This window comes from Chamaea fasciata, unplaced genomic scaffold (assembly GCF_029207755.1).
Source record: "Chamaea fasciata isolate MVZ Bird 193981 ecotype frontalis unplaced genomic scaffold, bChaFas1.0.hap1 SCAF_2, whole genome shotgun sequence".
Classification (NCBI taxonomy): domain Eukaryota; kingdom Metazoa; phylum Chordata; class Aves; order Passeriformes; family Sylviidae; genus Chamaea; species Chamaea fasciata.
Window position 1 is genome coordinate 67,332,666 of NW_027094087.1, and position 288,358 is coordinate 67,621,023.

At 38.1% G+C, this 288,358-nt stretch overlaps 3 protein-coding genes and 1 long non-coding RNA gene across 7 annotated transcripts; 2 read left to right on the forward strand and 2 right to left on the reverse strand.

The window, feature by feature from the left end:
- The first annotated feature begins 8,833 nt into the window (after positions 1–8,833).
- On the forward strand, positions 8,834–78,255 carry SCEL (sciellin). The gene is made up of 19 exons (XM_066176332.1): positions 8,834–8,910; positions 31,603–31,907; positions 37,978–38,056; positions 41,179–41,296; positions 41,881–41,943; positions 42,263–42,334; positions 46,599–46,667; positions 48,470–48,535; positions 49,735–49,800; positions 51,846–51,878; positions 53,157–53,228; positions 64,584–64,643; positions 66,258–66,314; positions 67,304–67,363; positions 68,849–68,938; positions 72,328–72,402; positions 73,651–73,759; positions 75,444–75,546; positions 76,593–78,255. The coding sequence occupies exons 3-19, from the start codon at positions 38,014–38,016 to the stop codon at positions 76,607–76,609; spliced, it is 1,173 nt and encodes a 390-aa protein (XP_066032429.1). The 5' UTR covers positions 8,834–8,910; positions 31,603–31,907; positions 37,978–38,013; the 3' UTR covers positions 76,610–78,255.
- On the reverse strand, positions 10,064–88,412 carry LOC136285306 (uncharacterized). The gene is made up of 4 exons (XR_010719419.1): positions 88,227–88,412; positions 79,622–79,818; positions 32,449–32,522; positions 10,064–11,286 (listed from the first exon to the last, which is right to left on the reverse strand). It is a non-coding gene; the product is annotated as an uncharacterized lncRNA (long non-coding RNA).
- Positions 88,413–88,795: 383 nt separating this feature from the next.
- Positions 88,796–139,996, forward strand: SLAIN1 (SLAIN motif family member 1). Of its 3 annotated transcripts, XM_066176329.1 has the most exons (8): positions 88,796–89,335; positions 92,439–92,578; positions 118,372–118,521; positions 120,432–120,581; positions 122,622–122,960; positions 132,512–132,676; positions 134,639–134,930; positions 138,884–139,996. In XM_066176329.1, the coding sequence occupies exons 1-8, from the start codon at positions 88,890–88,892 to the stop codon at positions 138,957–138,959; spliced, it is 1,758 nt and encodes a 585-aa protein (XP_066032426.1). In that variant the 5' UTR covers positions 88,796–88,889; the 3' UTR covers positions 138,960–139,996. The 3 variants fall into 3 exon arrangements, with proteins under 3 accessions (XP_066032426.1, XP_066032427.1, XP_066032428.1); XM_066176330.1 differs by lacking the exon at positions 118,372–118,521; XM_066176331.1 differs by lacking the exons at positions 118,372–118,521; positions 120,432–120,581; positions 122,622–122,960.
- A 57,170-nt stretch (positions 139,997–197,166) lies between these two features.
- On the reverse strand, positions 197,167–215,413 carry EDNRB (endothelin receptor type B). 2 transcript variants are annotated; one of them, XM_066176334.1, is made up of 8 exons: positions 215,352–215,413; positions 214,215–214,694; positions 204,630–204,742; positions 204,261–204,465; positions 203,781–203,930; positions 202,708–202,841; positions 202,029–202,137; positions 197,167–200,534 (listed from the first exon to the last, which is right to left on the reverse strand). In XM_066176334.1, exons 2-8 carry the CDS (start codon positions 214,647–214,649, stop codon positions 200,403–200,405), a joined length of 1,278 nt encoding a protein of 425 aa, XP_066032431.1. In that variant the 5' UTR covers positions 214,650–214,694; positions 215,352–215,413; the 3' UTR covers positions 197,167–200,402. The 2 variants fall into 2 exon arrangements, with proteins under 2 accessions (XP_066032431.1, XP_066032430.1); XM_066176333.1 differs by lacking the exon at positions 215,352–215,413 and adding an exon at positions 214,922–215,177.
- Between the last annotated feature and the right edge of the window lie 72,945 nt (positions 215,414–288,358).

The window sequence follows — 288,358 nt, forward strand, 5'->3', positions numbered from 1 at the left end:
CTGGGAGGAGCCTATTTCCTCTCTCACCTCTGAACAGCACATCCATTCACTCCACCTACTTTCCTCCCTACTCAAATCAGCATTACTGCTCTACAGGATAGAAGCTGTTTTTCACCTCTCTAGGTCTCTTGGCTCTCCCACGAGGGTTATTAATGTTAGGAGTCATACTGATTTTATCCCATTCCTAGTAGTAAACACCACAGCTTTTGTCTCATCAACACAGGGCTATCCCTGTACTTGCAAATGCAGCAGAGCCAGGATCCATGCTTCAATCCTCTCTGGGCAGCTGGCATGGACTAGTCTTGTTCTTACAACTGAAGGCTCATAAACAAGCTTGCTAAATCCCAGCTATCTGTTGGGAAATAGTGCACAGCTTTTTCTAACTCTGGGCCTGTGCTGAGGATTTGTTTGGGAGCTGGTCAGGGCCTAAACCATACCAGGGACTGTTTTACTTTAACAATAAAGAAGGCAAAATTACAATGCCAGCGTCCGTCGGCTGGTATAGACAAAACCAGGTGGACTTCTTTTTATGATCTTCCTGGATCTCTTTCTGGATCCATAGTGCCCTCTGGAGCTGGTGGGGCACCTTCTTGTGGGGAACCTTCCTGTCTCTGCTCCCAGCCCAGGCAGTGGCAGCACAAGTGCAGAGGGGACCCCTCAAAAAATGTTTCTTCAGTATCCTTGTCCTGACCGTGAAAAAGGGAGAGAAGTCTGACTTTTGTTGTACAGAGACAATGTTGCTTCTTTTTTACAGACAGTGGCTTTATTGTCTATCCCTTTTGGGAAATCAAAAATTTCTTAGGGGTCAGAGTCTGAAAATTTTTCAGAAGGGAAAACAGCACAGCACACCAAAGAGGTTAATTTTTAGAAGATTCATTTTAACTAACACCTTTGACAATCTGGCAAAATCTTATGTGTTTTGTAGTAAAAGATACTATTTCCTTTATTTCAGAAAGAGCAGGTTAACAGCCTGATATTTCCAACCCAATGCAAAGAGAGCATTATGAGAGGTGAGGCAGCACTTAAGTCCCACGCAATGTCTGAGATTTGTTTCTGTAAACTGACAGCCTCAAATTCCAAATCATGAAATTGAAGTGTAAAATAAAAAAATTTCCTCTATTGCAGAATATCTTGTATAATATTAAGCTTTCAATATTTCTATTTCTAATTCTATCATAGCCTTTTTTTTTTTTTAAGTTTTTGTCGCACAGCAAGAAGGACAGGGTTGCCACATCCTTGCATCTTGTGATGAGGTATGTAAGTCAGCTGAGTCCTAGCGTGAAAAAGAAAACAAAGCGTTTCTAGTTTTCCCCAAACACTTCTTTTAATTGTAGTACATTTAATTCATCATGGGCCTGTCAGATTTGAGACAACAGAATAAACAGGCTTTCAGAGAGGCTGATGGCTCCAAGCGTGACTTTTTTTTATTGAAACAGTTTTTAGTTCTGTTTGTTTGCTACAGAATATTTTCCTCAATGTTGTTTTTATGCTGAACTGAGACTTGGCAATGCTTTCCATTGGAATGTAACACTGTCATGTAAGGTCAAAAGGGAAAATGCCAGTCGATGTTTCCCAGTGATTGTACACATGTAACGTGATGTCCTTTCATTGAACTCAGCTTTTATTTCTGAGAAATAACTGTTATTTTACTTGCACCAGTGCAGATATTATTAGTCATAAACATATGCAACTATTTATGTCTTATGTTCAATAGTCAAAGAATAATTCCTTCCTTCCTTCCTTCCTTCCTTCCTTCCTTCCTTCCTTCCTTCCTTCCTTCCTTCCTTCCTTCCTTCCTTCCTTCCTTCCTTCCTTCCTTCCTTCCTTCCTTCCTTCCTTCCTTCCTTCCTTCCTTCCTTCCTTCCTTCCTTCCTTCCTTCCTTCCTTCCTTCCTTCCTTCCTTCCTTCCTTCCTTCCTTCCTTCCTTCCTTCCTTCCTTCCTTCCCTCCCTCCCTCCCTCCCTCCCTCCCTCCCTCCCTCCCTCCCTCCCTCCCTCCCTCCCTCCCTCCCTCCCTCCCTCCCTTCTCTGATTTTGGATTTTTTCAGGGAGGAGTGTAATAGCAAGGCCTAGACCTCAGGCTAAATTTTGGCAGTGCCTGCCTCTATAACTGGTTTAAGTAAAGCTCCCTCATGCCTTTTGCTTCTAAAATAGAGATGGAAAATTCTTTCTTTCATCTCTAAACTCTTTAAGGAGTATCTGTATATAAATCTATCATAGCCTCTACTAGAATCCCTCCAAGTAGTGTTTAGAAGCTTTTAGAGAAGGAGAAGATTGGATTCATTCATTCTTTGATTTATTTTGAATTGCAGCCTTTTGAATGACAGAAACGCAATGCCCATTACCTTGGAGATGGACACATCTGCAAATCTATTAAATAACAGAGCATTGCTTGCACAAGCTGTAATTTAAAGGTTGAAAAACCTTGCATCATCCCTGAAATATAAAACCACAGATGCTCAGTTTCCCAACACTGCATTTTACAATGCTCTGAGCCAACTCCTTAAGTAAGCCCTTATGTAGTCCTGTTCAGTCCTTTTGAAGTGAAATTTGGTGTATCTTTTTTATTATTATTTCAGTATGAATTTGTCTGAATAGAGACAGATTAAGAATATATCTCTTTTGTTCTGTTTGACTACTGGAATGTCAGTGGGCAATGTATCATCTTCATTACAAAATAATTTCCCTTTCACACATGACCTTGTCTGAGTACATTTTTAAGCAACTTGCACTTACCTAGTGCTATTTTACCATGGGTCTCTAGCTGCAGTAGCCTGTGGGTTTAGATCAGAGGTGAGATGTCATAGGACTCTAACTCCCTATGATAATAGTGAGGTTTTAATTCTTTCTGAAATGTCCTTTAAATCCTCTTAGAGACAGAGGTCCAGCTACAAAATCAAGTCACACATCTCAATTCTTGATAAATGATCTTGATGTGATTACTCTTGGCATTCAAACTCTTGCAAGCGAAATAAATTTGCTGCAGGAATGTCATTAACCACAAATAAGGGAAGCTTGATTATTGTTTCTATTATGTTAAGGTACAATGTTTATACCAAGCACACTCACCAGTGAGTTTCAGTGAAGCACAGTGCACTCGAAATGGGGAGGTATGGCCCTGTAAACAGCCCTGTATACACATCAGCTCTGGTCCTACAAGCAATAGATGTGTGTCAGCATGGCAGTGGCTCAGGGTGAGTATTCCTACCTCTGAGGAAGGGCTAATTCCCATAAGTGTAGTGTTACATTGAAACTGCATTATACTGCAATTAGTCTAAAGCAAGCTGAAATGTCTTTACACAGCAATGCATTTCAGATATTTGCACAGCCAAATACATGCAGCAGATAGAAACTGCTTATGTCCAAAAGTGTATTTTAGCTACAACATTGGTGAACCGTGTGTTTATTCCAGGTTCCAACACCTCGTATTGCAGATGTGTTATTTTGGTCTGATGTGTAGCAGAGTGGTTCCTTCAGGGAGATTAGGGATACAACTGAGAACTGATTTGCACTGGAGGCCACATTATATAAAGTGGATATAGGCCTGTCTATACCCCACCCCTGCAATACAGGAGCCTTCATCTTTTGATTGGAGTAAGGAAGACAGATAAACCATGTCCACCCCGTGTTACAAAACAGCTGTCCTTTGTTCGAAAGATTCCTGGATCAAACACTGATTTCTGCATGATGTGGCCATTTTAGTTTTCCCTCCTCTGCCAAAAGTAATCAATTTTTTATTTAGGTAGCAGTGCTAGGTGGATGGTTAGAAATACCTTGACTATTGACAGCTTGCAAATGGAATACAAATAATGTTCATTGATTCAGATGGCAAAAGTCAGGCCTCTGACTTCTGAAATTTAGCTTAAAACTGGAAATCAGCTTCTCTGTTGCTACAGTTTTCAGTGAAGTCATAATTGTGTGTTTGACATTAGTCTGTTGCCATGGATAGTGGGAAACAGGGTAGGATGTGATGACATTAAAAGGTCACTTCAATCTCTAATACCTATGGTTCTGGAACTGACTAATGTCATTGTGCTGCAACAAATGTAGAGCTGGAGCGACAAGATGTACTGTAACTGACTCTTGTATAAGCAAAAATACCTCTGAGATTTAGAAGAAAGGATGACAGAGCCCTATTAAAAAGTGAATGGGTTTATTTTTCATCTTGTTCCTTTCTGAGAGAGATTGCATACCTGGTCATTGGAGAGGGTAATTTCTTTGGTACAAAAATGTAACAGCAAAATGGGTGTATCAATAAATGTTATTTCTGGTATAAATCTGTGATTGTATTTAAACAATTAACTCTAGATAGTTATTTACTGGGGATTTACTTGGACCAATAAACATCATTGTTTTGGTATGTTAGAAATTTCAAGACTTTTAAGATGTGGCTCTTCTCATCTGATCATAGGAAATAAGGGATAATGTTTATTTTCAGAAGGACATATTTGGAGTGTCTAACTGAAACCGTGGAGTTCCTGCTTGATTTGGAACAGTTGGGCTTGATCTGGCAGAAGAATATCACAGAGTCATTCTGAATTGTTAACACAGTCCTGGTTGGTTAAGTCAGAAAATCTTCAGGGGATGGGAAATAGATGGAGCACAGATTTCTACTACAGCAAAAACTGTATAAACAAAAAGAAACTCAGAATATGTCAATTGTGAAGGCTGTTTTGTAGAACATCTGTGATGCTCTAACAAAAACTTTTTATTTACTCATGCAGTTCATCAGGAAATTTTAAAAAAAAAGTATTTATATATAAAAAAACAAATACAAAGCATTTCAACAATCCCTCTCCCTTTTGTTTAATATTTTCTTCCACTTCCCTTCCCTTCTATTCCCTTTCTCCCTCATTTGCTTCCTCCCTTCTTTCCTTCCTCCCCTGAAATTTTAAAAGTGAAGGCATTCTATAATCTGTTCTTCTATTAAACTGGCTGTTTTAGCACTTAGTTGTGTAACCATTTTCTAGCTGTGATGTACTTATTAATCATCCAGTGTTGCCACATGTTTCATTGCACATTTTGCATTCCACAGAGCTGTTTGTAGATGGTTTCCTGTGTTTGCAAATCTGGGCAATCCAGCCCAAGCTGGCATTCACTGCTGCTGAGAAAAGGTGGAATCTCCCGGCCATTTGCAGAGGCAGTGGCACTTTTCCTGCAGCAGGAGAATAACCAAAGGAGGAGTAAATCCTTTCTTTAATCTCAAGTGCAGAGGTAATTTTTTTCCGCAATAAAAAGTTCCCTTCTGAGGGTGCTCAACTGCAACATTGGAGCATTTGTCTTATATCTTGGCACATGCTAGAGATGATCAAAGCAGCAGGTTTTGTTTAAAGAAATAGAAAAGCAGGGTTGCAAAACATCCAGGGATGGATATAACACCACAAAGCAAGGAAGAATCACAAGAGCCAAACTATATTAAATGAGGTTTTTTTCAGCAGTTTGACAGTGTGCAAAATGACAAGGTTGATCAGGTCACACAGTTCTGAAATAGTTTAGTCACTTGTATAGAATTTGGGCATGCAGGGTTTTTTTCCGTATCTATTTTTCAGGTCTGCAGACAATCAGTCCAGCCATTAAAATAATGTTGCTATTTTCCATGGCAGTGAGAGGCAGTATGTTTTTACCAATATTTTTTGTTACTTATGAGACAAATTTAAACTCTGCTATTAAATGACAATGAATAAACCTAGGCATCTGTTCATAAGAAAAAAGTTCTCAAAATGAAGCAGATTCCATTCATACTTGTTCTGCTTTTGTACAAACATAACACTGAATCAAGGAAATCATTTCCATAGTATTCTCTAAACCATGAATTAATTTCATGTCACCAGTATGGAGAAGGCAGACATGCTCAATACACAAATAATCATAGAAATACATATTTTAGGCACCTGGTTCTTTTCAGGAACTTGAGCTCTCAAGTATTGCTTGTGAGTAATTATCAGTAATCTCCACATGATTTATTAATGCCTTGCTAAAAAGCACTGATGTAACTGCTCAGCACTGTTTTCCTTTTCAAATAGGGAGAAGAAAATCCCAAGCTCTGTCATCATCAGCTGGCTTGTGTCCAATAATTCCAAATTAATTTATGTGATCAAGAACTGGGCGTTAACTTCTCTTAAATGTCAGGAGAGTATGTAAGAAAATAAAACCAATCAGTCAAAGTGGTGCAGCTCTATACCCTGTACTGGTGGGAGGAGTGGGTGAGATCACCGGTTCCGCAAAGCTGAAGTGACCAGCTGACTTCTTTGTCTGCTCGCCTGTGTGCTCTCCTCTGGCACAGCAAGAGACAGCCACTGTTCCCTGCTACTTTGTGAATAAGGGGCTTTCCCATGGAGCCCCTCTGCACATGAAGCTCAGAGACCTGGTGACAGTTTACGTCTCCCTAATTTTATTTTTTTCTTACACCTCACCTGTAGAAAAAATCTGGTTAATTAATGAGAAGAGTGATGCACAGCTTTAATTCTCATTGTTATGACTCTGAGCAAGGCCCCGTGAGAACACTGGAAGTAATTACGTTATATTTCCTTCTGGTTTAGCTACCAGGCCTGGATTTGTTCACAGCAGAATTTACAAGGATTTCTTACTGTCTTTAAGACTGGCATTCATCCTTTATGTCTTGGAATAATTTAGGATGTGTCATTTCAATTCTGAAGAACAGATTTGGACATTTATTGCTGAGCTACTTTCTATGAAAAAAGAATTACACCTCCTGGATGTTTTCAGTTTTTTCTCCTAAAGTTTCATGTGTCCATACTGCATTGTAATGAATGACTTGATTTTGCGATTTCTTTATTCAAGACCAAAAGCAGTTGATTTTAATTTATTTATAATATGCATTTTTATTATTTGTCTTCAGAGTGATAAAAGGCACAATACAGTAGGTTAACACAAAATGCTACAATCTTAATTCTTAAAATATGAGTCACACTTCTATATATTGTGTGTAGTAAAACAAGATTTCATTTTTCATGTGCCAAATAGACTTCTATTTAAAGCACAGCTATGAGAAGATATGCTATCATTCAAAATTCAGCTTAGTTTTGGATTGTTAATCTAAAAACCATCTAAATGAATTAATCTAAATAAAACAATGAAAGAGGAGTTGTGCCTACTTGTAACTGAAAGTCTGTTGTGATTTCCTCAGTACTTTGAGGAAACACCAGTCAATGAGAATTCCTCAATAGCTCCCTTCATTTCAGCTGGAAAAGAAAATATTTTTAAGCATCTTCAGTTAGAAACTGCAGAGAGGGGCTTAATACACTGTAGTTACTCTGAATTAAGATTAAAATGTTGTTTGATAGCCCCTGGCTTTTTTTAGTAGCAATTATTCTGAGTGCATGATAATACTTGTAAGTGACTGTGTGTGCTTTAAGCTCTCCACTCCTTGATATGCTCTTGAACTTGTGCCATTTTACAAGGGGCACCGAATCAAAGGTTTTGATGGGGTGACAGAGGACTGACATTATAAAATTAACGTGTCCTGAATTACTATCCAAGAATCACAGACAGTGTATATTTTTAGTTACACTCATTGTTAACTTACATTAAATACACTCTTGCCTTATTAAAATGCTGTTAGGGCTGCTACTTAATAATTCACTGTGATTTTATGATGGTGTATGCTAAATATTCTAAGACATTTTCAGTTATGAACTAGTTCAATAGGAAAGGATTGTATCAACCTAATGTATTACTATATAAGTGGTATTTGCAGTGTTGTTTACTGAGTATTGTCAGATACTGGTCTATTTGGTTGTATAATACCATTAAAGTTTATGATATCCAAGACTCCTAAGAGAAATTTGATTTTGAGACAATTAAACATGAATATGTTCATGCATGTGCACACCTGTGTATACAGAGCTCATAATGAATTGCTGTCAATACATTTTAGTTACCAAGAGAGAGACTGAGAGACCAGCATGCAGAAGCTAAGCAAGACACATAGATAAACAACTTTTTGCTTTAGATAAGTCTTCAAATTCTAAAAGTGTCCTACAAGCAGCTCTGCATCTAAGATGCTTACATTTTAATCAAGTGCTGTCAAATTTTTTGATGACTAAGGGAGAGATTACCCTATAGCTGTTTACTCAAGATCCAATGGCAAATAAATCTTACAGTGTTAAAGGATGATGGAAAATTATCTGAGAACCATTTGAGAATTCTTTCATGCTCTGCCAGTTTGATGGCCTAATTTGAGTAATGAGGAAATTTTTTATGCCCTGTATATATATTCTGCAAATACCTGGGTTGCAGATTTAGCACCACTGCAAGGATCGAGTTTTCTACTATCTGTGATAAATATATACTAGAGTATATGCCATTATTCTGTTGAGATCAATGGAATTTTTCTCTTGGCTTTACAGCAGCCAGGATCTCACTCTTGATGCTTATCACTCATGCTTGACCTTGCAGGCAAGGAAGTCATTGCAATTTAGAGTGCCTCAAAAAAGAACCTGTGCCACATGACTATTGGGCTGAGTATGAAGACAGTCTTTATGTGTCAGAAAGGCAAAGATATACTTAATGCATCTGAAAGGCTTTAAAGTCAGATTTCTGTATCAGATCACTGTGTTTACAGAGCAGGAGGAAAGCTGGGCATGTCTGGATTTATCCCACATGTTGACTCACAGCTATCCTTTTCAGAGCCAAAACCACTCCTAGTAACACTTCCAGTCACCAACAGCAACTGCCAGCCAGCCAGATAACAGCAGAGGTAAACTTCCAGTCTGCTTTAGCCTGAAACTTGAATCTTGGTGGAAAAGGGATTTTAGCTGTTGGAAGTAGTAACTGCAGGCATATCAGGCATCCTCTATTCCGTGGTCAAGTCTTCAAAGGCTTTGTGAGCAGTGGAAGTTTTTTGCATCTGGAAAGCTCTCCTGAGCTTACACTCTTCGCTGCCAAAATTGGTAAGTCCATGTTGTAGCAATAAGCTTGCCTGAGGAGCTTAAAATGGGAATTAATTTGAAATCAAAAAAGAGATCATCTGTGCTTGACTTGCAGTGTTTTCCATATAATCTCTGTTTAATTTACAGGTAGAATTTCCCCTGTACTCCTGTCTTGTTTAATGTGGGCTCTGACTGTCCTGAAAAGTCCTTTCTCCCTTCTTATTTCAGAACCAATATGTAAATTCTTTAAGTTGCCATCCTGAAACTGTTCAGTCATGTACCTAGACTACTAAAAAGTCCCATTGATACGAAATCCAGTCTCTAAATATCTAGCAGATTTGGAGTAATGGGATAAATTGAATGCATGCCAGTATCTTCTGACACTATTTCAAGCAGAGATGTTAGTGAATGTAGAGACAAGAACCTCTTAAAGATGTGTTTAACAATTCCTGTATTTTATTTAGGAATTCATCACCTTTCAGTTGTAAGTGAAGGATAAGTGACACTCTTTTATTATATTGCAAGGAGATTTTCATGCTATTTAACATGTGTCTTCCCTAAAAGATGACCATAATTAAAAAGATTGGGATGACCACCGTACGAGGGAAAAAGGACTAAGCTAGACATTATTTGTCCTATGGAAATTTTTTTTTTAAACTATTTTCAAAAATCTTTGAGGAAGTACACAGTATCCCACTGCAGGTTTAATTTAATGGCAACTGGCACTGAATTCCTCAAGACCTTTCCACAAACAAAGGTTTTACTTTATCCTTGCATTTATATCTTGACCTGTCTAACCTTCATTGTGCACGTCATGGACAAACTTCCTTCAGGCATATGGACAGTAGGTTTATCCACCTATCTGATACTAGCTCTTTGAGTATAGCCTAGCATTTGTTCCTACAGAATTTAGAAAATGTGTTTGAAATAATTTAATCTAACTCACTGAATATATTTACCCAGTAGAGAGAAGATTATATTATCTTGGAACTGGAACAATAGTCTTAGTTACCCCCAAGCTTCAACAGGTTTCAAGTTTGGTTCAGATTTTGACTTGCATTCCATCAGTGTGAATGCTTGCTCTGGCATCTGAGCCGATTGGCTGAGTCACCTCAGGCAGTTGAAATCTGCTTCAGTTCCTAAAATTGGCTTGAGATATGAGTTGTCTGGCCTCTTCTTTGGTAAAAGATGGGCATAGATACAGAACTTGGGCAAATATGCATAATGAAATCGAGCAACTTATTGGTAACCATCAATGTTCTAGTGAAAGAAAAAAAATAGAAGAATTTGGAAGAAGTGAAAATGAAACAGGTTAGCAGTCACAAATGAAATAGCGTGTCATGAACTCTAAATAAAACCAGAGACATCCCTTGCTACCGTACCAGTTTCTTAAGCCAGACTTTTCAAGCACTGCTGACAGTACTGAAAGGGTGAGGGATGACTAGGTCAGGCTCTTTTGAGGCTGCATAAATCATGACTATGTCCTTTGAAATGGGTGCTCTTACACCATTGATCTTGGAAGTGAGATGAGAAGGCCTGGATGTCCCATGTGACCATGAATGCTTGGACCATAACTGCTGTTGTGTGTCTCACTTCTGCTTTGTGGTTTCCAGTGTAATGCCACATCATTCCTCCTCATTTCTGTGGGCTTTCACTGCAGTTGCATATGGACTTTCCTGGAGCCAAATTTTCCACAAGCAACATAATATTTAAAATATGGCCACCATCCAAAGCTAAATATTGTTCCAGTTCTCTTTCCTGAGATGAAAAAAGAACCCAAAAAACATTATGATAAAGAGTCTCCTAGAACTGTCTGATAAAAGGACAAAAATTAGGGTAACTTTTCTAGCTCTGATTTTCTTGTTGCATAAGCAAGTGAAAGGAAAGCACTACATTTCTATTTTCACTATTTTATTTGCTTAGAACCTAGAACAAGGAAATGGCAGCAGACAAAATCAGCAGTATATGTTCAACATAAAATTTTGCAAAACTGCAATAGCAATAGATGAAAGATTGCTATGTGTGTAATTTCCATGGAAATATTTGAAGAATAGCCAACAGAAATGTATCTGAGCACTCTGAATAAAGGTATCCCAAAAGTTAAAGCAAGAAAATTAAAAATCAATTTTAAGAAGACTAAGGTTAATATTTTCTCTTATTCTTGCATGAAAGAAGAGAGTATGATAGAAACCTCCCAAAAAATGAGTGGATTTTAGCTGCCATTTCTCCCTTCTGGGATCTGTCACGTTTGTTGAGAAAAGCGCTTCCATTTGTTGTGCTGAAGGGTTGATAACGGGTATTATTTTCATTGCTCTGTTTCCACCTAGTGCTCAAAGTGCACATTGCACCAAGCTGCGCGTACGTTCTAGAATCCAGACCGGCAGATTTTCAGGGAATCTGCAATACGAAAAAGCAAATGTAAGATTAAATACCACTTTCATAAAAAGCACCAGTTCCCATAATAAAGTCTGTCAACTGTCTATATGGTCTTCGCTGCATGATCTGTGCAGAAACAGGAGTGTCTGTTATTTGGTTTAATTCTTAGAATCCTCCTCGTGGATGCATTTTTTTGTGGTAGGTTCTCTTGTTAACTGAAGATAAATGAATGCATGTGAATAAAAAGGACCACACCACAGTAATTGAGAGACATCCATTACTCTCACAGGTAACTGCTGTTGTGTGTCTCACTTCTGCTTTGTGGTTTCCAGTGTAATGCCACATCATTCCTCCTCATTTCTGTGGGCTTTCGCTGTGCTTTTCACGGGTGTGCTCAGAATGGAGTCTAGAAAGGGACAGCTGAGACACCTGGAAACTCTGAGCTGGACTCATCTGGATGGTCTTTCCCCATCTAGCTCAGCTTATAAAATACCTTTAACATTTTATGACAGTGTCCTGGTTTAAAAAGGCAGGTGTCTGCTAAGGAAGGCAGGAGCCGCCCTTGAAATGGAGAATGTAAACCCTCTCACCTCTGAATTATAATTTTGAAATTAAGGGGCTCTCAGACAAAGATATGGCAACAGGAATAATAGTTCTTTACTAGAAAAATTTTAAAAAACCGTAGCAGTACAAAAAAAGCAAGCAAGCACAAAAGAAAACACTGACAAAGAACTTTTTAGTAACACAACTGGAGGATTCAAAAACTTGCAGATGGTTGCAGGATGAAAAAAAGAAGAGATTTTGTGATGGACTATGAAATCTGTATTTTTTTCTAGAGGTTGAAAAGAGCTAAAGACACAATGTGTGGATTTACCTTGTCAAATGTAGCAGGAGGCTTATAGACAGATACAAGAATACACACACAGGACAAGCGATGTTTTAAATTGCTTTCAGGTTCTAAGACAAAATTTTTATGGTATATAGGCTTATAAAAAGCAAAAGAGCTAAATAACGCTTAGCTGTACCACAGGCACCATCTGAAACACACAGGATGGTTATTTCTCCTGGTGTCTGACGTGTGGGAAGATGGAACCTCCTGTTCCACAATTTGTAGTTTGAATATTTTCTTTAGTAAAATGGCTTGAGCTCCTGCTTTTCCCTTGTGCTTTCTCTTTGAGCGTGTGCAAAATATGAATGAGTTAATGCCCAGACTAAGAAACTGCGATGTCCTTGGTTTTGGAGAGTGCAGTTAACCTCTGATTTAGCAGGCAGGAGGCAGCACGGCCATGGTCACCTTTTCCTGGGTAAAAGCAGGGTACCAATCACAAATGAAACAACATGTCATAAACTCCAAATAAAACAAGAGAGGCCCCTTTGTACTACACCAGCTGTGGTAACATTTGTTTTATAATAAAGCTTCTGCATCTCCTCTGGTTTATTAAGTGCCCAGCACTGACTGCTGTGTTAGGCCACCCTGAAAACCTGTATTGCACTAAACTCCTTTTAGGTCTTCTGGATACTCCTCTCCCAGTTTAGATCTGAGGCAGGCACCAAGCTATTTGCTTCAAGCCATGCAGATACCTCTACAGAGGCAGATATGTATTTCAGTAGGGAACTCTGAATCAATGACCTGCTTGCAGTATTAACATTTTTCTGGGTAGAGTCAACAGGAGGGCTAAGAGTTTTTTATGGTTCCAGTTTTAGATTTAAATTTAATTTTACAGCTTGTTTAAGCTTTCAAAAGATTAAGTGCATAGGATTGTATAGGTCAGCATTTTTCTAGCAGAACCTCCTGGTTAAAATACTGTATCTTTTTTACCACTGTGATACATTGCTATTAACTCTGAGCTACAAAGTAGTTCAAGTTTACACCAGTTTCTGTTATGCAAACTTCTTGCTTGAATAGTAAAATCAAAATTTATTTACAGTTAAATTCTCCTTATTTGTGAAATAATATTAATTAAATAGTGCTTTTAATGGAGAATGCATGGGGGGGGGGGGGTGTGTCTAAGTGAACAGTACCATTGTATTATACTGTTGCTACCTGAACTCCCCACTCCTGAAAGAAAGTTTCCTGCATTGGAGCATAGATTTGCTTTGGTTTGAGTCCTTAAATGATCTGGCAGGAAATGCAAACTAGGGAAGGGATTGCTGTGGATGTAACTCTGCAGTACAGAAGGCAGCTCTTGAAGAGGGCAGGGTCTGTATGTGGGGTCTGCGAGAAAGTTGGAAGTTCCAAACCCCTTTGGAAGCAGCTGTTCTCATCTTGGATCATAGTAAGGTGAGGGGCTGTTTTGTTCTCTGCAGTTGCCCAGTCAGGGGAAGATCAGCTGAGTCTTTTTATTAATTTCAGACAGAGTGTGTCTTTCCAAGGGCATGGAACATACGAATTTGTTACAGGAGAAAAAAGTGCTCCCTGTGTCTGAAAGCAACTATAAACTGATGCAAGCAGAATAAATTAATTTTTGAAAGCATGGGAAGCCTCAGTATTATCCAATATAATTAAAATTAATACTTTTACTTCTAAAAATATTTTGTAATAATATGTTTAGTATTTCTTGCCCTATCATCCTTCAAGGAACTGCTCTTGGCAAAATAAAAGCTTATTTCCTTGGAGGACTGTGTTTATGTAAATGCTTAATGATTGTGATTAAATTAAATTAGCACTATGTCTCCTCTTCAGACTTGTCTATATAGTCCTGTCCTGTGATCTTTGCACTAATGAGTATTCGGATGAAAATATGGTTTGGGTTTTTTTGAGACAGAGTGCAGAAAATTAAATCAATTAAATCAATTAAATAAATTATCACACTTAAAAATGAGGGCTAAACCTGCTTCAGTATTTTTAACATTTCAATGGCAATATCATCGCTTAAGTCACTCTTTTCTATTGCAAAGACTGTTAGGAAGAAATGCAATGGGCACACTGGATTAGACCTACTCACCATCCAGGACAGTAATTTGTTTCTGATGGAGCCTGGAGGGAGATGCTTCAGAGGAAGGTGCAAGGACCTGCAGTCAGAAGTAAGGGCACTGCTCTTCCTCTAATATTAAAGTAATAAATCTGTCCATACAGCTTGAGCAGCCCCCTGAAAATTCATCCTGCGGTGCCAGAAATAATGAATAAACCCTTCACAGATTTTTCTGTCTATTGCACTGAGTGATTCTGAGACAGGGCAGAAGCTCTCAAGTCTGATCCTTGTTTGACGCTTCAGTGTAACAAAATGGAATGGCTGCTGTGACTTGAAGGCACTCCATGGGGCTGGGAGGCAGGGGCAACAATAGCCGCAGCAGATCCCAGTCCAAGACCTGTAACAATTCACACCTGGACATACCTAGGCATATTTACTGAATATCCTTATCTACCCAGAGAGGCGAGCAGACGTTTCCTTGTGTCTGTTACAAGGGAATCACCTAATCCCCTATATTTGGTGCTGCTTTGTGATGATCTCAGAACTCGCACTTTTCTTGGTCTTAATCTCAATTTTCTCCCTGAATTTATAGGTAGAATTTTCAAAGGTCTCAACAATAATATTAAAGAAGTTCAAGGGAGGTCAGACATAACCTGAGGATATGTGACCTCACCACACCAGTGATGTGTCTGCCACTTACATTCAAAGCTGAGTCAGGCCATTTCTGCCTTAAATAATGCACGGAGCCAGAGATCTCTGGTCATGGAGCCACCTGAAATTCCCTTTCCCTTTGTGCAGTCACCTAGGAGTGGTTAGTGCAGAATTACTGAGGGCAGAGTATGTCTTACATCTGGCTTGTAGGTGCCTGCAAGCATTCTGAACTCTACTCATCTGGAACCGGAGACAGGTGTGTGTCCACCACCATTTCCTCAAGGTACTGACTAAGGACCACTCGATTAACTAAAAATTGAGGAGTAAGTAGTACAAGGGACGTGTGGCCACCTCGGGATCAGATACTCTTCATGAACAGCCCAGGGGCCAGAACTGAGACTCCTCCCAAAAAGTTGGCACACTTTTCAGAACAACTATAGAGAAAGTTTGTCATGTGGAACTTTCATTTTGTACATGACCATATTTAAGCTCAGTAAACTACTATTTATATGACACGTACATAAAATATACTGTGGGATTAAAACACATAAAGTACTGCTTAAAGTTTCCCTCATCTGCATACTATCTATGAAGTCTGCTTCTACTGTGTGATCACATATTTACCTGAATGCATATTCTGTCCCTTGTTGATAATCAAAGCAGTTGAGTATTTTACCTTCCATAGTACTACTGCTAATGAGATACAGTATATCTGTACTCAGATTAGCTTGGATGTTCATCATGGAGCAGCTTCTCTAGTACCTGCGCAAAACTGCAAGTGATTAAATACCTTAGTGGAAATGCTGCAATAAAACATGCCTATTTATTATGTTAATCTCCTTTGCTTCTAATAAAAATTTATGCTCACATTTAAACATCTTCCTCTGTATGAATTTTGGATTTTGGGATTCTAATATTCTTTCCTTTTTACAAACTTTTTAATAGTAATTTCTATTCTGTCACAACAGAAGAATGAAAATAAATCAGTAAATTTTAGTAATTACAAGAAATTATTTAGAAGGCAGTAGTGAAAATGGTTTACATTTCATTGACTTTATAATTATAGAGTTGCTAATGTATGGGTGATTACCTCCTTCCTTCTTGTTTGTGATTAAATGAAGGGTTCAAGGAAGCCCTTAATTTTTTTCTACATGGTTGTCAGAGATGCGATGTGGCAAGAATGGGAGAAAATGAGGAAGGAAGCAGGTTAATGCTGTCACACGAAAAGAAGATGTATATAATTAAAGAGAGAAAGCACGGGCTTCTTTTCAAAGTTATTAATTCTGGCTTGGTCTTCCCTCTGGGGTAGTAGCAATTTACATGGTGTACATGCTGCTTAGGGAGAAGAGAAATTGTCTTTCATCACAAGAAGCAGGGCGGTCTGTGCTTTAGATGGTTGAATCTAATCCGGTAAAGCCACTAGTGCTGTGTGCCAGGGCTTAGTACTGATGGTGTTCTCCATGTTTCTGAGTGATCTGGATGAAGGAGCACCGTGCACCCTCAGCAGGTCCACAGATGATACAAACTGGGCAGACTGACTGCTGTGCCAGGGATTGTGCCACCATTCAGAGGAACTTTGACAAGCTGGAGAACAGGGCAGGGAGGAATCTCAGCTTCAGTAATGGTAAAGGCAAACCCTTATATCTGTGGAGGAATAACCCCAAACACCTGTACCTGTTGGGGACCCACTGGCTGGAAAGCTGCTTTTCTTAAAAGGTCCTTGGAGTGAAAGTTTTGAGGAAATGGAAAACCAGATGACCATGAGCTACCAGCACACCCTTCATGGCGAGAAAGGGCAGCAGCTTCCTGGGCTACATTAGTAAGAGAATTGCTAGCAGGGTGAGGAAAAGGATCCTTTTTCTCTTCAACATTCTTGAGGCCACATCTGGAGTACTGTGTCCAGTTCTGGATTACCCAGTACAAAAATGATATGGTTTACTGGAGTAGTCCACTGCAGTGATGATTAAAGTACTGGAAGCACATTTGACTACTTTGGAGGTCAGATGGCCTCTTTTGAACCTAAAGTTCCTGTCATTCAAATCCCATCCTCAAATTTTACTCTTCTCAGCAGTGCCTGAAAGATATCAAAGACCATTAATATGAAAAAAACCAGTTGGTATCAGATGAAGTTACTCCATATGGAAAAGGACATGAATTGGTAATAATTGGCAAATTACCCATATATATCAAATTATATTTTTACTAACCTTTCCCATATGTATGCACGTCAAGATCTGAACAAAGTGTGATTTGTAGATGGGAGAAAAGCTAATGCGGTATTTCAAGAAAATTTGGACATCCTCAAAAAGGCCACAGATTGTTCCTTCTAAGTGTTAGAAAGTCCTTTCAATTGTCCTTCTCCTGTGGGAGACCTCTTGTATTAAAAACACTGTGGCTGTTTGGCCAGGGAAATTACTTATATCAATCACTAATAACAAAATTACTGAATTTAGAGAGAGCTTAAAATATTGGTATTGAGGGTTTTTTTGTTCTAATAGTTACAAAATTAAGGTGCTAACTTGAAATAGCTGGTTTCCTGACTGATGTAAACCACCCAATCACACTCTGGCAATGGCATGGACTTGGCCTACCTGGGATATTTTTGTTTTCCACATGTTTTGCTTCTGTTCTTTTGATTATGAGACTTGAAATGAATGAAATCTTGATGTTTGGTGATCTGACCAAGGCAATCTAAGGGACTAATTGGAGAACACAGCCAAGAGCAGGACAGGCCAGGCACTATAAGAACATCTGTGGACGGCAGAGAGAAGGAATTCTGCTGACCTGAGATATTTTAGAATACGTTGTTTTATTGCATGGGTTGTGGGTAAAAAGGGCCTTGCCTTCAGCCACCAGCCTCGGCTGGAGGGAAGTCCCAGAGAGAGCGAGAGGAAGAGCAAGGGGGTACGAGTTAAGAGAGAAGGGAGCGAGGGAGCCAGGTGGCAGGGGTCAGAGAGCAGGGGGAAGAGGTGAGAGCAGGGGGAACAGGTAAGAGCAGAGCGAAGAGCAAGGAATTGAGAGGAGGAAGTAAGAGTGAAAGAAGTAAGAGAGCGAGGTCCTTGTTACAATGTATTATATCTCCTTTTGTGATGAATATTCTAATTTACAGTGACCAACCAATACAAGACACAAAATCCTATAGAATCTACATATAGCCTATAAGAACTACTACATTACCATACTGTGTTATATTTTAAACTCTAAAAACTACTCTTTAGACTTTTCTGTTTTGCTACATTGACCTTTGGATCCCTTAGCCAGCAGAAAGGTATTGTTCAATCAAAAGGGATTCTCCTTCAGCTGGCTAGGCTATTGTTTTCAGGTTATATAGTAACTAAGACTCGGTATCCTACAACTCAAAGTAAGCTTCTATTTCTATTTTGATTCTAGGTTTCATATTTTCAGAATCTTTTGCTACACAATCATATTTATAAGGTCTCCCTGATCCATCTTCCCCAACAAGGCACAACTGTTACTTTTGGTGGGAATGTGGTGCTAGATCAGTTTAAACTGATAAAGAAACCGCACCCTTGCTGTTCACTGCAAAACCTATTGTCAACACCCATTTAATGGATCAGTGCACTGTACAGTTAGATTAATGATAGAGATATGGATTCATCACAATCTCTGAGGTGTTTCCTGAACACGTAGTCCTGCAGTGCTAGCTTTGAGTATTTAGGAGGCTGGCCTTGCAAAACACTGAGAAAAAATTGTATTGAGAGGCTATAACTGCCCTTGCTCTCATGCCCGAACTTCTGAGTATTGCTTGTTTATGGCATTGTCTTCAAATCACTTGGTTCCACTTTTCTCATCCTCTGTGTTTGCCTTTATTTGCTCCTTCTTCAGCATCATTCAGATGTTAATCTATCCCAAAAACAAGCCATGTGGATGGAACAGCTGATATGCCATGCATTGTTCATGACATAGTTCTCATGCAACATCACTGCTCATCCTGTCTCTCTTCATTTGATTGCAGTTTTTCTAAAGTGTACAATTTTGGGGTGAAGAATTTTTTATTTTTTATGCAAACATGCCTGCCACTGCTTAAAACCAGGATACATTAATCTTCGTGTACAAGGATACTTGTAACCTTGTAACTTGTTCTTGAAATCCTCCATGAGCACTGCCATGGAGGATTTGCATTGTCAGTACATGAAATCGGACTGATCTTTGACCTTTGAGATCCTCTCTTCCTTACTTCCATTTTCTCTTTGACATATTTTCCCTTCATTTTTATTTCAAATCCTTTTCAGTCACTTTGATATTTGCTTCCAAATTTCAGTCTCCCTCTGCTCTGTGTCTTCCAAACAGTGGCACTTGCAAGTCACAACTCCACACTGCCGTTTTCGTCGACTAAGTGTTGTTCTGGCAAACAATGATTTGTGTGCATGCCATGGTGCTCCCTTATTACCTTTGGAAGGGGGAATTCAAAATATGTATTTACTCAAATAACTAAATACTGAACAGGCTTCCCGGGAAGAGGTCATGACACAAAGCCTGCCAGAGTTCAAGAAGTGTTTGGACAATGATGTCAGGCACAGGGTGTGGTTCTTGAGGATGTCCCATGCAGGGCCAGGAGTTGGACTCAATGATCCTGTGGGTCTCTTCCAGCTCAGGCCATTCTATGATTCCACAGGAACTTTTGGTGTTAACTGTTTTTATTTTATAGAATTTTGAATAGCAGTGTAAGTACTATAGCATACTGCCACAGGAGAGATAAGTAGAATTAACAGATTTAACAGCTTTGGTGAGAAAAAGTGATTTCAAAATGTTGCCTAGAAAATAACACTGAGTCCTTTTAAACAATGACTTCAGTGTTGTTTGCAATAATGGCAAATAATTGTTTGTATATACAGAATTTTGCATATACACTCTGCTCAGCCAATTCTATTCTCCTATATTAAACAGACTATCAAAATGGATATTTCAGACATCTCTTGTGAAAGCTGTTTAAGAAAGTTTACACTCATTTTCAGTTGGAATTATCCTTAGTTCTAGTAGGATATCCAGAAGAAGGAAATAGGTCTCCAAGGCTCAAAATCAGCGCTACTTGTATAAAAGATTTAAAATTATAGCCATTCTCCATGCAAAAGTTCTGAGAAACCAAAAAGATTTAGGTTCAAAATCAAGTGACTTTTTCAAGGTTCCTGGGAACTTGCAGCCCAGACTTTATACTGGGGAGTTCCAGACATAGAAGTGGTGGCCCCAGCAGCACTGTCAAATGACTATTGTACAACTCTGAGCAGAAAATTGTTTGATCTAGAAGCTGCTTGTCCTCGCCACAGCTATTTTTTACAGAAAACCACAAGATTTTACTGGCTGAATTCAATGGCATGTGTACTGAGCTCTCCAAGGAGTGCAAAGAACAGCAATTCTGGCAGTTTCATTTCCCCGCTGATGGCAAAAATAAAGAAAAAAAGTGGAGCAACAGTGTGACACATAACTGCTACGCTGGATTTTGTGGTATTGCTTGAACAGAGAGTCAGTGTGCAGCTCAGCTGTTTGTAACCCCAGAAAGAGAAAATGTTATTTGGAAGGAGGGAGGATATACACTAAATCTACTATGTCTCAAACCTGACAGTGTTTCTTTAAAAGGTTCTTAAACCTGTTTAACACACCCCTACTTTTCACCACTCCCTGGGAACATGCACCACTTATAGCAACTTGTAAATCAAGAAAAACCAAACCCCACAATTTATTCTCCAGTGCGCACTGGATATTTTCACACACCCAGCTTGGCCATATAATTAAGTTACAACAAAGCTCACTAGCTTGGAGCTTTTTGTTTCAACCTAACATGAGTTCAGCACTTTGAGTTTAGAAGTCTCAAATATTCTGGAGCAGAATTGCTTATTTCAAAATTATTAGAGAACTAAGAAAATATTTAGAATTCAAAGATTGTGATTATGTACAATGCTGTGAGATTCTATTCACAAAGTAATAGAAGATGCCAAAATTCATTTATACTGTTTTATGTGATCAGGGATCTGAACACAGAGAATATAGACACCTACAATTAAAATAAGTTAAACTCCAAATTTCAAGTCTTGCTGCTGTTATAGCTAGAGGAGTCAAATACAGAAAAATATGACCTATTCTTTCTAAGAATAAAAGTATTATTTACTTAGTACCCATGAGTGAAAGGGATGAAACTGTCAGGAAAGCGCAAGGGGTTTTTTTGGTTTTTTCTCTCTTCTCTCTTCTCTCATTTTACAATTTTTTTGTGTGTCAGACTCCTACACAGCCAGATTATAGATTTCTTGAGACAGCTTTTGTGTTACGGGCCACAGTGCAGTAGGAGAACACATTTTTATAGATGCAGTACTGTTGAGGCTGCAGAATAAGTTTTGCAGCCTGAATTTTGTCCAGACAGAAAAAAACACAAACCCCGCATCCTTGTTTCCTTTTCCTTTTAATTTGACAAGAAGCCATTGCTTTCTTCAAGGGAAAAAAAAAATAGTTTGAAATCCTGCCATTACATGGAATTCATCTGACATGCATAAGTATCTACAGTGTAGATGCCTAAATCTGACTTGTCATTTTTAGGCTTCCTTTCAAAACAATGGAGAGAAATAGTAACTTCCACAGCCCAATCCTCTGACCAACTTTAATCTGCATTTGTTTAAGATTACATTAGGGGTGTCTTGAGTGATAAATTTAGAGATAGGAGCCTGGCTTTTGATGTAGTCTAGCTTTTTTTTGCTAAATAGGGCCTGTGATGGAAAGTCTCGCTCTGCTCTGAGGAAAAAAGTGTTTGAAAATAGATGTCACTGGTCTGGCATCTCCTTCATTGAGGAGAACTCAAATAATTTGTTTACACATTAATTGGCATTTAGCTCTCTCAGGCTAATAGCCTGCATGGAGATCCAGAGAAGCCTATACCTGAAATTACTGGGTTCTTCACGTTATGCTCTTACTGCACCGTGGCAGGATCTGGAACCTGAGGCACTTATCTGGGCCTCTGTGATTACATCCAGATAATTATAATAATTCTGTTCTGATTCTTTCCCTTGTAATATCACCCAAATTATTTAAAAATCATCCCATTTCAAAGCCTAGCCTTGTTTTCATTTCATTTGACAACAGCAACAAAAAAAAAAAAGAAAAAACTTCAATTCTTCATGTACTGAACAGTAAAACCCATGTAAAAGTTTTTTTTCTGCCAATATTCTTTCCAAAGTACTCACAATTTGGAAAACAATTTTTAAAACTATATCATTTGCTCAAAATAAAAGGGAAGAAGAAGTTGATATTTAAAATGTACTGACTTGGACACTGGCCAGTTTATATCAAAGGACAAGTATTTTGAAAAGGAAAGAAGAAAGCTCAGTCATTTCTTCAGCTTCCCAGCTCATGAGGCCATATTTTCAGATATGTTAATTTAGGGAATGTATTCTCCTTTCCTTCACACAGCTGGTGATTGAAATCTGCCCCTGAAGTTTATTCCTTGGAAGATGCTTGTAAATGCTACTAAATCTTCTAATTCTGTGTGCAAGGGAGAACAACAAGATAGCTGAATTCTTTTCCAGGGAAGCTGGAAGGGGAATGTGGAGGGCTGATGCCATTTCTGTGATACCATTTTCAATTTTACTCTGGCAGATGAACTACATTTCAACACATATCATAAATCTGCTTTGCTGTTTTTTCTGTTATTTGAACAGGTGAAAATTTTTACTGGATTGCAAAGGTATTTATTAGTAAGGAAAGTGTCTTGAACATGCACTAACAAGGTAAAATTCTTGTCATGTTTATATATATGCATACTCTCCACATTTGTCATGTAAATAGAGGAGAAAGTGTGAAGAAAGTAAAGTGACAATGCTGTATGACTCTCAGCTGAGGGCTGAATGACAACCCCTTCACTAAGGCTTATTTTAATACCTGACGAATTAACATTCCACAGAAAAATAGTATCATTTTAATTGCATTGCTAATTGTTTGCAGTGTCATCAAATAATAATAAAGATTTTTTAATGCAATTTTAGTTATGTGCCTTATACAAATTTTGACCATAGGGGCATAACATGACTCCTTGGTTAGCCTACATTCTGTCTCCAACATCTGTCAAAAGCAAAATTCAGCCATTTAGGAAAGAGTTGAAGAACAAGGAGATCATTTAAGTTGCTTTCCATAAATGTCATTAGAGTCTCTATCAATTTGCTTGTCAGGCTTTTCTTTAGCCCCATGGAATTTCTGTTTATTTAGTAACCATCACTGTTTTTCTCTTCCACAAACTTGTGTCTGATTGAGCTATTTGATATATGGATACACACATACGCCTATATAAGTATATACATGCATACACACACACATACACGTGGACAAGTACAGGCAGACACGTATACAAATAAAGTTGCATTTCATAAACTATTTGAAACACATCTTCCTGCAGCAAGGACAGTTTACATTCTACATATAGAAAGAAGCACCTCTCCTTTTTTCTTTTTTTCTTTTTTTCCTTTTTCCTTTTCCTTTTTCCTCCTCTCCTCTCCTCTCCTCTCCTCTCCTCTCCTCTCCTCTCCTCTCCTCTCCTCTCCTCTCCTCTCCTCTCCTCTCCTCTCCTCTCCTCTCCTCTCCTCTCCTCTCCTCTCCTCTCCTCTCCTCTCCTCTCCTCTCCTCTCCTCTCCTCTCCTCTCCTCTCCTCTCCTCTCCTCTCCTCTCCTCTCCTCTCCTCTCCTCTCCTCTCCTCTCCTCTCCTCTCCTCTCCTCTCCTCTCCTCTCCTCTCCTCTCCTCTCCTCTCCTCTCCTCTCCTCTCCTCTCCTCTCCTCTCCTCTCCTCTCCTCTCCTCTCCTCTCCTCTCCTCTCCTCTCCTCTCCTCTCCTCTCCTCTCCTCTCCTCTCCTCTCCTCTCCTCTCCTCTCCTCTCCTCTCCTCTCCTCTCCCTTCAACTCCATCCTTTCTGATTCATATTTTCAGTCTGCTTCTTATTTTTGTAGTTAGTGATTTTAGAACACATTTTCTACCAACTCTTTTACAACAAGCTGTGCTGTGTTAAGTATACCACAGCCAGCATCTTCCAGGAACAGGGAAACCCCTTCCTTTCTTCCATGCCTGTATTCAGCTTTGATGTGGATAGAGAACAGGACCACAATCTGTAACATTTGGCTATCATGCACAGCAGTTAAGTGTGCTGATAACTGATAACACCAGTACGGAATGTATGACAATAGAAGATTTCATTAAATAGGTAAGATTTTGATTTATTGGGTTGTTTTGATTGGTATGAAATTTCCATGTAGGTTTTCAAATGACAAGCGAGTTCTCAGTCAACTAATTTGATCCAAATAATGAAAGAATTACAAGAGAAGGCTGCTCAGCCCCAGCAGAAAATCGAAACACAGTACCAGGGGAAGGAGAGGAGGAGCAGTCTATCAGATAAGTGTAATGTGAACTTCCTCACATGGATATCATTCTGTGGGGCAGATACCTCTCCTTATCTGCACCATAAAAAAAGAACAGCCTATGGGGGTTGTCTCCTATGTATTTACAGTGCCCATGACCAATTAAATGCTCTGAGAAAATTTCAGACAAGGACCAGGAAAAAAAACTTTCCTCTTTTTAATTTGGCCACTTCTAACATCTTTTAAAGAGATGGCTTTTCCTGAGATCAGCACTGTTTGTCCTTTCCCAGAGCTCTCTCAGTGGGGATTTGATAGAGATATTACAAAGTCACTCTTTAATGAAAAAAGCACATCTAATCATGATTCTCACACTCCCTCTACTACTATTGGTCACAATCTCATTCTCATTTCTTTAGCCACCTGTGTGAGTGTTCTTTGTTTATTCAGATACTGGTAACAAATTAACAAATAAGCTATTCATCAATAACATAAGCTACAAAACTGGTTACAGCCATTCAGCTGGTACCACGCAGATGTCATTTGACTTAGCCAGACTTCAACACAATTTTCCTCAAATAACTGATCTTATCAGCAACTGATAAAACCAGTAACTATATTCTTTATCTAAGGCAGTAATGGCAGTGGTGCAAGATCAAAATACTCAAGTTTAGCATGTTATGGACCATACTTTTGGAGATTTCTGAAATATATTTCACGTATTTGCAGGGTAAGGACCTTTTCAAATTGTGGGAAAATCAGGCCCAAAGACATTGAAGGCTATGTACCTCCATGAAATGTGTTGGCACCTGCTATGAACAGAACACACAGCTCAGACATTTTTTATGGCAACTAGAAGATGTGAAAAGTTTTAGGCGTTTTGCATACTATTTATGGTATTTTTTCTTCCTCCTTTAGTTTACGAACTTTGCCACACCCTTTGGGAGAACAATGGGCTGCAAGTACGTCTACATTGTGACTAAGGTTTTCTTAGCATTCAAAAAATGCATATGAAAAAGCTCTGACACTGTTCCTTCCTGTATTCAGAAAGGTGTGGTTAAAAAAAATTGCATGCCTTACTTTAACCAGTTGAAAGGTCTTCCCCAGGAACAGCAACCTACAATAACTAAAGGAAATGGCTTGGCTGGCAAAGGTTAATACATAAAACACAACATTATCTCTGGTACATTGCAGTATTTCATAGCAGACTTTGTGAAAGGCTGTCCTCACTTTGACAGTAACTACTTTGACAGCAGTGAAAATGTTTCTAAGTTCTTCTGCCTCTGCAAAACAGCTGTTGCTACATCTTATTAAAAAATAACTGTCTACCAATTTAAATCATTCAAGTGATAAAATGCTGAGCAATTACAACATAAAAAGGAAAAATGAGAATTCCATACATAATATCTAAATATTCATTTTGACAGTAGTGAGGCCAATATTTGTATACCATAGTAAAAGGGCTGTAGCATTATTCTTTCTCCAGTGAATATTTAAACTTTCAAGAGGCAGAAAACCCCAAGTAATTGTGTTCCCTCGCACAAAAAATTACAACTCAGTGGTTAAGGTAGTCTGCTGGTAAAAATAAGCTGTTATCAAAAGGAGGAATGATTTGAACTTGGGTTTAGTCATATGCTCAATGACTTTTCCTAATGGTAAGCTGTTGCTTTCTTGTCCTGTTCTTTGAGAGAGTTAAGTGTGTGTTAAAGAGTTGAAGCGCACTGTCTCAAACACTGTAAAGCCACAGAAGGAACTTGCCATAAGATAAGCTACCACAGTGGGCACAGAAAGGGGGAATTTGATACAGGAAGGTCCTAATTCCTGGCCTGGTAGAGGCAAGATCTGCTTAGCACATCCTGGTTAATAGATCTGGACAAAAATTTTCACCATGACAAACTGTGTGAAAAGAAGCAATGGCTCATGCACCTATCACCAGTCAAAGAAGGATCCCCCAATTATGGGACCGATGGCATCTGCGACCACCAAAGGCCACCAAGGCCCCCCCAGATATGTGTCTGTGGATATGTGGAACTCGGGCTTTATAAACATGGTACTGTTGTCTGTGTGTTGGAGGATAAATTACTCGTCTGTAGAACTTGCTAAAGTTTAGGGCTTGACACACTTCAGTGATCTCAGGCCTAGGGGGAGGTTAACAAAGCTTGGGAGGAAAAATGTATCACTGATAGTGGACACAAACAATGCAGGGTTTACAGGCTGCAAGGACATTTGGTAGAACTCCCAAGATAAGTATAAGCTAATAAACACAATTCACAGGGGGAGATCATGACCACTGACTCATGAACCACCGACCCAAGAAACCGACCAACTCAAAGAGAAAGACTGAGCATCCAGACTATCAGCTTTAGAGTCGAGGGAATCATTTAACCAATAGAAGATAGAATAATAATTAATAAGAGATGTATAAATAGTGAAAAGTTTTGAAAAAGCCTGGTACCCCCTTCTCTCTCTCTTTTTTCCCACCATTCCCCTTGTCCCTCTCACTTATTTTGTATTTTTTTTGATTTCTTTCTATGTCTCTACCTCGCATCCATTGTTCAAATAACTCTGTATTATTGACGTGGGCATATGGTCTCATCGGCACCTAAACTTGGGCAGAAGCATCTCTTAATCATTGGATTACAACAGCATGAACCTTGCTTGTAAATTAGGCAGAAGAATTCTAATTTTTGAGCATGAAGAAAAGAACAAAGTTTTTACATAGTACTGCAGGTACTTGGCACTGCCAGTAGTTGCCCTTTGCAAGGCAGTCCAGGACATGGCTTATCTATCTACCTTTAAAACCCATATCCTAGTAGGAGCAAGGAAGTCCATGAAAAAAGGGGCTTTCCATCTCACATTAGATCATTAGTATAGTTTATTTTAAGATGTCTATTTAGGAGCAGGAGGACCAGAATCTTCAGAGGGAATTTATAATGTTAGAATAACCTGCCCATGGAAAAAAGTCATACTCCTTATTTCTCCCTCTCCTCCGTGTTGCAGCCATGAATGCTGCTAGGATTCATAGAGACATTCATAATCTGGTTCTGACTAACACATAACACTTGGTTAGGGTGTACCCATAGGCAATATATTCCCTTGGTTAATTACTTTGACCAGAGTGAAAAGTAACTCTGTATAAAGTGGTAGCACAGGTCCCCACCATCAGCTTATTTTATGTAGGACTGGACTGGGAATTTAGGGAGGACCAGGCCTTGTGTTAGTCACCTTCAAGAGGAAAGTGTCACCCTGTGCATGTGCATCACTTCTATTTGCAGCACTGGGTTCTTTTTTGCATAAGTGACCCCTTCCTTTTTTGACTTAACCTGCTGGAACTGCTGTCTACATACATAGGGGAGCTTACATTAAGCTTAAGCAAGAAAAATGTGCAAGTGGCACAGATGTACAACCCACCTTCCCAGTAAAGATTACATTAACCAGCTGTGTCAGTCTGCTAAACACTGTCCTGCAGCAGGGCACTATCTACTGCCTACACCCATCTATACGTTTCAGTGTTTAGTTTTAGTCATCTTTTGACATGAACTGTATTGAACACAATCACATTTGGCGAAATCAGGCTCAATTAACAGGACCGTACCAGCTAACTTGGTAGGAGTAGAATCTGGACCTGAGCAATATCCTCTGTCCATATCATCATGCACACTCCTTGACACAATATTGTTCATGCCAATTATCTGTCTTTGATAAAAGACTTAGGCATGGACAGACCTCTCTGTTACAAGCTCTGGACTGCTTTCCGTAGGAGTGTGGATGAGGCCACACAGTTCTTTTTGAAAAGTAACTTTAGTGATACAGGTACAGAACATGCTGTGCTCCTTGTCCTCAGGCTAGATACTGGGCCTTGGTGTGTTTCATTTAATAGCATAAATATAGCTTTTTCATCCTATCTTGAAATTTAAAAAATTGAACATTATTCACTAGACTGTCTTCAAATCTTCTGGACACACCAGTTATAGAATCTTGTAACCCATAACACCACGGCTAACCAATCCTACTTGGAAAGTCTGAATTATTACAGGACTTCTCTTCTGGGGGACTGAAAGTACGAAAAAATGTATTCAGTTACGTATTCCTCCCTTTGTAGGAGGAGTCAGAGAACCATATTTGTCAAAAAAATTGTCTTCTGAGTCACTGCTCATTCCCAACTCTCTGTTGTGAATCTACATAAAAGCTCAATGGAACTAGGCTATGTTGTGCTATCTTCATGATGCCATTTCATAAACCTTAACAAAACCTTAAAAAAAATATGGAGATAGCACAATATTTTGTGGTATCTTTTGTACTGAAAAATGGAACACCAATGAAAAATGACAAGAAGTATATAAGCTGAAGCTAAGAGCACTGAACACAATCATCTTGTCCAGCAAACTGTGAGACTTGGGACGTATGGTAATGTATTGCCACTATAGGGTGCTAGAAGCATTTGACTTTAATAACATTGAATAAGCCATTCAAATCTAAATTACAGCACTTCTGAAATACTTATGTTTAGTTTTCTGCCAGTGCTAGTCTATTTTAAAAGTTAACATGCCCTACTGGCAGTTTTTTAGTAGGCATTGTGAGAATTCCTTGGATGGCAAATAAGCCTCCATTGTAGATAAGGTATTTAAAATGAGCCTGCTTTAAATGTCCTCCAAACTCTGTTAAAAATCTAAGCTGCAAAAGATAGTGGCCTCTGATTATTGGTCACTAATGTGTCCCTATTGCTGGTTAGTAGTAAAGGATAAAGAGGATTTATTATAGGGAGGAATTCTAAGATATTTCTTGTTTTCTATCGTAAATTATGACAGGCCACACGCCCTGCTAAATCAAGCTATCAGAATGATTTTGATGGGGTTATATCCAGTTAGATAAGCCTAGGATGTTGCCAGTTATGTTTGTATTTATTTTTCAGAGAACTTCCTCTTTTCTTCTTGAGAGAATGACAAGCAAAAGCAAGTATTTACTTAAGTCCCAGCAAGTAAGATTATTGATAGATAGAGATGAAACAAGTTACTATTTGCACCAAAGCACCTAACTGGTTGAACTAAAAAGAAAAATAAAAAAATCCTTGAAATGTTATAAACTAATAGTAGCACATGGCCCAGTGCAATGATTAGCTAAATTACATACTCAACTGATAGTCATCAATTGCCAAAACATCTAGTTTGTATTTTTTGCTTTCCTCATTTCTGCCACTATGGAAAAATCTGTGTCTAGAATACTGTCTGTCTGTGCTTCAGCTTGGATGTTTTCCTAGGAGTAAGAAAGGTAGTAAGGGAGATATATGCCAAATTCTGAAATAGTCTGAGAAATTACAATTTGCTGTATTTCACTTCTATCCTACCTTCAATTTACTACAGACCTTATACTAGAGAATTAAAAGAAAAATGAAACCTTAATGCAGAACAGCTCACACACGTTGGGCATGGCTGGATTTGTGTGTGTTACTTGTTACACTGAGATCCAGAGGCAAAGTTTGAGTTCCTATGAATTTTTGAAAGCTTGATTTACTCAGAGTATGAGAAGTTGTTTAATGAAAAATAGTTATGGGTCATTTTCACTGTTACGGTTATGCTGAAACTGTTCAACTCCTGATACACAGCACTGTATCATATGTTCTTTATGCACTAGGAACAAGGCTTGGATGTGCTTACAATACAGAAAATGAGACAGACTGTTTATCAGTAAGTTAGATTTGCTTTAGTCTTAAAAAAATTTAAATTGTTTTTTACAACTTTGAAATATTAAGCAATCAGCACAGCTAACACAAAAAATTCACCATCCAATGAATATGGAAATGACTGGTTGCCACAGACCAGTCAGTAAAACACAGCTGGCTTGCTTTATTCCTAGGCTGAGGTCAGTACCACTGTTGGAATTTCACATGTATGCATCTTCCTATGGACTGTGCATTCTGTCACACCAGACAACAAAGACTTAGTTAGGACTGCCTTAGAATAAGCCTTGGGCTTATTTTGGGTAGAAGGACTGGCCTGCTCTGCCCCATGGCTCCTTCTCTGTGTTCAAAGGCCATAAATACAGGAAAATATCAATTTAACTTCTCCAGACTGTATTGTTTGCATCTCTATTTGTGTTTCTCAAACACTTTGGCTAAGGAAGGCAGTGCTGTGAGACAGGTTAAGCGTATCTCTGATTTTCAAGTGGGGCTTTTCTGGTAGAATGGAAAATAATAACAAATTCATATCATGCAGCACCTGAATTTTGGAAGAAAAATGTTTCAAAAAAGAAGATATTTTTAGTCTCAGGTGCTATTATAAATAAAAGCTAGATGTCCATTTCAAATTAGAGTGTATGTAGACTTTTAAAGCTCATTCTCATTTAATGCAAATTCCTCATTTCTTATGAGGAAAGACATCTGTTTCATATGGGAGGCAACTAAATCCTCAATGTCTGTCAAAAAGTTTCTTTTGTATGTCTACAAAAGCTTCTTCATGACTGTAAAAAGATAAACGCATAGTACCTGAAAATTCCAGGATTGCTGTAAGTATTTTTGACTTAAAAAGACACAGAACTTGAGATGTACAGAATTTAGAAATGTATGCATGCTCGTATCATTTATTCTAAGATTTAAGGCAGTTAATAGCTTATATGTGTTATTTTCTTGTCTGCTGGTCTGCTTCATCAGCTGTATTTTATCAGACAGAACCAATGTTTGGGGAATAGCTTCATACTACAAAAGTACCAAGCCTATGAAAAGGTAACCATGAAGAAAAATACAGGCTTACTAAGTTAATTCATGTCAGTTTGCTTTTTTTGTGTTCAAAGAAATTCTTATTTTTCACGAAAGACAATAGGACTAAAGGTTGGCCAGCATCTCGCTAATAAACTTCTCACATATTTCATTAAAAAAAGTTCCCCAAATACAAAATAAGGTGGGCTTGTATAAGATACATGAAAACCAGCCTCCGTATCTTAAACAGAAGCATGGAGTTGTATACAGTATTCCTATAAGAAAGGTATTGACCTCATATAACTGTATTTACTAATAGGAAGGCACTTCTTAGCCTACAAACTTATTTGTAGCCATTTTAAAGAAAGAAAGAAAAAGTGAACACAAGTTCTTCCCTCCTTTGTTTATTGCTGGCAGTACTGAAGGAGAATGCAAATGTGCAGAGATAAGAGAGACTTGCCGCAAGATTTCATGTGGGAGGGATTTCCCCCCAGATCTTTTGCCTCTGCCCAAACCCAAACGGTGCAAATAGTTAATGCAGATCAGATCCCAGTGTGTGTTCCCCACGTAATACTTTTGCCAAACTTTGATGAAATATGGTGTTACTTCATGTTCACCGGTGTGAATACCTGCAACTCTGTAGCTGAGAGGCAGCCCTATGGCTTGCAACATGTACTTCTGTGGAAAATCCAAATGACTCTAATATATTTTTCCAAATCGTAATTGCTTGGTTTTCTGTTTCAAGGTCTGTGAAGGCAGTTCATTTTGTGAAACCCAACCCTACTGCAGTTGAAAAGAACAGCAAGCACAGAAGGATAACAACTCACCCGTACTCTTAATTGATCTGGTATTTCTACAAGGTGCCACCCTTTTCCACACCTCCTACCTCCTCCTTAAGTGACTCAGCCTCGGAAGGAGAAATCTCTTGAGTATTCAGACAGCTGGATGGGGAAGAACAGTTCAGCTCTCTGTCTGCTTTGACTGTGCCTCCCTTCCAGGTTGACTTACCACACTGAGCCTCGCTAGGACACTGCCTTCTACCATACCCAGGTAAGGATGTTTACTGTTCTGGTTTTATACTGTTCCCTACCATGTGTGGAGACTCCTACATTTTCAGATGTTCTGTGGTTTCTTAATGTCCAGTTTAGGATGCCATTTCAAAGGATCTGATTTTCAAGAACTATGGAGAACTTGACTATGAAAATGCAGCTCCAAAAGTTTTACAGTTTAGGTGTTCAGATTCCTGTGACCATTCTGATTTCTTCTGTCCATACCATCTTAATTATTTCATTATTTCTATTATATTGCTAATTGTATTTTATTCTAGTGATAATTCTCTGATGATAAATTCACTGTTCAGACCACTTTTCATGAATGGCTGTTTAAATGCCATTTTTTGCTCTTTGTTTCATTTTACTTTTTTTTTCTCTTTATCTGGAATTTTTTATCTGAAATTAATGTGTATTTACTGTTTTCTCATTTTCACAAATTATTGTTATTATTTTGGAAAAAAAAGAAAACCCAAATCAACAGTTTCCTTTTATTTTCATCTTTGCAAAGGTACCCATTCTACTTTAATACAAGGACTTACCTTTACAATGACTTGAACACATGTATAAACAGGAAGGATTCTTCATCAGAAATCTAATGAATTGAGTGACAGAGCTGAAAAAAGAAAATTAAAATTATTACCTCATTTTCTACACTCTATTAAAAAAAACCCCTACATTTAAAACTGAAAGCGTATTTCTAACTTGAAAATACATTAAAATTTGTATTGTGATTTAGCTGATTTTACATAAGTGACAATTCCAAAGCTTCTTTCAAAACAGAATCTCCTCCGCCCACATCTTGAAAAACCAGTTTTGAGAGCTCTTTCAGCTACAAATAGGTGAATGATTGCTGTCATACATTCGTATGTTCTCTAGTCTTACCTTGCCTGTTTTCTTACACAAATACAGATGTTATTTCTGTTTTCTGTGAGAACTCTTTCTGTGTTATTAGTTCTGTGGACAAAATGGTAGAGTAAAATATTCCTCTAAACACAATGTATTATTATAAGAAGTTCACAAATGTATTATATGGATATTGCTCTGCTCTGTTAGTCCTGAAAAAAAAATCTGTTTAGGAACATACTTTTGTAATTGTTTAATGTCCATTAAAAAATGTAGTAATTTTTAAATGTAGTTTTTAGCAAAAGGACAAAAATACTAACTAATTGCCAAACAAACAGAATCATGTTACTGGTGGCAATTGTGTAGTGAAGAAATTAGAGCATCAGTTATACACATAGATCTGCACCTGACAGTAAGGGCCTTTAAGGCTATTTGAAGAGATCACATTCTTGTCTGTAGTAAGTTTGGAAGTCTGAAGGATTGTACAGCCTTGAGTGGTTCTGCCTATAGTGGTGATTTGCAAAACAGCCTTTATCTGCAATCAGGAAATTCTTATTTGAGTGTAAGTATAGGTAGGCAGATCTGACAGCCCAGACATAGCACTTTTATCTGAGGGGAGAAAGGATGGATGTGGACAACAACAAAATTGGTATTGACTTCCAAACCAGAAAGATTTTACCTCACACACTTATGGGTGCCTGTCTAGAAGAGCAGCTGCAGTTCTGTGTGTCCCCAGTGTCTTAGTTATAGGGCTTGGAAACATTTATCCTGTATCAAGTCAGAATTACTTAATTCAGTTGCTTGTTCACACTACATTCAAGAGAAATTATGGAGGAAATAATGAAGTTTGCTGACTTGAAAGTTGTTAACTCAAAGCAAGGAAACACTGTTGTGTGTTTCATAACTGCGATTAAGACCAAACATGCTTTTCTTTAAATAGTCATATTCTCTACATTCAGCTCACATAAATGAAAGATAAGCCACACACTGTAGAATTAAGATTAGGAGTTACAAGGGAAAACAAAACAAAACAAAAAGTAGAGCTGAAGCAAGTGCTCAGTTCTAATGGAATGATTCTAAAATTTTGAGCTGTGGTTGCTCACAAGATACTGACTGTTCAGCTTACTTCAGAGACGACTCGTTCTTCAAGAAGGTGAAATTTTGGTGGCAAGCTTCATATTTGGGATAAAGAAAGAACCAAGTGTAGGCCTATTTTGTTTTTCACATGGCAAATATTAAATGCTTTCAAAAAGCTGGAACTTGAAGGTCATGTAGCAAACAGTAGCCAGCAAGCTGTGGCTGTGTAGAGCCATATATGAAACCTGTTTGTTCCAGCTGGTGTTTCATGTGGACATGCCGATCTAGCAACTTCTCTACAACTGAGGCTGGTTTAGCAATACAGCATGACAGGTTGGATGACAAGAAAATTCTGAAACATTCCTTTTTTTAAATGAGTTGTTCAGCTACCACTTTTTGTATACCCAGTCATTAATAATAGTGGGAAATTTGACATTTTAGGCATTTGCATTTGGCAATGCTTTATATGAAAAACCTCTGTATGAAAACAAATATTTTGACTTTAACGAGAAGAAGGTGCATTTCTCTTGACACTCCTTCAACATTTACTATGTTGAATTCCTTATTATACAGTGTAATGATAATGCAGAGGCCTCTTGCCTCTAAGCTGTGGAAATTAATATTGTTTTATTAGAAGCAAAATACTTATCAACTGACTGCTTATGAATAAGGTCTTAATCACTGTCATAGCTAAAAGCCAAAGAACAAAGACGTTTTTTGTTGGAACTAGTTCAGTCTGATGTGGAAAACATGAATCTTACAGGAAATGCTTCTATTATTATGTATTTTTTTAAATACAGCAATGCATATGTGTGAAGCCTAATCACATAGACAGCTACAGCCAAGAGCAGAAGGAAGGCAAAAGGACTCTGTGATGGAGGAATGGGTGTGTTCAGATGATCTGAAAACTAGAAGGTCTGGCTTTCAGAATTTAAGGCAGGCCTGAGGTATTCTGCTGATCAGTCACTGCAGGAGATGAAAAGGAGATGTAGAAGTGTAAATACAGGTATTTGTGATAAAAATAGTGTTGGAGGCTTGTGGTGCTTTTGTAATTTCTTGCCAGGTTAGATGGACTTTTGACTTTCCCTGAAGACATGTTGGAAGTTTTTTCTGAATTTCTTTGGGATTATGTTTGGATTTCCCACAAAACGTTTGAGGGTCTGAATCTAGGACCGGCATGTCTTAAAACCATTTGGGAACTGCTCACTGGACTGGCCAGGGCAGTTTTAATTTTCGTTTAGAGTTTCCTGACGCTGTTTTTAAATTCAAATTACGCTGGAGTTGCAGTTCTGTTTGTTTTTGTTTTGCATTCCAGCTTGTTGTTTTGCTTCAGTGGTTGAGATCTTATTAAGTATGTCTGAACGTAATTTACTATTACACTATAGTACAGAAAGCTGTAACTCTGCTTTCTCACAATCTGGTTTACAAAATTAAAAGCTTTTTTTTTTTTTATCTCCATATAGCCTGAATATGACCCGTTCACTGACCTGTGTGAATAATGTGACAGTTCCAGATCTTTATGAGCTGATACTTTTAAACTAATGTGATCCTCATAATCTCGTGTCCGTCCCCTTTTTCAAATACACAGATACAAACACACACTGAGTTCAAAATAATGAAGGCCAAGGAAAAATGCTTTGATGAGCTCTATTCTGCCTGTTTATGCAAGATTCTTTTATTTCTAAGTCCTAAAATTTAAATCCTACTCTGATGATTCTTGATTGTCTGTGTTACAGATTAAAGTAAGATTTTGTTTTTAAATTGCATTTTAAATTTTAAAGGATTAACCTTTGATATAAAACTTGAAAGCTCAGAGGTAAGAAGAAAGCCTTCAGGAAAAAATGGCAGTATTCTGTAGCACTAAAATGCCTGGGTTTAAAATTTCAGAATACCTGGCACATTTTCAGTGCTGACTGTAAAAGGGAGTGTACCTATTTCTTATATTAATTTATGCATACTGCTTTTGGGTTGGGAGACTGTGAAGCAGTTTATTCTGGATGCTGTACACATGTGTAACAGAAATATTGTTTTTCCTTAAAAACATTAAAAAATTAATATAGGATGAGAAAAACCACAGTTTTAATTAAATATTGGAGGATGAAAGAAACACACTGGACTCTAATGGATAAAAAGGCAGTTGTAAACCTCATTATAGTTGCTTTTCATTTGGTTTAATTTTCACAAAAGAAGTCTCCTTTTTCAAAGTTTTATGATTCATTTTCCCTATCAAATGCCTTTAAAAATACTTAATAGAAAATAAATCCAAAATCCTTCTATACACACTGCTACTTCTTGAGATTAAGAAGTGCCAGTTCTCATTGCTTGAAAATATTTTGAAATATCAAGCTTTCTATTATCCTGGGACTGACTACATCAGATGTCCAGCTGTATACAAGTTGAAAAAGTAAATCAAGACCTCTCTATCATCCTGGGACAGTTCAGGAAAATTTACAGTGAAATATAGAAAAAATTATATTAAAGAACTGATTGCTTGATAACCTACCTGAACAGTTTCTAGAAAACTCAGTTCACATATGCTTAAAACCTTATATAAATATTTTTAAAGGTATTTTATAACCTATTGCAAAATAAATAAGGCTCACCATAGCCTTGAGCATATTTTTATTGTGTGGGAACCAGATCCAGTAGTCACATGTTTTCTACACACACTGTGCCAATGCTTGCTTGATACCAACAACTAAGGTGAAAAAAAAAGAAATATGGGAAGGAGCCTTTCAAAACGCCAGAATTTTAAGCTCTAAAAATATTTGGGATTTCACAACTGGTTAAGATACACGCAGACTTTGGATTCCAGTATTAGTTTTGTGTTTATATCTTTACTTTCTAAAAAGATCTCTAGTTGTTTAATGCTTCTTTTTGTTTGTTTGCTTGTTTGTTTATGTTGAGATATTTTTTGGGAGGCTTTTTTTTTTCAGGGAGGCAGTTGGGATTGTTTTTGTGTTTGGTTTGGGTTTTTTTGGTGTGGTTTTTTTTTTTTTTTTAATCATAAGCTTTTTTTTAGTAATTGTTGGGCAGCAAAAGCATAGAAAAGAAATATCTCCTCTAAGTGAAATCCTTTGTGGCATCCACAATGTTTTATTGTCAGTGTAAGCATTACTCTTAAGCTTTTGCCAGAATCCAAAATCTTCACTTTCCATCAGTAAAGAAAGAGCCACAGGCCTTGGTGTCGCCACTCTATTTTAGGTGTGTGAACAATACATTTTACGTCTGCCAAAAGAATAAAAGGATAGCTCTGTCATCCAGAGAGCCAGGAATATTTGATTTTTAAGGACTGCTTCTGTCACAGAAACTGTTTTCTGTTGCTTCTGTAAATTTTAGCAGCCTGACAGTGGAGCTGGTTGTGAGCTTTCCAGAACAACATTGTTTTCTTGGAAAATGCTGCTTTACAAAAAGGAATCCATTTGCTAAAGAGGGTCAGTTTTGCCCAAACTCTTAAGTCAATGCATTAGCATTTCAGGCTTTTTTAACTTAAGGGAGAATTTTCTGTGATCAAAATGTCATTATGTTCTGCTTGATGTTTTTCCTCTAGGAAAGCTGGTATTCACAATCCAGTTTCAAAGCAAAACATGAAATCTTTTGAGTGGCTCAACTCCCAGATAATTTTATTTTTTTTTAAAAATCATCAGTCTTGGAGGCTTTTAACTTGATTTGAAGTAAGGGAAGCAGTCAGTGACCGGAAAACTGTTGCAGAGCAACAGAACTGCTTTCTGTCCTGGCCCTCTGCATTATCTGCTGGCCACTGAATCTGAGAGACCCCTCAGCAGGGCTGGATAAGCTCACCTGTGCTCCGGGTGCAGTGCCAGAGACTGATTCCACCTTCCCATTAAGCTTGTCACCTCAGCCCATTCTTCAGCACTCTATCTTGCCCCTCAGCACACCAAGTGTTCTCAGGGAAGGAGCTCCCAACAGGGAAGGGGCAGAGAGAGGCAGAGGGGCAACTGCACGTAGTTGTCACCAGGCAGGGAAAAGCCACCATATTCACTCTGAGGAGGGCTGTGGCCTGCCCTAAGACATTCCAGCCTGCCAGACTAAGCTTGTGCAAGGAGATGATCAAAGTGGACAACAAACTTGACCTGTCTTTGGGGCTAATCTTGCTCACTTCCTTTTATTGTCATGTTTCCTTTTAGATTCCTGCAGAAGGACGGAACAGTCCCACGGAATAAATGTCGGCTTTCAGCATACGAAAACAGCCTCCGAACCAAAGTGGTAATACTGAGTGTCCTCCATTTCCTGCTCCAGGGGCACTCGCAGGCTGAGGTGCAGCCTCCCTCCTGTCCAAGGCCTCTCCATGCCCTGGCACAGCTCCCTCATGGGGCAGTGGCAGGAGGGGGGATTAGGGCCACTGTGACCCGCTTCAGATGCCAAACTGTTGGTGTTGTGCACAAACTGTGGCTGGCAGGGATTCAGGCCGGAACATCCCACTGGCCCAGCGGAGTGTGGAGGAGCGGCGGAGCTGGGTGGTGAAGAGCAAGGTGGTGTGGGTGTCGTGGAAAACGCACAGGAGCAACGTGGCTGCAAGGGCAGTGGGAAGATCCACTGCTCTTAGCGCTGCTCCTTTGATTCGCACAGGGAAAATGAGGAGATATTGAGGAAAAGTGGAATGGGGGAAGCGGGGAGAAAAGCTGTTTAATCATTGTCTGATGGGACTGTTTACTCCTCAGGAGGAATAAACTCGAGGAGGGCCAGAATTTGCTTTCTATGCAGAGAAATAACCAGAGGCAAACTAGAAACATGATGAAATTTTCCATTTTCCTAAACCTCAAAAATATTTCCATAAACTGAAAAGTCTTGAGATGCATGAGGACCTGGTTCAGGTGGGATGTGCCAGGCTTAAGTGCCCCAAAATTCATGTAGCCACAGCAGGAAGCTGCTTGGCTCTACTATATTGAGGACATAAATTTTTATTGTCAAATAGAGACACGGATGAGCTGCATCTGCCTATGCTTGTGTGACCTAATCAGTTGTATCAGATCTGTGTTTAATTTTTTAACTGAAGCTTGGGAGAAAATTCGTTAAGCCAGAAATGAGTACTGTTCTAGCCTAGGGCCTCAGGCATTACCAGATTGCTTGCTAATCTGCTAAACACTTGTCAAGTGTTTCTTGACAAGAAAACATTATCTATTCCTTGTCTACTACCTTTATACAAGGTTTCACGACACATTCTTTGCACTTAGCAATTTAAAAAGCCATGATTTTTGAGAAATCCAAGTGATTTTTGACGACCCACTGGAGCTATTCAGGCAAGCCTGGGATGCCTTAATTTTTTTGAAGTCTTTAAAGTCAGATTTTAATAAATATTTTTAAGAGAAAAACTAGCTCAATAGGCACTGAACAGGCTGATGCAGAATTCATGCAATGAGGATAGATTAGTTTTTGTTAATCTACCATGATTGTCAGCTCATTCTTACACACAACATTTTTCCTGTCCCTGGTCGTTTGCCAAATGGCTGGATCTATGCTGCTTAAAAAGAAGAAAGCCAGACCTGGGTATCAAGGCCAAGAGGAAGAAGCACACATCTGCGCTATCACAGCCATGGCTTCTAAAACATCTACCACTTCTCTAGCACCTCAGTCTTGGAAAAAGCAAGTCCAACACAGAACCAGAGAACATTTGCAACTAGGCAGCATCTGAGATGAGTCCCAACCTTTCATTTCTTCTCTTCCATTTGGCAGTATGGACATATCTGTAGGGAATTGAAACAGGCACAGTTTGAATTACAGACATATGTACATTTTTAGACTGATTTTTTCTCTTTTTACAACACTCCTTTCATTCTTTTTACATAATATTATCTATATTTTATCTACTTTTACAAAAAAAAAGTATTTAAAAATTCACTCTTGGTCATTGTCACTTAAGATAAATGTTTTGGTGCTTTATTACAATTTGGTTTTCCACTCACTGTAGCTATCTCTCATTTTTTAATGTTATCACTATAGGTGAAGTTCTTGTATTAAATGCAAGGAGTACATTTTCTTATAAATCAGAGCAGAATGCCAAAACACAGCTCTGACAAATGGCATATTACTGACTGCGTGTGTTTTCTCTGGAGCGTGTTCTTTCTACACGCAATATTTACAGTCTAATTACTGAACACCAGATAGTGATGTCTCCTGAAATTTGAAAATCTTTTTGCGTGAATGCTCAGAGAGTGAGGAATTAATGGAAAAACCCATGAGGGACTTGAGAAGAAAACACAAGATCCCCTGTATTTTTCATCAATTTTTTTTTAATTAATTGGTTGTATTAACAAAGATTTTGTGTATTTTATATTTCACCCTCTTTTCTCTAAGAAATATTTGGGGAAATATTTGGGGCAAATGTAGCAATTAAAAATGGAATTTCTATTTGGTCTGAATGTCTATCTTTTCATTTTAATAGGCCATGTTAGAATATCACATCAATATTTCTTCTCACCTCAAACAGGCCGATGATATGAAACTTAGGTGGACTGAGAATATTGAACAATAGTTGTGGCATATTTTTGCTGGCAAAAAGGGCCAAAATCCTCATGAAAAAAAAAACAAAATAAACATCAGCTTTCTAATACAGGGAAAAATCCATATTCTCCCAAATCAAATTAATATCATACTGTTACTTTCCCAATGCACTAAATATCAGCCTTGTTGGACAAAGATGTTTTAAGTTGTTTTCAAAAATAAGTAAGGCTTCCATGATTTTCCAGCATGTCAGTCTGTCTCTGCCAATAACCTTTGAAACCATACACCAATTTTAGTCAAATTTGACGTAAAGGTATTGCTTTGATTGAAGTTCAGTAAAGCTAAGTAATTGACTAGAAAAGAAATTCTGTTCATTCAGCCTTTGAGGAAAAAGCTTCAGAGGGAATCTGACTCTTTGAGAAACATGAAAATCCACATATTTTGAGCTGGATGTAGTTGGAGGGCCACGTGGTCACCTCAAGATTAGCCTTCGTTCAAAATTTGTAACCTGTCAGACATCTTTAAATACAAAATCCACAGACAACACCCCAGGAAACAGGATTCATTAGTTTGACTTTCCTGGGATTACTGCAGTATGCAAATTTCATAATTCCTTTATCAGATCTATGAAATGTGTTTACATTAGAAACAGGTGAAGCAGTTTCATATTAAGGATGAAACTGAATTTAGCTTGCTAAGCTGGGCTTCTGCAGGCCCTCCAAGGGGAAGCTACAAACTTTTCAAGGAGCAATTTGGATTAAACAGGTGTGATAACTGAAAATTCAATCTGTATTGAACTTTTACCTATTTCAGCCTGTGTAATAGTACTTTAGGTTTCCAAAGTTTTTCTGCATTCACTTTCAAGACAGGTTTCTCTGCATTTGCAGATAAGAAGAGCCCCTCTGTTGCAATTAAAAGCAGACAACAGGCTACTCATGACATTAATAAACGACGGACCCTTTTGCAAGATAACAGCTGGATAAAGAAGAGACCTGAGGAGGAAAGGTAAGAAAAATATGAAATGCATTTCTTCCATATTTAGTTCAGTATGAATGTACCTTTGCATGGAGCATCTACTTTTACATGGATGGTATCAACCAGAATTAGGTGTATTGATTGCCTTTTGGAAGTATTAGTTTGCTCAATATTCACTGACTGTTTTTCACTGGGACTTCTGAGTGCTGAGTATTTAATGAAGTTCTGCCCTACAAGTAAAATCCCTCATTGCACATGTCTACGTTGCAAGACTATGATCTATTTCTTTTTATAAGCAAGAGGATTATATATCTTGGCAAGTTCTTTTAAGGAGCCTAACTCAGAATCAGTTTAAATTTACTCTAGTGTAAACTAGGACTTAAATTACAGCAGAAGCAATGCCTTGGGACCATGCTATCATTATCTGGTCCATGAACAGCTTGTAGGAAGAGATAATTCTTACTCCAAACGTCTTGAGTTTTCTACTGCAGAGTTCTGCAGCTGGTGCAATTAGAGTAGTAGTGGACAGTTGTGAAATCTGATTGAGGACAGAAATATTTTGCCAAGAAAAAGTTATCTATTTTTAATGCTCATTGTTCTTCTTTTGCTTGAAGTGCTGATGAAAACTATGGAAGGGCTGTGCTTAACCAGTACAAATCCCAAGATAGCCTACACAGGTATGGTAGAGTATCTGAACACCTTTCTAATTATATTACCAAAGAAAACTGCGTATCCTTTTACTACATCATATCATACAGTGAAAATATGTATAGACTAAAACTGTTTAGTTTTAGTCTATACATATTTTCACTCTAAATCTGACTCCAGTGTCAATAATTGATCACTAAAGTGGGACCAGGGTTACATCTGTTGACACCTGGATGGTCTAAAACCCTGTATGATACCTTAATGTGAGACATAGATACTTTTTTATCAATGATGAGTTGTTTAATAAAATCAGTGACCAAAGTGGCATTTCTGTATCTTTTATTACAGCAGCAGCACAAATGGAAAGGAAGATCAGAAAGCTGTACTTGGACGATACAGATCTGATACCACCTTGGACAGGTAGGGCTTTTGTTCTGGATGTATAGTATGTTGTGATTGTCACACCTGTGAGAGGTCTTAAAAATGAAAGCACGAATGAAATCAGTGCTTTTTAAAAGCTCTCTAATCTATTAAGCATCTCAGTAAAAGACTGAATGATTTTTGCATGAATTTTCAATGAGACAAATGATAATGTGATTTGAGAAAAGTTTCTTTTGATATCTTCTTTTTTTTTTTGTATCGGTTTCTGTGTATTCTTGTCCTCATAAATGTAAATATCTTTCCACAGCTGATAACCACTCCTCCCCATTTTCCTCCATTTCAAACTCTAAACCCAAGTCATGCCCATGCCTCCAACAGCTAAGCACAACATGGCTAAACCCATAGTTCTTTGCAGATGCTATGATCAGTACCAATATCATTCATGTTTGTCATACAGGTACTTAATTTGAATGTTCTGTTCAGTCTTGACCTCTGCTGGGTTAAGATATGACCATGCTTGTGTTTGCAGATTCTTTCTGTGTTGCATCTTCAAAATCCAGCCACCATTAACAACTGGTATCCAGAACATGCTGAGGCTATGAGAACCAGCACTTAAATGCATACTGTGGGAAAAGTGCACTTTATTTGGTTAGGTTTTAGCACTGTGTTATTTTATTTCATGACCCTTACTTCTCTTGTGAGGAACAATGCAAAATTGTTACATCAAATTCACCGTCTCCACAGGAGTTTGAAAAAGAATAGGCTAGAGACCTGTGCAGTATCAATCACCCTGCCTATTCTTCTACAGCCCAGTGAATCCTGCTGTATTGGTTCATTCATCATGAGGAAGCCATTCTATAACTTCAATTTACCTGTTGCTCTTCTTTTTATCTTTTCTATCTCCATATTAGGTTTTTTGATCTGGGAATCCAAATCTCCATGTAGGTATTTAAGATGGGTGCACACCTTGTATGTACACAGAGGAATAATAACAATGATCTCTATTTTGTTTGCAATTCCTCCCCTTGTACTTCATAACATTGAGTTTGCTCTTTGGAGTGCTGCTAAGAACTGAGTTTGAATTTTCACATTATCTATATAATTCCAAGATTTCTTTTCTGAGTGATAATTGCTGGTTCAGAGATCAATTGTTTCTCTTGGCAAGCATTACTTTGCATCCAAGAAAAGTGAATGTCATCTGCCATTTTAGAAATCTGACATGTTAGCAGATGACTTCTGAAAAGCTTTGCTGGTCGCCATTTGTTTTGACTACCATGAAGTTATGACATTGGCAAGCAACATCATCCCACTCTCATTTTTTCCAGACAATTCATGAATATATGGAAGAACACAGGTTTTCTACAAATCTCTTCTTCGACTCTGGAAACTTGCCATTTATTTTAAACCTTTGTTTCTTACATTTTAAGCAGTTTTTTTCTCTATTACACATGGGAGGTCAGTTTACTTAAGAACTCATAAAACAGACTTCTATGAAGATTTTTGGAAATTCAAGTAGCATATATCACCTATATCACACTTATTCAGATGGCCACTCACTTCAAAACAATTTTTAAAACTTGATTTTCATGCCTCAAATTAGGCCTGATTGCTAATTTAGAAGTCATAGGACAAATCCAGTTTCTACAGGGTGGCTGAGGAGCACTGTTCTTTTGTGCTCTAAATCTTTTTGGTTTATGCTGACATATTAAAGTATCTGAATTATTTCAGGTTGTAAGGTGATTATCTTTGCCTCTTCATACACACAAATATCTAACACAAAGGGTTCTTAATATGCAACTGATAACAAAGTATACCAAAGAAGGATTTTAGGTGTAAATAAGAATTGTACCAAGTGGAGAATATCCTTCCCAGAGGAAGCAGAAGTATTATTAGGAACTAACTAACCATTTGGCAAAAGATGGGAAAAACCTTAAAAGTCAGGTAGGGATGAAAATTACATTGCTATTTTTCCATGTACTAAGTGATCCTAAGTCTAGAATAACTTCCAGGAACACTAAATTCTAACTGCACCTATAGCAACTAGATGAGACAGAAGCAAATTACATACTTTCATTGTTTGTTTTATTAATAATCAAGTACTTTGGAATGATAGATACTACTAGGAAAGGATCGGAGAGCAAACCAGAAACCATTTCAGTGTGTGGTATGAACCTGCTTTCAACATCCTGTACACTGCAGGCATCATTTCACCGATGTGAAGAAACTATAATAGAACCAGAAAAAAAAAATTAAAGAGGAACGTGAGAAAAGATGGACAAAAAGTCCTCAGCTTGGAAAAGAATAATATAGGGAAACTGAGGAATATAAGAATATTTTCTGTTTGTTGCACTTTATGAATGAGGAGATACTGTATAATTGTTTGGGTAATGAAATAAGAAAAAAAAAACAAAGAGAGGGAGAGAAAGAAAAAACAAAGGAAGAGAAGAGAAGAGAAGAGAAGAGAAGAGAAGAGAAGAGAAGAGAAGAGAAGAGAAGAAGAGAAGGAAAGAGAAAGAAAGAGAGGAAGGAAGGAAGGAAGGAAGGAAGGAAGGAAGGAAGGAAGGAAGGAAGGAAGGAAGGAAGGAAGGAAGGAAGGAAGGAAGGAAGAAAGGAAGAAAGGAAGAAAGGAAGAAAGGAAGAAAGAAAGGAAGAAAGGAAGAAAGGAAGAAAGAAAAGGAAAAGAACATTTATTTTTCATTTAATGCATATCTAAATTGTAGGAGTCAGCACCACAGGAAGCCAGAAATTTAACTTGGTTCAGATAAACATTAAATGTGTAAATGTACCATTGATCGTGTGTGTGTGTGTGTGTCTGTTGGAGACAGCGTCGTGGGTGTGAACAGAGGATATTCTTTGATTCCTTATCAGAAGCTCAAAAGTTATACAAGAAGAAGTTAACATAATGTTTACCTTTCTTTCACTTTTTTTTTTTTTTTTCTTCAAAGCTTCTGCTACATTGGGGAGCAATGGAGTAGGATCCCAGATCGAACCTTTAAGGCTTTAAAATGAGAAAATACAAAACTATGTAAAGCATTGCGCTGGAATTTTTAAAATAGGCGATGAAATGTGAGAGAAGCGCTGGTTCGCTGGCGAGTGGGGAGTGAGAGGGAACGCTCGAGTTTGCATCCGCAGCAGTGCCAGCAGGGTTAGTGAGACCTCTAGTGACCTTCCCAGCAACTGTAGCTGCTGCCACAGACAAGCTGCCCTGACCAGGGGAGCGTTCTTTGCAAAACTGCATTTAAGATTTGCAAAAGACACAGAGCACCCGCTGGTGCATACTGTGTCCCAGAACTCCCTGGAAGGCTTTTCATTAAACACAACAGTGTCTGTATCATTCCGTGCTGCTTGAAGGCAGGATACAAAATATTTTATACGAAACATCAGATTATAGTTGTAAGATTCATTATTTTGCATCTATAGCTCCAGTTTATAGATGAGAATAAATAATTAAAATAAAAAATTATATCTAAGTTGGAGCTCAAGATGTGTTTCAGCTGATTTGATCAAATATTTAAGACAATCCTCTCAAATCAGTATTTGTCCTCTATTTCAATATACATCACTTTATATCTAAGCTTTTCAGAGTCCCCCAGTACTTACTAAAAAATATTCCATATATAGGAAGCAAGATGGAATAAAATAAGAACCTAATCTGCATCAGCTATGATAGCTGCATGGTTTTTTCTGTGAAAATTTTGAAGGGTTTTAGGCAACAACTGTAGAATCCATAAAGGGCTTGAAAAAATCATGTGATTGTTTCTTCCACGTGTTGTAAATTTCATGGCTTAATGAAATCAGTTCAAGCGTAAAGAATCCAACTTCTTTGATAGAAGTTACTCGTGTAGGTCAATAACATGGTTTGCCAGGCATTTTGTACTAGATTATTTTCACATCACGTTGATTTTTTAAATCTGTAAATAAAACAAGACTGTTGCATCTCTGTAGGAATGGTGAGGCAAAGAAAAGGGCAATAGTTCTCTGTGTTCCGCTTGACTGAACATTGCTTGCTTTCTGGTATTTTGACCAAATTCAAAGGAGTTATAAAAAATTGTTAGCGACAGTGAGGTTTAATACAGTGTTATTGTTTGAACATCATCTTGGAAAACTCTTTTTCAGTGAGCTACTTAGAGTCTTCAGATAATAATGCAAGGAATTTATACAATTTCAGCTTCTATTCTCTACCTTTTGTGATACTGAGATATCAGTACACAGGGCAAAATGATACTCCATCTTTTAATTTTATTGAAAATGGATTTTAAAAAAATAGAGTATGTATTATAAACAATTCCTGTGTTTCTGACAGAGTTCCAGCCGGAAGTGATACCGATAAAATGAATAAATCCCCAAATCTGAACCATAAGCAAAACAACAGGTATGAATTTCAGAAACATAATAATCTAAGTATTATGTGTTATAATTTATCACGTATCATTTATCACGCATTGTCATCTAAGAGTTATATATTCCCATAGCTTTAGAATTCATGTACATACCAAGATTATTCAGAGAAATTATATGTATATCTTATGGCCTAGTGTAGGCTTCATTTGACCACCCGACCTCTGGAATGTAGGCATCTATATCTAAATTATCATAGACTCTTTTTATAGTTGGTGAGGAGAAAAAAAAAAAAACAACAACAAAAAAACCCCCTCATTAAAATAAGAACAATTTTCCTTAAAGAAGCCTATTTCTCCACACAGTTTAAAAGGAAAGCCAGCTCAGATTACACATTTACTCAGCGTGATGATTATTTAATAATTACAGTATTTAAAATTTAAAAAAGAAAGAATAAGAGTATTTTGAAAAACACGGGTATGTTCTAGAGCTCTAGATTTCTCTGCATAAAATCTACCAAATGCAATACATAATTCTGAGGAAGGATAATGACAAAATTCCATTTAATGCTTTCAGTGGAAAATGCCATCGTACATTGCCAGTGGAAAATTTGCGTAACAAAATTTGAGTACCAACATAGCTTTTGATAAGCTAGCTCATTTTTCCAGTGGAAACTTTTCTTTTGTCAGAAGGCCAGTCTATTGATTAGAACAGTTTTAATTTAAAATAAGTTAGCACAACATTGTTGATACATTTTTTAAAAAGTTGTTATGATTCAGAGGTGGCCACTCTATATATCATATAATTCCACAACACTGAAGAATTATCTTCTAAAAAACTTACACCTATTACCTGATTGAAATTTTCATTTATGAAAGTCAGAAGAGCTCAAGCTCCATACTTGTAGATGCAAAGTGACAAATGCATCAGTTTGTGCCTTCATCAATGTCAGTAGAGTTGTGTCAGTAATAAATTACACAGAACATAGTTGCTGGAGAGCACAGCAATTACAAGTCATCTTGTGGAGAGTTGAGATATTACTTTGAAGAGCAAATCAGTATCTCTGGCATTTAAAGTTCAATTGAGGTCACATTTTCAAATTATAATTTTGCACCACTATATGGTAAATCATGGTGATGATGACAAATGAAGCATCATATAAATTGGATTTTATGGGGTTTTTTTTGAGAGGGTTTTTTAACAAACCAACAATTAATTCTGAATGGGACTTAAGAGAGACTTAAATTGTATACCTTATTTCCTGCCAGACAGCAAAATGATTTGTAAAGCATGATTCCTCAATTACTGTTATTATGAATTGCCAATTGCTATAATTAAGAATTGCAGAAGATAAGACAATAACTTTTTGATAAATTTCATGAGAAATCACTGGCTTGGATTTTCTATAGGTTAATTTTACAAACATATCCTAAACATAAAGCATTCTAATTGAACAAGAAACAAAATTTAAAGTAAGAAAATAAAAGATATTATTATTATTATTATTATTATTATTGTTATTGTTATTGTTATTGTTATTGTTATTAGTACAGTGTTTGGAGACTAAATTGTAGGTGCAGAAGTCAAGATTTTAAGAAGTCAGAAATTACTTTGGATATGTACTTTGGATATAAAAAAATGCAGCTCTCTAAACAACAGAACTCCTTAAGATCTCCCTCCCACATTTTGTGTCCTTTGAGGTTAAACATAGTTATTGCATTTACCATACACATTTGTATCATTCCAATAGCACAAATACGGTTTCTTATATTTTTATTATAATTTAAAATTATACCCTTTCTGAAGATTAACTCACTAAGTATATTTCCTTAACAGACAATCTTGGACTCCTAATGCAGCATCCACAAACACCGCAGTCACTTCTCCAATCAAGAAAAAGAGGTATTCATTACCAGCACTGCTTGGGTGCTGCAGGGTATATAGCACTGTGTTAAGCCTCTGTAACGAATCACAATTACATTAAAAAATTACCACCTTCCTCCTCTAGCATGCTCAAACTCCTCAGCAAGCTTCAAGAATTAAACTTTTACATCCTCTGTCTTTTTCCATGGGGTTTATTAGTACTGTCTATGTAGAGCCAGTTTGGTGAGCCTGGTGGACATGGCACAATGGGGGCTAACTCCTGGCTGCAGCCCCTAACTGAGCTGTCCAGTTTTAAAGTGCTGTAGCTCACTGTAATTGTGAAATCTCTGACGTCAAACTTGACCCTGTGCTGCTGCAGTGCATATGAATCACAGAGTTTCCTGAATGATACACAGCTGCCTTTAAAAATCTGGATTTCAGGTAGCATTATATAGGCAAAAAAAACACCAGAGTGTAGAACTAAATACATTTTTAATTTAAAATGTACTGTTGGTGATAGCCATAGTTTTTCTGCATCCTTCCCAGCTGCAAATGCTGTTCATTTGTAATTTTCTATTCCCTATTTAATGCATAAAAATGTGATAAGTAGAATAATTAATGTAGAAATGAAAAAATCATCATATTTATATTAACAGATCTGTTTGGTGGAACTTTATGGTGTTTTCAGTCCAGTAGCTCCCTTCAGGCGCTTGGAAGATATGGAAGGCCACCAGTGAATTGTACTGCTTCTGGTGTAATTGTTTTTACCTCACGAACAGTCGCTGGATTGATAGTTTTGAGGGTAAAAAAAAAAAAAAAAAAAAAAAAAAAAAAAAAAAAAAAAAGGCAAACACAAAGGAACTGAAAGTGCTTGTGCTCTTTATGTGACCTCTAATAGCCTGATTGTGTTTCTTGTGTTGATACTTGACATTCTTTGTGCATTTTATCTGGTTGTCCTTTCCATGAATGGTCCATCTATTTGTACCAATCAGATTGCAGAAAAGACCACCTAGTCACAGGATACATTTTTTCAATAAATAAAATTGCTCTATTATTTCCTATTCCTTTCAGTTTTCTGTAAATATGGTCTAAAAAGTATCAACATGCAGTCTTTGAAAATACTGATAATTTAAGAAAAGTTCCAGGTATTTTTACATCACTTCTATTCTAACATTCACAGCTGTTCAGGCCCAGAGTATTAAATGAATACTGAAAAAATTATTTATTAAAATTTACAGGCAATCTTGGATGCCTCCTCCAGTTTCGAGCAGTAAGACTCCAACAGAAACAGTGGAAAGCAAACAGTGCGTATCAGTGACCACTGGTTATTTCCTAACTCTTGGCTAGAGCTATGTTTGGGGGCAAGAAAGCAGGGCAGCTCTTTGATGGACTGAGTTTGATGCAGAAGATTCCATGCAAAGAGAAATCATCTAATGCACAAGTACTTGTTTGGGCTCTTGGTAGCCTGATGCCCAGCATTGATTGGGGCCTGAGTATATGGAGAGCCAGCAACTTGAGGTTATGTGAGCGCTCCCAAAACTTTTCTATCATTCTTCCAAGTCTTTCTTTACAGTTTCCCTCTGGACTATTCCAATTAATTCTCCTCAAGGCAAATGTGCTGTGGAGAGGTTGGCCATAATGGCAGGGATCTGCTGGTGCCATTTGGGTTCACAGTCAGGGGCTCACTCTCAGCCCTTTTGTGTATCAGTGTGAATAAAACCTCAAAATCCACTAAGTCTCCTGTCAGCAAAGTATCCAAGAACAAACAATCAGCATAAAGTTACTTGCAGATGAAGGTTTGATGTTTATTTCTGAAATTCTCGTTGTTTCCTGGCAGAATAGAAAGAGAACAGGGAATGTTTCTTGTGCACTTGCCTAAAAGGAGAACATGGATGGTTTAAAATATTAATAAATAAACCTTCATAATATTCTTTGCTTATGTCCACTATTTGCTGCAGCATGGCCTTCTGCTTCCCTAGTTTTAATGTGGGAAACTTCCAACCCGAGTTTCATGTGCAGCAATGATGAAAATTACATGAAACAGAATTAAGGAATACATTGTGATGTTAGATATAAGCCTTGGTAGACAATTGCCCAGGGATTTTATGGAATGTCTGGCACTGGAAGACTTAAAACCAAGTGTAGCAATTATTTTTAATCTTATTCTATGTTTACTACCCTCTATCTGTTTGGCCAAGATTCAAAGTCACTCTTAACCCAGCAGAAAGATGGCTCATAGATGTTAAAGTTTATTTTCTTTGAAGTTAGTCCTTAATAGATGTTCTCATTGTGCCAACTGAGAAGAAGTTGTCTGGCTTCATTTTAGCATCTTGCTAAGAGCATGGTAATGTTGAAAGCATAGGATAATGCTCTATATGGCATCCACCCAGCTTCCAATAGCAAGCTGGAGTTCCTGTATTCTTCTCAACACTAATTATCCAGTTACTCCTCCAGTCTTGCAGTTCAGAGAAGACTGAAAACAGGCAGTTTGTTTCTGAAGCTTTCATGACCCTTCCTGCATCCTTTAACAATGATGCCATCACACATAGCTGGTAAAAAAGTGATGGGCATCTAATGATTACTTGGCTTAGCTTTTAAAAGAGGTTCGAAGATGTGAAAGCTATTTCAAATTGTGAATATTACAATAACTAAAAATAGTTATCAAAGGAAAGCGTTTTACTTGCCTGTGAATTAGTTGCACAGGAAATAAAGTGCCATGCATGATGTGAATAAGCACAGTTTCTAAAGGTCACTATCAGTCTAAAAGACTGAGCAAAGAGCTGTTAGCTATGTCTTTTCTTCACATTTGAAAAAGGCTGACTGCTCTGCTATCCTCAGGAAGGGAGTCCAACAATCATGGGTATATGGGTTTTCTTGGTCAGGATTATTTATATACTTTTGTAATTCTGAGATGCAATTCTAGCCTTTTATAGTTAAACATGATACATAAACTTCCAGGGTTCTTTACCTCAGTTCCAGCTGATTGAACACACTTCACAAAACACTCAAAAGGAATTGCAGTTGGAGCTAAGACTACAAGGAGCTCACTGTATTTGAGTTTTATGGTTGTGGATTGTGTGCTGAAAACAAAACAGTACTAATCAAAGTGATTAACTGAAGTATGTTAATTGTAGAATGATTGTCTAAGTGACATAAAGAATATGGTTTGAATTTGTGCTACTTGAGTTAAACATGTATTCTACATTTAAAAAAAAAAGAAAAAAATATCATCTTGAAAGGAAGAGAAAGTAAAAGTAATTGCTGTGGATTGATCAAAATCTTGCAAAGTGCTTCAATACTAGCATTTTGCTACTTGGTTCCTGAAATGTTTACTCTTTTCTTTCTCTAGAACCACTTCAGAAAATTCAGAGGCTCCAACAAGGTATGTTTTACTTTGCTTCTTAGTAGATTTAGAAATGTAAAACCTTGCATAAACCTTGATTATTATTTTACATTTGTTTATAATACAAACACTGTATAATTTTCCTGGGAGGGTTCCTTTATAGTTGATGTTGCAGAAGTGCACGAAGAAGACTTCCTTCCCTGCAGAAATGCAATTATTTGCATATAGCTTAGAACATTTCACTGGATATTTACTCAAATTGAAAAAACATTAAACTGCAAAAAACATTAAAAACTGCTTTGCAGTTTTAGTTCCACAGTCACATATGTTGCTAATGCAAATACTCTTTTATATGAAACTGCAGCTCTAAACTCAGTGAAAGAGAGTGTGAGGTACACAAAGAAAAAGAAACTGTTAAAGAGCATATAAGCAACGTGAAGAAAAAGAAAGTCAAATCAAGAAGTTCTGCACATGCAAAGGCTTGTAATAGAAGGCATTAAGATGAATTGATGCAAAGTACTCTAAATTTGAGTGTCTGCATGGGTTGCTCTAATTTTATAAAAAGAATTTATTAAATTAATTCATTAATTAAATATCTATTTCACATGGTCCAAATTAAGAAAAGATTACTTAACCAGCCTGCAATCTCATGACTTATAATTAAGACAGCTATGCAACTTGTCATGGTTTAGTTGCCATACTAATTGAAAAATTCTCTAAAGAAGCAGGTAACCCTCATCAACTCTATCTGCCACCTTCTTCTTTTCTTATAATTACTCATAATTTCAGTATCCCTGTAGTGACTAATTTGACTGTTCCCATAGATAAAAATAGGAAAGTGTAAATGTTTATTTATTTAGCTTTTAAAAAATCAGTCCTTTGCTAGTTAAATAAAAGTTTTTTCTTTACTAAATAAGATATATTAGATAGGAGAAAGGTTTCTCAAGGTTTTTTTTTTACTACTATAATAATTTTTGAACAGTAAAGAAACTCCACTTAATTACTATACCCATACTAGCAAAATAGCTAGTCTAGGGATACTAGTTTGCCAAAATGCTCAGTGGATGTGGTAATCTAGTCAACTAAAGCATTACATTTCTTTTTTATATATGTATAATTCTTTATACAAATATATATAATATATATTTAAAGAAAAAAAAAAAAAACAAAAAAAAAATCTCAAAGCCATGACAAACTCATTGTAGTTACACCTGAAAGAAATACAGTATCACTTCAATGATAAACCATTGAAGTGATACAATATGTTTTCAACTGTCTTATTGCGCCTTAAGCATGTTTTCACCATTCCTGTTGCAGGGCTGCCCTTTCACCAGAACAGGCGACCCCGCAGAAATCAAAGACTGATGCGGACGATCAAGCTACAGCAAGGTAATATAAACAGTATAATCAGAACAGTGTTTTCATAAGCATCGATTATTGGAATATTAAGTACTCAATATGCTTTATTTCTATATTTGATAGCTCTTTTGGACATGGCATGTGATTAATGCAGCATTTATCCAGTCCTAACCATTGGCCTAGAAGTCCAAACTCTGAGTTCCCTCTCATTGACTTGCTAGGTTATGTCAGCTGTTTCATTTTTTAATCTTTCAGTCTGTCCAGCCTCCATCTTAAAAAGCAGCAAGTGTTTTTTAAGTTGCTACAAATGTTTGGAAACAGAAAAATCGGAATAGTATGGATTGTACAGTGTATTTTTTTTGCTCTTCAGACATTATGGGAGAGGTAGTAACTACACTTTACTATGAATATAAAAACACTCCAACTTGTGCACTGTGGTGTTAGCATTTTTAATAGTGAAAACCCAACATATACCCTTTTAGGATAACAAAATTAGCATGTTTCAACAGATGGACTTGTTTTTGAGGGATGAGTTAGATGGCATATCAACTAACCTTTGAAAGTCTGCAGAATACCATAAAAATAGTTGGTGGAAGAGACACACTTTTTTTTTTTTAACATTTTTAAACTAAAATTTCAGCAAATTGTAATGTTCTGTACTGATAGAGATGTTGTATTTTTCAAAGCAATTAGCAATATCTTCCCCATCCCTGGAAGTGTTACAGGCCAGGTTGGATGGGGCTCTAAGCAACTTGATCTACTGGAAGATGCTCCTGCCCAAGGGAAGGAGATTGGAACTGGATGATTTTTAAAGTCTCTTCCAACCCAAGGACATTCTATGATTCTATGATTCTATAAACATGCAAAAAATTTTACTCTGTGACCTTGAGCAGAGTAAAATGCCTGAATATGCAATTATAAAAGGAATTAAATTAGAAAGAGATTTCCATATACTATTACAATAGCTCATTTGCAGTTTTTATATAGAAATATTAAATGGTGCAGACAATAAAATTAATTTAAATTAGCTAATTTTATTTAATTTGTTTCATACAGTTCAGTTTTGTGAGATCTGAAGCTACAGACTATACTGTTTTTGAATCCTACTCCCCTCCCCCAAAGTCCTAAAAATGTAAAACCAGTACAGAATGACTAAGAAAGCATCCAAAAGATGTCTGACAGTGTAATCCCTAGGAAAAGGAAGGAAAAAAGCAATGTTTCAGGGAAACATTTTCCTGTCAACAAATGTGGGAGATCTTAGAGAATTAAATACGCCGAGTATTAACTGGGGAAGTCACAGCCATTCTTCACTGCTAAGGGCTTGTTAAGGTCTGACTTAATCCTCACCCTCAATCAGTTCACATTCATCATCCCCTGGTTGCTCTCATTACCATACTAAGCTCTGTATTCCTGTCCCTTCATTGGTGATGAGCTGGAGGAATATTTTATTGGTCTACAAGTTTCTATGGCAACACTGCACTGCTATTTGTGGCAGTATATAAACTGTAAGTAGTCTGTAATCTTAGTGGGGAAAATTCAGCCCTCTATACTGCTGCTATAATTCCTTTACATTTGGCTGGTGCTTCAGATGTCACCCATCCGCTGCTGCTAAGTTAGCTTCACAAAACTACAGATTTTTGTTATATTTTTTGCTAGCCAAAAAATGAATTAATCAGTTGCCAGCAAAAGTTCCCTTTTGCTATTAAAGATGTCACTTAAATACTATATTTTTGGTAAAAACGGTTGTGTCACACAGGGTAAGTAAACAGTTACACGAAGAGTATATATAGTAATGTCAATTTGTATTAGAATACTGTTTTAATTTACATCCTTTAGTAACCTATATTTTTTTACTTGGAATAGAAAGATTTTCAGCTCATGCTTTTAAAGTCAGATTTCACTGATTGTCTGCCATTCAGGATTCTGATAGGGATGTTAAAGGAATAAGGAATTAATTTCACTATAAAATAAGTGGAAAATGGCAATTTGCTTTCTAACAAACTGTTCAGTGATAAAAGGAAAATCTTTCAGAAGGGATTTACCTGAAAAGGATGTCAGATACTCTCTTCTGGCTAAAATTATAGGGGAAAAAAAGAGCAATTATTGCATTGTTTTTAAGGACAACAGTTAGACCTGGCATGCATCTTTAAATACAGTGTGAATGTATACATATATATAGATATAGATATAGATATAGATATATAAATATATATAAATAAAAGTAAATGAATAAATAAACAAAAAAAATCTATATATATACATACATATAGATATATATATATATATATATATACATCTCACACCTGAAAGCATGGATATATGGATCTTCACCTGTTGAATATAATTTAGAGAATGGAATAAGCATCTCATGATTGCCTAGGGCATCTATGGATACTCCAGGCAGCATAAGTAGGCTAGGACACAGAAGAAGTGAAGATTACTGCCTAAAAATTGTGCATCTTTCAGAGCGTAACAGGTCAAATCAGGTCTCCTGGTGTCTCACAAATGCAGCAGGAGATGATCATTATGCTGGACATGTACAGAGACATTTTTCTGATTTCCTTATTCATGGCTTATCAAGTCCTTTTTGTGCTTTCTTCCACATCAGTGAAGATGCAAGATTCTCACCCTGCCTTTTTCCTTTCCATAATTGTAGTAACTATTAAATGCAGGTGTTTAAAAACTGGCATTTTTTTAAAGAACAATGTTCTGTGGAAAATCATGTTAAACCACTTCAAACATTCTAAGGGTGTTTAACAGAGCTTTAGTCAGTCTTTCATTAATGATTACAGTTAGGATACAAAAAAATCTGTGTTTCTATAAAAAGGCTTTTATAATGGGGTTCACATGTATTAAACTGCACATCGTTACAGATAGTAATGGTATTTGGCACAGCTAGCCACATTTACCAGGGCATTTACAAAGTTATTATCACCAAAGAATGCAGAATAATCAAAAATCTGTATTTCCATAAGTTCCTAAACTGTAGATCTAATGAATTTATCTTTTATTTTTCATAGATATATGAGAATTAATTCATGTTGGACATACCCAAGGAAAAGCTTTGAGGTGATAGTAATAGGGGCTATACAGGAGATTTGAGAGAGATTTCACTCAGCTCTCATAGCATCTGTAGTGAGATTGTCTGCTACCTGGGAAAGACTATTAGTCTGTAGGGGAAAAGGGCATATTGCAGAAACCCTTACATAAAGACATCTTGTTGGTATGCCAGCTACAGAAGTTGTCTTGAAGAAAATATTTCAGCTGTATATTTGTAGTATGTGGGTGAGAGAGGCAATTTCTAGGGAACAGAAACAAGGGACTACAATAAATTTTTCTGGCATAATTAAGAGAATCCTATATTCCTGCTCCTGTACAAGTTTTTCCCCTAGTGTACAGGGTAAGTCACTATTATTACTCCTCTCAGGTAGTAGAAAATTCAGACAATGCTGTAAATCTGTGTGTACTATGCTGCTTTTTAATGATATTCCTATTTGACCCAAGATGTGTTCCCAGTCTCATTGCAAAAGACTGTTAAAGAACAACACATTAATTACCTAGGCTTAAACTAATTCTCGTAATAATGACTCACATTGCTGTGTCTATCAACAGCTGGGAACTTTTAAAAGTGGAAAAAAAAATATAGGGGTTCTATTAAAAAAAAATAGTGAATTGTTATTGACTTGGAATTTTACAAACCAATGGAATTAAAAGCATGCTGTCAGGTCTCCTAAACGAACACTTATTGACGAAACCTTTTTTTTTTTTTTTCCTAGAGCTGTGTAAAGTACAAAACTGAAAGAAATGTTAGGTGCATTTTGAGACACTGGCTAATTATGTGTTCTCATTAGATCGTCATCCCTGGAAGTATTCAAGGCCAGGTTGGATGGAGCTCTGAGCAACCTTGTCAAGTAAAAGGTGTCCCTGCCCATGGCATGGAGGTTGGCACTGGATGGTCTTTTAGCTCCAATCCAAACCATTCTATGAGTCTGCAAGATATGCAATTCCAAAGATCCACAGGAAATATTCAAAGGAATTACCTTAGGCTGGACTAAAGTTTAGCTGGCTAAAATTTAAAGGCATGGCTCCTACATGAGTAATTCCTGTATGACTTTTCCTTTGGGATGTCTTTTATTCGCTTTGACTTTCTAGCTAGACCATCTAGAGACCTCTAAAATGTCCTGAAGGACACCTGTGTCCCTCAAAAGTTGTTGGAAGCAAGAATACTGAAACACTGCTCACATAAGCACAACAATAATTCACTAGCTTGCTTTTGCTACAATGACAGTTTCTTTATGGTAAAGTGAAGTAGCTTTACACTTTCTAAATTGTTATTGATAGTACAAATTAATACAGTAATTTTTTTTTTTTTCATTTCAGAAGAAGGCGCTTCCAAGAGACAGGCTCCTTCTGTCTCTCAATTCTGACAGATTTGGCATTCACTGTAATGCTGGTTTGCAGCTTTTCTGCATGTTGATACAAATGATTCACTGTTGCACAGCTACTGTGAAGAGATCCAAGTCCCTTATTCCTAACTGAAATTTTAATGCAGTGTTCACAGGGTCATACATACCCTTCCAGAAAAATGGAATAAATTGTCTTTTCCCAGTGATCTTTCCCAGTTAATCTCCTATAAAACATTCTGATCAATGGCATCTTCCTCTGTATTTAACTCCAAAATCCTCTGGGTTAAGTGCTACACTTGTTTTGGCACATTATAAATGAGTTTTCACAGTTGACTGCAGTCCTCTTCTGTCCCCTAAGTCTCAATTGTTGTTGATGAAAGGTCTGAGCAAGGGCTCCTGGAACTGATTGGTGAGAATAGCAATGTGGAAGGAAATGCACCCTGCTCCAGGATAAATGCCAATATTCTCTCAAAAAGTTCCTTTATTCATCCTCAGTTATACTTGACAAAACCTGATACAGGGACAGTAAAGCAGCCATAACAGCAGATCAAAATCCAGCTGGGCCCATGATGTTAAACTTTACCCAGTAAGATGGCTGACTTGTTTAATATACTCTAGACCAACTCTATTATTCCAGAGTTGGAAGGCCCACTTGGCAATTGGTTGTTTCTGTCTTCTCCTGTGCTGACATGACTAATTCAAAAATGTCCTTATGGTTTTCGCCAGATTTTCTTAGTGCAGTCTTTTCATATTCCATCATGTCAGAAGAAGAAGCTGTTGATCAGAATGCTTTGTAGGTCAACAGGGAGAGATCACTAAAGAAGGGACATCAGATGCAACTTGTTTGGTATCACAGTTAAAAATATTATATATATCTTAATATATCTTATATTAGAAACAGAGAGTCATCTCAGTAGTTTTATAATTCTGCTCAGGGCTTTTAATCAGAAAACAGATGCTGATCTATTAAAAATACAGTGCATGATTCCTTTAATAGAGCTGCCTCTGGATTGCTCATGATTACGCTGATGATGACAGAATGACTAAATTCAAAACCTCACTGAGTATCCCTGGATTTGACATCAAGTGTCTCAGTCATTATGGGCATTCCAAGAAGTCTGAAATAAGCATGGTCCTTCAGTTTTCTAGCCCATGAAATAACACAGTATTGTTGCTTCGGTATAATGTCAACTGCTGGTCTATCAGCAAAGATGGATTATAAAATTTTAGGCAACAAGGCAAGAATGCCTTCAAGAATTAGGGAACACTTGGAACGAGATAGAGGCTCAGGACTTTTACAGGTTGTGTAAATATTTACTGAATGACAAGAGAGTTGTGGGCTCATACTCTGCTTCCTGATCCTTGAGGTTCAAGGGCTTACCTGGGGTATGTTTAAAATTTTATTTTTTCACTCCCACATGTCTAGGATCAACTTCAATTTCACCTTAGCATTAAGGACAGTCTATTTGCATTGATGCTTTCTTCATTGCCTTCAGAATTTTGCGAATACAAATATTAGAAAGATTTTCATTGCTTTCACTAAAGAATAACATCACTAAAGCTTTTTTTGTAGGTGTGATTCATGTTTCTTGCTTGAAACTTTATCTGCATGTTTTCAAGATTAAAAAAAAAACAAAACCAAGAAATCAGAAAGATCTATGGGATGGGCTTGAATGTGTGGATCTGATTAATTTGCGTTTTTCTTTTTGATGGTGATCTGACTTGTCAACAGTTACACCAGAATTTCAGAACTACTATCTGAAATATTTGAGATTCACAAGCATGGATCACAAAGCAGAATGTCTGAAAAGTATTAGATCTCTATCTCAAGAGAACTGAGTTAGAAATCAAATGCAGATTGAAAAGCAAAGCAAAATGTAGACAATTCAATTTCTCTAACTTTTTGATACAGAACATAAAAGGAAAAAAATTCACACTTTGTGATTACATATGACATTAATTTTTCTGTTTTTAAAGATTGCTTACTGAAAATGTCCATAGATCTTTTATACATTAAATCAAGGAAGGCATGAGATAGCAAATATTAATAGAATCAAGTAATGCAAACCACTCTTGTTCCATAAAGAAGGAACATTTGCTGATATTGATACAGAATCAGAGATATAAAGCATTTGAAATTTAGCTGATTTCTGTAGAGCTTGTCACACAAGCCTTATATAATTTCCCTTTCTGTTTGTGTCTGAGAGGCATAGGGTTCCAAGATATGGCAGGATAGGAGTCCCTGGTTAAACTGAGCCATGCATTTTGCATGCAGACTGCCTTGACAGCTTTTTTTTTAACCTACTTTGCTTATGTTCTTCACTAGTCTTTTATTCTGTTGGACTGTCTTCATTAGTTGTCAGATTTCTAATCCTGTTTTACACAAGCAGCTACAGGCAAAATAGCAGAGAGCAGCAGCAAATTTCATGGCTAACAGGTCTATAGCATGAGGCCCACAGTGGCTCAGCTGCATGACTTTTTCTACCCTTCAAGGCTGGGGCTTTCTTTGGATTCAGAGTGTTATTTTGTGAATTTTTCTGCAAAGATGTTTTTAAAGGCAGAATAGGCTCTTTTTTTTTTTTCTTTTATTTTTTTTAGGAGGTAGTCACTTTCAAAAGAAAAGTAAATTAATCAAGAGAATTGTCTTCCATACTTTAACAATAATGACAAGCATACCTTAATCTTGATCCAAATCTTACTGTTTCTATTTTATAAAAAAGTAATTTGTTCTCTTCAGTACTTGAGATCCTTTTATACAATATGCAATACAAAATCTTCTGTACTGCCATTCCAAATATTTTTATGTAGAATACAAAAATGCATACCAGTTATCCTGAGTTAGGTGTTCCTAAAAACTTCCAGCCATGTCCTGAATCTTTATTAAAATATTTCATCCTGTTGAATTTGTGAGCCAACTATATATTCTCCTCCTGGCAGGCTGTCTGACCTACCTCATTCTCACCCATTTCAAAAATATTCACCCTAGGCAGAATGTTCACAGGGCTATAATGGCTGTCTCAGAAAATACTGTACTTGAAGGTGGCATCCCTTGGAATGACCTGTGAAAAATGTCAACATCTATTACAGGCCACCTACTGTATCTGAAAGATATTTCCTCTAGTTTGTCTAAACTGCTTTGTATAGAAGTTTCATGCTGCTGTTTTCCATCATCATCTATGTTTTAAAAAAGTTGTTGACAAATGTAAGAAGTATGAATTCAATTCAATTAGCCTTGGACATCAAAATAGTTTATTTTTTCAAGTGAAAATTATACTTGCAACTGGAAATCCTTCTCCACAGGAGCTGTTCACTGCATCTGATACTCTGATATTCAATGAGCTTTTTTAATGTATGAGTAGAGGTTAGTCTTTTTCTAGTTTAATACTTGTCATCTCTTTTACAAGTATTAAAAAAAGATGTAAGTTATATTGCTGATTCTTAACACAGTAACAACTCTCAAATGAAACCTAACCTGAAATTCTGTTTAAGTTCTGTAATGCAGATCTACTCTAATTTTTAATGTGAGGCTGGATTATGCTCTAATATCAACACCGGTTGATACCGCTGTGTGCTAATGCTAAAGTAAATGTATCTTTGCTAACAAAGAGAGATTTAAAAAGTCAGCAAAAGTATGCCCTGAGCACAATCAGATAAATTCTGAGTTATGCCCCATGTCCTACAGCTTGTCCTACCTTACATTTTGTTCTTTTATAAATAACAGCTCTTTAACTTTAGTTGCTAATAACCTGAACTATGCCTGAACCAATAGCTTGTAGTCGTGTATCCCATGACCTCTGCTTTGCACTAAGCCAGCCACCTCAAGGCAAAGAACTTGCAGGATGTCAGTCCTGGTTACTTGCTGCAGTCATGTCAAGATGTTTCATGGGGCTGAAAGTTTGAGAACTGTACCATAAATTCATATATTCCAAGGTTCTGTTTTACAGAACTTCTCTTCCATAGGAACCATAATGTGTAGCTGAACAGGTGAGTCTGCCTGTATTTTTGTGCTGCAGTCTGTAGCAGAAACTGCTTCTGTTCACTTATTAGGACCCTTCAGGGTTGGTGTTCTATGAATCAAGCTATAGATGACAAGGAGTGCACATGTAGTCTTGCCTAGATAGCAAGTAAAATCTACCTTGCAAGCCAGTCAGTGCTCTGGGATACCCAAAGCACTGACAAGAACAAAATAATGTGAGAGGAAATAACAAAATACTGTCAACTGCAAAGTCATGATGATGTAAAGGTTACAGAAAGGAACTAACTCATATATCCTTTGAGTTGCACCAAAGATTAATGTCAGTACACGCATTTCTGAAGGAATAACTCTTAAATTATTTGAAATTTCTTTCCCCCATTATTTCCAAACAGGAAAGCAGGAGCAGGCCAAGTTCAAACTATTTTAGATAACTGTCATTCTTTTATTGAAAAATCTGTGCAAAGTGAACAGAGCAATTTAAGGTAAAGAAATCTGAAGTTATGTGGGAAGAGTGCTAAAATACATGTGAAAACTTAAAAAGAACATGTCTTAGAGCCAGAATCTTTCCTGCTCATCCCAAAGGAGTTTCTTCCTCCCATTTTGACAGAAAGCTACTATCTACAAGAACAAATATATAGGTGATACAACTTCTCGATGTTATAAATACATTTCTATACCATTATTCATTCAATTATGTAGTATTTGATATAATAATATCGAGCTATATTAACATTTTTTAGAAAGATTAATGCAGAAAGTTCAAGTATTTGGGCCTTGTTGTGGGAGCATATTTTATCTGCATTGTACTGGAATATTTTTATTGGAATATTTTTATAGGAAGGCTTCTTCAATTAGGCTATCTAATTCTGACAGAAGAACCCACAAGAATTATTAAAAGTATTAAATTGAAAATCATAAAAAAGTGAATAGAATATTTTACATCTACACCACGAGTAAAAATTTCAAACATATTTGCATTACTGAGCTAAATCTCATTGAGAAGCACATTGGGATTTGGTTCTGCAAATGTTTACATGCCTTTGACAGTCAGACACAGGAGGGTACAGACACAATGGCCTGCAGGGCATAGCTTTGCTACTGTCACAGCTTTTCCATTGCTCCACACTGGGAAAGGCATCAGAAGTCAGCAGAAAGGCTACTGATAACTGTGCTGAGTAGACTGCACAAAATCCTGTGACTGCAGGCTGCTTCCTAAGTTTTGGGTCAATATACAACACTGAGGCTGACATATATGTGCAGGTTGCACAGCACATAAAGATCATAATTGAGATTGCTGCAATTTCAAACCTTCAGTAGACTTCAGAGAAGACTTGAAATGAATATTTAAAATACCTTTAAGAACAGAAAAAAAAGGAGGATGCAAGACAAGAATAGTAATACATATTTTACTCAAGCCAGACATATGCACAGCTGGGTTTTGTTGGGTTTTTTTAAAATAAAAGTTGCAAAAATATAAGTAACTACCTGAGCTCTTATTTACACTTACTATAATTTTAGTGTTGCTACCTTCACATAGTGAGGAAGCAACTTGCCATCCAATTCACCAAGGAAAAGATATTTTTTGGATAATTGCAAGGCTTCAGTTTCTGAAGGAACACTCTGAAAAATGTTAAGTCTGTGATAATATAAAGAGAATTTACACAAGTGTATAATATTAATGACTGGTATGGAATTCTAACTAAATGGCAATCAACTCTCCTTGCACTGAATTGTTTAATTCCTAAACAAATTGAGATCTTGATAATCTTATCAAAGGGAGCCCCAAATCTAACAAATATGACCAAGAAGAAATCTGAAAAGTCTACCTTTATCTTCCATGGAGATGTTGTTTCATGACAGAACAGGTCAGAATGAAAATTCAGTAAAGAAACACACGGAACATTGTTAACTGCCAGGTTATATAACAGGTCCTATAGGAGGTCATATCATCAAAGGCATCATTCTTTCCCTATTGCTTTCTTTTGAGGAGTAAAATTGTAATTTTTTTTGTAGTGAGCTAATGTTACTAGATGGTAGCTTTTTAGGAAAAGCTGCTGGAAAATTTTCAAGTAGAGGAGTTTGCATTTTGAAAATGCATTTTCACAGAAACAAAGCATTTAATAGAAAATTAAATTAACCAGTGCAATACTTTGAAGGGAAATAAAGGTACTCAAAGCAATCATGGCAATCATGTTTTGCCATGATACTACTAAAATTTTCATTCAAAAAGCGTAAAATACATTAATTTACATTTCCCTTTTTAATAATTGCATTACATTAATATATGTTTATTAGTAGCATATTGAAAAAGGGAAATTAATTAACCAACAAGATGTAATTGAAAGAAGATTTTTTTCCTTATATCAGAGAGTAATGATAAATGATATTCTATTCCTGAGTGGAAGTGCAAGAATCAGTGGATGTAACCAGATCTCAGCACCCCTCAATTTAAATACGACATTTCTTGTGAAAAGTGAGAGTTTACTTGGGAAGGAGTATCTAGACCTGCTACACAGCCTACCAAATAGACAAAAGGACTTTTTTTTTTTTTTTTTTTAATTTAGACAGAAAGACTTAGTCCATGATCACTTTTTAGTTAAGATATGATTTACACACATATCAGTACCTGGTTGATTGTACTACTTGGTATTTTTTGTTGTATTGTAGTATGTTACAGGTCAGACACTCTTTGAAGTTGTGCACAATGCATGTTCAGCAGGAATTATCCTTTTTGACAAAAGTACTAGGTATAACTTTCTGTTTCTACAACATAATTTGGTCTTTTAATTCCAGGAAAAGTATGTGCTTAATGTGCAAATGGTGGGCATATTGCTGTATTTTCAAATACCTTTGAATTACTAAATTGATGGTCATCAGTTACATTTTTTCTTTCATAAAGCATGTGTCAATTATAACATTTTTTAAAATGAGTATTTAATTTGACTAATTGACAGCTGGCTATACTGACTGTGATTTGATCTGGGTTTTGTTCTGTTTCTAAAGGAACCAAGCCCTCGATAACCTCAGCGAAGCGAATCCAAGTTCTTTCACAAGTGACAAGGAGTAAGTGTTCAAAGTTCCTCAGGCCCTACTTTTCCAAGGCACTGAGTAGTCTGCAACTATGAGAATGTCAGGAAAGGTAGTGTTGCAGATCTGTAAAATGTTTACAGATTAATAAGTAGCACTCCTTGTACAGAAAGATTAATATAAAAATACAGATTAATTCAATAGCGTGTGCACTGTCAGCTGAAAAAGTACTATCTCTGGCAAGCTTTCATACATGCCTTATATTCTTCCACAATTAAACCATCACTGAAATATTTTGATATGGTTAGAGAAGGAGCAGTAAACAAAATATTGTAGAACTCATGGATGGTAAGTGTTGCCCAGCAAAGTGTAACAAAGCATTTCAATCAGCAAGGGAAGTGATCCATAGAGAACAGCTTGAACTTTCTTTTTGAACAGTGTGTCAGTTCAGTGAGTTTCAAGCCAATACTCTGAAGGTCTGCAAGCAGCCCTTCAGCACACAGAAAGGGAGGAACTGGTGGGGTACTGTGCTAGTGAGACCTGTGTAGTATTTGTCACACTGAGCACTGACACTCTACAGATAAATTTCAAGAACCATGCTCTAAACAGTAATGGCAGATAAATGTTTCCAACCTGTGATCATCTATTTCACAGTAGACAATCTTAAATATATGCACACATACATACAGATACACATTTAGCACTAAACTCTAAGCTGGGTATCTTCTTTTTTTTAAATGTAATTCACAGAGAATTTGTTAGGATAGTATCTAAGGCTTTGAAACTACTGAATTTTAGGAGTAGCCATAATTTTAAGGCTATCATGAACTGAAGAGACCAAATTAGGAGCTTCACAGAGCTAACGTGGCCTTTTGTTTTGCTCTCTACTTCTACGCAAAGAGAACCACGGGGCTTCTCTTACAGTATTTTCATAAGTCATCCCATTCTCTAATTCATTGAACCATTTTAAAATAGTAAAGAAAATAGAAGAAAATCTAGCCTCTAGTTTAATTGTATTTATGAAATCAAAGAAAATGTTTCCTTATGTGTAAAATACCTAAGTGTTCAGATACTAACATTTTCAATATAAATACAGACATGATCAGTGCTTTAACTGTTAACCATGATGACACACAGAGGTAACTTCTTGTCATTCCAGAAGCAAAATCTTGGACATTTGGCCATATATTTAGGTGTTATCTTCAGAAGTTGAAGTTTCTTAGTTTAAATAAAAATTCATTTTTGCAAATAAATGATGCTTAAGCTGGTGGAATACATGGCTTAAGCTGCTTGGAATCTGTAAATTAATTATAAATTCTTTGAAGGTTCATGCTTCTTCTTCACTTGCAAAGAACAACCTCAAACTATTAGAATGAATAGATTTTTAAAAAGCATTTTTATTTTCTTGGCTATACTAGATAATAATTTTCATAAATAAATAAATAGTACATAACCTTACCTTGCTAGGGGAAAATTACAAACATATTTTCTTCAAGAATGTTTTTGCACATTTTGAACATAAAGTTAACTAAAAATTTACTTTTTTTCTTTTAAATGTGTGCATAAATATATTTATTTCCTTTATGACACTTTATGACTCCTTCCTAGATAGGGAGAATACCTTAACAGTTCTATTTGATTTTTTTTCAGAGGAAAAGACCTTTCGGATTTGACTGAAAAAAATACTGCTGATCAGAAAAATAAGAGGCAAGTCTCTCATAATCTGCCCCTTATATACTTATAAAATATTTCTGGTTGATTGGATATTGGTATTAATAGGTTCTGTTCAGTAAAAATAATTAGACTTTTATTTGTTTTCACATGAGGACGACAGTGACCTGTTTTCAAATGTAAACAATTTGTTAATGGGTAATATTTTTTATTATAGAGCATTTAATATACAATAATAATGTAAATTTTATTTTATATACCTGACATATGTTAATACATGAAATTTATTATATTAAATCAGCTTTTTGACAGCCAATGATTGATGAGTTACTGGTAAAAATGTGACCACATAGACCTAGAGATTGTACACAACTCTAGATAACAGCAATTGGAGGAGAGATTTGGGCTGGATATGATAAGAAAGCAAGGGACACACCTTGGCAGCCATTTCCATAGCTCACAGTACTGATGCCTGAACCGAATGAAGGTCTGTTATCAAGTCAAAATGACAGGGCCACAGTCAGTTTGGAAGATGTAGGCAGGACCTTCACCTGTAGTGTGGCACCACGATGTGACTCAGCGGCCATAAGCTGAAACACGGGTCACTCTGACCAACTGTACGGATGGCTGTCCAGCAGTGGAGCAGCCTGCTTGGAGAGGTTGTGCTACCTCTCTCCTTGAAGATTTTCAAGACCCAACTAGCCAAATACTTGAGCAGCCTCAGTGTTGTCCCTGCTTTGAGCAGAAAGTTGTACCAAAGAGGTCCTGAATTCCAGCTTGAATTATCCTACAATACAATGCACTTGACGTTTTTGAATCATTTGAAATTCTTTTGCAGTGTCACATTGGAAAGAAACTGAAAAATATCAAAGCCTGAACAGATAACTTACTCGTTGTAGTCAGGAATATTACCTGGGAAATGCATACCGTTTTTTTTCTTCTTCAACATAAATAATTTAGTCCATTTAATATGTTCAGATTAAATAAAATACTTCTATTAATTCTGAGGTCTTTCTCACTTTCAGAGATGAGGACCTTGGGGATCACTCTGAAGTAAAGTCTGCTGATGACCAAAGTAAAAAGTGGTGAGAATCAATTCATAATTCTCTCTAAAGTTTAATGATCAAATGTCAAGTCTTGTAGCTGTTTAGTAGAACCAGAAAATACGAATTCCTAATACAAGCAAACAGAATTTGCCCAGTGTGAGTAAGACATCTATGTTATTTCTAAAATGTGTCTGGTTAACCAAATATAAAAATAAAGCTGCATGTATTTTGATAAGCAATGACTCAAACCTATAATCTCGGGTGGAGAATGAAAATTACTAGAGACAAGATCCTCCTAAGTATTTTTGTGCTTATCTAAGTGTTCTGTGAGTTCAGCTGCTCGCATCTCAAACAAATATAAGAAAATTCATTCCTAGTATAAAAGATTTACTGCTACTAGATTTCATTAGTTACAAAAGGTGGGATCCACTTTGGTCAATTAAAGTGAAGTTAGTAGTATGTTTTTAGGTACCATCCTGATGGTGTCTTTTTTGAGTCTTCCATTCAGTTGTATATCCATATCAAGAGGAAGAATGTAGTTATCTGTACATATGGGCAGTTTTGCTATTTTTTAATAGAAAATATCTTTTCCCAGCAGTTCCACTTGTCAGTCTGACCAGGAAAGCATACACTGAGCATCTCCAGTGAATGAGCCTCTCTTTCAGTTCTGACAGGGGCCTGCCCCATCAGGAGTTGGGCACAAAGGAGGAGCTGCTTCTTGCAGCACCACTCTGCATATAAAGCACAAGCACTGAGCGAGCAGAGCCTCAGTCCTTGGCAAGCTCACTGAAATTATCAAGCTGCAGCCCACACACCCAGAGTTAAGGCAGATAATGATCACGTTGTTCCAGAATATAACCTTTGGCAGAACTAAACAAGAGCAGCCTTTGTCTGAGCTGCTTTTTAAAATCATCAGAAACATTATTAGCACTTATTCCTGAAATCTCATAATTTATATGACATGATCTATTTTTATGTTTGTTTGCCTGTCACGTTTTGTGGCAAGGAAAACTGCAGAAGGAGGTTTCTCTTGCTTGAATCATAGTCCTGCTTTTTGAAGCGAGTCTACGTATCTGTTTAGTTGGTCATTTCTAATAAAAACATAACCGTAGTATATCCAAAAAAAGAAAATTTGGAACTATAATATAGTAAGCCTAAGAATACAACATTGTGGAATACTGACAAGAAAATGTGGAATGCTGTCAACAACTGAAACATTATTGCACAGCTGAAAACCCCAGCAGGCACTTTGAGGAAACTAGAGCTCAATTAAAGTTAGATGAAGTTCCCAATATGAATATATATGAATATATCAGCATAAACTGGAGGACCAAAAATTATAGGTCAGTGACTGCATTATTTTTCAACAGCAACAATTTAACCAAAATATGGTAAATTTCTTTTACCTGCTTTTTCTACTCCAACCTTCTGCATCCATGACTGTAAGTGTAAAATAAAACTGTGTAGCTGAAAAAGATTTCTAAAAAGTGTTTATTTTTTTGTGTGGTTTCTTTTGTATTATAGGATAATTGAGAAAGCATATGAAAATCCTCCAAGGGCTCCAAATAATCTCCCAGAAACAATCTACTCCAGTGACAGTGAAAGAAAGACCAGGTACTGTGGAAAATTAATTTGGTACTGTAGTGTCTAAAGTGCCATTTCTTGGAAAAAAAAATCATATAAAACTTTTTTATGCAAGAAATTTCAGGAATGCTTAGAAATCTCTCATTGGTCTCTGGAATCATGTCAGCCCCTTTCCAAATCTGCTTCCAGGATCCCAGGCACAGAAGGTCACATAACCTACTACAGTGCACAGAGTGAGGAGCACAAGACAGACCCTGTATAGCTCTAGAGACATAGCTGAAACATAAAATTTAGGAGGGCAGCTAAGCCAGAATTCTTAACTAATCGACAGAGGAAAGGCATTTCCTGAATGCTCTTACTTCTTATGAACTTGTTTCTTTCTGAGACTGTAAGGAAAACATTATACTCTTCACTTAAAAGTGCCTCTTTAGCTTTCTAAACCTATACGGGATGAATCTGAACCCATGTATCTTCAACCCAATCACTGACACTGTGGCATGGGATTCTGACTTTTTGACCAAGAACAAACTATTTTAAAAAACATTTCTCTTGCAATACTCATGCTCTAGTTGGATTCTGCCTCTACAAACCCACATATTGCAAATCTGAGTGAAAAATGTGATGCAGGGATATTTAACAGAACTAGCTATACACTAGGTCTATTAGTATCAGGAAATAATTAAAATAAAAGGAGATGCTATCTTGTTCTTCATGGTCAAAATTATTTTCACAAAATATGACAAGAGAAAGTATAATATATAGTTCTTGAATGAAAGACTTTTTTGGATTTAAAAAAATTCTCTTCACTATCAATCTACCCATCTATACATATTAATTATTTATGTTGGAAGGATTTAAGGGCATAACCTATATGTTGTATTGCTGTATAATGGTTGTGAGCTGCCTGAGTCAGGGCTGATGACTCAGCAGGGAGAGGAGAAATCTACTGAGCCTTGCTGACAGGGAAAGTAAAGGTCACAGTCTGCTACTTTATGGGAATTATGGTCAACCATATGCACACCCGATCCTTACTGTGGACGTGAATGGGCAAAGGATCTTTAATCCCTTGTACTCTTACATCTGCTGTTGAAGTACAGTTGAAATCCGTGTATTCTGAAAATTCTGCATGACCTTGAAGGACAAACCCATAAATTGGCTGAGAATAAAAGCAAAGCCAAGCAGCATAGAATTTAAGATTAATAATGAATATTCAACAGAAAAATTAATTTGCGTTTTTCAGAATTTTGTGCACATAGAGGCTCTGAGTTGCAATATTCTGATTATTTTTGAAGGTTAATATAGAGAACAGTAATGGAAGAACGACAGGGCAAAGAATGTGCTGCAATATGCAATGTTACCTTACACTTGATAGACTTTATACCCTCTACCTAAATCCCATTTTAATTCATGAAAACTTATTAAATGAATGGTCTTTGTAGGTTATTCCTTTTGGTTTTATGCAAGAGGTTCTACAGAGTATTTTTTGTTGAGTATTTTGCTGTATGAACAAGTCACACCATAGCAAGTAAAGGAGTGACTGATACAAACTGAAAGAAGGGACGTGACCAGGTGCACAGTTCTCAGGCTACACTGGAACTCAGTTTTCACTTGGTGTCTCATCAAGCTGTCAGACTGTGTATTTATTTAAATGTTCTGGGTTTCCTTACACTTTCAGTTGACAAGGTTGGAAACTGACGCTTTGGAAATATTTTTGCTGTAGCTTCTGCATTTTTTGTTTTATACACTCCAGTTGTGGTTTTCTACCTAAGCTGTGCTTATATATATATATATATTTGTATTTCAACCATAATACTCCAGTCAGTTTACAAAATCCAAGGGATGCTGTTGTCTACACTAGGACACTCGAGGAAAGTATTTTTCTCTTTACAAATTCCTGTAAGATAATGTTACTTTTAGGCATACAAGCATGTAAACATCCATATTAAGTTGAGTGTGCAATGCACAGTACTCACTTTGTCAGAGATCCTACAGTTAAATACAATGAGTTAAATGGAAGATTTGGGAAAAATAAGCTAAGCGACAAAAATAAGAAGCACAGGCTCATACTTTACAGGAACAGAGAAATGATTTTCCTTTGCCACTTTTCGCTGTAGCAAGAAACTTTAGGCAATTGCACTACCAATATACTCCATCCTGTAACATGTATTGTGCACATTCTTGGTCAAAAGAATTTCTCAGCCAGATAAACTAATTCAAAAGGTGATTACTTAGCTTTAGTTTGCATTCCTACTTAGCAGGCTTACTTTCATCTCACCTGAAATGTAAATGGAGCACTGGGTGTTCATTTGAGGAGATATTTCCTCTGTAGTGTGCAAACCCAGATTTGTTACATTCTGATTAAATAGCAACCCCATTGTTATGTTCTATGAAATATAAATAAAACATTTACCAGTTCAGCTTATCAGTAACTGTGAAATTTAAATACATTTCTGGTGTTGCACAAAAATCAAATAAGATGTATGTACTTTACAAAATACAAGTATGTGGAAAAGAGTATCTGAGCTTTATAACACCTTACACACATGTTATCAATCTGCTACATTTCCTGGAAAAAAAACAACATTTGGTAAATACACGTGATTATAAACAATTGCTCCTAACATTGCAGAACACTATTCAAGAGTGATATGAAACATGTAGTAATTACTATATGCCTTAAGAATTTTTGGAGAATACGATCAGTAAATCAATTCAGAAATCTTCAAAATGGGTATGGCAAGATTACTTCTTCAACTGCCACATGCATGTTCATCCCTTCCATGGAAACAAAACTGACATTTAAGTAACATGGACATGGGACTGTTAAAAATGGAAGATTTAACTTCCCTGATAATTAAATTCAGTATATTCCTTTCTATTCTGATATAAGGAACAATACAGTTACTGTAGTGAACACAAAGCAGACACTGAAAAGCCTGTATTATAAAGACCCTCACTCTAATTCTACGGACATGTTGTAATTTTGTTTGGCTGTTTGACAGCTTTTTAAGGACAAGTGAAAGAAGCAGAGGAAAATGAAAAAATGTAGTCCGTCACCATTTTCTGATATGTATCATTTAGGCTGTGATATCAGCATAGGAAGTCCAATACCGTTACGTAAATTTTGCTAAATGGGCTTGTGGATTTAATTTTGAAATGCTGAATAATCATTAAAAAATTGAACACATCCTATGGACACTATATTACAAATATTACTATATTACTACTTTACACTTTTTATCTGATATATTATTTTTGATGGTTTGGAAAAAAAAAACCAGAAAAAGAACTCATCACCAATAATGATTATTTTTACAAGCATGTTGTCTTAGTTTATTTTGCATATTATCATCCATGTAGTGAAACCTTTAAAAAATGTAGTATTGTTTAGTGATAGCTATGTACTCTCTGCTTCACAGCAAATCATCACTTGCTGCCTATGAAGAAAATATAACTGGAAATACTATCAAAACTGTTTATTCTACTTCTGATCGGTAAGTACACATTAGTAACATCGTAGAGTACCAAAGGACACACACATTTACATAAGCATTCAAGTCTTCAGACAAAAGAGAGCAGTGGAAGTCACCATCATGAGACAGCTTTTCATACAAAGCTCTCTTTCAGGGAGATCTTGCCATCAAATCATTACCACAGTTCAGCAGCCTAATATTACGTTAAGCTTGTCACAGCTGACATTTTAAAATATCTATGGAAACAAGAGCCAGTCCCTCAAATGATAGAGTTGGCTTTGTGGATCTGTAGGTTTCTATCTCAGGCAGCCACTTACTCTGCAAATTTCCTTCCTTTGTGAGAATGATAACGACCAAATTCATGTACAAGTGTGGAGGAATAGGCTCAAATGACAGTGCTGTTGAAGACTATCTTTTCACACCAGTAAGACATTCCCAAATATAAGCAGGATATTTGCTCAATCTGTAATAACTTACTTTACGGGGAAAAAGAAGCTAAATGTGGCCACTATTTTCAATTCAATTTGGACAGCCCTACTACCTGGAAATACCTAATCAGAAAAACATGTGTCCTTTCCAACATAAGGAACTCTAGGGATGATTAAATAATAGTAAAGCAGTTTGTCACTGACAGGAAAGGAGCAAGAGCCATTGATTTTGTAATGGTAAAACAATACCAACAGTAGTATCCAGACAAAGTACAGAGTGACGTCACACAGGAGTGCAACAAGAGCTAAGAACATTTTTTAAAATATTATTGTTACGAATACCTTGTAGGCTGTTCTATACATGTACTTGTTAAAATTGCTATGAAGGTATGAGTTCTGTCTGCAGTGCAGAAAGCCAAAAAAGTTTTCAGGCACTTTTGTATCACAGAGAATTCTGTGAACCAGACTGATCAAATTATGGCTGTGTGAATTCACTACCAGTTTACTTTTGTGATTAAAACATTAAAATTATTCCCCTCCACTTTATCCCTATTTAGTATATATGCTCCCAGACATTCAGCCACTTAATTCAGTTCACCAGAGAAGACCATTCTTTCTACCATGGTATTTTTGCTACTTGACAATTTGCCCATCACAGGAGCATGTGTATGACACCTGTCAACTGGAATGGAGAGAATACACAAATGACATTTTTCCATTAATGACCATTGTACAGTATACAAATGTCTTTCCCACGCAGTGTGCTAACCTTATCAATTTTCTGCTTGAGATTTCAATGGCAGCTCTTTTTCTGACAGCTGATGTTATATTATATACACAGGAGTATAATTGGAAAAGATATATGTACATACTGCAGGAAGCCCTTGGGCATAGATGCCAAAATGATCTTAGATGCCTTGCAAATTTACTGTCATTCGACTTGCTTCAAGGTAAGAAGATTTCACCTGCTATCAAGAAATATAATTTGATTGTAATACCTGCATTATAGTACACATACAATAAGAGATTATTTAGGCCTTAGGCCTTCTTCACCTGTGAGAATAAGAAGTCTTGAGACTGGAGGAAAAGATTAATGTAGGAAATACTAATCTCTCTGTTTCTCTCTCTTCCCTACACAATCCCTTCCTTCTTCTTTCGATCTCCCTCTCTCCTTCCCCCTCTACTCTCCTCCTTGCCTCTCCTCCCCTGCAACCAAAAGCAGGATAAAGGATGCAGCTAAACGTATTCTTAGAGTCCTACACATTTATAAGCCTTCACTTCAAGTCTGATACAGTGAATGATATCAATTTACACTTTTTTCATGTTGGAAAATTTTATTCAGATTTTTATGAAGTTTTTTAGATGTTCTTGATTGACATATAAAACAGCCTTAATTATTAAAAAGTATGTAATTTTTTGTTACCTACTATTATCTGAAGACCTGTCTGGCCAGGAATATTTAGCTTAATTTTTGTATAACTACAAACTTATGAAAGCATTGGCAAAAAAATTAAAACAATCTATGTAGGTCTGCGGTTCATGCTTGTAGTTATGTATTTAGCTAAGTAGTGCAATTTCTCATAATTAGTATTTATTTAGCTCCTTACAAATACCCTCTATCCATTAGAGATTTGCACACAGCTGACAGCAGTACACCATCTTCATTTCCTTGTAAAGGTAGATACCAAAAGTACAGTAATTAAATAACCCAAATTTTAGATTTTTTTTTCTCTGTGTAAAAATTCTAGCTAATATTGGTGATCCGAGCTTTGAAGACATGGCCACCCTTTTGCTGATTTAAAAAAGAAAAATAAAATCAGTGAAGACAGCAGATTGTTTTAACAGCACCTTAATACTAATGCTGATTTTCACTTAGTAGTGAATAAAATATCCAAATAAATCAGAATTTACTATTCTGTTATTAGATTTAAATAGATAAATAAAATTATCTGGGTATCAAGATCTTAGTTTTTGTATCAAATTACCATGCTCCTTGATCCACTTTAGGCTTTCTTTGTGATCTTGGTAAGTCAGCCACTCTGTGTACCTCTGCATTGTCATATGTGAAACATGGAAAATGCTCTCTATCTCAAAAAATAAGCTTTTTTGAGACATTTGTGAAAGCAGTGTCCAGACTCTGCAAGAATGGGAGACATAGTTTATTGTTAAAATTAAGTGCCATAATAAATTCTGAAATAGGCAGGTCTAGATTCTTTAGGATCTACTCTGAGTTGGATGATTATGTGTGATCATTCTTCCTTTATTCAGTGAAGAAAGAAAAGGATCTCAAAATGGTGATTCATCTTATTTTAGGAAGAACCCCTATGCTAAGACAGAGAAAGTAAAAGTACCCTTTGGAAATGTCTGGGGGAGGGCAGGGTTGTTGAGTATAATGAGCACCAATGCAATCAGCTGACACACTGGTATCTGATTTTTAGATGCCTACAAGTGACATAGTCAGATATCTAACTTTTGTTTAAAACTACTATTTCAGAGTTCATTCTTTATGTTGCAGTACTAATAACTTCTATTCTATTCTGGGGTTACTGGGGTTGTCCTAAAGGAATGCGTGCTGGCTAAGAGTATTAGAGAAATGTTTCATTTTAATTTTTCTTCATTCTTTGTGTGTTAAAGTGTGAAGTATGTAAGAGACCTCTGGAAGATCTAAAAGCAGGAGACAGCATTTGGATTTACAAACAAACTGTGCACTGTGAGCCTTGTTATTCCAAAGTTAAAGGTAAGGCACAAGATATATTATACTGATTGTGGGAAAAACCATTTCGTGAACTTCACTCAAAAGACTTCAATATATGACAACACAGCTGTTGCTTTTGCTCATTTGTGTGTACTTAAACCTTTTCAAAGCATCTACTTCAGTAAATCTGGATGCTTAGGATGGTATCCAACCCCAGATTCTAGACACAATTATTCTGTATCTGTGAGGGAGATCTTGGTAGCGCTGCAAGTTCATCTCTTCAGGTCTCTCTGTAGAGTTGTACCTGTGCAATCAATAGAGACACCTAGAGGGAGGCAATGGCACCTTGCCCTGCAAGTGAGAATAAATTGCAAGGCCACCAGGCCAATCAGATTGTTCAACTGAAACAAATAAGCCAGGGTGCAGAGGTATTTTTACATAGCAGAGTAATTGTGACCAGTAGAGAGAAAATACAAAGTCCATGAAAGCATAATGAAAATATTACACTGGGATTATGATTCTTACCTTTGTGACGAGCAAAGTAAGTAAAAAAAATGTGCAAGGCAGGGACAAATAAACATTTTGTTTTATTCATTTTTCTAAAAGTTGCTAGATTTTAAGTGTTCTCTCTTCATAGCAGTTTTTATTTCACAACACTATATATCAGTACCTCTGTACCAAATTAAAACAAACAGACGTGCAGATGAAATACTCTGATAAGCTGGTTTTCAGCGATGTAATTCTGAGATAAGATCATGTTAACTAAAATTATATTAAAAATTTGTTTTCTTAAAATACTTTTATTATTAACTCATTGCAAAATCTGATGGGAATGGGGAATTTTGCAAATAATCGTATTAGAAAATTAATAGAACATAGTAACAGTTATAAAACTGTAGAAACACATACCAAGAGTCTCTATATTAAGCACAATAAACTGGCATGTCCTATTTCATCAAGTTACAAGATAGACAGTTAGACTTAAGTAGACATTCTAAAAAAGAAACAAAAATCTGAAGTTTCCTTGTAGGACATTTAGAGCATACTGCTTTGCTTGGCATCTCTGACCAATCTTTTCTTTCTTGCAGAAAAATGGATCTACTAATTTTGACACACAGAATGTAAGATGAAGAAGTTACTATTAGTTAACTGTACTGGCCTGTTAATTCAAAACACTGGGGGAAATTATTCGTTTTTACTGCTGGGAATTCTCTGTATGAAGTCCTACTGCATGGTTATCAAAGGAATTAATTTAATGAGAATTTAGATGCATTTTCATACATACATTGCAGGAAGCAGAAGAAGATATTGGTCAGTATATTTATCAGATCTGTGAAACCACTAAATTGTACATAAAATCAATGATAATTTATTGAAATTTACTGAATGTCAGGACATTCCTACACATTTGTTTTGAAAGGGCTGTATTCTCTTTTCCTTCAATATAAAGATCTGTTTGCTTAATATAGCATGAATGGGATTCACCTCATCAAGATTAGCCTTTTAGAAGTCAGCTATTCAGTTTAAAATACTGTTTTCATGCAGAGAGAAGTGGGTTCATACTGCACCTTTAAGGGGAGACATCAACCTCCAGAGAAAGGTTCTTCCCAAGTAACTTAAATGATAAATTTGAGATGGAACAACTCTTCTTTGGAAAATGCATCTCTACAACTGCAGAAGGATTCTAGACAAAAAATTACTAAAGGATTTTAAGTAAAACTACCCCACTTCATGTCTGTAATTCTGGTAACTGTGTAATCACCATCTTTTAAAGAAGTGCACACTAAATAGTTGCTATGAAATAATGAAATACATACTTAGCATGACATTATGTTGTTGTATTTATATTTCCCACTTTATTAAATTGACTACCATAACACTTTGGATGCATCTTGCCTAAATTTATACATCTACAGTGTAGAGTTCTGTTTCCAAGTTACTTCATCTATTCTATCTTATATAGAAAAGCATACATTTTTAGGAAGCAATTCAATTGGTCAGATTGCAAACATCTATTTTACTATGACATTAACCAATATACACCTTATTTCCACGGTTTGCAAAGGAACCTGGAATGAACAGCTCAGATTTCTAGACATTGACACTAGGTCAGAGACACTCCTTCCTTTGAGACTACAGTGAAATCTTTTTTTTTTTTTTTTTTTTTTTTTTTTTTTTTTTTTTTTTTCTTTTTTCTTTTTTCTTTTTTTCCTTTTGGAGAGTGTATGTGTATACAAGTATAGAAACTGAAAGAAGAATTCATGCTATGTTATAATACGTTGTCTAAAATAATCAATAGTTCAGTAGCTTACTGGACAGACAAAGGTACTGACTACAAGTCGTCATGAGATGCTTTAGATTATGCTTATTCAGAACTGATTTTTCTGCCTTACATCTCAGTTTAAAAGGACTTCCTGGGTATGACCATGACAGAGTTAGTGTTTGGGGACAGCTGGACCTAGGAAAGAGGTTAAAATGCAAAATGCATGCAAAATGTTAAAGCCATAGGTTAATAACAGACTGATGAGTGGCTGTCCCAGTCAAACTCTCTCTCCTTGACTGCACATTTCAAAGGGGAGGCAGGATGTCAGCACAATTTAAACCACTGGGCCTGCAGCTGAGTAAGGATGGTGTCTGGCTTAAACGATGTTCAGACTGATTATGCAATGGAGATGAGACAGTAGATATTTTGTTTTGTTAATTTTATGAATTCCTATCAATTAATGTCAGTAACTCTAATAAATCTTTAATTATTGATATTTTTTCTGGTGTGTGTCTTTTGCTGATCACATATCCCAGTTAAACTGTAATTGTTAAAACTCTATGCTTTACCAGGAAACAATGATTTGCACAATGGGGTGAAAAAAGTAGTGGCAAAATTTTAATGTCACAAATTTGGTCCTGTTGAGAGACCAACACTTATTGCTGAAGCCCAGTTACAATCAAAGATGCTAGACATTCATTTGAGCCTGCACATTAGAATCTAGGACTTCCTAGTGTTTGAGGGGATGAGAGATTTTAGTTCACTCCCCTAGAGACCAGGAACTCTGGATGAAAATATCTCCTACTTAAATACTCACTGACAGAGAAGCAGCAATAAGAAACAATAAATAATAATTCTGTGCTCATTAAATCATCCTCACTGAACAGTCCTGGTAATTTTGCCTTGTGTTTTTTTGTTGTTTTTTTATTATATGTTGTAATTTGGCTAAGAAGAAACACCAGGTTTGTGATCTATCATATAAAATCTGGCAGAACAGTACTCATTAAGAAAAATCATATTAACATCTCAATACCAATGTATCAAAACTTAAATGTTTTTTGTCCTTTTTACATATCATTATCCTGTGGCGTTTCATTTCCCTTTGACTAGTCCTTCCAGGAAACAATCCAAATGAAGAGTCTGCTGGCAGCTGTTTTAATGAACATGTTATCTTCAATAATGCATTAAATTAAACTGAAAAGCTGTATTGAGAGATGATGTACTAAATTATGTGGGGGGTTGTGATTCATCAGGCCCATTTCTTCAGTGTGTAATGGATACTTTATTTTACAAAGCTGGGGCATTGCTCTATGGGGAGGGGAATCAAGTAATCAGAGGAAAGGAGTGAAATAATGCATATAATGCATATTGATGCATTTAAATATGTAGATTGCTTCAAAGCTACTGATATTTACAAGAACAAGGAAAGTCATAAGAATTTTTGCTGTGTTAATATATTCTGTTGCATCCTGCGTAGGTTCCCACAGAACACTTGGCCTGAGCACCCCTCCTTTTCAGTGCTTGACACAGAGTGACAAACATCTGTAACACTGTGCCCTCATCCCCTCCTCTTGAAATAAGGATCCATGTCAGTTTGACAGGACACACTCTCTGTTACTTCACAGAGTCGCCTCAGCTAGGCTTGTAAAGAACATCGAATGGATCTCGCATTTATTCCATAGGTCACCTCTACTCCTTGCTTCTTCCTATAGCGATGTGTGTAGTGTTGGGACAGCTTCAGGTGTTCAGTTTATTTACTCACAACAATAAGGTCAGAACTCTGCTACTCTGATTGCCTTCCTTGATACTTGATATTTTAACATAATCTCATTGCTTAGAATGAAAAGTACTCACTTTCTTGGCTGGTTTTGCTCTCTGATCATACTTGGACATTGCTCATTGTAGCCACTGTTACACCAGGAGGTGGTTTCAACTTTCAGACTAGTTGATGATGGACTGCATGGGAGAAATGCCTCCTTTTCTTCCTTCTGCTGCACTACAACACCTCATTTTTCTTCACAGCAGCAGAGACATCCATCATTCCAGAAAGACTAAGGATAAAGAGAATAAATACTACATAAGTAGGTTTGATGTGCCGAAGTCTGAAATAGTTGACCAAAATAGTTCTATTTAGCTGCTTAATTGATGCAGAGCAACTGAATTCTTAAACTGATAAGATCTTTCTTTGACTTCAAAAGGCTTTCTCTTCTGTTTTGTGCTTTGCCTGGTCTGAGCAACTCAACTCTAATATCCTGCATCAGTAAAACTAAGACTTATAAACATTCCTTGCATTTCAGAGAGAAGAATCTGCAGGTATTCTCAAATATGTTTGGCACAAACTGCTAAAACCAGACGTTCTCGAACATCTCAGTAACTACCACCTTTTAAAACCATGGAGATGGTTTTCTCTGAACAGATGAACTGGGCCCGGAAAATGGGAGTGCCAAGTTCAGTGTCTCCCCCAACAAAACTAAACAGGTTGTGTAACACAGTGGAACAGCTAGTTGTGTAGAATAAACAAGATGTTCCCTTTTTGCCACATTTCCTGCTGAGTGCAGACTGGATTCTTATGGCCTGTGTTCCACTGGATAGCCACACTGTTTGCGCATTCATTACATGCTTGTTGATAACTCAGGAATGACTCCTGAACAAAAAATACATTGTCTTGGGAGCAAAGATCAAAACCCGGAATTTCATCATCTCATCCAAGTGGTCTAAAATTAAGAATTAAAAGCAGTGTAAATGATTAGAGGGGTTGTCTACATTCAGATTTGCCTTGAGTAGGATAGTGAGAGAGTGAAATTTTGGCAGGTTTCATCTGAAGACTATTACAAATACACCTTCATATTATAATCTCTTCTAAGCCTTAGTATCTTCTTTGTCTTTCCAGCCACCGAGTCCTTTTGGACAGGCTCTCCAGTTTGTGAAATGTCCAGCACAGCAGTGGCCTCTGGGTGGTACTGCTGCACCTGTGTGAATGACTCAAGGAAAATTCAGAGTTTACCTCCCTTTCCAAGCAAGCTGCTTGGAAATGGAGTATTTTTTTGTGGGATTTTTATAACTGTGTCAGTTATAAATTGACAGCTACAGCTTCGTAGGCTGTGCCAGGACTTAAAAGTGACTGGTTTGCTCCTGTTGGAATCAATATCTGAATATAATCATGCCAAAAGCACTAGTCTGAGTCTTGGCATTGTTGTGCAGTCATCAGACATCTGTTTAGGGAGCTTAGACAGCTGTTGTGGTCAAAACAATTGGCAGCCAACATTTTAAAACTACCTACTCAGGAAAAAAAGAAGACACAATCAGTTCTGGAAAGAAAGGACAAGCTTCTTCTGGCATTCAAGCCATTTTTCCACATGTTTAAGTGCTAAAAGAAGCAGAAAAGGAAGAAAATATGAAAAAGATGAAAGCAATATGCAAATAAGTCAATTAAGGAATTTTAATAGTACTAGTGTTGCTGTAAATAATGGTGCCATTGAAATTAATAGTCAAACTCGACTGTAAGATGAAGATTCCAGAAAACATCGGTCTGTCTTCATATCTTCTGGTTTCTCCAGGGAGTTTCCACCCATGGAACTCTGAATTATATTATCCCTGTATGTAGTTCAAATCTTGGAATTAAGAATGAGAATCCAGCTAACCATATTTGTAGCACTGTAATTTCAAATAGCCAAAAAGTTAAACAGTATTTGGGAAATCTAAAGAAGTATGTGACTGATAATGCATTTGAACACTGCTTTTAGCTGTTTTTACAACTGATAATGCATTTGAGCATTGACTATCCATCTGCCCAAGTGACATTTGTGAAAGTAACAGTAAAGCCATTTGAGCAAAACACCAGTTTTCTCACAGCAAAATTCTGTTTGGGAGCAAGCATACCAGTTCTGACATGACTGACATCCGTAGAAAGCTGAAGGAGGAAATCTGGGAAGGAGCAATATTTTTTCTGCCGCTTCCACTCTAGTGAGAGACATCCCACATACCCAGTCAGAGGAGGCCACATGCTTTGAGGATTGTGGTTTCTGGGTTTTAATTTGGAGATTTCCAGTACAATTTAAAAACTCCCCTGCCTTCTAATTCAGAATCAGAATCTCCTCAGTAGGAACATAAATTAAACAGGGAGTGAAGATGGCAGTGACTTTGCTTCTCATAATGAAGAGAACAATTGGAAACAAAAGAGAACAAGAAGGGAACAAACATAAGGAAAATTTCTAGCTAAGAAGAATACACTTTTTTTGTAGTATCACAATTCATACACCCTTCATCAATCCAGTGAATGTACTCAAGAAATACCTTTGCTGTTCTGCATTTCTTCTATTTCCAGATTGTCCCAGAAAGGGACAAGATTTTAGACCAGCTCTTGCCCCGCCCTGGAGGTGTTTCCAGCACTGACTGCACATCAACAAGATGGACAAAAGGGACCCAGAAGGAGCAAGATGGATAGATCCATCACTACACAGACCCAGGAATTCTGGCATGGCGGAAGGAAGGGCAAGGGGTTTTATGCCAGTCTAGTGATGTTGCAGGAAAGATCTCAAGTACTCTGCAAGTTATACAGTTTACGGAAAAGTGGGTCCAGAAAAAAAAATTTGGACGTAGGTTTTCTAACTGTACCTAAATTACCCTCTAGGTATTTTGCCATTTTATCATTCTGTGATTCAGTGGGTTATAGATAGTGCAAGGACGAGTTTTTACATGCAAGATTTTTCACACTATTTTTACAGGCTTTTTTTTTTTTTTTCTATCCCATCTCACAGTAAAAAATAAACTATAAAAATAAATTACATGGGCTTTTCTGGATAGTCACCAAAGATTCTTGCTTGACCAAACTGAACCTGGATGACAGTTCAGGTACTTATTTTTTTAAACCATTCCCTATCTGAAAAGCCAACACACCCACTTTCACACAAGAAAAGCCTTCCAAGCAACTGCAAATTTTCCATGCTCTTTTGACATGGTACCACTCAGATGTGCCTTCTCAAACACACAATACTGCTGGACTGAGGGGTTTTAGTATTTTTTTTTTCCTACATACATCACATAGCCAATGCCCATCACGATTTATTTTCTTAAGATGATAACTTCTAAACCACTTTGCAGCATCATAAAGCCTTGGGTCTGTTGGTCTACACTTACTAACATTTTGCAAACTGTAAAAATCACTTATGTATCCACGGGATAGACTTGCTAACATGGACAGTAATTTTTTTTCCACTTTTTTGCAAAGTTGATGAATTTCTTGAATCTCTTTCCCCAACTATATGCAAACAGACAAAAGTAAATATGACAGAAAATGAGTAAAAGGACAAAAAAAAAAAAGGAAAAAAAATCATAACCAAGATTAGACGATTCGGTATCATCATGTTATCAGGAAATAAGGCATTTTTCCTGAATCAGCTGCCATGTTCCCTGAAGATAAGCTGAAATCTGGAGTCTTGGCAGAAGGTGTGTCATGGATTTTTAGCCTCCTGGAGAGAAGGTGTATTTCTGTCTTTGTGATCTTCAGCTCTTCACACTCAAACAGTGTTTCAAAAACTTTACTTTTACATTATCAGCTCATTTATTAGCAACCTTGAACACGACATCTCCTCAACCCTCCCTTTCTTATTCATCAGTGGTAAACCAAATTACACTCTCCAATATGCTTGTATACTGGAAACAATGTAAATATTCAAACTTCTTTGAAAGTCTAATTAGTCCTTTTTATCCATGAAGATCATTAGAAAGAAACCCATCCTGATTTGCAAGATTCAGGCTGATGCTTTCAGTATATAATAAACAGAAGGGATGGGAAGGGGGGTGAAGGAGGAGGGTCTAAAGCATTTGAAAGTCAGAGTGATTTGATAACAATCAAACAACCCCTTGAACAAGAGCTGTCATGGATAATTCTGTCTAGATGGATCTACAAACTAGCAGACCCTAAACTTAATTCACAGACAGTATCTTTGGATACCATAAGCACTGGAGCAATTTGAGCTCACTGAAATGATGCAATTTTGGATTTGTTCTTATAGTAAATCCATTCTAATGGTGATTACAATGTACTTCAATTTAATATAAATTAAATAAGGAAAAAGCCCAAAGGAACCATGATAGTTCAGGGAAGAACACAGTATAAAAAGGAGGAAGTCAATTGGCACGAAATTAACAACAGCTAGGAAGTCAAAATGTTTGCAAGAGACACTGAGGATGAAGAATCCATGCTGTAACTTCAGGGAAGTGTTTAATTGCACAAATAATGCAGAGTAAATGTATAAATTTAACAGTAACGAATTGTTAGGTCTAGGTAGGATCTATGCAAAACCTCTACAGCAGCTCAAGTGTTAGATTGTTGAAGTTCTCACAAAACATCTACCCTACCATTCAAAGCAGGCTTGGTGCCAAACAAATTAGATGCATCATCTGGGACATCAGCCTTGAAAAAACCATGAAAATTGCTCTGGGGAACTACATTTCATTTAGTCTTATTTTTTTATCAAGCCAATTTGTACAGATTGGAATAAATAACAGAATACAGAAGCATCTGGATATGTATGATATATTGGAGGAGAGTCTGCACGGATTTTTTTAACGGAGGGCATGCTCATGAATATATGAGTGTTTCTGAAGAAGCCAATAAGCTTTTGGTTAAGCTGATTTCTTTAACTGAGAACATTTGGCTTTGTAAGAAAACAAGGAGTGAGAATAGAATGAAAACAATGGGTTAGAAAATTCCTTTTTCGTTATGGAGTGAGACAGGGAACAATGGGAGGTTTGGCCCGACTTCTGTGGGGATAAGGCTATATAAATTAGGGCTTGTCAGCTGGGAAGAGAAGTATCTAAATTTTATATAGTCATGAATGACAAAGAGAAGCTGAATAGAGAATGATTAATCATTCTGTCTTTCTCAGAAAACCAGAACTAAGGGGCACCCAATCAAATTACTAAGCAGCAGATTTAAAGTAGATAATAAGAAGTAGTTTTTCTAACAATACATTATTAAATTGCAGCTCTAATTGCCACAGGGGATTGTAGAGCTCTAATGTTTAAATGGCTTAAAAATGGGTCTCAGCAAATGGAATATTATTACACATCAGTTGCTATCAAAATTAAATGATCCAGATGTCCTGATTCAATGACTTTTGAAAGAGGGGAAAATATCCCTCAATATTTTTCTTGTTTCTGAGATATTTTCCCTACAAAGCTACTATCAGCCCTTGTTAAAGGCAGAATACTGGATAGGATGCACTTCTGCTGGCATGATAGTGGCTCTGTTTTTATAAAACTACTTTCACAGTCATTTTTCAGACTGGAACTGCACTTAAAAATAATCTCACGAGACTTGGAGTTTACTGTCCATGCTCTGACCTTATTTTTACACGTCTTTTGTATAGCCCAGACTGGATTACAGCAATTAATTCTTTACTGGCTTGCCTGAAAGGCAGATCCAGCCTGCAGCTATTGCAGCATAAAGCAACAAGCTTATTACCAGGAAAGAGCAGATGGGATTTGCGGACTTCCAGCTTCTTTGTTCTCTGCATTGACAGCCTACTAGTAACTACACTGATTCAGAAATTCCTACTTATAGGATACTGCCTAAGTAGCACCCTATAGTAGAGTTCTACTGATTTAGGACATATAATTTCTCAAGTCCAGGAGTAATAGGTTTCATGGGCACATTAGGATGTTTGGGGTTGGTGTCAGACACATTTTACCAATACCTTAAAAAAAAAAAAAAGAACCATCAAGTCTTCAGTGTGGTTTGTAAAGTGCTGATGAAGTTCTGGGCTGATCAAACTCATCAGCTATTGCTGGGATACAGAATGGAACTTGTTAACAATTTATTTGTGATGTCAGTATTGGGAGGAAAGTAACTTATGTTTAAAAACCCAGACAATTAGGTTAATTATTTAAATGACTAAGATGCTCAAATCATCTTTGCCGTATTCAAACAAACCAACCTGAAAACCATGGGACAGTGTATTCATCAACACACATTTTACCTGCCAGCATCTATGTGTGAAACTATGTTATTAGTGGAATTATGTGTTAGTGAAATTACAACTACACTTAAAATACAGCAACAAATACAATACAGTGAAATGCATTTTTACCCTTTACTAAATCCACTTGTACAGGAAATGCCTGAAAAAGACAGTCTCTCACACTGACTGAGAGCATGGTAGCTGAAGTATGTACAACTTTAAGCTGTTTTCTACCCATACTACTGGGTATCTCACTTCAGAAGTCCCAGTCAAGGAAGAGCCAATCTCTGGACCATTTTCTTGGTGATACGATGTCTATGATCAATGCATCTGTCTGGAAAAGATGCATTTGTAGCCGTGCTAGGGCACAATGCCAAGTCCTAAGCTTTTTCTCTTTGGCAACTGAGTTGTGAAATGGATGCCTGCATGCAACATTTGTGTAGGTGGTGCAAACAGTTGAAGGCATTTGAAAATTTTCAACTACTTGTACTCAAAACTGAGGACAAGCATTCCCATGGTGATCAAGTTAAGATCTTGTGCTATGATGCTACATGCCCTACCATGTCTTCAAATGTGTCTCCTGATGTATCTCCAAACTGGTGTCTGCACCAAGATATTTTTAGTGATGTAATATCCAGACCACACTGTCATGTTCCTGTTCTGACAACTGAAAACTTCAGATACCTATTTACTGAGTTTTCTTGCTGGTCCACTAAAAGATTATGCATCATTGGTTCAAAAAAAAAAAAAATCCTCCATTTTGAATCTCTTTTGAGTATTTCACAGAATCATCAAGGTTGGAAGAGATCTTCAGGATCATCTAGTCCAAGCATCAACCTGGCACCACTATAATCACCTCTAAACCATATCCCCAACTGCCACATCCAGACATTTCCTGAATGCTTCCAGAGACAGTGGTTCCACCACCTACGTGGGCAACTTACTGCAATGCCTAACTACTCTTCCAGTGAAAAAAAATGTTATGATATATAACTGAACCTCTACTGCCTCATTGCATCCCCCAGTGCGGATATTGTAACAAACTTCTTCTTGGCTTTTTTTTTTTTATTGTACACTAGTGATGTATAATAAACTCAATATTACATAGGTTGGCTGCCAATTCATCTTTCTGTGTCATTTTGCAACCTCACTGGATTAACAATGCACTTCTAAGAACTAAGGTTAGTACCATTATTAGTCATAATAAGCTGAGAGGCACACATTTTGCCTGAGACTAAACATGTAGAAGCTCAATTCTCCTTTTACTTGTGGGAATAAAGATTAAAACTATCTGGAGTAGTGAAAACTGGATTCAGTTACTCATTCTAATAAAACATGGCAGAATTGGGGCCAGACGGTTTTAACACTCTCAACACTTCCCCCCTTCTTTCTTCCAAAGGGACAGAGAAGACACAACCAAAGTTTTGGATTAAGTGCTATCTGGTTGCAAAGTAGTACACTGGGGGCTGCATTTACTCACTTCACTGACAGAAATTATATCATCTGGAAGTCAATGCTTTGTGTTCCACTCTAGCTTCCTTTCTAGTCATTCTTACAGGACTGGTTGTTACTATCTATTCTGCAAGAGTGCTTGAAACACGGACAACAACAGTGCTGTTTTCTTGTGCACATGCAGAAGAAAATTTTCAGATCATAAACAAAAGAGACAAAATTGTGAGAGGCTGGATGATTTCAAAGTTGACTTCAGCCCTGAACAGAGAATCAGTGTCTGTTCCTCCTTACACCACGAGAAACCCGAGACAGCAACAAAGCAGGGTGAAGGCAGCAGTGGCTGATACTGCTACTGCTCTGCCTAAAGCTGATGTTCAAGAATTGGGTAGTGACTGACCAATAGCTATTTTTAGGGGCTAGCTGAGCAACTCCCAACCCTTAGACTCACAGAATCATTTGGGCCAGCAAAGACATCAAAGATCACTGAGTCTGTTAACCCAACATTGCCAGCTCCTCGCTAGATTATCCCCAAGTGCCAAATCTACACATCTTTTAAATACTTGCAGGATGATGATTCAACCACTTCCCTGGGCACTGTTCTAATGCTTAATGACATTTTGGTGAAGAAATATTTTGTAATATCTAATCTAAGCCTGCCCTGACTTCATGAGATTTGCTCCTGATTTTGTGTCAGAGCCGTAGGAGACTTAGGATTGTGACTTAGAAGGTTGTCCCCTAAAACTGTAGCCAGAGGAAATGAAGTGAACGAGGGTTGTGTGATGCCTGAGCTGTCCTGGGCTACACTGAATCTCTGCTCACCTCCTAGGTGACACAAAGGACACAAGCAATGGCTTCTTACAGTGCTGGGCAATGGAAGACAACGAGAAACCACTACCTTAAGTGAACAGTGCCCATCCCGCTCTTTCAAACATTTGCAATCTACAAGCCCATCTATGTATCTGGACTGCGATAAGAAAGACATTTCAATATGAGGGCATTTTTCACCTCAGGAGTTCTCCTATACATAACCGATACATAGTTACCTAGTTTTCAGCAATGCTCGGTTCAGTCTTTGCTTCATCACCAACGCAACTTCAAAAACGCGTCGCTTTCCTCGCCTTGCGCCAAAACTCCCAGAATCAGCATGTTTTAAACCTACAAACGGCGGCTTTTGGCTGAATCGGCTCCTTTCAAGCCCAACAAAGCCTCTATTTGTGATTCCCATTCCCCTCACACTCCCAATCTGCATAATTACAACCCTGACACCACCAGGCTCTAATTACACGGCCCACGAGAGGCGCGGCGCCCTGGGCCGGATCCCGCCCGCGGGCGGGGCGGGGCGAGACGCGGCGGGGTGCAGTGGGGGGAAGGCACTTTTCTTTAAACACCCGGGGCTCCGCTCGGAGGTGGCCCCCGTCGCCCTTGCCCGGGGCTGGATGGCGGGGGCGCCGGGCGGCTCTTTGTTCCTGCCCAGTGCGTGGGCGCGTCGCTCGGGCTGCCGGAGTGGGAGGGGATCCCGCCCTCGCCGCCGTTAACGGGAGGCGCAGGAGCGGCGCAGCGGGGCTGGGTGGGCTGCACAGCCGCCCAGGGCCGGACCCCGGCTCTGCCAGCGGCGCTCCCCGGCGCTCCCGCCTCCCCCGGTAGCCGGGCGCTGCCCTCCGGCGGCGCGGCGGAGCAGGTGCCGGCGGCGGCAGCGGGCCGGCAGGATGGAGGCTGCCTTGCTGAAGCCGGCGATGATGGCGGAGGTGAAGGGGAGCGGCGCCGGCTCTGCCGTCAGCGCCGAGCTGGAGGTGAAGAAGCTGCAGGAGCTGGTGCGGAAGCTGGAGAAGCAGAACGAGCAGCTCCGGAGCCGCGCCGCCGCCGCCGCGGTGGCCACCGGCCCGCCCAGCCCGCACCTGCTGCTGGCCCCGCCGCCGGCCCCGGGCGGGCTGCGCCCCGCCAGCCCCCCCGCCGCGGGCTCCCCGTGCCTGCCCAGCCCGGTGCCCACCCTGCTGTGCCCGCCGGAGCCTCTCGCCTACTTCAAGCCCTCGCCCGGGCCGCCGGCCGCTGGGAGCGGGCAGGAAGGCGACGGTCCGGGGGCGGCGGCCACGGTGCTGGACGAGGTGGCGGTGCTGGAGCTGGAGGACGGCTGCGGAGAGGACGAGGATACATGGTACATGCGGCTCGGCCCTGCCCTGCTCCCCGCCCCGGCCCGGTTGTGTCCCCCTGCCAGGCCTCCCGCAGCGGTCTCCCGCCTCTGATTAGCATTAGCCCCCAAATCCACTTGATCTCCATGCGTAGACTGAAATCTGCTTTTTCTCCTTTTTCTTTTTTTTTCCCCCCTCCATCCCCCCTCCAAACCGTGCCGAGGGAGGGCCCCGTGTACGGAGCTCGGGTCGGGGCTTCACCGCCCGGCTCGCCCGGGGCGTCGCGCCCTCCGTGGGGAGCAGGGCTCCTTTTCCACCCCGAGGAATAGCGTTCAGATCTCAGCCTAGTTTCAGCCTCGTGTTTACATAAGGAATTAAAAATAGCGGAATTTCGTTCCGGGAAAGCCTTGATCTGAGCAGCGCTGCCTCCTCATCCTAAAAGCTCTGCCGAATTGTCTACCATCTTCAGGGATTTGGGAGGGCTTTTGTCTTTCAGACGTTGATCTAAATTGTGTATCTTACGCGCCCACGGATCTGCAAAAGGCACGGCAGGGTGCCAGTAAAGGGAATAAATCCGAAATGAATAGCGAATGAATAAAGCAAAAAATAAAATCGACCTGGACGAATGGTTACACTCCCTTAAAAACAAACATAAGGGGAGATTGCAAGGTAGAGCTTCAAGTAGATCAGTAAAGCTAGTGCCTCCAAACCTGTTTCAGCAACGTGGGCGAGCGTCGTAGGGACAGTGCTGGAATACTACTTTGGCTGTGTAATCGTGTGGAATGTCATTGATCCTCAATTGTTTTGAAGTGTCAATAGCAATATATAGATTACTTTTATTTAAGTAACAGTTGGAGAGTATCTGTGTAAGCTTCTATATAGCTTTCTTTTTTATGTGGTTAGTTTTTGAATCAAGCTAAAGTTAATGCCAGGTAAGAATAAAACGCAGTATAAAGAAGCTGAGATGTGTTCAAACATTCTTAATTTTGGTAGAAGATAAAGTGTTCAAAAATTAAATGTCAGAAATGTTTGTGATTGTTGTATGTGCTTCGTGGCGCACAATAATGTGTTTCTGAAAATGGCTTTTGGAAATCATGTACAAATAGTGTGGAAATTTTTGCCAGCGTTGTTTCGTTGTGCGTGTGGTTGGTCTGTGGAGGGCTGGTTTGGGCTTGTCAGTCCAGACTTAAATCAAATTTTACGTTGGTTCTGACTTCTAGCTTTCCTAGCATTAAGGAATATCTAGTTTTTTTTGATAATGTCTTGTTAAACGTAATGCTTTCCTTGTTTACATTTTAGGGTGATAGTCCGGCATAGTTGCATTATGTGCCGTAGTGAAATTTCCAATTTGATTTCCTCCTTGAGAGCAATCCTAATTTTGGGCGCCAGAATTTACCTTTATGTCACACATGCATGTTTCCACAGGCAGAATTTCATGACAGGGATTTGTTGACAAATTCATTCCACTAAGAGTGAGTTGTTTTAGCTGTTGAACATTTTTAGTTCGAGGATAAATCTTCGTCATTGTCTATGAAAGGTCAGGCGTGTGGTGCCAGTTGCTTGGGGCTTTTTAGTAATCTCAGTCTTTAAAGCAAACCGGTATGTCGAAAGCCAAAGCCTTCAGTGCATATCCTAGTTCTTGATTAGTAATTTTATGCCTTAAATACTTCTGGGTTTTTGTGTTTTGATTGCCTTTTTTTGTTCGTTTGTTTTTGTTGTTGTTTTGGTTTTTTTAAAGTGCAGTTACAAGAAACCCCAAAACCAGCCAACCCTGTGGAACTGCAGACAAGTCACTACTTTGTAGTGTTCAGCTTTTTACAAGAAGGCCTGATCATCAGTCCAGATGTTTAGCTTTTGAAGCACTTCTGCAGGTTATCAGGAAACCTGAAACGTTTTCTTTCCTTTGCTTTTTGGTTTTCTCAGTATCATTTTTTAAATGTGTGGTCGGGCACTGCAGGAAGTCTGGGGAAATGAGTCCTCTTCCCAGAGCAGTTCAATAGTTCATCTCTGCTTCGATTGCCAAGAGAGAGAGATAGCAATCACAGTGAGGACATTTATTCCTTGTGAACTGGGTAGATAGTGCTGATTGACTTCAAAGGCAAGAAACGCCACGGAGCAGACTCTGGAGAAGGGGTGCTCTGGTGGTACTTGGGTAGCTCTTGAGCCAAAACTGTGAAAGTGAAATGCTGCCGCTACCTGTTAGCTACCCCCTGAGGAGCAAAATCCTGTTTAGTTTTTGCTCTTGCCTTTCCCTCCCCCTTTGTATAGGCCAGATCCCATTACAGTCTGTGGAGTGTTTTTCTGGTGCCTTAAGAATCTGCCTCTGGGTGTCCCTAGCCCCATGTCTCGGAGGTGGTCAGGCCAGGGAGCTGTGTCAGTCTTGGCAGCAGACAAGAATAGTTTGCTTCCTGGAAGATTTGCACTCTCCCAGGTGAATCGGCATCTGCTGTGCCTGCTAATCTGCCAGGGCAACAACAGCAACCCAGATCTCAGCCTCAAGAATTCTCCCATGAAATCATCTTAAAAACCTGGTTTCCTAAGGTGCCACTGATCAGTTGCCAGATCTTGTCTGAGAACGATGCACATACAGTCCTTTTTTTTGCATATGTGCTTTTTTTTTCTTTTCTGCTGATGTTGAAAATAGATTTTCAGTGTTTCTCATCAAATTTTTTTTAATCATTACAAATACGACTTGAACAACATCTGTTTCATCTGGGAGAAGATAAAATCAGGTGCTGAAATTATCTAAATCTCCAGTAAATATAAGTAATAGGAAAAGGAAGAGCACCTTTGGTGTGTTACAGCACTTAATATATTTGAACTTTGGACAGTGCTGAAATTGAGACAGTGGTAGTGATTAGATGGAAGATTTTAATGTGGAATCTACTTGAACTTTTTTTGGACATGCCAGACCTGTAGAGTTGATACTTTGCCACCTATTTCTTGGAGGAGGGAAGAAAGAAAACTAGTGTAAACTCCTCTGCTTTAGGATATATTTCTTTTTATCAGATATCCTCTTGCAGGGCTTTGGATACATAAATCATAAGTGATCTGATAGGAAAGTGAGCTACAAAAGCAAACTTTGCAGTATTGCGTATCTTGCTGATACTTCTGTGTCTTTTGGTTAAGGTTGTACGTCTTGCCTACCAAGACTCACACTCCTCGAGAGAAATCACTGAGTCCTCTGCAGTGGTGCAGGCGTGTTCTGGATCATCCCACTCCTGAAATAGAAGCTGCAAAACGTTCCCTATGCTTTAGATTGGAGCAAGGTAATCTTATTTTGTTTATTTTGTTATTAGGAGGTTGGCATTTTTGGTCTGGTGTTTCACTCCTCTTGGGAATTTTCCCAATTTAGCAGGCTTTCCACATGGCAGAAATGCAGTTTCTTCCTATGTATGCAAGTCTTTCTTCATTAAATGAATGCTAACAAATGTTTGAATGTTTTTGTTTCTGATCATGCAGTTTTTAAAGTATTTGCCTCCTTTGTTACCCATTTTTTCTCCTTCACAACTTCTTGTTCTAACTTGTCAGTTTTTATCCATGGCTTAAAATAGAGGACCTCCTGGCAAGGAAATATTGATGCTAGCTTTACTGTTGGCATATCTGTTGAGGTTTGAAAAAGGGTGCTTTTCATTTTCTGTATAGTCAAAATTATCATGAGGCTATAAATCATTAAAGGCGTATTTGTCAACATCTAATATAGTGTCAGAACTTTGCTAAGTATAGCACACACCAAGAAGAGCTGTAACTTGACTTTAGTGCTGTTTTGTTGACCTCTCGGTAATCTCAGCTGCTGAGATTGGTTGGTCTGTGCTGGTGAATTTATAGAGTTCTCTGTGTGCTCAAACTTTTGTTTTAAGTAAATACCAGACTTTTGTTATTTTCTTACTGTCTGGGGTCTCATTAAGATTGTATTAAGTGTTGTTGAAGAAAGTGATTAGGGGGGAATATTAAGGTTTATAACTCAGTAGGAAAGAAGAAGAAAATGAACAATACAGGAACATGACAGAAGAAGGAATAAAGCTAATGACAGTGTGAACATATGGCTGTATAAGTTAGCTACAGCCATCATTAAGAGAGATTGAGCATGTTCCTGTATGCTTTGGAGGATGTGGGTAGCTGTGGATGTCTTATCCAAAATCAGGCATTTAACTGAATCAGGCTCTGAAGGTATCAGCCTCTTTGCATTGACTATGAAAGATCCTGCAGTGATTATTGATCTAGAAGTATTTAGTTGAGCTTATTTGCCTCAAGTTACGTGGACAAGCTGTGGTTCCTATATTGGCAATCACCTCATCTAATTTTAGGGTGGACTTAGTTTATTTGGTGTCTGAGTTCAGGTGTCTGTAGGGTGAGCTGAGTTTCGTGTTTGCCTATCAATGGAAGTTTTGTGTGTAGAGTCAGAGGAATCAGGGGAGCTGCTCAGGTGACAAGGTTTAGGTTTTGACTGTAGAATAATTCTCTCGAGTCTCCTGACAGTAATTGGGTGCTTGGCACTCGACCCCATGTACTCGCCTGAAGGTACATCTCTGTGGAGTTGGGCATTCAACAATGGAGTGCAGTCTGGTGTAGAAGCTCTGTTTAGGTTGCCCCACATAGTAGGTAACTAGTGCCCTTTGAGATGGCCTATTACCCTGTTTTCTTCAGGAATCAGGATTCAGGACAGATGCAGACCTTCCAAAGGTCCTGTGCTTTTCCTGTTCTTTAATGATACCTTGGCCTCCCCAAGGGCCTCTCAAGTGGGCAGGCACATCCAAGTATGGACAATGGAGTCAAGCCTGTAATGTCAGTGTAGAAACAAGCAAGAGTAGTTAGTGCATGACCTATTTTTTGCCCTTAAAAGGATTTATTTAAATTGAATAGGCAATAAAGGTTTCAAATTAAAATCACTCTATAGTTCTCAGTTCAGTCTCTCTCTCTGCAGAAGTCACAGCACACGACATATGTCACTGAGTTATGTTGACAATGAGTTACTCTGATCCATATGTTCTGCTGATGGCGATTGGCTCATGAGTTTCCTCTGTAAGAGCTCTGTAAAAAGTTTCTGAGAAATTACATGCCATAAATAAAACCTATTATGGGAGCAGTATGTTCAGGGAGGAAATAGACTTGTGTTTATACTACGGCAATTCTTTGGTAAAATTGCTTTAATTAATAATTCAGTTAAAACTTGATTAACACTCGTATTTCTAAGTACTTTCTTTTAGCACTTGCACGGTTTAAGTAATACATAATAAGCAAATGTCATCTTCCTAGTCTGAGATTTTTAGAAGTTGGTTTCACCATATTTATTTATTCCTTAGTTTTTCAGTCAAATGTGAGACTTTTTAAAGAATATAATAATTTGGTTTTTGAAGTACAGCGAACTTCTGTAACCTGACTTTCCTGTGTTTTGTTTTGCAGTGCACTCAATCAGTGATGTACATGTATAATTATGTACACATAATCCATCCAGATTTTATAAGTGACTCGCTAAGTATGGCATTCTTCTTTTCTGGTACTTAAGTTTCAAACTTTGTACTTGTAAATTGAATGGTGTTTTCCCCTTTTAGCCATATGCCTTGCAAGGGCATTTTCAAGGTATTTTGAAATCTAGTTGTGTCTCTTCTGCTTGGCTCTGAATCAATGGTTAACACTAAATTACTTGAGAACTATTAAATGAGTAGTCAGAAAACATTTATAGTGTACCAGAGAGTGCTTTCTGAAATGGCTTATCGGTAGAATTTGCTTAGTGCATGGTGCATTAGCCAAAAATTAAACCAGTTTAGTTGTTACAGCTCTTTAGGCATCAGAGTGCACATGGAAATAAAAAGCAGTAAAAATTGATTTTTGACTGCAAAGCCAGCATATCTGAATAAGTTCATGCAGAGAGAAGAGCTGTGAGCCAAGAAAAAAAAAATTGCCAGTCTTATTTTTGAGTTGTAACAAATTCCTGTTCTCTTACTAAGATTTTTTCATCCTGCCTTCATTTATTTCTGCTCATGTGAATTTTTCTTACTACATTACATCCTCATTTTCATTAAAGTTTTCATTTGCTTTTTGAAATGTCCCAGCATTAGGATATCTCATAACAAGTCTGAAAGTCTTGTGAGAGACTTCTGCCAACACAGAAGGCAATGAAATAGTCCGACAGCTACTTGGTCTTTCAGGCCCGAAAATCACTTGAAGGGTGGTACTTTCTTTTCACTTAGCTGTGCTCACCAGCCTGTTTCTGATCTAGTGAAAATGATTGTTTTGAGTATTTCATGGTGGAAGTTAAGAATTCATCTTGGCATAAATCCTTAAGGTTTATTATAAGCACAGAAGTGGTCTCCAGCAAGTGGTTCTTCTGTGAACCACTTTGAGAATTTGGGCAAGCTGATCAACATTCCTCTGGTCTACCACTAAGTAGGTAAAGCTTTTATAATGTTTATAATGAACTAGGCTTATTACAAACTGTTTCTGTGGATTAAGCATGCTGGCTTTAAGAAGGATGAAAGTTAAATGTAACCTCCTGTGATGATCTTTGTTTGGAATCATTCCTGTTTTCCCTGAGCAATTACAGTGTTGAGGTAATGTTTGTTGTTTGTTTCAGTTGTTTTATCTGTGTGGGCTGGACTGGATCACATCTTTTTTCTTACTCTTTGTCAGTTATCTTCTGTTTGAAACCTTTCTGGTTTGTTACGCTTACAGCAGTTCTCTGGATATTGTAGCGTCAATTTTCTTGCTGTTTGGATTTTAATCTTGCTGTCTATTTTATTTTTTTAGGGTAATTGAACAGGGCCACCTAACAGTCTTAATGGTGTTGTGGAGCCTCTTCTGTGTTTTTTTGGCAGTAATTGAAGATGTTGGGACATGATTAAGTTCAGTGAGCAGAAAGATCAGCTAGTAAACTTCCTAGCTGATGCAGATGGCTGTAACCCCTCTGAAACTCATGAGATGGTGGTGGCTGACACCCTGGCTGAAGATGCCCTGCCTAACTCCACTTCTGCAAAAAGCTCTGAAGGAGGCGGGTGGATAAACTGAGGACTTAAGAGGCTTAGCAAGGAGTCAGTCTGTAGGAGCTCAGCTTTTATGCAGGGCTTCGAAGTGTAACTCATCCAATTCAGCCTTCCAGATAGGAAGCTTCCCTTTATTGGGGAATATGAAATATTGGCTAGATTCAGAATTTGGCTTGGATGAGTTCTTATTCAGAAATACCATTTCAGATGTTTAAGAACAGTAGGCAGCTGAAGTAGGTTTTGCAATTTGCTTTAGTAGTTTATAGTTTAAAAGAGGTAAACTCTGTTTTCTTTCCTAAATTATTATTGTGCTTCAGGGTGGATGCTGTTACGTCACCTGTGGATGGCAAGGTATGATGTGAAACAGACCCATTGCAGTTTCTTTCCATTGCTTATGATTCCACAAAACAAAAGAGTCTCATTAGAGGAGTTTTACTTGTTACTGTGCTGGATCCCAATGTTAAATATTAGTTAAGGTTGATGCCCAAATATACAACATACCGAGAAAAAAAACTGGGAGGAGACCAAACAAAATGATTTATTTTGATAATACTGTGTTGTTTTTTACCTGTTAAGAAAAAAAAAAATCTAGTAGGTTACAGCTGATAGGGCCCCAGGCAGAAGGTTTTAATTTGTGTAACTTTTGATTCATGCAGAAAGAGACAATGTTCTCTCCCCTTATCCTAGCTCTATTCCACTTTCCATGGGTTCATCGTGAAATAATTTGAGTCTTTAAGATACAGAATACACTTCAACTGTTAAAAACCACTGTCATAGGGAACTTTTGTGCTGTAGTCTGTTAATACCAGAAATAAAAATACTGTCAAGTGAACAAAGATTATCTTGTATGCTTGAGCTGGATCCAGTGCTGAAACAAGGGCAAGGTGGATTTTTGTTTGTTTTTTTCCCTAAAGTAGATTTTTTAGGTTAAATTTTATTTGCTGTCCATTGATGGATCAGATATGTCTGTTGTGATACTCAGAACTGGATTAATAAAATTTCATACAGCTTTCTTGCTCGTATATAATGCAGGTTAGTTCTATGTAAAATGCTTTTGAGGCAGGAAGTTATGTGCAGAGGCTTACAGATGATTGTAGTTTCCATTATAAATAAAATGTCTAAGGCTCTAGAAGGAATGGAAAAAGTGGCATGAGAGGTTTGCTTCCTTTTTGTGTATGCTTCTGATAATAAAAGATTATAAGCAACCATAGCTCTTATCCACATCTTAGCACCTTTTGAGGAATGTGACGTCGTGGAGGTCAGGCTGTTTAGGCATCTTCTGCTGCAGTACAAGCTTAGTGCTTGGAGTGCACCTCTACATGCACAGCAGTTGCTTCCTAATAGATTTCATTTATTTGAAGTAATTTGTTGTAACAGCTGCATAATTATAAGCACTTCTTAGAGGTTTTGCGATTGCTGGTATCTCTGGATTTTCTCGCACAGCTGCTGAGGATTTGTGTATTTCAATTTGGAGGAACTCAGGTTTGATACTCGACTTCCATTTCAAACAGAGTATTTCTCTCTATCACTGTAGCATTGCTACTCTGCAAGTGCACTTGAAGATAGAAGTGTTTGGTGTAAAGCCCTTATGGCAACAAATGCATAGAAGATCAGACACTTAACTTTTGATTAACTTCAGAGATCTCTTGTCTTTTAACTACAGCTCTTCAATGTGATTTCTACTTTTTATTAAATTACAATGTACACACTATTTAGGAATTTAATCATATTTAGGGATTGATTGTTGTGCAGCTCAATTATTTGCTTAGAACAGAGTTCTGGTTATCAATATACTTACAAGAGGAAGCTGAATTCTGAAGTGTATGCAGAGGTAGAGAGGTGGTGGTAGATCTTGACTCAGTTGAGAAGACACCCATCCCATTTTAGAGTGTGGTTTTTTTTAATCCATGCTGACTACTGAGCTGGGATTATCATCTCATCATGAGTGGTTAAACAGCTAGAAACACTGTTAAATTTCATGTCAGGATTTCAGTAGGTTTATTCTTATTTAAAATAACTTACACTCACAATGTAAATTCAAAGCCTGTAATGCACTGTGTGTTTAAAAGCAATAGAGGTAGCATCAGCACTGCTTTATGCTAAAAGTACAGGCACATTTAGTGTTACTTAGCAGAGTACTAACCTCTGGGTTGGCTTCTGAAGTGTGCAAGTACTTTCCTATATAGAAATTAAAAAGAAACCCAAGTTTTAATAATTGACTTGAGGACATTTGGAAGCTTATCCTCTGGAGATATTTTTTCTATTGAAATGAGAACCTTTTCAAAACTGGACTGTTCTTAATGCTGTCATTGCATTCTTGATTTTGATAATCTTATGTGTCTTGCCCACTGTTTATTAGTCCCCAAATTATTGTTCCAGCTTTTGGCTTTCATGTTATCCTTCACGGTCTGTTTTTGATGTCTGCAGAAGAGAGCTGGGAATAACGTTTCAGAATGCAGACAAGTGTGATGGAGGTAGCATTGCTTCTTTACTAAAAGGTTTATTTCTGAATTTTCACTTCCAGGGAGCACTTTGGTTCTAGTCTTCACAATATTGCATCTTTTGGGAAGCTTTTGTTCATACTGGGATGTGTGTGTTTTTATACCATGATCCTTAAGTGTCTTTTGATCGGTTCCTTCTGGGATATAGTCTACAGTCCTGTAAATAGGTCATGCAGTCTTCCTTCTTGGCAATGCCCTTGTGTTTTAATATATTAGAAAGAAGTTGATTATTTGCATTTTCTTTCCTAGGTGTTCCACATTCAGCATCTCTGTTCATGTTTCATGGAAATAAGAGATTTACATCAATCATTTGCTTTTACCTAAGGGTTTATGCAAGAGTTCTTGTAATAAAATAAAATCCTTTTTACTGTACCTGATAATGAAATATAGTCAGTAAGCTCTAATCTGAATACTTGTGGGGCAGAGGCATTCACAAATTTACTTGATCTTTTTTTTTATGTTGCAAGACAGAAGGTGAGTTAGTACAAATGTTAGAGACCCAGGAGTTTAAAAACAAAATTTGAGTGTTCTATTTTTTTTTTCCTTCATGAACTTTTTAAAAGATACTATTATCTTAATTTTACTTCTATTATAAAATTCGTAATTACAAAAAACATTTTCTTGGGGAATATTTGCCCTTAGTGAGGTTGCTGAGCTATTCTGAAAGTCTTTTGCATGTGGATTTATCACAGTAATGGAATGCTTCACTGAAAGCTTCATGCTTAAAAAGTGCAAGGGGAAAAAAAGTAGTGAAAATATATGCCTGTGGGACAAAAAAAAAATTTGTCAGCAAAAAATAGTTGCAACCTAGGTAGTTGCTATTTTGAAAAAAGTTTTGCAGCATTTAAAGATTACATTTTTGGTAATGCTAAAGGAATTAAGTCACAAAGTATACTGCAACAAGTGTTGCAGTATAAAACAATGTCTTATATAATGGGAGTGTTTGGCTATATGAGGTCATGGAAAGATAATATGGGGTAACAATTTTTAAAATAACATTGAGCATAGCATTTTTAAATCTATTTTATGTATTTTTAAATATTTTCTCTTGTGTTGCCAAGACTAAAGAGGTTTTGGATGATGTTCACTGGTGAATTTGGACCACCATTACCACTTCTACAATGTAAAGTACCTGTGTAACCAAGTCTGCACAGCTGGCTGAGCTCAGAACAGCCCCACTTCATAACACCAGAGAAATCTGTATGAAAACGAGATTTTGGGAGAGCTTTTTGCTTGAGAGTAGACAGCTGTTTGCTCAACTTAGCCAGCCCTGTGTGCCCCTCTAATGCAGAGGGGGCCATTGCACTTGCAGTCTGACTTGGAACAAACAAGTTCTCCTACTTCTGGAAAGAAAGGATTGCATTGTCTCTTCCCATTAGGTAGTACCAAGTACCACTGTTGATTTTGCTGCCTGCCCTGTATTAATTCAGGGTGAGGGGACTTGAAGTACACAATTCTAAAATGGTTACTCAGAGAGTTAGAGGTGGGTAACTTTGAAGGTACCCTCATGCAGTCAGATAAATTCCTCTATAAAGGTTGATGAGTTGTGTCCTCTGCTGCATAGGAGAGATCAGTTGCTTTTTCTTAGTTTTGTCTGTAGTTGATGGAGGACAGATTGTTTCTGAGTTAAGTGTGATAAGGATTTGTAACTAAATATTATGCATGATTTCATTGAACCTTAGTCATTTAAGCTAGATTGCCTGGGAGAAGCTGTCTGTGCACTGATTCTGAAGAAGCCGAAGGACAGTCCACCCAGCCATTCTTAAGCAGTTGTGTGAAATGAGTCTGGAGATAGTAATTTCTCTCCAGTAATTAGAGAAGAACCTTGTAGTACTTAACATCAGAAGGATTTGGATGCAAAATTACTTCATATTTTTAACAAGTTTTGAGTACCCTCTGTATTTTGCAAGAATAACCCTGATCCCTTTCATTCAGGGGTGTTTTATCATTGTCTCCTATTTCTTCAGTTGTGGCACTCTCGACCTGGTTTGTAATCATTTGTTTAGAAGCTAAGCTCATCCTCCAAAATGAGGACACAGGATGCTTGGGGATTTTTTTTTGTGTTTTCACATACCTAGTAGCTATCTGTATCTTTCCATGAAAGGCACAAAAGTTCTGTTCCACATTCCAATCACTGGTGAAATGGTGTAAATTCTATTGTTGTGTCTGCTAGTCTTAAATTAGATACATGGGATATTGCTTTGTGTTGTATCACAGAGGAACATCTGTGTGATTGAATCTTCCTTGGAAATATATTTTGTAGCTCAATTTCCAGCTCCAGACATGGGACTGTTCCTCTTGTGTCTGACTGTAAGGACTTCATTTTTGGGTCTCGATTATTTATGTGAATTCACAGAACATATAATGGTCCAGGTTTGTTCCACCCATTTTTAGGTTTGTGTAGTAAATACACAGTTTAAGGTTCAGCCACTTTGACTGTGATCCATTGATCTTAGTGAGCATGCCAAGCATTATCTGGCACTCTTTTCCATCCTTGAGGTATCTAGGTGGGCAGATGGGTATGATACAGGATCTGCACAACAGGCTCACTGAACTGGACCAGCTGGAGCGCCTAAAATGTCATTACATTCTGGTTTTAGATGACTGAAACATGTCCTTGCTGTTTTATGCTGAAGGATTGGTTCTGCTCCAGACTGTAGGTGTTAAAATGAGGCTGTCTACAGTAGGCCCTTCTGTGTGTAAGTATGCATTGTTGTGTCTTTTCTGTTTAGAATTGCTTTTTACATATAAGAAAATACAATATGCACTTTATATTGATGCTGTCATTTCACAGAAAAATTGTCAGTACACAAGAAAGTAAGTGCAAGATCACTTGTGGTAAAAAGTATTCCACTGCAAGTTAACTAAGCAGTATTAGCTGCTCACTACTTCATTTAAAATCACTTGAAAATTTTGTAAAGATTTGTGTCAGAAGTTAAAAGTATGCTCTTAGGGCTAGGGGCTCTAATTTGTTTTATGCTTTAGGGGTGGCTCATATAATGTAGCTCCAATTTCATTGGGCTCAAGGTCCTCCACCAGAGCAGACTTAATAAGAGAGTAGGATTTAGTAATATGTCTTTAGAATTTGCATCTGTATGAATGGTACCATATATTTTTTTAATTACTATTTTGTTTTATTCTAGAGTTAGTTGGCTCTTGATGTATTTGTGACTTTCATCTTTAGGGAATATTTTTCATCATAATATATTTGAAGTCCGTTGTGAGTGCTGGGCACGGTTTTGTGGCCTGCAGTTACATGGGTGATAGCAACTGAGTCATCTGGTGTGTTGTTGCCTCCAGGTACATAGGATTTGGCTCAGCATCCTAACATCCTAATGGCCTTTCCTCCTAAAAGTCTACCATGTCCTTCAAGCAGCTCTGTGAAATGCTAGCAAACCATCTCCAAGTTCTTTGTTTCTCCTTCCTAACCCATAGGAAAGGCAGACTATAGAGTGATTTGCAGACCAGAATGAACCAGGGCAGGGTGGAGTGGCAGAATCTTGGCTTCAGCCTGTTCCTCCATGATGTCATATATTGCAGTTGTTTAGCCAGTGTTCAGACTGCCTCATGGTTGTTTCTTAATGTCGTTTGAAACACTGGGTGTGGAATACTTCACTACACTCACAAATGGATCCTTATTTATAAATAGTAATAATAAAAAAATCACAGTTTGTAAGTAGGCACATATGTTCTTGTGTTGTTGGACATAGTCCAAAAAATACTTTACCTGTTCTTGGTTTATGTGGATGCTGATAAATCTACAGTAATTAATTGGAAGAAGTAAAATGTTTATAGAGAAGCTTGAAGAAACAACTCAAACCATCTTGTCCAAGCTCATTTCTGCTTATTGTGGACATGACAGGTTCTGGTGATGGAAGCACTTAAAAGATGCTACAGGGTACCTTTTATCCTGAACCGTAAGACAGGGCAGAAGGATGCTGCAGCAGTATAATGGTCATACTGATTGTGCTTCTGCAATTTGTGTGCTTTTGACTCCTCTGTGTGTGCCATTCTCATGCTTTCCCTGTAGCACCATGCTCTTGGGTGATATTATACTCCTCTCTCCTCCTCTGCCAGCTTATACCTGTGTCGCTTGTTAGTGAGGAGCAAAGAATGCCTATTTATTAAATGCCTGTACAGTTCTTGGTGCAGCGTACATCTGGAAGGTACTCGCAAGGCAAAGTTTACTTAAGGAGTCTCCCTTGAGATACCTGTAATCACCCCAGGGAAGCTTAAATGTAGGAATGTGCTCTGAGTTAGTGTCAGGAGACATTGGTCTTTCTCGAGGGAATCTGAAGAGGCTGGTCTATTTAGTTTAAAAATTGTTGCAGAAGCTCTAACCCCCATGACAGTAATGATAATGGTATCTATATCGAACATCTCTATGTCACTTTACCCACTTTCCTAGTAATAATTTTTTGGTTAGTGCTTCTTAATTTGACTGGAGGTTGGTGTTGAACCTTAATTCTGTGTGAGGGTACACATTCTGAATATGTTATTATATTTGGCAGTCAGTTAAACCTCTGTTAGAACTTATGTTAATCATAAACTCTCATGATTTTTTTCCTGTATGTTGTTTTAAAAGTATGAAAAATCTGTTACACAGGAACTTTTATTTTTCAAGTGTTTTGTATATTTTCTCTGCTTTTGGTAATAGTGTTAACAGTTTCTCGTGATGATCACATAACTGTGACACCTGCTATATATATCTAAAAGCCACAGGGTTCCTGGAGGGTAAGTGCTGCTTTTGACCTCGATTTGAGCCTAAGATTTAGCTTTTTCAGTCTGCCTCAATATAGGCAGCAGATGTATTTGAACAAAGAAGAGGGAGTGTGGCATCCTGGAACAGTATTGGAGTCAGAAACTGTAAATTGAGCTCTCTGGTAAAAATCCCCTGCTGGAAATTTAACCTGTTAACTACAGATGGCAAGTAGATAGGGTTTTAGGGGGAGCTATAGCGTTTGTATGGGTGTTGCTGGGATGCAGAGGAATTTCAGGACTAAACAGTAATGATAGGAAAAGTCCCAGTTAGGGTTGATCTTGGATTAATTGGACTAATTTTACCTTTTCTGTCTTTTCATCTATCATAAATGATCAAGAGAGTTATATCCCAATAGACATATTTAAATTCTACCTGGCATGTAATAAAGATCCTATACTGTTAGGAGAAGGATGGGAAATTGTCCTTCTGTGAGTCTTTTTTTAACAGAATGGATCCCTCACCCTTTATGCTTTTCTGTTTTGCTGATGGTAATGCAACAAAGAAAAATAGAATGATGATGGCTGCCAGAAAAATTAAATTTAGGAAATGTTATTACATATTTTTAACTGTATTTTTCCTTCAGCAACCTGTTCAGAGCAGTGATACACCTTTGATTCAAATTCTTGCTAACGTGTCTGGTTAGCAGTATAGCACATGTCCACCTAGGAGAAGTGTTGTACATCCTGTGTGACATGTGGAGATGAAGTTCTCTTTTATTAACTGGAGTTACCGTCCCTGAAGAGTCCACAAAGCAGTTCATAATAGCATTTTTTTTTTACTTGTGCAGTGTCTAGACTAAATGAATAGTACATTTTCAGCATGAGAGTACCTTGTGTAGTAGTTGAGCTCTGATCTGCAAGGGGAGTTAACTAATACCTGTTCTTTAAATCACACAGAGAAGCCTTGCTCCTCATCCCAGAGGAACCCCTAAGCATGCACTTACAGAGTGACAGGACAAAGGCACCCTTCATCTTTGTTCATTTTGTCAATAGCTGCTGAGCTCTTCTTGAAATATATTCAGTGTTTTTTTAAAAATAAAATTGTCTATACTGTGATTGAATGTTTGGCTTGATTGTTGCATAGTTGTGATTTGATCTTAATTTGTTTTTATGCAATGGTACTGTTACTACTGTCTACTATCACTTGTTCAAGTTCCAAAACCAAAGCTGCAGGAGGAGAGTCTGTCCAGTAGAGTTCTCTGGGATTGCTGTGATTGCAATTACTCAGCACCTACCAATACAAAGAATCGAAATTGCAAAGCAGCTGTTACTTTCTAAGGACTGAGAACATTTCTAAAAGAGTGGATTGTTGGGAAAGATGAAACAGGAAAAGCTTACAGATATGATTGCTTGGCAAGAGATTCTGAAATATAAAGTCTGTGAGTGAAACAGAAATGAAAGCAAGCTTTGAGATGTAAGCATGGCAGGCAGGAAGACCGTGATTAGCTGGAGATGGGTTGAGTAATAGCAAACGAAGGGACACCTAGGGGCCCAGGGGAGGAGCCCTGCCTAGGTATCAGAGAAAAGGTAGATAAGGAAGTAGCCTTAAGAGTTTAGAATACAGAGTGATACAGTAATATAGCAGTTCTCATAGGCTGTATGTAAATTCTGTAGGATTTGTATCTTGCGCTGGTTGGTTACTGTAAATTAGAATATTCTACACAAAAAGAGATGTAATGCATTGTAACAAGGACCTAGCTCTCTCTTTGGGGCACCCCTTCAGCTGAGGCTGGTGGCTGAAGGCAAGCCTCTTTCACCCATGACCCATGCAATAAACCATGTGCTCCAAGAGCCTCCCTGGTCTCCAGGGGTCCCTCTCACTGCTGTTGACAGATGCTCCTACAGTCAATGAATTGCTGTCAGTGGGGTTTTAAATCTGCTGTTGGCTGAAGTGGGGATGTCTAATATACAGTTTTAAGTGAGTGGGAGTTGTATTTTTGCACCAGGAAAAGCCTGATTAGGTTAACTGGTTTTCAAAACAGGCCTCCTCCGCAGGCTGAAGTTAAGAAAATACCCTAAGACTCACAATTTTTTTGCTATGTAGAAAGTTGCTTGCTGATGAGATAAAACCTTCTCATGTTCTTTGTAACCTTGAAGGGTACAGAGTATATCCAGGCACAGACCTCATACCTTCTTGTTGTGTTACTAAAACATAAGTACCTAACATAAGACCCCAAGAGTTGATCCTGTTAATGCACACAGCCTGTCTACACCCTGCAGAGCTCCAATATATCCACACAGTGCAGTGCTGCATGGATAATATATGTTGGTGTAGCTGTCGCTGGGATCCAATGTGAATGAATGTCATGATACTTCTTGTATTTCAGCTTTCAGGTTTCTAGTTACCATATCTGTGTCTCTGTGTGTTAAACACTGTTAAAGGTGCTATAAGTGCTTTCAAGATAAGGTTCACACTACTCTATTTAAGCCATCTTAAACTTCAGACTTGAAATCAGTGACTAGTTGAAAAGTAGCAACATCTTTGGAGCATGAGATCTGTCTTCCTCCAGTGACAGAGAGTAGCATGATTTTTCAGTAGGTCTGGAGGTCACATTTGAATATTGTACACTACTTGAGCTGATTACAGATCACAGTTGCGTAAAGATGGAGGATATGCTTTATTTTGCCAAATGGTCTACTTCTCTGTGACTGAAATTCTGGTTGGCTTCCATACTGTAACTCTCAGAAGAATTTTTAATCATCAAGCAAAATTAATTTTCAGCTTTTTCTTACCTGTGGTATACTGAAACTAAATCTGTTAAAAACAGGATTTCTACAACTTTAGGACTAACCTGAGACAAGAATGAAGTGTCTCCAGTTTCATGATACAAAGGAAGGTAACTAAATAAATACCATTTAAAAAATCTTTTGTAATTATGTCTAACATACACTAGATAGAAGTAGTAGAAATGTTGATCCAAAGTCTGCTGAAGACACTGGAAGTCTTTCGTTTTCCTGGGGTTTGTGCATTATCTTCATGTTCCTTCAGGTATTTTGCCTGTGAATTGTATGCTTTTGGGGCTGAGTGTCAAATTACTTTGAGAGGAGTCTTCTGCCTTATATTTGAGGTTAAAAATGTGATAAACTGAGATTCCATGTTTCCCACTTGTCTAAAAAAAAAAGTAAATTTATGCTCTAGATTTGGCTGGCAATGATCGTTACAAATTATTTCAAACTCTGGAGTTTGATACCCTATATTTAGAGATTTTGCTTCATGGGGACTTTGCAAAACTTGCCTAGACACCACGGGGTCCTACTGACTCATATAACAGAGCTATATGGGGTATTCTTGCCATTTGTACAAATGTTGGGAAGGTCAGGTCTGTGCTGAACATGAGAATGCAGCATAGTTTTGTTCATCAGGAATGTGAAAAGATGTAAATCCACTGCCTGCTTTGGCCAGATCCCTGGTATGTACATACTTTTGTTCTGGGAGGTTTTCCATGTATTAATACAGCCTGTCTAGATCACGGGAATGCTTGTAGAGTGTTTTATAAAGAGCAGCTTTGCTCAGTGGTGTAAAGAGTCATTTACAGATGTTATCCTACTGTATTGGCAAAATACTCCTTCACCGTCAGGCTTACTTGGTTTTCTTATTAAGGAATCCAAAGAAGTGAGTGGGTGTGTGTAGACTGGCTAGGGGAAGCAAGTATCTTTTAGCTGCAAGGCAGATGCCCAAGAAAAGCAGCATCATAAGTAGTAGTTCCATGAATAATTTGACAGAGAACTGTCAAAAAATGAATTTACCAGCTTTTACTTGAACTGAAAAAAATTGTTGCTACAGCCACCATGACGTATGCAAGGGTGTATGAAGCCCTCTGAAGAGGGGACATGAAACCGCTTCTCTTTCCTCTTGGATGGTGAGGCAAAATTCTCATGTCAGTATAACTTCAAGGGACAGAGCTATCTTCTGGCTGGGGTAGAGGAGTACCTCTAACAGTGAAGTTACCTCACTAATGTATGTACCAGATGGATTGGTGGCTTGAGAGCCTGCTTCTGAATAATACATGAACATATCCAAACAAACAGCAGGCCAGATTTCTCTCAATCAACTTCACCACTAGATAAGTTTTAGGATGATGAAGGGCTTATTTAAGTGCACGGATTTATGATCATGGGCCAGCATTAGAAGCAACTCCCACTCCAACATACATTATTAATTTTATATATGATACTAGGTTTCTCTCTTCATTGGTCCAGAATCTTGGCGATCGGGAGTTGTGAGTTAGAGGGTTCAGCCTGCCCCAGGGGACGTGCCCAGGGAGGGCTACAGCTCTCCTGTTCCCTTCTGTTAAGTGGTTTGCAGTCTTGCAAAATAACAGCTCTGGTAACGATTTTCCATCTCAAAGTGGAAGGAATTTCTGTGATGTAGTTAGTTTTCTTTTGTTGTTGTTTTTTTGTTTTTTGGGTTTTTTAATATCTTGATCAGGGCCTGGCTTTGTGCTTTAGACTTTCTTTGTTTCTTTACACCAGACCTGAAAATCAGTGACAAACCCTACAAACAACATGATTCAGAAATCATGTGAGGTTGCCAAAATTGTGCTTCTTTCCTCCTTCATGAGGATATATCATTGATTCGGTTACAGTTGAAGGGACCTCTCTGTGAGATTTTGGCAGTTTTTAGCCAGAGAAAACAGATCTACCTACATCCTCATAATTTTGGGTAATGGTCATGACCCACAGAACTGTGGTGGTGGTAAATCTGGCACAGTGGCTATCAAACTACTCATCACCAGTATTTTACTGTGTGAGCTGCATCCTGGGCAGGCATCTCTGCTGAAGATGCTGCAAGTTTTGAATTACAGTAGCTGTGGAGGTGATGCCCACAGCCATATAGTCCTTACTGCTGTATATCTACAGACATTCCTTTAACTGTTTCAGATGTAGAAAGTGTATATCCTACTGGTCTGCAAAACAAAATTCCACTGGAGTTAAAAGGTGTGAACTATATGGCAGACAAAGGTTACTAGTGCTCTGCAAACAAGTAGGCAGTGAAGAGGTGTCCTGAGGCCAAGACACACTGTCTCTCAGACCTGGGAGATGTTACAGATCTGGCCAACATTTAAAGAAAAAGACAAAAAGACCTTATTCTGTTCAAAACATGCCTGTTTTTGTTATTTGTGGAGTATTGTCACAAACAGAACACTTTGTTCTGAGTGATAGCAAAGTACTCCTCCCAGAGTACTCCAGTGGGATTTTTCTGTATCAACTGCCACTGAAATACAAACAAAACAAGTACCAAAAGTAACAAATTCAGGAGGGAAAACCAGGTTGGGATGAGTTTTTCGCAGTGTTTATGCTATGAGTATGAGAGCTTGGATTTTGCTTATGATGGTGTTATGGTTGTGTGTGTGTAATCAATGATAAACCTGTGGTTTTTTAAGGAAAATACAAACGGTTTCACAAATTGTACTAGCAAAAATGATTCCCCTTTGGATTAGCAGGCAGTGAGTAAAACGTGATTTACGATGATCACAGTGCTCCAACGGTATTGAAGTGATATGACTTCTGACACAGCTCTGCTGAAATCTTAGTGCCATAGGCTGCAATAGCAATGTCTTCATGAAAACACCCTTTCCATGTTAGAGGAGTAGGGCCACAACTCCTAAATTAGTGTGTGGTGTGGAGGTTTTGGCAAGGTTATTTGAGCAGGTAAGTTTTCCCCACCAGGCAGGGTGCAGCTGGCTGCTTGTGACGGTATGCTGATTGTGCAAGAGATGTAGTTTCTTGGCACAGTCCTGCCTTCCCCTGGGTGATGCACTAGCCTCCTCAGAGCTTCTTCAGAGCTCTTAATTTGTGCCTACAGGAATTGCTGCTCCTTCAGATTTACTAGCTGAGATTATTGGATGATAACTTTCCTGGTCATTTCAGTCAGTGCCTGCTGGCTGAACCTTACCAGAGACCTGGGAATTTATAGCTGGTACCAGTGGAGGCAGGAGGTCTATCCAGCTGGCCCAGCCAGAATTGGAGGAAGATGTTTCAGTGGCCTTAGGTACATTGTCTGCACATCACAGTGGTAGATCTTTACCCACTTGGTGAAAACATGAGGTGATTACCACTGTGTTCCTGTTGAAAATGCTGTTGCTTTACTCTGCACTGTGTGAGTGAGTAAACGACTGGTGTCAGACATGGAGTTCATCTCGCCTGCCCTTACACACATTCTGGAGGCTGTTCTCTGACGAGTGTTTCTTTTGGAGGCAGTGTTACTTCAGCAGTCTCACCTTCCTGCTGCTGTTCTCCACTTCTCCATCTCTCCCTGAAATGTGATGATACAAGTGAGCTTCATCTTCCTGGTAAAGGGCATTGAGAAATGCTTCCTTGTTTAAAAAAATTAACACAGAGGTCCCCTTCCAACTGGAACTGCTGCTGAGAAGGCCGTAAGGTGACTTCAGTTTAATACAAGCTGGTTTCAGTACAATGTATGCAAGCATTGCAGTGCTCTAGTGGTGCAAGAGTTGTCTTTTTCAGTTGCTTAGAAAAAGTGAAAACTGAATGCAGTGTTTGAACTCTGTTTTGAAGCTCTGTTTATTGTTCTCTGTGATGAATGCGGAGTGAGTTTTGTTTGAATGTGTGCAGAGATCTGTAGTGGAGCCAGTCACACTGGGTTGCCATTGTAGGCAGAGAAAAGGGGCACAGCTCATGTCCTTTGCAAGCAGAGGTGAATCATGCCCTGTCCTTCCTCTTAGAAATAGTGTCCTGAGGTGACTAGGTCAGCCATCAGTGATGTACCTAAGAGCATCTTCATTGTGTCTGGGACATAGAATAGCACCTATAAGAGTGCACCATAAATAGATATGGGAAGAGAGGGGTTATGGGGAAGCAGCGTATATGCCTGCCCTTACACCATCGCACTGTATAGCCACTTCAGTGACTGGCAGAACCAGATGAGAACTCTGAATTAGATGTGATTTTAACCTTTGGTGGATTTTTTTTTTTTTGTGAGTTTGCATAATCTTCCCATGTTCATTTTTGCATTCACAGTGCCCTTTGGTAAGAATCCTTACCAAAATCCTGTTTTTGAAGGCTCTTAATGCCTTATTTGAAGGCTTCTAAAATTAAGTGGGGTAAACACTCGTAATGAATGAGATACTAATAGTTTGGTAGAAGAATCTGGGGCTATATGTTTTGTTCCAGGTAACCATATGTAGTGGTACACGAGAATGAGTCTTCTGCTCAGAAAACTCTGTCTTGCTTCAAACTAGCTGAAATGTGAGCTGCTCATGTATGCTCATGGGTCTGGTCACTCCACCAAATAGAATGAAAATGCATCAGTGCATTTTTAATATAAAAACGGAGCTGAGGAGGGAACAGAGATTTGGGCCCTAGGTCATGCCTAAGGCTTAATATTTCACCATAGTATTTGGCTAAATTCTCAAAAGAGAGAAGCTGGAAAGCCAAGTTTGGCTGCTGTCTCTAATGAGAAAATTTGCTTTTGGGTGTGTGAATGCAGGTAGAGTTTGTGCACTCAGGAGGGTGTTGAGAAAAATGAATGCTGAGACACTTGCATCTTTCACAAAGCCCCTCTGCTAGTCTGTTTACGTAGCTGTACTGGAAAAGGTTCGCCTTAAAAAAACAGAGCCAAGCTAAAAAAACCCAACAAAACAAGAAAAAACCCACAACCCTACCCTCCAGTACATAGCTAAAATGCAGTATCCTTTTTGGGGGGTTGGGGGAAGTAGCTTATACCTTGCAGTTCCATTTCCTTTCTAGTCTTTTGAATTCTTTGATGTCATAAGATCATTTTTGTGACAAAATTGGGCCAGAGAATGGTGAGTTTCCATGCTCTTCAGTGTGCTGCAGCTGGACGGTGCTGTGGTTGTGTTTTCAGCATTCAATGTGTGCAAAAAATTTCAGGTCAGCCTTTCACTGGAATACAACGAACTAGAGTAGTTGTAAATTTACCTTTGAAACTTCCCTGCTCACACTGATAGGTCATCGCTGGCACAACTGGACTATGCCATGCAAAGTATTAGTCCTGAATCTTAGATTTGCAGTTTTATCACCAATAGGATGCCAGACACCACTGCTGATTGCATTACTTGCTGTGCTAGCTGGAAGTTAAAGGAATTGCTGCAATTTAGTCAGGCTTTCTGATTCCACCTTGAAAAGAGGTCTGTGCTATTTTTTCTGGGGCAGCTCTTGAGGTATATGCTGTAGCTCTATATATCAAGCAGTTTTATACCGATACATACCAACTGAACTGCTTTCTCATTCTATGCTAATACTAGATCTTTTTAATGCATTTGTTCAAAAAAGGTTGTGCTTCATGTGAATGAAGTGGGAAACAAACTTTTCAGGTACTCCCAGTTTTCTCATATTTTTAAAACAGAAGTTCTCACATACTCCTAAAGTTGCTTTTCAGTTTTCCCAGTCTTAGAGGCAAGTGGACACTCTTAATTTTCTCAGCTCCTCCTAATTTATTGCTGTTTCTTCATGTGGTGCATTGCCCCTGGCTAGACACCTGGTGCCCACCAAAACTATGTTATCATTTCCATCCTCAGCTGCACCGGGGAGAGAGAATTTCATGAAAGGATTGTGGGTCAAGATGAGGGCAGGGAGAGATTAGTCACCAGTTAGCCTCATGGGCAAACCAGACTCGACTTGGGGAAAAATTTACTACCAGTCAAATCAGAGTACAATAATGAGAAATAAAACCAAATCTTAAAACACCTTCCCCCCCACCCCTCAATTCTTCTGACTCTGGAAAGGAGTCCCTTTGTGCAGTCTGTACTTGGGAAGTTTCTGTTCTCCTTGCAGTTGGGGATGAGGGGGTGCTCTCCTTCTCGTGATGGAGAAATCAATGGACAGAAATAACAAACAAGCCTCAAGTATTTTGTGATCTCTGTGTGGTAGGGCAACGAAATAGTTTTGGGCAATGGCAGTTCCAGTGTGACTGCAAATGTGCATTAAACATATGAGGTGTGACTGTGCCTGATGGCAAACTTCTGCCACTAGTAGGGTGGTTGACTGAGCTACAGCTGTGGTTAGGAAATCAAACTGGAATAAGCTGATGGGATGACCAAAGCTGATGGCTGTGGGAGACTGGAACTAGGAGTGTGCTGCTTGAAAAGTCAAGAAGTTTGCTGTAAAATATCCAACAAGATGGGAAAATGGACATGCCACAAACTAACTTACGGATTTTACAGGTACAACTCAATTCTCTTTACTCACAGTTATTATAACTGAAATTATTGCTGTCTTAAGCCCAGATTTTGCAATCTTCTAAATGATAAACACATGATTTTTTCAAAGAAGTGAATTTTTAGGACTTAAAATTGCAAAGGAAAGCTTTGAAGCACTGTATTTTGATAAACGGTGAAAGGTCTTATACAGTTGTTAAACTGCGTTCTGTGCTCAGTCCTTCTGATGTTAATGCCTCACCCTGTGAAACAGACCAAAGGATTGATTGCACTTACTTCTAAGGTCTATGATTTCAGGAGCTACTGAAGTACTTGAAATACAGATTCTGCTTATTTGAAGGCTTGGCTCCCTGAAGTTCTCTTACTGGATAGGGGCACCAGTGCTGGTTCCTGGTAAGTATCTAGCACCTGTCTTCTACCTTGTATTGCTTCAAGTGCTTGCAGGAACTCTGGGTTTTTGAGTGGCTCCTGTAAGTCTCTACAGGCTGCTGAGTAGTGGGAGCCCTTGTTTCCTGCATCTTGTGCCAGTGTCCCAATAACAGCACTGATCAATGAGTAGTGGGGAATATCTTCATGTTTTCCTCTGTCAGTCTTTTCAGGCATGGTAGACACATAGCGATTCCCAGATTTATATCTGACTGCAAGAGTTGTTTTCAAATTCTGAATTGCTTTTTTTATAGGGAGCAAAAGTGAAGGTTTGCTGTCTTTGGGAGGGACATTAGTTGTACCTCACTGAGGTGATGCCTCTTAGCTGACATAGGCATTCTTACCTATGGTGAAGAGAGGGTTTTGAATTCCCTTCTTGTATTCCTGATTTTGTCCTGTGATCAACTGAATGCTTCTGTTTTCCATGTAGGTCTCTGTATTTTACTCCCGTAAGAGATACTGTTCTTTTAAGTGTGGATGCTGTGCAACCACACAAATGCAGAATACACCAGGGATGTACTTTGGGTTTTCTGCACTAAAGAAATAGTGTTGGCAGGAAATTATTTGTGGTACTGGGGATTGACAGTATTGTAAATGTTCCTCCAGTGCTGGCTCAAAAGAGGATTTTGTTCAGGCTGTGTGATTAGAACCCATTTCCAAATGTCTGCATGTGTGCAATAGAATTTGTTTTAAGCTTGGGCTTAAAAAGTATCTTTGCCTTTGCCTGGAGGCCTATACAAAAGTTAACCTAATTGAGTGGATAAATAAGCCAGATAATGTTTCAAATATTTTAGCATGTTTAATCTGTAGTGTAACTCTGGTATATATGATTTTATTGTTTTCTGTCTTTATAGCAAAAAAAAAAAAAAAATTTCTTTATTTGTGTTGCTTAGCGTGAAAGTAAGTTCTTGTTCTGGCAAACTGAGCTCACTGAGTTTCATAATGGAGTTATGAAAATGGGAAGATGTTTAAAATGTGCGAGTACTGGGTTTGGTTTCTTGGAAACCCTTATAGCCTTAGCTAATAAGACCACAGAATGGGTCAAGCTGTAAGAGACCACAGTGGCTCATCTGGTCCAGCCTTTGTTCTCAGGCAGGGTCGTCCCATGACACATTGCACAAGGTTGTCTCCATATGACTTTCAAGTATCTCCAGTGAGGGAGACTCTACAACCTCTCTGTTCCAGTGCTCGGTCACCCACATGTATATATATGTGGAAATATCACATATGATGATCTAGGTGTAGGTGTATCTGATTCCTCAAGTAGAGGACCTGTACTTGATCAGTCCCTGTTCACACCAACCCTCGTAACTAAAACAACATAATGAGGATCTCTACCTACTATTTTTACCTTGTGTTCCCGCTGATGAGTATTCCCATTAATTTAAATAGCAAATTTTATCTTCCCTTTCAAAAGCATTCTTCTGTATATGGTTAAATTATTTTTTTTAACCTTATGTTGCTTAAATGAGGAATTAGTTTTAGGAAGGGAATTGCTTTAAAGGTGGTACAGAATCCTGTGGTTTTGCAGGGTGTGAGGTTCCTTTTGAGCACTGCAATTCTGTGGATGTTTACTTGTTCAGGCTTTCATGTGAAATTTTGCAACAGTTCTTATTAAACACTGGTTATTCACAGGAGTCGGTATGGTGAATATTTTTATTTTTTAATTAGTTGCTCATATTTTCCTGTATGAGTTATTATTTTCATCTGTTTTAGCATTTTGATGTCTCCAGGGATGTTACAAAAATAAGGTTAATTAATTTTTAAGCCTTCAGTTCTGTTAGTGAGTATTTTAAAGGTATGAGTGCTTGTTGCTGATTTTATTTTTTATAGGAAAGGTTTTGATTGCGTATTTATGTGGTCAGCCTGAAAGTCTTTTTTCTAACATTAGAGTGGGTATTGGGTAACACAGTGCTTTGTCAGCAGTCTAGTTACTAAGAATTTATCAAAACCAAGGAAATCATACCCAAAAAGTTGGACACTTCTGATAGCTATAGAGTTGACTGGGACAGTTTATGCATATTACAGTACAATATTCGTTCCACCACTTTTATGCTTCAAGAAGTCAAATTGAAAGCGTTTACCTCTTTGATGTCAGTCAATGGAATGGATTTTTTGGCTTTTCTCTTGATTGTTTTTTTAGATGCCCCTGCTTTCCTTCTAGTGCCTGAATCTCTTCTTCCTTTCAGTGCGTCTTCAGTATAAGTTACTCAGAGCACGATTATCTATGTTTCTATTCAACTGCAAAGATTAGAAACCTTGTTTTTGAAGGGTACCTGATCATTTTCATCTTCAGGTAACTGGTATCGGGGCTTTAAGAAGCTACAAATAATGTAAAATTCACACCTGAACAGCTGGGATTTTAAACTTATAGGTCTTAACAACATTGTCTCATCCATGCATAGTAGAGTGGTGCTTATCTTGCTAACCAGGACAGTCTCACGTTCAATTTGGAGCAAAATAACTGTTCTAAAATGACTGTCCGTTGCACAGTTTTGGGATTTTACAAATTTTACATGAATTTGCATATTTCCCTTCATGTCTGTAGCACTCACTTCCTACATACCTTTTCATGGCTTTGGCATTAGCACAAGACTTCAGTAAGTCTAATTTTGCTGTCTTTGTTAGTATGGTAAAGTGCTCAATATGTGTGTTGATATTTCCTTTTGAAACCTTATGAAAGCTGTTTTCTATATTTGATGCTAAACAATGAATTTACTCATATGCCTAAAAAGTATCCATCATTTCCTAATGCTTAAACTAGAAAGTTTTATTTTAGGCACAGTGGCAGAAGTTTGTAGAATTGGGAATATTTTACATTGGTATCCTTAGAGGTTTAGTATATGTAGAAGTTAGTATAGATAGAGCTTCTTGGTCTCATCCATCCATCCATCTTTCCCTGAGAACACATGCTATTTGAAAGGAGTTTGAAATCTCCTGGTCATAAATACTAATTATATTCTTGGTGTGGATGCTCATTTTCAGAGTCGTGATAACTGTTGCCTTGTGCTCGGTGGGCCAGCTCACAGCGGTTATTGTCGAGGGTAATGAATGATGTTTATTTGTGCTGTGTGCCCCACCACATCTGGGGCTGAGAACATGCTGGCAGCTAATTGGCCTGGCAAATGGTCAGGCTGCTACAAAGCAGTAGCTTGTGCTAGGCAGGAAAATGAAATCTCAAGGAACTGTCATCCCTTTGTCTTATTGATGATTCCTGGTGGAAATGACGGACGTTAGCTGTGGAGAATGCCTCGGATCAGTTTACTGTTATTAACACCTTGTGACTTAACCTCATCCCCGGGGACTCATGTTAATTGCTAATTTGTAGACTTATGTTCATGTGTGTTGGCTCTCCTTTTTGTCCTGAGACACTTGAATGCTTCACTTTAGAACTGATCACGTTAGTGAATGTTGAGGACGAACAATCCAGCTGGGAAATCTGTGTTGCGTGGCTTGGCATTGAGCAATTTCCTGAAAGTGGTGCTGATGCTGCCTTTAAAAATCTCAGAACTCTGGGTTTCTTTGAGCTTCAAGGAACTAGAATCACCAAAAATGAGAGAATTGCAGTAATTGTTTGATGAGGGGACAGCAAAGAACACAGTTTGAATTTTTATATGTTACTAACGTGTATTTAGCTACCCTTCTCAGAGCCTGGGCCCTGCAGGTAATTCCTGTCCCCAGCAGAATGCTTTGTGCCTGTGCTGGAACCAGGCAGTTGTCTTCACTCCTAGCTTAGCAGCACTTGTGGGAAGAACTGAAAAGACTTATACTCCGTACAAACCCAGGATACATTTAAGTAGGTCAAAGCAAAAGCAATAGGAGGAGAAATGGTGCTGTTTGGATTGCTGTCAAACTGATATTGTAAAAGATTGTGAGGATGTGACTGACAGCCCACCAAGACATCCTTCCCATGGCTACTTGAAGTTGATGTTAGGAAGAAGGAGGAAGAGAGTTCATATGCTCTGCTAAATCATTTTGGTGGTAGGGAGGTTTGAAATCAGAAAACATGACTGTTATTTGAGTGGCTGTTAGTGTGTAAAATGACCAGATGAACAGGTCCAAATAACACAGCAGATTGTGGTATTAAGTAGCCATGTGATGGAGAATGGCTTTTGAAGGCTTTTGGGCCCTTCTGGTTTTGAAAACCAGTTTGTAGCATCTGACACTGCAAAGAGCACCTGCAAACATTGAGGTTATGCTGTTGTTTTCAAAGCCAGGTGTAAGTATGTTCCTGGCTCCCCCTCTTGTGTCACTGTTCATAACATCTACGAGTAGAAAATAGATTCTATTAAAAAAAAATTCCCATCATATGTTTTTCATCTTTCCTTGTATCTCTGAGTTGTCTGAAATTTATCTTTTAAAATTTTCCTTCTTCCTAAAACAATTTTATTACTAATATTTATTTTTGGAAGAGCTTGGGAATGTCGTTTATTTTGCTTTTTAAAGGTGTGTGAAAATAGGCAAAACAAAGTACGGGTGTATTAATGCTTTTAATACATGAGTAAGAAAATGTGAATTAGGTAAATGTAAATGTAAATGAAATAAGCCTTTAGCTTTTTTGCCTACTCTTGAGTGCTTTGTGATACTGCTTAGAAGACCAGATGCCTTGCAAGCTTTCTGTAAACAATGTGTAGAAAAAAGGATGCCTTGTTCTGTTATTCCAGAAACAGTGGGGAAAAAAAACAAAAAACAAATCATGCTTATGCAATCAGGAATTTGATGGTGTAAAAAAAGAAGGAAAAATATAGCTTAAAAGCTTGATATGGGATTACAGTTGTTTTTAGCACTTGATGGTTAAGTGTCGTTTACTGCTCTGTCTCTGAACTCCCATAACTGATAATTTAGCTGCTAATTCAATTGTGTGGTGATTAATTGCCATGAACAATTCCTTGAAGAGCACTATGAATTCCATTTTTGTTTCTCTGCTAACTGTAGCAATTTTCGCTTCCTCTGCTATTTGTGTGTTGGTCACCCAGTGATGTATGTGGTGAATATATATCAAAAAGGTGTATATGTAAAATACAGTCAACAGATATATTTGGTAGAAAACCTTTTAGAGCTCACTTTTACATGCAGAAGACTGTTCTGATTCTCTGATTTTCTGCTGAATTTTCACCGTTATTTTCCTCTTGTAATAAGTAAAAAATGTATGATGAACAGCTTAAGATGAGATGATTTTTCTCTCTGACAGTACTGTTCTATTAATAACTGTAAATCTTGTTTTTCCCCCCCTCCTCCCTCGCATCCCTAACAGCTAGCCGATGGCGGAACCTCTTCTCTACACCTGTCTCCTTGGCTTTTCCCTATAGTCCTGTTGCAAGACTCACCCCATATACCAATGGCTGTAATAGTCCCAGCTTCTCTAAAACTTCCAGTAAAGCAATACTAACACCTGAACGGACAGGTAATGCTAATCTTTTTATTGATCTACGGTGCTTACAAAAGTGCTTGATTGAATCTAATCCTGCTAGCATTTAACAGCAGCACTCTTTTTGGCTGATCGTGTATGAACTCACATCTCAGAGGGAAATTGTTGTTTTGTTCAGTTTTGTTTTTTTTTTTTAAATGGCCTAAAATTTGGCTGTTAACTGCAAGTGTTATGCAGCATGTTACAGGAAAGTAATGCTAATATTAGTGATATTCAATTAGTGATTGAATATCACTAATGATTTACCCAGCAGTACAGTTGTGACTGTACTAGCTTAAACAGTCCCCAGCTTTGTTGCCTGTTTCTGCCCCATAGTCCCCCTTCCTTGTGTCCACAGAAACACGTGTATTGTGTGAAATTATAAATTCTCACTGTAATGAAATTGCAGTGAGAATTTATAATAAGAAGAGCTGGCAGAATCATGCCTGTTTTCAAGGTGGTACTGTTGCTAATGTTCAGGATTTATTTTATGTTTTCCGCTGATTTTCAGGGAACACAGAAGTACTAAGAAAATTGAAAACTTTCTGTGGTCTGTAAATTGTAAGGATTTGCATTTTCCTTCTTCACTACAGATACCAAGAGTCAGACTGTATCTCTGACTTCTCTTAAACTTCAGTGGCAGTGGAGAAAATAATCTTCTGGAGGAGAGGCATTAACATTCTATTGCTGGCAGGAGCAGGCATGGGCTGAGGATGGGCTGATGATCAGTGTCACACCGATTTGTGTGCAGTGTTCCTTACAATGCAGGAAATCACTGCAGAAAGCCCTTTTTTAAGGGATATGGGCCCTGTGGGTGAGAAACAGCTCAAGGCAGAGCACCTGCTGTAGTTGTCTGCATGTGAGTGAAGTGTCTTTCCTATTCAGTGGGATGCAGCCTAGTTCCTAAATGAGCTCATGCTATTTGAGATACCCTCAAGTACCTTGTCTGGCTTTCCTCTGCTGCTCCAGAAGGGCACAGCTGTTGCTACCTCTGCTGAACCTCAGGGACTGCTGTGGCTTGCACATTTAAGAAAGCAAACACATTTACTCCATACAGTCCTTCCAAAGCAAAGTAATCCCCTGTCTGTCCTTTTCTTCTGGAGATATTATTGGAAAATAGCTGAATTTAGGATGAATTTTAGGTGGTTGCTTTCAGCAGTGCTAGAGGATCCAAGCACAGCTGGTGAGCTGTAGTCTCAGCAGTTCTTGCCCTACAGGCTATGGGTCTCTGGTAGTCCAGAGGATATTAGAAAATTGTTTACTATTTTAGTTGATGGGATTTTTCTTTAAAGTTGGACAACAACTAGCTCATGCAACTAATTGCAGATTAGTTTATATTTTAGTATCACACGCAGGGAAAAAAGTAGAATCCTTTTGAAAGGTAGCTCTGTGAAGGAAGCAATGCTTTCTCTGTTGCATAATGTTCAACCTTAATTGTCACTGTGATTGATTTATATGATAATCATAGATAGTTAAAAAAATAGTAAAATTTAGCTAAATGGCTCTGATGCAACATTTGAGTACTGAGCAGAAGTCAGTGGCACATATCCACTGGTTTTTCAAAACAGAGTAGGGAGAGCCACAGTCCCGTAAGAGAGATGCAGATGTTGGTTAGACTACCCTAATCCGAGCTTTATCAGAACAGTATTGGGTAAATTATTCATTGTCTGGGCTATGCAATGCTATTTTGGGAACAAGATGAGGAATTAATGATCCATTCCTACACTTACTACTTCTCATTAATATCAAAGCTCTTTGGTAATTGTTAGTGAATTGAATTACACTTCTGAAGGTTTTTATATGCTGTTCAGAAAATGTTTTAAGCTACTGTAATGTAAAGAGCAGATGATTTTGGATGAAGGTGGCCAGACATGTTTGTAGCCTAAAGTGAATGTTTTCTTACATAGGGTACATTTCTAGGAGTTCCCCTTTGAGTCCACAGTCATCAATAGACAGTGAACTGAGCACTTCAGAGCTTGAAGATGATTCCATCTCCATGGGATACAAGCTGCAGGACCTCACTGATGTTCAGATCATGGCTCGTCTACAGGAGGAGAGTAGGTGGCACTTTTTTGGTTTTCATAACCATTTGAGGAAGATTTCCCATAACAGTTGAAACTGCTCCAGGCTGGTCTCAGTCAAGTAATTATTTTTTAAACGGTGTTGCCTCTTGAGTGGCAGCTGGAAGTACTCTTCACCTGCATGGAGAAGGTGTGCACGTTGTTGGGTTCAGGTTAATCTGCACTGGTATTGGATCTTTCAAAATTTAATGTTTATATTTCTCTGAATAAGAATTGAAATAGTTTTATTTCTGGAGAGGGAAGATGCTAAAGCATTTTGCTCATGCATTCATTTCATGAGAAAGGTAAAAATGAGAAGCTCTCTTGGCTTTCTTTGGCTCCACTTCAGTTTTCTTAAATTTTTAGGTGAGTTTTGAAATGAAATCCCCCTTAAATGCTGAATTGTGGCCTTTAAATTTAGTATCTTGATTTGAAACTAGTAATTGCACAAATGCAGAAATCTGAGCCTAGAGTCTTCTTTGATACAGATTTTAGTTTTGCTTAATAGTAGTTTTTGTAAAATGTCTTTATTTATAAATTAAGGGCATTTGACTTACAGGTCACTGAGACAATAAGTGGAGTATTTATCCCGCACCCTGTTAGTGCCAAGTGAGATATCAAGGAGGAAGTGATGAGATTAAAATCAAGAGAAATTCACAGACAGGGCCTGAATGAAAGTACCAAGTAGTAAGTGATTATATAAAACAAAAATAATAAAATGGTAAGAAAAAATTAGAGTTGTGATCTGGGTGAAGCCACCAGACTGAGCAGGCAGAGTGATCACCTGTCAGCAGAACTTGCTGAGGTGGCACTCAGCATCATGTTCAGCAGAGAAATTTACAAGAGTTCTAATTTTAAAATGAAAAAAAGTTATGACTGTCAAAGATACAAAGGATTGCCTTACTTAAATGACAGCTGTGCTCCTCTCCTTCAGAGTGAGGTTTAGAGAATACTTCAGGTACTTGGTTCTTTAAGGGGTCAGGGCATTGGCAGACTGGAAAGAAAAATGCTGTTTTTTCTTCATATCTGTGTCAGGTGCAATTGATTGTCTCATCCTTGTAGCAGCAGCTGCTGGAGAATGTTTGAGCATGTGACAGTTGTTGACCACTTAATCCCGTGGAAAGTGGCAGTTCTGTATGTGCACGCAGGCACGCTCTCTTCACAGCCTCAAATAGAGACTCCCACTCGAGGAGGAGGAGAGGAAGCATATTAAGAAGCTTCCATTATGAAGCAAAGACATCTGTTAAAAATTAGGGCTTCTTGTAAGTCTAGGAAGGTTATCTGTAGCTACTGTCAGTGTTGGAATGTTTTTTTCCTTGGTTGCTGTGCATCTGGAGAAAGGAGGGATGGGCAAGGGATGTGAATGTTTCCCTCTCACTTAACCTGAAGCAAACAGGCTCTTACATGGTGGTGCTAAAGTGAGACAGTTTTCAAAACCTAGCATTTTGAGAAGAGGGTGGTAGGATTTTGTACCTGTATAAAATACAGCTGTGTTACCACGAAACCTTGTCCTTGAAACTGGATGCTTTCAGGAACCAATTCTTGTTCAGGGAGGTTGGAGAGCTGGAAGATTTAGATGGGTTGTAAGTTTAAGAAATGTCATTGCAGATATTTTTGTTGCGTGAATACAAAAGTTCAATAACAGTAGCTTGGAAAACTCATGTAAGTGTAATTCTTCTAATTAAGAGTATTGAGAAGTTAATAACTTAGTACTTGTGTAGTCTTTATTGGCAGAGAAACAGGTGCCTCCTGAGAGTGGTTCCTCTTAAGAAAGGCATCTAAGACATCTTTTGGAGACTCCTGTATTCTTTTTTTATTGTTTTATTTAAAAAGATTTTGAGAGAAAGAATTTAGGCTTAAATGCCTGAAAGGTAGATCAGATGAATCCTACATCAGATCTTCCACCTGATTACATTTTAAATTCAATTCTTTCTGTAAAGTTCTGTCTACATACCTGCGTAGTTTTCAAGATTGAAGTGCATATTAGGAGTTAATCACTTGGCAGAAGCTGAATCATCCTCCTCTTGAAATTTACAGGCCTTAGGCAAGATTATGCTTCAACTTCAGCATCTGTGTCAAGGCACACTTCCAGTGTTTCTCTGCACACGGGAAAAAAAGGGACATGCAGTGACCAGGAATATGATCGCTATAGTCTTGAGGATGAGGAAGAGTTTGACCACCTTCCACCTCCGCAGCCACGTCTGACTCGCTGCTCCCCTTTCCAAAGAGGGATTCCTCACTCACAGACTTTCTCCAGTATCCGGGACTGCAGGAGGAGCCCTACTTCCCCACAATTCCCTACAAACACTTATCAGCAGCCCTTCTACTCTCCTCAAGCCCAAACTCCAGAGCAGCAACCAAATAGGATTAATGGAGGTGGGTTGCATGCCTTTCTGAGAACTGGTCTTTTCTCTGCCAAGTGCCAGTGCCATTTTAAAGATGAATTGTACATAAATTGTGACAGATAATTTAAGCCTGCGTAAATGATTAAGGGATGTTATTGTTAAGCAGTTTTCTACAAAATGCAATCTGTGACCTGGTCATGAGAGTTGTTGCTTCACTCTGTTTTAAAATACTACAAAGATGATCACAAGTGAAGAAAGAAACAAAAAGTAAAGAAGAGCATGTTTTAACAGACTAATAATTGGTTAGAAGAACCTCTGGGGTTTTCAGGCTTGATGTACACATGTCCATTGTGGATGCAGTAAAATACAGATCCAGGTTTTGAAGTTTTAATTTTCTTTCTTATTCCTGAGTTTGCTGTTAATGCAGCTGTGCTGTGTTGTGTGCTTATGGCACCTTGCTTCTGTTCCAGATCTGATGGGGCTGATCGTTAAAGTAGTTTGAGATAATGTCCTTCCCAAACTATCCTGAGATATTGCTGCATTTTTGCACTGCATTTGAGGTGAATTCCAGAATCTGGAAGATTTGTCTCTCAGTGCTTACTCACCATTTAAGTTTCCCTCCGTTGTTGCTATTAACTTATTTTCTTTTGTTATTATAATCACGTTTTTCTTCTTTTAGCTGCATTTTACTTTCCTATACCTATTTCAATCTTTCCCCCAAGTTAATTCTGAACAGTCCATTTCCAGCCAGGGTCTTGTTTGTAATGTTACAGGTTACAGCTCACCCTTGGGCAAGAAAATAAATGTGTTGTTCAAAACAACATAAAGTTGCTATTTATGGTGCTAAAGATATGCATGTTGGCTTTTCTGCCAAACAAGACATGATAGGTGGGTGCCCAAACCACTTCTATTCAAAGTAAGCCATGGCATGGAAGTATAGTTGACAAGTGGCAGTACAGAAGGAGAGATGATGTTAACAGAGGGTAGAGCAGCGTGGGTGTCTGGTACAGTGTTTGTGCCATATTAATTTTAATGTTACTTCTCTTGTCGGTACAAGAGTGGGACAGCATTGCTGGGCTTGCAGAAATGTTGGGAGAGAGAAAGGAAGGCTTTGGGGCATTTTTGTTCAGGAATAAGAGGATGATGTGTTGCTGCCATGTTTTTATGTGGCTCCCAAATGGGTTTTGAATAATTTATTTCATTTTCCATGTCAGTGGAGCTTAAGCATTGGATTTCCTGCATGGGAAGGCATGGGAACCTTTAAGGCACTAAAAACATTACACTCCTAATTTATTAACTTCGAAGTGTATAAATGTAAAAGACCACCAGTTTTGTCACCTGATTGACTTTTTTCTCAAGAACTTTGTGGTGTTAGATAATGTATTTGGCATAACCCAGAGGTTGGATATGTGACTTGAGTTACCTTTGTGCAGGAATGACAAAAAGTGCTATAATAGTCAGTACCACTGTCTTTAGAAGGGAATTATCTCCTCAGTTTCTATCAGTACCACTGTCTTTAGAAGGGAATTATCTCCTCAGTTTCTACACCTTCGGCCTCTAACACATGCAACTCTGATCCACATAAGTGGCAAATACTGACGGTGAGAAACATTTTACTTTGACTGTGTTCTTCGGCAGACAAGGAGGTAAGGAGTCAAGTATTCACTGTACTGAGTATGTCTGCGTAGTAATTGCAACATCTTGTCATCAGCACTTACCATCCTGGCAACAATTTCATTGTCTCTCAAGAATTCCTACACATTGAAATGGAGGTGGACTGCAAAACAAGAATTTGTCTGAAGCTGTCTGTGATGGATGATGTGTTCCACACTGCTAGTTTACCAGGGCAGTTGAGAAGGAAGGGTATGGAAGATGGGAAAATGGAACCTTTACTTTCTGCCTTTAGTGTATGTGGAAAGCATGTTCCATAATTAATAATAAAGTCACACATACCACATGCTGTGCTGTTTTTGGCCATTCCAACAGTCTTCTGAAATCTTTATTCTTTTGTCTTCCCGCAGAGAGATCACTTACGTTCTTGTATGTACAGTCAGGGGCCTGGCCTCTTCTTTATCTGCATTCACAGAGCTTTTCATAAAAGAAGAATAAGCAACAAGTAACTTTTGAATTTTGACGCTCAGTCTGGGGTGAAAACCACAATATTTATCTTTGACACAATATTTCCACTGAACCTGTCAACACATTTAGCCTAATTACAAGTTTTTGCCTTAGGCAAGTAGTTTGAGGGATGCTGCCCTACTTGCTTTTGGTGATGTTTGTTTGACATGTTCTTCCAGCTGAGGTACTTAATTACCTGCATGTGAAAAATATGGTGAAGATGTGATAAACCTGGAAAACTTAAATAATTCTTTTAGGAGTATAATATTGGTTGCCTGATGAGAAACACCTACATTTAAACGCTGAGATCTGGGTGTCCACCTGTGTATGATGGGCCTAATTCAGCTGCCTGGATAGAGCTACATGAGGTACTTTGATGCACCCTGTCTTCACCATCACCCTGTGTCAATGCTGTTTAGATTCCAGAAACAACCCGGGGTCTGTGGGATGCCATGAGGTACCTTCACACAGGCACTGACTTGTGCACCAGGTGTCTGGTCTCTCACTAGAGCCAAAGGTTTGCTTGTTGTCCATCCACAGGGTTGCATTTTAGGTAGGAGATAAATGGTTTGCAGTTTCTGGTGATCTTCTGCCTTTTTTGGGTGTGAGAATAGTCTGTCAGATGTTTTCCAGCTGTGTTTGAAGCCATATTTTTTAGCTCATACGTTGTTCTTGCCAACGTATTGAAGCAAAGCGCTGCTCCTGCTGTAATACTGACACTCTGCCCTGTTTTAAATTGCTGTACCTCTATTTGAAGATAAAATTACATACTTCTGGACCACACCACACCATGTATCCCACACTCTCAGGTCCAAGTTCTTTATCTTACTTTATCCCACTCATATCTGAGTGAATGGCGTCAGTCACATTTACTGCCAGTCCCCAATATCTTGCTGTACTGGAAGGCTCCTGGTAAACGCTAGCATGAAGTGGCAGGTGTGTGCCAATCTTAGTATGTTTAGACGTGAAATATGTTGCAATGTGTTTAAGGTGTATTGGGGCCACTTGTAGCATGAGCTGTAGGTGTACTTGTTACCTTTTAAACAGCATTTTCACACTGTCTGTAGAGTGTGTATGTTGTCTTTGATTTCTAATAGGTTTTTTTGCCAGTTCGGGCAACAGTATAGTAATAGATAAGCTTTTTGTGAAATATGGTTTTGTTTTCCTTGTTTAATTACACCCTACTCCTAAATCAGCTGAATTTTCTGTAATGATGAGTTACATCAGAAAAATTCTACTTGTAAACTTTTAAGGTACTCTGATTTTCAGGGATTTTGCAGTTGGTTGGTGGGTCAGAAATAGATAATTTAAAGAAAATCTGGGAGAGACAGGATGTGAACATCTTTTAAGTATCTGTGGTAAGTAGCTGAAATGAGTTTGTCTGGTTAGTGCACGTTTTTTACTTTAATAAAGCTTTTAGTATGTTTGTAGTGAAAAGACTTATGTTTCTTTCCCCTTAGTCTAATTTTTAGAAGTTACTGGTTAGCAGCTTAAAAACCTGCTAACTATTAATACCAAGAATACTTTATATATCATCATTTTCATATAAGAAATACTATCAACCGTCATAAAACCAAGTTGGTTTCTGCTTTATGTTGTCCATAAATACACATTCATTTTGTTACTTTGATGTAAAAGTAACTGTTTTCACTTCGACTTTTTAAAATATATTTTATTTCTGCTTAGTAATTTTATTAATTTTTAATAGCTGTTAGTATTTTTGCCCTTTATACTTACAATTTTCTGAAACCAGGAAGTAATGGTTAATGATAGTGCTGTGAAATCATCCAGAGTAATTAAAATCCAGGATAGACAAGATACTGAAATGGGATTGAATTTCTCGTACTCAGGCCCACTTTCTATCTCTTGAGGTCAGCTTGCTCACAACCTTTCATCCTAGTACTACTTACTTTATGTGCATTTTAAAGTGTCCATTTTTATAGTACATGAAAATTGGAAACTTTGTGTTTTGGACAAATTATTTCAGGTAAGGAGTTTATTATTGTACAGTAGGAAGGGCTGGATGAAAAAGACGTGGTTCGTGGAGTAGGAATGCTTTCAATCTGGTTAATCTTAATGTATATTTTCTATTAACTTTTCATGTTGCTTTTAGCATATATGTTTGTAAACAAACCACAGATACCATTCACTTGAAAAACTTTGCTTTAATTTTCCAGAAATTATTAGTTATGAATACCTTTCTTGCTTACACTTCAAAAATTTTATGGACATCATTGGCAGTTGCCTCATTTTGAAAGCTACAGCTGTGATTTCTACTTGTTTGGGTTTTTTAAGCAAACTCCAGACACAGAAGAGCAGCAGTACATTGTGTTTTGATAAAGGTTCAGCATAGACTTACAAAGTGTTTTCTGCTCATAACCTCTCTTGCTCGGTAAGAAAGGAAGAATTTTCTCTAGGAAATGGTTGCAGACTTTATTACAGAAAAGGAGTAAAATAGTCTTACTTCGCTACCTTTGGATTATATTGAGGACAGTGATCACTGGGACAGCTCATGGAAGGCAATGGAAAAATCTTTAATTGGCTCTAACTATCTGTGGTGGGAGACATACGCATGTGAAGCCAGGATGAGGTGAAGTAATAATAATTCTGAATAAAATAGATGTTGACATTATTGAGAATGGCATCACTCACTTAACTGAAGGACTTGCTTTAAATCTGTATTTGTGTTTTTACACATTGATGTCTCTGTTGTATCAGCTTGTGATTCTTCAGACCATTAAAAAGACCCTGATGTATTTGGGATGTCACAAATATTATACCTGTGACATATATAATGCGGATACTCATCTCAGGTCTTCAGAGATGAGGAGGAGAAATTAATCCCATAAAGTGAAGTTGTAATAGAGTCTACGAGAAAAGCTGTAATAGAGTCTAGAAGTTTGTTACGGATTTCAGAACACACTCTGAATGTCTGCATAATATAGACCATAATATTTAAAATCGAGTAGCATGGGTGTTTTCCTTATGGTTTTACCCTGACCTGTTTGTGCATACAGTACAGATAAGGCCGAATTGAATTTGCAGGATTTGTGTGAAGGATTTAAATGTGTAAGGAACTGCTAACATAGCTCAAAGCGTGATACAGATTTCTCTGAGACAGTAATAATTCTGATTCATTGTATCACAGTTCTGTGCTTTGGTGAGGTTTGGGGGTTCTTTTGTTCAAATAAAACATGGACAACACTTGCAGAGAATAACTGTGAAGGAATAAACATATTTTAAGAGACTTCACTGTAGAGTCAACTTAAGCCCTCCTTGTAAGGAGAACCTCATTGGATGAGGCATTTTTGCAGATAGAAGATGATACTGACCAAGGATTGCTACAGAAGTCCCCATCTGGCAGCCCACCAAAAGTGTACCTCTTCTGAGGCAGCTTTGCTCCAAGGACAAGGTCTGTTTGCATGCAACATGGAATTAATCTTTGGCCAGTGATAGTATTAGGTCAGGGAAGGGAAAAAAAAAGAAGCAGTGGAACAGGGACGGCCACCAGTGGTCCAGGGATCAGAAGACAGAAGGCAGGTGCTGCCTGTTCTGGTGTCCTGCCAGAAAGAAGCTGAGCCACTGACCCCGAGCTGACTTCGGAGAAGAAATAGCATAAGGGGAAGAACTTCCTGGCAAACAATCAGACCTGAAGCAGCTGGGTGAGAGGTGAACTGTTGTCTTCACGGTAATTTTGTGGAATGTATGACAAAGAAGGGGCACTTTTTCCTGCATTTTGACCTGTTTCTAGCAGTAGTGAATATGATCTGTGCTGAGGGGTGGCCTTTTCATGTATATTTTCAGTTGAGGACATAGGATCCTGTATTTCACAATTCCCAGCCTTTCTTGTGCTGTAGAGGCGGCGGGCTAATTCAGCATGGATGCCACATATGAAGAAAAGTGTAAACATGCAGTAGGCAGTTCTGCTGCAAATCTGTGAAAGGGCAATGTGTCCTGCCTAAAGAAAGCTCATGAAATGACAAGCACGTGTGTATATGCATGAATTATTCTTAGAAGGTGGTAAGAACCAGGAACTGATTATTAACTCCCCGTGACCTATCCTTGAATTTTCTTCACACATAAAAATACCTCAACAATACAATGTCTGTAGGTCATTATATTTTATCTCAAAAAAGGCTGGGTAAGGCAAAGATACACCTGTGGTGCTTTATATGGCTGCATTCTACTTAAACACCATGATTTTTTTCAGCCTAAACTACAGCTGAGACTCAGTAGTGGGTCACAGTAATAACTATGGATGCTGTTGAAGATCATCAGCTCCAGTTGTTGACTGATGACCACCTTGCCAACTAGACCATAGCACCAAGTGCCACATCCAGTCATTTCTTGAACAGGTGTAGGTCCTTTGAAGTCCCTTACTGGTGTTAATATCCACATCTTTCTGAAAACACAAACTGCAAGCAACTGATGATTTTTTTAGATTTGCCACTGATCCAGATTAGTGCAGAAGAGGTAGCAGAAACTGTAGCAAATTCCAGCATTCATCACAAACTGGACTATTTGAGCAAATTAATTCTCATCTGAGAGTACATCTCTACTTCTTCTCTCTTAATTTTCTCATCAGTTTTAGGAGAGCAAAAAGGTCTGGAAAGGAACGCAGCTTGGAAAAATAGTTTTGTTTTCTTCTCATGTATTTCCAGCAAGTTCATATCTAGTCACATTTCAGTGGCCTGAAATAACATTAAAATCACAGGATTCCCACCTTCTGCTTCCATATGTTAAGCTCACAAGAGCCATCGTTTCGTAAAAACAAAATGTCTGTTTAGACTATTTCCGCTGTTCTTAGGAGGGAAGCACATGACAGAACAAACTTCAAGGAGATGGAGGATGCATCGTTCAAGGAGATGAAAGCTGCAAAATGCCATCAAGGCGAATATTTCTGGGTTTTCCCCAAACACAAAACTGACCCACTATTTTCATTGCTTTTCAGGGCCATTTATCTCAGCAGACACAAGGACCCATCAAAGAAGTAACGCAGCTGCTTGATGGATGAGAATTTGCAGGTGCAGCAGGAATCTGCTGCCTGAGGACTGAATGAATCAGCAGCAGAGCAAGCTGCTGGAACCAGAAGGGACTAATGAACAGCAGGCAAAAGACGTGGCCACCCAAGACATGGAGGAAATCCTAGCTACTTCCGTACCTGTTTTTCTGCTATTGTAGCTGCATCCACTGGACAGTTCGAGGCACAAATAATGCCTGGGATGGCTGATGCAGTCCCTGAGTGGAAAAGCATGTAGAGTCCAAAGAATTCTGTTATACAACATGATACTTAAACAGATACTTTATGCAGTGCTGTCTTCCCTACTGCCATCCTACTGCTCAAACCATTTTTTTACCAAGTTCTGTTAATGTTGAATTAGGATTTCAGGACATAGGACTTTGAAAGGCTAGGCTAGGACAACGGAATTAACTGTAGCTACAGCCATCCCATATTCATTATTTTTTTTCCACTCTTGCCCAGGGATTGCATCATAGGGTGACAGTTCCCTCTTCAGTTTGCAAAATTCTTGAATATTTTAGAAATAGATGCACACAGTAGCTGTATGGGTGGTATTGTTTGCATCCGTGGGACAGTTTTGGAAGCCTTCTGACTGTTTAATCATTATTACATCACTGATATTAATACTTACTACCTGGCTGTACCACAGTGGTAATTCCCTTGCTAATGTTCGTTGCTGTACCATTGACAGTTTCAGTTTGCCACTGTCAATAGTTAGTCACTGAAGAACAATTCTGACTCGTTTGGTGAAAGATTGTCCGTACAGTAGTTCTTTATTAGGATTTGACTGTACTCTATAGTTTCCAGATATTCAAACCTTACACTTCCTTTTCCTGCTGGACGCACAGCCTGTGACACAGGTTGCTGGCGTTACATAGGCATCACATATATTAAAGTTACTGTCAGTGGCTCCTAATAACTTGTATAGATAGAACTGTTCTGTCATGTCTTATTACTTTTCACTTGTTAGCAGCTTTAAGGATTAGAGGAGCTAATGATGGTGCTAAATAGGTTGTATATTTATGTGGATTGATCAACAGAGATTCCTAAATAAATCTGCTCTTTCTGTGAACTGAACTAGCCCTGTATGAGCCAGGAGGTTGACCCATGCCAGCAGTTGCAAGCAGTGAGCTGTGTTGTTCCTGTGCATAAAATCAAAACATCAATCTGGAAATGCTCTGTTCTCTGTGGAAGAGAGCAGTCGTAGCTGCTGCTGCAAGACAAGCGCACTCGTGCTTTCTATTGCAGTGTAAGAACCTGCCAGCCATTGGAACCTGTGTCAGGAGCAGGAGCTGGTGACCTCTGTGCTGGCCATGCTGTGAGGAGGGACATAGCCACCTCAGCAGGGCACAGCACTTGTGCTTCTGGACCTGGCCAAGAGGCAGACCTTGTTTGTGACAACCACTGATGTTGTCAATGACAATTAAAAAAATGCCCGTGATTTTCCCACAGCGGTGTTTTACTGAAGTCTGTCACGTCACAGGACCAGGTCCTGCAATCTGTGCCTTTTTCTCAGTCCCTTCTCATTGTAAAAAACTGAGTCTTCTCCTTTTGGCCTGACGGCAGAAGAAACCAGAAGAGTTTTCTCTTAGATTATCTCATGGTGGTGTGGTTGGGAAGCTGCCTTGAGACGTCAGGAAGGTTTCAGTTTCTCTCTTCAAATCAACTGGTGTGAGTGGGATTGCAGACTTCTGACCTCTTAGTCACTTTCCTTAGCTGTTATATCTGGCCTAAAAACGTTTGGGACATGTGCAGCTTTCTTTTTGTGAAAAGCCCTACAAGAAAACCTACTCTGAAAATGCCTACCAAATCAGGTACCACAAGTGAGGTAGGAGGGAGAGACACCAGATTTGAAAATTCTTATATCAACCCAGGGCTCCAAGCAGCTGAACAGCCTCAAGACTTTGCAGTTTTTGCATTTGGCTGCCTGTGGAAACTGAACATGCTAACAAGGTTAGATTCTGAATGGATTTATTTAGCATCTTACTGGCACCTGAAAGCAAGACTTCAGTCACTTAGGTTGGATTTCTCACCTGTCTTTAGACATCCACAGAGTAAATAGCTGTGTCAGACTGCCAGTGCAGACTTCCTTTTGTATTCACTGCAAAGAAACAGGCACATTTAGGGCATGGTTCACCTGACCTACTTTACACATCAGTGTGAAAGTCATCATTATTTATTGTTTAAATCCTTGCAGTTCCGCACGTGTACTGCCCCTTGGGGTCTTTAAAATCACTTGTGAATAATCATGCTGTTAGAATAGTCATAATGGTTCAATTTGAAGGCTGTCAAGAACATACTCATACTCTTCTGGTAGAGCAAAACCTCGCTTTCTGTTGAAATAGTTTCTTACATTTCTCATTTTCTACAGAAATGACGCTGAGGCTGCTAGTGTTTGTTGGAAATTCTGACCTGACCATGGATGTTGTTTTCTTTTGCTCCAGACAAACTCCGCAGAAGCATGCCTAATCTCGCTCGGATGCCAAGCACCCCCACCATTAGCAGTACTGCTGGCTTTGCTGGTTCTCCTGTCACTGTGAGGAATAGTCAGAGCTTTGACTCCAATTTACATGGAGCCAGTAATGGGGTTTCAAGGATGCAGTCATGTAGTAAGTACCTGTGTTCTTTGGCTGAGCGCAAGGGATTGATAAAGTGGTAGAATACACGTCCTGGTCACTGATCCTTTGTTCTATGAAAAATTAAAAGCAAACTGTTCTTTTGCACCAGATTTTAATATACCTCAGGATTTTCCAAGTTTCTGTTTTGGAAAGTAAATTCTGCCAGTCTTGTTGTTGAAAGTTGCTTCACTTTTTTCTTTGCCAATTTATCTTGTGCTAGCATTAAAACTGAAATAATAATAATAATAATAATGATAATAATAATAATAGCAATAATAAATAATAATATTATAGAAACACCAAAAATGCAGTTAATTCATGTACGCTCACATTTTTAGTTTTGATACTACAATTGGAAACTGCTTTTCTTGGTAATTTATACAATGCTGGTTGTACAGCATAAACACTATCTTAAAATATATGATGTCTCTTCTACTGAAGTTGAACCACTTCTGAAGGAAATGCAGTAAAAAGAGGGTTATATTCTCATGTATAATATACTTGTTGAGTTGGGGAATTAAAATTGCTCTGTAATTGGTATAATTTAGGTGACTTAATGATGAGGGAATGAAAGGAGCATTGATCTAGTGGAAGACTTACTAATGTAGAATGTGGGCAAGATAGATCAAGATCCAAACCCATCTTTTCTAGCACAGGGGTTGAGGTTCTGGAGTGTAAATGGGAAAAGTGATTTTCACTGGACATAGGCAGAAGCAAAGAGGAAAAAATAAGTAGTTTGGGAAGAAGGGATTTAACTTAGGCTCTCCGTTTCCTTTGAGATTTTGGAGGGAGAAGTTGGAAAAAACGTGGCCTGTGGATGTTTTCTTTCAAATTTCAGCAGAAGTTACAAATGTCTTCAAAATAATTAAATTGCTTCTTTTCTGGAAAATATTCTTGACTGATGGGTAATTTTGTTGTATTTTTTCCTGCTTGAATATGAGAGTGGAAGTAGTTCAGGTTCCCACAGATTTTCATGGTCGTGCATTGAAAGTTTAATTTTGTTCATTATTTTAGAAATAGATATTTCTTTGTGTGTTCATGCTCTTACATACGTATGTGTATAAAACTCCATTTTTCTGAAACACTTCTTAAACATTTATAGTAAGTGGCTGTGCTGCAGTATTTTAGGAGCTATGTTATAATAAGAGTTCCATGACAATATATTGGCAGTATAGTTTAATTTAATCACTCCCCTGCAATTTTTTTGTGTCATTAGGTAGTTTAAAGAAGTCTTTTTTTCAAAGAATTGAGAAAGGATTGCTCTAAATGTAGTGTCTTAATTTATATGTTTCAGGCTTTTGGCAGTTTGCTTTTGGTACGTGGCCTAGGAAAGTGATGCTTGCCAGATGTACACCAGAGGGCAGGATTGGGTAGTAAATCTAAATATAAAGCTTCTGGAGCTCATAGCATTGATTTAAAATGATAGTTTACATAACATCAGCTGTGGAATATGCTGTTAGATTCAAGACCTTTTATAGCCTTTTTATTGTTTTTATGCATAAAGCTTAAACTTCTTTGATGCTTCATAATGCTTTAATGGAATGATACTTGAACAAGATGTGGTTGTTGCAAGCCACCTCACAAAAATCAAAATTACCTAACAGTGGTAATTTATATGTTTAGCAGTTTCTCCTGTTTAAAGCTCTAAGTGTGTAGGTGGATTTCGTGGGCCTATGATGGCTAATTTAATCTCTTTGAGGAGAGAAAGAAGGATGAATATGGACTGGGATTTTTTTTCAGGATGGGGGTGGAACAGGATATTTTAGTTCAGTGCAGTGTTACTGGATATAGTATTGTGGATTCAAGAGGTTTTTCAGCAGTTTGTAATCAGCAAGTAAACTGTATAAATGTTGTGTTTATCCTTATTCAGATCTATCTAGAAATGAGCATTACTACCTGTTTGTATTTGTTGCATGCTGACCTTGTTGCTTCATTTTCTACTACTCCTCACAGTTCCATCACCAGGACAGCTTCAGCACCGAGTTCACAGTGTGGGACATTTTCCAGTGTCTGTCAGACAGCCTCTCAAAGCTACTGCCTACGTAAGCCCAACCGTACAAGGGAGTAGTAACAGTAGCAGTATTCCAGTGTCCAGCAGCTCGCAGCTGTATTCCAACACTGGGATCCCAATGCCGAACAAGACTGCTGGTCAAGGCGTTGTGGGGCGCAGCGCTCTTCCAAGACCATCACTGGCCGTCAATGGCAGTGGCATTCCCAGAAGTAAAATTGCACAGCCAGTTCGAAGGTGAGAGTTGAACAGGCCTCAGTCTCCGTGTGGATGGCTTAGGCTTAAATTGTGGATTTTTTTTACCTCCTGAATGTGGAACTGTAAAACATAAGTTTCTGTCTCCCAGTGCTGAGTCACTGAATGGGGGAAGATTGCTTGCCAGAAATAGTGATGGACAATGCATGCTGGTAGCCCCTAGTAAACTCTGATAATGGATAGTGTGTAGTCACATGTAAATAGGAATGGATTGCCACCTTGTCAGTAAGAAATCCAAACAAACGCAAACCTCATATCATTAACTGATATGGCTTACCTTCTCCCAGACTTGTGCCTGCTGCTATTTCAGTGTCACAGCATGAGCTAATTTTAGAGTGCTCACATAGAAAGAGCTGCATCCCTTTTGTTGTAAATGGCAGTAGTCTGTAAAATTGCAAGTTGTACCATTACAGTGTTGTGAAGAAGGAAATATCCTGGATAGTACAGGCTTGGGTTGAACCAGCATCTTTTCAATTGCAACTGGGAGAGAATAGGCACAGAGGGAATCCTGGAATATCACATAGTTATAATAAGCTGTACTGTTAAGCAAGTGCAAATTTTAGCATGCAGAACAAATGAGAAATAAATTCATCTTCAGATTTTTTTTTTAGGTCAAACAATAAAATAGGCTTGATGAAAGAGATTGTGTTTCAATCACCTTATCATAGCTGGGATTTAAACTCTTAACTGCATGTTCTGTAATTAATATGAATTAAGTCTTCTCAAGGAAGAACTTCTCTCAACTTGTGTTTACTCCTCCATCTATTTCTTCCATTGCACACATCCCTCCTCTTGTGAGGGCCTGCTGTGTGACCACCTCATTTTCTGTTGGATGAACTGTCACTCTTTAGCTCTCATCATTTTTGTGCTTTTCACTACCTACTGGCTGCATCCAGAATAAGTTCAATTGTTCACATTCTCTCTTTGGTTGAGTTACTTGGGGATTACACTGATGTGACTGACAACAGATTTTGACCAACTGCGGTGAAACTTTGATAAAGAGCCATCAGGTTCCTTCTTTGATGAAGACTGTACCATGAGATTTCTATTATAACCTTCTTTGCTCTCAGCTGGAAACTCTTTCAGTTAGACTTCTTTATATTTGAGGGTTTTCTTTCCTTTTTTCTTTTTCCTTTCCCTACTTCGTGTTCTTCTGCAGAGCTCTTAAATCTTTCATAGCAACATGTGAGGGAACCTTTCTGGGTCATGAAGACCAGTCCCTTGCTATTTTGTATCCCTTCTCATACAACAGACAATATTATAGAAAAATAGAATTAAGAGGTTTCAGTGGGAGAGTGAGACACTGTTCTCTCAACACTGTTTTTGTTAGAAGCTGATTCAAATCAGTAACCATGCTATTTATAATCCAGGAAGTCTGTGCTCCTGTCTCCTTTCCTTCAAATGTGCCTTAGCAGCATCCTGTGTTGCCATAGAGCCAAACCAGAGATCATTGAAGATGGATGGTCTTTGCACTGTGTGAACGCAGAGTTCATAAAACTCAAAAAGCACAGGTTCTTTAATGCCCTTGTTCAATTTTATTGATTCATTTGGAAAAATTCAAGTGGTTTCAGTTCATACAGACTTTTCTTGGAAGGAATTCAGTGTTCAGGGTTTTTTTCCAGTGGTATTTTCTAATGAATAGTATTTCTGATTATCGGTTTAAGAGTCTAGCTTCTTTCAAACTTGAATAGTGTTTGTAGTCATGACTTGATTAAAAATAGAACAGCTCTTTTGTTTTTTAAGTAAATCAGATGTTCAGGGAGAAATGCACACTCAGAGCGAATTTGTCTTCCTGCTTCTGCCAGACTGTTAAGTAGCCAAGTTACTGGTATTCTAGATACTTAAAATTGGTTCTTAGACACGTGATATTTGGGTTGCATTAGGGAACTAAAGTATTTAGTGCACAGAATAAAACGCTGGATAAGGCAGGGCTTTTAATAATTTGTAATATTATATTAGCTGAGATAAATAACTTGGCTAAGTATTAACTGGTTTTCTCCTTACCATCAGAGATTCAAGTGGTATAAAGAAATTCTGATGGTGTTATCCATCTCTTCTTACCCTTAGATGTCAGACAGCACCTTTTTTTTTTTCTTTTTTTTTTTTCTTCTCCTTTTGAGCAAAAAGGATCCACACAACCCTCAACCCTTTCTGGCTCTAATCTTGGGGCTCCTTGCAGACCCCACCCTCCAGTTCTCTGTGTCTTAACCTTATGCAGTGTGAAGGGCAGTGGGGGCAGGTGCCCTTAGGGCAGGGTGAGCAGGGACAGCTGGGCTGCCCTGCAGTGCCCAGCCTAGAGCAGTGTTGATGGTGATCAGGGTCAGCAGTTTCCAGACAGGGCCACAGTGATGAGACAGGTTCCAGCTAAAGCCAGAAAGTCAGTCAGCAGCTCAGGGTCTGGATCATGCCAGATACCAGGTACAAGTGTGGCAGGAATGTAGGCATACCCGTGGAGCAGGGCTTGCTTATTCCTGCTGCCTTGTCCTGGAGCCAGTCACTGCAGTCCATTGGTGATGGAAAAGTAGAAATGCACTACAGCCCCTCCAAAACTCTGTTATCTCAAACAATGTGATGTCATACAGACAGCTTGTGCTTGTCTGAAGTAGTTTTCATCACTGGCATGTTTTTCTGTCAGTTCCTTGTAGCAGAGATTCACCTCTGGATACATAGCAGTATTACAATTATTTTCAAGTTAGCTAATTTTTTTTTTTTCCTGTTAAGATTATTAAACATACTTTCTTCTTTTTTTCTGGAAACAAAAGCAGCAGCTGCAGAAAACAGCAGCGGGCAGAGGATGTTCTTAGTCTCAAGTAACTGGATTTATATCAAAGATAAACGATGCTGCACCAAAGTGGAGCTGCCCAAAAGCAGCTTGATTGAATCTAACTTTAACCAACTGTTTTTACTTAAGTGCAGTGTTTTTGCTACTAAAAAAGCAGTTGTAGCAGAGAGTTGATGCTGCTCTGATCACTGACTTTGCGACTACCTACTTTACAACATACCCCTCTGCCTTTTTACAGCAAAGTGCGTTTGGAAGGGAGAGGAGGCATCAGTAACTTGCAACAAAAGCAGAGTAGTGTGAAAACGAGCCTTGAGGTCTGCTTTTATATGAAATCATTTCACAAAATCGAAACACATTTTTTTCAGCAAATTGGGGTGTGACAAAATTATGGTTGTGGCAAATTAGATACAGAGCCTGCTATGTTACCAGTGACTTGGCAGTTAGATCAACTCAGATAGTTGTTTTTCCTTTTTAGTTTTGCTTGAAATAGTTGCCTCAATAGTACCTGGAGGGTTTAGAGGATGCTCAGGAATGTTTTAGAAATCCTCGTTGAGGAGTGAGAGATCAGCCCAGGTGTGAGGGTGGGGACCCTGGGGATGGTGAGTTCCTGTCAGGAGTTGCAGTGCTGGAACTGGTGGCTCTGGAAACACGTTGTCACATGTCTTGGAACAGATAAAAGAGGGTCTGGAGCAGAACTCAATGCTCTTCTTCAGCCGACAAAATTCTTTGCAGCTTGCACAGTATTTTTATAAACTGCTGGTTTTTCATGAGCATGCTAAGTGAAATAGCTTTTTGAAAAGTGTTTCCCATTAGATCTCTGGTTCCCATAGTGACAAAAATATGTTTTTACTGCCTTTAGACCTGAAAAACCAAATTTTGCCATTTAGAGGCATCTCATTCATGATTACAATTATTCACTCAAATCCTTTTTACAAATCTTTCGTTCTCTTCTCATTGGAAGCAGCCTTAATTTCACTATAGATCTTTATATGTACATCAATATGTAGCCAGAAATACACCAGAGGAATGTGTCGAAGCAAGCCCCAAAGTCATTGTCACTGCAGAAGTAAATGATGTCTTTTACCTTGATCTTTCACAGGAAATAACGACCTCATTTTCCATTTTTTTCCCCCCTGTCATTTGGTTAATACAGTTTTCTTCAGCCTCCAAAGCCACTGTCGTCACTGAGCACGATACGGGATGGGAACTGGAGAGACGGCTGCTATTGATGAAGGATACCCCTCAGCAGTGGAAGACACATAATGTGGATTTCATTACCCAGCTGGCTGGGTAACAATAATTTGGAAAAGGAGGGTCGTAGAGTATTATTTTCCCCAGGATCTTAATCTGTAACCATCTACAATGCCATGTCATTTTTTAAAAATGAACATCTTATCAAACACTAAATATTGCACTTAATTGGTTACCTGGAACAGCTGCATTGTTATCAGACTTAACAATGACAGTATTGGCATTTGGAACTGAAGAAAGTATTATATATGTGCAAAATACAAGAATATTTCCTTGGAAAGAACTAGGAGATTTTGGTTTTGGGCAGCTTTGCCGTACTGAAGTTCTGAGATAATTTATTCAGTGTAAAGACATCATGCATTTTATTTTGAATTTTGGGGTACATATGTATGTGCTTTAATTTTTTTCTAGTGTTTTCAGTACATTTTATTTTGTATACTTAAGTTCATTTAAACTTGCCTGAACCTTGAACTACAGAGAGATAATTTAACTTTTTCTGTGCCATAAATAATATTTTTGGGGTAATGTACTTTTTTAGCTCTAGGAACACATCTTACAAAATCTTACCACTGGCAATACAAAGCAGTATATTTATGTTGCAGAAGCACAAAAAAAAAAGGTAGCATTCACTGGAAATTACCATCCAGCTGGGTCAGCATGGTTTTGTTGGTCTATCACCATTTGTTGAATTGTTAATTTATTGTCATAGTGTTTTGTATTTAAAATGGCAGCATAAATCACATTGCACTTACAAAGGTACAGTGATCTCTAAAACTACCGTTGATTTTCAGTACTTTATTACAAAGAATAAAATTGTAATGTTTTATTAACAGTTGCTTATGGAAAATGAGTTTTAATGCAAATAAATCTTTTTGATAGATCTTTTACAAAATCCAGTTGCACTAATCAATGCTTTCTTATAATGGCATATGACTTAATATTTGATTACAACTGTGTATACTGCTGTTTTGGAATGTTTCAGGAAATAAAGAATCTATTTCAGCAATAATGCTCTTCCTCAGTGTGCAATGTAAACATTGTGAGAATTTTGCTACTCACATCTGCTTAGCTTCTGAAGTTTTTACTTAGCTTCTCTAAAGATTATGCTGGATTATTGCAAATAGTAACTGAGTTACCTGAAAAAATATTTTTTTAAATTGTGGTAGGAAGCCATGGTGTGCCTAGAAGACAAATATTTTTCAAATCAATCTTACTATGATCTTAAGAGACTTCTACAATTTAATGTTTAGAGCATGCAAGTGCAAATATGACTTGTAATGGGAAACATTGTGTACCTTTCACTGGGGCTGTAAATTTGCTCTCAGTTTTGCTCTGAAGTTGCCTGAGGACCTGCTTTTCTGAGAAGGGCAAGCTAAAATAAAAAGTAGAGGGGAAGTATTTAGTGGTGAGTAAAACTTCCATTGTGCTGAAGAGTGATGTACACTAGTGCAGTAGGATCTCTGCACAGCATAGCATTGTTTAGCAGAAATAAGCAGTTAATTTTTGACATTGAAGTTCTTTTAATGCAGTTAAAATCTTGTTTTTTTCTTTTCCAAAGAAACAGAATTGTTGAAGAAGGTATCAAGAATAATCAAACAAAGAAATTCTGTCTGCACAGGTAAGTATTTAAGCAGGAGTGTGCCAAACTCACATTGTTTGTTGGAAGCTTTAATTGGAAAAAATTACTTTTAGTTAAAACAGTCAGTCATTTGTGGACAATCTGTGGTTGTGGTGGGGTTCAGAGGCAGCTTGGGGGTGCTTTATCTTTTGCCTGTGAGAGAGGAGGAGTTCTGTAGCTCTCACGGCTTCTGGTGCTGGGGAATCCAGCATGATCTTCATAAAAGATGGATGAAGGCCCATGACAGTGATTCATTTCTCAATGATGACCGCCTTGGTCTGAACTGTCTATACAATTTGTTCCTTAGTGCTAGGATTTTATCACTGTTCCTACATTATCTGGGATACCAGAGCACCACATTACTTTCAATTTTTGAAGTAAGTTGCAGCTGTTGGATTTAATACCGAGTTGTACACAGGAGGGCAGTATATACTTTGAAGAGATTTTCTTTTTGTTAGCTAAAGCTCATCTGTTTTCCAGGCACTGAATATTACGAGCTCTTTGAGAAGATCCCGTTGTTTTTCCCTTTTTAATTACCCTGTTCCCTTGTAATACATCATGTCAGGATTTGGTAACCTCACAGATTTTCTCTTCTGAGTGTTTTTGTCAGTTATCTGTCACAGTGGATGCCATCAAGCCTTATGAGGAAACCCGAGGTGTGAGCAGCTGGATCTAAGAATCAACAGAATCACGCTCCTTTCAGCCATGGGCTGTGGTACTGCTGCTGTTTTCCTGTAGCTGGTGTAGCTGACTGTCCCGCCTCAAATCTGCATCTGTGAAACGGGACTACTGCACAGTGTTACAGACTTCACTGCAAGACTCAGTGGGAGCAAAGTGGGGTATGCAGCACAAAGTCAATTCTGTCAGGCTCAATTTTGTGAAGCAGAATTCCTCCAGGACAATGAAAAACACAGTTGCCTTTAAAAGTAGACTTAAACTTAGTTTTTGCAAGGAAAAAATAATTTCTAAGTGTAAGGGAGCTTTTGAGAACTCTGTTTCTCTTTGGTTTTTCTCTTTTGGTCCGTGAATACAAATCCTATTCCTGCCTCCTTGCTGCATCCCAAAAATCTCCTTCAGTCCAAACTGTAATCTTGGGCTCACCTCTTGAACTACTGGGTGAGTCGTGAGGGTTTTCTCAAAGGTCTTTTCCCCTCTCTCTTTAGACCCTGGGGATAAAACCTCTATGTTTTCAGTCTTTGAGACCCATCATCTGTGGCACTGTCCATGATTTTTCCACAAGTTAATATTATGGTTAAGTCTTAAGTCCTGCATTGAAGATACACATTTCTTTTTTCACCCCTACATATGAAATTCATCCATTACCTCCTCTCCTGAAGTAATCTTTGGCTTTGTAATGGCTTCAGTATGTGAAATCTGTCCAAAGTAAAACTGCTATGGTAATTTTTTCTGCTTTGACCATTTCATGTGTATTGCTGATTTTCCCCTCTCTGTTGAAAAGAGTTGTTGTGATCTGTGTACTCTACTACAAAGCCATGGACACTACCCTATCCCCACTACTAATTGCTCATTGTTTGTTGAAGTAAGTTCCCATATTGAAGTCCATGATGTCAGCCTGCATTGTGTGTGCTGCAAGCAAAGCACTTGCTAGCTCCTTCTATGTTGTCCCTTACTGTAGGGGTTTGCTGGGCATCTCCTTTTTCTTAATTCACCATCGGATCCCTCTTAAAAGATGTTTTCTTTGCCATGGTACAACTCAAAGCAGGACAAGAGTTAAATTACCAGTATTGTCATCTTCTGCTTTTAAGCCCATAATTTTAAATTTGACTGGTGACTATTGCATACCTATACTGCAGATTGTTGGAGACATAGACTGCTGTTTTTTTCCTTTGGGTTTTTAAGGCATGAAGCCCAGTAGGATTTCAGGCCCACCATTACAATGCTTGTATACTAATACACATACTAAAAAATCAGCATTTTCATACGGAAAACACTGCTTAAATATTCACTGTGAATGACGGGTGAGGTGTCATAATTAAAAATACTTGGGGTAGTAGCACAATCACTCTTGAAAGCAGATTTGTGGTGTTTAATCTTCAGGCATGACTGGTTAATTCAGAAATTCTGGTTGAAAAAGGAAGTGACTAAGCCCGGGTGACTTTCCCTGTCACTGTTGAGGTGAAAAGGGTACGTTCTGATTTAATTTTCTTTTTTCTATATGACCAGCCCATCTGCTCAGCCATCTTTCCCCCTCATCAATTATTCTACCTCAGATTCAAATGTTTCTTGTAATCTCTCTCAGTCATTGTACATGCTCTTGTGGCTTGTGTGGCTGGTGCAGTTCTTGACCATCCACCTGCAGATTCCCCTCCTTCTATTCTGCCCCTCACTCTCCAGCCTGAGGAGCAGGTCCTCAGCGTATCTTGTCTCCATGAGAGGCACTTTCAGCTCCTACCTGCCAAGGTAAGCAGTTATGCTTAATCTGAAGTAATGTCTGTGAGTAGGGGTCATACCTCTGCACTTAGATGTGACCAGGCTGCCTGGTTGTTGCAAGGGGAATTCAAGGGATTATCTTTGACCTAAGGAGGCCCAAGAGATGACGTTTCTACATAAGCAGTTCAACAATACTTTATATATAAAGTATCTCATGGAAGGAAGGGAGTGGTTAGATAAGCTTGTTCTTGAAACCTCATTCCTTTTTAAATAAAGCATTTTATATAAGCCATAATTATTTAGGTGATTTAAGTATTATGAGTCCCTTACCCGTAAACAAACAAACAAGAATCCTTTGATACCCAAATGTTGATTTTGGCATAATCATGGAATGATTTTGGTTGGAAGGGAGGTTAAAGATAAGCTAGTTCCAACACCCCCACCACAGGCAGGGACACCTTCCACTAGGCCAGATATCTCTGAGCCCTGTTCAACCTGGCTTTAAACATTTCCAGGGATGGGGCATCCCCAACTTTCTTGGGCAAGTGTCACTGTTCCTCACCACCCTCAGAGTAAAGAATTTCTTCCTAACATCTAGTTTAAACCTACCTTATTTCAGTTTGAAGTCATCCCCCTTTGTCCTATTCCTGTGTGCTCTAATAAACACTCTCCAGCTTTCTTGTAGGCTCCCTGCAGGTACTGGAAACCCACAATTAGGTTACCCTGAGACCTTCTCTTCTGCGACCTAAACAACCCTAATTCTCTCAGCCTTTCCTCATGGGGGAGGTGCTCCATCCCTCTAATCATGCTGGTGACCATCCTCTGGTCTCACTCCAACAGTTCCATGTCCTTCCTGTGCAGGGACCCCAGAGCTGGATGCAGCCCTGCAGGTGGCATCTCACCAGGGCAGAGCAGAGGGGCAGAATCCCCTCCCTGGCCCTGCTGCCCACACTGCTTTGGATGCAGCCCAGGACACGTTTTGCTTTTTGTTACTTGGCCAAAGGTCGGATTCAGTCATCTTGGAGGACTTTTCCAACCTTAATGATACTATGATTGCATGATTCTTGCTTAATTCTCTAAAGAAGTAAACACATTTCTTAATTAATGTGTTACCTTGAGCAGCTTGTGGAATACAGGCATAGATACCTATAAAAGCAACTGGTAGTCTTGTTTTTCACTGGTTCATGTGAACAGTGGACAGAGACATGGATTTGGATGTCTGAACCATGGTAAGAAGTTAGAACGGTGATGGAACTTGTATCTTCTTGCAGAGAAGTACTTCAAAAGTGAATCTATCTTGACGTTTTAGAAGTTTAGTATCTAACACAGTCAAAAGAAGTGCACATTACCCAGATGCAGATGTCAAAATTGAATGAAACTACAGTTAGTCAATAGGTAGTGTTCACAGACTATTAAGTGACTTGTACTTGAAAAAAAGTGGCAAATACACAAAATGAAGACATACTTCTGTTTAAGTATTTTTCTGCTTTACTCAATTCAGTCCTCTTTAAAGAGGGATTGAACATCTGGAAGAGACTGAGCTGTGCAAGTTGTTCTTGTGGCTGGGCAGAAAACAAGCCTCGTGGCTCCTAAGCATGGAGTAGACTTGGCCATGCAGTGGGGATCAGCAGGGCAGATCCATTGCTCTGCAGTAGCCGTGTTGTTTCCCAGGAGCACAGGTGTCCACTGCACACCTGGCACCCAGATGCAGCCTTGGTTGCCCGTTGCCTTCTGTGAAGGTACCAGAGAGGATACATTCCTTTCCTGCTAAGATGGAATGCTTCAAAGAGTCTCATTTCTGGGGCAGAGTCCAACTAGACAGTGATACTCAAACGTTATTTTTGTTCTGTGGACATAGCTAGAAGAAAAGGTTTTGCCTTTTCAGACATGATCTTTCTGCGCTGTGGAAAGATCGTGCATTATTGCTCATGCATTTATTGCTGTATTTCTTCTATTTTGACTATTCTTTTTTTAGTTAGAAGAATTATAATGTTTTTTCTGTGTTAGAAAAGATTGAATTAATATTTTTTCTTTGTTTCTGTTCACTTCTTGTCCCTGACATTTCTGTTGTTCCCTTAGAAAAATAAAATATTCCTTTGTCTTTGTAGCCAGACATATAGAAAGAATGAGCCTGTGGCCAAATTCCCTAACTGAGCTCTAGCAATCCAGCCAACCCTTAATACTTTGCAGTCTGCACGCAGATGTTACTAAACAAGGTATATTATTTGTATCCAAGACTGAAATTTTCAGTAATAAAAGCATCAATAACATGATGAGGATGTCAACTGCAATACACCTAAGATGAAATTTTTGGAACCATTTCTTTTGCAATAATAGAAAACAGAAAAGTACTGATAATGTTCCTTTTGCTTTTCAACCCTTCCTGCAGGAGGTTATACTAACTTCGTTTTTGGAACCCTTGATACATGCCTTTTCTTATGAATTTTATTGAGCCAATTCAAATGTGTTGAATTCAATTTTAGCAGTATGTTTAATGAATACTGACCTTTTTAGGAGACTTACATTATTTCTAAAACTGAGATATTCCAATACTAGCATCAGGATATAATTCAGTTTCTTTACATAATGTTGCTAATATCCTGTTCAGTTCCTTTAAAATATAAGTAATTGAAGTGAAAGTTCAGGAACTCAGAAGGAAAAAGTTACTTAGAAGAACTGGTATTTTTTAAGCCAAAGAAAATCATAAAAATGTGTTTTGATTTAATCCTTGTTTATCTAGGCAGTGACTGACTGCAGTAAATTATGCAGCTCTGAGTAGGTATATGTCTTCAATGGAAAGGATTTTTCTATATATGAAAGAAGGAAAAAAATCAGACAAAAATGTGTAGCTGTATCAATGGCTTACTCTTCACTGGATCTGAATTCACATTAAACAGCCTGCTTCTGCTTTATGAAAAGGAACACTTTGAGCACCTGATCTTTTCAATCAATGAGAAACAACATTGATGATATAAAATGGGTCCCACTTAATTTACAGATGCAGCTACTTGGATTGGTGCAGCTGGGCTCAACTCTTTTAATTATGCACTTATCTTGTTGATAAGCGCAGTCTAATCCAGAAGCTGTGTGAGTGTTAGTGGGGCTTATCTTGCTTCTGAAAACATCTTATCTGGCTCTTCCCATGCAGGAGATCTGTGGTTGGTTGGGTTTGGTGGAGGGAGACCATGCATCTGCCTTACCATGTTCAGTACTATCAGCCTGATAGCTGGTAACAAATCTGTGGCTTTGTTATCCAGCCCTGTGGTTTGTGTGTGAGCTGAGTGATTCTCTTTGATGAGGAGCCAAATGTAATTATGCAGAGTCTGACAATGCGGGCATGCTTTTCTAAAGCGCTGAGTACTTGCAGCCCCAATTGCATCTAGTTCAAATGATATGACTTTTAGCACTTCTGAAATTAGACCCTGGGAAAAAATTGCCTTCCTGATATTGACTTACTAAGGTCCCATTTAAAATGAAGTTTTATTATGGTATTTTCACTGGTCAGTATCTTAAAGTTTACTCAGAAAGCAGTTTATAAAATGGCATTGAGTGAAAATGGCTTGGAATAAAATTCAGCGTCTGGGCATGGATATTTTGTACTTCTGTGGAATTCCAGACTGCACAGAACATTCTGTTAAAAGTAGTGGTTTAGATTGTTTTGCATTGTCAATGATCTGTTTTTCCAAAGGAAACAGGAAGAAATGTGCTATTTATTTGGCAAGTTTTCCAGACAATTGGGATGATCATTTTCCCTGGCACACAATCTCTTTATACGGAATTGAGTGTAAATGCCAATATTGATTGAAAAGTATCAAATGTTCATAAAAATCCAAGTTAACTTTATAATGTACCAGAACAAAAACTACCCTTAAGGGATATTAACATAATGGAGGATTCCATCATGGAAAGCCTTAGCATCATTCCCAAGAGTAGAGTTACTGTCTCCATATAGATTAAACCAACAGTTTGCTCAAGAAATTCACGTTCTGCTTCAAAATATGAATCACAGGTGCCTGTGGGGTTTACATAAGCACAAGCATATTTCCAAGAAAGATAGATGTGGAAATCTTGGAGTGTTTCAGCAGTCGGAACATAAACTGCTGAAAAGAGCCTTGTTTCCTTCTGCATCATTTCATAGCCTCATTCAATATCCTGTCTACTTTATATCCTCAGTGTGAACAATATATGATAAGATGAAAGGCAGTTTACATAAAAGCAGTCCATCTCCTTGAAGAGAACTTATGAAATACATCTCCTGTATATTCCTTTAATCCTTTGTGGAGCAGTAAAGGACGGCTTTGCCCTCTGTTTTGAAACTTTTCCTTAATTCCACAGAGCGGTTATGTTTGTTGTGGAATAGTTTGGGGTTTTTTTCCCCTTTCCTCTGGGTAGAAAAAAAGATACAGGAAAAACTGTTCTCATGGCATGTGTTAGCCTGCGGATATAATCACAAAGGAGTCAAAATGAATGCATTTTCTTGAAACCTCAGTAGTACCAGAAAACCTGCCTGACATGCTCACACTTGAGTAATGGGATTAAGTGTTTGTGCTCTGGTAGTGTCTGTGGGCTGCAAGCAACTTGGACTTCATGGAATAAAGCCAAAAAGCCTTGTCCAAAGCAGCTGGCAGTGCCTACGCTCTGTGCATCTTGTCATGTGAATAAAGCTCTTCCAGCTGCAAATGAATTATGGAACCAATTCCAAAACAGAAACAGTCAGGACAGTAAACTGAAAATCAGAAGACTTGTACTGTCTTTCCTGTACATTTTCTTTAAGGCTGATAATTTTTGTGTTCTTTCGTAATTGAGTTTCTCCTTATACAGTTCTTGTTTTAGCACACTTACTGTGTACTCCCAGAGTTATTGTTTAGGTTTCATGGGAACTACAGTGAAGCAACTAATTTTTGATTCTATTGAACACAGGTAGCACTGAAGAAAAGCAGCAGAATAACAGAACTTCATCATTCAAATTTGAAAGTAAATTCTTGTACAGATATCTGCTGTGTAAATGGGATTATTTTGTGTTATCAATGCATTTAGTCAATGCATTTAGTCAAACTGGGTAGCAAGTTTAGGAATCCATAAGGAAATAATTATGCACAGCGTGTTAAGTTTTGTTTTTTGTCCTGTATGCTGAAGTTTTGTATTTTCATGTTACGCAAAAAATAGGACAAATACAAGTAAAAGGAAAGGGGAGAAAGAGAATCAGAAATAAAGGCAATTGAAGGAAGCAGCACTTGTTTGAAGACTAGGAGACATACCTTCCACAGGAGGTACTGATCTGTCATGTGCAAAAACAGTCCAAAAACCGCAACGGGAGCCGCTTAATTGTCCCTATGCTGTTCCTTTTGAGCTGTAAACAGAAAGCTGGCTTAAAAAATCTCCAGAGACATCAAAAGCACTGATAAGTGCTGCTTATCCTGAATCTCACACATACTGATTCTTATCCTGAAGGACATTGGATCTTCCTGGGATGTTGGAGAGGCAGGATGATACAGGTGTGACCTGAATTCAGGTATCAGAAAATGGAGGAAATACTAGTGTTTTCTGGTTCCCACTCTTACAGGTGCCAGCTGCTAATCCAGCTGTGAAGAATGAGGAGAAGAAGGAGAGAGGATGGTAGAAAACTGAGACAACTATGGTTCATCTGTATTTGTTGTTATATTACATTATATTGAGATGGCTCACAAATGTAATAGTGAAGCAGAGCATCTGGGCTAGAACACGTGATATTCTGATAGTAAATATTAGTTATGCAGGCACTGGCCTTTCCATCATAATCCAAACACTTCGGCATTTTGTGTGTTACAATATCTAAATGAAAATACCACTCTGCTTTCTGATGTTCAGGGCAGTCAGTATTAGTGCAGAATTGGACCTGTTCAACTGCTGTGCACATGGCATTGGTCAGGAGGTAAAACTGGGATCAAGTCAAGAACAGGTTCCTGCCTTGAAGAGTTTAAAAGTCTGAAAAGCAAGGAAAAAAAGTAATATGATACTAAACAAAACAAACCATGTGTACTTTTATAGAGCAAATCAGATACAGTTTAGATTGTTTGTACTTGAAAGGGAAAGGTCTTTGGCAACTTTCTTTGGCATACTCTTTTGGATTTGCCACAGGAACTGGTCTTGAAGTACTAGTTCTGAGATCAAGGACTCTGAGCCAGTGACCACACGACTGTGGTTATTCCTGAGCTGATGCTGACCCCTTAAAGGGGAAAGGAAGAGCAGGAATGATAGCATCTATGATGCAGAGGAAAAAGAACATGGTTCTGTTATTGGATGTTATAAAGTCTTGTGACACTCTTATTTTTCCTAGTGTGTGAGGTTCTGTCCTGACTGGCCTCTTAACCATTTCTAAGCAGTTCCAACCAGGAAACTTCTGTTCTTCGTTTAAATTTGCATCAGCAGAGGCTGGATGAGTAGAGATTAAGTCTAAGTCTGGTGAAAACCTGTAAAAGAAAAATTCTTCATGGAGGAGTCTAGGAGTGGATCTGATTGTTGAGGTGGGTGCCTACATGGTACAAAATGTGATGTCTACCTTTGGCATTCCTGTCTTAGGTGACAGTCCAAGATACTAAGTAAAGTAAGGAAGCATCCTGATTGCTGAGGGAAAGAGAAACACCTTAGAGGAGTGCTTCCATTAGGGCTAACTATTAAAAGATGCTAATTAAATCCTTCCTTTTTTCTAGACTGCAGGTGCTTAAATTAAGTCTTCAACAGAGATGACTCTGCTCACATGGGATTCACAACCACAAATCCTCTAATGAGGGTTGACACCCACATATGTTCTTTGAAGAGATATTTATGCTGCTAATTAAAAAGGGGCCTTGAGCCAACCCCTAGCCTCAAAGCCAAACTGCACAAGCTGGCTCATGGCTGCACAGCTGAGGCTTCTTCTGGAACTAAATTTATCTTGGAGAGAGTTACCTGAAAGAGCCTGAAAGAACCAGGGTGTGAACTAACATTTAAATATTGTGCATTATTTGTGGGCCTGCTTCTTAACCTGAATCCTGTCTCATATTTATCAGTAAGCATGTGCTTGTGAGACCTGGACAGAGCTACCAGCCTTAAAAGAGCCTTTAAGACAACAACCCTCTTTGCAGCCATCCATGGTTGTAATGCTTCCTGAAGAAGTGGTAGGCCTATTTTATAGGTTCCAAAGGAGTGCCAGAGCCATGAAGTTCCCTCAACCTCTCCTGTTAAACTGGACAGAAAAGACTACTGGAAACTTCAGGCCAGAGAGAGAATAACTTTGAATGCTGGTAGTTAAGGGAAAGTAAATGACATGTTGGTTGGGTTTGGTTTGATTGGTTGCTTTTCTCCTGGGACTATTTCTGGAGATTAAACAGGTCCTAAATACAGGAATTACCATACAGTTTAAGTACCTACAGTTCATTTTATTGGCTCTATTACAAAAAAAAAAAAAAAACAAAAAAAAAAAAAAACACAAAAAAACCAAGCAGCTTGGAAAATCCCCAAAGATATTACTGTAAAGCAGTCATGACAAATGTAGGTACAATATGATGCAGGCTGTGTATATTATCACAGAAAGGATTGTATACATCAGGAGAATCTGAAATGCATCTATTGTAATATTGTAATATAGCCTTTTCCACTGCTTTTTTCTGGAAGAGGCTGCAGCTGTTAGATGTACTCAGCATTGCAAACCTTTATGCCGGTGGCAGTAACTAGCATCAGCAGACAGAACCTGTGGTTTCTGCCTATTTGGGTTTTATTCCTGGACATTATAACAAGAGTTATAATTCTTATTTCAAAATGTGACCAGAAGAAGGGAGGTCACAGAGGGGAAAATTAGCATTCTTGAAATCCTAATATTAACTTCCTCAGTCTTTAATTGGTCTCAGTCTTTGTACTTAAAGCTGTAAGCCAAACAAACACACTTCTTTTTATTGCTCTGTGGATGCAAGTTGGAACATAATTGCCGAGGGCAAATTCATCCATCCACAAATATTTTGCAAATACCTTTATGGAATACCTCCTTAAAAAGGTTGTGCTCAGTTTTCAGAGGCTTTCAGTGTGCACTGGTTTTGAAAAGTTTCCAGAAAAAAAATGTCTGCAGTTCATGTGTCCTGGAAGAAATCAGGGAACATTTTACAACCTGAAATGGTGCGGAGTCACCACCAAATCAAGCCTAATGCAATCAGGCTGTTGCTGAACACTGGTTTTTGTCATCTGGTATGATCCCAGTTTTCTCTTTTGACTAGAACTCTGTCAGCCAAAATACTAGTTGAATGTTTCAACAGCTGAAAACCAAGAGAGAACTGAAAATTGTGTCTTTTTGTTCTCCATGGTTCTGACACCACCACAAGCACTGATAGGACATTGGGAATCTTTCTTTCTGAAAAGTAGAAGTTTCACAAGTAGAAAAAAATGGAATTAATGTTGCGAATGAATTATTGTGCAATATATTTCTTCAGTTTCTAGGGGCTCCTATTTGAATTCGGTAAATAGAAACTGGATCCATATTTCCCACCATCCTAGACCCTCCAGTGTCTGGCGTGTCTTTCATAACTAGCTTGGTCTCCTCACTCCTGGGTGGGACTTTACATACTGGGGTGAACGTAAAACATTGCTGGGGTGACAATTACAGAGGTGGTTGTGGGGGAGCATCTCTACCCAGTAAAGTTCTCCAATTCCATTGTTAGAATTCAATAAAGGGTTTAAGCTTATTTAATGTAGTACTGCTCTAGTTTTTTTTTCATTTGGCTTGGCTTAGTATGCTTTGCTTTGCTTTTATGTTGATTTGACTCTGTGTTGATTAAAATCTTTCCTGTTTTCTACAAGTTTACCCACTTATCTCACCACTGACCTCTGTGTTTAGCTGAATCTCTGGGAAGTTACCTAGTAATGATTTGAAGTGCTCAGGAGAGAGAAGAATTTTTCCCTCATAAGGTTTTCTTTTGCTAAGTATTCTCCTCGCTGGCAAAAATATGTGCCTTGTTTCTCCCTTGAGTAATGTGAAACTCATTGACTATCATTTTGATCATTTAGGAAAAGTAGTTCAGGGAGTTTTATATCGTGCTGTAACAAAGACAAGTTAATACAAATCCTCAGGCTTACCAAAAAAAGGTAGGAGGCAAAGCTTCAGAAATTAACTGTAAAATGCCAGTAGCTGCAGATGAAGAAAGTGAGTGTCCAGCTCAATACATCTGATAGATTTTTTTAGTAGCAGGAACTAGTGTGTTAGGAGAATTGTGAGTTGCTCTGAGCTTGTCGTGTGGCATGTCCTAACATCATCAAACATTCTTTGCCGTATTAAACTTCCGTAGTTCAAACCATTTTATCAGACACACGCAAACTTGATTTGCCAGTAACAAGGGAAACTACCCTAAGGATATGGTTTTGAACATTTATTCAAGATGTATTTTGAGTGCTGTTTCAGCTTTCATTCCAGGTATTGGCAGAAGCATTATTGCTTTTGCCGTAGATGAGAAGGCTCTTTAACCTCTCCAGATACCAGTGAAATGAACACTGTCAAAATACAGTTGCAAAAATAGTTTAGAGAGCTTGTATTCTGTGAAGTGAACATTAAATAGATATTGTTTCACCACGCACAGGGGACATGAAGTTCTCTTTTGAAGCCTCAGAAACAGCCCTATCTATCTCATTGTTTTAATAACTGCAGCTGGAAGAAACTGACTGAGAAAGCTCTTAACACTGGTATTGCTCCTATTCAGAAAAGTATGAAAATAGGTGCCTAACATTGATTGCAATGTATATTTAATAAACACTTAATTGCAAACTCTATATGGGCTGATCTGAATCTGAAGAGCCAAAGCACTCATGCATTAATTTCCAGTTCTCAAACATTTTTGAAATCCTACTTCTTAAAAACTGAGGCCCGTATATTTTTCTGAGCTGCATCCAGTAAGTTCAGCAGGCTTCAGTGAAGCTGCCGTTCTGAAGATCTCATTCTGTGTGTCTTAGTGGTCCTAAAATAAACTTTAATTTTCTAAGGTGGAATTGTGACTCTGCATTGATAGCTCTTTTTTTCATTTTCTTCTGACCCAGAGAACCAGATACTCATGCTGTGAGAAAGCCTCAGTGTACTTTATTAACTGATTAGTTAGGCTTTTTAGCAGCCATTCAAGGGAGAACAGTGGCAGTTCTTAGCATTTTACAAAAGAGGTCGAAGGTACAGATGGTAATGTCTGTGTCTCATGCAAGTCTCATGACTTTCGGGTTTGTGCCAAGAGCTCTGGAACTTCTGGGAAAGCAGCATTCACATCAGAGGTCACCATCAAACAGTCACAGTGTCTACCTGGGAGCCTCTACATAAATGAAAAACCTGTGCTTCAGAAATGCTCAGTCATCTCTTGCATGTGTGCTATATTACTGTGTGGCTTTTTCATCACTAAAAATAATTGTAGAGCATTTTTCTAGAAGTTCTAAATTTTCTTTTACACACAGCAGTTTGCTTAATCACATGCTGGCTTCATTTTAAGCTATGGAAATGAATTTTTGGAGTGGAAGGGCTACAACAGTGTAATTTTCATAGTAGAAAAAGGGTGCCATGGGCAGCAGCTCCTGTGGCTTCTGAGTATGTTAATGGGCTCTAAATCTTCATTCCACTTGGTGGCAAGATTGCAGACTTACACAGGCTAGGTCCTCAAAATCATGCAGACGTGTGAAGAGCTGTAGAACTCTTTTTTGTTGATGTCCAAAGCTTTACTTTGTACCATATTTGTTGCTAGTTTCATGGTGGGGTGAAAATCTATCGCCATGGAGTGTACAAGGCAGCAAAGTTGAGTCAGTTCTGCTCCTCGTTACAGCTCCTGAATGCAAAAATCCCTAAATGGGGACTTTTGCACAGCTCTCTAAAGTGCTGGAATATCTTCCCTCTTCCCCGAAAGAGATAAAAGTGTATCAAAAGATTCATTCTAAAACCAGTTTAAAACCCAGAACTGGAAACAAAACTTTTTTTAACTTGAATGACAAGAACTTGCTCAAACTTACCATGTTTGTTTTTTTTTATTTTGTTTTGTTTTGGTTTGGTTTTTTTTGTTGTCTTTTGTTGTTTTGGTTTGGTTTGGTTTTTTGTGGGGAGTTTTTTGTTGTGTTTTTGTTTGTTTGGTTGGGTTTTTTGGGGTTTTTTTTGTGTGTTTTGGGGTTTTTTGCTAGTGTGAGCTATAGAAATTAGATTGCAAAATCATTATAGAAAATAAAGGAAAAAAGACAAGGTTGGATGGGGCTGTGAGCCATCTGGTATAATGGAAGGTGTGCCTGCCCATGGAAAAGGGGTTGTAAATAGATGATCTTTAAGGTCCTTTCCAATCCTAGCCATTTTATGTTTCTAAGATATGCCACAAAATAATATGAATGCATGCACAAGGTCACGTACAATATTCTTGTTCATTTTATGGAACCTGTTTCTTTCGAAAAAAAAATCTTTTGAACCTAAAGAAGATTATTACTCTTTTGGAAAAACAAAAAAAAAAGTTGGCATAAATTACTTCTATTAAGTATCAAAACTTTTGTATTCAGTAAATCACCATCCCAAATTTTAAGTGGATTTTGAAAGAAACAGCAAGACTTTGCTAGTTATCTTTTCACAGCCCAAGGGGAAAGCTCCCTCCCTTCCTTTCACACCAGCTATTCTTGACCGCTAAATTGTCTTCCTGCTTCCTCCCTCTTAGATTTAATGTTTAAAGCTACAGAAAGTTAAGATAAACAGGAGTTGTCACACTAACATATGACTCAGTAATACTACACAGCTTTGTTGTTTGTTTTGTTTTTGTTTGGGTTTTTTTTTTCACTAGAACTAGAACTGCTAGTGCTGCACAGGGTAATTGTGGTTTTTTTTAAAAAAATATGAGCAGCTGTCTGTGGATGCTTTAATTAGAATGGATTTTCTCATAAGAGATCTTTATAGTCTCACTCTTAAAGTAGATGGCTGTCATAATTCCCAGTCTGACAAGCTACACATGATTCTCAAGTTTCACTGTCTTCCTTATAGCTTACATTTATGTGGTCTTTTAGATGATCCAAAAGCTGTTATATATGTATGTATGCTACCACAGAAGAGTGAACCAGCCTGCTGCTGGCAAAGTATAAAAGAAAAAAGACCTAGTTTTATGATCTGTGTCCCAGGATCTCATATGTCCACTCAGAATAAACAGGAACTTTAAAAGCTTTGTGCATGACACACACCACCCCCCTTCCCAGAGCACTGGTAAACTGCGCTGCATCTTGTTTGCCCAGAGGACAGGAGGGAGAGTAAACTTTCTCAAGTTTGAAAGCTCTTATTTTGAGATAATGGGATACTTTACCACCTAACATGTAAAATACGTATCTCCTTCCCCTTTGAACAGGTAAATATCTGGTGTAGGGAAAATAAAAGCTATAGGATTTGTAGGGTTGTGGTATTTCCCTTACCTCAATGATTTTGCAGATGGTGAAACTTACCTCAATGTATGTCTGCAGATATTTCATATTTGGTGAAGTAAATCACATTTTCTTTAGGACAGGGAGTATCTTGTCAAACATTTGAGCATGAACTATATTGACCTGCAGTTATGTATAACCCAATAATGCCCAAGTGGGTCTAATGAAACACAGTTAGTCCTGAGCAGTAATAGCCAAAATATATGTGGATTTTAGGGCACCTAAGAGAAATGCTTCTCAGTACTGAGTGCCACTAAAGCACATTGAAGAACCAGAAACACTGTGGTGTGTGGTTCCTTAATTCCAGCTTAAGAAATACTCTTATAAAAGAAAGAAAAAAGACTTGGCTTTGTTTTTTTTATTTTTGTTTAGTCTTTATTAAAGCTTGTCTTCCCTCCTGTTTACTCATTATTTTGGAAGGGTTTTCTTTGCTATATTAAAAGGAGCTCATTTTTTAAAATTCCAAGCGCATCTTTCCCATTTACTGGCTATCACAAAGAATTTTTTCATTTACTCTAGAATTGTTTTTCTATGAATTCTCTTGCATCTGTACATTTTTGCTTTACTGCAAAAGAGTACAATAGTGGATTCAGTGCACTCTCTTCCATTGCTTTCAGAAAGAGTTTTACTTAGAAAATTACTTACAGATTTCTCTTTTCTTCTTAATCCTGGTTTTCTTTCCTCTTGTCTTGTGCAAGTGACCTAGATTTGGAGCACCTGAGCACTGCTCTTCCAAGGCCGGAGAGAGGTTGTAGCACAGTGCAGGAGGAAGGAATGCAGGTGCTTGTGTCATGTCTGTGTTTCTCTTTCCCAAATTCTGTCAACATTCCTACCCCATGCAGTGGGGCTCTTCCACTGTCTCTCTTTCCATGGCATCTCTCCTGGACAGCAAATAATTGTATCCCCGTGTTCATGCTGCTTCTGTTTTTGTCCCTTCCTGACAAGCATTTCTCTGTACTGACTACTGGGTTTAAGTTTGAGGAAATCTATATTCAGGTGCAATTCTGAATTTGGGTATGGATGGATGTGTTGCTTGTCAATCAAGGAAGACAACACAGCTGGAAAAAGTTCTTAAAATTAAAAGGTCATTTGCATTGGCTTACTGAGGGTTTTATTTGGTCTCATTTCCCTTGAAAATCTCTAAAACAATGGTAAATTGTTGTGGAAATGTTTTTTACTTTTGTGCCTCAGGTCTAATCTGAATGTATTCAGCACACAAAATCAAAGGAGCTACTCTGATTTCAATGGATTGCTTGTGTGCTTAATTTTGGAGCAATGTTCTAGCCACAGCAATGTCCTTTTTTGTTCTATTGAGCTGTGGCATTGGAAAGTTTTCTCAGTGGGGTTGCACTGAAAAGGCCACCTGGGAAACTCAGCTAGAGCAAAACACAGCTGCTTAGTTTGCTGAACAAGGATCCTCTAAAGGAAGACCTAACACAGTGTTCACACAGCTCAGTTCTTTCAAGTTTGGTTGGAAGTGAAGAAGAAAGTACTTTACAAAAGTGCCTGTTGGTGTCTGGGATGTCTTTTGGGTGGCCTGCTGCCTGCTCCCAGTGGGCACTGCTCAAAATGCTGGAACTGCTGTACCTGTTATGGACAGAGACTTTGGACAAGGGAACTCACTGATGGATCTGTATCCTCTGTTTGTAACAGAAACATGACCAGGACTTACAGGTCTGCTATAACATAACAGATGATTTTTGGTTTAACACAAGCAACCTGTTCAGCATTTGCAATGCTTTCTATATACATTACTATGGGATGTGAATAGCCTAGAGTTTATGAGAAACACAGGAAAAGAGGAAATTCATTGGTGGAGATAACTTGGTGCTTATTATCATTACTTCCATGTCTTCTAAGGTTTCTTCAATACTGTTTGTTTTCATTACTTTTAAGGATTTTACATGAAACAGTAGCTAAATTATACAAAAGAAACTCGAAAGCCTGCAAAGGCAATTGGCCCATTTTAAAACACAAAGTATATAGGAAGGAAAACCCTTCTAGCTTTTAGAAGATAGCTTGTCTGTACATGACTGCTAATATAGTGAGAAAACCGCAACAGCACTGAGAAAACTGGACTCTTAGTCTAAATACAGTGAAGGTTTTCATTAGTATGAGTAAGATTGTTCAGATCTCCAGACCAGGTGTGAATTGCTTTCTCAGTGCTTTGACCTAAATCTGTCAATAAGATCAGCTTGCTGGTGGAAATGCAAACCCATTTTAGCAGTTGCCAGCTGTAACATCTGAAGGGCACAACGGCATAATCTGTCCAGTCAGTATGAGACGGAGTTTCTAGCAGCAGATCTGGCTGCATTAAAATGAAATTTGCTAGTTGGAGCAGCACAAAAGGGGCCTTTCTCTTTTGTTTGATTTGTATGTTTGCCCATTGCATATGCCTGCTTTTTCGTTGCTTTCATGTATTCACAGTTCAGCACCAGTAAACGCATAAAACAGTACAAACAAGTAATAAAACAAGAAAGGCGGTTTGGTTATTTGATTTATTAATCTAAGTGGAGATAAAGACTGTCAAGTGGGGCAACTGGTAGAGAACAACCCTGGTGTACACACCACTTGCTCCTGCTGGGCCCACTGCCTTTCCCACTCCTTCAGTGCCTTGCAGGTGCATCAATGTTGCTCTGTCATCTGTTCTTCTCTGTTACTGAAATATAAAAAATATATAGCCAAAAATATAATTTCTGAAGTGATGATGTATTTAAATGAAATTCAGCCATCCCAAAGTTAGGTATCTCCTTCAAGCTACCCCATACAAGATTGCCCCATATTCAACAAAGATTGAGAAGATTATCTTTGGAGCACTTTTTCTTTCACCAAGACCTTTATTCAGGTCAGCTTCCCCATGGAAGTGTCAGAGTCTCTTCATTAAAGCAGAGAGGAGCAGAGATCGCACTCTGTGACGTGAGGAATCCTGTTCCCGGTCTAACACATCCCTGCCATGTCCAAGAGCCTCTGGGATGGTTGCAAAGAGTATTACCCATGCTTTCAAGATTCCTGCCAGTGAAACATTAGGATTGATATTAAATGAATTAAAAGACTCTTCCAATGACAAAACTAAGGTACGTTTCTTGCAAACGCTGCTTCTCTCCTCAGTGACAGCTTCTGAAGGTGGGTTTGCACAGTTGAAATAAGTGATTAGATGTCATTTGATATGTGCCCATGAGAAACTTCAGAAATACTTAAATGGTGCTGGAAATGAACTTTCTCTGTCTTCTTTGTGCATGTACTCATTTATAACTTTTATACCACTTGTATAGTAAAACAAGTTTGGGTTTTTTTTGTCTGAAGCATCCTGATTGCTAAGTTACTGTAGACATTAAAGCAAATATGATGAACAGTAACTGCTGAAGTAACTGCTGGAGTTTGTGCAGAAATAAGGTGCTGATGGGCAACAGGGGAGGCACCCATCACACTAATTATGTGAGGAATAAGACATTTGTCCTTAGTTGTTTTTTGTTTTTTTTAATCACTTTCTTACTTTCTCTCTGTAAATTATGCTTCTTATCCTTAAATGTCAATTTGTCATCACTTACAGCTGTTCTCATCCACTGCATAAGTACGCTTCTCTGTGGTTTCTGCTTGCAAATTGTTTACTTCTGATTCCTGGAGTTATAGGAACCACTTGTTTCCTTGGTAGTTAGAGTCATTCACATTTAAAGCATTCCTGAACAGATATAAGTGTTGAATAAATCATCTCATGCTGATGTGCTGTGGCTTTGCAAAGTAACAGCTACATACAGGAAGCAGTACTCTCTGAACAGTTAACAGTCTGTTAACTGTCTTTTGTCTTCATTACAAAAACCAAAACCAAAACCAAAAACTTTTCTGGAAACTGAGTTTTCTTTTTACTAGAATCCAGTACAAAAAAGCTATTGCCTCTTTCAGAATTTTGTTGGGGGATAGCCACAACAATAAAGAGATATAAATTTTGTATTGATGTTAGTAATATATTTGGAAATTACACATGATTTAATTTTCTGTTTTTTACTAGAGGGAGTTTTTTCACGGATTTTGTAATGTTACCTTGAAATGCAAGGCTTGACAGTAATCAAGCTAGGTACCTCAGCTTGATAGCAGTACAGTAGGATTTGGGGTTTTTTTTACTGTAATATATGCAAAATAAGTAGAGGTACATCTAAAAGATATTCCTGGCTTTAACTTCACCATTTTGCTTTGTTAGAAGTATAATTTCTATCTTTTTTTTTTTTGAGGTATTCTCATGAAAGTCAGGCATCTAACAACAGTATCTTAAATATGAATTTCATTTCCTATTAAGTCAATAGAGGGAAATACTTAACTGGAAGGTAATTCAGTCTTTCTGAAATGCTTACTTCTCTCCATTGACCACGGCATCAGATATTTACACTTCTGTCTCGGTTCCTCACCAAAATATTAATAGCTACAGGGAATGAATGCCGGCTCTATTATTGTACATTCAGATTTTATGTTAAATGATGCCTTCTGACAAGTTCTGGATTTAATGCAGACAAAGGATCTCCAGATGAGGAAACGGGAAGTGTAGCAGTTATCGTGTGCTTTGAAAACTCAGAGAATTCAATGCAACCAATAGCAGGTAGGATCTGAGAGAGAGCTTGCAGAAATGCTCTGCATTATCCATAATGTTGCTACAGAGGAAAGAGACATTGATTAAAAAACTCTGAGGATCACACAGAATAATTTTTAGGAAGCAGAGAAGTAAAATCAAAACAAATTCTCTATCCAAAATTAGTTCTAAGGTGGGAGAATGGCCCTGGAGATTTGAGTGGGAGTAATGAAAGACAATAGATTTTTCAGTATGGGAGGAAAAAATGAAGACTGTGATTTTTAGAGCAAAGACAGTGCTGGAATTTTATCTCCTCTCTAGGAGACTGGCTATAGAAAATGAAAAATCTTGACACTTATGTAAAGGAAATTCAAAAAACTTAGCCTGGAATAGGTGCCAAGTTACAAAAGAAAGGTCTAACACCAGCTTTCCTGGAGATTACCACAACATGTTAATTATGCAGTGGAAGAGTGATTTTTGCTCGATTTTTTCTTTATAAAATTGATCTTTACTGGGAACCCACAATTTTCCAGTCCATTTATGGCACATCTTGCTGTTTGTTGTTGTGGAATTTTTATTTTGAGTGTGTTTGGATATTAATTCCCCAGAAAATTAATTTCCTTCTGAAATACATAATCTTCATTGATAGATTTGAGCTTTGGAAATGGTAGGTTCCATCTTGCCCTGGCCCAAGACCAGGTTCTTTGGGGTGAGATTACACCTGGAGAGTACCTGCACTGGTCATGCTGTAAGGCCAAGGAAAACATGGAGGGTAAACAGCACTACAGGAGCTTTTGTGAGCTGGTCATCAGTCACTACTGACACATGGAAGCACTGAAATGTAGCTGGAAACTGTAAGCTTGGTATTAAAAAGAGTTTTGTCTCTCCAGGATGAGCCACAGATAGGAAATGATATTGTTACTTCCCATGTTTTCTCTTCAAGATGATATACTCACTGCATTTTTAAGATAGTTTATTGGTCTCTGGAGGTGCACAAAGACTGGGCTGAACTTTATGTACTGAACTTCTCTTTAGGATTTTTCAAATGGGAAGAGTTCATTCTCCAGCTGCTGTTAAGTCACCATCATGCCACACCCATATCATTTGCTGTGGGATTCTTCTGCTCAGCTTTGATACCTGAGCTACCTGCTATTATTTATCCTCAGTAGAGAGAAGTAGGCATTTGTTCATGACATCTAGAAATTGAGGTGTGGGAACCAATTCAGTTGTCTAAACAAACTTGCCTGCTCCATAAGGTACCTTGAGCCATACACATAAGACTGGTAGATAAAAGTACCAGAATTTGTGGGAGGCCTGTGCTCTTCCCTGATAGAAGGCAGGGTGCCCACCATGATGCCCTGCAGTACTTAAGCTTTTGAATGAGGTCCTGTATTCTCAAGTTTTCACCATTTAAACCATTTGGGAGTGGGATTTAGTAGCAGACTGTAGGTGCCTGAATGTAATGCTTGCAAATGAATTCATGTCTAAGCTCCCCTTATAATCAAAACACATTTAATTACGACTTTCAGTAGTGTCTGGAGAGCTAGACATTACTTAGAATTTAACAGAAATTTTTCAGAAAAATAGATTGCTGATTATAATGGATTTTGATCTGAATTGTAGAAGCCAAATTCTTCTATCAGCAGGCATATGGTGGCATTTTAGTTGAGAGCAGTGGAATTATTTATTAAGAGAGTTTTTCCAATCAGTGTACAGTTGCCTTGTGTTAAATTAATTGATTCAGTACCAGTTAGATAAATGACACTATGTTAAAAATAAATAACACTGACTTGGGGTTTATTTAGCTCATAAACCTTTTTTTTTTTTTTCATGATAACTTCATTCTCATTTGTTTGAATTTTATGTGGTATGTTTTAATGAGTACATGTTTATACATTTTAGGATGTTTGTATTAAGTTATGCAGTACCTGAAGCAATTTTGCAGAACAGACATACTCCATGCATCAATTTGTTTTTACTGCTAGTTATTCTGCAAGGATTCTGTGACATGACAGTACACCTCATATGTGCCAAAATGTTATAGAAAGGTAATGCCTGAAGGTGTGATAAAAATAATTTTTAAAGTCATCTCTATATCATGTTTGTAAGAGACTGTTGCATGAGGAAAATTATTTTTCTGTCACAGAGGGCAGTTAATGACATTTGTAAGAAGTATGACCAACACGGTAGAGTGGTTTGGGTTTTATTTTTAAAATGACTATGTTCCCATGTCCAAAAGAAACTGGATATTGTATACAACTGGATACAATCTGACAGCTGACCATTCATGTAACATAATACCTCTAGTAGCTTTGGTCCAGGAATATGCTTTGTCACAGGCTAGATGTCCTTTGGACGTGCTATAGTTCCTGGAGGATTTTTAAAATCTGCATTAAACCTGAAGAGCACGAGTATAGCACAGGCTTTGAGGTGACAGCTCAGTCCCTTCCTTGCCTTGGCAGAAGAGACAGCGACTCTTAAAGAGAGGTGACTCTTAAAGAGAGATTTTCTGGATAAACAAACCATCCATCTAAAAGGGGATCTAGAAACACAAATGCAATGGGATGGTGCCAAACCACCTCTGGGCAGGGTGGCTGACAGTCTTGAGATCCCAAATCATAAAACCCTTTCAAAGAGCTGTCAGCACGATCCCTGCTAACAGCTAGGCTCAGGAACTTTTGTGTTGGTATCAGCTCCTGGGAACTACTTGGAGAAGATTCCCTGTGACTTTATTGTATGTCCTGTGAATGGTGCAACACACTGCATGCCGAGGAGTAAACTGTGGTGCAAGGCTGGTGTGACAGCCTTAGTTAAAAGTCACCTACAAGTATCCCTGTACAGGTAATAGCTTGGAATAACCAAAGCTTTCTGAGGAGCAATCCTCAAACAGTTAGCAGAGACACCTTTTCTGTTCTGTCCTAGTTGAGAGACTTCTATCTGCTGAAGAGAGCTGAGGAAGAAGCTCAGGCACTACACCCAAGATGGTCTACGTTGTTTAATTCCTAGTTCATTCCCTGTCTTTTGGACTGCTTCAACCAGCCATTTCCAAGACATGCTTCTAGGAGATTAGTCCTAAGCCAGTTTGAGGTAAGCATGCTGGTGCCAGCCAAAGTGGCATGCTTTGCTGAGCAGTTTGTGGTCAACATGCAAACCAGGTAACCTCAGGGTTATGGTAATGGAGAGAGATCCTTTTTCACCTGTGACATACTTTCCAAGATGAACTCCTTGAACGTAAGATTTCATACACCACAGTTTACTTTCCAAGATAAAAGTTAATGATGGTAGTCTTTTTCTCACGCCTTATTGGCAGCAAAAAAAGGCTGCTAGAAGTTTCTTTATTAGAAGAGATTTGAATATTCACCTAGAAACCTGGGAAAATAAACATATTTTGTCTGGAAAAATAGTTCTGCAGATATTTGTGATGAACCAAACAAATCAATAGATTAAACAGTTCAGAAAGGAGGGAAGGAGAAGGGGAGGAGGGGAAGCAAAGAAGTAAAAACAGTACGTCTTCTTCCCTGAAGTACACAGCTTCTAGTTTGAATCCAAGAAATTCAGAACTCTGATTACTTGATTCTTTCTTTTGGTTGTATCTCAGTCATTGTTGAACTGTCCAGGTTCAAGGCCAAGGCTCTATTATATCTCCCAGTTTAGCATGAAGAGTTAGGAGGCCTTTCACTGGAGTTGCAGTTACATAATGTTTTTGTGTTTAGGATGAATTTTTAAATAGATACATGACAAGAAATGAACATAAAACATACCTAATCATGTCCCTTTTTTCATTCCTCCAACTTTCTTACTTTCCCCTCTGTGCCAGCAAAGATGCGTAATCTAAAAGATCTTCCATGCATGCAGAGCATGATCTTCTTTGCACAACATCCTGACCAAAGCAATTAATATATTAATCCTGAAGCTACATGTTTGGGGCTTGCTTCCAAATATTTATACATATACATACTCTCTTGAGATTTATACATAAACTGGTTATCATGCACTGAGGTATTTTTGACTAGTTTCTGAGATGACAGGTCTCTCTTGAAATATCATAACTGTTGCTAATTGGAAATTGAAAGTTGTTTATTTAGATAGTGTTAAGGACTTGGGGTTTGGATGTCTTATCTGTTGTAACTTTTGCCTAAGCATGACTAGAAAACAACAAAAAAAAGCACTGGATGACTTATATCCTCTCCTGAGACTGGAGGGAGCAGCATTTGTCATACTGATGTCATTCTCATAAGCATGTGGAGCAACAGTATCTTAGTCCATCTCTGTCTAACCACAGTGTAAGTAGGAAAAGGTGGGAAACTGGGGAAATTTGGTCAACCATCATATGATTAGAGTGCATGGCATGTTTGGTCAATCATCATATGATTAGACATGAGGCACTTTTCTTGGACTCTATGCTCCTCCATCTCCTTAGTGTTCTGATCATTATTTTCCATCAAGTACATAGAGTGCTTTGAGTCAGGTGATTGATCATATTGCATACAGCTGTGTTTATACTTCCATAAAACTCTGACATCGACTTTTATCATCAGTAAAAGTGTTAGAATTCTCCCTGTCTACTAAAACAAGTACAGGTGACAACCTGTATTTAGTTGTTTTATCCTGCAATTTATTCGTAGTAAATTTCTCAAAAGTCACTTGGATTACGACCAAGGGCATACTAGCAGTAACTTGTCTATACACAAACTTACAAAATACTGTTTCTTAGTGAACTTACTCCAGAAAAAAAAAATACATTTATTTTCTTGGCCAATATAAACAAATCTAAGCCCATGTTGCTCCAAGGGAACAGTTTTTCCTGTGTCACCAATAGGGGTTCTTTTGCTTGACTTGGCTTATTCTTCTGGCATATACAACACATCTTGAAAGTTTTCTCAATATCTCTGTTCAGCTGAGCCAATATAAAGCATTTCTGGTTTTCTTAGGTTTTTTTCAGTCCTTAAATGACCTGTATGGCCTTTTATAAAAGCAGGAGTGCAAAAATGTTCCTTTTTCTGTCCAAAATTCCATGTGAGTCTGAAATTCCCTCTTACAAGATTGGTGAGACCACCCTCTGCTAATTGCATTTGTTATTTTTTAAAAGCCTTATCCTCAGCTAGTACTCAGCCTTGCTGTATCCTCTGCACAGGCAAGTGATGCTTAAATATTTCTGTAGAGCTGCATAACTTTCCAAACTGAGAAGTATGGACTAGGAATCACTAAGGCTATGTCTAGATGATCAGGCTTAGAAGTGCAGCTAGGACTGAGGTGATGGAGAGGCACAGCTTTCCTGGCTTTCAATGAAAGCCAGGAATCAAGACTGAGCAGAAGTTACTCCACGTAAACAGACCGTCATGTGGACATCTGGGAGTGCATCACTGATGGTAAATTGGACAGAGCTTAAGTGTTTTCTTCCTTTGCCATGCAGGTTTTAAAATCTACAAAAGAAGCAGCAGACCTGAGGCAGCCAAACAGTAAAGCTGACAGGGTCAATGCAGCTGAAAGCTGTGATGACTTTAAAAGCTTATTTCTGCTGTCTTAATTCCATGTAGCCTGTTGTCAATACAGATTTCCCATTTGCTCTCACAGATTTACTCCGATCCTTTCGTTTTTCCACCTACCTAATTCCTCTCAGAACTCCATTGAAGAGCTTTAAGCAGCAAATAAAGCAAATAATAGCAATGCTAACAGAGATAATATTTGCTACTACCACTTTATTTGCTTGTATGTTCATCCTTTCCTCTGCCCTTGGTCTGTCTTGTGTATGTTTATTCTAAGTTCTGTGGCCCTGATATTTTCTCTGATTGTGTATTTATACAAGTGTGGTAAATTACATACCTGTTTCTTCATGTTTCTTGGTGGTTCTTAAGGCACAGTATGAGCTTCTGTTAGGCCTGCACAGTATATGCATACCAAACATATGCATTTTGAAATCAAACTTTGAGGGAGAGAATGCAGAGTCAGAGATTATGATGACAAAGGGAAGCAGAATTTTGCTCTGTGTGGGATGAGAGAAAGTTGGTTCTTTGATTTGTGTCCTTGTGTTTAAATACACATTGTTATACTATTCAGTCTTGAAAGACGGACTACAGAACAGGGTTTTGTGTGTGAGTCTACAGATAAATCCTTTGAAATTTAGTCCAAGATATAGACTGTCATTAAAAAATCGTGGTCCCCTGCTACACATATTATTTGTCAGAATGTATCTTGTATAGTGAATGATTTACTGCAAAGACAAATGCTGTACATAAAAAGTAATTTGAAAATTACTCCATGCTATTTATTATGTGTATTCCATTTTTCATATATGTAGTGAAGGCAGAAAGGTGGTATGTTCAGCCTCTGAAGAATTTTCAAGCTTTATATTGTAGTATCACAATCACTACCAATGATTTTATTTTGACTGTACATTGGATTAAGTTAGGTGATTATGTTTTCTCCTACACATGAGTGTGATGATATTTTAGTATAGATGTATGTTAGAATCACTGAATCAAAGAGTAATTTAAGCTGGAAGAGACCTCTTGATGTTCTTTGATATAACTCTCTGCTTGAAGCAGTGTTAGCTTAAATCAGGATCTTGTCCACTTCGGTTTTAAATATCTCCAGTTCTCAGTATGACAGAGACAAGCATTTGGCCTCTTATTTGGACCTGTTACTTTGACTGTTGGTGTGGCTCCTGATTTCTTATTGACAGTGTTATGCTTTTGATCGGGAAGAATATTTCAGGTTTGTTCACACCCCGTTTGTTGGAGGACAGATGTCTAACAGAGGATGAGGAGACCTTGGCAAGATGGACCCCTCTTTTTTCCAATGCTCTCCGACAAGGCTGTTTTGATGGTGACACAACCCTTTATCTCACTTTGTCAGGAGAGAAGCCGCAGACTTTGTTATTGAGGAACGGTTTTTGATGAGGGGGACACTCTAATGGCAGCATTTGGGATGCTTAAAGCACCTCCAAAACTTGAAGTTAGGAATGGGAACATACGAGGTTCTTAGGGGAGAGTTCATTCGTGCCCTGCAGCAGCAACATGGCTTCATCAGAACCTTTCTGTCATGGACAGGAAATGGCCCTGGGGAGCTGAACACCCCAAAATGGTCTGGAGAAATTTAACTCAGCTGACTGAGAGGAAAGGTAAGGCAAGACTCTTCTCCTGTCGCCTCTATTTTGGGCTCTAGGCCTTTCTGAAGCAATAAGTGCATCTTCCCACTGTGCATATAAGACACTAAAGGGACACTTTCCTGCAGATTTCCTGGTGCTAAGACCTAAAACTGAGTCAGTAGAGGCATCACTTCCTGATCCTGCAGAGCATTGATGATCATTGAGGAGGTTCATGAATGTCATGACCATGTGCTTGTCCACTTATCCCTGGGGCCCTCATCATCATGGTTTCCACCATCTCAGGCTAATCCTGTGGGATGTTGCACAGCTGGGTCTTGGATAGTGTGGAGATGCTGAGACACAGACCTCTCTCTTGGACTCTAGCACCTCAGTATAGGGTGTGGCCTGAGCACGTGGAATCATAGGCATGTTCAATAGCTAATTCTCCATCCAAGATGTTGTGCATATTTTGGAAATACTGAAAACTTCCCTCCAATTCCAGCTTCCTTTTTTGGCTTCAGATGATGTTTTCTGAATTTGAAGTGGTGAAACCATGAGTGTTGATCTACTGTTGGCTCCATCTGCCACTTCTTTAAATGCTGTTTGGCACCATTCTGTTCAGCAATGGACACAAACAAGACAAGCGCCTCACAATCTAACACAGGCATGTTTTGTAGCATGTTGCCAAGGTTAAAGCATGTTGTTTTGGTCTATAGCATGAGAATCAGGAAGGGCACAAAAGGCCATGATGCCTTTAGGCTGAAAAACCAGATCTGCCAGGATTTTTTTTTTTTTTAATGTTTTATATAGGAACAAAACTCTGGCATTCACTGTTTTCCAGTTCATGCTTGCACCCTTTTTTTCACAAGTAAACTCTTAAGGCTTCAGCCTTTCCAACACGACCCCACAAGGAATATTGAATCATAAACAACATACACGTGGCAGGAAGATCAATAGACTAATACTGGAATGTGAAAAGTGGGATATAGCAACAAGACAGTAAAGATATGTGGGAGAGTTTGTTCCTCATTGCTACAAAGATATGGCACTATTTGGAAATAGGCAGTAGCCAGGACTCCTCTGTATTCAGTGCTCTTCCAAAAGGACAGAAAACACAAATCCTGTCCCAAAATTGTCTGAGAAAAGAACTGAGATAGGAGTATGAAAATATATGAAAATAAGGTGGAGCTATGACACAATATTATCCAGTACAACAAATATGCAAGCTATCTCCTTGATTATGTAAGAGACAGCAGAAAATTTCCTAGTATTGGATTCACTCTATGTACTACAGAGAATATCCTTTTTTCAGGTGGTCATGAAGAGGAAGAAGACTAGTAAGCCTTTCAAGGTACTATCAGTGCAGAAGCACTGGCCAGTAAATTAAAAAGTTTTAGAACTTGTCTGCAGGAGCATGATCTGTTATGACAGAAAAAGCATGGTTCAAATGAAAAAGTAATAGTAGCAACGCATCATTGACAAACACAAGACAGAGAGAACATAGAAAGGCTGAGCTGTGAAGAATCAAGAAAATAAATATTGTGTTCATGCCATAGAAAAAATATTTAAAGGGGCTTGGAGAAGACAGGAGAAAAGTTACCTGATTTCAAGTGGTTAGCTTCAACATTTAATGAATATTAGTCCAGAAAACCCTAGCTCCCTTTACAAGAGACATTAGTAGAGCGAATTTCTGTCAAAATCCAGCATCTAATACCAAAAAGTGTTAACTTATCTGCTTCATCCAACAAATAAATCAACCTACAAAAAGATTTTCCAACTGCTGTTTGGAATGTTTGGAATGACTCCCAAATATATTAATGGCATGAGTTCTTTCAACTTGAGTCTTTTGGAAGGGCTCCCAATAAAGTTAATGACACAAAGTTCTTTCAACTAGTGTCTTTTGGAATGTGTCCCCATAATATTGTTGTCATTTCCTCAACTCATTCATCTTTGTAACATCATAGTAATTACCCATTCATTTTCCTATATATTGAACTACCTTTCTTTGTAATAAAGTAAAATTTTAGGTAATTAAACAGCATTTTGATTTAAACTATATTCAATATTAATTTATTCAGTGTTTACAGCCAAACATAAAGAACTGAATTAGTGCAACAAAAATTTTATTAAACTGAAAGAAATTAAAAATTTCAGACATAGTATATGCCTTAATGAGCAACTCAATCATAGGACTTCAGGTATGCAGAATGTGATGCAAAGACTTCGTTCATAATTTATCCAGTTGAGTTGTCAAGCTAATTCACATAATAAAATAGTCTGTCTTTTTTTTGTGGCTACAAGGAAAGGAGTCATAAAAGACTATATATCTTTTAGCCATTTTAAAGCGCCAATCTCTGAAATGTCTAAGTTGTTATGAGGTGGATGTATTCTTTGATGTTGATGAAGTTGAATCTTTTGGACTCATCCAGACTGAGTAAATTGTGGTTTACTGTGGACAATTGTAACTTGCCTCTTTATACTCCCTGTCTAAATTGCACCTACTGGGAACAGACTGCTTGTCTATCTGGATCACACTTAGGGCTTCAATGAAACACCAACACCTGACCCAGGCCAGGTTTTTCCTAAACATTTACTTGCTCTAATTGCTCTGCCCTGGTGTGGAGTCCTTCACAGGCCACTGTCCCTTCATGGGCATGTCCACACTGGCACAGGCTTATCCATGGGCTCCAGTCCTCTGGCAAGTAGTGCCTCCTACAAGTGCATCTCCCCTTGTCCCCTTCAAAATGGTCCCTTCTCTGTCCCTACTCCAGTATCTTCACGTGTCCCCTCCTGTGCCTCCTCTTGGGTCCCCTCACATGCACTTTGGGTATCTGGCAGTTCCTATCCTTTCCAAATATGTCTGAGCAGAGGCACTGTGTGTTCCTCTGAGCAGCAGAGGTTTTGGCACAGCTTGGTTTGATTGTTGAGCTGGCTGGAAGTGGCTGTGATTGCACAGGATTGTTCTTGGCCTTCTCCCAGACAAGTCACTCCTGTAGCGCTCTGCTACCCAGACCTTGCCGGTTATGCCCACTACACCTCCCCAGAATGGATTTTGGGCTAGTTCTGCTCTTGCACACACACACACACACACATATGTGCTCATACACACATATGCACCCACGTTTTTTTGGCAAAGCAATTCCTGCTCACACAGAGCACCTGTGGGCACTGAGGTCCCCCAAATGCACTGCCTTGGTCCTGCTCGCCAAACTATTTCTGAGACAGGCCAGGATGCCATGGATGCCATGGGCCTTCTTGGCCTCCTGGGCACACTGCCAGCTGATGATCAGCTACTGTCAACTGGTATTCCCAAGGCCTTTTCTGCCAGACACCTTTCCAGCCACTTTGCCCTGAACCTGTTGCTCTGCAAGGGATTGTTGTGACCCAGGTGAAAGTACCTAGTACTTTGCCTTTTTGAAGGCTGATACAACTGACCTTGGCCCCTCAATTCAGCCTGTTCGGATTCCTCTGAAGAACTTTCCCACTTTCTAGCAGATGAACATTCCCACCCAGCTTGGTGTCATTTGTGAACTTACTGAAAGTGCACTCAATCCCCTCATTCGGATCATTGATAAACATATTAAACAGGCCCCTGAACTGAACCCTGGCAAACACCATTTGTGACCCACCACCAACTGGATTTAACACCATTCATCACAACCCTCTGAGCTCATCCAGCCAGCCAGAATATCAGTCCAATAAAGGATGAAGATTCTTCTTTTTTTTCCTCAGCTATTTATAGAAACCTTTTTAATTGTCTTTTATGACAGTAACCACATTGAATTCCAGTTAGGCTTTGGGCTTAAAAATTTTCTGCCTACAAAACCTCACAACATCCTTGTCTAGACTTAGTTGTTTTTACAAGCTGTATGTAATTCAGAAGTATGGAATTCCAAATAAGGTATTTTATTAGTAGGAAGGGTTAGATTGTTTAGAAACATGGAGAATACATGTAGGGCTTTTAATCTTGAGGTCATTGGTTTCTTAGCAGGCTGGACCAAGCTCAAACCAAAAACATTAGTTCTGTATGTTCTCATGCAACTCTTCCAAACAAGTATTTCCTAAAGTATGGGTGGGAGGTCATGGCTGTTGTTTTTCTTTCTTTTTCCTTCTTTCCCTTCTGAGTTTAAACCTGAACACTGTCTGGTAGGATGATCTCCTTCGGCTTTTTGAAGAAATACAGCAGTGAATATTTTTCTGTAGAAAGTATTTCTCCTTCTCACATACATATTGTATTTGAATAGTACTTTATGATTATCCAATTGACTTCAATGAGATACTTAAGTGGCCTTTCTGCTAGGTATTGTTCACTGTGAACACCCTTTTTGTCCAGGCCATATGTTCTGGGTTTATTTCACATAAATTCAGGTATCTAGTTGAATCACATAATTTAAGCGAGGGTTTCTCTAAGGTCTACCATGTGGAAGAGAGAAAAGCACAAGGTAAGCATGTCTGAACTTTTATGTGTATCACCTTATCTGCAATAGAAACACATTTGTGCAATTTTGTTTAATACATTTTGAGAACTAGTATAGTTTGGGGTTATGCTTAGTTGCAGAAGGGCACACTCAGCATTGGATTAGAAGGTTCACACTGAGATTTGAGATGTATTCACCTGGATTCAGGTTAAGTTTTAATACCAATATTCAAAAGAAAAATTAAGAATATCTGCAACAGGTAGCTGATAGCCCTTGCAGATTTCTAATTCTGTTAGACTTTCAGTGCAGGGTTCCCTAAGAACTGAAAACTCAGGATCCCATGTAACCTCAAAAGTTTCCCAACCTAGACCTGTGGGAACCTGAACTCCTGGAGGCTGTTTTACCATGATCAGGCTGGTTAACACACCTGGGGAGCACTAATTTTGCTTGAAAACACACAAAGAAGGTGGTGGCACTGCATAAAGACTATTTGAGGCTGAAGAAACCTTTGAAATTCGGGTCCTCTGTTTCTGGAACTACTTTCAGCTTCTTATGCTTTTGTTGGCTTCCTTTCCCTTCACTATGCAATTCTGGGTTAAACACCAGTATAGGGATGAACTGTAGCTTTCTTATTAGCTACATGCATACTGTTCAGGCGGTCAGATTTTCTGAGATGACTGTATAGTGAATGGCATTACAGAGGTAACTGTCCTTATCTTTTCTACTATTAATCTGGATCCTTCATTTTTGACACCTATTGCACTATGGCTGTTGCTTTTCATTTACAGTGGGCCATATTTTTTTAATAGATACCTAAGAGTGTATTTCATGGTTGCTGCCAGAGTGATGGTTGTATATTCTCCTTGTTTCTAAAATAAATAGTGTACATAAGTCCCATTTCCGAAAAACTGTTCTCCCTGCTCCCACCAGTTAGACCAGTTAGACCTTCTGAACTCACCACTGCTTTGTTCAAGGTCTTGCTTAATTTTGAACTTGTTTTTCCCAGCTGACACCTGAAATACCAGTACTAGGGATGACCAGTTACTCAAACTGCATGTAAGCCCTAATTCAAACAAAATTTGAAGAAGAGATTGTTGGCAATGTCTAGGTTTTCAGCTCCATTTTTATCATGGTCAGCAAGCATCATAGACACAGTGCTGATACGAGTTGATGCTGATCTCTCTTAGTCCAACTTGTATCTCCATATTGCTCAGCGTCTCTGAAACAGCTGAGTGTGTCTGCACTACTGTTTTCCTAAGACCGTGTGAAGGCATTAGCTTTATACTCCATAAAAATGCCTGCAGTGTTCAGCTGGCCTCCTTTTGTCATTGTAGCAGCTGAGTGGAGGGCAAGCAGAATGAGGAAGAGAATAGCTCCCTTAGTGTCTGAACAGTCAAGTGAATGGGGCGTGTGTTACTTGCGACTACCATCAACAATAGGGTACTGTTGGTGTTACCAGAGTCTGTGATATGTTCAGAGATCTGAAAACGACATTTTATTTTGGCATAGCAGCAGAAATTTATCCTTTGAATTGCTTGTACTTTCCCACATCACAAATATTGCTCATACAAAGAGGGAATAATCAGCTTCTTGTGGGATTTGCAACCATTAATAGAGAATTCACATAAATTTGCTTGTGAGATTTCCAGCATTGGTGGTGTCCTGTGGGCAGCTCTGGGAAAGATGGGGTGGGCTTGAACTGGATGTGGGAGAATGGCATCTGTCTGTGCTGCAATGTTAGGTTATTTTATAACCCAGTTAGAGCATTGCTTTAGATTATTTTAATATGTGTCTGTACCTGTTGTGGCTTGATTGCAGACAGTGAAGATTTTGAGCTGTATTTTAACCCTGATCACAGTACTGAGCAGTTACTGCATTCTATAGCATATGCATAAGCATTCAACTTTCCATCTGTACAGGTGGCATAGAAAGTTGTTTACCCTGATTGCTGATTATACTTGAGATGATCTCACATGTGTAGTGCTTCAAATGCTCTTTTTGTAATTGAGTCTTCCTCCCCTCCATCCCCACACGGAAGTATGGTCTTGAGTATATAACAGGTAAACCATTGCCAAATTGCATTTTTCAGCTGGAACTGGCTTCCAACACTCATTTCTCAGAACTGTAAGCTGTACCTCTCAGTCACAAAATAATCTTCACATAAGAGCATTGAAATGGTTCAGACAAAGAGTCTGTCTAGCACAGTACCCTGCCCTACCAGTGTCCATGTCCATGTCTGGACATGAAAAGAAGGAAAACTTGGGCAAAATTTTGTCAGTTCCTAATATCCCTTCTATGATGAAGGCATCAAAGCTGTACACAATATTTTTTCAAGGTGTGAATGAATGATGGATTTAACCAATGACATAAAGATTTTCCTGTTATGTTTGGTTATCCTTTCCTAATGTTTCCTAATGTTCCACTTGGTTTTTGAACACTGAGTTGGTGCCTTCACAATGCTATCTAGCCTGAGCTTTTCTGCAGAATCTCTGCAAAATACATCAGCTCATGTGATACATCTTTTTACATGTGATACCACGTCTGTTTTTCTCATGACTTCACATTTTTCTGCATTGAATTCCACCTGCCATTTTACTGGTCAGTTGCTCAGGATGCTTCTCTTTGCTTACAGTGCCTCAAACAATTTCATACCATCCACAGACTCCACTGTGGCACTGTTGGCTCTCTTTGCCAGGCTGTTTACAAAACGTCTGACACTGCACACCCATGACCAAATTTGTGCTGGCTTTGAGACTGTTACACTGCTTGAACTGAGGAGGTTGCTCAAACCCATCCAATAGCTGGAAGAACTTTACTTGTAGGGAGGGAGTGTCCTCTAATTACTTGTTCCCTGTGAAATAAACCATTAGACCTGCACTGCACTGTTCTTGATATGGAAGATTTAGAGGTTCTAAGAAGAAAATAGGTTAGATACCTTTTTGTGGATAAGCTTCAGCATTCAGACACTCTTAAAATATCTTAGGCTGAGACTTCTTACCTGTCAAGAAGTTTTTTAGTAGAGTTTTTAGTATATCAGCATGACGTGTAGCACTGACTTGACAGTTGTGAACTCCATTTTCATAATTGTGTGTCTTTGGTTTTCATCATCCCTTTATGATATTCTGAACCACCAACAGAAATTTTCAGAGAAACCTAAATGACTCATTGGGCCACAGTGGAAAAGTCTACAACTTCCTGCCCCAAACAGCAGTGCTGGAGAGTTGTGTATGATTCAGACTGGACATGGTCCCAAATTCATCAAAAATATTGCTGGAATTGTAAAAGTGGCAAGTCATTGTGAGGGCCTGGACCTGCCAAAGGCTGAAATGGGGAAGCTGTGGCTCAGCTAGTGTCGAGTCAGCCTGACTTTGCTGTCATCAGTACAGCATTCCCATTTTACACCATCTGACAGCCCCATCACAGCTATCAGTTTGCAGACCCAAATGTGATGGGATTGGAAGCAATCACCGTAAATTATTGCTTTGTGCAGAACAATCGGGAGGCTCAGCAATGGATGTGCATAGGCAGCATGGAAAGAATTAGGCAGCAGAGACAAAAAAAGTAAAAACAATGGCACAACAACGATCATATCAATTCATCAACATAATATATCTTACTGAGGTTTACTTTCCTTTGTTGAACAGCAGTTGGTTTTACAAAAATGTTGTCTGGCATGCAGGAATATTTGCCATCTCGTTAGCCGATTTGATTCTTTGCAGGGAGAGATTATTCCGTCTGCCTTGTTCAAATTCATTTTCTATTCAGTATGGAAACAGTCTCCCTGGATCTGGGTTAATCCATCTTCTGGTGGACATCATGAAATCTGAATGAACCCAAAAAAGAACAAATTGCAGCGGGCATGTAACAAGCCCCTCTTCTTTCTGTTAAATCTCTGTTAATAACGTGTGAAGGAGTGACAACAAAGAGCTTCTGTCCTCTTTATAAAGGACCCTTAAGGGCAGAGGCAGGCTGTAAGAAACTATTCTTTTGCTAATGATAGCTGAATTACTGAGAATGCTCAGTGTTAAAAACCCACGAAAAGGATCTTGTACATGGAAAGGAAGTATTTCCTTGGATGACTTTCTAATGACTGTCAAACATTTGCAGCCCTCACACAAAAGGAGGCATTGTGAAGACAAGGCACAAGCAACCTACTGCTACTGCTGTGGTTACATCTGCCAGTAACTGTGAGTTTTAAGCACTCAAGTAGTCCACAAATTAAAAATTGACTTCTGATTCCCAATTTTCTTTACTTCACTCTTCCTACTTGTTTCTTTTCTTTTCTTTTTTTTTTTTTTTTTTTTATTTTTCCCTCAAGGGTAGCTTGGTTTTATTGATTTTTTTTAGATTGATTGGATTTTGATTTAGATTTATTTAGATTAATTATTGTTGTTAGATTTGTGATAGATGTACTGTATAAATTTGCGTATAAAATATTGTACGTGGTAAATTTATAAATTGTCACTAAAAATTTGGAGTCTCAGAAGCGACTCGAGGGCGTCTCCAAGATTCTAAAGTCCATTGTGCAGCTGTGAAAACCACAAAATTTGCAACAGAAACGATAAGGCTGGACTGGAGATGGCCCATTCATCAAGGGTGGACCCCACTTCATGGCTACTCAAGATCTGATATCAATCTTGGTGGAGGATCCGGGAAGATGGTTGAACCAGCGCCCCAAAGGGAGGATGCTTGGGACTTCTTTTCATACCACCAAGAAACCCTTTCAAACCTCACTTAGAAATAAAGGAATATATGAATATTCGGTCTTTCAATGGACATAACCTCCGGGCAGAAAAACTGTATAAAAACCACACACCGAGACCCAGCATTTGTGGGCAAGGTTGTATGGCACCCTCGTTGCTGATCCTCTGTCCACCCAGCATTTGACCGATGTTGTCCAATTTTATTGTGGCGTTTTAAAATTGATCTTGGAAATTGGTAAATAAATTCTTTGATTTTGGATTGGCTCTTAATCATTTATAACAGATTTATTTAGATAATTTTATATTTAGATAGATTTAGGTTTATTGATTTTATTAGAAAAATCTTAGAGCCTTTCAACCACATACAAGTCTTTCTGAGCTGTGTAAAAGACTTTTTCATATTAAGTTGTCCACTTGTTACATTTCTGTGTCACCATAACTCTCTCCTCAGCTGAAAACACACCCATTAATATATGTGCTATATGTAAAATTAGTGACTTGAAGAACATTCTTGCTCATAGCTATACATCTTTTATGTGACTCAAAGGTTAATAACTTTTCCTATGTTTTAACACGTATTCCAGTGTCTAGTTTATAAGGGGCAATTTAGTCCTAACCACACATATTTTATACTTTCGGAAAATTCAGCAAAAAAAATGATCTCCCTCTATTCAATTTTAACTAGTATTTTGTGGTTTGGTCTTTTTCCCTCAAATTCAAGTCAGGAAAAGAACAAAAGAATTAATGGTTTGATAATTGCATCGGGTATAACAAAGGAACCTCATCACAGTGTCCACAACTGAACTCTCATAATAATAAGTGTTTATAGCAGTCATATTTTGTCAATAACACAGAGAATTAAGAGCTAAATTGTGAGGAGGAGATTATTCCTGCAGCTCATGTTACATGCTAGATTCAAACAGGTGTCACACTTTTTTCAGCAGTGTGATAGCATCAAGGGACAGATGGGGTGGAACTTCTGTAACAATGAAATACTTAGAAATGAGACAATATTTCTTATACTGTAAATACTGAAAGCTATATATACATTAGGTTTTCTTTTTGTTTGGCTGGGGCTTTTTGCCCCTTAGGATAATTTTATTAGCGAAGCTCTGTGGGCAAAATTTAGGTAAAAATTTATGGTCTATGATGGAAAGTTTTTCTGTCAGTATGATGTCTCAGCTGAGCTGGGGGAAAAAAATCACACACCCTGAACTCATTTATCTGTCCACACAATATGCAGCTCTAATCTTGGCTTAGTGAGCATCATTAAAGTAGGCGTGGTGGGCACACTGGTGGAAAAACACCTTCCGTATTTTATTTTGCTGAAATAGCTCTGCTAGCAGAGCAAATTCACAGAGACTCTTCAGTGGAGAGAAACAGGTTTATAGGACAGGTAATTATGAAGCATTCACTGCGGGAAAAGTGAATATAGACCCTATTACTATTCAAGGATTTATGCCTTGAAATGTAACATGCCTAAAAGCACTGAAGAGTTTCAGTGAACAAATTATCTATGTGCTCCTCACATGCTCCTGTGATTAAAAGGGTAAATGCAAGTCTTGCATGTATGGACTCCAAATTTTTAGAGAGGATTTGCATCAAATACGAAAGAAATTATGAAGTTCTACCAGAGCTGGAATAATATGTTTACTAGTAAGGATAATTAATCGTAGCAATAACCTAGCAAGACATGTGATTATATCTCTGTAATTCAAAATATGTGTATAAAACCAGTTGCTTTTCCCTAAAATATGTATTTGAATTTAAAGAAAAAATTTGTTTTCAAAACCAGCATGTTACGCTCCTTGCATGTAGCCTTAGAAATGTAACTGAACACCATCACAGTAGAGGTGGATTACCTACTTTCCAGGCTTAAAGGATACCTCCTCTAGTTTAAAATAAAGTCTCCTGTAAGGGGTGAGATATATCTGCCTTAATTGCAGACACCTAAACATGAGATATTCGAATTATCCATTCAACCAGTATGATAAATGGCAAGACATAAGCATCAGAAGACAACTGTTCGTCTCAGCTGTAAACATGTAAGACAGATCAGATGAATTACCCTCTGTAGGTGACTCTTTTGTACTGTGAAGGGAATTTGAAGGAGTAGATTCCAATATATAGGCAAGTTTATTAATGCAGATTAATCCCTTCAGAGGTGTAGATTTAGCTGAGTGAAGGGCTCCAGGATTTTACAGTTTAAATATTTTCTTTAACTTTTCTTACAGTATACAAGATACTCTGCTCTCAATAGGAAAGAGACACAAAGGTATATTTTTCACAGTAAGTTGCACTGATTGCTATCATTCACCTCCTACTGCAGCAATATCTACATCACAAACACACATTCATAATTTTCTGTCTGTGAATGACACAAAGGATGCAGACACTGGGATTAAAGGCTTGATTTAAATCCCATTAAAATGGGAGAGACTTGCATTGACTTTAATGGGATTTAGATTGAGTGCAGAGGAGGCTGCATGCTGAACTGCTGTCAGGTTTGAAGTACAGGGGGTATTAAAGGGCAAACTAATAATGCTTCTGTTAAGTGTTAAGTACCTGTTCTTCAGAGAGACTTGCCAAACTGGTCATTCAGTCTCTTTCATGATGACTCAAGTGACTCAGCAAGCAATAAACAAAATTATTAATGTAATTTCTACTTGTCTTCATGTCTTTCAATCTTTGTTACATTCCAATAAAGTAAGATGCTGTTTCAGACGTGATGTGTTTGCTAGATACTCCTAACAATTTATTTTATATGATAGTTTTTGCCATCTGATATGTCAAGGAATCTTTGTCTTCTATTGATGCATTATTTGATCAATTTACAGGCCAATGAGAACATGTAGGGCTACATTAAGCCTACCATTTGAGGTATGTGTGATTCCTGTGGACTGTAAGCCCTTCCATATCTGTAAAGTCCTTAGCTACCTGCAGGAAATGAAGATAAAGCCCTCTGCAGTTGATAGGTGCCTGAGCTCCACCAAGCACATGGAAAACACTTGGTTGTCTTCGCTGTGTGAATGGAGACAGGACATGGAACTCATGAAATAGGAAATGTTTTGAAAACTTTGTTTTCTGAGTTCGTCTTTTTATAAAGAGCTTTGAAGCCTTAGTTGCTATTTTAGATAATCACTGCCAAAGTAGAGATGCAGGGATGGTCCTCTTTTGCTGTTAAAGCTGAATGTCTGTGCAGGGATGAAGGTATGAAGCAACAGCACAAACTCAAATATCAGGAAACACTACTCTTATTGAGAGGAAGACTGAACACTGGAACAGGCTTCCCACAGTGGTTATGGAGGAAAAGGTGTCTGGACATGGTCCTGGGCAATCATCTGTAAGTGGTTCTGCTTGAGCAGGGCTGGTGGACCAGGTGACCTCCAGGGTCCCTTCCAGCCTTAACCATTCTCATTCTGTGATGAATGGCAGTGTCTGTGAGGTAATTGGGGGTGTCAACCACATCACTGCTTCTGAATCCTTTGGAGAAGAGAAATTTGTGGAAGAAGGGCATCCTGGATTCAGCTCAGTTCTGCTGGGACTGCTCAACCACTTTTTCTTCAGCAAGGGATTACAGCAGAGTCTGATGCATGTGTCGTAACACAATCTCCTCTGGGGAACATATGCATCCCTGATCTAGGGAATGTCCCAGGAATGTGAGTGTTCCTTGTGTCCCAGGAATGGAGGAGGGGTGGCGGGGGTGCATCCACAACTTCAAGCAACTTATTCTAGCGCCTCACCATGCTTGGAGTAAATCCAATATCTAATCTACATCTACTCTCTTTCAGTTTGAAATGTGAAAATAAAGATGAAACATGCTAATGGCATTTCCCCATGAAAATGGGACATGTTCTCAGTGAAGCTCCTGTGCAGCTGATCTCCAGTCATGCTGCAAAGAAATCCAGGTTATGTAGACAAGAGATCCGGTTATCATTCAGGATTTCCACACTGAATTTTTGATGGACATTAAAAATTCTCTTAAATCTACCATAATTAAGTTTCCAGGCAGAAAATGAAGCCATGTGAAGCAACATGGCCATTGATAACTATGCATATTTTCAGGAATTCTGAGGAACAGTAAAGATCCTGCACATTTCTATGTTGGCTGCCTGGACCAGGCAAAAGCTGTGCGCAATGTATAGCTTGGGAGGTAATAGTCCTCTGTCGTAGAGTAGGAATGTTGCCTGCTTGCCTGTGGTCTGCTCTCTGTGACCTTAGCGAAATACCAGATGCCAACACAGATAGAACATTGCTGGTTTTAAGGTGATAAGAGTATAGTTTCCCTTGGTTGCTGAAGATGGATTTTTCCTGAGGTTTTGTGTGATGTTCTGCAGAAATGTGCACACATATGGATTGACTACATTTGGAACTGAGAACACCCATTATATCATACTCTCAAATCAAGTTAATTAGTCTATTTAAAAGATCCAAAAGAACCTGTATACCAAGAAGACATAATGTTCTCCACTGATCTTGTTAAAATTTAAAACAATAAATAAATTTATTAAAAGAAAAAGAATCCACATATGCAATTCTAGGTTTGAAACTTTAGACGTTTTATGGTTTGTTTTGCTTTACAGGTAATATATGGTACTGGAATGAAACTGAATTTAATTTTTTCTTTAGATGCCCAAATATTATACACACACCTTCCCCCCAACACATTTTAGAACGTCTTCTAAGTGAAGAAAAAAATACATAAATACATTGATAGAAATCCCAGATTTGCAAAACAATCTTTCACATGATGTTTAGGTAGGTTCTGTCTTATTTACAGTTTATTTTAAGGAAAACAAACTTATAACTTTGTTATAAGACTTTTTCCATCAGCAGTTTTAGGTTTGTATCTGTGTCAATGTTAACATTGTATGTATCTATGCCACCCTAAAAAATCTGAATTTACAATATCTAGCCTGTCTCACAAGTTGCAGCTTAATGGGTTTCTTCTCTTTTCATACAAATAGCGATCCAAAATAATTTGATTTCTGAATTAAATATGTCTTCTGACTGACTTGCTGTGACCTTACCTTGCTCTAAACAGAGACTTGAATAGATCCTATTTAGTCTCAGACAGCAAATCCAGCTTTTTTTGTGATGACTTTTGAAATGTGTTGATGAGGTAATCTTTTTGGTGAAGAAAGACAGATTTCATTGGGGTTTTTTTCTTTACATTCAGGGCTTTGCAAAATGTAGCAAGAAAAGAAAATCATGAATGCACTGAGTGCTCATGCCAGCTAGTGACTGTTTCATGTCAAATGCAGACATTGGAGTAGGAATGAGAAGCCCATACTTCTGAGTGAGTGTTCTAATTGCTTGAGAAGAGTAATTAGCTTCTGCTGTTTTCCAGACTAATCAATCTTGGCTGCACTTATGATTTCTGTATAGTAGCACAGATGAACATCAGGAATAGATAATCTTTGCTTCTTGACACAAGCAGCCTGCAGCCTGATGTTTGGTACATGTTTTGGAGGTGAGAAAAGGCAAACTGACATTCGAAAACAGTGTTGTCATCCCCTGCTCTTTAGAAGGTACTGTGTCTCTTGAGTTGCTCTATAAAGGGTTGGGAAGAAATAAGACAGTGAATAACTTTTTTTTTTTTTTTTTTTTAAATAATAAATACCATTTTTTGCATAGAAAATGCCCTGGTTTTGAATTTTAGAAGGAAAGTAGTCATGACTAGTGTATTTTTCATGGCATTTATGCCTTAAAAGTGTGTTTTGTGTGCACAGAGTCTACCTGCCAGACTGGGTTTCTGGGAAAACAGGCATAATTTAAAATCCCAATTATGTATAAACATGAGATGTATGCTGAGCTGCTCAGCTGTGCCAAAATCGTAGCAATGTTGTGCCTGCCTGGAAGCAGACTGTCACAGGACATTCACTGGTGTAGGTGTGGGACTGTATCCAAAATGTCACTGCCCATGTGGAGTTGTTTGTTGGCTCAGTAGCTGCAGGAGGGAGGGTGGTTGGGGAGGGGATGTGTGGGAGATGACCCAGAGACCTCAGGGAGGTGTCTCCCCATGCATTACATTGAGCACATCAACTATGCCATGCAAGAAGACACTGGGGAGAGCAGACAGGACATCTCCAACTGTTCTAGTCACTGGTGTTTAGGCAACTGAAAACCTCTACTTGGGCCTTAGCATGGCCGGTAGCAATAACCTGATCTTTGGTTCCTGGTTCCTAGCATACCTCAGTGTACCAGCTTATGCTATGGTTACAAAACCATGGATCTAGCTTTGGCTATTAGACCTTGAGCTTCTAACATATTTTCATAGCTTCTTAAAACAAATGGGTTAAATCCCCCTGATTTTAATCCAAATATTCCTGTGTCTAAAATGATTCATGTTTTGAAGACTTCCTGCCACAATACATAGGCCTAGTCTGACTTGTTCTTCCTCTTTCAATTTTTCTTTTAAGTATCCTAAATGATGGTTGTCACTAGAACCAGGAATCCAGACACATCGACATCAAAAGCAATTGTAATATGTATGTGGCAACAAGGGTGGGGGGAAGAGTGGAAGGAAGAGGAGTACTTTGAAGATGTCATGATAACTCAGGCATGTTTAGATTCAGTAAGTAGGTGTGTCTTTTTCTGTATCCTGCTCATCTGCAGAGTAGGATGTTTGAAGAGAGGGAAAAATGAAATGTTATTTCCAGTAAAGAGGAGGAGATTTAACAATGGCAAAATCATTATGAAAAAAAACAAGTGGTGGAGGGAACATTGGAATTTTTAACCAGGAAATAACTGGGAAAAAGGAGTATGTATTTGAAAGAGAGAGGAAAATTGTTGCCTTTTTTGTTTTCCAAAGCACTGGTGTTTATAATTTTTTTGTGACTGAATTTTATAAAAGTGTTGCAGTAAATATAAGGCTGAAACAGAATAATATTTTCCCCTATTAGTTTGGTTATTTGCCAACAATGTGACTGCAGTGTAAATGTACACGTAAATTCAACCTATATTTGCAACTAACAACATTTGGTTGCTTAGTTGGGAACAGATGGATAGACTCTGTTCATCTCTTGGGATTTTGCCAGAGGTATCACACAGGACCCATGTGCTGAGGTGTCCTCTGGTGTATCCCACAACCAGGGGAGCAGTCATTAAACCTCCCCCAACTTTTGATGGCTGTGCCAGCCCTCATGGTCCCAACAAAATGAGAGCCATAATTGAGGTGCACCAGCAAGGGTTTAGTGGAGGCTCTATATCATGTCTGCTGAGAGTATGGGAGAAACCATTTCCCAAGTGGATATCAACCACAAAACTGTGATCAGGAGGACACACCACTCAGCGAAGCATTTACAGCAACAGAGAAATAGCACACTAAAGGCCAGGAGCTGTGATTTTGCACAATGACAACACCCATGTGTGACTGAGGGGAGTTTCTTCCAGATCTACTATTCTTCAACCTTTCCGAGCCTGCTGGCAAGGTGAGGACAACCAGAAATCACCACAATCACTGCTGGAGTGCTTATGCACTTGGCTCCAGGAGTATGGTAGGACTGCAAGGAGGGGATACAACCAGTTCAAGAGCAGTTAGTACCTACAAGAGTAGTTTTTATCTTTCAGATATATTCAGGGCCTTATCCATTAAAAAAAATTAAAAAGTGGTTCTTTTTTTTTTTTCTTCCCTGAAAGTTAAGGATTTATCCAACAATCCAGATCATGAAGCTGCAACTTCCATGTATTACCCTTTTCTGAGATGATCTTGACTCCTGTCACTCATTTGGCTGAAACCCCATGTTTGGAATATAAGAACCTTTCATTCTCACACATGAAGAACTAAAGTATTTAAGAGAAAATGAAACAGTGTTAGTAAAAGACAATGAAAGAAAGTATCAAAATACCGCAGGTATCTAGAGGTATATAATGTATTTAAAATATCAAAATAAATTTCAAATTATTTGTTCAATAATTGCATATATATGTATATATATGAATATAAAGTTTTGTGCTGGGGGTGGCAGTTCTGCCACCTAACTTGAAAAACATTCCCTTTGATTGGTGTCAGATCAACCTTTCCTAATTTTGCTCTAAGTATTGCCCATTTAAGCCTGGGCTGAAGAGAGACTCACCAAGTTTCAGTGTTCTGTTTCCCTCCAGCTGTTTGTTACCACCTCTATGCTATTTACTGCCCTATATCCGGCACTAAAGCAATTTGTGAATACTTAACCTATTTCAAGAAAAATTGATTGGATTAATTTCTTTAGTTTAAGCAGTTCACCTGGTTTGCTTTGTCTGAAGTGGATTAGGAAACCCTAATATAAACTGTTCTTCTAGCAGAATTGTAGAAAAGCTGAATTCTTTGGCAGTGACTTCTGTAGCAAGACCTCACTCAAAGGAGCAGGGCAGGGCACTGATCTCCAGGGACAGCTCCTCAAAGCACAAGAGGACCATCCGGATGTGCAGGAAACAGCAGGTGTGGCAGGCAGCCAACTCGGCTGAACAGGGAACTTGAACTCCTGGCTGAGCTCAAACACAGAATGGAAATACACAGAAAATGGAAATGGGGATCAGCTAAGGAGTATGGAAACTGTAGTTTGAGCTTGAAGGGGTGAAGTCATGAAAACCCAAGTTAGGCTGGAGTTTAAACTGGTGAGTGGATAGGAAAGTGAGTGACATAGGAAAGGCAGTTATAAGTACATTGGAACAAAAGGAAAACCAACAAAAATACAAATTTGTCACTGAATAGGATGCATGACTTAATGATGAAGGATAAAGACAGAGATTGACAGAGTGACTTTGTTCTTACTGGCAAGGTCTGTTTTGCAGCTTCCCAAATCTCTGTGGCAGAGTTTGGAGGAGGAGAACTGTTACCTGTAGTAAGGTGTGAGGAATTAGAGACAGCTTAAACTAATTGGACACTTGAAGATTGCTGAGGAAGATGGTTTATGGCATTGGGATGCTCTTCAGCATGGTCTTTGAAAAGCAGTAGAGAGTGCAGGAAGTTCTTGAAGATATGAGAAAGATAAATGTCATGTACACCTTCAGAAAGTGCAAGGAGGAGGATCTGGGAGTCTACAGGCCAGTCAGTTTCACTTCAGTCTGTGGAGAAGTTATAGAGCAAATCTTCCTGGACACCACTTTCAGGTACACGGAGGAAAAGAATGTGATTAACCCAGGGTAAATTATGCCTAACACAATCTGATGGCCTTCTATAATAGAATGACTGGCTGTGTGGTCAGAGGTAAAGCAGTGGGTGTCCATGAATGCTGGAAGGGATCTCTGGAGGTACTGGCATGTAGACAAAAGACTTATAAAAAGGCAAAAGACAATATATTACATAACTTTTCTAAAACATACTGCTTTTCATTTTTTTAATACATGAAATAATTTAATTGACATTTAATCTGTGAGAAAACATGAAGGGTTTTTGTTTGTTAAATTTATTATTTAGTGATGAGTAAACACTTATGTTTCAGTTTATTCTTCATTTTCTTGCCAGTTGATTGCCAAATCGTCATAGTAGAAAGTAACAGTTTCCACTGGAGGTATTCTCTTCTAAGGATCTCGGAGCTTTTGTATAGGCACATCCTTTTTCCAAAATAAAACACTTCACGTTTAGCAAAAGCTGTGGTTTTAAGTTAGGGGAGGTTATTTCCGCCTGTCCTCAGTCACCATTCTGCTCTGCCATGAAGCTGGTGCTGAGAAAGCAAGCTGGCATGGAAGGCTAATGGGAAGGATACCAGAGCCACACATCAAAGGAACAACTGGGATACAAATCCGTTGAATTCATTTTTGCAGAGGTGCTACAGGAAGTGTTCGTGCCGGCAGCCTAGATGTGTGGAGCCAAGAAAAAGAATGGAATGATACACTGCCCTTTCCTGGGATCAGACAACAGGGTAAGTTGTAGCCTTCATGTTTGCGTCCAAACACACACACTAAAGCTTCTACTTACCACAACCAGATAAAAAAATGAACCAAATAATGTATAAGGGACTTTTGGATTTTGTTGCTTCTTCTCATTGCCTAAAGTAGGCAATAAATATAAAAAAATAAAACATATTTTAAGCACGCACAAATAGTACACATCATTAAAAAGACTACCAAGGACTGCAACTAACTTTTAACAGAATTTTTTTTTTTTTCATATCTGACACTGCTCTTGTGTATGCTGTTATGAAGATGTAGCAGTTGAATGCTACAAGTTTAATTCTTCAGTGTCAGCAAAGCTTTCCTATATGTCTTTTTCTGCTGACATGAGGGTGGTACTGCTGTCTGGTGATGGGGAGGGTTTCACTGCTTTCTGTACAAAGCAATGGTAACTAGAACCTTCTGAGGTTGTTTTCTCTTGTTAAACCTGTGCTGGTCCACTGCCAGACAGCTGAAGTGCAGGATGCCTGATTCATCTGGGAGTGGCAGCCTTTGCTATTCAGTCTGCATCTCTTTAGTTGTATGCATAGTACTGATTCTTATCACTCAATGTGATATACATATCCAGTTAGAAGAAAAAATATGAAAAGAAATATGAATAACTACAACTTGCTTCAAAATATGTTACTAGAGGTTGAAAAAGCTACAGTATCCCAAAGAAAACAGTGCTGTATCTAAGAAAAGCAGTTTCTCTGTATAAGAAATCAGAACAGAACAAATAATAAAAAAGAAGACATATTTATGAGTGATATCAGAGATATATTTATGAGTGGTGTCAGTGAACAGCATAGAAGCCAGCAAATAAAGAAAATTAATGAAAAAAGATTATGGAATGGAAGAGTAACCATCTGGGTTAAAGATAAAGTATTTTCTGAGTATATCCAAACAAAACCAATACTAACAATAATAAAGACAGGATGACCCTAATAGAATTGCAATGACTGACATAGAGAAGGCAGAAGCATTCCATAAGTGCTTCAGTTTTTTATTATGGACTGGCGAGAAAAATAAATTATGTCCTCCTGTTGGATGATGGTGATCTAATATCTTTCAGTGGTAGCAAGCATAGCTAGCAGGTGCAAGACATCACATGATTTTAAGTTAGCAGTTCCAATAATCTCACAACCATACCCTTGTCAAGATTAATGTTGAGATTAGTGTAAAGAACCTCTGGTTGCTTTTCAAGAAGCCTTGGAATTTCCAGAGGACTGCAGAGAAGATAACACTGTGCCATTATTTTAAAACAGAAAATGGATAAAAGCCCAGACTTGAATAATGGAGGTCTGGCAGTCAGAGCACAGTATTAGGATAAATAATGAAGCAGCATACATACACGGATTAAAAATATTAAGATATGTTAATATAATTAATTTCAGTCAATAAAATTGAGAAAAATATATCTTGGTAAAGTTACTGAAAATTTTGAATGAAGATCTGAGTTTTGTTGGAGAACAGAGAAACTTCTGGTAGAGGTCTGACTTGGTACTGTGTAAGATTTTCACTAGTACACCACAGAAAAACAGCTCAATGCATTACACTGATGCAAAACTGGTTTTTTTGCTCTGTGTAATTGAGCATTTTTTCCAATAACTGGGCAAAAGAACATCACATTTTGTCTGCAAAAATTTGGTGATGACACAGGATAACAGGAGTGAAAAATTAAGAAGTGATGGATCAGCAACAAAGAGTATCTAGGGACACTGTGTAAGCAAGATTAGGGGGGGAAAAAAAAAGAGAGACATTTCTGTACAGCCAAATAGAGGATCTATTACATGGGAATAGAAAAAGCCAGAAAAACAAGAGAGAGGACTTTCCTGTGAAATAGAGATTCTGAAGAGGACATTTATTTAGACCACATGGGAAAAAAAAGAAATTCGCTAATACTCTCCTTAGGTATATTCACCAGACAGAAGTGGAAGGTTACAGGGTTGCCACACTTGGCAGAGAAGCAATTGCTACTGGAATAGAGTGTCCAGTTCTAGTGTTCAGAATTCATGATGGATGTGAATAATTTGGAGAAGGGTCAACAAAAAGCCATGGGAATATTAAGGCCCTGGAAAGTCTCCAGTAGTGCAATCTACTCAGCTTATCAGCGTGATGACTTAAGGATAACTGGTCATGGTACACAAAACAGGACAAATAGCAAAGAGCTATTCAGTCCATAAGTCAGAGGTCTGACAAGCTCCTCTGTCAAAAAGGTGAAGTTAAAACTCAGACACAAAATAAGACACTTTTTTTCTTCGCAATCCATTACATTACTGGCTACATTCACTCACTGAAGAAGTGTGGTATCACTGGCAGTTTTTAAATCTAGATTGGGTGTGTCCCAAAAGGCAAGTTTACTTATCCTGAAGCAGAAATAACCCTGTGAGACTCTGTGGACTCTCTGTCATTGATGGGATCAGACTGGTTATTTGAGCCCTGCTGCTGTTTATCTATGACTGTATGGATATGTGCCCTGAGAGAGCTGGTTATCTGTATGTCATGACATGGGGATGATGCTACCTTCGATCTGATAAGCAGTACAGCAGTGTTATTCTGGTGATGAGCTCTGGCTAATTAACCGTGTCACGCACAAGGGCCAGTCAATCATCTGTGGTAATGTGACTCTGCTGCTTCCCTTTGTGGAGCTGGCTCTGCACAGTCCAGGGCTGCGCAGCTGTTTGATGTATGTACAGTTCAATATAGAACCTAAGCAAGTTTGTTTTCTTGTACTAAAAGAAATGGTCATAATAAAGTGCTTCTCTCTTTAATGAAGGCAGAGTCATTACTGTAACTTCTATTGTGGTATTTTAAACTCTTTTATGTATCCAGATATAGCTGAGACATTACAGGGTGTCTGGTTTCCTCTGCATATTAGCCACATTATTCCTCACTTTCTTAGCTGTTTTTTGGCTCTGATGCTCCTTTTTGCATCATTTAATGAGAAACATTGAACAGAGGATTTATTGTGACATTATTCATACTGAGAAAAGGAAATAGATGATGAGGAAATGAATAACTTGTCTGTGAAAAACTGTGAAATGACAAAAATCCAGTGGAAACATTTTCACAGTTGTTTGTAACTGTTTATATCAGTCAGTAGGTGAGTCATTGCACCAGAACCTCTCTTACTCTTTATTTACTCCAAATAAATATTTGCAACATGCAAGTAATTATTTGTATTATTGAGTCTCATCCCTGGAATTTTCCAGAGATGTTCCCTGATTCCATGATACCTGTGTGTATATTGTATATTCTGCCTTCAACAAGGGTTTCCTACATGTTATAGTCAGTTGGAACTTCACAATATCTTTCTAAAAAGGTTTCCCTAAACAATGCCAATACACAAATACCCGATGAAAATTCAAAATTAAAATTACAGCCTTCTCACTAAATGCAAGCACAGAAACACTTTATTAACATGAAAAATAAATAGGAATTATGCAAAAAAGTAGGTGAGAAGACTGAGTATGGATGTAAAAGTAGTGAACAGATACGTAAGTTAAGTCATGGTAGACTAAGGGAGTAATCTGTATTTTAATTTAAGATGCCTCCTGAATTATTATTCCTAAAGTAAATGCTTCTGTCTCTTGTCTACAGCAGTTTGTAAATAAGCCCCTAAATGTCCTTCACTAGCTGGGATTTGGTTTGGTCCCTAGGGCAATTTCAGTGGTTTCAAAGTGGATTAGTTTTGCAAGAAACAAAATCTATCCCCATTTGAAGTGTCTTTCAGTGTCTGATGAGGATATTAGTGTGTGAATTAACAGAGTCTATGTCATGCCCAATGTATATCTGACAGACAAGTGACAATACAAGGCTGCTGAGAAATCCTGTGTCATCCTAGAGTGGATTTTGTGCTATATTAAGTGTCATGTGCCATAACTGTGCTTTTTAAAACCTGGGGACCATGAGGTACAGAATATAATCTACAGAGCACCTTGTTGCACCAGGAAGTGTTCCCTCTGCCCCTATCTTTTTTAGTTCAAGAATGTATTTCTGTTATAGGTTAATGAACTGAGTGAGCTGCTCATGTGGCAGCCCTGAAAATAGATATTTGAGTTCCCTTCCCCTTCCCCTTCCCCTTCCCCTTCTCCTTCCCTCCTTTGAATACTATTCAGTTCAGCACTGAGAATCCTGTCCCTCACACACAAACATGAAGCCATTTCTTCAGGCCCAGAACCTCCAGCTGACTGTGTTCAAGTAGCAGCCAAGACAGGGACACCAATTCTGCTTATCTTCTGCTTCAGAGAAAGGGATATTCTAGAAAACAGCTCTTTAAAAGAAGTGTCTTGCTGGCAGAGTCATGGTGGACATAGGATTGTTTTCAGCCCCTCTCAAAATCCACGTTGTCCAAACTCAGAGTGGGAAGGTAGTTTCAGCAGAAGGCACCACAGAATCACTTGGATACAGCATGAATGGGAACAGAAAGGTCTGCTCAAGAGATCTGGATATTCAATGGTGGCTTGAGCAATGGTATGTTTATGTGAGACAGAAATAAGAACTAGCTTAGAGGTTGGACTTCAACTTTTCCTTGACCTTGTCTCACGTAATGTCCTTGTGAACACCCTGAAGAAGTTTTATCTGTAAAGTAATCACTCTAAGGTTGTTCTGAACTTATCATGTTCTAAAACCATTCTTAACCAGGAGCCATCTGTCAAGCTGGTAGATCATTTCAAGCAAGACTTTGCGAGATTCATTCGTGTGTGTGGTTCTGTTCAGCACTTTTGCAATTTTGGGCTGTTTATACACAGTGTACACTTAGGAAATGGAGTATGAAATAGATTCTGGAAGCTGTTTGGGAGATGGTACTAGAATTCAAAACTGTCTTGATAAATTAAAGACTACTAAGGTGGCTGCAACCGTCAGTGTGAAGCTTTGTAAAGGTGAGTAGTATACATTGCTACAAAAAGCAAAGATCAGACCAATGTATAAAGATAATTTAAAGTTTTTTATCATTGTAGAAAGAGAAAAATCTCATTCTGGGACATACAGAAAGGAGAATCATATGTATGATAAATATTTTGTAAAATTTCAATGTGAGATAACTTTGATTTTAATATCTTTCAAATATTGTGCAGTAGTTTGTCCCTGTCTATCATGTGCCTGTTACAGCAAAATGTCACAATCCTAAGTACTTATGCTGCAGTAGCAGCTGCAAATCTATAATCCTGTCTTACATAGAAGTCTGGTGGGTTTTTTAAATGTGGTGTATATTTTCAGGAGTAATGTAAAAGTGTATTGATATAAATGAGGTGAAGAAACTGACCAGACTTGTCGAGTAGGGAGCCTTGAAGAGAAAATTCCTAATCAAAGTGGACAGTGTGTTCCCTCCTCCTGTTTAATTGGTATTAAGGAATGCATCTGCTTATCTTCATTAACTGTACTTGACATCTGTATATATGTGATGTGTGTTTCACAACTTCCTTCCTGCTTTTCAAGAAGTGCAACGAAATCAAAGGTTTCTGAACAACAGAATCACTACTTCAACGTCACTCATACAATTGTTTATGAGACAAAATGGAGGAGAGTGTATGCACTACCACTGTCACCTTACAAATAAGATATGTCTTTGCTTCTCACCCTCCAAAAGATGCAGTAGGTTCATCTTATTTAATCAAGTTATAGAAAAAAAACCCCCAACTTTTCAGAAATTCTTGAGACATCAGGGTCTTATATTTCCTATACAATGAAATAATAATGCAGTGAGAGGTACCATCATAACTTAATCCCTGAAGGATATAAAAGGGCAGACAAACCCAGATAGTCCACAGGAAGAAGACATGCAGATTTTGAATACTTAAACTAAAAAGTAAACATACTTGCCTAGTGTTATTAGCACTATACCTGAAATGCATTTGCCCACACTGAACTAAACTAAACTAAACTAAACTAAACTAAACTAAACTAAACTAAACTAACTACCTAAGAAAGTTCAACACATCTTTGTCTGCCAAATGTCCATTATTTCAGCTGTCCAGCTATCTCACAATGAAGTCAGTTTTGGTGTGTTATAAGAGCAGCTTTCCAAAATATCCACTGAATACCAGCAAGTATTTATACACATCAATTATATCCTCCTGAGCCCTCTTTTCTCCAGGGTATGGAGTCCCATTTCTCTCAACCCCTCCTTATCTGTCAAATCCTCCAAAAGTGCATTTAAGTAATTAGACACCTTAAAGCAAATATTGCCAGTTCTTTGTTGATTGTTTCAAACAAATGCAATTAAATATATTGGAGAGGCCCTGGAGAGGGACTATTTACAAGGGCACACAGTGATAGAAGCAGGGGGTACAGCTTTAAACTGAAACTACAGGTTTAGACTGGATATTAGGAAGAAATTCCTTTACATGAGGGTGGTGAGGCACTTGAACAGTTTGCTGAGAGAAGTTATGGATGCCCCATCCCTCAAAGAGTTCCAGGCCAGGTTGGATGGGGCAAGCTGGTCTAGCAGATGCTGTTCCTGCCTAGTCCTGTTTCCTTCCAGCCTAAAACAGTGTATGAAATTTCTGGATATAAGCAAGCAACTTTTCTTTTTTATTTTTTTATTTTTTTTTTTAATACAGGCAATAAATGATGATGAACTTGTTATACTTGTACAGTCTAATGGTTCAAACACTTAGTCTTGCTAGTTAAGTAGTTAACCCTCACTTGGGATCCACCTGCAAGACAGCAATCTGACACTATCTCAGTCTACCGAAGATCTGAGTTGAATAGAAGTTAGTCTGGTTTGCTCTGGAAGCAGTGAAACTATTTCAGCCTGAGCTTGGAGAACACTGAACTCTGCAGCTCATGGCTTTCTACACTCAACCTTGTAGAGATCCTTAATGCCTTTTCAAATATTTGAGCACTATTTAACAATTTCCAGATCATAATAAATCTCTCCAACTATACAAATAAATGATATAAAAAGTTTTAAAAGCCTTTTAAGATGTGTTTATAAAACTTAACAAAGTCAGTAAAATAGGGGTGATTTAGATTCACTTAACCTTGAGTTGACATATGCTTCAAGAAACTCTGAGATACTGATTTCACATTTGAATTTCACTTTTCATTCTGAAACACTCCCAAATACTCTGCAAATTGTCAACATATTTGGGAGGCTCCTGCTTTCTAGCATGGAAATGTGGTCACCTGCAGCACACGACACAGCAGATGTCTCCATACAGAGTCTGAAACTGAAGAGTGGGGCAGGATGCTCTGCTAACCCACGCTGCAATTGGCAGGAAAAAGAGAGAGGAACAGAGGAAACAGACTGTAATTATTTAATTTGGAATTTGGCCAAGACACCATGGCTGGCATTCCTGCTCTTTTGTAAGAGTGCCATGAAATGTCATTCTAACTGCAGGTTTTGCAACTAATTGGGAAGACTGGAGTACGGATTGTCAAACCTTGAAGAGCTGGAAAATTTAGTTACTTCTAGCTGAAAACTGTAAGCTCTTCAGTTCAGGCAAAAGCACAGTAGAAGTCTCAGCAAATCACACATGCTATATATTTCTTGTATTTTTAAACCCAGGTATAACTTCTCTAGTTTTTTCAGCATCTTTTAAACTTTGACCATTATGTTGACTTATGTAATTTATGTATATTTTTGTAGATAGTTACACACACACAGAAGTAAAAATGCATATATGCATGGATATGTTTATAGAGTAATTTAAAGGCATTTGACTTGCACATTATTATAATATCACTTTATTATTTTTTCAGTCAACTAAAAACAAATTGTGGAATTCTTGCATAAAGTGAGTGCGTATGTAAACAAATATTAAATGGCCTCACCTATTTGTGACATAATGTTTTTTTCCTCTGAAGACATTTTTAAGTGATATATCTCAACTTCAGTATGAACACTGTTATACAGTTCAAACACTTCCAAGATACTGAATAATGAGCTGCAAATATCAAGAAGCTTGCCATGTTCTTTGTCTATTTTTCCCTTAACATGAAATTTGGGCAAACAAATTTAACAAGAGAATTTTAGTAGTTAGTATGACAGAAAGTATCTTCATAATCTATGTGGAGGTGCTCAATGCAGAGCATTAATGTCATAGGTTATTTCACAATATGTTTCCATCTCTATAAAAATATAAAGTTTTTAATTTTTTGGGAAAGTATTTTCTTTGTTGTCATTTAATAGCCAAAAACCCCTACAAAATTTGATGCTATGAATTATTCAAATTATAAATTATTAAAAAGACAAAATTATAGAAATATTCCTAACCAATTCTCTTTGGAATTTATGAATACCACTTAATAAATCTTTATCTGTATCTTCATTACCTTTCATAGTTTAGCCATTCAGTGTGAGTAGTGCATTTCAAACTTTTATTAATATAAACTGACATCCACATCAGAAAACAATAAAAATATTTCCATCAGTGCTCAGCAGTCTTTATTACTCCTGCTAATGAATACAAAGTTTAAAAATTCAATAGACAAGTCCAGTGGTTAGGCAGACATTTATAGTTTGCATGAGTGACATATATAGCTTACATTACTCATATTATGGCATGAACTAATGTAAGATTGTCTCCAAATATATTAAAACACCCTTAAAATTCAAAATATGAGATTAAAATGATAAAACAAATTAAAAGTGGTGTGTTTATGTTTTTTTTAAAGACAGTGGGCTATGTTTTGTTCAGACTGATATGGTTTTTTAAAATCCTTTATATTTAATTGAAAACTTTTTCAGATAAAACAAATGAAAAGTATTCTGTATACCACACAATTTATATTACATAATATGAAATATATTTCATTTGTATATGTACAGGGATAAATATATAAATATATTTGTATTCTTATCTATGTACTCATATAAATACTTATCAAAAGTGTATGTACCTGGTTACTGCATGTGTTGAGTATTTGACTACAGCAGATATGAACCTTTCATGCTATATCTATGCTAGTTCCTCAAGACCAGTGGGGCCAAATTTGTAGGATGTGCTACCTCCTGTAGCTGAATTCCAGGAAAAAGCTTCCTGTATCTTTGGCAAGATCCACTCTGGTCCTGTGATTACCTATTAGCAATTATGATGCTTGTTCCAGTTTTATTTTAAAAAAAATTTCAATTTCCTTGAAATCTGCTATTTCACTTGCAGCTCCAACTAAAACTTATCAAATCCACCAGTTTTGGTTTTGTTAACTTGAGATGTTCCTGCTCCTGCAAAGGCTGCACATGTTGATCTCATTTTTCTGGGGAAGATGTGAGCTTCCTGGGGATTTGTCATTATTCTCTTTCCTGACAGCTTCAGGTGAGAGCCATTGTTTGACCCCCTTGGTTTCACCACTGATCTGTTTCTTCAGGGTAATCTGATGGATGAGTTACTCACACAAGGTTTGGGAAATGAAGATCATGAAAAGCCAAAAGGGCAACAAATGCCTCCCCTCATCCCGCTCACCCAAGAGCAGACCAGGTAGAAGCAACTTCTGGAGCATGTGGTTTCTGAAGGTCAGGTTACCCTAATTCCTTATCAGTGTGTCCTTTCAGGTTTTACTGGGTTTTGGGATTTGACTCCCACTTTTTTCCAAAGCACTTTTCTAAGGTGGCTACACAAGATGCAAAGTTTTATAGCAACACTGAAGTTGAAGATATCTACTGATGGGTATCATATAGATACTGATGTGTCTGGCTACTTGCCACATGGTGCTTTAAAATTCCTTCCAGATACTACCTCCCACAATCAGGGCATCCTTGGATTGTCACAACAATTTCATGAAGGTTTAGGATACTGATCACTAAGGTAAAACAGCAATTTCTGAAGGCTTTACTTTTCATTAGAGTAGATTTTTCCTACCGATAGTAGGAAAAGGGGAGGGGCGCGTGGTGCCTTTTCACTGCCTGCACAGCTAAATGACAATACGTAGGAAGACTGACAAGACCAAAGAGATGTTGTGGTTTAATTTAATGACAGCACTTTTAAGTCCTATTGTCTGCCTTGGTCTTCTGAAGTGTTCAGCAACTTGGCTTAAAAACTTGAACCCAAGAGCACAGCATGTACATGGAGAACTCTGTTGCCTCCTTAAGCAGAGCACAGGAATGTGGTGGTCAGAGCAGCAGGCTGCAGGACAGCACAATAAAAGGTGAACCACTCTGTCGACCAGACCCAGCCACAGGTTACCAGCTGGACCATCCTGCTACACCAACATCAGAGTGCCCAATCTGCCCTGCTCAAGAGTGGCCAGAGTAAGTCAGTGTCTGAAGAACGTAAGATACATGTGCATGGGCATTGCTGGGAAAGTTCTAGCATGTTTAGAAAGCTGACAACAAGCTGCAGTTATGGCTTACCTGTAGAAGGCTGTAGGATCTTAAAGAAAATGAGCAAAAAAGTGCTTCTTCATAATGAATGGCCGGTGAAGACCTTGGACTGTAGCACAAGACAAAGGGAAAGGAAGTGAAGAGGCCATGAGAGATACTAAGTAGAACATTTACTTACAAGGGATCTCATCTCCACAGGTGCTTCTATTCCAGGCACTGAAAACTTGAACTATGTGTTAAAGGTCCTGGGACCATGAAAAAAGACAAATCTACGTGGATTTAACATGCCACCAAGTAAACAAAAGGAAACTTAACTACTTGGAGCAAAACAGCAGTAGCATCAAACACAGTTTAGGATGTACAGATGCCACATGAAAATAAAGTTATGTATATGACCCGTTACAGCATATTTAGTCTGACAGTTTCCCATTGCTTCAAGAAAGATAAATTAAAATACACACAAAATTACACTGTCAGCATACAAAGGGATGATGGTTTTCCTGTGGCATATTCCAGCATTGAGTGTATAAACTTCTAAATTAATGAACTAAAAGCTTCTTGCCTTTTATTTGTGATGTCTCAAACACAAGAGAATTTGTGACTATATAAGGTTGTGTAGAAAACAGATTGTGACTGACGTCCTCCACAAAACAAGCAGAGGAAAGATAGGCATGATTGTTCCAATAAACATCAGACAATTTTGCAATGCAGATGCAAGTCTGAACTCTCTCCAATTTTCAAAGAGTTATATAAAACCATCCCACTCAAAAGCTTTGATATTTAGATTAGGATTGTTTACTTCTTTTTATATCACTGTCACTGTTTCACAACTAAATAGGACCCCCTAGGAGAAAAAAGGTCAGACGTCTTCTTGTAATTAATCAAAATTACAAATATTTTATTGGTAATTTAGAATGTTTACACTGCTTGATCCACAGAAGTTGCTATTTTAAGTGATCACAGAAAATGAAATATAGAATTATTTTACACAGCTATACAGAACAATTTTTAAAAATCCTTTAAACATTATTTCAGTACATACAACATTCTCTTGCTAAGCCAGCTGCGTCTTGATTAGGAGCTGTTTAGGACACTGAAATGTTACAGCTCACAGCGGATGCTCCACAAGCATCAACTTTTGCATTTGATTCTCTTGAGGTGTAGTACCAGTGTTTCAGTTCAGTTTAGGCAGAATTCAGAGCAGCTGGGGAACTGAACTACTATCTGAAGGCCAAAAAACAGAGTTGCCATGTAGTTCCTCACAAGTTGTTTTTTTTTTTTTAACCTTGAGCCATTCTGTGTGAACTCTTCAGACCATTGGGACAGATGACTCTGTCCCACCATGGGAAGCACACTGAATTCCTATAAGGATGCCTGTGTCTCTCTGCAACTGTTCTGCTACCTGTGATCCTGTTTGAGGATTAGAGCGCATTGGACTGGATCTCTTACCCCACAAGCTGATTTCACCTTCTTTTCCTATGTTTTCTGATCAACTCCATAAAAAAAAAGATATTTGGCTTTTTCTCTTTTTTTGTTCAAAGTAGCAAATGTCAGATAGGTTTTTTAAAGAGCTATGTTGGGCCACAATTCTGCTCAAACTGAATTGAATGGTTACATGTTTACTGATGTCAGCGAATGGAGGAAAACACATGTACTGAAAAGCACCTGTGTGGAGTATTAAGAGATTTAATCTTAGAACTGTGTAAGAACAGAGTTTTGAAATGTTTTATTACAGGAAATGAAAGCTTCAATAAAAATACTGCTTTGAATAATACTGGAAAAAATGACAAAGAGTGTACTAATATTTATATATGAACCCAAAAAGGGGGCAGTATATATGGTCTTTATTTGCAAAACTTAAATATCTGACTTAGCAGGACTCAACAAAGAATTAGTCCAGGAAAAAACGGAAAGTATGTTACAGAGTTGCCAATTCAACAGCTCTGTTTTAAATAAAAATAACAATAATATCCATGTACAATATTGTAATGATATAACTTGATGAAAATAACACTGATCAGTATCAAATCTAGGATTTCACTTACTATCCATCCTTAACAGATGAAACGCATTTCACAGAAATAGATGCAGGTAGGGTGATGTGAAGTGATATTCATGGCTTACCGCGAGAAAGTTACCATGAAAATTAAGGCAAAAATGTAGAGAAGGAAACCTAAAATAGATTTATATTTATAAAAGTTCAGCATTAGAGCAGCTGAGTGGATATGCTGCAGCAAGATGGCAACAGCAACCTTGTGGTACACACCACACACGCTTGCACACGCTCTCACACACAAACACACACGTGTCCATGCTCAAATGCATGTGCAGGGGTCCTCCTCAGCTTGATTATACAAGCATCCACTTACCAGCTTTTGATGGGGGCAACACCAGGAATGGGGCTCACCACCCCGGTTTTATCTGTCTGCAAGGTAGCTGTAGCTACCTAAAGTCAGAAACCCATCTAACATCAGCTGAACATTTTAATGGAAGCTGTTTTCATCCTGAGCACATTTCAGGCACTTTAGTAAAAAACTGGAAGTTTATCAAGACTGGAAAAAAAGGTAAAAATCCTTACATGTGAGATCTGGAAATTTAAAATAAAAAAATTCCTGAGTTTTGATAAATAATTTTATTATAATAAAAAACCAAGCCTATTGAAAACATGTCTTTTATAAAAGCATGTTATATGACAATTTTTCTTGAAAAACTCATGCCACAGTGCATGAAATATGTTAATAAGTCTTTGGGGACATCTGTAACAAATTAATAGGAAATGAAAAGTCAAAGAACGACCTGTCATGTATATACAAAATATGCATTGCTCCCGGCAACACACATCATGTTTACTACAGGCATCTTTATCTTTTTCTGTTCTTGCAGGGTCCTGCCCATATCTTAATACTTTACAATTAATTACATTACATTTCACTGAACTATTTACAGAAGGAGAAACTAATCACACATCTTCTTATGCCCATAAATACAGTACTACAGAAGTAGAATATATTTTAAAACAGTATGAAGATGGGTATGCTACATAGTACTGTTCTCTAGAAGTACAGTTCATGAATTATTTTCTTTATGAAGATTTAAATCTAAATGAAGACAGAAGTTCAAATTCTCTCTTTTTTACCTTGGTTACACTTTTTCCCACACACTATTTCTAAAAAATGTTGCCCCAAGACAGTATTTGGATAGCAGAAACAGTTGTAAATTGTCACAAAAGTATCTCCACTAAAGAACCATCAGGCTCTAGAATGCCCAAGGCTCCAGAATGCCCAATTTTTACACAGGATACAATTCATTTGTTTTCAACTAAAAATAGCTGAAATAATAACCATGGTCTGTATGTTTCTTCTAGTATAAATTTTTTGCTTTTGGTGTGTTTTTCTCTCCTTTGCTATCAGTAAACACAAACACTCATACCCAAAGTGCTGCCAAATGCACTGAAGACACACAGTGGCTACAGAAAGGAATTTATAGAGCCCTCAGGAGGTTCCTTCTGGCAGTAATAGGTAAAAACAACCATCGAAGTAAAATGCACTTTTGACTTTACTGCATTCTTTAATATTTTCAGTAGCTACCTCTATAATACACCTGATAAAAATTCTACTTTTTAACATTTAGATTTCTATTACAAAGTATTTTATGCTTTATTTAAAAAACCTCACATTAGTGATGGTGGTTAATTTGCTTTATAAAAGATAATAAACATTGAGTTATATATAAGAATGGCTTTGATCCAATTAACTTGATATTATGCTGCTTAATAATTACTGTGACTTCAGTTCCTACAACTGTTACAGAGAATACAAACGATTGCTTAATGTACAGGAAGTGGGGATCATTTGGAAGTGCTGATTCAGAAGTATTCAAGTGCTAACAATGACTTGTTCTTTCTATGCTTTTCTTCATGTTCCATAAACTACGATTTCATAAATGTCCATGATTTTCAACGTGACACAGTTTTAGGACAATTTTTTTCAACGTTCTTTTTTTTTTGTGCAAATACAAAACTAGATTTTCTGGATATTACCATCTTGTTAAAAGTAATTGCCACTTTTACTGAAAAAGGCACCAGCATTAATGTACAAGAATATACCTTTTATGCTTGTTTTATGAAGAGCTGTACTTGTTACTGGAGCGGAAATTATCATATCCGTGATCATTAGCTTTGAACTTTAAACAGGACTGCCTTTCCTCCAGGGACAACAGATCTTTGGATTGGCACCAGCAACACAAGCATGACTGTTAAAATAAAAGAAATAAACATTTTACATCACTCTGTTTTTGCACACATGGCAAAATGCACTGAAAAGCTGCCCTTTCTCAGGGGTAGAGTAGGAAATGGCAAATGTGCAAGCTGCTGTTCTGGGATTAGAGCATAAAGCACAGAAATGGGGTTCAACTCTGAGCTGCTCAAATGGCCCCACTAGCAACCTTACTGCTGGAGTACAGGAAGAGTTATACTGAGTAGTTATATATAGCAATAGCCACACACATACCCCTTCAAATATGGTCTGCAATTCTAAATGCATCTGAAAATAAAATTATGACTCCTTGTTGTCCTTTCTCAGATAATTGTTCTTGAGGAAAAAAATATTCTTACCTATGCTTTCTAAGCAAGATGCATCTATTTAGCTCATTGTTCTGAGGTGGAAAAAAAAAGAAGCTAAAAGAAGGGTGAAAACCTACCTACAATTCATACATTTACTAGATGTATTGCAGACCTTTTTCTCATGGTCCTGTCTGGTCTTTGGGTGCTGGAAGTGCCTTCCTCACACCCACTTACTTCCATGCTCAGGATGCTGGATTACTCTTATGTGCTCTCAGCTTCAGTGACTCTTTCAGGGAGCCAGCAGCAAAGACTGGGAAGACAAGACCAGCACTAAAACCTCTGCAACCTGTGCTGGCACAATTATGTGGGAAATACATTAACGTTACTAGATGTAGAGCTGACTGGCTTCTGCCTGAAAGATTTTTTCATCTTGCTAGTAAAGAATTTAAACAGCCAGACAATAACCCTCGCTGTCGCCAGTGGTTAAATGCTTGACAAGAAAAGAAAAATCTAACAATTTGCCATAGGCAATGCAAGGACTTCGATACAGTGTCTGAAGATAGAAATGGTTCACAAAAGAAGCCCAAATCTTTGTATTTTCCAAGCAGACATGAAGGCTGAAGGGCTGCAAACCATATGCAATCCAGAGCCTGAAATCCTGTGTGGAGAATTAGTGCCCAGCTCTATTGACTCAGACCAAACCAGAACTACGAACAGGTCTGTCTAATAAAATGTTGGCACTGGAAAAGGACAAGTACAGATTTGCACCCTCTGCCTTCACATGGCTAATTGAAGTGCTCAGCCAGGAGGAGGGAGCCCAGGGTCAGCACCCTCCCTGTCAGGATGCAGAGGACATGGCTTTGTGAATCTCTGCAGCACAGTCCCAGTCTGCTTTGTCAGTGCTCTGGAAATAGCTGGGTGCCAGCTCCAGTCAGGAAGTGATGTAGCACTGATTAGCATGGTCCTCAGAGGGTTTATTGTACATTCTGCTCTTTTGTTTTCTCTTTTTATTGCCTTCAAACCTTTCCTTCCTATGGAACTTCAGCAGGAGAGGGAGAGAACGTTTACCATAACCCAATTAAAATTTAAAGCAAAATATTAAAACACTTTGTGCATGTTAAGGAATGAATTTTACTACTGACATCATCTTTTAATCAGAGGAGCAACTCCCAGCAGCCACTTACCTTAAAGCAGTTCTGGAATCTTTTGCTCACCAAATACAGAGCTATTGGATTGATGCAGGAGTTCAGTGAAGCCATGTTAATACCGATGTAGTCCATCACAAGAAAAAAGCTGTGTAGAAATTAGTGAGACACTTCTCATTTGCTTTGAAAAGGTTTAGTAAAGGATCACAACTATGGAAATTAGACTTGGTTTCACTCGATCAAATCTAGCTATTAAATGTAATAGTAATAAGGCTTAAACTTTTTAATGAGGACTAACTCATGCAGGTAACAGTTACACTCAACAAAAAAGTCTGAATCAGAAGACAATTCTCATGAAAGTAATTTCAGGAGATACAACCATCTTAACTTTTGGAATAAGGTGTTCACAAGGTCTTTTTGCACAAATTGAATCCTAGCTGTTCTGTTGAAATGGAAAATAGGGACAGAAAACCCCTTTCTATTCTCACAGCACCACATGACAGAAGAACAGGCCCAAAAAGGATCACCAGGAAGATGGGGAAAAGAAAGGGAATTCCTCACAATTTTCTTTCTCTGCCACTGGAGTGAAACCAGAGGGTCTTAGATGAACAAGCGGAGACAACTCTAGACGTACAAAATAAGCTAGTTCAATTGGAAATCCAAATATGCTTAAGGAGAATGCCCACAATATATAGACATTTTATTTTTGCATCCTCACCTTAAAAGTTCACATCTGTTGGGGTCCTTCTGATCATAAATAGTGAGTTTCAAGATTCTGCTTAAGTGAAGTGGGAGCCAACACAAGGCAAAAACAAGTACCAGACAGAACACAGTTTTGGCCACCTCACGTCTCTGAGAAAGAAAATTGGACAAAACAGTGTTACAGTTCCTCACTCTCTCTCTCTCTCTCTCTCTGCCTTATTGTTGTCTTCTAATATCCAAATGTTTAATAAACAAGATTAAAAAGCCTCTCAAAATAGGAGCTAGGAAAACATCAAATAGCTTATTTTCTTGGAATACGTGCTTGATCTTTTCTATTGTTTTAGATGTCTCGCACTGATTTGATGTATCTCTTATTTCAAGAAATATGAGTAATATGAAAAATTGAGGTCATGAAAACATTAATTTAAGCAATAATTTAAATTAAAATTAAGAACATATTTGTCTTCCTGATCACTTTCAAATACCAGCTTGGTTTCAATTGCATTTCCTTGTGCTTTGATCTCACATCTTATTTTAAATGCCTGAAGATATTCCAATTACAGCTCTAACCAGGTAAGAGGAAAGGAGCACAAATACACATTACAGAACAAACACAGTTTAATTCTAGTGACGTCTGATGTTTGTGTCTGGGGAACTAGTACCTAGGAATGTATGCTGGAAAATGTTTTGTTCTGCTAACATATACTGCTAACCTCACTATGGTTCAGCAAGAACTTGCTTCAAAATAATGAGCAGTTTTATAGCAGTACCTTCTAGACTAGAGCATGACTTCAGTTTGCATTACAAAACAGCCAACACTCATTATAGTACAGAAGACATAAAACCTTTTAAACCTGAAACATTAAAACCAAACAAGAAAGAAACTATTTTGTGATTTTCAGAAAAATCTTAGGTTTGTGAGGGCTCTGATATATATCTATGTATGAGTTCAGCAGCACCACTGCTAGGAAAGTTCTCTTTGCTTCTAATCCTGAAGTCATACAAGAAGAGAATGATGTGGCAGGAAAATCAATAAAGTTATTAGTTAGCCTTTCTACAGTGAGAGAGTGGACAGAGATAAATTTTTACCTGTTTTAAGTGGTCATTTAAAGCAATCTGCATCCCACTTTTCTTTCTTAACATCTCACAAGTCATGAGGGTATAGAAAAATGCTGTGATAGCCAGTGGCAAACAAAAGTAAAAGCTGAACAGCCACCAGTCTTTAGCTTGCTTGTAGAACTGTAATGAAAAAAGCAAAGCAAAAACATGGCCAGGAATTAAATGCTGAGCATTTTGCTAAGCATGCTGACCAATTGGTCAGTCTGTTCTGAAGTAAGGTGTACATTACAGGTGAGAAAACAGGACAAGACAGTAGTATGTTCAAAGGCCACAAAAAGTCAAAGATTTCTGAATGCTTTCCTTTGAACCAGTATGCTTCAGAAATGTCAGTATTTCATTTGAACATTATATCCACTACATGTCATATACACCTGTTCACATTACAATCCACACAACACTGCAAAGATCCAAGGAACTCTCCCAGAGATTTTATAAATGTTAGTGACTTACCATCATAAAGGGTGTTTTCTGCGTGGGGTGAAGCAAGCAGATTCTAAGATACCTTCCTCTGTACTCCATCGTAATCATGTCAAATGCAATAGCTTCTGGAACAGCCAGGACCACTGATATAACCCAGATCAGGACAATTTCCACAGCAGTCCACTTCGGCACTCCAATTCCTTTAATGCGACTCCAAGAAGCAACTGCTCGGTACCTGAAGCAACAGCACACATTTACAAATTCAAAATATGAGAAAAGTCACCCAGTTTAACTGGCTTAAATTCATCTTATTTGCATTGTATCAGCTGAGTGGAATTTGAGCCAAGGCTGGTACGAAAAAAAAATAAATCCGAGACTTCAACGGAAAATGAGTCTCACCTGTCTATACTGAGGGCACACAAGCTCAGCACTGTGATGCCCACTGACGCCTTTTGAATGAAGGGCACTAATTTGCACATTTCGACACCAAAGGGCCAGTCCTCTGCAAGTAGCTGTGAAAAGAAAACAAGAATTATTAAAAAAAAAAAAAAAGTCCTTCCAAATGCTAAAACATGGAATTATGTCTTGACTGTTTTCCACCAGGTCTTGCCCTATGAAGACAGGCTGAATGGGGTTTGCTCAGACTGGAGAAGGCACTGGGGTGACCCTGTAGCAACTTTTCAGTACCTAAAGGGGGCCTGAAGGAAGGCTGGAGTGGGACTTTTTACAAGGGCATTTGGTCATAGAACAAAGCGGGAATGGCTTTAAACTGAGATATTGTGAATGACCCATCTCTGGAAGTGTTCCAGGCCAGGCTGGACAGGGCACCGAGCACCCCGATCCACTGAAAGGTGTCCCTGCCCATGCCATGCCATGGAGGTTGGAACCAGACAACCTCTCAAGTTCAAGTCAAACCATTTTATGATTCTATGCAAAACTTATTCAAGAACCTTTTCACGAGGGAGCCCTTGAGGGGTGTGACCTAAAAACTAGACAGTTGCAGCAGTCACTCCCTGGTGGGACAAGGGTATCACTTAAGTCTTAGTCCCGCCTCCTTAAGCCCTGCAAACTCCACTCCTTTTGCTTCTGACTTCATCACCCCAGTGTTCATGGGAAAAAATGACAGAGCAGGCGAGGATCTTCCTCATATTTGAATTGTCTTTATCTGCCTTGAGTGTTCATTGCTTTTCTTACATGTTTCAAATAACACACTCTTGACCAGAAATACAGAAAATTACTTGAGGCTGATCAGAACAGGGACAAAGCCAGTAGGTGCTTATCTGGGGTGGGGTTTATCTGAAGCTTAGTGTCTAGGCTCCATCAGCTGAGAATTCAGGCAACACTGGAGAGAAATGTATTCCCCACAGTTTTTAGGTGACCCTCTGATAACAAATGAAAGGACCTGCTGGACACTCAAGGAGCACACGCAGATATTTTGATCTAAATGTTTTGCAGAAGGTAAAGACAACAGACAAATCCCTCACTAATGGTCTTCACTGACCATTTACCAACATTCTGTATAATAGAACCAGAAGGACTACCTACACCTTCAGCATACCTCTAAGAACTAACAAATAGAGAAAACAGCACTATGTATTTCAGGTTGGCTCACTTACACTTTGAATCGTACACTTTAGTGGAAATCTGGTTACACCCCTAGCTGCACATTTTATCTGATTTAGGGGAAAAGATTTACTGGACACAGAAAGCACCGTCCTCACAGCTGATTCTACGAACAGACAAACGTCTGTAGCCTCAGTTTAGCAACATTTAGCCTTTGAACTCTGCTGTGAGCTTCTATGATGGTCCAATAAACCAGAGCAGCAGCCAAATCTTCCAGTTTTCATTAAAACAACATTCTTCACAACAAGGGCTGTGCCAAGAAATAGACGCAATTGTTATATAGAAGAGTAAACTTCTGGAATTTCTGTAATTAGTTAGATTATCTAAGCCCATCTCTGTTTTTTATAACTTTCTTCAAATGAGGTCTTTGGAATCTAATGCAGATACAGGGCTACAAAGTGGAAGAGGAGAAGGAGGAATGAGGACTACCCAAAAGAGACTGGAAAATTTTTCCCTTGGCTCAGGTCTCTTCCAACAATTAATTTAAGAGGGTTGTAAGAATGGAAGAATAGATCATTATACTGCGTGGATGTTTCTTGGAATCAGAAAGGCTATGAAGTTCTAAGGAGGGTTCTGGCCAGGCTGGATTGATGGGCCAAGGCCAAGGATATGAGGTTCAACAAGACTTGGGTCACAACAGCCCCATGCAGTGCTTCAGGCAGGGAGAGGAGTAGGGAAGTGGCTGGAAACATCTGTCAGAAAAGGACCTTGGAGTGCTAGTGACACCTGGCTGAACATGAGCCCAGGTGGCCAAGAAGGCCAACGGCATCCTGGCCTGGATCAGCAAGACCAGGGCAGTGATTGTCCCTGTATTTGACACTGGTGAGGCCACACCTCAAGTGTCGTGTCCAGTTCTGGGCCCCTCTCTACAATTCCGTTCCAAGAAGGGCAACAAAGCTGATGAAAGGTCTGAAGAATAAGTTGCATGAGGAATAGCTGAGGGAGCTGGGATCATTTAGTCTTGAGAAGAAGAGACCTTGTTGTTTCCTTCAACTGCCTGAAAGGAGGCAGTAAGGAAGTGGGGGATGGCTTCTTCTCCAAGTAAGAAACAAAAGGATAGGAGGAAATGGCCAAGTTGCACCAGAGAAGGCTTAGATTGGGAATTAGGAAAAATTTCACTGAAAGGGCTGCCAGGCATTGAAACAGGCCGCTCAGGGAAGATTTAAAGAAAGATGTACATGTGGCTCTTGGGGATGTGATTTAGGGATGAATACAGTGGTGGCAAGGTTGGCAGTTGGACTTGATGATCTTAGATCTTTGCCAACCTTAACTATTCCATAATTCTATAACTAAAGTAGCCACAGAGTTGCCTGCTCACATTGGTTTGCTTCAGCAAAGTCCTTATGCAAACATTCATGTCCATCTAAGGGTAAACACTTACATGGTCCAGAAGAGTTTTTTGAAGAGTCCTGATATAATTTAAATACAATTTTATTTGAACACAAAAGAAGCTAAGAATATTTCATGACCATAGTCTTTTGGGAATCTCTGTGAAGTGCCCACCAAGTATTGGTATTTTCAGATACCAAGAATACCTCCAAATATCTGCTTTAGCTCTGTGCTGTAATGGAATCTTTAAAAGGACAGCAGTACACAAACTGCAACGTGGCCCAGCCATTTCTTCAATGATCTACTTAAGTAAGACAATAAATATAATGCCTCTGCCAAAATGAAGCAGAGAAATAAATTCTAAGGATTTACGTTTCTCGAGAATTTTATGAAAAGTAATAAAGCACAGGAAGCAGGGATGAGGTTGTAACAACCATACAGTATCTTTTACTTATGTGATGTGGGAAAATAACACAGTGTGTGATTAAAGTATTTTCAGTAAAGCCTCTCCCTGAGATGACTTCTGAATTTTTGTAGGGGGATGACAGTAACAATCTACTATTAAAACTGTAGTGTGAATAATTACATGTATTCTAAATTTACACCTTACAGAATTCAATGACACCTGAACTAATTTATATCAATCAGGCAGTGAACCCCCAGCCTTTAACATCTATTTGCCACAGAAAGCAAGGACTGGGTAGCAAATACATTGTATACTTATTTATGGTACCTGTTGTACGTGCGTGTATATTAGACTGGAGAGAACTCATTAAAAAAGCACTTTGAAGTACAATATTCTTTTCTTTGTAACTGAAATGCAGAACTTTGGTCAAATCTCTATTGGCAGGATCTGCTGAAAGCTTTTATTTACACCTAGCTGGTGTGTAGGCACTCTCTGTCTCTCTTCCCTAAAATCACAACCCTTCAGCCACATGTTGTAGATTTCGCTGAACTAATATTTATCTCTCAGGTGCAGTCACACCTGTGCTCCAAATTGACTGGATTTGAGCCAGCTCCAGTTTGGGATTATAGAGGTGTGCCACACGACTAAACGCAGTCTACTGAGAGAAAGGATGCATTAGCTTCGGTTCATCATAGCATAAAAACATTACTTTCATTCAGCCAGCTTATATCAGGGCAGAATGGACATGCAGCTGTCTGCACTGGATTGCAAAAACATGTGCTTTATGTCTTGCAGCTGATGTATTGTGAAATTTGAGCATTTTAATGCATGAGTCACAAGTTTCTCTATCGTGGTATTGCAAGTGGCTAATGATATGCTTTACACCAAAAGCTTGAAAACATTAGGAAAGTAAAAGAAAGAAAAAAAAAAAGAATGTTTTGATTGCTGAACTATGTTTCCTTGATGTTTCTGTTTGTTCTCTGTACTGCTAATCCCCTTCGGGGATTGATGTACAGTGAAGATCCAGCGTAAAGTATTTGGGAGCATCACCTTTGTGGACAGTGGTAATTCTTAGTGAAACACAGATGAGCCTATTGCAATTTTGTATGAGTAAAATTATTCTCTTATGAGTCACAATAGGATAGCCGTAAAAAGATTGTCATTTTACAAATAACAAATGACTTGGAGCCATGAGAGGAGATACTGCCAAGTGGCAGCAAAGAGAAAAAATAATGTTGTATTTTCATAAGTAAGATGCCAAGAGTAGTCTACCACTGGCTGTATTCGGAGTGACCTTTCCAATGTTTTATAGTTGCTTATTTTACACAGGCAAAGTTTTAATTGCTGAGCAGCAGAGATATGTTTAAGATGAAATAGATCAAAAGGAAAGGGAAAACATTGCAGAATGAAGTGAAATCATACTCAAAAGAACCAATACATCTGATGCATACCTAGCCAACACTTTCTCAGACCAGACAGATCTGAGCCTAAACTGATGTGCAAGCAGCAGAGCTATGAAAGAAGCCCCAAGAGATGTTCTGACTCACAGACACACCTGTGAATCACAATTCCCACTCTGCTTCCTCTTGGTTGTGCAAGAACTGAAAGATGTTCTTAATCTGCTGCTGGAACGAGCTAGGCTGTGAGCACGATGTGCTGCTCTAGGGCGCAGCTGCTGTGGTCCCCAGCCAGAAGGCTGATACCTGGCTCCAACCCACTGCTGCTCAGGGGCTGCAGTCGAGCAGGAAGAAGCAGCAGAGCGTGCGAATATTCCCATCAGTACTCAGTCCTGAGCAGTGAATGCACATGGGAAACGCAGAGCAGGAATTCGCGCTTCCGCCAAGCCGCGCGTTCACAGCAAGTGACATTGGACTTGATCTTCATATTTATAAACAGCAGGTACAACAGAAACCAGACATGCAGCTCTACACCTAATTCACACATAACAGTTTTTCAAGATATCTCTGAAACGACTGGTAGATTTTCACCTGATTTTTTTTTTTTTACACAGGGAGGTCATTCAGATATTTTAGAGGAGCAAGCATTTTTCAAAACAGAAAATTTGACCAAGAAATTAAGGTTATGGTCAGGGGTAAGTCAAGCAACACTACAAACTTACTACTATTTAGCGATAATTATGTCAAGGTGAGGATCTCCCCTTTAGACAAGAAAATATATTTCCTGCTTCCAAGCGTAGCTAGGAATGCTTTATTGATCTATCCAATAAACAGTGTAAAATCTTAATATGAACCATGCAACTCCTTTCTTTTATCTTTATTATAACTCCTGCTAGAAGCCTAATTTTAAAAAATTAAGACAAAGTAATTTTATACAGTCATCTTGAAAATGACAGAAACCTCATAATGTGCTGTTGAAGTAAAAAAATTCTGCGATTTCACAACTCCAGTGGAAGGACTGCATCAAAAGTAACCACTTAGAAAGCCATGTTGCCGTCAGATTGGGATGAATGAACACAGGGTAGACAAAAAAGCCAAAACAGGTCAAAACTTGCTTTGAAATTTGTCACATGCATCTTTTATACACGTGAATGTATACACAACAAATGTATACATAATGAAAAAAACTACTCTCAATTTACAAATCTATGCTAGCATCATCTAACTCACTTCAGTTAGGAGATTCACCATGAAAACTATGTATGTTTACTTTTAACAGCACTCATTTCCACTACTCTGTATACTTGACTTGAGAATGGACTGTTCCCATCTAAAGTTACCCCTCCCCACCACTGCCTGCAGGGTCCACACAGGCTCCTCCACTGAACAATTCAGATCTTTCTTAAGTGCCTATAACCTGCACTTGTTCACCATAAAGGGTTCTTAAGCAAAACAGACTTCTAGCTCAATATAGTAAAAAATCGATAGCCTTTGTGTAAGAAACTCTGAGATGAACTTTGCAAGACCTGAAGTAAGTGGTTCAGATCTTGAAAGAAAGGAAATAATGCATTTCTTCCAATAAAACAGCCACTATCTTTAACATCAGAAGAACAAGCAACCAAGAGTTCTAATATGGAATATTAGAGAATCCTTTCTAAAGAGAAGCACCTTGATTACAAAGTTAGAAAAAGGTTGGCTTTATCATAATGTATGGCCTACAGGTACCTGCATGACAAGAGTTAGTAAGCTAATCACAAATTTCCATGGAAATCTTTTTTCAGAGCCTTTTTCAGAGAATAGCTGGATTTAAAAAGAAGCCAATTTGTGTCTGCATGATATACAGAATCCCTAATCTGGCATTTCTTGTATTTCCAGTGCTTGATAACGCCATATTACATTAATCATAATTTTTATGTAATCCCTAAATTAAGTTAATGAAAATAAATCACTGTCTACAAAGCCTGCCCATGATTACTGGCATGGATAAAGACTTGATTTTTTTTTCCTTCCCTTGAAATTTCTTTACTCTTCCATTGCACTCTGAGAAATAAGAAACCTATGACAGTATTGCCAGGTAGATATCCTTCCTCAGACATTTGTTGGTAGTCAGAGTTCAGAACGCCCCACAATACTGTGCAGAGCCTAGATTGCTCCCCTTGTTAAAAGTTCACTGGGATATGACAATAAATTGAATTTAATATACAGGAATAAATATCACAAAATAAGAGAGAGAGAGAGAGAGAGAGAGATGATGTTCGTGTATCAGAAGAGAAAGCATGTTACTCTGTGATTTGATTATGGTTTTTTAAGCCTTTGAAAGGCAAAGCTAGTCTAAGTTTGGAATTTCCAGTCCTGATGTTTTGGTGTCTTAGACAGGGGTCTTAACAACTTTATTTACTTGGGAAGGTCAGCACAAACTGTCCAGAACTGCAGACCTGTACTGTTAGGTGCACAAGCTGTCATTGTCTTGTCTTCCAAAGTTTAAGTGCACATAAAAAGCTCACTGACCACCTACTCTAACCTTCTGTTCCGCAATTGCTGTTTGTGTCCTCAAATTAATAAGGATGCACTTACTTAGTCTGTTTAGTGGAGCAGCATAAGATCACCTGCACATCCAATTAGTAGCAATTTTGCAAAGTATCTACACTGCCAAACCATTGCAGACTGCAGAACGACTGTCTCAGACTTTCCTCTGCTTCCCATTCTGCAGCTCAGAGATCCAGGCAAAGCCAGACCATTTACCAGGATTTTGGGGAATGCCAAAGAGGTCTGCCAGGTTAGACATGCTGGAACTGAACACCCTTCAAGTCCTCATTTCCTGGCCAGTTCCCTGACTGCGTGACAGATTCTGATATTTTCTATTTTCTACTGAATATATTGAATGATATTTAAATTTAGCAAGTGCAATGGACTAACAAGCATCTTGTGCATTGGAGTGCATTTGCCTCCCTATCCAGGTAACACCTGGTTTTTTTTAGATACCCTTGACTTGGGAGATGTCAATTTTCATTTGTACACTTTTTCAGCTACTTATGTATTCACTTAAACAGTCACAGGGGACATCTTTTGCAGTTATCCCTTTTAATACCTAATAAAAAGCTTCTTCTAGAGCAGCTTTTGAATTGTCTCCTACGGGGCTGTCTGGAAAGCATTCACAGCCACTTTCACACTTTCTAGGGCAAGTGTTGTGGAAAGAACTGTTGGCATTTTATTAACATGAGAAATTCTCTCACACTGTTTCATCCAGCTGCCTTACTTAACCATGTGGTAGCAAATTCTGAATCTGGACCTGTTTCATGCAGTTTTAAATTGTTTCAAACTGCAAGTTACAATTGCTAAGTATGTTTGATTTACTGAGGGAGCCTTCGCTTCTGGTATTGCTGAGTGATCAAAGACAGGTTTTTATTGCATTACTGTATGTATTCCCCCTGTTGCTCCAGAATGAAGTGGAATGTAGAATTGATTAAAAGTTATCAACTCAAACTGCCCTCAAAATTTTGATTAAATAAACACAGTATCTAATAGGTGTTCTTTCTTTCTTTCTTTTTTTTTTTTTATTTAGCTTGCATTTATTCAAAAATTCTGTCTTAAAATAGCAAATATTCCACTCATTATTATAAGGAATAATATAAAGTGATTATGGGCTCTTCAGTAAGATGAGTAGATGTGAGGGAGATTAGCACCTGAGAGCTATTGCACAGCTCCTAGCATTATCAATAGCACAATAAAAATCCCAAACTTGCAGCTGGTGTAATATTTATTGGTCAGCAGTCTGACCCTTTATTCCTCCTTCTCCAACCTACTCACAATGATACACTTGGTGACATTCAATTAAGGTTAAGAACTGAGGTATATTACTGCATATTAACACAAATTTTGAAATTATCACTGACATTGCAAAGTCTCATACTGAGCAGCTGTTATTGATTTAATCTTTTTGGTTTTTATGAGAACAGACAAAAAGAATTTTTGTTAAATATATCTTTTGGCAAAAACGCCTTTTTAAAGCAGTTATTTTGCTTCTAAATTCCACCTTCATTCAAAAGAGCACACTCCTCTCACAAGAATCAAGAGTGTACAGCATAAAAACCACTGAAACTTCAAATCTGAGAACTATCATGTAATCTAAATTAACTGGATCATTAATTTAACACAATGATGACATTCCCTGCTTTGCAATACTTGAATATTTTATAAGGATAAAGAGAGAAGATTCTCTCATCTCAGCAGCTTCTGGGATAATTATCATGGATTCAAAATCTGTCCCTTCAGTGGCTTCCTAAAAGTACAAGTACCAACCCCTACTTTACAATCATGCATATAAAGTGAAGAGAATGTGATAAATGAAGACTCTTCGGTTCACTTTATGAAGTCACTGATGAGGGTGCTCAGGGATCCAGACTTTCAAAGCAGAAGGGGCTTCATTATTTCAAGTACACCTTCAAAGAGTGGTAGATTACAACTAGAAGCTGGATTCAACTGCACAACCAATTCCTTAGGACAAATGGATTGCACAAGCTGGTTTAGAGAAGACAGGGGTTGCATTCCCTCCATGGCAGGTCTTACCAAGTCAAAACACTGACTACTGAAGGTGCAAGAGGAGCAGGTGTGGCTCATTCCCTCTCAGCCGCCCATGCTGCAACACCGGCAAAGGGCGAAAGGGTTCACATCCCAGGCAAGCGTCGTGCCTCCCAACCAAGAGATGTATAAAACCACTTAGCTGAGCGATCTTGGTTCCTCCTAGAAAAGGTCCCGTGCCAGAAGGGACTGTACAGACCCAAGTATCACGACCAAGCTCGCCGCAGCTGAGCACAAGGGACCAAGTGGTACCCACAGGAGAAGAAGGTCCTCTGTGTCTCCCCTCCATTCCTCGACCAGCCCACTGAACATTTATCTATTGCATTTACTTCCTTTACCCCTGCGACAGCACCTGTTATCAAGCGATTTTCAGAGCTTGGCCACCTCCATTCTGCCCCATTCCTAGCCAGGAACGCTGAGAGAGATGGGACGGTATCACAGAGAGGCTGCCCTCTGTGACCACATCTGACCAGAATACCACCCTCGGGCAGGGCTGTGTCGTGAGGTGAAGTCCACGGGTGTCTCCCAGCCAGGAATTGCCGCGTCTCCCCGCGGCGGGGACGGGCATCAGCGGGGGCCGACAAGGAGCACCGAGGGGTGACCGTCGCACTCCCGCGCCCTTCCCCCAATCCATCCCCGGCCCCTCCTCACCTTGTACACATTGATGGGGATGTCGATGATGATGTGGAGCAGGTCGCCCAAGGCCAGGCTGGCGATGAGAATGTTAGGGCCGTTCCTCATGCACTTGTTCTTGTAGATGATCCGCAGCAGCGTGGAGTTGCCGATGATGCCCAGGACGAAGACCAGGCAGGACACGACCGTGTTTATGTACTTGAAAGTCTCCTTGATCTCCGTCTGCCCCGTGCACATGGGGGGCGAGGCGGAACGCGGCCGCCCGCCCGCAGCCCCCGCGCCCTTGGGCAGCGCGGCCGGGCGGGACGCGTTGTGCTCGGCGCCGCGCAGCGCGGGCGTCGGGGCCGCGGCGGCCGCGCTCTGCCGGCCCGGGCCCGGCCGGAGCAGGGAGCCGTCGTCCTCAGCGGCGGCGCGGCAGCTGAGGAGCAGCAGGAGGAGGAGGAGGGCGGGCATGGCTATGCGGCACGGCAGATTGCCCCCGCCGCCGTCAGCGCCGACCTGCGCGGAGAGAAGGGACAGGGCGTCAGCTGCGGGGACAGCGCGCCGCGCCGCTCGCTGCCCTGGGGCCGGGGCCGGGGCGCTGCCTGTCCCCGGGCGGCCCCGGCGCTGCGGGCGGCTCAGCCGGCAGAGCAGCGCCGGGGCGAAAACCTGCGCGACGGCGGCCGCGGCCAGCTACCCCCTCCGGCCGGACCTGCTCGGCGTCGCCCCGCTCGTCTCCCCCTCACCTCGCCGAGCGGAGCACAGCCGATCCTCCCCGCCCGCCGGCCAGGCGAGGCAAATGCACTCCGCTGGCTGTCGCCGCGCTCCCCGCCCCGGCTGCGTGTCCCCGCCCGGGCCCGGCTGCCGCCGCTGGCCAGCGATGGGCGCTCCGCTCGGGAAGGCGGCAGGGACAGATGGGCGCTTGCGGCAGAGCCCCGTGTCCGTCAGCCGCGCACCAGACCCCGTGGCCAAAGTCGCGCCGGCGGCGCAGTGCCCCCCCTTTTCTAAAACATTCAAGCGCATCTGACCCATCAGTCACAGCCAGACCCCACCCGCGTCCTCCGCCCCCAGCGCAGCCCGGCCCAGTCCCCCGCCCGCCTGCCCCACGGAGCTTCCCTCCCATCACCGCTGTCAGGCGTCCCCCGCGGCCGAAGGGCTCCCAAGGTCGGTACCGACCGGGCGACGTGCTCTGCGACCTCCCCCTTGTCTCGCACCAGGCTGACTTGGCAGTCCAAAGAAGCAGACTTTGCGGGCTTTGAAACAATTTTTTCAGGAGGGTTGTTAAAAGAGGTATGAGCATTGCTGGAGGACGATTGGGAAGCAGAGGGCACTTCCCGCTGTCCTGTCCGAGGCTCACTCCCAGTAGCTAGGATTCTCCCCGCTGCAGAAATCCCCTTGCACAGCCCAAGGGGCGCACACGCTGGAGAAGCTGCCTGTACAGCATCTACGCGTTTAGTGCCACGTTTTAAAGCGCTTCACAAAGCGTTTCTTACATTAGAAACAGTGTTTTGACTGCTCTGAATTTGCAGATCGGTTATCTGGTAGGCTGGCGCTTTGAGCAGCCTTAGCAAGGCGTCTGATCTCAGTGAACTCGTTCCAGTCGTTGCACCCTTCAGTGAAGCGTAAGGAAAGGAGAAAAGAGATTTGTGTAGGATTTTGTGGAGACTAAGAACAGCCTCTGCAGGTTGGAGACAATTGCATGTCTAACTAAAGAGAGTTGAATTTAAAACTGTTTTTCAGCATCTCTGTGTGCATGTCCCTGTTCTTGTTTCTTAAATCATTCTGGATGCTAAATCTTGAATATACACATGCTTTGTTACAGAAGCAACCTGCTCACCTACATTATTGACATACCCATATGAGAAAACACTGAAAGTACATGTTTTTTTTCAAAAATTGGCGATATGATTTATTTAATCTTTCCAGCATCTCCTGCTAACATACCCTTGCGCTACTGGAGCAGACAGCCTTTTCTTGTCCTCGTTTTACTTCCTTTTCACATCCCCATCTTTGTTTAAAAGACTTCTTCATTAAACACCTTTCTCATTCAGTCGTTCTTGATAAATTTCCTCATTTACATCACAGCGATTTCCTCCCCCCCCCTCCAATTTTAAATTACAGTATTTGTGGAATAAAGCCACTAAAGTCACTTCAAACTGTACAAGGGTACCTGGCGGCTGATTGCACTCCAGCTGGAAGACTGATCTTGCCAAGTTCAGGCTTTTCAAGACTGCGTTGTGCAACATGATTAATTTTAAACACCATGGCTGATTCCTCTCCCAAAGATAAAGCTATAGACATTGAATTCTATATTATATTCGGAGCCCTGGGAATTTAGACAGTCTTTTCAGTTTTTACGTTTGCATTTTCTCAATTTCCAATTCCGCAGTCTGTAAGTGAACAATGTTTTGCTAAATGCATTATTGATTTAGAAATTTTTGCCAATTAACACAGCATTAACTTTAATCTCAAAGTGCTTTTTTACTTGCAAGGTTCCAGCTGAGTCTCAAAGGCTTCTATCCAGACGATCAAGAAATATATTGCAACTACAGTGAGATATGTTTGCTAACATTTTTATTATCACAACTCCATAAGATGTTTGCTACTAGTGGCATCTCCATTGCTGCCACTTACTTCAGCTCCAGAAGTTTTAGTAACAGCAATTAAGTTTCTGAAATGTTTAGTGTTTGTATATACAAACTTAGTATTTACAGAACTTTGGGCAGATGCTGATACCCGAAGCACATTGTTCTTTAATATTGCTCAAAATGAGTCTATGTGACAAAGCATCTAAGCTGCTTCTAGCTGCAAGTAGCTGAGTTTAACACCCTTTTTAGTTTCTAGTATTCTTTTCAGATATTTGAGGAATTAAACCCAGCACATGCTGTGGAATAAATCTGCTTTAATTAATGATAATTAAAAGAAAAGTGTTTCACATAAATTTATGTAAGGATTAAGATAATACTGTATTAAATACCTAGACCATATCAGATATCTTGGCAAATTAACTGTAATTTGAATGAAGATCAACTAGCAAGGTTAATTTAGACTTCAACAAGAGAAAAACATCTGTAAATATAATAAACTTGTGCCCTTTAAATGGCCTCTGCAAATTAAGCTATGAAAGAAATTCCTTACTGAACTGTATGGAATACATTATATAAGATTATGTAAGCTGCTGCTAATGTGTCTGGCTGCTTTTTTTTTTTTTTTTTTTTTTTTTTTTTTTTTTTTTTTTTTTCTCCTCCCTGGGAAGCAGAAATATTCCTTGTCCTATAGAAAGTTCATTTTTGTACAAAGCAGGGAAGCTGGACCCTCCAGACTGTTACTCATTTCATTGTATTCTGCACTTCCAATGCATTTCATCCCACCAGATATTAGCAATTATATGAATTAGCCAGTCATTGTTTTAATTATAAGTCAGATGCAACATTTCCATCAATGACTGATAATGTTCAGACTTTTTTTTTTCTAATTCGGAATGCCATTTACAAAGTAAAAAGCCTGGATAACTTGTAATCATTGCCAGGGTGATTTTTAACAAAAGAAAGACTTCAAGTCTATTATGTTACATGTAATATAAATCACGAGAAGTGGTCACAATTATGGCATCAAAAAGTCTTTTAATTAACAAGCTTATGAGACACATTGCGGGATTGTATATTTTAATCGTGTAGTACTTTATTGAATCGATGAGAATTTTCTTATGAGTTTGCAGGTACTTTTGCAAATACCATTAACTTTCTGCCTATGTTATTCAGAAACTAAAGCAGCCTGAGAAGTCTGCCCCATCAGGCTTACTTTTCTTTTTATTGAGTCTGGTGGAAATTTGCCCACTAGCTGGGGCAAGTCTGGGATGAATAGAAAGAATAGCTGTCTCAGTGTGAGCCACTCATTAGACGCATGAGTTGAAATAAAGTCAGAAAATAGTCCTCTGTGTTACAGAAGTTACTATAGAAACATTACCAATGGCAATTTTGTAAGAATAAAAGTACTTTAAGAAATTGAGATATTAGGATATTGCAATTTTGTAACTGCGTATGTTCATGTACTAGGCAGATGATAAAGAAGAATGAATTATCTGGGTCTTTTTTTTTTTTCTTAGTCTAAACTTACGCAAAAATATGGAATTCTTTTTGGTGTGATGTATAGCTACAATTTGTCTTTTTCTACAAAGCTAAGCAACTTCCATAAATAATAGTGTTGTCTGTTAATTGCAGAGTATTGACGTTATACCTAATGTATTTTATCATAAAAAGTGACAATAAAACCCAACCAGTAGATAGCACCAATGAAATATGAAGTTTGGATGCAGATACCAGTTTTAATATAGATTACATTGTATATGATTGCAAGATCAAAACAATGAAAGTCAATCAAATTTGTACTAAGAAGAAAACATTTGTCTGTCTGTTACAGTCTTTTTATATGGAGCTTGAGGGTTTTTTTAAATGGAATTAAGTTCAAGCCTTTGAGTCGGACTGGTTGATAACTGAAATTTTTCTTTCCATCTAACTCTAAAATTAAAACCAATATGCCACTTAGTAAAATTTCTTCCCCTCATCCTTCCTATTCAGCAGCAGCAAAGGAAATCACAAGGTAAATTACAGTTCTGAAACTGATAATGCATGTAATTAAATTGAGGCTTAAAACACACTGAATCATTGTCTATTCAGGGAGAAGGTACTGAAATGAGTTTGGGGAAGTAGATGCAGGTTTGAAAGAACAGCATTTCTGAATTTTATAGAAATGATTAAAACCTTTGTTTGTTTGTTTGTTTGTTTGTTTATTCCCCATGATACTTCAGTAGAATAGAGGTGAACAAGCTTACTTCTAAACTCCAGCTGTAATAGAAGTTTGGATCAGAATCACCCAGGAAGCCTAGATCAGTTGTTAAAAAAAAAGGTGCATGTTTCAGCTGCTGTGTAATATATGCATTTAAACAAGAGAGGTGATAACTGACCATACATTGTATATGTTGTTGCATAGAGATTACTCCAGGCAAGCTTTTCAAGTCTGGAATAAATTGATTTCCAGACAAAATGCCTGACCTCCACAAGACGTGCAGTGTTTCACTCATCCATGCTTTTCTGCAAGTGTGGCCATATAACACACACTGTTCATCTGGATAGAACAAAATGCCACCACATTTTGGCTTTAATATGTACTGATAAACTGCACACCAATAAAATCATTCAGTTGAGAATCCTCAGAATAAGGAAATCCATGCTGTGAAGTAAAAGAGGGATTTCATGTACCAGAGAGCTGGCTGTCCATAGGCTTCTTGTTAACTTCATGCTTCGCTCTGCACAGGATGGTTCCACCTAGCTACAAAATCAAATCTATTACTGTGAGGCCAGGCCTAAGCAGTGGTGAAAGCTGGTTCTTGCCACAAGGTACTGGGGTTCCTACCAGGCAGTAACGTGGCTGCACTTCCTAACAACTAAAATAGTCCCTGGGATCCTCTGCTTGCGCTGGAGAGGGAGACACTTCCATTTCTAAGGCAAGTGTTGTTCCCTTGAGGGGACTTAATGATCTTAAGGGTCTTTTCCAGCCTAAGTGATTCCATGATTATGTGACTTTCACCAAACTGCACTGACAGACAAGGGAAATAGGCAAGAGATAATGTTCAGGCGCCATATACCCAAGAGGTAGAAGTACTGTTTATGTAGTTGACTGGAAGCTACTCAAATGCTCAGAGATCTTGAAAAGTCTTTTTACAATATATGTCATGACCTTGGGCTCTAAGATTTTCTTGTATAAGACATAAAAAGATCTCACATGTATAAGTAGGTCCTTACTGATCAGACCTTTGAAGAAGCTCTTCACTTTTATTTCAAACAAATGTTGGATTGAGAATGAAAATAGTGCTTGGACATTTTCTCAGTTTTAGGTGTTGGCCAAAAAAATTTGTAGGTCTTTGTGGCTCATCAGCTCTCAATTCAGAGAATACCAGAGCACTGTCTTCTGCAGGTCAGCAAAGACTGAGGCTGGCTATTATCTTTTGGAAGTTCCTAATACTGCTGGTTCTACTGGAAATCATATTTTTTGGTAGGAGGTGTTTGAGAGGCCCAGATCTAATGATTTAAAACCACACTCTTTCAAATCAGTGCATCTGCTTGATGACATGGCTACTTTCACTAAATTTTTCAAAGTGTTGCTGAAGGATTTGTATTCTATGTAGACATTATGTGGTTTCCATAGATGCAGGTCTTCTCAGAACATTAACAAACAGAGCCCTTAATATATTGAAAACAGGCATATATTATTGTTACCTTGTGCATTTTGCAACAAAATCTACCTTCTAGCATTTAAAAATGTTGGAATGGAGTAATGTTTTCTCCTTTTATGTGGTAAAGGCTCAAACTGTTAATATCCATTTTTACATAGAGCTATATTTGGTGCCAGAAGATTGTATGCTGTCAGCCAAGGCAATAAGGAGTTCTGTCTCTAGATGCTGTTTTATTTGTAGAAGGTGGCCTCTGGAACAAGCCTCAGCATCTGACTTTTTATTGATGGTACCAAGATTTTCTGGGTTCAAAAACTTTCCTTCCCTTATAAAAGTGTGTCACATTATTTTAACAGACTGAGGAATCTGGGCTTGAAGGTCCTTTTGTTCATGCATATGGTCACTGTTAAAATAATAGTGGCCTTTAACATAAGGTATTATGTTAAGGTCATAAGTATAACCTACAGGTATTCACTTGCAACATCAAAGTCCCCACTCTGTTGCTACATGATGGACTCTTCTCTTAGTTTGCTGTCTTTTTTTTCTCCCAGGTGCCTTGGAGTTGTTTTGCTTTGTTTTTTCTGGAATCCATTTTGATTTCTAAATTACTGTGGTTTTGTGTGGTTTTTAGCCCCCTGTCTTTGGTCCTTCAGTTGGCTAGGTTTGGTAGCCACAGATACTATCGTCAGAATCACATAGGGGTTGAGGTTGGAAAGAACTTGTGAAGGTCATGATCTTTGTGTCTCTTTACTGCTGTCTCTCCAGGCACTCTGTGTGTCTTTTGGACTGAGGAACCCAAAACTCTGGTGTCCAGCTGGCACAAACATGGATTTGGTACAGTCAATCCACTTGCAGCCCTTAACAGAGTCTTACCTTGCTTATTTCCGAGGTCACAGATCTACATTAACATTTTGTAGATTCTCTAGAAGCCCGGTCATATATTTGCTCTTAGATCAAGCCACCATTCCCTGAAGTGGACTTCTGTGCTCCTAACAGCAATCTATTTTTTATCTCCAGGAAATGGAGTATTCTTGTTTCAAGAGGAACTCTCCAAAGCTACTTCCTGCTCAAAAATACATTTTGATTTCTCCAGGGAAAAGTTCTCCCTAACCTGTTTTTAGCTCTCTCCCATCCTTGACCTTTAGGTACCATTTTTTTGTGATCTCCCCTTCATGACCCTTCTTTCTCTGTTTTGCTAGTGTACCTGTATCTCTTTTTTTAAGCTTCCAGGCCAGTGAAATAATTTTCCTCTCAATGTCAGTCAGAAATAAAGTCCTTAAACTCTTCCCATCACTTCTTTAAGATGGACACCTTCTGCTACTGCCATTCTTTTTTTTTTTTTTTTTTTTTTTTTTTTTTTTTTTTTTTTTTTTTCCTCTCCAAGTAAATACCCTGTTATGGCTCAGTATCAGGGCACACTTCATTTTCCCCTAGTTCTCATGGGGTATAAATGTAGTCTTCAAGGTCCAGCTCTATCTCTGTTCCATTGTTTACTCTTCTCCACAGCTACTTTCTTCAGTTTTCCCTGTTCTGGTCTTTTTGTTATTGTTTTTCGGTGCTTCCTTTTTTTCAAATTATTATTTTATTTTTATAACCCTGTCATTGAAATCTCTTCTTGTTATACCTGATAAACTTTCTTAGGCCTTGACCACATCTATCGAAATCTTCCCATAGAAGAACTTGAACTTTGCTGGAGGACACTGCAACAGAATACTATTTCTTCTCAAGGCAATCCTCTGGTTTCTTCTCCAACTCTCCTGCTTCAAAGCTTCTGAATATGACATGAATGTATTACCCTGAGAGACCTGCATATTACGGATTCTCAGCCAAACAGCATGACTCAGATATCTATTCTGACAAAATTGATATTCAAATATTGCTCCTATTGTCTTACCTTCCTTCATAGGTGAAATTTGCTGTTTCATTTTTTACCTCTGAAAACTTGATCTTGCTCCCTTCCTGTTTGCAGAAGCTGATGCCTCCTCTCCTTCCTAATGCCAGTATTTTCCTACAGATGTATTTATAGCCTTTTTACTGTAACTGAGCAAGACTGTGATTCTGTAGTTGGTGGACAGAATAAAATGTGTTTAATTCTGTGCTGAAATTTCAGCTTCAGGTTTTAGAATGACTACTCAAACAGGTGAGGAGTTCTTAGAAAGTCTATTCCAAACTCATCTGGTCCACAGGAATTTATCTTGCTAAAGGCTCTTTGTAAACTGGGAATAAATTCTCTACATTTTTTAACCTGCAGATAATGATAATGTCCTTAAAATAAATAAATATTCAAATTCTTAAAAAAGACAAGTAGATGTTGTGTTTTCCAAGATTCTTCTGCATCATTCTCACCCTTCCAGGTCCATGGTGTTAATTTTTCATGCTCCACCATGCCAGTCTCCCAGTGACCCAGAAATTCTACCCTAGCACATCGTTGTCTTCCTGTGCTTGCTAATCTGCACAACAGATAAAATTATTTGGGGACTTACTCTTGTGCCCTGTGTTCCTTTTTTTCTGGTGTGGCTGACATTTGTATACAATTGTGTTTTAGAATGTGACCATGTAAAATGTGCAAAGTAACAGAACAGCAATTCACAGTACTGTATTATCTCATGTTAATAGGGGTGTGTGCATTCAGTTTGGGTTAGCACATGCAGCTCTGGGCACTTTTTGGAAACAACTCTAACCCTCTAGAACTCAGTCTATGTCCATGTCTATTTTGTTTTGTTTTTTTGTTTCTAGTCAGGAATGAAATTGTGGAATCACTATCTTGCACTTGGTTCTTCATAATTTCTTTTCCTAACCAGCAGTTGAGGTGGAAAATTAAATGACAATGAAGAAAAGCAAGTGCAAATATTGCATCTTCCAAAAGGGTCGTTCTAATTTGGGTGAAATGTCAGAGGATTTCAATACATCTTAGCCATTTCCCCTATTTCTGTTCATAGTCAGCAGAATGAGCTAGCTTCTATTATGTTAAAAATAAAGTCCTGAAGTTGTATTTTCAGGTTAAATATAAAAGAATGATAACCCATTAGCCTATGTTCTCATACTGATTCCTTGCCCACCTACTCTAATGACGTGAATGAGCATCATTCCTTTGTCTATTTTTAAACACAGAATGCTTTTGCAAACAAGACACTTTATTTTAGTGTGAATTTCCTGGTTAAATACAAGTTACATCCCTCAGATATGATTCCTGTGCATTTAGATTGAGGCAAACCTTCCTTTGGATCACTTGACTGAAAACATTTCTTTCAAAGCTGTGTTATGCCAGAAGTGCAGATGCAAAGAGCAAAAAGCCATGAGAATTAGGGCAAAGATAAGATACCATAACATTTAAGAATGCAACCGTAATTTTCTCTGCTTTTGATAACTTTTGTAGTAACATCTAATTCGCCAAAAATATCTTATTGGTACAAATGTAAAAATGTTAAAATTAATTCCTACTAAATTTGAATCCTTTTTATGGACTTATAATACAGATAGGCAGATTTACTGCTGCTTATTGATGACATAAGGCAGTTGGGGTTAGTTAACACTGTTATGCTTCTGACCAATAATGAGCCTGCCAATGTATCTCTGTGCTTGCCCTCACTATTAATAAAAGATATTTTCCACTCCCTTTCTCACCATTCCTTTTGCAGCAGCTATTTTAAGCGAACCTTTTGCCCCTTTTAATATTTTAAACCTCAGCAGGATCAATAGGCGAAAGATGAAACTGGTACATATATTTCTTGCATCCGGAATAAAAGGGAAGGCAACAGCTAAAGAATCAGATTCCTTCCCTAATTTTTCATGTTAGCTGTAAATGTGTAAATAGTGGTTACTACCACATATCAACAGCTGAGCAATAACAGAACCATGGAACATGCTGAGCTGGAAGGCACCCAGAAGGACCATTGAGTCCAACTGCTGGTCCTGCACAGGACCAATTCCAAGAGTCACACCATGTGCCCAAGTGCATTGTCCAAATGCTTCTTGAACTCAGACAGGCTGGTGCTGTGACCACTTCTCTGGGAAGCCTCTTCCAGTGCCCAGACACACTCTGGGTGAAGAAACTTTTTCTAATATCCAACCTAAACCTCCCTTGACACAACTTCAAGCCGTTCCCTCAGAGCTTGATGAATATGTTCCTAAGAATGTACATCAGCAATCATTTCTGAGGGCTTCATGTCTCATTTATTATCACCCTCTTGGCAGCTGACTTGCTTTGTGAGCATGCCAGCCCATTGAACGCCATGAACAGTTATGGACCTAAACATTACTATTCAAGAGCAGGTTTTGGGAAACAGGAAAGTGTAATTCCACATATTTCCGGATGGGTAGGTGAGTTAAATTTACCACTCTCGAGAGAACCCCCACAAGGTAGTGTGGTTATGACTGTTCCAGCTAGACCTGGCCTAGATAATGCCTGGGTGTGTTATGGATGGGATGATGCATGATTCAGACTGCTCCAGTAAAGAATCTGGACACAGCCACCCTTTTTTTTTTTTTTTTTTTTTTTTTTTTTTTTTTTTTTTTTTTTTTTCTGGTATAGTAGGGATGCGATGCATTGTGGAAAAGAGGGTTTAGATGTGTGCAAGTAAGTTGCAGCATGCCTGGGTTCCTGACTAATCCTACTTATTGATACAGACATATCCTGCAAGTTCCAGGGAAGCCTTGAAGACAGAGTTACAGTGGACCTTGGTGTTGCCTTCTGCCAGCAAGGAATGACATGTAGTTGGTGAGTCACTGCCCCAATATAAGCAGACAGCTCTCACAGAGTCAGGGCAGGATCAGCTTGTAATGCAGATAGCACAGAATATGAGCAGCTAATGGAAAAGGCTCATCTAGCAAAACAATGGAGCATGGCAGTCTGAAGTGTAAGGGAATTGCAGCTGTGCAACAGGGAAAAAAAAGAGCCCTTCCCTTTCTAAAGCTAGGTGGAGACCTAAGTAGCCTAATGAGTCTCAGCAGGTTGGCCATAGTATGTCTAAACAGCACTGTGTTAATTCTCCAAGAGTACAAGGCAAATAAAACTTTCATCAATGATTAGACAATGTTTTCTGGATAAATGGAGCTCTGTTTTTCCTGCGCTCCATGTTTACCCACAAAAAGTGTGCTGGAGGCTGTACTCTGCATTAAAGTAATTTCCAAGCTAGGCATCTGCATGATAGATGTTAAACCTGAAGCAGCTTTTATAAGATTTCTTTGCATGAATAAAATCAGTTGTCTCTGAAGGTGATTAATTGCATCTGGACTTTAGGGTATAAGATTGCTCAGAGGATTTGTCTTCTGGGTAATCTATTATTCTCTTCCTTTGAGTCTGGTGAGAATATAGTGACTAATTCAGATTTAATTTTCAACCTTTAAGCAGTTTAAAACTAGATGATGTGAAGCTTAGTGTCTGAGTTTTAGCTCAAAGAAGGTTTAGGACAGGATAAATAAGTTAAAAATATAAGGTGTTTCCTGCATCTGATTATTGAGTTTATTTGGATTCCTTAAATTTGTCTGTGTCTTGTCACATAAATTTTAGATACACTCAAGGACAAATGATGCCATATTGTCTTTTTTATCATTCATTCCTCATATTAACATCTGTTTCCTAACCAATTATTTCTCCACGTGTAACATTAGTCACCACTTTAGCCACCAGTAAATTTGGATCATCTTTTCTAGACAATGGCTGGGTGCACATTCCATATAGTTTCTGTTTCTAAAATCACAGTTAGAGTAATGTATACTTTGATTCAAATGGGTTAATATTAATGATCACGATGAAACATTTCCTTTATCTCTATTTTTGGCATAAGGAATTAGCCATAAGCTCAGACCAAAAAAAACCCTTTTCCTTGGCATTGATTCAGATGTTTTTAACCTAATCCTCCTGTTTGGGAAATCAATAATAGCACTCACATTGGTCTTCTGGAGGGACAGTCAGGGCCATTCATAATAAATATATTTTTTGAATTCAATTATCTTAAAAACAGTGGTACCAAAATAAATAAATTCACATCAGTCATTTATTTTTCTGGACAAAATCCAGGTGAAATAAATATGTCATGAGCGAAGGCCACAGGATGCTTTACATTACTGAAGAGACTTTGACATTCTAACTTTTTTGTACTTAAAAATGAAAAACAATGTTTTCTGATAAATGGAAATTTTTTATATGAATCGTCAAGATGATTGAATTTATTGAGACTATCTGAAAATCTAAAAACAATATCTGTGCAAAAACAAAGTTGACCGAATTTGATGGCCTAGGCCTTTTTGACTACGCACAAATAGCAATCAAATACAGGTTTTGACCTGAGACGTTCACATTCTCATACAAGTCGTTTGATAAATATGAGTGTCAAATTTTGAACTGGTTTAATTCCAACAAATGTATGAACCTAACTGCGTCATTTTTGTTTGGAGTTTATTTTTCCCTGAACCTAAATATTCAATGGGAAAAGATTGACATATGCAGACTGCAATTTAAATCTATTGGCAAGAAAGGAAACTTAGAGCAATAATGCATTTGGTTTAGATGTCTCTTTCATCATATGTTACAAGAAAACTAAGCAATATAAAAATGTGAGCTCATGCATTGTTCTGCCTCTGCCAATCTTTTTGTTAGAATAGTCTCTGAACTGGTTTAACTAGAAATAATTACCTATGTAGGTCATCACACCGGTGAAGTTCAATGGGTAGAATTTGTCTGAGACAAATCATTTCCCCTCCCCCTCCCCCTCCCCCTCCCCTTCCGCCTCCCCCTCCCCCTCCCCCTCCCCTTCCGCCTCCCCCTCCCCCTCCCCCTCCCCCTCCCCCTCCCCTTCCCTTCCCTTCCCTTCCCTTCCCTTCCCTTCCCTTCCCTTCCCTTCCCTTCCCTTCCCTTCCCTTCCCTTCCCTTCCCTTCCCTTCCCTTCCCTTCCCTTCCCTTCCCTTCCCTTCCCTTCCCTTCCCTTCCCTTCCCTTCCCTTCCCTTCCCTTCCCTTCCCTTCCCTTCCCTTCCCTTCCCTTCCCTTCCCCACAAATGCTGAGACAGAATTACCCACTGGCATTTGCTAGAGTAGGAAAAAAGCATTTTGCTAAAGGTTTTGCTGTGATTAGTTCATTTTAGCAGACTAGTGGCAGAAAGGAGGGAAAGATAGCAGGAAGGAAATGATAAATAGGTGTTTTTGCAAAGCTTGACACATCACTTCAGACAGGCTGAAAACTTAAAAAAGAAAGGTTATGACTATAACAGTACATTGTTGTTATTTAAAAAAAAAAAAAGTGGGACATTTCACTTTTCCACTGCAATTTCTGCCATCACATAGTTTGCTGTTTATCTTGATTTATTACAAGTCTCTCTAACTCTGTGCTTTTCTTAAAAAAAAAAAAAAAAAAAAAAGAAGAAAAAAAATTAACTCCACATCAGTGCTTGTGAATGTCCCCAGATATGATAACCTTAGGCATATGTTGTAGGTTTTCATTTCAAGCAACCGGTTCCCAAAGTACAATGACAGGAATTCAAGTTAGTAAGTAACAGAGCCTTTATTTCCCCAGAGATACAAGTGTGGAAGTCAAGGGAAATACAATGACGTTGTTAATGTTTTATTTATAACCGTTGGTAGTCCCACCCTTGGCTACATTGTCTGAGCCGCTCTGTTATTTTCATAAAAAGTAAAACAGGCAATTTCTTTTTTATACAGATGATTTATTTCTACACGTGTGAAGAGGAAAAATTCATTTTTATTGGCTGTTTGTGATCTATTAAAAGACTCTTGTCTTAATAATTTATGTCTTAAAATGCTGATTAGGTGAGCTAGATTAATTGGATAAACTTGGAAGGTGTAAGATTCTGGACATTCCTTTTCATCTCACAAAAGATAATCTGACTTTAACCATTACTTCTGTGCTGATAAATACTCTAAAGTTGCAAAAGTGTTAGGGTCTTCAAGAAGCCATCACAGGATTTTGCTCGCTTTAGCATAACTGATTGCCAGTTGTTCAGTATAATTCCCGATATTTTATAAAATATTTTTTTTTTTGTAAAAAAGAAGTAAGATTATAGAAAGCACAGTTGGACTCACAATTCATAATGCCTTTTCCAAAATCAAACCAATTAAATCTGTTTAACATTGTTTTAAAATGGTTACAGGGCATCATTTGCTGAAGAATTAGATATGCATCTGTCAGTATATTTTAAGAAATTACAATTACATTCATGTATTTTTGGCACCGTCACAGTTAGGAAGTATTTGAGAGCAGCTCATGCCAGGTTATCATGAAACACAACTAATTAAGTTCAAACAACATTTAAATATTTGGAGATCTGTTGGTTTATCCAAGTTTTCCAAAATCTGCCCATGATTTTCTGTATGAAAACACTTCATTAAGTACTTATCCAGTGCCAAGTCTGAAGAGAATGCAACCTGACAGAAACATCACAAATCTTTGTAATGCGATTTTAAATGTCCAACTAAAGTAATCTGAAGTCAATTAATTGCAAATTGTGTGACTCACCTGCTAATCACGTAAACTGTTATTTGGAAAAGTAACAGAACAAGGTTTTGTTTTTAAGGTGTTTTGCAGATCAAGCAAGATATTTAACTTATAGGACTGCTTAAAATAAAGATTCCATCTCAAAGGACTCCTGTCAACAACGGTGAGATGAACTCATGCCAATATTATGAAATATGGCTGTCTCCTGAACTGATATATAAATGAAGGCCTGAAAGGCTTCTTGGAATGATATCAGAGGATGAGTACTTAAAAGGTAACTAGGAAGTGGAAAGAAGTGTCTGAGTTACTTTAGATCATGCAGATAGAGACTTCAGACATCCCTACAGATATCCAGGACTGAATACAGGAAGATCCTGTCTGAAAAATAACTGAAGAACAACCTTAATTAAGGAGCTTTTTGAGAGCTGTGGAGCAAAAAGGAAGACTATATGCTATAGAGTGAAAAACTACTTGGACTTTTCCTCATGAGGCAATAAAGAACCCTGAAGGAAATAGAATTTGACTTTAACAGAGAATGAAGTTATTAAGGAGAAAAGGGATTCTGAAAGAACTGCTGCGTCTGACAGTAGGTAATGTCAATGCTACAGAGGCCTGATGTGGCATTATTTCAGATATATTTGCGGGGATCAGCTCTTAATGGCTTTGGAAAGGTTTCCAGGCTGTTTAATAGGGACCAAGTCACAAAGATAGAAGTGTAATATAAATGTAGCAGATATTTAATGTTTGATATGAGTTTTGTTCTGCATTATCATGCAAAAGTACAAGCAGTGTGTTCTGATGTGTCTTCATGCACTCTCAGCTATCAGAAAATGCAAATATACAGCTGAATTTTAGCAGGCACATGTAGCAAAATGTATGGTAAACAGGATAAGCTGAAGAGCTATGATAATATGTAGCCTTAGATATCTTTTCTTACTAAATATTTGAATTTAGGTGAATTTCCTGTTGTATAGCTGCTTTTTTTCCCCATTCTTACCAGTTTCATATCATCCTTCCTTTGAAAGTCTTACTTTCTTTCCTTTGAAGTTTTTTTTTTGTTTGTTTTTTTTTTTTTTTTTTTTTTTTTTTTTTTTTTTTTTTTTGCATTGAAGATTACACTGCCACACAATGACAGAAAAGCTGATGTTTGGAAGGAACCTCTGGAGATCATCTGGTCCACTCCCTTGCTAAACAGGACAATGTACATAGCTGGATGTCCAGGCCCATGTCCAGGTGACTTAAATATCTCCAGGTTTAGAGATTCCACAATATTCCTGAGCAACCTGAGCCAGGGCTCAGTCACCCTCACCTAAAAAGTTGTATCCTGATACTCAGATGGAACAGGTAAACATGCAGGGAATGATCTGGATTGCACGTTTGCAGTGTTTGAGGGTAGGTAAGGAAAAGCCTAAGTGACATGATGCAGTCTCATTATTTATGTTGTGCAGTTTTCCTGTGTGCTGAAGATAAGGCTGAGAATAAGATTTCTACCCTTCATAGAAACTAGAAAATGAAAGGCTTTTTTTAGGCTGTTAAACAGTAGGAAATTACGGTCTGAACTAGAATTAAATTTAGTCTCAATTTATGCAGATGTGTCGACAGAATGGAAAAGATGAGAATTATACTGATCCTAGTAAAATATATTATGCTGTCATTGCAGAGATAAGACATTAGTAGGTACTTTTTGCCACATGTTGCTGGGCCTGTGCAGCAATTATCAATTTGCTGTCAGAGTCATACAAAGTCATACAATGACAAGTGGTAAGTTTGGAAGACCTGATAGATCTTTTTAAACCCTGTGAGATCACACTGCTTTTTTACCTAATACATTCATGGAAACCTTTTCTTCCACTACCAATAGTACCAGTGTTGCCTTACTTTTTTACTGTTAAAATCATGCTGAAATTGAACAATAGCTGACTACAGGACTTGATTATCCACCACATTACTGATGATCTTTTAAGTGTAACATTTGATTAGTTTGTTATGAATATACTGTGTGTCAGTAGTTTCCTTCTGTTTCCACTTCTGAATTTCTGAATATATTTGATTCAGTTATGCTTTCTTTTTGTGCTAAGTTTTTTTTCCTTGGCTGTGACTGAAATGCAGAAAATAACGTAAGAATTATAAGCCCAAAATAATAAGATATGGATAATTTCTGAATCAAGAAGGGCATGTTAGAATGTGTCCTATGTAAAATGCTGGTGATGCCCTGTGCTCCATACTTTACTCTTCAAAAGTGATTCGGGTTTTTTGAGACACCCAGGGTCTTAGACAATTTATCTTTACCCAGGTGTAACCTTGAGAATATTTTCTCATCTCTCCAATAACAGCGAAGAGAAAGTACTTCCATTATCTTCCACAACAAGTCCTTAATATTTGCTTGTTCCAGAAGTGCAATTTACATTAAATTTAGAGGTTCTGTATAAGGTTTTCTTTTCCTATCAAAGTATCGTACAGGCAGACTTGATCTGCCAATATGCTGATCACTTTTCCTGACCCACTAGGGTGGTTAAACAAATATTCCAGTGGATTCTGGTCTGAATTTCCCTCGACTAAAGACAGTCCTAAGGCAGGGCTAGGTCCTCGTGTTACTGATGGGCCCATATCAAGGCAGATAAACAAGTAGTGCTGTCTTAGCCAAAGAACAATGAGACAAGCAAAAGAACAAATGAGCAGCCAGTAATCTGATCCAAAATACCCCTCATCAGTGTGAAATACTGAGTATCCTAGTGTTTTTAATTATATATCACTTACTGTTTTAAATAAACAAGCCCCAAAAGATAGTGACAATCCAAAACCAGACCACACGAGTGTTTGGAACAATTTTTGTGACAAGCTGTAATTTGTTCCAGCAGAGAAAAAATAATAAATAATTCTTAATTTGTGTTGTTTTGATTTGTCTCTCTTGAAATCATTCCTTTTAAGATGCTTAAGTATAATCCTTCCTTGTTTTTTCTGCCCATACTAGTCTCACTTTCAAGGGACCACTAAGAGAAGATGAAGCTTCTGTAAGGGACTTATTGTCTGGTAAGAGTCAAGACCATGCCCTGGATGGAGAGCAAAACAATGATGTTTTTATTCAACTTTCCTTCAAGACTTTAAAGAAGAGTTGATAAGAACTTGCCAGGACAATCCTGAGGCAAACTGCATAAGGTTTTTGTGCTTAAGCCTGTCATACACATTGCTTTTTTATTGCACTGAAGGAGTTTACTGGCTACTGACTGCTCACAAACCAGTGTAAAACAGAGACAAATCTGGGGCTTAGTGAAACTGTCTGTTGTATTTCTCAAAAAGGTATAGCTAACTCATATAAGTTGGGTCATAGCTTCAGCTAAAAAAAAAACATGTCTTGCTAGTGGTTAAAAGCAGTTACACATTTCTCAAGAAAATGATTTTTATTAGAAAACTGCAGTTGAAATCAAAAATCTTTTGAGAAATGTGCTGCATTAGATAAAAATCTAGATAAAGAAATCTTAGATAAAGATTTCCAAAGGAGCCATTTCTCAAAGTAAGACAACCATTTTTGGCAGGGGTTTTGGCATGCAACATGAGCAGTTTTTTTTGTCCAAGATATTTAAGCAAGGTCAGTTCATCAGCATTTATCTTGCTCCTTTGAAATTACTACTTTGAAAGAACTCCTAACTTTGGGAGGCCGGGTCAGAAAGGAGCTGTTTTCCTAGGGCTGTGTGACCAGTTCTATCCTTATTTTGTTGGTATCTGCCATAAAGAGAAATGAAAGAAGGAAATAGAGGAAAAGAGCCGGTGTAGGTACATTGAGAACTAGATCAGAACTCAAGAATTGTGTGAAGAGTTTAAGCTGAGATGAAATGCATACAAAAAAACCTACACTCAGGTACCATACAACTTGAAACACTCAAATGCCATTTAAAATTCACTCTGTGACTTTCATGTTTCCAGCTACACCTAAGTTTGCTCTGTTTTGAGCAGAGCTGAGTGTCTGAACCTAAGTTGCAATCTGGATAGTGAATATTCCTTTGTATGTGTTCCCTGACAGGCCCAATACACCTAATGTTATTCTGGGCATGTTTAACACACTGACAGGTTTGGCTGACACTTTTTTTTTTTTTTTTAAATGACATCCCAGGTCTTTATAATTATGCTTTTTACACAACAACTCAAATGGGCTTTAGCACCATCTTCCAGGACTTTTGCTGTGTTTAATTTCATGCAGTCACTGAGTAAACTGGAAACAGGGACAGGAAATATTGCCTCTTCTTCTCACTCTGTTTCTGACCATTTAACTAGATCATCATGCTCCTCAGCATGCTTTTCCTTTCTGGCCTGAATATTTGTCTGCACAGATTAAAAGCATTTTTTAAATCGATCACTGGGTTTTTTTGTAGGAGTCCAAGTAGCAGAAAGAAAAGTTTTGTCTTGGAAGAACAGCACTCTGAATGCACACAGGCACAACCACACAGCAGATACCTTGATTCATTCTCTGCTTTGTTGCCTAGCTTAGAACCTATTTTAATAATGACCAAAATACAAAACTGGCATGTCAATTCCAAAATATATTTTCCCTGCCCAAAGCCGGGAAATTTTGGTATGGAAATTGTAACTCCATGTCCAAAGCAGAGGGCAACAAGTTGCCGAACACTGAACTCTTTTAACCAGTGCTTTTCAAAAGAAATGTCATATTTCTGGTTTAAATAGGTCTTCTAAGTTTATTATTATAGTTCAGAAGATTTCAGATAAATTAGAAATTCTTTTAGCCTATCAGCTTAAGGTAATTATTCTTTTAAAATGCTAACTACTGGGACAGCAATTTGAAAACAGTCATGGAAAAGAAATGTTTTGTACCTGTCAGAACTGACTGTGATTGTTTTGTTTTGGGATTTTTTCTGTTTTTTTTTCTTTGTTTTGTATTCCTAGTTTCAAATTGTCACACAGTCTGCCAAGTCTTGCTTTAAGATGCACAACACTATTATTATTACTATTATTACTATTATACACTACTATTACTATTATTAATATTATTATTCCAAACAAGCCTAGGCCCATCAGAGAAAACAAAGCTGGTCCTAAATGATTTTTTCTTTTGCGTGTTTTTTAGCTTTACAGCCTTGTGAGTTTAAAAGCACTCTCAACAAAAGAATTAAAAAAAGATTGTTGCAATGTTTTTTTCCGTATTAAGGAAGATGCGATGCGCAGAGCAGGAAGGAATGAGAAAGAGAAAAAAGGGAGAGAGGCAGAGAAGGGTGAAAGCCCCAAGGGAGTGAAGGAACATATTATGGAGTATAGTTTTACATATGATTATAATAGAGACGTTAATTTGTGATGTGCAGGTCTAAAGAGGAACATCTGACAGCTCTGCAGTGTTTGTGATGCCAGGTTTAAGTGAGAACTCTTGTGTATTACAAACGCATACTGAATTAAATGACTTTGAAAAGCAATGTTCCCACCCAAATTCTGTTCTCAGACACATATGCAAAAGATATGATTGTTCAGGACTTAAGAATCATCCAGTGGAAGGCCTCCAGAATTCCATTTGCACTTTGGGAAAAATCTGAGGGGTGTGGTCTTGTTCAGCCTGGATAGGGGATAGTTTTGGAGGCATCTAACAGCAGTGCCTGTGTACGGGGCACTCATCAGGAGACAGAGATGGGTTTTTTAAGGAGATGCATGGCAGTTGAACAAGAAACTACAGTGGCACATTGGAACAGAAGAGCAAATGTAGAATATCATATGTAAAAAGCAGAAAGAAACCAACACCCAGATATTTGAGGACTGTCAAGCAGTGTAGCAGGTTGCCCAGAGAAGCTGTGCTATCTGTCAGGTTTCCAAACCCCACAATACCCAGCCCTGAGCAACTGGTCTGACCTCAGAGGCTACCCCTGCACGGAGCAACAGCTTGAACTAGAGACCTGCAAAGGTCCCTTTCCACTTGAATAATTCTGTGATCATGTTACTCTATGGCTGCTTCCCAAATGCCAACGCCACACTTACAGGTGAAATGTAGTTTTGTGCATTTAATCAGAAAGTTGTCTGAGAATGTGACTAACTGCCAAACTAAATGGAAACTGAGTCACTGTGTCATGTATGATTCCTAGGACTTCCTTCTTCCTTTTCTCAGTAGGTGTTTTATTTTCTAACTTGCAAGCAGACACATCCAGTGGCCGGATTCTACACATCAAATATTATTCTCCTACAATAAACCCTCAGAAGAGCTTCACAGGAAAAGGCAATTGTGCCGCTTGACCTGAGCACCAGTCCCAGCTGTTTTATGATCTAGTATAGATTTAGCCTCTGGGCATCATCATTCACTGCATGGCAACTCAGGGCAAGGGCATGCATAGGTGGGCTCTTCACCCACGTGGCAGGGATATGAGCATGAGATGTTCTGGAAATGAAGCATATTCCCATGCTGCTTTTAGGATGTTTATATTAAAGACAGCTATTGCACCAAGGGCTGAAATCCTTGGCAGCACATTATTAGCTTTGTAAAAATCAGGAAAAAGAACAGGCTTACAGGGAAAAAGACGACCATATCCTTGGACCTTTGTTAAATCAAGCCATTGCATTGTACTGGTCTCCAGTTAGTTCCCTCTCTTTCAGACTGCTCTGAGAAAGCATATGCTGCTAAGATAACCCTGTGAAATACCTATGCAATACATTATCTGTGGAAGAACAGAATATGCACAAAAGAAATCTGTAATTCTCTACATTTTTTATGAGCAGGGCCCCTTTATGGCCTCATTTGTCTCCATGTAACCTTTGATTGCCTAACTAGCTTTAATTGCTGACTCTATTTGAAGTCCTGCTGGGCTGGAGAATTAAGAAACAAATGTAGTAGCTGTCTCCCAGTAAATAAATAGTCTCTCTCGTGCCCTAGGTTACTTGAGTTGCTGCTGACTATATGTTGGGATATTTTAGGCGATTTCTTGAGATTTATTTTTTTTTACATCTATGTAGGTGATTTGATCCACTTATTTATTTGAAGCAACTAAAGCTGTTATGAATGATTTTGGAAAACAGAATTAGGTTCTTGCTCTTTTCCATCCCATTAAGCAGGACAATATAAGTGCCATAGTTTTAAGAGTCATATGTTTGTAAGTCATTCCCTGGTAACCGAAGTGCTCATATCATCATAATGCCTCATGAATCCTTTGTGTACTCTCAAGATTTTCTTTGGAATTGAATGGCAAACAAAAGAAGCAATTTTTAATTATTTTTTTCTTAATAATAACAGCAGCATCCTTGTCAAATATAATGGATGAGCAATTCCCATTTCATTTAGTCTGACTATGGAACCAGACATCGTTAGTCAGGAATGTGAGGTTAAAGAGACTTTTATGTGTTTCCATGTCTTGCTAAAGAAAGTCTCTCTAGGTTCATCAGCTGCTGTCTTTACATCTTCTATGTGGATTTTTTTGTATCCTGTAAACCCTGTTTCAGATCTGAATTTAACTTTGGGTTAATAATGCAACTTTATCTTCCTGACTCTTCCTTATGTACTTCTGGTTTTCCTCTTAAAAAAAAAAAAAAAAAAGCTGTAAAATATAGACGTAGCATTCTTCAAAATAAAAGGAAAGTAAGAAAACAAAAATACCCCTATTCCTCCTAGAAAATGTTTTAGAAAATTTTCTTCCACTACAATTTCTAAATTCTCTGAAATATATTTATAAAACAAAAACAAAAACAAAAACAAAAAAAAAAAAAAAAAGAAAAAGAAAAAAAAAGAAAAAAAAAAAATGAATGTTTGAATCCTTGTGCACTTTTTTCAGGAACATTATACTTGTACGTACTATTGTAGTAAACTCCATTTAACTACTCAGGTGAGCTGAGTTTATATTTCTTTCCTCAAACTGTGCCAAGCAGCTCAGACAACTCCCCAGAGAATCAGTAGAATAATTTCATCTACATGCTAGAAAGTCAGCGAATGTGCTGTAACTTCTCTTCCCTGGATGTCTTGGAATGTTATTACTTGGCACAGCTTAAAAATACCACTCGGAAAAGAAAAAAGAAGTGTGATTTAGGGCCAGATTCACTGACACTTTCCAGTTGCTTTGTGCTTGTCTGGTGATAGAAAACAGCAGTAAACTAACAAGCTAAAGTGGATTTATGATTGCTTTGCATGTCTGACATGGCATGGGGCTATTACAGCATAGCAGAGGGAGTGCTCTCTTCCTTAGTGATGGGCTGGAGATAATGAGAAAGGGTGTTTATTCTTGCTTATAACAGAATTCCTGGTGATACGAAATAAAATCATAAATCCAGTCATATATTCATGGTATTTTAGTATTGATTAAATTGTCTTTACCTGCTAATTGTTGATGGATATTGAGACAGCAGAAATGTCCCTTTAAGACTAAAATGGCAATGAACCCACTGATATAAGAAATGTTTGAAAACTTTTTTAAGCAAAGATTGTGCGTGCATCAGATTGTAAACTGCACATGTTATGGGCTTCAGATCCTTCCTGTTCACATAACTCTAACTGATCCAGCCTAAATGAGAAAGTCCATTGCTATCAAGAAGGAATGTCACCAATGTCATGCAGAGCAAATACATTTGAGTATGTCTGTTTGACATGTGACATAAAAGGTTTCACTGAGCCCCAGCAGTGTGAACTGCGCAGTGGAGGGCCTTTGTCATCTCAGTTGAGGAATGCCTTAGACGTTCAATTGGCCTTGGCATCTCTGACACAGTGATAAGTGTCTGCAAATATTTCAGTAGCACCAGTTATTTAGAAATTGAAGTACTTGTATGTTTTGCCAGAATTCCCTGTCAGAATTCCCTTGTTAAGGTTTTCTTGAGACAGTGTCAGGACTAATTGAGAACCATAGATTTAAATATTAAGAATTTTACATTCTGTAATATGGCTTTTGTGTGATGCTTGCATAGTCCTCTATGAAACAATCAAGTTGTAAGACTCTGTTGAGATATGGAGAGCTATTTTCTGGCAGCTGGATGGAGTGAATCTTTCAACTGGGAAGGAATTGCATTGAAATAATGTAATAATTATTGAAATAATCTTTCCTTACAGACCCCTCAGAGTAGAGGGGTCTGTAAGGAAAGACTAAGTCATTCTGTGAGGGGCCAAACTGAGCTTGGTATATAAGGAGCCATACGTATCCAGGAAAGGTGTGAGCATGAATGATACCTGCCTAAGAATGATGCTGTGTAAGAGCTGCAATCAAAGCAAGAAGGAGAAGAGGGTGAGATACAGGCTCAGGTGTATTTGCTTGTTTCTTCTGTGTCTATATACTGGCAGACACAAAGATATATTTTTGACATTGGTGCAAGTCACATAATTCCTGGCTGGATGGCATGCTCAGCTCTTTTCCCCAAACACGTTGTTTACACAAGGGCTATGCACATGATCCAGTATCTCCAGATGAAGTGCAGAAAAGTTGTATTTTTCTGGTGGCTGTCTCCACTAGTAACTAAAATCAAATCAACTTTGAACCCTGAGACTTCAGTTTGAGCACAGCTATCCTTAGAAAGGACTCAGTTGTCAGATCGGGGTTTTTTTGTGGCATTTTACAAGAAAATCAAATTCAACATTTAAAAAGCTGTTTCAGATTCTCAGATTATTCCTTGAAAACAGTACAAACTTTAAGTTTAGTTGACAAGTATTATTTAATCAACAGTTCTTGGAGGAAAACATAAATACTTCTTATCTTTGAAGAAAATATAAATAGAAATGTCTCAGCATTGTGAAATAGCTGTATGGCATGATGTACATAAACATCCACAGCATTTTTTGGCCTGTTTTTCAAGACCTCTTCTGTCTTGTCAGAATGCTCAGGGTGATATATCAGCAGTCTGAATGAGAATAGATTGCTGTTGCAGATCGTAAAATTTCATTATGGTAGGACTTTAATCTGAGATAAACTTGAATATCTCGGATGGGAAAATTAGTGACCACCAAAGCAGCCTGGCCACCCAAGCCAGGGTTGATGTGGTTACAGATACCTTGTTGAAAGCCAGATGTAATGAAACAAATTCCTAATTCTCCTTATGTCAGATAAGCTTGTTGGGAAAAATATTTTCAGACTCAGATATTTAACAGATATTCTACGCATTTTCTAGATATGCTATCTATTGTGATCTCTTTCTTCATCTCCCTCCCTCTTTACTTTGTAAACACAGATATCTTTACACAGTTTCCATCATTTATGCATCAGTCTTGCCTTTCCTGTTCATTGATTTGTCACCGTATCAACTTCGTTAATGTGTCCATAATATCTAGTGGACAACTGACTGCCAAGTAGCTACTGAAGATGATATTGGTGGACAATAGCATAATTCTGCCTGTTAGTGCAGCGTGTACTGGCTTTTATGAGAAATGTTTCAATGCTGCGTATTAGCAAGGGTTGCAAACAAAGCAGGGTTGCATCTCAAAGCTATGGCTATTTCAAATCTGGTCCTGAATCTGGGAAATCATGTATTTGTTCCCATAAAACATATGATATTTCATTTGTAGTAGAAAAGCACAAGATAAATTGTGGTCTGGATCCTTGGAGGAAGAAGGACTAAGTGGATCATGAAAGCAGTTAATCTCTGCACATCAAAACTTGGCTGGGGTTAGATTTCAGTTTCCAAAAATAATGTGCAATTCTGACCCAAGTACCTGGAAGACCCATTGCTTTAAATGAAGGAGGTCAATAGGGAATGTGGCCAGTCCATGCATAAATGAGTTTTTCGGGTGAGATTCAGAATGTGGAAGATGATGGGCTAGTCGTACCTATCTCATCTGGAGGGGATCATCCTAACTGTTTAACCGGGGCTGTTCATGTGTGTGAGGATTACTGGAAAGAATAAAGGCTTCTAGGATCATGCTCAGCTCCGGTTTCAAGTCAGCAGAAATATTGACCTTGCTGCATATTTTGATTGACAATCCAACCAGCTCTTTGCTGGAACAAAAATGACTTTAACATGGTATGTTAAAGGGTATCAAACATTTAAAAACTGTAGATTAGGATCCGTGAGACTGACTAGAAATCAAAGACATAAAGCCCCAAAATTTTCATTATAAAAAAATTCTGTGTTTCATATGTCTGCTTTATTTTGAGTTTAGAATGTAACCAAAACACCACCATTTTCTAAGACTTCTTTTTGCTAGAGAAGTGCTAAACATTTCCTTGAGAATACCACCACAAGGCATGCAACTAGCTCTTTATAAGCAAGACCAGGTTCTCAAAATGCAGTCACTGAGAGATAGTGTTGCAAGGATAGCCTGAGTAAAGTGTAGGGAGAAGGATTTGGGAGACACAAGTGGCTTGAAAAGGGAGACGTAATCTGCAGGATCAGGCTTCCCTCTTCCTTCTCAGTTTAAGGCACAGGCTTGACACTTGCTCAGCCCATATGTTCCAGGCCACAGAGATAAGTTTACCCAAGCTCTCATTGAGTAAACCACATCATTCTGGGAATATGTTTTCTTCCCCTGAATGTCCCAGTACTCAGCCTGGGGCAAATTAACTCACACCATGCACAGCGTAGTGCTGCACTCAATCATGCAATTGAGACCATGGAGGAAGAGAATGCAGGAAACCTTTATTTTTCCACAGAACTGATACAGTACAGACAGAGTCTGCACTATAATGCTTCATTTACTGCCTTTCTCCTGTTACTTACCTCTTGGTGACCTAGCAGAAGTAGAGGTCACTTAGCTGTATGGTTGCTCTGAGTTCAGAAACAACTGTAGGAGACTGCCAGTTTTTCATTTTCTCACAGTTTACATGGCTCTGCAATATGAACCCGCAGTGTTCTGAGAGAGGGAGAGATCGTCTAGAGAAACTGGCACTGCCCTCCCTCATTATCACACATATTGGCTCTTTTCACATCTGTAACTACATAAGAGAAGACAGAAATGATAAAAAATATCTTCCAGGGCAAATTGACACCATGCAAAATAGTTATAGATTTCTGCCTACCTAAGAATTACTTTAAGGCTGAATCATTAATGCTGTTTGGAGGATTGTCATGATACCTGTGAGACATATTGGTTCAGAACATTTTTATTTCATATTATCCGCTGAAAAATGTACCTAAGGAAATTTTAAAAAGTTTTTTCTTCATAAAGGCTTCTATAGGAAGTAACTATCTTTTGTAGGTTTTCTGAGGGCATGGATGATTAAGTCAAACTGACTAAGATATCATATTCATGCTTCAGTTTTCTTCCTTTCCAGAATGTATTTAGGCTGAATTTTATCTGTGGATGACATTTACTGTACATTATCAGCCATCTCTATTTGCTCTGTCTGTTTCTCAAAGGGCACCTGATGAGCCAGACTGTTTTTTTCTAGCGGGCTCTTTACATGCTAGAGACAAGAATTTTTAATCTAGGCAAAGAAAAATCTTTATGTTTTGTTTTTGGGTTTTATTCCACACCATTTTGTGTTTTATTTTACGTTTGTAACTTCTCCATTTGGATTTCTGTTTCAGAACATGCTTCTGTGTTTTGCAGTCTCTATTTCCATGGAATAGCTACCGCAGACTTAAACATGACACAAGTGAAGTTTACATTGCCAAGAACATAACTTCCCAAGAACTCTTGGATCTTGGCCACAAAGTTGAGTGTGTGCTTCTGTTTAGTGTGAGCTAAGCAAGCATCTCCATGTAAGACCTAGGTGCAGTTTAGGAGGTATTTGTCTCCAGGTACTGTTCCCTTTGTAGGGGTACCATGCTTGACTCCCTGCATGTCACGGGTCCTCACATATTCCCCAGGAATTTCCCCAGCTCAGAGGTCCTTGTCAGACACTTGTGCACTCCAGGACATGTAAAATGCACCCTTCAGTTCCTTGATACCTAATGGTCATTGTGGCAGGCTGCAGTTCAAGAATTGCATTGGGAGGAAAGAATGGCAAAAGATAGCAATTCTCTGATGGTGAACTCAGTAAAATACAGTGAATTATTTTTTTTTAAATTCTTTTATGGTACTGCTAATTTCACACTGATTGCTGCTGGATGTATACTCATGTCCCATGCCAGGAAAATTATTAGACACTAAGCAGTCTCATTCATCATACTGTTATTAACCTAAGTCCTTTTCCAGGGTGACATGAAAACATCTGGTTCTCTGTATGGCTGAGCACGGGATTTGGCTGGAGCCTTTAACAGAGCTCCACTGATTTAAATGTACATAGGATTCAAAATCACCTTGGAATAATTTTCATCATGATTCTTTTATTCAGACTCTCATATAAGCTCTTATTTAGTCTCAACAATCTCACTTGGAAGGTGATTCTTTTGGAAGGGCATGTTTCTTAGATCTGTGTCCTGCTTATTTTGAATACATTGAGCTTGATTCACTTCTCAGATCTATAAATATATCATTAATGTAAATGCGTTCCCTTCCCTAGTCTTTTTTGGAAGCATTCTGGGACAAGCAAGTGCAAAATCTGACCTTCTGGTGATTGATTTTATGGTATTCAACCTCAAGCTTGTAAAAGTGAGAAAGAAAATAATAAAAAATAATGAGTTACAATGTTAGATGTGTTTCAAGTGGAAAATGATTCCAAATTAAAATCATCTTGCTTAAAGGCCTAAATGTTAATTAAGCCGTTTATCTTTATTTGGCAAAAAGACAGAAGTAAGACTGTTCAGTCTTTCAAGGTTTTGGCTGTGTTACGTGAGTATACAACAGTATAAAACATTGTGTAAACTAGGTATTTGCAACAGACCAAATATTTATTTGTCTATCATGTAAGCATCTGTCTGGTTTTCTGGGCACATTAGATAGAACAAATGAGAGATAAAGCCTATTCATGATACGTAAGAAATGCAAATAATTTTTATATTTGCATTTTGCAACTTGTACTCAATTCAACAAGGGTCAAGAGTGTTTCTGTGTCTTTTGCATGTCCTTTAAAGCTATTTTTCTCAGTACCATTTTTCATGATTATAAAGCAGTGTGGGCTGACTTCCCTGATTTCCAAGTTTCATAGCATTGCAGTGGTGATACTCCTGTCCAGCCATCTATCAACAATTCAGGTGCACTGGAAACTCTGATAATAATTAATGATTTGGTTTAATTTCAACTCCATGTTCAATTGTTCAAATATATGTGCCCACATTATAAAATCCACATGCAATGCAGCCTCCCACTATAACCAGTGAAGTCCAGAAAGGCAGTATTGAGGTTTTCAGTACATCTAACATAAGAGATGGTTGCCTGCTGATAGGTGATTAATATAATTTTAGACTCAGAGAGGTATAAAAATGCTGCATCTGAGAAGCATAAGTCTCTCAGATGTCTTCACATACTTTGACTGACTTGTGGGAGTTTCTAGAATACTTGAAGAAGTCTCAAATCGTACTTATGCTTAGCCAAATGAACCTCCCTCAGGGTGCCTAGTCTAGGATGAATCCAGCAGTTCTCCACACCACATCTGACACAATGCAGTTGCTTAAATATCTGTATTTAGTACAATTTCAGACTGCCTAGGGTCAGTCTCCCATGTGGTCTCCAGCTGCTTTTGTGGAAAATCACAGATCTCCCATTGGTCTTGAGCCACATCCATCAGATGTGTACAGATCTTTTAGCATCCTTGGAATGTTAAATGGAACTTGATGCTTCTGTTCATGGAAGCATATTTTGTACCAAGGCCTTGACACAGTTGTCCAGAATATTCTCCTTGTCCTTTTCCTGTTACTTAGAAGGGTCTAGGTGCCATGTAGGTCCTGTCTCATATCTCTCAGCCTCATCATAGCTGGGATCTTAGCTACCCTTGGATGTTATAGCAGATACCACCCTTTTATGTTCAGGCAATTAAGTTGAACACTATGTCTGTAATGTGAGATTACATTCATAGTTCACAGGTGTTATGTGATATTCACTTTATTTGCATGCTTGAATATGCAACACAATCCTACCCAAGGACAGGTTCATATCAATTGTATGATGCTAAGGGCTGCACAAGCAGCTGTAAATCTCCCAACATACAGCATCAAGTATACCTTCTGTGTGTATCTTTACTGAGGGTTAGTTAAGGTGTTTTCGATAAGGAATACTTAATATTGTGTTGTATATCATGTTTGTAACAGTTTTGCTAAACACTTCTTAGCTTCTTTCTGTTATTAGCTTGTGGAGAAGAACAGGAAATTAATTATTTGAATCCTTAGTGTCTTGTCACCCTGCTTTTCAATGAGTTGTCTCAGTATGCGTTGTTTCCTGTGTTTTGCCTCATGGTTCTTCTGCTGTTCTGCTGTGTGTTCTGCTTTGACTTGGCAATTTGCAAGAAACACTGTCTCCAATAAAACAAGTAGTGGAATAGGACTCACTGCTTATTCTGAAATGGTTAAAAAAAAAAAGTAATGAAACCAAATATTTACATAATGTGATTTGCATGGCTAACTTGTTGAACTTCTGGCTGCACCTGAAGAACAAGTTTTTTTTTAATGTGATATGATTACAAATTTTAAGCCAAACTATCTTCTCTGGTACATAAGAATAGGTCCTAATGAAACTTGTGGGAGTTATGTACATGTATCCAAGTGTAAAATCTGACTCCAGAATTTGGTAATTAATTTCTCATTTTAATGACATGTCTAGTAATTTGATTCCTTCATGGCAGTGGCTCCTCATTTTACTTTTCTCTTGTGTCCTCTTCTATTTGTATTGCTATTGAAAAGATTATGAAAACTGGTCAGTGATTCCTAAGAAAATAGAGTATATGGATTTGAGTTTAGCAAGAAGAGTTTGGAGAACACATTACATCATTTAGGAAGCATGTGTAGGCAAAGAGACAGTTGTTCTATGAATATAGATGATTTCACTGGGCACCAGGCATAAATAAGACTTTATCTCATTGCTGCTGGGTTGAAATCTCATGTTTTTTCTTACTCTGGTGGGGCATTATTTCTATTTCATGCTCTGACTGGTCTCAACAGTAAGTGCCTGAATTATTAAATACTCCTAATGTGCAGTTATACAAGTGAGAGATCAGAAAGGAAATATTCTTTGGTACACTGGCGAACTCTCGCCTCAAAGCTTTGGATTATTCAGTCTATAAGATGATTAAATTTGTTTTTTAAAGAGCATGCTTCTATTGAAGCACCCAGGAATATATTTTTGTGTGCTCCAAGTATGCCTTTATTAAATCTGTAAAGCAGTGTACACACTCTGTAATTTGAGTATATGTGTGTACACTCATCTGCCCATGTTCCCCCATGTGTTCACACATATGGACATGTACAAAGACTAAATATACACATAAATGTATAGTACATGTATTATGTATGCTATGTATTGGACTTATAAACATATAATATAGGTGATTTGACTGATCTTGCCTGCTTCAAACTGCACTAGAAATTTAACATCTAATCTAAACTGAGAATCTAGGATTCTTTATAGTCAGTGGAAAAGTTATTTGCAGAAGATTTTTCCAAGATTACTTGCAAAAATTGTCCTTTTGATGTTTTTTCTTCTTGTCTGAAGAAAGCCATGCACCTAGATAGAGTAAGTTGAGACAGATCCTGTTCAAACATACTTAATAATAATAATAATAAAAAGAAGAGACCATTCTGTCGGTCTAATTTAAAAAATGGTATGCATCCAACTTCCATGCAATAATATTTTTCTTTCCAAAGACCATTCTGGTCTTATACGGATTACTGCAGTTGTTTGGTGCTCAGCTTGACTGTGTGTTTTATTTCTTCATAAAAGGAAGGATTAGCAGATGTACTGGTGGGAACAACAGAAGCTGCCAGAGTTTCTCTCCATCGAGGTAGTTGAGTTAGTATTGGCTGCAGTACAATTTTTTTTTTTTAATTCTCTAGTTCAGTCACAGGCCAGATGTGCGCCAGTTCTAGAGTTAAGAATAAAAATTACCTTCATTGCACTCTGTGTTTTGAAGAGATTGACACTGACATGGATAATTCCACCTTTTCATTATAAATGTGTCTTAGAAATCACAGTTGGCATAGGTATCTCTAGACTCTTCTATTCTTGTGGAATAATATAAGCAAATTATTGTAAAGGTGAAGCCAGGTAACTCCCTCACCTTCCCAGACTAAAAGCAGAGACAAAAGAACCCCTCCTTTGTTCTGAAATCTCCTAGTTGAAGTGTATTAAAGACTTCTATTAGCATTTAGCACAGAGACTGCTGAAGGAGAAAACTATTAAAATAATGTTTTTACTTGACATCAGAAATCATTAATTTAAGAGCTGCAACATGTAATTTTTCTATTCTTTGTCCCCAGCTTTCAGTGAACTGCAGGGAATTTATTAATCCCTGATTAGGAATTGTTTCAAAGGAGGAATAGTATGTGTTGGGGATACACTCCATTTGATATCTAGTGAGATCCTCACTCATTTCCATTGTGGATATTTTAAAACATTTGTTTGAGCAGACTGAATGAATTGTTACTCTTCATGTAGTAGCAACAAAAAGAAATAAAAAGAATTTTAGTGTGGTTTGATTCCATACTTGCATTAATAGAGCAACAAATTTGTTTGTTCCCATTTCCCTTTATTTGTTCCCATTTCTGCCAGAACTATTTTGTTGTTTTAAATGACCTGTATCCTAGTCCACACTTCAAAGTAGAAGGATAATTTCTTATACTTTATGAATACATAAACTTAAAAGAGCTGCTAATTTCTTTTGATATTCTTTTCTATCTTTACATTTCCCTTCATCAAATAAAGCTTTAGCCTCCAAGTAGTAGCTTCATTGTCTAAATTGTCTGTGAAAGGATAATCTTGCTGTTGCACATCACGCAAAGATGTGCAGAGTTTTCTTGGCTTTTTTTTTGGTCCTCACAAACATTTGAACTTGCAAAGAGTTCCTCATTTTGATTTGTGATGTGTTAGGTTCACTGTTAAAGTTTTGTTAGCCAGTTGTATTTTTTGGATCCAAGAGGAACATTATAAACACATTACTTGTCAGAGCAGAGGTTAGAGATACCTTGGAATCTTTCCAATATTCTTTGATGGGTTTCTAAATGTGAACGAAAAAATATCAATATTTTAAGACTGTAAATGTAAAGAGAGAAAACCGATAATACTAGGAAGGTAATATAAGACAGATGGTCAGTGGACCTTTTCCACCATCCTCTTATTTTATTATCTTGTTAGGCTCATTCTCAGGGAAACCATTGATGGTTAACATGAAGGAAACAATCATTAGTGCTGCATACACGTTATTTATCTAAAACCACACATATAGTCTTCAAATACATTTATTTGTATGTGGTTGTATGTTTATATATTTGTATAGATATTTGTAGTCATCTCACTGACGCAAACATGACTGAAGTTGTTTAGTTTTTTCAGTTATTTAGTGATTTAATGCCTGTGCACACCAGGCATTGACTTGAAGGAAGTTATCATGAAGCAGATGTTTCTCTGAGGTCTTTCAAGTGGGATGAATTCACTTCTCAAAAAATATCATCCCAGTCCCAGGGAGTGAAGGTGAACGAGCTCCATGCAAAAACTCTTGTGCAAGGATGACTCTTGGTCACTGCCATTCAGAGGGATACAACTGGAACAGGTAATGGGGGTTTGGACCAGATATCTCCAGAGTCCCTTTCTAACCTCAACCATTCTGTGATTCTATGAAGTGATAGTTTACATTCTGCACTGGAAACTACCAGCTAGAATACTTTTTACCTAGAAAATAGAGGATAGTGGTTATTACCCATTACCTGTTCATGTTCTGTAACAAGTATCTTCAGGCCTATAACAGATTTTTCAAGCAAAAGCTATATTATGTTGTATGATTTAATTGTAATTATATTACATTATATTACAAAGCTCTGTAATCAATATTATGTGATAATGAAATGCTGAATTCTGTACTAAGTATTTCAGAGACTGATTTTAGCAAATCAAGTGAAAAAAATCTAGATTTTATCTAGAATCAAGTAGAGGAGATTCCTGAAGGCTCCTGAAGAGAGCTAGGAGAGTCTTTGAAACACTTGTGAAGGGAAGAGTAAACTTTCATCAAATTTCTTTCATCAATTCTTTATTCATCCTAGATATCTCTGTGTTCCTAAACTCAGTTTAAGACCTCAGTGTGAAAATTGCAATTACCATAGCACATTACTACTAATACCTGTAAACTTAGATGCCTCTGTTTGAAACTAGCCAGTATTTAGCTGTAGTTCAGCAGAAAAGTGATAGGAATATCACTGGAAAAACTATGAATCACTAGGTAGGAAAGGGAAGGAGGAAATATGAAATTTAAAACCAATAGCTATCTTAGCAAAAGAGAAAAACACACTGACGTAGGAATCTGGGACTTAGTCTTTTAAGATATATGTGGGTGTTTTTATGTCAAGCTATGAAATATGTGTCTACTTCAAAATCACGTCCTGCCCCCTTCAACCTTGACCTTGAATGTTTCCAGGGATGGGGAATCTACCATCTCTCTGGGCAACCCTGTTCCAGTGTTTTCACCACTCTGTTTTTAATTGTTAAAAAATTTCTTTCCTATATGTAATCTAAGTTGACCCTCTTTCAGTTTAAAACCATTATCCCTGCTCCTATTGCACAGCCCTGTTATGAAACATACGAAAACCTTAAAATGATACCTGCCTGAAGCCCAAAAAAAGGAAAAAATTCTTAAGTTGAAACTTCAGTGCTGCTGACCATTTGAGGCATGTCTAGACCACATAATGATCACACAGGGATTTCTGCTCTGGTTCTGAATGTGTTGGTAGTTCTCCCTGGCAGCCCAATTCAAAAGAAAGCTGGTAGCTTAAGTCCTGGAAGCAGTTTGCATGACACTGTCCCCGGGCTAGCCAAAGCTGTGGACTCTGCAGTTAATTATCTCTGCAGATCATTTGGCTGGCATAGGCGATGGTGTTTTCAGTCCTGACACTTCTTGGCCAGAGTTTGTACAATATAAAATTCTTCTTTGGGAATGTTTATTATCATTGCTATTCTTATTAGTAAGAGAATCTGGTGCTCTGAATTTTTTGCCAGATATTGTAGAAAGTATGAAGTACTATACAGGCCATAAAATAATGCATGTGAAATCTTTAAAAAAAACTTAAAAATACTTTTTTCCTTTTTTTCTTTTCTTTTAGATCTTTGTTTAGCATTTCTGGAATGTTTTTCTTCACTAAAGCTCTCATTCCCTCAGAAATGAGGAAAGTGATGGTACAGAGATATGATTGATTATATTTTTTGTTCTTTTAAGTGATGAATTAAACTTTTACAATCTTTTACTTTGTCTTTCATTCTTGAAGTGTTTCAAGATAGTACCTTTGCCAATTCACCTGATAAGAACTTAGATTATTTAGTGGCTGAAGGAACTGATAAAAATGTGAAGTATAGATATATGTGTCTCAAACTCCTTGCAGCTACAAAGGCAACACTAATAAAAAAAGTCTGAATTGAAAAACTTTTTCTTGTTTGTCCTTGGTTTGCCAGCACTTAAATGAAGGTGCAGTGGTCAGGGATACAAGTAAAGGCCATAGACTTACTGAACACTCTGGCAAGAGACTATGGAAAAGGAAATGCCAAAATAACGTCAGCACAGAAAAAAAGTGACAGGAGAATTGATATGTTTTCCTGAATTACTTGCAGGTTTAGTAGTGGGTTAGAAAATGTCAAAACACAGGAAGAAGAACCTGTATAAACAAGTGTGGAGTCAATTATCAAGACATGACAGAAGTCTGAGATGAAAGGACAAGTCCCAATGAGCCATCAACATTTAAATGTTTACTTAAAATTTAAATGTTCAAGAAACTATTAAATTTGAATGTAATAGACTTCTTCTCAAGAAGGCCCAGGAATCACAGAGGACACTTACATAACCAGATTTAGCTATCTAGCAAGACAGTGTGGGACAGCAGCATACAGACTTGACAGGTGTGTACTGTTTGTTACTAGTTTGGATGTATTTTTCCTGTGGATAAATATATCTTGCATTTTAATAGTTCATTTCCTAACAGGAATAATAATATTTATTCAAAGGCCAGATGTTTCACAGGGAAAAAATCCCCAAACCCCTCAAACCGTGAAAGCCACTGGAATGCAAAACAGCTGTAGATGGTATCTGGTTGGTTTAGGTAGACATGGAGTACACAGTCACCTGATTTCCATTTCGGCTATAGTCAACAGTTTTTAAAGACTGATTCATTCTTCATATGACAACTTTCATTAGGTGCCTCCCTACTAAGATGGAATATCTCTAGGATGCTTAAAGGAAGTCAGTGTTGACTGCTTAAAAGTTCTTGAGGGATGCTCCTTAAACACTGCTAACATATGAATTGTGATCCAGGAATATTATACAGGTTATACAGGTAATTGAACTCTGAAAATGTTCTGAAATGCTAGTACTGTTTTACGTAAAGGATGTGTAATATTTAAGAAGTCTGAACAGTAATAAAGGAATTAGATAACCTTTGACTTGATTTAGTCTGAGCAGGGTATTGAATCCTCATATCCAAAATGCTGGAGAGTGTCCTGATTAACAGGCTACAAGGTATAGCAGGTGACCCCTTCTTGAAGCAGGATTACATTGCTTCAGTAGATATACGTTGTCCATTGGTAGTCTAGTGCTAAGAGGAGAGAATGTCCTTATTGGTGTTTCTTTGTTCCTTGTTATTTTGGGCACTGGCTTATAACATGGGGAATGTTTCTTTCTCTAGGTGGAGTTCTAGACATATTCACCACACTGAAAAAAAAAAAAAGATAGAAATTACAGGCCTCTGATGGGCTGTTGTTATGAGAATGAGAAAAAGGCACCTATATTGAATATTTCAGCTCTCTGTCAGAAGCAGAGGCTTAATTGAAGTGGAGTCAATATCATCATCTGGAAGTGCCTGTGTTCAGGCAAAAGAAATGCCTCCATTGGGAAAACAGCTTTGCTTTAGTCTGATCGTCTTATGTACTTTAAAATCTCCAATAACTATTGTAGGAAATTTGGATGGGTGTGTTAGGTAACCTGGATCATTCTCTGAAGCTGTGCACCTGCAATTTCTGTTAATTTTATTAAACTGAGTAGGATGGCTTCCACATGCAATTTAACCTGCAACAGAATGAGGAATAGGAAGATATCTAAGACATTTAAAAGAATTCGTATGGACTGCAGCACAGTAATTCTGATACTACTTATACCCACTATCTTCATAATGTTTCATCAAAATCCTCTTAAGAACACCAATCTGAACATATGTTTCTTTGCTTAGATCTCAGTTCTGGATATTCAGGCTTTGATTTCGGCTTCCAGAGAAGCTTCTATTATTTGTCTGTCTTGATTTAGTTCTTAAGGCTATCAGGCTTTTCATGGTTAGAATGAAGAAGTATATGATCCGCCCATATGAACAAATCTGACCTAATTCCATACTGCCTGAGTAGGCAGTGCAAGTGGGGCAATGTGAGCTTTTATTATGCAACCTCTTTTCAATTAAAGAGTTGGGGGAGTCTGAACTTCTTCTAAAAACGAACTACTATCAGAAATTTACTATCTTCTCAGACAAAGGCTTTGACAGGTTATATGATCAGCTTTTGACTTGGTTGTTGAACCAATCCATGGATTTTGATCTCTTTAAGCAATGCTACAAAACCCTCCAAATCCATCTCAATGAATCCACTCCTGGAGGAGCAGTTACTGGATGGAAGCCAGCAAATTTGACTTTCTTTTCTTGCTAATTAAAGTGTTATTTGTCTGTATATAGAATTTCTTGCTACTCTAATAGAGTTACACCTCTCAGTCTTACTACTTTTACATTTAAGTTGAGTTTCAAACTAATTTTTTTTTCAAAAATACATTTCAGTGGGAAATATGTCTTGGATTGGATTTAATATAAAGGATGCTGTTATTAATGCTCTTGTATGTTTTTGCAGTGTTAAGCTGTGTGTTTTCAGCAGCATTTCATAAAGCTATGCAGGATTTGTGAGTCTTCATGTATTAACACATTTGTAAGGCATAAAGACAATGCAATAAGGATCAACAAACTTCTCATCTATCAGAAGAGAAAACTTCTGGTGAATTTTTTTCCTCATTTCTGTATGTAGCAAAATGACACAAAACTTTTCAAATAGAAACTGGACTCTATTTCCAGGAAATAGGCATCTGTTCTACTAAAAAGAAGTTGTTCTTTTGTGTGAGAAGGAGACCCCAAAACTTGTATCAAATTCAATATAAAACAAGTAAATTTAAACATCATGAAAAATTTGTGCCTATTTTAGAAATTATGTAAATGTATAAATTAGACATTCAGGGTTTTAACTCCACTGAAATGATTAATAAATATCTTGAGTATGAGACAGGACTTAACCTACCTATAATCTGCTCAAAAAATAGATGCCTGTGATAAACTGCAGACAACCTTGGATTCATATTTCATTCAGTTGAGGGGAAAAAACCCATGATTTGCAAGAAAAATAAATGGGAAGAAAGTAACAGTCAAGAGTATGGAAGAGAAGGAGACTTTCCATCTATCCAGACTTTTATCAGTCATTTTTTTTTCTCCTCTCTTTCCTTATTTTCCAGTCTCTTAAATAATACTGAATTTTCCTGCCCACTGCTTGCCAGGTTCACCATGAATCCACTGATCGGTTTGTTCCTTAGCTATACTGCACATGATTTAAACCATTTATTATATTATTGCTGATAAGAAATGTTTTCTGAAAGACATTGCATAGTTACCCAGAATTCATTGTTATAGAATCATATTTAATCATAAGCAGGAGCACCAGACTTTTATGAATAACACCATCTGAACTTTAACTTAGTTGACCAACATCTGTGTAATAAAGGTCAAAATCAGGGCAGAAGCTACAATGTAATATTGCAAATGCTATTTTTGAGGTTTCTTGGTCCAAGTTCTGAGCACTGCTGGAAGGTTCCCTCTTAGTTCTGCTTAAGGGATCTTCAGGTGTGTAATGGCAAATTTAGCAACTAAATATGAAGAACACGCTACATTCCTGCTCAAGTGATTACATTCTCCCATTAGTCCATTTTGCAAAAAATATCCAAAGCTAAGACAATGATTTAAGAGCATACTTGGGAACTGGCAAGCAATGAATTAGCACCTAATTCTTTTGCCAGCCTGAAAATTTGCAGTTCTCAGCATGCTAGAACAATACCAAGACACGGCATGGATCTTAAATTGGATTAAATGTATAATGATTTCATGGAGAGATAAAGCTGATTAATCCTTTCACTGAATCAGGGGATTCAATTAGCTTACTCTCTTCCTACAATATTTGACATTATCCTGACAGACTGTTACAGCAAAAATGCTTTTTAAAATGTGAGTTAGGTTTAGATGAAGAATTTTGTAGCACAGCATGAATATTTTTTTTCTTGTGTGATATTTTGTGCCTCTGAACTTGTTGTGCACTAAGGAAAAATTGTTCTCTTATGGTCAGTCTGGCAACACTGAAACAATACAAAAAAGAACATGAAACGAAAGAGCTTAAACTGGGATCCTGGTAATGCATGACTTTTATGTCACAGTCTTGCAATTTACGCTATTTAGATGTTTTGAATGCATTTATTTAGAGATTTATTTTTGACTAAAGGGTTGACATAGAAAATCCTGAGGAAAACAGCCTATTTCAGAGTTTTATTACATATAAATTTCGATATTTCAATTTTTATCATTTTGAATTCCAATGAATTGTAAAATAATGTTTTTTTTTTCCAAGTTAAAAAAGGGACACATTTTGATCATTGCTTCATCTATTTGAAACATGTTGTTAAATAAGTTTTCAACCAAAGTATATCTAAGCAGAGATCATGCTTTTGAAAAGTATGCTTCAAGCTCCTCTTTGCATCCAAACTACCAGCCTGGCATGTGATACTGGGGATTTGCTTGGTAAGTGTTTAACAATCATCAGCCATTATGTTTGCTTGGTGAACAGTGCATTTAGTTAAAAACCTCCACTGCTTAGTTTAACCCTTCTCTGGATCTTGGCTGGCCTGGGACCAAGTCTGTTGAAAAAGTCTGTTTTAAAATTTAATTTGCAGATGCAAATTTTTTTTTCATTCAGCTTTTAAAACTGAATTTATTTGGTTCATTACAGTAGATTAGAGCTTCTCAAAGGAATTGCACTCATTTCTTTATTTACCATTTCTCCCTTCGATAGGGGATACTTTATTGAAGAGTATGGTTATACTTTATTGAATGATGGTATCTCTCATCACTGTTGCACACTATTAACCTCAAAGCCTGAGGCAAAGTCAAGGAAATAAAATGCACCAGCACATTCATCATTTGGCATTAAAAACAGTGAGGAAACATTAAATTATTTACTCTCAGTCACATGACAGTCACAGTCCTTAGTTATGAAAAAACTTGACCAACTGATTTTAACAGGATACCTTCTCACGAAATCCTAGTCCTAACATGAAGATAACTTTAATAATTGTTATTTTTATTATTTTCTGCATAGTCGCTTTTTTCTTCAAATCTGTTTTAGTACAGAATTGCATCTAAGAGACAATTAATGAATGTTCTCCATTTTCTTTATAATATCAAAAGAGAACAAACATTTTGTTGGGCTGCTGCAAAGCACAAATGTAGACCTTCCTAGAATGAGTTTCACATTATCAGCAATTTTTCAGATGCTTTTTATCCAATTTGAAAAGATTTTAATTCATATTCTCAGTGTAGTTATAGAGTCAACCAACTGAAAGCCTTTATATGTTCTTCATGCATCCTGTTTCCAGACCCTGTTTTTTAAATGTCACATTTTTGCCACGTGCATAAGACTTTTGTCCATTGCCACATTGATGGACCTTAAAATCAGTGCACTGTTATATTTCAAGGTAAAACATGACATCACTGAAAGTCCCAGTGATCCCTCTAACACTTTAGCAATGTATTTTATGAGGCAGTAGACCAGATTTGCTCCACTAAAAAGTCATATGTCATACTGCAGACATAAATTCTCCTGTCCAACTGTTGAAAGACCCAATCTAACCAAGACTTAAAGAAAAATTTCTTTGCTGAAAGGGAGTTCAAGCTTTGGAAAAAGCTGCTCAGGGAAGTGTTGAAATCACCTTCCCTGGAAGGGTTAAAAAAGAACTGTAAATATTTCAAGTAATTTTTTTTTTTTAATAAATCCTTGATCTAAATGTAAAAAAGTACTTTCATGCAGATGTTTTCAAATATGCATGTTCCTTTCTTTAGAAGGCTTCTGTATCATGGCATTCAGTGTTGTGCATTTAGTACCTTTGACTTATATTCAATTAAACATGGCTTAAAAAGAATCACTGTCATAAATGATCATAAACATGGCTTAATGAAAATCATATTTCCTTTAAAAGAAGAAATCTGTTGTGAAAATAAAAGAAAATTAGTTAACAGAATTGACTTCATGCACTTTATCATACATCTGAAAGTACAAAGAAAAAGTGATTCAAACAGGAAGAAGCAGCAGAACTAGAGGAGGAATCTTTTCCATTAAAAATGATAACCTCTCAAAATAAATAAAAAACTAGAAGCCTTATGTTTTATGAAACTGATGAAAATGTCTACTTATAATGGAATTTTGGGGCTAAGCTACAGTAATCTTCTAGCCTGGTGTTTATGATATTCTACTCATTGACTAGGATTTCATGCAAGATTTCCAACAGAAGTTTTCTAACTACAAAACTGTAGATTCAGATTTTTTTGTTATGTGACACAAAAGGCTTTTAAAACTTGTGTAAGCAGGGGGAACAAAAACCAACAAATTAATCAAATGTTTGCATCTTAAAGAATATATTTCAGAGGTAAGGTATCTAAACTGAAGCCACACCAACAAGCCAGTAAAAATAGAGCCTTATACCTACACTGGTGACATCCTAATGTATGGTTTATATTTGGATGGGTACATATTTTCTGCATCTTTCTTAGACAAAAAATGCATGTTTCTAAAATATGTTTTAGAAATACCTCTCTACTGCTGTGTAGGAAGGGAGAGCAAAAAGGTGTTCCAAGATTAAAGCTTTTTGAATGACAAAACCTTTTATTTTTCAAAGGAAAATTTGACATGACATTGTACTAAAATGAAATATAATTAAAGGTAATTAGATATTTTTAAAATGTTATTATGTAAATGTTTTTATGTAAAAAACAGAATACAACCCCCCCCCCCCCCCCCCCCGCCAAACCCAAATATGAGCAACATGTTTGTTTCTTAGAATTGAAACAATTTGCCTCAAATACCAGATTTAAAACCTCAATATCTAGGTAAATCTTGGGCAGGGTTAAATATATCCCCTATCTTGGTCACAAGAAGAGCTGTAGAATGTCGCTGACAAGGGTCCACAATTTCACGAAGCTGGCTGGTGGTGACTGGCTCTGTGCTCCTGTTTCTTTTGCTGTCAATTTCAATCAAATTTTTAGCAGCTACAAAGGTGAACTTGGTGAACTTGAGCTCTCATACAAGGCTTTGCCTTTTCCTGGAAAAAAACCCCTTATTTTACACTTAGAAAGAGTTATAGCAGAATGATTTGGTCTCTGCTCTTAAAATTAAATTCCAGCTTCCCATTGCATTGGCCTGTGTTGGCAACTGATGGGGTTTCTATGGTTTTACAATTTTCTGGCCTCCATAGCTTGCCTTACAGAAGTTTAAGATATCAGATGTGCTTGGACTTGTCTCTGTTTTTTGAATAGGCAGATGACTTTTAGGTACCTGTGCCTACAATTTGTATTGGTCAAGAATTATTAGTGTAAGCTTATAGCAAACTCTGCCAGTGTTCTTAGAACTGGCTGAGAAAACACATGTTGCTGGACAGTTGTTAGCAATACATCAGAAAAAATAGCTTAAATACTATTGTAATTTTTTGGCAAGCATGAAAGAACTGAGGTGAAGAAAATGGGTAATTTGTTTTGTGGTGGTGTTATACAGGAGATAATAGGCTTACTCAGACATTAACACTTATAAAGTGACTAATAAATTGCCAAGAATCTAGGCCATTTTACATCTATATAAGAATATCTGCAAAAATTCCCCTTGAATTCCCTTGAGTGCAGTATTTTGTGCCTTTAAACTTTTTAATTTGAACTTATCCACAAGCCCTCTTATGACCAGCAAAGAGATGAATTAATGACATGTGAGTTAATGAAATGGGCCCTGACAGAGTGGTTTGGTGCAGCCCTCTTTTGTACAGATTTGACCCAAATACATTTTAAGCTCCTGCTGATAAGGAATCAGTTATTAAGCACTAAGTTTCAGGACAGTTCCTGGTAGTTAGGGAACCTTTTGGTGTCTCTCATTTTACATATAAAGCTCACATTGTCTTTAGAATAGAGTATCAAAAAGAGAGTTTGTCTCATGACTCCTTGACATCTCTTGTTCCCTTCTGCCCTGTACCAGCTTCTATGTTGTGTAGGTTTAATCGAGCACTGTTCTCTGAACAGTAATTAAAGCCCAATTTGACTTGTTGCTGAGCAAGATGATAAGAGCTCTGGCTGTCAGCATGGTCAAAGATCAACCTTTACCCCTTACAGAGCTCACTGAAGCTTCATAATTTATTCTGCTAAAGCTTCTCTGAGAACATGGCAGACTCTGCAGCTGTTGGTGGGCGTCCCCAGTTGTAACCGTTGTGGAGAAAAGACAAAAATAGTTATGTTATAGCTATTCCAGGAGTTCTTAGACCTATGTGACAAAACAAGTGTTTCTTTCTTTTTTTTTTATTTTCTTTTTTTTTCAAAATTGCTGTTGTTGTTGTTGGTTTTTTGGTTTTTTAGGGGTTTTTTTTAGAATTTAGCTGGTATACGATATCATATAAGCATGTTTAAAAGTTTTTATGTGCAGTCAAGGAAATCAAAGAAACATCACTTCTGCTAAACCCTCCACTGAAAGACTCTGCTTTTTCTCAGTTGCATATAAGTAAAATATGGTCTGAAAGACCATTTACATGTAAAAATTCAATTAGTCTGTGACACTTCTTTATGCCACTAAGGGAGAACAAGAAATAAAGCATCTGTGTGCAAAGAATGTCTGCAGTATAATGTGCAGTCAATAACTGTGAATTGTCTAGTCATTCCTAGAAAATTGCCTTGCGTCTAGAATTCTCCATAAATAAAGGAGCTATAGAATCCATCACAGATGGAAAAACTATATGAAGTTGTCAGTGGCACATGCTGAAATTGCCTTTTGCTCAAGCTTTTCCAGAGCTTTGTCCTAGCAGATTCTACTGTCCTAATCATTAAACTTCAGTCATTCTTCTCAAGACACATTTCCAGAATATAAGATATTCACTCTAACCAAGAGTTAGTAATTTCCTACTAACAACCTGGATGTTTATTTTCATTACTTTCCTGAGTTACTGAGCACTGAAAATTATCCACTGATACAAATATGTCAGGCTTCCCTGGTTTTATTCGAGTCATTTTCTGTGGATGACTGAAGTTCAGGCTATGGCTCCTCAAGGTTTGCCTCTTTGTGTGTTGCGTCTGAGGAAACTTGTGATACAACTCTGAGGAATTGCATCTGCACCAAAAGAAATACTACACTAGGGAAACCAGAATGGTTACTAAAGTTGTGCTGCTACCCAAAAACAAACGCTCAGAATTTGGTTTTGGCTGAATCAAAGCTTCCAATAAACATTTTCTGGTGTGTTTTTTTTGTTGTTGTTGTTGTGGGGTTTTTTTTTTTTTTGGGGGGGGTTTTTTTTGGTTGTTTTTTTTTTTGGTTTCCAATCAAAACAGCAACAGAACATCAAAACTGAACCTTACGAAGTAACCAGATTGATAATTTCTGCATTTAAGTCTTTATAGCGGTTCACATTGCAGTTTTTATTGGTTTCACCATTGATTTAAAGGAAAGTTAAATTATGTTATAGGTCATGATTATTATATGACTTGGAGAATATAGTCTCTAGCTTTAACATTTTGTTTTGTGCACACATTTTAATGCACATGTTTTCCTTTTTACTCTTGACTGTTAAAATGTTAGTGCCAGCAGCAGCAGAGCATTGCAAACTAAGTCTTTCCTTCCTTCCTTTTGGCCTGATGTAATAGATGCTAGACAGTGCAGTGCCAAATAAATAGAACTAAAGAAAGAAAGAATAGGAAGAAGTAGATTTTCATCTTTTGGCTAAACTTTAGAATTCTTTTACATATGTTGTAGTGATTGGTATGTACTATAAAGGAAAGAAACCTGTGGGAAATTTCATTGCAGTAGAAATAAATACTACATACTAGGAGAAAAAAAAGTAATTCTGCCTGTCTTTTGCATCTGGTATATAAAAGAAGTTCAATGTTTGAAGCTCCAGCTGGAGCTTCAAAGCTAAAATTTCCAGAAAAAAACTAGCTTATTGGTTTTAACATTAATTTGAAATAGAATGCTTGAATATAAAGGAGTGTTGTCCTTTATCCTTTAATATGGAAAATCTGAGCTTTCTAGAGTTTTTTATGTGTAACTGCTTAGAATAAAGTCTTAAAAATAGATTCTGCACCTTGCATAGTTTTGTTTGTTGTAATGCCTCATTTATACTTTTTACATTTATACTCATTTATACTGATAATATGGAATTTCAAATTTGTTCTTCAGTATCAACCTGTAAAAGTTTCAGGACAGCTTTTCTGGAGCAGAGTTTTCATCTCCAGTATTCTGAGCCAGATTTTCCATTTCTGTGTGATTTGATCAAACCACCTCTGTCCTTGCTCTCTGCCCCTTAATGTTGATTCTCTGCCCAGAACTCCATCACCCTCAAAGGCTGTGCTGCTTTTGTCCAGTGTTTAGTTTTGAACAACCATGTCAGTGTGAAAACTATTGTGCCTCATTCCAACTGAATGCTTTAGTCATAGAAACATATTTTATGGCATATTTTTTATGTTTTCAGGTATGCTAATCAGCTCCCTGTGCCATTAGGATTCAATGCTGCACCAGAGAAAAAGCTTTATTTCTTCTACTGAAACATAGTTATGAGATCCATAAAGCTGTTATTCATGGTCAAGCCCTGTGCAAATGGTGACAGAAGAGAAGAAACCTTTGTGTTGGGGCTATTCATCATGGGCTAGGGAATTTCCCCCCAAGCAGTCCTCTGACAATTTTGCTCAGATTGTGGGTATGTCTGTGTAGCCAGGTTGAAGGCTACACAGTGAGTCTCTAATCCCTGAAACAATGTGAGGTCAATCATGTCCCTGAACACAAAGTAAGCATGAGACAGTGAAGGGCATTCTAAAAACAATTGTGGGCTGCTTTTAGTGATTCACATGGAGAACATATAAAGAAATAATTCCCTATATCATATTTTAAAGATTGCTATGAAAGGAAATAATGGCCCCAGTATTTGAGCATACTCATTTGGAGATGGGGACATATTTAATTCTTCCCCAGAGATTAATTGCTCTGTCACAATTGTTCTGTGGATTAAAGACCTTTGTAAGTTGCTGTGCAGCTAAATATATCCTTCAACTCTACTTTTTATGAAGTAAAATTTTATAGTTTAAAAAGTGACGACAAACTTAATACAAAAGATGAGTTTTGGCACAGCAGAAAACATGGAACAGATTTTATCTTAGTATTGGCGTGTAATGATAGTAAGGTAAATCCAAAAGTAGATTATATAACTAGTAAAATTGTAAAACATTTGGATTTATCAAGCTTTTGGCTAATAAAAGGACCAAATTAATTTTGTACATTGCCAATTGCAAATTTTAATTTTTTAAAATTTAAGTGGAGTTATTAGAAAAAGTGATCATTGTTTAAATACTGCAGATCAGAGAACTGTCTCAAGTATTCATTATATTGGTCAAGATTTGTGGTTAAATTGTGTTCCTGTTTTTCTCAAAATAATGCAAAAATATTTTCTCTTTATGAAAACTTTTTCATTAAGATTATCCTAAAGAAATACTGTAATTATCATTTGGGTAATTCAAAGGAATACATCCTTTCAAATATTATAACAGATAAAGTGTTTGGGGTCAAAAAGTAGTTACTGGCAACAGAATAGTACCAGGACATTAGAATTAAATTAACAAGAGTGAGCTTAGATTGTTTTTTATTATGTTACTAGATATTTTTTTTTTGTCTAGCCCTTCTTATACACAAGAAATAGCAGCCTCTAGTCCCAAACCACTTACCTAGTGGTCTGCAGCTCAAAATTTTTCAAAGTGATCATAATGAAGTCTTATTTTTTTTTTCTTGTATCTTTATTAACCAAAGTCCAAATTAATCTTCCTTAGCCTCAGCCATGTGTCTGAGACATGGCCACTGTAAAAGAATTAAGCTGTCCCTCAGTATAATACACACATCCTAAAAATAAGTAGGATAAATCATCTTTTGGGGAATTGTGTCTCTCTTTTTATATTAGATGGAGACTAGCCAAACACTTTTGTTAAGACAAGTCAGTTTCAGATGGTCAACGTTAAGAGAGATGAATCTCTCTTGAAGCATCTTGGACCTTGACAGTTTCTGGAATACCTGGAAACAAAACTGCTTCTTGTTTGCGACGCCTTACCTCTACACCTCAAGTCAGACTGTATTCCTATATTTGTGACTTTACTTTTAAAGTTTTATTGATAAACAGATTTTTTGCAATTATTTTAGGTTACTATTACATTGGTCTTGGTTAGTCCCCTTGATTATTCCATGATTAGAACTTTGCATTTTGATCTGAAGAAAATCTCCTACATCTGCCCAAATCTTTTTCTACAAGTTGAAAATCTTTCTTACTTAGCTGTTAAAATCTAAGGTTTAAGAACTGGTTGTAAAGTTCTCCACAGGATTAGAGGATTAGACCTGATGTATGTGCTCCTGACATGGAGGAGACTTTATTCCTGTTGTTTCTTGATTTTGAATGAGGATTTGTTCAATGGTGCTTGACATTAGTAAAGACATGTGTATGGGTGTGGGATAGAAATCATGCCCTTATTTGATTTATTCATAGGTGCTATTGATTTTCATTGGAAGTTCAACTGCCTCTGAAATAAATATTCAAGGTGCTCCTATCTTCTTGAACAATAATCACTTTACTACCCAGGTGAGCATCCTGGTATTGCATCTTCAATATTACCAGTGTAAAGTATCCTTACTGGATAATATTTCTTAAAATAATCCTAGTAAGTAAGTAATAATTATTGTCTGCAAAGTCTGCTATTATTTTTGTTACTATTTGACACATTCTTTCACCATGTCTAGAACTACACAGAGAATTTAATAAATATCTCATGTTTATTTCTATTTTTCAGGGTTACATTGGTAGAGGATAAAGTTATGCCCCCTCTTCCTTTACTGTTTGGCATCTAGAAGATATCTATCTACTGGAGTCTCATCTTGATACTTTTCAGTAAATTATGGTGAAATTCAGGGAGATTGGCTTTGGAAGAAAGCAAATGCAACAAAATTTGTCGTGGTGTAACATTGCCTATTCCTTCAGACTATTCACCCCTTAACAGTATAAAAAATGCTGCTTCTAGTAGTTTTTGACTGTTCTATTATAATTTTATACCTGAAGCTGAACATGTTTCTGATTTGTTTTCTTTCTTGAACAATTATAGAAAAAGTTCTGTTCTATCTCTTTCAAAGACTGGATATGGGAAAGCAGTCTAATGAGAGACACTTTTTTTTTTCCCCTAATTATCTGGTCTCTGCTGACATGCAATAATACCTTCATTTTCATGTTTTTAATTTTGAACATCAGATTTTGTCTGGATCCATGAAGTCAGAAGGGTGTATGAGGTTTGTTTTTGGGAGGGTGTCTTTTTGGTTAGGCTTCAGTTTTTCATGTGAAAAATTGGACTACCAAAAGGAAACACCTGCCTTTATCTTGAACACACTTCTTCAGCTCTCCAACATTGTTCCACCATTTCCCACGGTTCCAGCTTGCAGAACACCCAGCTGCACTCCAAGGTCAAGATTTTGCTTGGACTCAGAACATAACTTGTTGTTTAAAATAATTAAGATGTGGATGGGCAGACACACCAACATCTAACATCACATAAAAAGAAAATGTGAAAAAGCCACCTCAATAGGATGAAGGAAGAGCTGTAAGCAGATATATTCATTTTTAACTGCATTACTTACAGACATCCAAACCAGAACTACTTGAGTTATTCTCACAGTTAAATGATAGAGAGTAAATCATCATCAGCTTGTCAAAATTTCCCAAGAAAATGATTATTGTAGATAAGACAATAACTCTATTATATGTGTTTCCACGAGCACTTTACAAAGGCTCTTCTTTTTCCTTCATGTAACAGAAGCTTGTCTTTGCATGCAGTAATCTACATTAGGTAAAGAGGTGTCAAAAATTACACGGAATTAGTAGAGAACAAATGTTGCTATAATGTCAGAGAGAAAAAAAAAAAAGTCACAACTCATCTAAAGTAAATATCTACCTTAGAGTTTCGTACTGCTGTCCAATTATCTGAACGCCTGAAACATAAAATCAACAAGAAAAGCAAAGTCCCTAGAAAGTTTCCTGGTGATCCTGTCACAACCACACAACCTGCTCAGGCAGGTTTGTTCTTTCTGTTTTCCTTTTTTGGGGGCATTGATGTGAACAACTTTCTTGAGTATTGGAGAATGAAAGGGCTGGAGAATGAAAGATTCCTGTATTACAGATTTACCCTTAAGCAAAATAATTCTGTTTTTTGCAAAGTTTCACCATAATAAGATAATCACTCACCCAATCAAATTCTACAGAGTCAACATATCTTCCATTCTAAAAAATATGGGTAAAATAGTCTATGTAATAGTTAGTTTACCTCTGGTTTAGAATTACCCTATAAATAGCATAGCATAAGTTTTATATGCTTTTTAAATCACACTACTTCTCTTACTCCCTACGACTGTCTACACTGGCTTAGCTTAAAAGTTCTTTAAAGCATTTTTATTGCGAGTGTTTCTTCAAGGTTCTTTACTCAGAGAAAGGTGAGAAATTCAAATGAACTAATCAGTATGTGAGACCATACACTTACATACCCATATCTATCTATACCATCTATATCTATTTCTATACCTATATCTCTATCTAATCTGTATCTATATCTACATCTATATATCTATTTATGTCATCTATCTGTACCATTTATCTATATCATCTATAATGTTTTCAATTCAAATTATTTTCTTCTGTCTTAAATGTCTAAAAGCCTGATTTATGCTACTTGCAGTTATTCTGCTGGACCTGCAACTTTCAGCGTTAACTCATAAATTAAAAGATTGACACAGCTGTGTCATTTTTAATAAATATCTGTTTATCAGAGCAAAACTATGAACAGAAGTTTTCGTAAACATTTTGTCCAACAAGGTGTTCAATATGTTGCTATTTTTAGGTTGCTTACACCTATAATTTTCTAATGGGTTATGTTTCCTCATCTTTCTTTGTGACTCCTTTTAAAAATCTGTTCATCATTAGACTGCACTGAATGTAGAAAAATAATGAAATATCAGCAACAAAATATTTCCTATAAAATCTTAACTCCTGAGAGTAGTGCTATCAGCCTACACTACCACTATATTATAGTGGTATTTTCCAAACCAGCTAGGGATCATGTCAGAGACTTTATTTTAGTGTCTAACTTACAGTGGACTGTATTAGGTGTCTAGCCTACACTAGCCCTCTGTAGACACCTTGGCTACAGAAGAAAAGGACAACGTGACCAAACAAGATATCTATGGTGGTACCTTGATCAGTGCAGGTGAATCACAGTTGTGTATTTCTCTTGCTGTCTTTAAAGAAGCCTAATGTCACAAGCTCTGCTCTAAGGTGTCTAGCCCATGGGTGGTTTAAGCTAGATGAAATTAACTCTACTTCTAGTAACAGCCAGTGTGCTTGCTCTCTTCACAGACCCCAGAATTTGGTATTCTTGGTTCTTCAGTCACTCTGAGTGTAGAGGAAGAAGTGGACCCTCCGTTAAGTTATTCTGTAGTTAGCTACTACTGCTGTAACAAGAGAGAACTCTTGTACAAGCAAGAGAAGCAGATGGGAGTATTTTCCTCGCTGAGAGACAGGAGGGGAGAGATGTACCTCCATTTCTTTCTTCCTGGTGAACACCTCAGGCAGAAAAGTCTCTTGTGAAAGTCTTTTATCTTTCAGAAAAAAACCCCCAACCCTAATCTAATTCCTCATGCTTAAAAGGAGGAATACAGAGTCTAGACACAAGGAAGAGTTTCAAGGCTGTGGAAGCCCAGTTTCATGGTATTCTTTATACTAACTCAGACATGATGCTAATGGAAGAGATTTCTGATGCACACGTACTTTGATGTTTTCAACTGTCTATTTAAGAGCAAAGTTTATTGCGAAACCCATCCCAAAAGTTAACTTTTCCCTGCTTGGGAGAAGCACTTAGGATGATGCATTTGGCTGTGAGACCTTGTGCCTTATGTTTCTGTTGGATATGTCTTCTTGGTTGGAACCACAGGAAAGGTACACAAAACCCAGCAAGAACATGTGTCTAGATGAAGATCTGATGTCACACTGGATGCTTGGTTAGAAGCAGAAAGCCTAACTGATGAATTGCTAACTCCTTGGCTACGATCTGAAATCTTTATAAAAAACAGAATGATTTGGATTAGAAGGGGCCTTAGAGATCATCTAGTTCCAACCCCTGCTTCCACTAGAAAAGTCTGTTCAAAGCCCCATCCAACCAGCCTTGAACACTGCCAGGTATGGGGCATTCACAGCTTCTCTCGGCAACCTGTTCCAGTGCCTCACCACCCTCACAGTAAAGAATTTCTTCCTACTATCTCATATAAATCTACTCCTTTTGTGTTTAAAGACATTACCTCGTGTCCTAACACTACGTTTCCTTGTCAGAAGTGCCTCTTCAGCCTTCTTGTAGCCACCCTTGAGGTACTTTCCTCTTCAAGTTCTTTCTTCCCCCAACAGTATTGTTGCCAGAGTATCAGGGTGGTTGAAGCACATGTATAATTTCTCAGGCAGAGTTGGAATTAGCATATCCTGATGACAATATGTCATGTACAGTAAATAATTTAACTGTAACGTAGCTCAGGGATATGTATTCAAAGGAAGTTTGAAATATTTGGCAGGCAGTGAATTTCTTGTTACAGCGATGGAAAAGATTATAAACTCATCTCTAATTTAAATACTTGCAACCGGTAGCAGAGCTCTATGATGGTAATATGCTAGTTAATGTCATTCAGGTAAATAAGGAAATTTCAGGCCAAATATTTATGTCAGCAATTATGGTTATTTATAGCCATTTATATTCCTATTTTTAGCACACTGAAAACAATAATAAAACCCAGGATTTAACAGGCTTTAATAAGCAAAGTTAGAAGCAGGAAAATGGGATTTTCAGTAAGAGGCCCTCATTTCTATAAGAGAACAATTTTTTTTCATCTCCTCACCAGTATATCTTAAGTAGAAGTACAACATATAGACTTGCAGAAAGCTTGAACTTTGGGCTCTGCAACAAAAGCGGCCCCGCCTCACTTTGCAGTAACCACTACCTTATGCCAGGTGAGCTGCCCCATTCACTGCTGTCTCCTTTATGGGTAGTTACAGAGACCTTCACAACAGAACTGCTATTGTCTAATTTTCAGAAAACTTCTGATTTCAATATCCACTTCTTTGGTCATCTCCAATGAGTATCTGCAACAATGAAGTCAATGGAACTATTTGATTAGATACTGGCACAAATGAAAGTGTTACAGCTTCTTTTATACATAAAAAGGGAAGGAAATGGGTATTCTGCACATAAAAGATATTTACTCCAAGCAAGGTGAAAATTGCCTGTCCTTTTTCAATACTCTGTGTGATAATGAAAGTCTTTCATCTTTCTGATGTGGATGAAAAATATTTTGAAGTTGGTCTCTTTACATGTGCTTTAATTAAATTCAAAAGGAGCTATGATTCAGATTCACACATTTGAAAACATCTAGCAAAAATGAGTGATTTCATTAGTTCAAAGATGTGTATGGTGAAGTGTCAGTTTAAATGTAATTTCATATTAATTTGTGTACACATAAGAGAATTTCAAGGAAGAATTTCTATATAAGGTAAAGCATCAACTTAAAATTTATTTTGCCCTTGAAGATATGCACTGCTGATTTTTGAAGGAGTAGAAGCTCTATTCTCAAAATAGCTTGAAATCCTTATCCAGAAAGGATATTAGCAGCCTTCAATTTTAGTAAGTCTTTCCTCTCTCTTCTCCAGGTTTTCTTTATCACCTAACATTTGACCCATACTTATCAATATGTATTGTAAACTTTTAAAGCTTGTCAACAGAGAAAGTACAGTTCTAATGTAGGTAGAGATAAATATAACCTCACAACTTGTTTCCCATGATCCACCCATGAGCAGCTTGTATGAGGTTTGTGATTTCTTCCTCAGAGAAAGCTCCCTCATTGTCTTCAAAGAATGATTGATTCAGTGAGCTGAACTAAGGACAAGAAGTCACGGGAGAGGTCTCTGCCCCAGTACCATGGCCTGGAAGAATGATGATAGGTTATCATTTCCCTTTTGTTGCAATTAATTCAGTTCATGGATATGCTACGGATAAACATCTAACAGGAACCAATCCCTTTTAGAATTGCTCTCAGACCTGGCAGGCAGAGAAGTCCTTGAGATTGTTGTGAACTATACAACAGAGAGTCTGAGGTGCATTTTAAGATCTTAGGTAATATTTGAAGAATATGTTGAAATGTCATTTAATCAGGGTATTGTAGAATAAATGAACATTTTAGTTTTGAGCTAGACTTCGATTAATGAGTGTTAATTTTCAGGAAAACATATTCTATTCAGGACAGTTGAATAAATATAAACCACAATTCCTTTATCTCTTTTCTTTCAGTTCTCAGAAAGACTTGCCTTCTGCACTGAAAAAATCAGTCAAGCTTAGTGATTACTACAATATCCATTCAAATACACAAGATTGTATTAACATTGCTATGATGAAATTATATTTTCTGAATTTCTGATCAGACAGACTTTCCCCACCTCGCTCCTTTTTCTGGTTATTTTGTTTTTCCTATTTGTTACCAGACTGGAAAACTGGTATTTCCTTCTAATTCCCCCACAGTAAGCTCTTCAGAACTGATTTGCAGTTCAGTGCAGATGTGTTTTAAACCCATGATGAAATAGTGCTTTCTCAAACATAGTTTACCGTCTACATGAAGGCTGGTTACTGAGCTACAAATGAAAAAAGTACATGACTTGATGCAGCCTCCTAATCTTTGGCCTTACAATGTTCTTTTGTTCTATAAGTTTCCATGTGGGAAGATTAGGGAGGGTCAGTAAACAAAAATGTCATTGCATGTCTTAAGAGATCTAAGTGCTCTGCCTGTAGAGTCAGCAACTTCCCATTGAGTTTCAAATAATCTGAAAGAGATGAGTTCCTTTCACAGCGTGAAAATTCTGGCTGGGGCTATGTGTATTGTCTTCTGACTCCTTACAATCTCAGACTCACAGTAGTGTGACTGGGCCACCTGGCTAGTGGGTGTTTTTGCCACTTTTGCTTCATCGAAACCAATCATCAAATGCACATACTGTCTCCCATTCCAGGCAACACATCTCCTTAATAATACATATTTCCTTTATAATTTATAAAATGAAGAAAATACTTTGTAACTGATTCAATGGCAGAAGAACTGTAGAACTGTGGAGAAATAAAGAAGAATTTGAAGGCTTGTGGAAGAGACATAAGGTGCAGGGGATGCTGTACACAGACTATAATTTGGCTTTCTGACATAAATTTTAAAGGAGGACAGAGGCAATGGAGGAACATGCCATGGTTAAATGGCTCACCCATTCTGTTCTTAAGAAATTATGTTATGAAGCAGCTTCTGAAACGTGAAACTTTGTGCAGAAGCAAATTTATAAGTCTGATGCTGCACCTTAGCCTTTGGCTGATGTGAGAATTTTAGGATCAGACCTTGAAAAGATAGTTTTGGTTTATCATAGATTGATAAAAGTAAAGGGTTAATTTGCTACCTGTATAGTCTCACATTGTACACACTGCTAAGAGAAGCAACTCTAAATGAAACAGAAGTCCAAAACACACAGGCTTTTAAGGTCACTGAAATGAGCTATAAGATACACAGTGATGTTCAGTTCATAACACAGAAGCTTTGGAAGGAATTTGGATACTAATAACTGACCTATTGATGTGACTGTTTATTCCAACCATGTACAAACATAGGGGATTATGCAATGCTCTGACATAATTTCTGCTAGCAGCTGGGAACCTCTGCTGAACATCTGTCTGAAGTGCTGTTCTCATAGTCCATCTGCCAAAACTAGCTAAGTAAATTGAAATGAAATTCCAATTTTTATTCCTTTCTCAAAACTTCTGTCATCTTTCAAGACAACATTTTTGTGAAAATTTTTTGACAATTCTTTGTGTCAATTCTATAGCCTTTAGTTATATTTTGTCTCAGAAAAATGTGGAACACTGGAACGTGTCACTGCATCAGAAGATTCATAAAAATCATTTGCACTAGCTGTTACTTATGTGTTGGCAGCTTGCTTTTTGAAATGATTTTTTGCTCTTCTTGGAAGCATGGACAATTTTAACCAGGAGCCTCAGTACTGAAAAGGCAGAAAAATGATGTGGGGACTAGTATGGAATTTTAACTTCCGTAAATTATGAGGGTGAAATGGGAAAGAAGTAGGAAAAATGTTTATCCCTTTCTTTATACCTACAAGTGTAAGTAGAAAAGTGAGGTAACTGAATGAAGGAAAGATTTCCTTTCCCATAATGTGAATTTGCTCTGGCTAGGTGTACTTTTAGATAATCGCCATTGATCTTGACCTGTATTCCTAATACAACATGAAGTAACATGAGAGGCAATTTAATTTTCCAGATGGAGAGTGAAGATCTCTGGTTCTGGACTGATTTTAACTATGTCCTTAGCTCTTAGCTTTGGGTTTATTTCTTCCTACTTACGTCAAAATAGGTTAAAAGAGCTGAACCCTGGAACTGTCTGTTTCTGCTCACTGACTTGAGCAACTTGGACTGACTATTTCAGATTTACATGTGTTCCTTTCCTGTATGTTCCTAAACTTGTAGCATCCTCTTCCCATGTTTGATCTCTCTATATTTTAGTTAAATTGTAAAATAGGGATTATTAGGGCATAAGTGCATTTTTTGTGTGTGAAATTGTGTGTAAAACTGTTACAAAAATTCATTGTAGGGGCAACAAGTCCCACAAGAAATAATTACCATTCAGATGTGAAGACATACAGTGGGCAAAAGACTTAGGTCTTTACAATGCCCACTTACTTTCTCTTGAAGAAAATAATAAAGAAAACATCTGTAAGGATTTCTGTGGTGAGAATGACTAATTTTCTTATAACTAAATAAGGTAGAATTGTCTAATTTTTTTTATTTTTAAATGTTATTATTTGCTGATTCAGGGAAATCTGTTTTTTGGAATTGAGTCTATCATTTATCTTATCATTAACATAGAAGCTAGAGAAATTAAACTATGTCAAGTGGATATAAGTGACAGTAGAACTGGAACTGAGATAATAGCTCTGTGGTTCTGTGATTTGACATACATCTCTCCCTCCACTGGTGACAAATGACACTTTTGGCCATAGGAAAAGAGACGTATCTGGTATATCAGAAGAAAACACTCCATTCTTAACTGATAAGTATGACCAGCTCTATGCAATAGATTTTATACACACAGTGACCCAGTTGCTTTTTTAAGTAAGTCCTTAATTTATAGGTTTTGTAAGTCTACTCTGTCTCCCAAATAAGCAATTAGGTCATCAGGATCCATAATTTATTAAAGTGCATTTTGTGAACAGGGAGTTCATCCGTCAAGATATTGTGTTTCCCAAGGAAGTTATGAAGAAATTTGCCAAAAAGGAACTAAGGTTAAAAATTCAACAAATCCGTCTGTTTCTCTTGAGTTCCTCTAACAGATATTTCTGAACAGAGGTGGGATGGAAGTAGAAAGAAAACTTTGGGTGGAATGCTGAAGTGAAGGGTACCAATGCAGTGAGCTACATCTCTGTAATGAAAACCACTTCAACTAGAAAGAAAAAAGCCCCAAATCCTAGTACCTAGTAAGCTAATGCACTAAAATGCAAAAGGCCAGATGCATAAGAGGATTCAGCCCTTACAACAATTTCATGTTCAAGATCCTAAATTTCCACACCTCAGTAGTTACCTCACTCTCCTGTTACAAATAAGCCATTCTGAACTTGCTGAAATGTTGTCTTGGGAGTGCTAGGCATCCCAGGGCATACCCAGAGTATGTCCCACAACTGGGCAGCTCCTACTAGCTCCTCATAATATACATCATTCTTAGTACAGAAACTGGTTTGTGCAAAAGAATTCAGTCTTCATTCTCTTCTTTACTCAATAACTGACTCGTAGTGTTTACCTGAGCTGTTAGAGGTGTTATTCCTTACAGCTTCTGCATGAGTCAATTTGGACACAGCATCTCTAAAATTTGGAATAAAAAAGACTTGTGAGTGCTGATGGGTGGGGAGGGAACAGGGTCTCTAGGTCTTCTGCTGGATCTGTTTTTCTTCACATGGCAGTATTCATTGTGCATTGGGCCAAAACCACTGAGAACTACTTTGGAACGTAATGATGGGGAAAGTCAGCTGGCAGTGGGAGGGCCTGTTTAAGAGTGCCTAGTCCAGTGAGACAATTTTTACAAAGTAGAACATGTTCAACAGAGAACCTGAGTTCTGGGTCTCTGACAACACCAGGCTCAGATCTTCTGTGTGAGATATCAGAGCTGGCAGGAAGCACAAAAGAAAGGTGGTTTTTTTTTATTTCTTCACATATCACATTCTTCACACGTATCTAGTGAACATTAAGCTTTTGGGAGAATTGGAGAGAGCATATTTTCTTTCCACAATGCTGAAGAGCTTTGTCAGAGAGGGCCATATCAGGCATATGTCTTGGAAGGACTTCACAACACAAAATCCCAAACACAAGAAATTGTTTAACTTAATAAGAATCTGTTTTGTACAATCTGTTTTGCCTTTCATCCCAGTATTCGTTATTAGCCAATATGATAGCTTAGATTGCTGTCTTCTCCGGGAAATCATCTTGTGTTGCAACCCAGGCAAACATTAGAGCTGTGGGTCATGCTAAGCAGCAAGATGCCTGGATTATGGGGGCTGCAGTCCTTTTAGGGCATGGCTCCTGTGTGATTAAAAGCTGGAAAATGCTGTAGCCCCATTTCTCAGGGCTACCTTCAGAGAGAATTTGGGCATACACTTTTAGGGCACCATGCTATGAGCTCAACATGCTCTCTTGCTTGGTCAGTTGTAGGTTCTGCTGCAATCTTGCAGACAGTAATTGTTAGTCAGCAAAAAAAACAGTATTAGAGCAACCACTAACAGCACCATAATAATTACATGCTTAACGAGGCCTTAAAATCCCCCATTGTATTACAGCTGGGGTGTTTTAATGGATAATGTCTCCAACTGCCTCCAAACAGCTGACTATAGGGTGTAATTTTACAATTAGCGTAAGTTAATACATGTCCCACTGCAGCTGTGATGACTAGCACTGCCTTTCCCTTCACACTAGCCACATATTGTTTCTCTTCTCTGCCAGCAACTGGGTGACTTCATGGACAGTTTGATAGCTCCCTGATTTGACTCTGGGTTAGCTTTCCATCAGACACACTTCTTTATTCAGCTGCCAAAAGCTTATTTAATCATTTGGGTGGTATGGTGGAACGGGCTAGGATGCGCATCTGGCATGAAAAGGTATGCAAAGGCTGGTTTCCCACCAGACATATTCCCTTATGCAAAAACTTTTGCTTCTGCTGTAAGAATAAAATGATGATACAGCAGAGATGATGATTCTCTGCAGTAGAAAAAAATTCTTGTTTTGCTCATCTGTCCTTAGAGCCTGTATCCACAGGTACTCTCAGTGTCAAACACTGACTCGGCAGAAATCTCAAATGTGACATCCAAAATCTGTACTTCTTAAGATGAGTATACTACATAAAGAAAACATCAAGGAATCTTAACCATTTCTCAAAGTACTTGATATGATAGCCCTTGGAATAGAAGAAAAATCACTTTTGGTTATCTTTCAACCTCAGTAAGCTCAAACAAAAAGGCAGAATATCAAATACACTTTATCTTGTATACACAGTGGAACATGCCAGCTAATAATGAGAAACAGATCATGACCCTAGAGTAACTCACCTCATTTAGAGATAATGGAATACAATCAAATATAAACAATTTGAAATGCAAGTGCAATGCAGAATTTGCCTGTGATGCTTAAGAGCAGATGAGATTTATAAAGCCATTTGAAGTAACCTTTGCTGCATATAATTTTGAACAACACACCAGCATTAGAAATGCTCGATAGTATAAGTACTAAATTATTATTGCTACTTGTAACCAAACACCTTATCTGAATTTTATAGTATCTTCCTCGTTATCCAAATATTTATTAAGGTTGGGTTTGACAACCATTCAGTATGACGTTGCTAAGATAAGGTGAGTTCAAGAAATTACTAAAATTCTTTGCCCATCTTTTTTCCTATGGCTACAGTGCAGTGCACTCATTTCTTGAAATTGATTCATTTTAGGATCACAGGATGAAAGATGCACCTAATCTTTGGGGATTGTGTTGTAAGGAAAATGAGTGTCATTCTTTGGCATAGAGAGTTTTGAAAGGCAGAATGGTGGGGAGTTCTGAAAGGTGAACTGTACCACTGATGTACTGCAGTCCTGCAACCACATTAGCTTGGAAATTGTTTTGAAAAAATGTAACGATAACCACATGTTTGGAAAATAAATTCTCTATTCTTTGAGTGCCTTGTTTTCACCACATTGACATATTTCCTACATGCTTTTCACGCCAACCTAATTTGTACCCTGAGTGGTTCAATCTTGTTTTGGTTGCTAATGATTCAGGGTGGGGAGTGGAATCTATTTGACAGTTTATCAGAAACTAAATTAACTCATTATTGAAAAATGAGGGGATGTCAGTTCTATGACCACGTATTTCTATAAGTGCACTCCAAATTCCAGACTTCATATTTGTACATTAATAGCAATGGCAGAAGTCACGTCCTTGTCACAGGCTGCTACCTTTCTTCTTCTCTGTCCCCAGGTAAAGCTGACTCTGTACTAGCAGTACCAAAGCAAAATCATTATTCAGAATTCTCTAAGAATGTGCAAGTCTCTTCACTGTATAGAGAGAACCGTATATCTAGGAAGAGAATAATGTTTCCACTATTATACAGATATCTAAATGTTATAAAAATAGGAGAGACAGAATTCTGGGTAAGAAATGTAGGTGGAAAAGAAATAGTTGTACACATTTTCAAAAAATATGGACAGTGTCAAAATGCTGATGTTAATTCCAGCCTGACTTTAAAATCAATAACCATGAAAAGGCAAAAGGAAAAGAAAAGGGAAGGACAACTTCTGAACAATTGTGGAAGAACTTCTAACCACCTAGCAGCTACTGGCCTTCTGAATACCTGCTGAATGCAGTGATATGTATAAGCTATAACATATATATCTATATCTCTATATCTCTATATCTCTATATCTATATCTATCTATCTATCTATCTATCTATCTATCTATCTATATATCTTGGGTCATGTTGAAAAACTGTGAATCTACTTTCCTGTATTTCTGTGTGTAAGAAAAAGGAAGACAAAAGAGAAAGAGAAAAGACTGAGGAGAATTCTTTCATAAACTTATTCATTTGCCCTTCAAAACAAAGGGTCAACTATTCTTTAAATGTTTTAGGTACACCTTATGAATAGCTATTATTCAGCCTATGAGTTTCTCTAGGGCCATTCAGGTTCTTCTATTTTTACTGATATTTTAGGTCATACCAAAAACAGTCTAACAAATGAGAATACTCTTGCAGTACCTGATGAATCCCTCGACATAAATTTCCCTTGGCATGGTGGTTCTAACAGGCACATGAATGATGTGATCCCTCAGGGAAAGCAGATATGACCCATTATGACTACATTGTACACAGAGTACTTAAATCCACCCAAGTAAGTCAAAATGGTACAATAGAAAAATTAACTGATGAAAAGGCACTTTTAAAAGATGTTTTAAGAACACTGATTTTATTGTACATGACTTGCAATACTTAGTAAGCCTATTCACATGCTGTGCTTCTGGAGCATTTGACTTCCAGAGGAATCTGAGTTGCTTCAGGGGGAAGAGAGCCTGGGTTCCCATACAGTACCAGTGCTCTGGTCTGTGTGGTAAGAGAGTCAACCTATGAAGCAAGTAAGGTCAATTGATGACTTCTGCTAAGAAGTGGAGACCAAGGCACTGCCTGCTTGTTTAAAGACTGTAGGAAAAACACATCTGGAATTCTGAAACAAGAAAGGAACTAGACACTATTTGCTTTGAGGCCTGTCAGGCACTTTTCCTGTCTCTCTATTCTCTTACGTTGTTTTTGCCTGAGTTGCCAGTTGGATAAGGAGGGTAATTAGGAATGACACGCAACTTGTCAATGTAGCCAAGTCCTGGAATATGCTGCTGTTCGTGTCATGGAGAGAGGATACAGTCAGACAAGGAAAGTTATTTCCTGCACTTAATATCTGATCAGTCATTTGAAATGTAAACATGATTGGAGGGATAACAACTGCCAGAAATAAATGTACCAGAAGAGAATTGTCCTGCTTCTTATTTGGTAACCAGCTGCTGTTCTCAGAAGCCTTAAAGGTTAAAAAATCCTAATAATACATTTATAATACTTAACTTGGGAGTACATGAGGTTTGAAAATTCTCTATAAACATTTAAAGTAATGTAAATTGTCAGGATTACTAGCACCTGCAATTTTGCAAGCATATTCAGCTACAAGATACATTCAGATCCTTGTCAATGGCTTGCTCTTTGATATATCACTAAACCATTTATTTCAGCCACAACTTTCAACATTCTCTGCTGAAGAATAAAGGTATGATTTATATGAAATCCCCTGCCAAGAAATCCAGAAAAATGCTCATTCAGCTTTTAATGAAAACTAATGAAAACTATCTGAAAGTGTGGGATGTGTTTCACTGGCATGGGATGTTCAACTGTGAACTAGTTACCATGAACTTTTTTTTTTCTTTAGTGGATATGGGAAATCAGTGCTTTTAAAGTGATTTGTCTGATCTTAGAGGTTTATTTTAGAATATGATTAATTGCTCTCATGAGGTTTCTTCCTAAAGAGTTGTAAGAGTGCAGTCTAACTATGAGGTATTTTGAGCTGGTTGAGAAGAACCTGAGTCAAATCAGTCTTGTCAGAAAAAGGAACTAAGGATCTACTTTCTCTATTCTTAAATCCCACTTAAAATCCCTTTGGAAGTTATGGAATCACAATAATAGAGTTCACCATTTCAGTGGAAGAGCAATATTGGAAAATTCCATTCTTCTCTTGCCATGCACTCTTGCACTGTGTAGTCTCTATCTTGAATTTATTAAACTTCTTAAACAAAGATGAAAGGGAAGAATGAGAAGATTCCCATATAAGGGAATCTCAGGAGTCTTAACAAGAACAACTGCAAGGTGCTACAACCCCTGTTATCAACACAGGCTGGAGGATGAACAGATGGAGAGCAGCCCTGCCAAGGACTCGTCGACACTGGTGGGTGAGAGGCTGGAGTGAGTCCAATCTTAATCAGTTCTGAATGTATCTTAAAAATCCAGGAGAGAGAGTATTCTCAGTTTATTGCCTGCTCATTGGCGCAAAGTTTGGGGACAAAATATGATCCTCTATTAACCCTGAGGAAAGACTTGTAGTTTCAAGCCAAGCTAAAGGTCTGGTAGTATGCTATGAAGAGATAAGAAAGCCAGGATTTTAAAAGCTGACCTCAGGAGTCAATAACACTCATACTTGCTATCTTTTTCTCTCTCTGTTTTCATTGAAGCCCAAGATTATTTATTGTCAGGGGCTGAGAAGAGGGCAAAAGAATTCTACTGTAAAAAAGGGACTCTTTCATAAATGGAGATTGGTTCAGTCTATGTGCACTTTTTTTCCTAGTAAAATCTGAATTGCTTGTGATACTTTGAACGTTCATTATAGACAAATCATATCAATTGTATTTAGTTGTGATTTTATATAAGGATCTGGTGGCTTTAAATGTAAGTAAGGAAAGTCAATATTTGGGGACTTACCAGAAGTACTATTCAAACAAAGGATTATTCTTTATTAAAGTATCATGAGCAGGAGTGTCCAATTAATCCATGGAAGTAATGTTAACAACGTAATTGAGTGCAATAAGACACAAAATCTGGCAACACACAGGTACATGGCAGCTGCACAGTGGTTTTAAGTTATTGTAGCTCACTTTGCTGCTGATGCCACTCATCTGCTGGTGGAATTAGTGAGTAGGATTCTCATTTCATAAAGGACAAAATCAAAGAGCAAAATACAAATTGCTTATGAAGGATCAGATTCTCCTTGATTCTGCTATTCATATTGACTCTATTTTCCCAGGATGTCTCACTGGGTGAGTTTTAAGGCTGTAGAAAAGTAAACCAGATGCAAACCTGACCACACAGACAAAACACCAAAAAGTCCAGTTAGTCCTGTGGCTACCTGTGATAACCACTGAGAGCTTACAAGAGGTATTTTTTGCTTCATTTATGGGATGTAGTCAAGTTTATGATCAGACTCTTCATGTCCAGGCAGAAAGACCTGTCTATTTTTATTCTCTTCTCCTTTCTCTTTATTGTTGGCCTTTATTAACTCCCTGTTAATTGACTTTACCAAAGCATTCCATCCATCACGTTCTCTTTGGACGAGTCCCTTATAACACAACAGTATGACACATTCTGCTTAGTGAAGTTTACAGAAATCTGTGGAAAAACACTTGGCTATTTCAGATCTAATCCAATTTCTACTGAAGTTTGAAGCAACAACTTTCATAGCTTTGGTGCAGCTAGGTCAAATCCAGATTCAGATGATTTTACTTCACACCCTTGAAAAGGTCAGGTCACAAGCAGCCACTCTAGAAGCAGTAGAAAACACAGGTTTCTCCATTGGATAAAAGCAAATGGGTGGTTGGTTTTTACCATATTGGAGATCTTGTGCAATCAGATGGAGAGAAGGGGAAAGAAATTACTCCTACACCAGAAAAGAGAAAAGTAGGCCTGGAAGAAGAGAGATAAAGAACAACAATGGTGAAAGCACAAGGAAAATAAAGACAACAATGATAGCAGGGAAGAATGAATAATATTGACAGCACTGATAAGTGCTCAGGACAGGTGGGAATTGTGCCAGTGAACTTCATACAATAAAACAGTGTGAAGAGGAAATAAGCCCATTATGGATCATGAGGAAGAGATCCACTGAGATCCTCCAGCTGCTTCTCACCATATCACTGATGCAAAGCAGACGGACCTTTATCTGGAGCAGTTGGTTATGGCAGGTTTAGAACATCTCTGTGTCACTGGTGCAAATCAGCTCTTGGCTTCTCTTTTCTCTGCATGACTTTTGGGGATGACATAAAGCATCAAAGCTTTGATGCTACCATCCAAAAATTACCAAAAATAACCTCATAATATTGCAACTGGTTAATGCATGGTTGACTCTTATTTTGTGTTTCATTTTTATCTGTCTTTTACCAAATGACCACAGATCTCAGGTGAGAAAGGTGGAGGAGGAGGGAGATACAAACAATTTAAGAACAATCAGTGATGTACTATTTTATAAAACAATAAAGTCAATGGGAGCTTTAGGTGAAATTTTATCTAAGAATTATCAGCAGTGTATGGAGTGTGGAGCACTTAGAAGGAAGCAATTCAGGTAACTGGCCTTTAGAAAGATTTGTTTTGTTGTTTTATTGAATTACTGTTGCAAATATTCTAGTTTAAATACTTGCTATTTATTTAACTGGATTTATTTTAAACTTCCAGTCTAGAATCAGATTCTCAAGCCAAGGTCCTTGTGAGGTAATTTCCCTGTCAGGAAGTCCTGAGTTAATCCTAATCATCAAACAAAACTGCAGTACTGAGAGCCTGGAGAAGAGAATGCAACTTTGGAAAATGTTTCCTCCAGCAATTAGCTGAGAAACTGCCATGGAAAGTTCTCATCTCTGTTAAGTTTCCTTGACCCCATCTTTTCATTCCAGATGTTCTGTGATGTTTGCTCTGACTGCATCTGCACTGCTAAGTACAAGAGGGCCAGGAAATGAGTTCAAGCACTTTACCCCACTGTGCATCTGCTAGGCTGTACTCTGCTGTGCACAAAGCAAGGCAGATCTTGCCAACTTTCCAAGATGAATTTGCTCTACCAGGGTCTGCTCCTAAGAAGGGGATGTGCATCAATTGATGCCACTTAGATCAGAACACAGACTTGGTCTCCATTTGCTATTTATTTAGTTCTACAGCTATAACCTGGAGGATCATAATGCACCTGGAGAAATATGATGGAGACAAATATACCAAAAAGACAGAACATGATCTTTTCTAGTATCATCTACTGTCCAAAGATAACCATAAAATAACATATCTGACAGCACTCTGACAGCACTTGTTTCAGACTCCTACACTTTAAGCCCTTTCACCTCTATCTGTGCTGAAAACTTTTTGGAGAGAGAGAGAGAGAGAGAGAGAGAGACACAGACAGACAGAGACAGAGACAGAGAGACAGAGAGAGAGACAATGAAAGAGATCATGAACTCTATCAGTGAGGAAATTGAAGCTAAAAGTAACAAGCAGGAAAAAAGACCCTTTTCCAGAAATCATTGTTGATTTTTTGGCCCTGATCCAATTAACAGATAGCAATTGCCTTATTTTTTTTGCCTTTACTTCTAAAAATGAATGGATGCAAAAAAAGGCCTTGGGATTCTTACAGGATTCACCATCAAATTCCTTAAGTTACAGTTGTAAGCCATTCAATTACACTAATACATCAAGGAGGCTGAGGGGTTTAATTGTATAATACATCCAGATTGCTTATTCTCTGTTTCAGGGAAAATTGGTGGATCCAAAATTCTTTAAACATTAACACTTTTTATGGCCATTTACCAAAAGTTTACATATTTAATGTGTCAAACCAGGGGTCATTTTGTGATAACACAATGCCACAGCCTTGGAAGGAAGTGTTATAAATGATCAAGAACCAATCCAAAATCCAAAGATTTATTTAACAATTTCAAAAATCAATTTTGAAACGCCACAATAAATAAGGACAACATTGATCGAATGCTGGGTGGACAACTGGGACAGCAACAAGGGTGCCTTCCGATATTGCCCACAAATTCTGGGCCTCAGTGCAGGGTTTTTATACAGTTTTTCTGCCCGGAGGCACTGTCCATTGAAAAGTGCGAATATTCATGTATTCTTTTTCTCTCCAAGTGAGGTTTTGAAAGGATTTCCTATTGAATTGAAAAGACATCCCAAAAGATTTACTGGATCTTCTTTTGGGGCACTTGATGAAATCATCCACTAGATTTTCCATTAACGATTGGTATCAGATTCTTGAGTAGCTGCGAAAATGCGGCCCACCCTTGATTAATGGTCCATCTCCAGGTTTTCTCCACTGTTTCTGTTGCAAATTTCGTGGTGGCACTGCTAGACCAAAAAAGACTTTGGAATTTTTGGAGAGGCCCTCAGACTGCCTCCAAGAATCCAGGTTTTGAGTTACAATGTGTAATTTTTCCACATACAATTTTAATACGCGAATTTCTACACTGCATCTATTACAAAAGGAAGGAAGGAGAAAAATACAGCTTCTCCACCTCTTCACCTTCATGCCTTAACTGCCTCCATACTCACTCTGCAGTTAACTGGTGTCTTTGTTGCAGTCAGCAGGAACTGGTACCAATATTTCCCTGAGAAACACGACTGTAAATCTATGGGGATGCAGTTATATGAGACAGGCTGAGCCTGTGTAACAGCTTACTGCTGCTGAGAGGAACTGTCCTGTTTGCTCCTCAACAGCTTTTTCACTTTTTTCTCATTCTCATCTGCTGACTCCTCCCCTCCTCTTTCACTAACTCTCAGGTGTGTCAGTCCCTTGGGCTCCATATCTTCTAGAGAATTATATTTGCCCAGGACTGTACTCTGGCACAGAGACCAGCTGGAAAGAAAAAGCACCCTCCCCATCCGTCACATTCTTGACACTTCCAGCAGTTGGTAGCCATGTACAAGCTGTCTATGGGGAATGTTTTTTGGTCCATGATGGTTTTGCAGCTGTTCCTAGGAATTGTTGGAAGAGAAGTAGCTAACCTGGGCCAAAACCGTACTGGGATCATTAAAATAATTTACTGTAGACAGCATAAACAATCCAGTTCCAGTGCCTTGGAGTGGTACTGTTCATTGTTTAATATTTTCTCATTGCTGTAACTCAGGGACATGGTCCCTCTTAGTCACTTAGTAGGAAAACAGCTTAACCAAAATGGAAGGAAAAGCTTTTTGCCATCAACCCTTTAGGTATCAGACCACAGAGATAGGATTGGGAACGAGGGCATAATTCCAGGAATAGAGAGGGAGAGATGGAAAGAAGGGAAAAGACTGACTTCTTCAGTGTCAGTTTTATATGTCTTGCAAACGCCACCCTCCTTAACAATATCATTAGAAATGTATATATATAATTAGAGGTGTGTACATATGAATGTGAACAGAGGAGGACTCTTTGTCCTGCAGCAATGCTGACTGAAGAGATTTGCGGCACAGTGCCAACAATCCACTGCCATTTCTCCTGAGGTTTCTACCTCTTTGGATCTGCCATGTAATGTGAATTTGTTAGAAATTCTGAAGGTTTTTCCAGCCGAGTCCCATTGTTAAGACAGTAATCTAGTGCATTTTGCTTTAAATGGACCAGTGGGAGCTCACACATATAGTTTAAATGGCAGACTGGAAGAGGTGATAGCATTCACTAAGACAAGCAAAAGGAGATGACCCTCCTTTAACCTCTTACTGTGACATATTTGCATCCAAAAGAGAGTGGTACACAGCTTTCAGAAAGGTTTGTACTCTTCTCCCTGAGTCAACACTTTGGCATTCAGCAGCAGTGCCACTGCATTAGCACAGGCAGCCCCTTCCCTGGGACACAGATGTTCAGCTGAACTGAGGAGAGGCTGCAAAAACAATCTTGCATACCTGCATAAAGCCAGTTGATTGGGCTTTTAAAATATTTGTTTTTCCCACATCCTCAGTTTTTTAGTCTAGGTCACCATATGATCACGTGAGAGTCAAGTCAAAACTTCTGAATTGCTTAAGGGTCTGTGGGTTGAGAAGGTCTTTGTCGTGCTGCAGGGTGAGGCAACCACCCCTCATAAAACTGTTCCCAATTATAGATTTATTCCATGTGTTTTAAAGTAAACTTTCTGTCCTCATACAAATATAACTAATAAGAAAAACAAAAAACCAAACAAAAAACCCAACAAAATAAAACTTTTGAGGTTCTCAGTGTTCTGAGGAAACATTCTAAGGACTATTTTGTAGTATGTACTGTTCCAAATTTCTTGCCAGCTAATTTTTACTGGAAGTTCTGTGTTCAGTCATTCTATTTCATGTTTAACACTTCCTCTAGCATGTGAATATAAAGATTCTCACTCCATATCTACTCTCTAATATTTTTTTTCCTCCTATAACAAATTTTATTTCTTCCAAGATATGAAGTTGTTGTTTTGCTTTTGATGGGTTTTGTTTTGTTTTGGTTTTGTTTTTATTTTTTCCTTTTCTTCTTTCTTTTTCTTTTCTGTTTCTTTTCTTTTTTCTTTCATGACAGATTTCAGGTTCAAACTAGCAAATTCATTTCTGGAAGTCTAGAGTATAGAAATCTCAAGATTTGACAGTTTGGGGTGAACCTGTGAAAAATATTTTGCTTAGCAGGGTAAATCATGCAAGTCTTAACAGAATTAAAAGAACTTTTCAGGTACATATCCTGAAGTCTCATTAAAGCAACACCCTCATGCCATTCTCAAGCACCTCTTAATTTCCATTCATAAGATCTGACTCCTCTGCCCTTGCTTAACCAACTGTTCTAGTTCAAAATTTACTAGTAATTGCTATTGCAATTAGAAGTTCTCCTGAGTTGCAAATTTGCATAATTTTGGGGGAATTCTGTTTTGTGTTGTGGCTTTAGAATTGTAAAAAACTAGGAAACTTCCTTTGCGTGCATGCTCAAAATACAAAGAATATTTTTTGCTAGTGGAAAATGATAATAAAAAAAAAAGATTCAACATCCGTCACATTTTCTATTGTAAATAATAGAATCTATTTTAGGTTAAACTTTGCTGCTTTGACAAAACATTAGGTGTCAGTTCTAGCCATACAGGTCTGAATCTAGTTTAAAAGTCCTCAGTTCTAGTGAATTAATGGCAGCCTGGTGTTTAAATAAAACAATTTCCTGAGATTGTCTCTGACTTCAGCCTTGGAACTCCTTTGAACTGATGTGTCTCAAAAAAGCATCCAGGCAGATGTACGGATCTTGTGGTCTGGGACCATTCTGTTTTAGTGGCCCTAGCTGTGAATAAAGCAATAAGCAGATGTTTTATGCTACTGTTGTAAGTGATGCATCTGTTGGGGGCTGGCACAGAACTGCATCAGTGATTAATGCAGTTTGATTCCTTCCTAGCTCTTATAGCTCCATCAGCTTTTTTCCTCCACTGGCTGTTAGTTCTGTTTCTTTTGCTATTTCACTGCTCTTTCTTCCTTGGGTATCTGTGTAGGAAAATCCTCAGCTACAAAACCTGTGTGAATGTCTTTATTGTGGCAGTGAGTGGTCTGAGGAGGAAAGTAATTTTTTTGGTGCTTTGATTATGCTAGTAATGTAACCACCCAAATGTATTGCTAGATCCTCCAGGTTGCCTACTATCCTACTACACCTATGGCACCTGCAGCCAGGTATGGTGCAACCCTGTCCCTGAGAGCTGGGGGGCACTTTAGTGTCCTGAGAAAATGAAGGGAGGTATCGAGAAAGCAGTGGGGAATGTCAGCATCCTCTGGTTGGGTATCTCATCTTCCAGGAACTTCTGTCTGTAATGGACCAGTTAGAACAGGTTTAGTGTACCGTTACCTTGAGTGAGGCAATTTTGGTTGTGCCTGGGAGGTGGGTTTAAAACAAGCCAACTGTAGAGCTAATGGTAAAATAATAACTTCAGTTTTTCAGGAAATGAAGAAGGAAGGCAGGAAGGCAGAAAGGAAGGAAAGAAAGATGGAAATCCCCGCCCTGCTTTGAATCAGATTACAAAGTCATTGATATTGTATTTCTAGTGGAATGATATAGTTAATCAAATGATTTGAAATCATGCCATTAAAACACTTTTACCTCATTGAAGTGGAACATTTTAGCAATTTTTGAAGCAATTTCCTTTTCGAATTGTAAGGGAAATCAGCATAATCATATAAAAAAATCCATTCTGACAAGAATTCTTTTTTAAATAACTCTTCAATGGTTTCTAGATCTCAGCGAAGCAAGCTTTTAATATACCATTCCTTCTGGTCTAGTAAAACATCTGTTTGTCAGAAGATGATAAGCAAACTGGAGTGTGGTCCTAGGATTATTGTTTTCCTGATGGATTTGAACAATAAAACCTCTAAATGCTACCTGCTTAGCTTCCTAAGTTAGCAGAGATGCATGGGTACTGTTATGCAAAACAACCTCAGTGGACCACTTTGAATTGTTTGGGTTAACTGATAAGAAGAAGCTGAGGGTCTTTAATTAAGGGAATAATTTCTGTAGACTTCAAGTGGAAGCAAGAAAAGATAGGAGCAAATAGTATCTAGTGGCAGAAGCTTGAGCCACAGAGTCCCTCCAAGTGTGAAAATCAAGAGAAAACAACCCCCCCAAATAAGCAATACTTTTAATAGGTTAACCTAAGAGGAATAGATTATTCAATCACCTACAAAAGAGACAGACAAAGCAATGACTGGCAGATTAGGTGGTGTCATCTGTGGGGTTTAGGGAAACCAGGCTGGAGGAAGTGGAAATGAATTTGAATTTGTGCGTAGGGAAGAGATGTGCACATTTATAAGGATCTCACTTTGTTATGCTGATGATGCAAAGAAAAGACATTTTATTAGCATAAGTCTCCTCAAAAAGAATCAAAGTGATTTAAATAACCATTAGTCCATTGAGTTCCTATTTATATTCAAAAGGAAGCATCTCATCTAGCCTTATTTTAAAACAGAACATTTCACACTTAATTATGTGTGAATTATAAAGCACTCATGTCCTCTTCCTCTGCAAAATGCACAGCAGCAGGTGTATTCCACCAGAATTAATAGCATGCTACTGAGTGGATGTTCTCCTTCTGAACATCTGCACAGCAAGAATGATACTGTATCAAGGGTTGGTGTTGTGACAGACTTTATATTAACTACTGAGTCTGAAGGGCATCTGTTATAATGACTCATGGATAAGCTTTAGTGGCTGGCCATTGATTTGTTGGAATAAAGCAAGCCAGATTTCAAAAGTTGCTTATGTCTTTGATCAATGCCGCAAGAACTTGGTTCTGACTTCTAATAATCCTGGCTAAACTTTGATTTGCAGTTTTACTCATTGCCTAAATGTAGAATTTGAGGTACGAAAATCAGAATCTAACAAGAAGAAAGTAAGGCATATATCAGTCCTTCTAAACCAAAATTTCAACACAAAACTAGTTAAGAAATCTAAAGTAATTGTCATGTCAACAGCTATTATATAGCAAATACATAATGTGTGGTGGTCAACTAAAGCATAATTTTTTGAGCATGTACATATTAACAGAATAACCTCCTATTTCTGGAATCAAGTTGTGATTTTTTTCTTGTTCCCTCACCATCTGGCTTGTGTACATTTATCCCCTGTTAAAGTATTTCAGTTTAAGGGGTTAATTTTTATCAGACAGGAAAGTCTGATTAAAATTGGAATTTGATTCCATTTTCAGCAGTCCAGGCTTCTGGAAAATGAATGCTTGGCAATATGTGTTAATTGAAATCATGAGTTCATAAACAATGTTGGAATTTAAAATATGTCAGACCCCTAGTTTGAAAAGCAATGTGCTTTTGTAAATGCTGGAAAATACAGTTCAACAACCACAGGGACATATTTAATTTTAGTGGAAGATTCTTATTGCTATGTTATCTTTCAACATAAACTAATGCTGAAATTCTGGAAGATATACTATCCTTAGGAAAATGAAATTCAATTCCTGCATTACATGACACAATGCAGAACATAAGCAGCTCAATTAAAATGCCAATTGTTTTTAAAAGGGCTTTAACATGAAATGTAATGGGGGTTGCATTTCTTTTTTTCTAGCACATTTTCTTCCTTGAAAAAACTGAACACGTTGTAGCTTGCTTTATTTGCAGATGCTTTCATGGGACCTTACATACATAATATTTCATAATCAAGAACTGTAGAAATCTTGGGCGGACTTCTGAGCATGAGAATGAGGAATCATGATGAGAGGAAAGAGTCACAAGGACAGAATCACTCACAGAGCAGCAGAAACATGGGAATATTTCAGTTTTGTTAGTCTACTTCTATTCCCAGTTTGACAAAGAAACGAAGATAGTTTCTTTAACTCTGTCCTCTAAGAGGTGAGGATGTATGGGTGAAAGTGGGGATTTTGATAATGTAGGCTGGAGTTAAACTGAGTTGATAGGAGAAGGTAAAGACAAGAAAGATCACTGAGGAGTGGTTATATTTTGGGTCCATGACTGTGGGCCCTGATCAGCAGTTTTCACCCTCCCTGGTATTTTGTGGAAAGACTGAATTTGCTCAGGTTTTGTCAATCACCTTCTTTTCTCTGAGACCAAGATGAAGTTTTGATTTGTGACAGATTAGCTGAGGCAGCAAGTATATTTTTCCTTCCCAGCTGAATGTCCATTTTGCAGGAAGGGAGCTTCATTTATTGTTCAGACAATTTAGCAGTCAAAAATAGTGTAGTCAAATTCACAGAATTTCATTGTACATCAATTTGGAATTGGGAAGGGATTAAAGAAAAGCAGACAGAAGACATTAGCTATGAATCCCTATTACAGAACACTGAACTTTTCTACCAGTGCTACAGTGACAGAAATCTCTCACAGGACTTCACTTGGCCATCATGGGGAAAAGGATGACAGGGTGCCAGGAACAGCCTGGGATCAATGTGGGAGAGGGATTTATTGGAACAGCAAGGGTGAGTAAGAGCAGTGATAAATTTTGTCTGATGTGCAGCCCAGTGTTTCCAAGAGGGTTAATAAAATTGCAGGTTAGTGAAATGATGATTTGTGCACCATGTCTTTCCTAATGCAGGCCAGAGACAGCACACTTCAGTTCTCAAAGCCCATCCACAGAGAGACTGTGCAGGACACTTGAGAGCAGTGGAGAAGCAGCCTGTGCTCTTCTACTGCTTTCAGAATAACACACTTAACTACTGATGTAGAGTTTGGAGCACTCAGAATGTCTTAATTTGGAAAATGAAAGGAAGATCTTGGTCCCTGCTTTGCAAAATCCTCTTTTATAGTCAAGTCTACAAAAATAAGGCCAAAAGTGATGCAAGTTGTACGTATCCATTATCTAAACAAAAGAGATACACAACTAAAATGTGTATTAGGATTTTTTTTAAAAAAATTGATTAATGACATTAATTTTGAGTGGATATACAAAGCTAGCTTTTTTTTTTTTTTTTTTTTTTTTTTTTTTTTTTTCTTTTTTTCTTTTTTTTTTTTTTTCTTTTTCCTGTAAGAACTCCTAAATTAGCAACTTTGATTCAGGGTTTCTTCCTGAAGAAAAGCCAAATGAAACCAACGAACTGCCCCCATTTTTAGGGGGGTGTGTGTTTCCCTGCAGTTTTCTTTTCATTTCTCTTTTTGTCTGTCATTTTCTTTCATTTAATTTTCCCTTTTTAGTGACTGATTTCATTTGTGTGGCTAATTTTTCCATTAGGAGGATGACATGGTGAAACACCTTCTGGATGCTTGAAGCTGAGCTCACTACAGAGTTCAGTGATGCGTCCTAATTTTATTGCACTTAAGGCACACCTAGGAGGCCAACATTGTGTAAAACAGCTTTTAGTAAACTACGTAGTGGACACCTCAGAGGGTGTATTTACTGTAAACTCTAAGTTATTTAGGGAATTTGGCTGTGTGTATTGTCTATTTCTCTAACTAAATCAAGAATTTCAGATGCAGTAAAAGATGTGTCTGTCTCTTAAAGGACCCTCCAGCGCTGAAATTTAGCTCTTGTCTACCAGAGTCCATACTTTTTTTTGTCATTGTTCTGTCTCTGTAGGGTAATTTGGTTTGGTTTGATTTATTTTTTAAATTTGTGGTTATTTTAGGACCTCAGATCTAAGCAAAAGTTCATCATATACTAAACCAGAGTTCATCATACACTGATAAAAATTGTAGTATGCTTGTTTACTGCCTCTGTGGTGGTGTATGGCATTTGCTGTTTGTATTAATCTGTTAATCTCTGCTAGGTCTCTTTGTTTCCTAGATCTCAGGAAACTGTAGCTGTAAGCCTGAGAAGGAAGATGTAATCCCTAGAATTTAGGAAAGCATGTCAGTACAATTTAAAGTATTGTTCTGAACTCCTTCTACAACTGTACCTGATTCAAACCTGTCCACGTTTGACAGTGAAGCTAAACTTGAACTAGCCACCTTAAAAACAAAACGAGCCTTTGAGAAAGCACTTGATGGGCTTTCCTTTCAAATAGTACTTCTGTTCCATACTGATGTTAGGAATTACAAGCATAACTGCAAATTTCTAAATAAGTCAACAAGATGGCTACATATATATTTTGGATGGAGTCATTTGTTTGTGAAGTGACAG

Coding starts and splice junctions, on each gene's coding strand:
- EDNRB (XM_066176334.1), bottom strand. CDS start 214,649: ATGCCCGCCCTCCTCCTCCTCCTGCTGCTCCTCAGCTGCCGCGCCGCC. Junction 203,931..204,260: donor AGAAAACACCCTTTATGATG/GTAAGTCACTAA, acceptor TTTTCATTACAG/TTCTACAAGCAAGCTAAAGA. Junction 200,535..202,028: donor GATTCCAGAACTGCTTTAAG/GTAAGTGGCTGC, acceptor TTATTTTAACAG/TCATGCTTGTGTTGCTGGTG.
- SCEL (XM_066176332.1), top strand. CDS start 38,014: ATGTCGGCTTTCAGCATACGAAAACAGCCTCCGAACCAAAGTG. Junction 49,801..51,845: donor GAAACAGTGGAAAGCAAACA/GTGCGTATCAGT, acceptor TTCTTTCTCTAG/AACCACTTCAGAAAATTCAG. Junction 66,315..67,303: donor GCTGATCAGAAAAATAAGAG/GCAAGTCTCTCA, acceptor TCTCACTTTCAG/AGATGAGGACCTTGGGGATC.
- SLAIN1 (XM_066176329.1), top strand. CDS start 88,890: ATGGAGGCTGCCTTGCTGAAGCCGGCGATGATGGCGGAGGTGAAGGGG. Junction 89,336..92,438: donor GGAGAGGACGAGGATACATG/GTACATGCGGCT, acceptor CTTTTGGTTAAG/GTTGTACGTCTTGCCTACCA. Junction 92,579..118,371: donor ATGCTTTAGATTGGAGCAAG/GTAATCTTATTT, acceptor CATCCCTAACAG/CTAGCCGATGGCGGAACCTC.